Genomic DNA, 288,358 nt, shown 5'->3' with positions numbered 1-288,358 from the left:
CAATCCTTGAATAGACCTCTTTCCTGTTATTATATATTATATTTTATTATTTATTATATATTATATATTATATTTTTAAAGAAATAAATGGACCATCTAAATATTAAATTTTATCTTAATACATCCTACTGAAAACAGTTTGTGATTACAAAGTTTATCTTAAATTCTAAAACTAAAGTTAGTTTAGAGGACTATTCAGGAACCACATTGTTAGATAATTTTTCAGGGAACATCAGTTTATATAATATCTTTAATGAACTTTTATTTTTCCATCAAGAGGAAGATAAATTCTCCCTTACCTTTTGCTCTCATTGACTCTATCATCAGCCAGGCCTGACTCCAGAGAATGAAGACAATTACAGCAGGGTTACCAGCTCACACCACGAAGTGGTGAGCTCAGGCCAGGGTAGTGCCAACTGCAGGATTTGGGGTAAGCCACTTAACCTGGCTAAACTTGTTTCCTCTATAAAACACAAATGATCATAACACCTATCTCCCAGAGCAGTTTTTAAAAATACTTTGAAATTTCTTAATAGTTATATAAAATTTAAACTCAATATCATTAGCCCTAGCAACTTGTAATAATTTGCATATTATCTCTAGCAGACTATGATATTGCACATTTAATATGAACCCTGTCTCTGCTTTAAGACCCATGTACAGGAACTCTGTTTCTGCTCAACTCACTGGAATTGATTTTGCCACTTAGTGTAATTTTAATGCATTTTGGATACTTCAGCATTTATTTGGAATAGTTTACTAATAAATACATATATCACTACTCTAATCTTGATGACAATGTGACATAGCGCAATGAACCTACATCTTCCCACCACAGAATAGATGGATGAATAGACATAAATTGTCATGAAGAAGTTAGGTCCTAGCTATGTGAAATCTCTCATATTTAAAGGTTTTTTTTTAATTTCTCAATTCTCTCAGATAGTTAAATTATACTTTCTGCGAAGAGTCTTTGGGATATTGGACAGAAGTACGTGTATTACAGAAACATTTCATGTTAACCAATCAGTGACCAGATCCCTAAACTATGTTAAACTTTATTCTGCAGATACTTCCCTTTTTAAACAGTTTGAGACACTATGTCAGCACCTGCTAACCAAAAATAGCCCAGTTCTTGCTTCTCCAAATGGAATGGGGTATTAATAAGAGCTTAAATATTTATATTGTGCTTTATTCTTAAGTAATCCTCTTTGGCTTGTGAATAATTTTCTTTTTAAATCTTAAAAGCCCGTATTTTAAAACCCTAATACAAAACAACCACAACCCATGATGCTTTTCTTGCATGATGAAAAGATCTCCCAGATTCTATACATATTGTTTTGAAAGGAGTCCCAGATCTTTCTCTGGGGCGTGCTATGAAGAAGACATAAAATTTAGTGAAAAGGTATGTCATTGGGGTCTGTAGCAAGGGGATTTTCCAAACTATAGACATGAAGAATAGATGGCAGAAAAACTAACTTTCTGCGACGTAATACATGTGAGCCCCCCTCCAGTGAATGTCACTCTGCTCCCTGCTGCCTGTCACTTGTTGAAATCACTATGGTTGTACATGATTGATTAAAAAGTACTAAAACATATTTTGCTTTGCCGTCTTACAGTAGCCACAGTCCCAATAAAGGCAGACCCCTAATTTTCAGCCCCATGTATAGGAACTCTGTCTCTGCTTTATTTTTAACCTCCTGCAGTGGCTGCTTCTAGAGCTCCTAAACAGTCTGCATGCAGGAGACTCTCAGTAACTGCTGTGGGTCACCAAGGGCAGCAATTATAATGTCCGTCCTAAATTACTACTGATGTAACAGGCTGTCATTACTACATTAAGTTCATGTGTGTCAAATTGCTGTCTTCTACACCTTTCAGCCAGGGCAGCCATAATATCCTAGATGGCCAGTTCCCTTTGAGTTGCTACTGGAAAGTTAGGCTGTGTTGGAAATGGTAAGCTTATGACTGCAGTTCTCTGTCTCTCTCTCTCTCTCTCTCTCTCTCTCTCTCTCTCTCGATCTCTGCTGGGCAACAAGAACGAAAATAGAGCAATAAGAGGTACAGTGTTAACTTGCCCCACCCACTGTTTTCCAGAAGTTAGCTGGGCTCTGACTGAACTCTAAGGATACAGGTCTAAACTGCGTAGATTTTAGAGCCTAGTGCTGAGCTGGATCATCCCTGGTGCATGGAAATATCAGAATCCTCTGGCATCCACACTCGAGATGTCTTCTTTAAGCTAAAAGTGAGGGTCTTTGTAATACACCAAGCCCTGTGTTAGCACTGGGGATGCAAAGTTAAACCAGAAAAGCGTTCCTACTTTCAAAAACCTTATAATTTGTAGTCAGAAGACATAGATACAAGTAATGAGATCAGTATAGTACACTGTGGTAAATGTGTTCTGGAACTGAGTGTAGGGATGGGGGTTGGGTAAACATGTTTCCAGAAGTGATACTGAGTTGAGAAAGAGGTGGCTTAAGCAGTCATAGGCACTCCATCTGGAGAACTGCAAAAGGTTCACTATAGGTGAAATGAAGAATAATTGGCAATGAGAAGAGTGAGTAGGTTGGAAAAGTCTAACTGGGTTGGTCCGTTGGGCTCAGAGGTTGGAATTGATTGAGAAGGCAAAAGGGAACCACTTTCATGAGCAAAAAAGTAGCTTGATTGTGTTTACCATTTCTAAACAGGATAACAGGCAATATTTTGAAAATGTATTAATGGGAGGGAGGAAAGCTTAGTGAAGTAAAGGAGGCCAATGTAGGGCAAATTTGAAAATTATTAAGAAGAGACTCTGCAAGTTTTGGAGCTTGATGACTGGATGCTGTGATGACTGAGAAAGAACAGTCAAGGATGCTAACTAAAGTTTCTGGTCCCTGGTAATACTCAATAGGAAATAGAGGGGAAAGATCAAGCTTGAGAAGGGGGAGAATGCACTCAGCTTTGTACAGATGAAATGAAGCCAGCCTTTTGATTGTACAAGACGTGGGATTAAATTCTGTTGGCTTTAGGCATCCAATCCAATATTGAATTTGCATGGGGGTGTAAATAGGTTACCCTAGTAACCCTAGTCAGGTTTCTCAGATCATTGGATTTTATTTTGCACAATGCTTCTCAGTGCTGGAACCACCTCTCCTGCACTGTGTGTTCTTACTGCACCAACTCGGTGCTATTCCTAGAACAGACATCCTGAAAATGGTGGTTCACGAGGGGCAGCAGAGGTAGTGCGGGTGCAGTTGAGTTGGAAGGTGGCCAAATATCAATGCTGGGTGTAGCAACTTTGTTTTCCTTCATTTTTAACATTCCATTAGTGAAAGAGATTTAGGTCTGGTTATTTTCCAATAGTCAACTCTACAAACAGCAGTTTCCTAATACACTGAATTAGCCTATTAAAAAGTTTACCACCTAGTATATTGCATCATATATTATCACTTTAAAAATAATGACTGGGATGGTCAGAAAATACCCACCTAAAAATGCCACCCTCAGAACCTGTGACTGTGTGACCTTCCATGGCATGAGGGACTTTGCAAATATAAATAAATCAAGGATCTTGGGGTAGGGAGATTGCCTGGGATTATCTGAGTGGGCCTAATGTAGCTACGAGTTTCCTTATAACTAAAAGAGGGAGGAGGAGAGGCAAGTGCAAGAAGGACTTAATCAGCTCTAGTCAACGTGGAAGGCAAGAAGGGGCCATGAGCCAAGGAATGGCAGGGCCTCTAGAACCTGGAAAAGTCAAGGAAAGGGACCCTCCCTGGGAGCCTCCACAGCCCCTTGTGACATGTCGATTTTAGCCCAGTGAACTCTTTCAAACTTTAGACCTCTAGAGTCATAAGATAATAAATTTGTGTTGTTATAAGCCATGAAGTTTGTAGTATTTTGTTACAGCAGCAGTAGGAACAACTAATATAACGACTGTTCTTTAAGGTTTCAGTAGCCCCGGATTATTAACTGTCTGGAACAAAATCTAGTAAACATGGTTATGAAATCCTTCTGTGACTAGCCATATAGATCCTTCTTCGCTTCCTGCATCCACTCTTGAGTCATGGTAGCACAGGACACCATGGTATCCTGAAGCTGGGCACCGCAAGTATGGGGGTTAGCATGCTGCTTTTAAAGACTCCAGGTGGCCCCCAGAAGGGACTTCCCATTACCTTCCTCTAAACAGTCCTGTGGGCTGCCTTCCAGATGAAATCCCTGAGATTAGGTCACGGCGTTAGAAAGAACAGCCTCCGGCTGAGGGTGTCTGTGTTAAAAGCACCCTGAAAAGTCAAGAGAGCTAAGTAGACAAACCATTTGATGAAATAATACTGTGTTTGCTAGGACTGGAAGAATGACCCTGGGTGATGTTTGCTACATCTCCTGCAGGGAGAAGATGGCATTTGGGAAAGTCCACACTGACATCTAGTGATATAAAACTGCACTGCCAGAGGCTCAAAACCTGAAGGCATTTACATCAAAGGTTCCTCCTCCATGCACTTGCCTCTTAGGACTGAGGACTGAGCACCTCAACAGACTTCAGCTGTTCTGAGGACTGATGGAGATTGGGCTGCTTTCTGCTCACATGCACTTGTGTGGAGTTCGGCCGTCTGAGAGTTTTTTACCTCTTAATTTTTTTGATTGTTTCTGCACAGTTCAAAGCTGAAGATTTTTTTTTAAAGCCTTTTATACTTCTGGTGGCCAGACATTTGAATAGCAAGTGAGATTTAAAGAGCATATGTTTTTCCTAGGTTCACAGAATTATCTCTGCTGTGATGTCCTGGGTGAGGATTGACCTATATCCGGGATAGAGCAAGTGCAACAGGTGCCTGCCCTGCCCTTCAATGCCCTGAAAGCTTTGTCTGTATTTGCTTTTCATCGACTGTGAAGCCCAAGATACAAGAGGAATGTCAAAAGAACACCCCTTCCATCTTCCCTAGCCACAAGGTGAAAATAAGTCAGAAGGAATAAGATTTCTATTTCCTTCCTTAATGAGTCCCAAATTAGAAGCAAAACTGGATTTTTTTTTTTCAAAACTGAATTTTGAAGGCTGTTGCAGTCAGTAATCTGGGTAAAAAATGGTGAGGGGGGGGTTACACAAGTCTTTGATTGTACTTGAAGCCACTGAGCTACTCACTTAAAATTTCTTAAAATGGTAAATTTTTGCATGATATATGTTTTACCACAATAAGAAACAATAATGAGAGACTTACCTGCATCAGTAACAGTGGAATTTGGAAGAAGGTTCTGCAGGCTTAATTGAATGATTGGCTACAGATACATGCTCATATTGTTCTCTTGGACAAAAGGGGCACATGAATAAATATGAAACTCTAGAACACTAATGCTGAAAACCTTACAGCCTTGTCAGTGAAACAAACAGACCTCAACATTAGGAAATAACTTAATCAGATTTTACAACAAAATGTGTTTTTCTTCATACATTTAGAACATTTTCTTTGATGACATATAAATATCAAGCTTCAAGCAAATACAGATGGGAGAATAAAATATACTGCATTAAAAACACAGATTTAGCAGAGAAAGAAAAAAGAATACACTCCATGAGGCATCTCTGATTTGCTTTTGACTTACAGAAATGTAAGAGTGGCAGAAAAAGGAATCCAAAATTCAGTTGTTTCTGTGAGGGGAGCATAAGAAAAAAAAATGTGAATAGAAAGGAACTTCAGCCTTGACTTGTGCAAACAGCATATTCCTAGGTTTGGAACTTAACAATTTGTTACTTTTTAGAATTGGTGATACATTGAAATTGTGATTCATTGAAATTGCTGAGAGGAGTTAAAAGAGTTCTGGGGTTTCTTCAGTAAAATGTAGCATTTCGATTAAATGTTTACATGTGCCTCTATCTAATTTCATTTATATCTTTTAGCAGATGGCAAGCTAATAATAAATGTTACTGTTTTTTCATCCTCCCCACCCTGCCTCCACCACTAACTATTAAGTAAATAAGTAAAAAATACTGTAGAGACCAATATTAACGAGGACAATGATCCTACAATTAGGATTTCATTTTAATACAGTAGGATTTTTCCCTGAATTTAAGTTATTTGATAATAGCTCTTGACTTTTAGTAGCTAAAGCATTTCTTCTGTAACTCACAGAGAACTTTAAAATAACATGTTCAAATTCGACCATGCAGAAAATTTACTTAGCTGGATACAGACATCAGAGAAACAAGATTTCGAAAAGCCAAACAATCTCCACTAGGATTTTTGTAAACTCAGTCATCATGTAGGAGAAAAGCAAGTGTCTATTATATCCAGTGCACAAGACTAGAATGATAGTGACCTATAGTCAAATTTGAAATGGTGATGACTTGATACAATGAATAATAGAAAGTCTTGTTTTTGTCATTTAGTACAGTCAAGCTAGTGGCTCTTGTATAACTTTCCATGGTGTGAGCAGACCTCTCCTGCCTTGCCCGCTGCTCCCCTCAGCAGTGCCTTAGGTCCATCTACCTGTTCTGCTTCCCGCTCTGTCTCTGGTGAATTCTCTCACCCTTGCGTGCCTCTAACCTGTACCCCAGTTCTTGTATAAATAAATAAATAAATAAATCTTTAAAAAAAAAAAGTGAGTGAAAGAAAGAAGGTACTGGAATCGACAGCTGTATTTGCTTTGAAGAATTGTTCTCGGACCCAAGGTCACATCAGAATACTCCAGGAAGCTTTTTAAAACCCAATGCCTGGACCACAACCAGACAATTAAAACAGAATCACTGACAGTGTAGCCCAGGCATCAGGATTCTTTGAAGCTCACCTAGGGAGTGCGATGTACAGATAAGGTTAGACCAGGATGCGGGGATCTTGCTACAAGGCAGATTCCAATTCCCTAGGTCTCAAGTAGGACTCAAGATTCTAGATGCTCCCAGGTGGTATCAATGCCACTCGTCTGTACATTACATTTGAGGATCCAGGAATGAGTATCTGTCATGGAAGACAGAGAAGGTGGTAGCCAGCACACGTTTTCTGGAGTAAAGTGCTTAGCATAGTTTCTTACTCGCTTTATGACTGTTATTAAAAAAATCCCCATCTAATAATGGAGCTATAACAGTATCTAACTCACAGCATGGTTGTGAGGAATAAGCAGCAAACTTCATAAAGATCCTCACACATAAATGTGTACATAATATATAGTGTATTATGTATACTTTATATTATATAACCCAGGTCTACCACTTCTAGCTTTGTGCCCCTGGTAAGTTGCTTAACCTCTCTGAGCTTTAGTTTCCTCAAATGTAAATTGGGGGATCAGAATATCCACCTTACAGGATTGGCTTTACGTTAAAAAAAATTATGTATAAAATTCTTTGCACAGTATTTCGCCAGTATGCACAATCAATAAATGGTTATTCTTCAAATTAGTTGTATTTGTATTGAGACAAATCATTCCGACCTCCAAAAGGTATGTTCTCCATTTAACCATCTGCCAGATCTCATAATCTTCTCCTGTCCCCATCCTTCTGAGACCCAAGGCTGAGTGGACAGATGACAGGAGATAGGAGGCTCATCTCGCTCTTTATTTCAACATATTATACTTTAACAGCAGGACTTGTTTTTATTACCCTGAGTTCAGATGGGTAGGTTTTGGCAGCAACAATTATTCTCCTTATTACTTCACAGATGAAGAAGAAATAGACTTGGCTCTGACATGTTGAATTTTCTCGAGCAAGTCCCATATGGAAGATAAAAGCTCTTAATTCTAATCAGAGCCAGTAAAAAGTACTCCTGGCTTTGTGCTGCTTCTTTTTTTTTTTTTAAAGATTATTTATTTGTATAAGCACTGGGTACAGTCAGAAGTGCGGGAGGGTAAGAGAATTCACCAGAGCCAGAGCGGGGAGCAGAGCAGGCAGAAGGACAGAAGTACACTGCTGAGGGGAGCAGTGGGCGGCAGGAGAGGTCTGGTCTGCGCGCCATGTGGGACCCTCGGCCGGTGGCCGGGGATTGAACCTGAGCTGCAGAGGCTATGGGCAGCTTCGCAGCCCAGCACTCAACCGCTGAGCCACTGGGGAGGCCCTCTTTGTGCTTCTTTAAAGCCTCTCTTTCAAAAACATTTTGAAGACCTGCATTGTGCCGATGTTGGACCAGATTCAAAGCAGACCCCAGAACAGAGGTTTAAATAATTTGCTTCAGGGTCACAGGTGGGAGTTTAATGAAAGAGGACAGGCAAAATATGATTTTTCACAGAAGATATGCTATTGTAGCTGGACAGTGAAGATTCAGAAGGAGTTGATAAGCTGGAAAAGGGAGGGAAAGTTGTTCTGGAAGAGGGTACAGAAGAGACAATGATGACAAAGTGGGAAACAGCTAGACAAGGTATGTTTAGGGAATGGTAATTGGCCAAAGTAGAAGGTAAAGCTAGAAAGTTATCTTGGGGGCAGATTGTAAGCCAAATAAAAGAATTTGGATTTTATCCTATTAGCCATGGTAGAATGAACACAAAATTCATGAACACATAATCCAAATTGGTCACTCTTGAGGGTACAAGGGCATGTTGACCAGATGGAATAGTCAAACAACCAACATAAAAAACTGCACTGTTCCAGGCTAACAGGGATATGTAGTCACCCTAGCTGTCGGAAACCTCTAGGGGCTCACACTGATCAAATTTCTGTATTACAGAGGGACTTGTGGTAGCAAGAAGGATTGGAGAGAAGAGGGGGGTGCCTATAATCGGGGAGATAGCTAGGAAGGCAGTGGGCATAGAAAGGAAAGACTTCTGGACAAGTTTTGTCATAAATATAGTGGGTTGAATATGGAGATATGAGGGAGGAGGAAGAGAGAGAGAGAAATATGACTCAGCACTTCCAGGCTGGGTGATATGGGAACTAAGGAAGATAAGAAAAAGTGTAGGGTTTTTTGGAAAACAATCTTTACAGTTGAGACATGTTGAGCTGGAGATATTTGCTGAACATCAATGTTGATCTAGGGAGGTGTGGAGCTTATAGAGATTGGAGACAGGTTTGGTCACAAAAGGTGATAATACTAGATTACAGTTACTAAAAATCACCAAGGGAAAGAGGGAGAAAGGGAGAGGGAGAAAGTAAGAAATGGCAAGGGGGTGGCAGTAGATGAACCAGGGAAGGAAGAGGAGGGCTTTTGAATTCATGTGACTGCAGTCCAAATTTCTGGCCTTCATGCTGATGGGCCCAGCATACCCTTTGTTGGATCTTGAGCAGTCCTTGGGCTTTGCCCCTACCCCACCTCAACCTTCTGGAATTCTCCACAGCTAAGGATTCTTCTCTTTGACCCATTTTTAAATATTGAAAAATACCCAGAAAAGAAGTTGTAATGTGGAGGCCTATAGAGTTTACTCTGAACATTAGAGTGAAAATGCTGTCCTTCATTTCTGTTAGTTGAAAAGAAAAATAATAAAGGAAAGATTTGCATTTAGCAAGTGAATGATTGTGTCTCCCTTGAATAAAATGTGAATATTGTACAACCATGTATCAAAGTGTGTTTCTTGGATCTTTTGCCTCCATTCAATCCCCTGGTTGGTTTGCTCAAACACTGATTCCAGAACCCTGCCTTACTGAATGGGAACCTCTAGCCAGGACTCTACATTTTAACCTAAGGTTTGTAAACCTGGGGCTTATGGACCTTTGATCATTCAGTCTAAAGACTTGGTTTTCCCTGTAACTGATTTCTTAACTATGAAGACTTGAAAATTCAAAACATTAGCCTTTCTTTATCATCTGCATAGTAGAGTTTAATCACAGATAAAGCAAGGTGTCCAATGGAGAAATAAACACTGGTGCACAGATTACTGAGTATAAGGGTAATTGCTGGTTTCAGCCCTGAAAGGCAAATGAATTATTTATTTTGATGTCATGAAATCCAGTTAACATTGATTATGCCTATGCATAGAGAGAGAAACAAGGAGAGACGATACCAAAGAAAAGATAGTCCAGAATATATTACACTTAGATCTGGAAGCAGCAGGGTCATGGCTTGACTTGGGAACACTTGGCTCCTAGCCTTGCAGACTTTTCAGACTCCCTCATGAACTTTGTAGGCAGGAGGAGGCTGTGGCATCCTGAATTAACTAGTCCTGGCTAAGACAGGACTATGTCTGTTAACAGTGAGTCCCTGTGCCCTTAAAGTCTTTTCATGTTTTCTTTTTAGGTATCAGGATTAAAACACCAGTCCCCACATTGCCTTCAATTGACATCAAAGATACATCCCAGACTAAAATATGTGTTTTGTGGTTTTACCTTAGAAACAGTGAGGTTAAAATATGGTGGGCCTTGGGCTCAGACAAAAACTGAGTTCAAATTCAAACTTTGCTGATTAATGACTGGGGACCTCAATCAAGTGACCTCTCTGAGCTTCAGATTTCTCCTATTTTAAATGGATTTAAAATTCCAGCTTTACAGAATTATTAAGATTTAATGCAATAATGAATGTGAATGCACCAAATGCAATTCCTGGCACACAGTATATTCTCAGTAAATGTTAGTGCCCATCCACTTAAAGTAAACGGATAAAGGTAACTCAGGTAAATTTCCAGTGCTTAGCATTATCTTTGCTCAAGGAAGTTAATTATTGACTGCCAAAACCAGGTCATGGAAGATCTAGGGAACAATAACAAGATTGTCCTTCAACTCAGGGTTTCCAAGCAGACTTTGAAATCTTATGGTTGAGGGCATTTTGTAGACATTAAAAAAAACAATTTAACACCAAAAAATACGATTATCTCAGAAGAAAGAACCAACAGCATGTACATTTGTATGCTCACACAAAGACACATACTGTGTTTATTCTTCTTTTTCTCATTGGCTGTAGATAAGGCCCAGTTGCTCCTTCAGGGAGTCCTGTTCTAGAAGTAATGCCAACTCTGTCTTCTCAGGCCACAATACTGTGTGAGTGAGCACCTCACTCTAGAACCCTTCTGTAGGACCCAGATCTGAGGTCAGATCTCTCAGCAATGTTCATGGCCAACATTACCAATACCCACAGCTATCTGCCCCACTGCCAGCTTCCTTAGGGCATAAATAAAGATGAGTCCATTTTCCATTTCACATGTGAAAAAACTAAGGCATAAAGGAGGTAAGTGATTTTTCTAATTTATATTGATATTGGGGTGACGACAGGTTCAGAGACCATATTTGAAAACTGGGCCCACTGTTAAAAGATTTGAGGGCAATTCACCAGTTACCCTCCCATTCTACACGTATCACAACTGGAAATCTTTCAGCATCCCTCCAAACAGCAAAAATGGCATTAATGGGGGCCACCCTGGTGGCACAAGGGGTTAAGTCTCAGCACTATCAAGCTATCTATCGGCAGGCAGTCACTGAAGCTTGAGTTTGTTCCCTGGCCAGGGAACTACCCACATGGCAAAGCGGACCTCTCCTGTCTCACCTGTTGCTCCCCTCAGCAGTGTATTTCAGTAGATCCACCTGTTCTGCTCCCACTCTGGCGAATCCTCTCACCCCCTGCACCTCTAGTCTACACCCCAGTTCTTGTATGCATAAACAAATCTTTAAAAAAAAAAATATATATATATATATATATATATAAAGGATGGAATCTTGCCTTTGATATACATGGAAGAAGGTAATTTGTTAAGTGAAACGTCAAGAAAAAGACAAATGCTATATGATTTCACTCACGTAAAGAAACAGAACAAACCTCTTTGTGAGAACATATTGGTGGTTGCCATAGAGAAGTGGACAGGGTGGAGAGATAAGGAAAAGGGGTGATTGCCTGGTGAAGGATGAAAACAGGTCTTTGGGTGGTGATTGCAGCATAATACATACAGATGCTAAAGTCTGACACTATGCAACTGAAGTCCATAATGTTATAAACCAAAGTTCCTCAGTCCCAGTGTCCACTGAGGAGGGAAGTGTGGGGAGAGAGAGAGCACAGGCAATAGAAAGGGAAAACTGGAGACCAGATAGGCCAAGGGAATTGACTAGCAAAAATTGGATTCTGGGGGCCTCACTGGTGGCGCAGGCGGTTGAGCATAGCACTGTGAAGCTGTCCGCAGCCTCTGCAGCACCAGTTCAATCCCCACAGGCCTCGAGCAACCCACATGGCGCAGCAGACCTCTCCTTTCGTGCCCGCTGCTCCCCTCAGCAGTGTATTTCAGTCAGTCTGCCTGTTCTGTTCCCTGCTCTGTCTCTGGTGAATCCTCTCACCCTCTCTCACATCTGGCCTGTACCCCGCTTCTTGTATAAATAAAATAAATCTTAAAAAAAAAATTGAATTCTGGCCCTGGTCAGCCCAGGGTTCACAGTAAGATGGCAAAGGCCTCAACTTGTCCATCTCACTTTAATGTTTCTATGCTGTGATCAACGACATGTTTGGCCAATGCAAAGATATTTTGAATTTATGCAAAGAAACATTTTATAGTGAGTCCAATCAGGTTGATATGTGTTATAGTTCAAGCTGCTGCCAGTGTCTGTCCTTTAAGAGCCAAGTAAGCACAGCAAATCGATGGAAAGCAAGTGTTACCTGTTTGAAAATGTCTTTCTCCCCCTTCATGTGGTGGGGCCTGAGATTGTCATTCATTTGTTCATCTCTCCTCTTACTTGACAGTTACACTTCAACCCCGTGTGGGCCAGGCTAGATGTACACTGGTGTAGCGCCTTTATGAAGCTTATCATACATGTGGGAGATTAAACATTAAATGATCATGAAGTTGTACTGCAGTAATATCTGAGAAAGAGAGCAGAGATCAAAGACTAGAGCAGAAGGCTGAAATGGGGGAAGGAACTTGAAAGCGAGGCAGAGGGCTGCGTGTTGGAGACCCTTGTTAGGGTCGGTTGTGCTAGCAGCACAGGCCATGCGCCGAGACCGAGGGCAGTGGAGAGCTTGGTGAGCTCCAGGAATTGCCCTTGAGGCTGAAGCAGAGCATGTGAAAGGAAAAGTTTTAGGAAATAAATTTGGAGACTTTACCAGGGTTTGATATCTTCAAAAATTCACCTTCCAAAGGAAAAATGGTGCTTGAGTGTAACAGCAGCTGCTGGGTGCTGGCCATGAACAAATGTGGAGGAGTGACAAAGAACACTCAGATGTCATGAAAGCAGGAGAGGGGAAGGCCTGGAAGGGGTGCTTGGGGAGGGGCTCCATCCCAAGCTTGAGCCAGCCCATTGAGTAGAGACAGGTACAACTGGGTGGAGAGACTGATAGGGTGTCAGACCTTACAGCAGGGGTGTTGCCTAAACTGCAAATGTTGCTAGCGCTGCTTAGTCAGCCTCACAACTCCATTGGCCTGGCTCTGAAGGTGAAATACAGGAAAGTCTAGCCCAAATGCACACATTACAGGTTATGATTCTATGGCCCGATTTATTTGCCGTGGAAGCCTGCAGAAGGTAGTGAAATCCTAGGCAGTTTCCTGACTCTTAGGCACCATTCTGTACCCACCAGCCCCATGGCTGATCATGAGCTTCTTCATGTTAACCAGAATCCACTGAGTCATATACACTCAGTGAGCAGGTGCCTGAGAAATAGTTGTTGAAATAAATCGTCTCTGCAACAGATTTTCCTTTAGTTTCTTTTCAAGCTTACATGCATTGAAAACTACACCACACAACTATAGTCCCTTACTTAATTTGTGATTAACATTCTTTGAAACTTTTGCCAGTTAAAGACAATTATTTAGGGTAGGAAATATTTAAGAAAATGTGTCATATAGACACAAAACCCATCAAAGAAACTGATTAGGATTTGAATGTGGCTATTTTAATTAATTAACTAAATCTATTGAGATTTATGTATGTTTATATAAGGTATGGGGGAAAGCTGGTTCTAGGTAAAGGAACAAATAATAGATTATTCATTTCCAGGAGAGATTATGTTGAAGGAAAACCTAAAATCAGAATATTTATTAAAGCAAAATAGATGATAACAGTTAGATGATAGGAATTAGTAGAATTTTGCTCTGAATATATCTTTTTAGAAGTATAAAAAACATCTGAAATAAAAGGCCTTTCCCTAGGAATATATGACTATACTGGTGTGTGCCTGTGAGTGTGCATGTGTGAGAGAGAAACACAGAGAGAGAGAAAAGAGGGGAAGAGTATGGAAAAGAGAAAGGGCGGAGGTTCCTGACACAGGAAACAGTGTCATTTCTATGGCAACGGGGGAAAAAACTGTCTGCCTTGCTATGTAGCAATCTTAGATTCAGACACACTTATAAAGATCCATGTACTGAAAGCTAAAGGGGATATATTTTGAAACCAAGAGAAAAATTACTCCAATATTCTTTGAGATAACCCCTAAGACATCAGACTACCAATTTCTGTCTCCTCCCACACTCCTGGCCATTCTCATGTGCCAGACCTAGCTGCTTGGGTACATTTTCAACACATGGCATTGTTGCCCAAATCCAGACTAGTGACAAGCTCAGTCCCTGTCGACAAATTAAACTACTTTCCTTCTCCTCAAACTCTGTTTCCTTTTATTGGCTGAGGGAAACTGAGGCTGATGTGCAGTATCACCTGCTTCTATCTACCATCTACCACAACCCTTGCGTTTCTCAAACCTAGATGCAGAATAGGGAAAAGATCTTATTATCACTGTTCCTGAAAACAAACTCATAGGCATTGCCTTATTAAATTGTATCACTAATTCCTCTGTGTGTGTGTGTGTGTGTAGTAATAGAGGTTCTGTTACAGAGCAGCCCCGATATAAAACGAGTTGCCTGGCTGTGGGTCCTCACCCGCATGCTAAAAAGGGACTTGTTAATACTCCACTGCAGGCATACACAAAAGGTTAATAAAAGGTTTATTTACAAGGGAAGGGGAAATGAGGAAATGTACAACTCAGGGAGAAAATAGGGGAATAAAATCTTAAATGCATCCTACCTGATGCGCTGACCTGGAAACCCAATGGCACTCTGAGAGCTGGCCGAGCTGGAGCTGGTGGAGAGCCAAAAAAAGCCCCCCTAAGGCCCATATGTCTGGTTTTATACCAAACCTGGCTGCTTAACTCTACCCTCACGTTCCAGCAACCTTCCCTTTGGTGGTGATGGGATTTGTCTTTCCCAATGTCCTGATGGCTTTGGTCTGGAGTGGGGGTGGAGTCCACAAAGCCTGCATGGAATTAGCTTTAGGACATCCTTTTCCCCCTAACAGTTCCTGCACCCAATTCCAAAGTATGTGTATGGAGGATTCCCCATACTAGCAAGCAACTCTTGCACCAACAGGATATGTAGGAAAATTCAACTCAACTCCATTCTGCCTCTATCTACTTCGCCATGAGTTTCCTAGGGTTCAGGGGCACAGGCTCCCCAGATGGCCCTCCACCTCAGATGCAGCCACATGCCCAGGTTGTCACCTGTGCTTCTCACAGACTGATAGTCAGTGGTCACCATGACTCCTCCTCAGAGTCAATTAATTGCTAGAACAACTCACAGAATTTAGTAAACCGGTTTACTCGCTCGATCACTGATTTTTTTACAAAGGACATAACTCAGGGAAATCAGATGGAAAAGATGCAGAGGGGGGTCCTCCCCTGGTGGCGCAGTGGTTGAGCGCTGGGCTGGGAGGCTGCCGGCGAGGGTCCCAAAAAAAAAAAAAAAAAAAAAAAAAAAAGATGCAGAGGGTAGGTAGGGGGGAAACATGCAGTTTCCATGTCCTCTCCAGGTACCCTGTCTCCCCATATCTCTGTATTTAACAACCAAAAAGCTGTCTGAAGCCCTTCCTTTGAACTTAGCCTCTAGGCCATTCCCTTAGGAAATCTGGTATTTGGACGGAAAACCCCACCTTCTGTTTCTGTTGGTTTCTCAGGTAACAAGTCCCCTCCCTCAGGTGTGATGCAAAAGTTATCTTATTAACATAACAAGAGATACCTAAACACTCTTTATGCTTAGGAAATTTCAAGGCTTTGGGGAGCTCTGAAAAGGAACTGAGGGTGAAGAACAAACATATTGATATATAAGAAATACATTTTGGTCATCTGCATCTGCATGACCACATAAATAAATTTCCTATAAATGATGAAACAAAGAATTATCATGGGTTGTTTTTTTTTAAAATGTGAGAATTTGGCTATGTATGTATCCAGGGTTCTTATACCAGTGGCCCAGGATGTGGAATGTGTGATTTCCTTTTGAAATGGTTGAAAAATATGGGAGCTTTAGTTTTGGTCCTCCATTTTTATTCTTGAACAGGAGATTCCCAAACCTTTCTCTTTCTTCTGTTCTTGCCTTTGGGTATAGGCAAATTTCAGTGTAAGAGGAAACGTCCCTTTGCCTTAAATGTGTGAGCTGATTTCTGAGGCCCCACCCAGCAAGGGTGATCACTGGTTTTCACTCAAAGGTGAACAATGTGACTTCTCATAGTGACTTCTTACTGAAGTTTTATTTCTAATAATTTCACAAATAATAATAATGTTTTCTTATTCCATTTTCTTGTCTTTTAGTGACTATGTAACAGGGCAGCCCCGATACAAAAACGGGTTGCCTTTCCCCCTAACAACTAGAGCTTCCAGAAGTAGTGATCCTGGTTAATAAGAATGCCTCGCATATTTAAACATATTTGGAAGACAATACAATTAGCCCTTTTTCTGTATAGTGTCCTCATGGGAATCTTCGGTCATACCATGAACAGCACAGTCCATGCCCTGGAGAGCAGCAGCTATACCACCCCCAGGCTAGCTCCTGATCCTCAGCACTGAATCCAGCAGGAGAGGCCACCTTTAAGATTGATCTTCATTGAGAACATCCCCCTCATTTTAAAACCATTAAACATAAACTAAATGGAAAGCAAGAGTTTCATTCAACTGTGAACATGAGAGACAGTGCACCTCGATGAAGAACAATATCAGGCTGAATCAGAAAACTGCAAACTGGGTATACGAAGGTGAATAGGACAGCAGAGTGCTGGGATGCTGGCTTCCATTGATTGAATACTAAATTATGACCCAGTCCCCCTTAAGTCTTCTTTTGGGGATAGAAACACCATCCAAAGATGATTGTCTTCCTCACTAAATTCACCTCATCTTCCTCTAATGAACTAGGGATGTTAATCAAGCCCCTGGGGCTTGATTCTGTTTCCTAAATTAGTGTCTTAGAGACAAAATCTGTAAGAAAAGAAAAAACGGATCTCTTTTGAATTCTCATAATCACGAGGCATCCATAGGCACAGGGATTGGGAACAGTTAAATAATACATGCATTCTTTTGCTTCCTTTTCTCCTTTTGTTTGCAATTCCCAATGGATTAAAGCAATTAAGGGTTCAGCTTGGGAAACAAAGAAGCAACAGTTCCTTAAATACTGTTACTCATTCTATGGACTGTACTCGGCACAACCATAAGCATAAAGTCACAAATGACCGTGGCTTTACTGGTGAGGCTTGCTCATTTGCATGAATACACTGAATTTAATGAGAGAAGGAGTAAAAACAAGGAATCCATTATGTTTTCTACTTCTACAAATGCTGTGCTTTCAGTTGGGTGGCACTCTTTCTCAGCTTTTAAATCACCACTCATCCTCTGTGCTATCCCTCTTCCCAGAAAAGCCTTTCTTTTCATTAGGTTTTAGTCTGTCAAACTATTTATAGACCTGCAGTGTGGCTCTAAGTTCAAGATACATGCAGATACTGACCTCTCCTCACCACCACAGGCCCAAGCCAGCATGATCTCGTATCTAGATCACCTCAGAGGCCTCCAGACTGGCCTTTCTGCCTCCACCTTGCCCCTTAACATCCATTCATTTTTTTTTTTAAGATTTATTTTTATTAATGCATACAGGAACGGGGGTGTAGGCCAGAGGTGCCGGGGGATGAGAGGGTTCACCAGACTGGGAAGCAGAACAGGCACATCTACTGAAATACACTGCTGAGGGGAGCAGCAGGTGAGATAAGAGAGGTCTGCTGTACCATGAGGGTTAGCTCCCTGGCCAGGGATAGAACTCATGTGGCAGTGGCTGGCAATAGCTTGACAGTGCTAAGATTTTAACTCCTGCGCCACCAGGGAGGCCCTAGGATCCATTTTTAGAGTAGCAGCTAGGAGAGCCCCAAAAGATAGAAGTCAGAACAGGCCTTTTCTCTGAGGCCTTCCAAGGTGCTCAACTCACTCAGAATTGAGTCAGTTTTTACAGTGGCCTTGGGTAGGGTGGGGGACAATGACCCTGCTCCTTTAGCAGGTGACACAACTCTTATTGCTCTCCACAGCACTCACTGTTCTGGCCGTACTGTCTTCTTGCTGTTCCATATGCATCCAGGCACTGCCTGTTCCCTCTGTCTGGAATGGTCTTCCCTATACAGTCTTCTCCCCTTCTCCAAGAGATACACCCAGTGGCTGGAGATACCCCAGTGGCAGAAACTGCACACAGGACCAAACCCTGTTCCTACTATGCTTTATCCAATACATACATACCAATGATAAATTTATAAATCAGGCACAGTAAGAGATTATCAACAATAACAATAAAGCTGAGCAACTGGAACACTATACAGCAATAAGAGCTATGGGAATGTATTCTCTTTCACTCAAAATATCTTATGGTACCTAATATTTTTGGACCTTAGTTGACCACAGGTTGCTGAACCCGAGAAAAGTAAAACAGCAACAAGGGAGGATTGCTGTATAAGGGCTGGGTTAGTCCCATCATTTCCTACAATTTTTGTGATTGAATGTCCTCTCAGTGGCCTTGCCTGACTTCCACACTCACCAGTGAGTGCCCTTACCCTCGGCCCAGAACTCCTAGTCCCCTGACTAGGCCCAAGTTTGTGTGTGTCTGTGTGTGTTTTCATACAGCTTATACTTTCTAATATGTCTCATTATTTCCTTAAATAGCTCTTGCTTAATGTCTGCCTGCCCTGGTAGAACTCAGCTCCAGAGAGCTTTGTTACACATGTACCCCAAGCCCAGAATGACACCTGGCATGGAGTGGGGACTCAGGAATATTCATTCAAAGAATGAGAGCATTCCTAGCATCTAGAAATATCCTTGACACACAGCCACAGTACACTCTCAATGCTTGCCGAATGTCTCTCCCTGAGGCAGGAACGGGAATGAGTGTCAAATCAGGGCTGGCAGCATAGCAGAGGGACTCAGAAGTGCTGTCAGCTGGCTTGCAGCCTCAGCTCTGCCTCCAAGTCTCATGACCTTGGTGATTCACTCCACCTCCCTGAGCCCCTGTTCTCATCTGATTATCATCGAGGATAATAGGACCTCCCTTACAAGGTGCCATTGCCCATGATGGCTTGTCTGTGTGCTTAGTGTACAGCAGAAAATCAAACACTGAAAGCCAAGTGTTTGAAGCAGGACAAAAATTTATGGATGGTACCGATCAGAATGATAGGAGGCTACCATCAAATCCACCTCCACTATTGAGGGATGCAGATATGTTATAGAGAGGTTTACTTGCAGAATAGCAGGGAAGCTCTGGGAGTCATTTGGGGAGGGGGTCAGTTTCTGTTTCAGTTTCAGTTTAGGGCGGTTGGAGGGGGTCAGTGCTCGACCTTTGTTTGGATCTGCAGACACACAGGAGCATCGACCAAGGCCTAAGGGATCTGGGTTTTGTCATGCGTGTCAAGTCTTGCTGTGATGACTTTCTGCTTTCCAAAAGAACAAATTGCCCTTATCTCACATCTGTGCATTCTTTGGTCTGCAAACAGAGAGGTAGGTTAATGTATGTCCAGAGGCTGATAGCAGTCTGAGGCTTAGCTGAGTTGTGTAGATTAATTCAGCACAGGGTTAGTGCTGGGCCCCGTTTCAGTGTTTCTGAGAATTAAATGTCATCATTCAGAAAACAAGTCTGATATATACTCAATACACTTGATTGATTATTATTATGAGGTCATATTCTTTGATCCCTTTCCCAGGGAAATAACTTCTACATCCTTTCTTACTCCTCAGGATTACTGGGAAGCAAAATATACAACACCTTAAGTGCAAAACACTTTGTAAACCATACACCTCTCTAGCGATGCCAGGGGTTATGGTGCTGAATCATCCAAACACCCCAGAAAACTAACCTGAGAGCACACCCTTAACAGTACCTCTCCTGCCAAACACCAAAGAGATGCCCAGGGAGCACCAGGCCCTGTGAAGTCTGTCAGCAACTGGAGAACAGTCCTAGATTCTGAGAAAGAGAATGACTGCTTTAAGCCTTAGCTGAGATCCCTGCTGCAGCAGAGCACTTCCCCACAGCCCCATGGAGGTGTGGGGAGGCCAGGGGCTGTGTACCCAGAGCCCTCCTCCTTCTCTTCCCTGCTCTTCCCCAGGCTGCCAGACTCTCGCTGGCAGTGTATTGCTGGAAGTGGAATTTGCAGTCTGTCCTATCAACTGTTTCTGCACACAGGCTGTCACTGTGCTCAGGGCATTTAACTGTCTGCGAGTGGACTATTGACAGTTTCTGCAATCCCAGAGCCACAGATATGTGTTAACTCCAGATCTCTTTGCACTGATACACGCTCTCTCTCCCACTTCCCACTGAGACTCTTTGCTGGCAGCAACTGGCTCTACCGGGTACTTACCTCACCTGGAACAATTTTCTCCAATCCCTAGAATGAACAGCCCCCTGCGCGTCAGGGGTGAAATGAGATCGCTGTTCAAAGCTAGCAACCTTTCTCTGAGGTGGTGTCATTCTCAGACAGAAAAATTAATGTGCTGGTTCTTCTTTTAAACTGTGCAGGGGGATGGGAAGTCAGCCCTCCAGAGTTTTGACACTTGGAGGATGAAGGTCTGATTTTCTTGGAATATTCCTTGCCAAGAAAATAGCTCCAAAACTGGACAAAAGTGAGAAAGGAGCCAGCCGCTGCTTTCATGATTATTTAAACCAGCATCTACAGTCAAACATGTCTCATGGTTTCATTACAATTGAAATTTGATTGCCACTACATTTTCTACTGGCCTCCCCTCTATGCAAATTAGGGAGAAGAAAGAAATTCTGAGGGCACCCATTTGGTTTCTAAATGCATTGTTTGCATATAGACATTGGTAGTCTGAGAATATCCTAGCCAGGAATGTCAAACTGACGACACTGTCTTTCTATTGTTCTCTCTCAAAGTATCATTTTTAACACAACCATAAAGGCAAGCTGAATTGTGTTTTATCAGTATTTTAGTAAGAGACGAGGGCCTTGTTGGTTCGATTGTGGGCATGGGGACATTAATGAAAACCGTTTCTGGAAGGGTTCAGTTTATAAAAGATTAAAAGAATTCATCAACTTGAAAAAATTTTGTTCTAACCCTCTCTGCCGACAGTGGGTGTTTGTGTAGCGACTGAGTATTATATAATGATTTGTGCGGCACTTCACAGTTTTCAAAACATCCCTGCCTTAGGTATGACATATGATACTGCCACGGACCCCATGAGGGAGGCTACCGCAGCTTTCTCATCCTCATTCTACAGAAGGAGAAAAATGAATCTCAGAAAGATGCAGATTTCTAGGTGGCAACTGAACATGCCCCACTTGCCTTATACTTTCTATTTCGACATGTCTTGTAGGCAAATTTCTTAGCTTTCAAAAGCCTAAATAAAATACCTTTCCAGGGGCCTAAATAAAATACCTTTCCCTGGTGGCAAAAATTGTTAATCTCAGCACTATGAAGCTATCAGCAGCCACTGCAGCACGAGTTCCATCCCCAGCCAGGGAGCTATCCACATGGTGCAGCAGACCTCTCCTGACTCGCCTGCTGCTCCCCTCAGCAGTGTATTTCAGTCAGTCTGCCTGTTCTGTTCCCCACTCTGTCTCTGGCAAATCCTCTCACCCCCTGCAATTCTGACCTACACCCAGTTCTTGTATGCATAAATAAATCTTTAAAAAAAATAAACTAAATAAATAAAATACCTCTCCATTTCTGTAGCTTTCCTGTTCCCCTCTGCTCAGCCTTCCCAAGCTGTTAATTGATTTAACCAATATCAGTAACAACCACTATGTGTGTCACTGGTGGAGATTCCAGCCTGTCAACGTGGCTGTGGGTCCCACAGCAAGGAGCTTGCTGTCTATATAATGTCTAGCCCCTAGGTTCCCCAAAGGAGCCAAGAAATAGCACCCCGCTATCCTGACCAAATGCCAAAGTAACTGAGAAATAAATCAGAGTATCTGGCAGAGGGTGTCCCAAATGTAATATCTTTGATTACTGATAAAGGGAAAGCAGGAGAATGTGGCTACATGGGTGGGCCAAATGGGTCTGTGAACTGAACCCCAAATTAGCCAAGCCCCTGCCCATTACTTCCCCAAGGCCCTGGATGGGCAGGAACCTGCCTGGAAGCTCAGTACAAAGGCCCGCCTTCCTGCCAGGAAAGGCTCCCAGGAGAACAGATAAGGAGGAGCAAAGCAGAGCACCAGGACCCAACCAAATATCCAGCACCCAGCACTCAGTCCCTCATGCACCTCCACAGAAGCTGGCAGAAGCCCCCCTCTGCATGGGAACCACCCTTTGTGATGGCACCTGCTGCATGTTGTCAGTGTCTTCACTTCCCTCCATAATGTGAAACATTTGAGCACCCAGCCCATGTCCTGGGACTGGATGGTGCCCCATTATCACTGTTGGCTTCCATACAGCATGTGGCTTGTCCCAGATGACCAGAGAGAGAACGAGGCCAGAGTCTGCAGCCCTGAGTCCTGGCTCAACATTCTTTGTGCCTTGTATTGTCTTAATGGTAGCTACTCAATCCTCTACAACCCACATTCCTGCCAGTCAAAAAAAGGGGGGGGGTGGGAAGGAACATTTAACAACAGTAAATGCTAAAGAGGGCTGCTATGCAGCCCTGGTGTTCACACACATGCCTTTTACAACCTCCATGGATGAGGAAACTTGTTCAGAGGAGTTTGGTTGCTGGTCCAAGTCCACACAGCCAGTGGTGATGTGGATTCAAGCCCGTTCTCTTAACTCTTGCAAAATATCTTCTGGAATTTAACAAAGACAAAGCCAGTCAAAGGCTACCCATTTGCTAATACAAGTAGTCAGGGTTGTTTTCCTGGTAACTGGTCTTTTTTATAGTCTATGTGCTGTGGTACAGAGGTACTCATAGACGGAGGGAAACTCACCAGCTGTGACAATAAGAACAGAAGAGGCAAACATTACATAGATTATTAATCTTACAGTTCCCTCCCCAAATTATAAATTTCATGCATGTGCTGTGAAAGTAGTACAGTAGTAGTACACTTGTATCAATCCAGAATTGTCTAAAACAGGGCAAAGAAGAGAAAGAGGAAGAGGCGGAGCAAGGGGAGGGTCAAGGGGCAGGAGGCGAGGAGGAGTGAGAGGAAAGGAATGGAACTGAGAACCTGTGTGTCTCCTTGCCCTGCTGCTCTAACCCAGTCACGGGCATTTGTCTCCTTGACTCCTTAATCAGGCTTGTCTCCTTGAGTGGGGTGAGACTCTTGGATGACACGACTTGCATGATGAGTCAGTCACCAGTGGCCTGAGCTGTGGATTGTAAATTTTAAAAACCTGGTAGTTTATCACAGTTTGCAAAGCGTCAACACCGTGGTAGCATTTCAGTAAGTTTGGGATTGGATGATGGGCTTTTGACAACTTCTCTTTGCTAGTGACTGTCTGGGTGACCTCTGACAGCTATAAAGCGAGAGGCCTGGGCCCTCCTATGCAATGGCATATTGAGCATGTTTGCTACAGGATCAAATCATTTTAACCTCTGCCTCCTCCTCCTCTATATAACAAAATTATTTTCAGAAATAACCATGCAGTGATCAGGAATTAGCACTGTCTCCTTGATTTCTTCTTTAATTAAAAAATAATTTAAAAAGAATGATTTCATCTTGAAAGACCAAACAAATGTGGTAAGATACGTCATGTATGAACTAAAAGTTGCAAAAAGATCACACCTTACTATTTACACCATTAGCTGTTTTAACTTTAATTATAAATAAGAATTCCTACAAGTCACACAGAATCGAAGCAATTCAACTTTTTTGTCTTTATCTCACAGGCAAGGAGCCCTCATTACTGACTGTCTACTGTTTCCATTTGCGTGTAGAAGGACAACAGGGGTTGCAGATAACCAGAACTGATTGCCCACAGTCCAAACTGCTAGAACCTGCATCTGTGTGTGTCAGATGCCGACTATATAACTGGGAGCTCTTCACTAGACCATAATATTTATTAAAGGATATGAAATAAAAGTGTGCTAACTTGGGGCATCCCTGGTGGCGCAAGGGTTAAGATGCAACCTATGAAGCTGTCCACAGGCACTGAAGCACGAGTTGGATTCCCGGCCAGCCAGGGAGCAACCCACGTGGCGCAGCAGACCTCTTCTGACTCGCCCGCTGCTCCCCTTAGCAGCGTACTTTGGTCAATCTGCCTGTTCTGTTCCCCATTCTGTCTCTGGTAAATACTCTCACCCCCCCCCCCTCCCGTGCCTCTGACCTGTACCCCTGTTCTTGCACTACCTCTTCTTTTCTTCCAAATGTAGCCCCATGCCATATATTCTGTTCTTACTTCTAGTTTACTGATAAGAGAGCTGAAGCTCAGAGAGGTAGAGAAACTCCTCCAAGGTCACACAGCTTGTAAGTGATAGAGAGGGGTCTAGGGTAAACAGACTGGCTCTTGACCTTTAAGTTCTACAGTCTTCTGTGTGTCCACATACCATACGCCCATCAAACAGAAGATAGTATATACAGTAGAATGGTAGCCACCTGGGAGTGTTTCTTCAGGACCTGAAACCGTAAATATCCTACCACAGCTAATCTTCACAACAGTAAATATCCTACCACAGCTAATCTTCACAACAGCCCTGCGAGGAAGGCATTCAGTATCTTTTTACCCAGCAGGAAAATGACATTCAGCAAGGTTAATTGTTTTTAGATTACTGTCAGTGTGATGCAGTTGATATTCAAGCCTACACTTTTTTTCTGTAGGTTTTTTTTTTGTTGTTGTTGTTACTTCACACTTTCTGCCTAAGACACCCAATGCTACGTGGTATATTGACTCAGAAATATATGGGTGCACACTTGAGAAACTCCCTATGCATAAGAAATACTATGCTGTCAATCTAGTCAGAGAGCTAGGTACTTGATTTCCCAGTCTGCCGGTTACCCAGGATGGCACAGTTTATGCTAATGAGATGTTAAGGGGAACTCTGCTCTTGCAAGTGAGTGGGCTTTTAGAAGACTTTTGCTCTCTTGATAAAAGGAACAACCTCAGCTGTCAAGGAGCTTCTGCCATTCTTCCTTTCTAGAACACTGATGGCAATACTGATCTGTAGCAGCAGTCTTATAACCATGATGTACAAGCCAAAGGCATCTCAGAAATGGCAGCCCTAAAATCACAGAGCTGCTGAACCAAACTAATAACCACCTACCTCTGTCCTTCTGAGAGAAGAATCCATATTTATTTAAGCTACTCTTATTTGGGCATTTAATTACTAGTAGCCAAATATAACCCTAGTTGATACAGTAAGAGGACTCAGTTTGAATAACCTCACTTTCCTTATACTTGAGCTAAGCCTTTGATTTCTATGCCTATTTAATCTATTTTTCCCTTCCTTCTTAAAGATAATAGCCTAAATGGAATTTAAAATACCTTGATGCTGTGGCCATGACACTCCAAGTATCTGCTATGCTCACAGTCCCTTTGGAGAACAAACATGAGCTTTTCACAAATAAGATCTGTGGTTTGTGCCAGGTGATTGTAATTCTATGGTCAAAGCTAAGTTGACTTTGATACCTAGGTCAGCAAGTGGCCTGTAAGGTAGTTTGGCATGAAAATTCTGACTGGTAGTGTAAATGTGTAGATGTTGACCGGTTCACCTATGAGACAGAAGTTGAGTGATTCAGAACGAAGACAGAAGTCATAAGGCGAGACAAAACATAAATAATTATGCTATGAAGCAACAGATGAACTCAGGAATAGGCAGAAACCAAGAGGTGGACAGAAGAAAGAGTTTTATGGTATCAGCAGCAGCATTATACCTATTGCACAGCCTTTTTTTTTCTTTTTTTAAAGATTTATTGGGTACAAGCACTGGGTACAGTCAGAAGCGCGGGAGGGTGAGAGAATTCACCAGAGCCAGAGCGGGGAACAGAGCAGGCAGAAGGACCGAAGTACACTGCTGAGGGGAGCAGCGGGCGGCAGGAGAGGTCTGCGCGCCATGTGGGACCCTCCTCAGGTGGCCGGGGAGCAGCCGGGGATCGAACCGGCGCTGTAGAGGCTGCGGGGGCAGCTTCGCAACCCAGCGCTCAACCGCTGGGCCACCGGGGAGGCCCTATTGCACAGTCTTTAAAGTGGGAAGTCACCAGTGACTGCTCCTGAGGAAATAATAAAAGGCTGGTCTCCTCCCTTGTTGACCCACCAGAGTTCTGTGGAGCCACAGAAGCTGCTATGATTCCTCACTGTCACTGGCTGTGCCCTGTGGCTGGTGGAGCCAGCCTTACCACCCCAGATGCATGTGCCACAAGCCCCATGCTATCACTTTGGTCCTAGGAATCTGAGTTTCACTGACATGTTAGCAACCCAGGGTCATCGTTTCCCTCATGCATACTCACGATGTGTTGTACACACACATGTTTATCCAGGCAGGTCACCTGGGGGCCATTGGGAGCCCAAAGAGTTGTTTATTTAGCCTACATGATGTAAGATGTACATTTCAATGCCTTTCAATGGCGTGTGTTCTCTTCAGTTTGTCATGGTCCCTAGCTCTCTCTTTTCCCAGTCCCTGCCCAACCTTGCACATTTATGTCATCTGCTTGGCTCCAGTATGTGCCTGAGTTGCAGCTTTTGGCAGATAATTGCAGAGGCTGCCCAGGAGCCACAAGGCTGATTCCCTGGAAGCTGCAGATACCTGCCCTCAAGGCAGGATGAGAAACTGTGCTTCCACCAGGTCCTCCTCTGAAAGGACTTAGAGAAAGAGAGAGAGGGTGTGGGGAGAGACTGACTGTTGCCACTCCCAGGCTGCAGAGCTCCCATTTTGTCACTCCATCATCAGCTTGCTTCCCACTGCAGTGCCCTGCTCATAACTCCTGTCACCACCTCTAATCACATCCAGGACCACTTGCCACTGCAGCTTTCTTCCCTCCTTTATCACGAGGGACGTGATAAAGTGGGTGTTCCAGCTCCTGACCTTTGTGCTCATAATTAATTAGTGGGCACTTTTCCTTCCACCCAGCAAACTGCGAATCCCAGTACAATGCAGTATCCGGGACAGTGGCGCTGGTGATTGGTATGTGTGTGCTGGGTTCTAATGGATTATATTTTACCATAATCAGCTGTTTTTGTTTTCCCAAAGACTTGATTCCAGAGGGATTCTATCAACCTGAGGGATCCAGAAAAAGGAGCTTGTGCCAAGGTGTGGCTGGTCCAGTATCAAAAATAACAGCCTGTGGAAAGATTTCACTGGACTGATAGCTGAGATGTTATCAAGTTCTCCAAAAACAGGAAAAGAAAGGGGTACAGAGAACAAAGGAGGTCTTTGTACCTTCTTTGTGCAGAGGAGGCAGCCCACGTAAAATGTGGGTGATGGTGCAGGGTGTGGTACACGCACAGCAGAGTGTACATGCCCATGTGCATGCGTGTGTCCACTTGTGTGCATGAGTGTGTAGCAGAACTAGTCCTGGAGAGCTACAGGAAAGTTAAGTAGGAGGGCCTTGAAAGGGCAATGAACAAATATGAAATCATTGCAGAAACAGTTTAGTTAATGGAAGGGGAGAGAAATTTGGACCCAGCTACCCATCCAGGTGATGATGTTAAAACAAAGTAGAAGTGGAAAGGAAATTGTACTAGGATATTTTGATGGCATCATTCACAAGGCTGGGTAATCGGCCCAGTCTGAAGGGCTAAATGGATGAACAGTCAACGTTGATGACAAAGTTTTGAGCTCGGGCATATTGGCACCAACCACAGAATGGAAACATTGAGGGAGCTGAGAGGAAATAATGAATTCTGCTTTAAAAATGACTTTTCATTCTTCAGAAAGGGGCCTTCCTTCCTCATTTAGTTACTCGGTTGCCTGCATGGTTCCCAGAACAGATTTGCATCTGGACTCCAATGAGGAAGCCAGGGGAACAAAGGGAAGCCTCTCTCTTGCCCATCTCCCTGGGTTTCTTAGCCAACAGAACAACAGAATCAGAAGCTTTGACCAGACATCAAATGGCTGCTGGTCTCTCCATGAGGACTCTGGCCAGAATGAGACAGATGTAAACCTGTTAATCAGAACTCATTATTCAATGTGACTTCAGAGGAATACACACATTCTTTTGCTGACAAGTATATACCAACAAAAGTTGGCCCCATCAGCACACTGGCAGGGAGCCAAGTTGTTGAGTGGAAACTGACCCATCACAGGAAAAAAGTGAAGGGTAAATGGTCACTCCACTCCACATTCCTTGCCATCGACCACATCCCTGCTGCCTGTATTCAGACAACTTTAGATAGCAGCAGCCCCCAAATCACAACAAATTGCAAGGCCTCAACAAAGGCAATTGGTATGAGGCTGTTCAAACTTCTGCTGGGAGTTTGGGAACCTTTTTGGATTCCAAGGATCTAAATGGGGGCTCCCTGGCTGGCAATCCCTGCCATTAAACTAACTTTGATTTTCACAGCACAATCATGCACTTGAGTTTCAAACTGGTTGTGGACTTTGGAGCACCCATCAGCAGCTGACCGCTGGGCCTATGTGATCGTGAGCACAGCACAGAAACCTCACTGTAACAAAACCTCTAAGTTCATTTGAGACATTTGACTTCTTCTGTGTCCAGGCATTCTGGAAACCCTGGGTGGGTCCATATGGCATGTGGTATAGTGAGCAGTTGTTCAGTGGACAGACCTTCCCCGTTGGTTCTTGGTGGAGGCCTTAGTGCCCTTCCACATGGACCTCTTTCTAGGACTGCTAGAATGTCCTCAGCACATAGTGGCTGGCTTGCGCCAGAGCCATCAATCCAAGAAACCAGCCAAAGCTGCCATGCCTTTTATGGCTTAACTTCGGCAGACACACACCACCACTGCCATATAGTCTATGGTTATGTAAGTCAGCCCTGATTCATGCGGGAGGGGACGCTGCAAGGGCATGAATACCAGGAAGGTGAGGGTGTGCAGAGTACCTAATGGAATGGAAGCTGCTAGTAGCATTATTATTATCTGCTTACCACAAACACACACACCCATTCCTTTTCCTTTGCTTTAAGTTGGCCAATCATTGCTTTTCTACTCTCAGAAGCAGTGGCGGCCAGTTCCTGGGTGGCCTGAAAGGACAGCACACCATAGGCTCAGACGACAACTCAGGTGACTCAGACGCCTTAAAGATGTGCTCTGAGACTTGGCCTCTATTTGGCCTCTTTCTTCCCTCATTTGTGTAATGAGACTCTCTCACGGCATCTTGATGTTTCTGATGATTTGAATGCCAGTCAGGCTGGATCTGTAAGACACGAGCAGTCACTGCAGCAGGGAAGCTGCTGACTTGCATTTATGGTCCAGCTCTGCTAGGCAGGGAGTCAGTGACCCAGGTCACCCCTGGGATAATCACAGAGACAGTACTGGAAATGGAAATGCACTGTTAAAGAGCAACTAAAGAAGTGTGCCATCTGTCAGGAGGGGTTTGTCAGCAGCAGCCCCAATCCCCTGGTTAATTGTAAGCCACCATCCCGTGACTTTCTCTAGGTCATTGCACAGATGCCCATTGGCTCTGGCTACACCCAGGCTGGTTAGTGACAGGATGGTTGAGGGCACCTCAGTTGCAGAAACTGCCAGCCAATGCTTGTACTCCTCACCTTCCACAGGAAGAGAACCCCTACTCGTTAGTTGGGAACAAGGCATCAGAATTAAAGCTACATTTACCAGATGCCCTTCACACCATTCTGGCCAGTGGAACATAGTGGAGGTGAGGTCATCTATGCAACGTCCAGATTATGCTTTTCTTCTCAACTCCTTTCTGCTTCCTGTAATGCCAATGAAATGGAGCTTTTAGCTGTGAATTTAATGTAGTATATACACATGCTTATTCTCAGTGATGCATACTTGAGATGTGTGTATATCATGTGAAATAGTAATTACATTTAAAAAAGAAAGGAAATAACCAGGGGCCTCACTGGTGGCACAAAGGGTGAAGCACCACACTACGAAGCAATCTGCAGACTCTGCAGCATGAGATCGATCCCTGGCTAGCCAGGGAGCAACCCAAATGGCGCAGCAGACCTCTCCTGACTTGCCCGCTGCTCCCCTCAGTGTACTTTGGTCAGTCTGCCTGTTCTGTTCCCCACTCTGTCTCTGGTGAATCCTCTTACCACCCCCAACACATCTCTGGCCTGTACCCCAGCTCTTGTATGCATAAATAAATCTTTAAAAAAAAAGAAAGAAATAGCCAGAGCTTCAGAGCCATTTTGGACCATAAGGTAAACTTGGAAATGGACGCCACTTGTGGCAAAGCAAAGAGATTAAAGAAACCTGCCAGGGGCCTCCCCGGTAGCGCGGCGGGTTGAGCGCCGCACCGTGAAGCTGTCCGCAGCCTCTGCAGCACGGGTTCGATTCTGGCCATCCAGGGAGAAACCCACATGGTGCAGCAGACCTCTTCTGGCTTGCCCGCTGCTGCCCTCAGCAGTATATTTCAGTCAGTCTGCCTGTTCTGTTCCCCGCTCTGTCTCTGGTGAATCCTCTCACCCCCCCACACATCTGGCCTGTACCCCAGTTCTCGCATGCATAAATAAATAAATCTTTGAAAAGAAAAAGAAACCTGCCAGGCCTGCACCTTACAGCTCCCTTCTCACCCGGGGCCACCTGCCTCTTGATTTCTTGAACATTAAAAAATAAACTTTTGCAGGCCTCCCCTGGTGGCGCAGCGGTTGAGTGCTGGACTGCAAGGCTGCCCGCAGCCTCTGCAGCACGGGTTCGTTGCCTGGCTGCCGACGAGGGTCCCACCAAAAAAAAAAAAAAAAATTTGCTTTTTAAAAAGCCACTCTTACTTTGTTACAACAAACCTAACCCTAACTAGCCACATTTCCTACTGCAATGACCATTATTTCAGTTCTTGCACTTGGTCTGCCAGCAGCACATGCATTTATCTGCTGCAGGAAAATCTGTAGAAATGGACCCAGTCGGGGGAAGAGAAACTATCATTTCTATTTTCAAATGCGACATTCATTGATTTCTCCCTACTGTGGGCATGATGCTGTGAGGGGTTCAGAGAGGAGTGGTCCTCATCCCCTGGAGCTCATCCCTGGAGCAGTTGTACAGAGGGGGTGGTTCCACTTCCATCTTGGACCCCCTGTCACAACCACTTTGTTTGTTCACACATTCGTTTGTTCATTCAACAAATTTTTTTTAAGAACTTCCACAGGTCAGGCATTGTGCCAGGTGCTGGAATCACAATGATGTCCTGAAACAGATGGGGTTCATGTCCTTGTGAAGTTAGTGTGTTCCTATGCCTTCAAAAAATAAAATTGTGATAACATTTTTTATTTCTTATGTCAAATGTGACATATTTAATAGAGAAAGAGAATAAAATATCACATATATTTCAGGAGAAAATCTGTTCACATTTTGTTATTTTTAACCCGTTTAGTCTTTTGTCTTGGAAAAAGTGCATTTTAATTTTTTACATTAGGATTACTTTACTTGGAGACCTATCTTTTTCACTTAATATCATATTGCGAACATTTCACCATGACAACAAATATATTCCCCCACCAACATTTTTAGGGAATGAAGCTGATTAATTTATGTAATATCCCGCTGTTGGACATGTAAGCATGTCTCAATTCTCACTATTATAAACGACTATAGTGAATATCCACATTATTCACATTGCTAATCATTTTGTGTATTTCTGATTATTTCCTCGGGAAAAAAATTCTTAAAAGTAGAATTGCTAGGCCAAAATGTATGTAAAATTCTAAGAGATTTGATATAAATCAAATGTATCTTTTTTTAGAACAATTGTATTTCTTTTTATTTTATTTTTTATTTTTATTTATTTATACAAGCACTGCGTACAGTCAGAAGCACGGGAAGGTGAGAGAATTCACCAGAGCCAGAGCGGGGAGCAGAACAGGCAGAAGGACCGAAGTACACTGCTGAGGGGAGCAGCGGGCGGCAGGAGAGGTCTGCGCGCCATGTGGGACCCTCCTCTGGTGGCCAGGGAGCAGCTGGGGATCGAACCGGTGCTGCAGAGGCTGCGGGCAGCTTTGCAACCCAGCGCTCAACTGCAGCGCCACTGGGGAGGCCCTAAATCAAATGTATCTTTAAACAGACAGATTTAGTTTCTCTCCAGCAGGCCAAAATTTCTACTGAATTTTTATTTTTTAATATAAAAATATAAAGACATTGTCAGGAATCCCATACTCAGTGAATCATTTACGCCTTTGCACAAGTTATTTTTCAGACAGTCTCTCTCCCAGAGGGGAGTATAGAGTTTCCAGAGTTGGCAGGAGTCTGGCAAAGGACACAGAAAGATGGGCCAGGCCTGGCAGCTGCAGCCCTAGAAAGAGTCCTGCTCTAAGATCATTCCTGCCTGACTCCTGCACAGCCCCTTCTCCAACTTCACTTTTTCTCCCTTTTCCTATGAAGGATAGGCTTCCCCAAGATGTTCAGAACAGGTTTTCCTAAAGCATGTCACTCTGGCATCTGGGTTATTTTGAGCTAGGTCATTGGAGGCCCTGAAGTCTCTAAAGAAAATTTTAATCACTCCCTTAACTACCTGTAGAATCAAAATTGGGGGTATTACCCAGAATTGGAATTTTTGTCAGAGAAACCCATCTATATGGCCAGGCAAGCATCTAATTATAGAACATTTGATCTTGGTTATATGAGTCACCTAGCCCTCATCAATTGAGTCCCTCTTCTCTCTCCTTGAAGCTCCACACACCTATCCCACTGCTTAGTTCAGGATCTATACCCCCATTTTGCCCCATTTGCTTTAGAATTTACATCCATGTAGGGTCTTCATAATATGCACTTATATTTGTTCTTTTCTCCTATTAACCCATCTGATGTTAATTTGACTACTCTACCAGCACAAATAACCTAGAAGGGGAGGGGAAATTTACTCTCTTCAACATCTACTTGTCCTCATTCCTTATTGTCTGATTATTATTCTCCAAAATGAAAAGAGCTATATTAAATTTTTTACAGAAATGTATAAAATAAGCTCTTTGAAGCTACCTTAGAGAAATACAGAAAAAGAGAAAGAAAAAATGTAAAATTGCCCCCAAATTTTGTTACTGTTAACATATAGGTGGACATCCATCTAGATCACTCTCTGTGAAGACAACAACTCTGATTTACTACTGGCTCTATGACAGATTCATGTGGTGGGCAAGAGTATCTTTCTTCTATTTTTTATTGAGGTTTAATTAATATGATATATTCCTTTCAAGTGGTAACAATGATTTGACACTTGTATATATTACAAAGTGATCACCACATTATCCCTCTTTCATAATTATGGAAACTTTAATGTTAGAAATGTGAGGTGGGATTTGAACTTGAGTCTCTTATTCCAAAGTCTCTTATTCCAAATCATGCTTACTGCATGATTTCTAGACTTGTTTGCCTTCCTTTCTTTATATATGTTTGCACAGATTGAGTCCTTTCTACTGGGATTTTATTTCCTGCTTATTTGTTTTATTCAAAAGGCGTGGTAGCATTGTCACAAAGATGTTTAAACAGTGGATTATGAAACTTAAATCTTGACCAACTGCTCACTAAAACTGGGCCTTAACTATGGGTCATTTTCTTCACCTGTAAAATGAAGATTATAATACCTAATCTGAAGAGTTGTATTGAGCATTAAATCAGACAATGCATGTAAGGCAACTGTCACATGGTCAGTACTCAAATATCAACTCTTATTATCTTGCCAAGTAAGAAATATGGCTTTACACCATCATTTGCATGACAGTTCATTATTCTATCATAGGGAAGTAGTACGATCGATTTTATAGACTTTTAATAATGTCTTCATAGATACTACGTTGCTTCCATTCTCCAATTTGTTACTAATATGCATCCTCACTCTTCCTCCTTTGCACACGTGTCCAATTGCTCCTTAGGATAATTTCCTAGAAGTGGAATTTCCAGGCTGCAGGTCACAAATATATCCTCCAGACAGGTTGTACTGATTTATTTCACGTGGAAATTTGTGAATAGTGCAGGAAATGGGAGCAGAAAAGTCTCTGATCCAGCATCTATTTCCACCTTCCCTGTTTGCAATGAGAGGCAAGTCACTTTCTAGGGACTGCTATCACCCAATTAACTCTGTTCAAACTCTTTCTCAAATTAAAAAAAAAAAAACAACATAACTGCTTGGTGTCATAGCCAGGAATCCCACACCTTCTGTTACAAAGGAGTAAAATTAAAGGTGTAAAATCAAAGGTGTCATAATTCAGTGGAAAGTAAAACAAAAATAGCTGAAACCCAGTTCTGCTGTCCTCATACATTAAAGCCACGAGTGTGTGCATTTGAACTACAAGGGATGTTCACACATCAGCACACAGATTCAATTATATAGGGGTGGATATACATCTAAGGGACTTACACACACACACACACACACACACACACTTATAAAACATATGTGACCAAAGTTTAAAGCAGAAAAATATAACCCTATCTTCTTAAGGCTCAGATTGACATTCTGCCTATAGAAGTATTAAAAACACCTGTTTTTTTCATGTTCAAAAATACTCTGAAATACTAAATATTTGACATACCGATTGTTGTGGAACAAGCAGGTGCAGGGTACGCAGGGGTCTGGGGGTCCAGGAAGCTGGCAACCACCAAGCCCCTTAGCCCCCAGTGAATCTTTGAGCTTTCTTTTCTCTGGGCTGTCTCTAGCGTTCTCTCATGGTCTTGCCTCTCCTGTAGTCATGCCTTCTTATAGCCCCATTCTAGGCTCAGGTGTGCACACGTACGCATGCCCACACCACACTCCAGGTGTCCACCATCAGGCATGCATGCTCTGAGCCCATGCTCCCAAGCGCCTCCGGCATTAACACCATCAAGGCTGCAGGTGATAGCCACAGACTAGTGGCGTAAAAGCCTGATTAATTCACTTACACTGATTTTGAAGATATTGCTTATCCATACCTGGCATTTTTGTAACAAGCCTATACCTTAAAATGAGCATGCTGAGAGCTGCAGTCAGGAGCAGTGGGAGCCAGAAGGCCATTTTACAGTCGATCAGAACATGACTCCTGCCAGGTGGTTTCCAGGTCAGGTGTACCCTCCACTCTCTACTCCCCTGGAAAAAAACCACACAGGAATAAAGAAATTCAGCTACTGCTTTTTCCCTTTAATTTCATATCCATATGAAAGATATAAAGAGGTTTCAATTATTTTTTTAAAGATTTAGTTTTATTTTATTTTTTTTTAAGTTTTTTTTTTATAGAGACTTTTTTTTTTTTATTTGTTTGTTTTTGTTTATACATGCACTGGGTACAGTCAGAAGCGCGGGAGGGTGAGAGAATTCACCAGAGCCAGAGCAGGGATGTCTTAAGGAAAGGAGCCCATCATGACTCGACTTGGGATGATGAAGCTGTAATCAGATGTCTGGTCTATCTGCCTCCAGCAAGCCTGGGCACTTCCCAACAATATGTTCCCTGGAGTTTTCCGGTTTGGAATCAAGCCCCTGGGACACTGCCTCACAGTTAAGTAGATCAAGCAATTAGGAAGAGGAAAGTACGCTTGTTCTTGCTCTAGTGCACTCTCTCTCCTCCACCCCCCATTCCTGCAGTTTGTGTCAATTCTACTTAGACAGATTAGAAATCAAGTTACCTGACCTCTAGCCAAATGTTCACAAGGAGATAAGGTGGGAAGCACATATTATTTTCATTTTTCAACACATGAAAAATTTTCAGAAATGCAATGGAAACTGTATTGGAAACCATACCATCCCTAATATTTACCAGACTCAGAGTTTTCAGACATCATTTGAAAAGAGCAGTGTATCAGGCAGCCCGTGCTGTAGTACTAACCAGCTGATGTGATGCTAACCAGCTGTGAGAGCCAGGGCTCTTGATTCTGGGCTCCTCTTCCGATGAAGATAATAACGAACATGCTTTACTTCAAACTCATGGAGTTGTCATTGTAAGAATCTACTGAAGCGGGCCTCCCTGGCAGCGCAGGCAGCTGAGCGCCGCGTTGTGAAGCTCTCTGCAGCCTCTGCAGCGTGGGTTCGATCCCTGTTGCTGGCAGACCTCTCTGGTCTCCCCCGCTGGTCCTCTCAGCAGTGTATTTCATCAGTCTGCCTGTTCTGTTCCCTGCTCTGTCTCTGGTGAATCCTCTCACCCTCCCGTGCATCTGGCCTGTACCGCAGCTCTTGCATAAAAATAAATAAATCTTTAAAAAAAAAAAAAAAAAGAGTCTACTGAAGCAACAAGAAAATATTTTGGAAATAAATAGTGCCAGGTGTTCATTACTGCTGTTCTGGCTTATTTGAGCTGCTTGAGAAGACACAGAAAGGAGGAAAAGACTGGTATTATTCAGTTAGTTGCTCCCATGGTCCTCAGCAGACACACAAGGTAATTCTCTTCCATGCAAACCAATCGACACTTAATTCCTGCCTGGATCTTGCTCCAGCTTCTAAATACCTCAAGGGAAGGAGATTCTATCCCACCCAGGTAATTCATTCCCCAGTTCAGAAATCCTCATTATCCAGGAGTTCATTCAATGTCTATCCATAGCCCCTTGGCCTACTACATAAATTAATTGCCTCTTATTTTGATCTCAGAGGAGATAAAGATTATCTCCTTCACCTTGGCCTGACCTTGAAGGTTGTTTTGATTCTTCCCCTGCTGCAATGTTTTCTTTCTCAAGCCAGAGGAGAAAAAGCAAGAATTTATTTTATATGCCATTAAGAGGAAAGTCAAGAATTTATCTTACATGCAGATCAAAAGATAATCCTGCAAGAAAGGAAGATTCACAATGACACTGGGGCAGGCTTCTAAATAAGGGGGATATTTAAATGCAACAGAGAGCCATGGCAGCGCCTGGAGTCGATCACAGCACACCCATCTAGTGCCTAGGAAAGGATGCCAGGGAAGGCAGAAAAAGGGAAAACAGTGCTTCACAGACCCAGTCATAGAGTCACAGGACTGGAGCTTTATAGGGTACCTTATCACTGGCCCAGCTAGGTTAGGGGTCTGAGCATGCTCAGTTTTCCAGAATCTTCCTTTTCAAGATTTGAGAGTGCTCTGAAGATATTGGCAAACAGGGGGCATATATTGCCACTGCCTACATTGTACAGAAAGGGAAGCTCAAAAGGTACTCCTTTTTTTTTTTTTTTTAAAGATTTATTTATTTATTTATACAAGAACTGGGGTACAGGCCAGATGCGCGGGAGGGTGAGAGGACTCACCAGAGACAGAGCGGGGAACAGAGCAGGCAGACTGATGAAATACACTGCTGAGGGAAGCTGCAGGCACGACAGGAGAGGTCTGCCGCGCCATGTAGGACCCTCTCCGGCCGGCAGGGATTGAACCGGCCTGCAGAGGCTGCCGACAGCTTCACAGCGCAGTGCTCAACCGCCTGTGCCACCAGGGGAGGCCCTCAAAAGATACTCTTAATCTTGCTTTTTGCACATTCATAATGAAAACTTTATCAAAGCCCAGGAGTGTTTCAGTGGTAATAAACTAAAACATTGAAAAAAGTTCCAACACTGATTTCAATAGTGAGGTTTACATTTTTCTGCTTTCTACTACAAAAGGGCGCCTTTCCAGAAGGCGCATCATTTTGAGTTGAGTATAAAGTATCAATTGTGAGGCAGGGGAGAGAAGTTGCCACTCTCAAAGTCTAAGCTGGCTTATATTAGAAATGATTTCTGATGATCAGAATCCTGCCGACCTTCAATCACCACAGTAGCAATGCTGTCCCTGTGGCCATTGTGTGTGAGGTTGTGTCTCCAAGCCCAGGGTGACCTGCACAGTCTTGGAACACAACCCACCTTCAGCTATGCCAGCCCTTCAGCATTTAGGCTTCAGGTCCTGGCACGAGGCCTTCCCCTCACATTAGTGGGGCCTGGAGCATGAGTACAACTTGAAGCCCACAGCACTCAGCCTGCTCCATGTCTCTTCCCACCTGTGACTCCATCTTGCACTGAAAGGAGCTTTGCACTCAGATTTCATCCACACCCCCATAAGAGGCTGCCCTTAGCCACTGCTCAGATCAACTTGGGAGCTGTGTGGGAGTGCAGCCCTCCCATCCATGAAATAGTGGATCCAGGGAGAAGATCCTCGCAGATCTTAAAGATCAGCTTCTAACCATGTGGGCATGGGTGGTCTGAGATTCTGGGCAACTGAGCATGGTCTGGAAGAGGGATAGGAATGTGGGCTCTGGAGGACGTTGTCTTAGCCACGTGGTCTCCTTGTTCTGTGAGGGGGCACATGGGCCAAGGGCATCAGGAGCAGGGCCTGCTAAAACTGGCTACATGTGCTAGCTGTAGGCAAGTTGCTTGAGCTATCTCTGCCTTAGATTCCCCGGCTGCTATGTGGGGGTGACTGTAGCACCTCACTGGCTATGGTGAGCCCTAAATAAGAGAGTTCATGTAAATCACTTGAGCAGTGAGAGCTTTTCAGTGAGCTCAACAAATGATACCACAATGATGTTTATTTCATATTCATTCCTCATAACTATAGAATCTGAATTCCAAGAAGGGAACTTCCCATCTGACAATCACCTTCACCTCCGGTCCTGTCTAAGCACTTAACCACTCTGCAGTTGCCACAGAGCAGAGAATTGTGTTCTAGATCAGTGCTGTCCACCTGAAAGATCATGCGAGTCTGAAAGAAATGTTCAATAACCTATTTGCTACATTTACAAAAGCAACAAGAACCAGATAAAATTAATTTTATAATATATTTTATTTAACCCAATTCTTCTAACATGTTGTCATTTCAATGTGTAATCATTACAAAAGTTATTATTGAGATACTTTACACATTTTATACGAAAGCTTCAGAATCCAGAGTTGATTTTACACTCAGAGCACATCTCGTCTCAGACTAGCAGGCTGTCACAAGCCCAGTAGCCATGCATGGCTCGCAGCCACCATGTTGGTTCCTGCAGCTCCAGATCCTTGCTACCCCGGATGTGGTTTGCTAACCAGCTGCTTCTGTACCATGTTGGGGGTGGAGGAATCATTTGAAATGCAGGAATTTAGGCCCCAGCCAGACCTACTGAATCAGAATCTGCATTTCAGCAAGATCCCCAAGGGATCTGGATCAACATAAAGTTTGCTGGCACTATTGACTGAAAGCAAATTCTCAACTTGTAAAGAAACAGAAAGAAGCTTCTCTCACTTCTCAACTCTCCTTTTTTGTGCCTCTTTTCCCCAGTGACTTTACCCCTGGTTCCCTTTGAAATCCCTCTAGAGAGCTTTAAAAATATGATACTTGGACCCTACTCCTGAGATGCAAGTTTAATTGGTCCAGGAGGGATCTAGCCACCAGGTATGATTTAAAAGCTCCACAGGTGACACTAATATGCAACCTGGGCAGAGAGGCACGGGCCAGCCCCATACCCAACACTGTTCTCATTCAGTCCTATCATGCAACAGGGCAAACACCCTTGACCTTATATTCTTGTGTGCTTTGGAGCAAATCACGTTGAGCAACACAGCCATATGGCAGTCAAATCTCTGTAAATTGTGTGAATAGTCCTAACTGTCTCACAGACTCCCAGAAATTGATGCCAAATGTGCAAATAGTATCTCTTTGAGAAACTAAAGCATTGCCAATCTGGCTGCTGCTGCTGTCCATTCTTAGCTGCAGTTGCTAAGTCAGTTAATTCCCCAGGTGACTGAGATATGGGAGGAATATAGAATTCATACATTTATTAAATGATTAATTATCGTAGTAAGATGCCCACATTCAGCATATTAATATTTTCTAGGAAATAGCTCTTTATTAATAAGTAAACAGATATTTATTTTATTAAGTCTGTACCATGTGCCAGACTATTTGAACTGCAAAGATTTTTGAACATGACACACTAACTTCAAGGCCCTCCATCTATAGGGAACCATTAAGGGTCTGGAATTCTGGAGATTTGATTCCTATCTTTCCTTCAGTTTCTTAATCTGTAAAAAGTGAAATAAAATACAAAATCTTTAGTAGCAGTGCTTCAGGTGTTTGAGGGATTTCAAACACCATCAATTTTTTTCACGATAGCCAGCATTTTTTAACTCTAAAAAAGTAATCTTTTTTTTTTTTTATTAAAAAAAGTAATCTTGGCCTCCCCGGTGGCGCAGCAATTGAGCGCTGGGTTGGAGGCTGCCCGCTGTCTCTGCAGCGCCGGTTCGATCCCCGGCTGCCGGGCGAGGGTCCCACATGGCGCGCAGACCTCTCCTGCCGCGCCCACTGCTCCCCTCAGCAGTGTACTTGGTCGGTCTGCCTGTTCTGTTCCCCGCTCTGGTGAACTCTCTCACCCTCCCGCGCTTCTGACTGTACCCAGTGCTTGTATAAATAAATAAATAAATCTTAAAAAAGAAAACAGAAAACCTTTCTCTAAAAAAAAAAAATAAATAAAAAAAAAATAAAAAAAGTAATCTTAATGTATAAATCTAGCTCCCTGCATTCACCCAGTTTCTTTTTGCAAAGAAACTTTTCTGGGCAAGGTATAAGTGTAATTTTAAATCAGTGAGAGTCCAACTTGAAAACTCTCTCCCCACTATTTTTAAATACTATGTATTTAGAATAATAATGAAATGGAGAGAGATGGGAATCAATTTTTATTGTGCAAATCAAGAACACTGAAAAGAATAACTTTTTGGTATTCCACTTACTTCTAGAACTTGTAGGGGGCAGGGGCCAGCAGGTGTGTATTGTGCCTGTGCTTGCATTTTCTTCTTTATTTTTTTTTATCTTGTATATTTATTTTCTTGCAACGTTGTTCATTTTTGGACAGTATGTGATTTCTCCCCTCAGGTAGTCCCTGTGTTTCTCCCATCACCATAGCCCTTGTGATCCGTCATCACAGTCCCTACTGCTCTACCCTCTCTACTGGGATTTTCTTGCCTGTTAAGGAGCAGGGAAAAAGCAGGGAAAGGCAGGAGAGGAGAGACAAAGTGTACAGCATCCCGACAGCAACACAGCACATCACCCCATGCTCGGACTGTGCTGAGCATGCTAAGTGTTAAATGGTGAGTGCAACAGGCAAAATGTGTTTCTAAAAAAAGTTTTGTCCCAACTTAAAGCAGACTGTCAAAAAGATGATGAGAGAGGCAGAAGATAAGCAAGGAAATGAGAAAAGAGGACCTTGAAAAGCAGCTTTGGGGAAGAGCTCCCGAGATGAAGAAAACAGCTGTGGGAGGCCCCAGCCCCTGCGCTGGTGAGAGCAGCTTTACCTCTGGGAGCCGCTGTCTGTCCTCACTGCCACTGACAGGCTTTCTGCCAAAAGAAAAAAGAAATCCTGTTTTAAGAACTAATCAACTTGACAGCATACTGGCTATTCTATTTATTGGGTTGAGTCTGAGCATGACTGCCATGAGGGGCAATTTAACAGACACCAGCTTGCCTGCTTGTAGCTGGTCTGCCTCCCGGCAGACTGCTGGGCTGGAGCTGGATCCTCATGTGACCCACAGTCCCCCAGACTCCCTCTCTACCCCACCCCTTTGTCACCATGCATAGCCAGTGGCAGAGCTTTGGCAGTGGCCTCTCTGACTCTGGCTGACAAGTCTTCATCCAGGACCTGCGGCCTGCACTTTGTTGTGGGAAATCAGACAACTCTGCCCATAAGTCTATAATGCCAGCCCATGTCTTTCCATGCTCATCATCTTGAGGGACAGAATTGACTTTAGATGGACACTGAGTGCTGCTGGAGAAATAAAATAGATACTTGGAGCCAATGGGGTATGATTAAAAGACTCAACTCCTATCTCTCCCCATTTCCAGGCATTGGCCTGTTGAGCCCATCTCCCTGGAAAATTGCCTTTGTGGTCGTGTGACACCTAGGAAAGAATAATCGCTTGTTTGCTCAAGTAGCTTCTTTGTGCAAAGATATATAAGGAAGGAGATGGAAGGGCAGGAGGGAAACTTTGCAGCTGACATTGGCAGTACTGTTCTCCCATCTTTGGAGGCTGCTGAAGTAAATGAAGTCTTTCTTTATGGTTCTGTTAAATGGTGGGTGATCAGCTGAGGCAGACATCGGGGCGCTGGAAGCCTGGGGTCGATTGGGACATGAAGAGCTTGCCAAACCAGTGTGTTTTATAAGAAGAAAGGGAAGTGAAGAGAGAATGACTAAGAAGGAAGTAATTGTGAAGTAGAGCCTGCCTGGGTTTGGAAGCTCGTGTGACAGCTCCCGGGGTGGGGTGGGGGGTGGGGGGTGAGGGAGTCAGCCACTTATTAGGACTGATCACCACCGAAGAGCTGCAATGCTCCAAGTGGCGCTGACAGGCCTGTGCAAAGCCTGCTTCTCAAGAGTGACCCACACAGGAACAAAGTGCCCTAGACAGCTCAGGATTTACACTGCCAGAGCAGGAGCTCAAGAGGCCTGAAATGTAGGTAACAGAATGAAGGGACCAGAAGATTAATTATAAAGAAATACAGCAACACAGAAAATTGAGACAATTGGGGCCTCCCTGGTGGTGCACCGGTTGACACTGGGCTGTGAAGCTGCCTGCAGCCTCTGCAGCACCAGTTTGATCCCCAGCCACTGGTGAGGGTCCCACATGGTGCATAGACCTCTCCTGCCGCCCGCTGCTCCCCTCAGCAGTGTCCTCCATCTGTCTGCCTGTTCTGCTACCGGCTCTGGCTCTTGTGAATTCTCTCACCCTCCCGAGCTTCTGACTGTACCCAGTGCTTGTATAAATAAATAAATAAATCTTTAAAAAAAAAAGAAGAAAGAAAATTGAGACAATTAAAGGGAAAATTCATGATATTCTGCCTTTGTAGTGAAGACATTTTTACCTTCCATGTGTTACTTTTACAAAATTTTCAGTGCATCTGAGTTGCATACAGCTTTATTCATTTGTCCTTATGTCATAAAAATTTTCCAACATTATTTACCCATACTCTCCTTATCACTGAAGGTTGCTTAAAAAGAGTCCACCTAATGGATTTATAATAATTTACTGAAATATTTCTCTATTCTGTAAATAGATTGCTCTCTTTTTGAAAGTAGCTCTATTAAGGTCTCATTGGTATACAATAAATTGTACAAATCTAAAGTAGACAACTTGATTAATTTTGTGAATACAAGCAATCTTCTCTGGCAAAAATAAATAAAGCCAACAATTGGATAATGTGGCATATGTGTCACCTGTGAAACCATCACTGAAATCAAGATTGCAAATACAACCCGAAAAGTTTCCTTCTGCTTTATACTCTCTCCCTCTTTCTGGCGTGGCAGACTTCTGCATGGAAGACTGCTGTTCTGGCAGTCCCTTAGGCCTCCTTGCTTTTGTGCACTTATGTGGTTTCACCCCCACCCCCACCCTTCGAATCTGGACTCTGCCCTGCGATCTCTTTCAATAGGATGTGGTGAAAGTGACACCAAGCTAGTTTCAGGCTTAAGCCTTAGAAAGAAGTAACAGCTTGTACTTTTGCCCTCTCAAAATGATTCTCCTGGGAACCTAGCCACCATGCCATTAGGATCTCAGGCATCTATACAGAGAGGACCACTGATGACTGATCCTCTAGAACACAGCCACTTGACCTTCCAGGCATGCCAGAGCTCCAGCCCACACCACATAGAGCAGGTCAGTCCAGCCATCCCTCAGAACCCCAAGGATTTTGTACACTATTGTCATTTAAGCCATGAAGTTTTGGAGAAGTTTGGTACACTATCATCAGTAAGTAAAATAAAATGAGAATGTAAACAACTATCATTAGGATAGATTTCCATTCCTTAGAGTCTCATGAAACAGTACGAGAGAAGTGAGACAGAGTTTTTTTTCTTGTCACTCTCCAGTTCTTACCTCTCCAGTTATTACTCTCCAGTTATTGCTGCCTCTTTAACAGCTAAACTTCCACATTTCTCTCTGTCAATCACTCCCTTCTTTAACTTACATTTAGCTACATGCACTAGATAGGAGAGATATTGATTTGGCCCTAGGTAAGAGACCTATGCAAAGATTCGCTTAAAAAAGCATAGGATTTTATTTCACTTTCATGCAAACGTTAGAGTTGGTATATTGGCTCTGTGATAGTCAGAAGCCCAGGTTTTGTTTTTTTTTTTAATCTTTTGCTCTGACATTCCTACAGCTCCACTTGTGTGTACAGTTCAAGATGGCTTTTCATCAGAACTTCATTCCCATTGGAAAGGGGGAAAATAAACGTAGGAGAACATGACACTTCCCTTCAAGAAAATAGCTTGTAGTTGCATACATCACTTTGATTGTGATTCTACTAGCCAGAACATAGCCACGTGGTCATATATAGCTGCTATAGAGCTGGTAAATATAGTCTTTAGCTGTGTGGTACCCAACTAAAAATTCTACCACCAGGGAAGAAAAAAATAGACGGTGCAACTGGCAATCTCTGTCAGTCCTACCTATGTGACTAATCCTTCTTCTCATTCTTTGTAAGCTTCTCTTCCTCTCCCCAAACCTGAAATGTTGATATTCTATCCATCTTGGACCATCTTCTACTTTTCTCAGTATGTATATTCCTTTATATTCAATACCCTCAGGTTGACCTTCCTATGGCTATCCTCACAATGTTTCCCTACCCACTGCTCGCTCCTACCATCCTGTTTCTGAGGGAAAACATTGACATTTGCCATAGCTCATATGTTGAGCTGGGATGTGTATGTGGAAGAAGAAAGAGGTTAGAAAGGGTTTAAAAAGGACTTCCCAATTTTAGTAGAATTAAAACAGAAAAAGAATAAAAATCTTTTTTCTGTTTTGAGACTACTTTTTTTTTTTTTTTATGCAAGTATCAAGGAGTATAAGAAGATTGCATGGAGAAAAGTCATATGGAGTCTGAATTCCCAGGGCATGGACAATAAAAACCAACTTTTCTACTATGTACCAATTTCTAAATCTCCATAATAAGTCTGTAAAGAAGGCAGGCCCACATTTTAATAATAAGCAGGATGGCACTCAGGTGAGTGAGGTCATCAGCCAGGTGGTCTAATGCCAGCAGAGGTGAGGCTGGGATGACCCATGTGCCACATGGGTCTGCATTGTGTTCTCACCTGGACACATCTGGACCTGTGACTGGTATGTGAAGGAACACTTGGGAGTAGAATGTCATCAAGAGTTCTAGTCGCCTGGAGTGAGAGATGCTCGCATAGGGAGAGTGGACAGGGTCAGCTGCAGGGCTATGCAGGAACAAGGAGGGTAGAGAACACTGGGTGGAGATTGTATTGACAACTCAAGTCCTGATCCCGGGAGACCCTCCATATGGCACCTTCAGATATCAATTGTAGTGGATGTGCTCTCCTGCATGGAGATGCCAGCTGGGCAGTGTCAGTATTGCAGCTGAATGCTGAGCTTCCTACCTGAAGCATCTAAGACTTTCCCTTGTTGGGTGCTGTTGGCTGCATCACGTTTAATATCTCCTGGTGGTATCATTTACAACTGGGCTTTGAGAGGAATGTCCTCCGCTGGTTTGGGCTTGTGTAGGTGAAAGCAGTACAGCAGACCCAGAGCGTCTAGAGGCTTCCTGTGGTCCTGGGCACTGTTAGCCTTCCCTCCACTGTGTCTTTGCCAGAGGATGCCAGAGAAAACCGAAGGCAGGGTCTGTGGTGCTGGGTCTGTGAGTCTGGGCCCAGGAGAGACGGAAGAGCCTTCCTTAACAGTTTTTCTCCATATGGCACCTTCAGTGACCTCACGAACATTCCTGAGGGTGGGTTTGGGGTGGCCACCCCCCTTCATGCTCTCCAACCAGCAGTTCCTACAAACATGGGAGGATTCCTTCTTCTTACAGTGGCTGAGGGCTTTTGGAAATCCTTCTGATGTGGAAACTGCTTTGAGTCAAACTGACTCCATCTTGTCTCTAACTGCTGTTCTGATACTTCTGGGTAAGTTGCTGAGGCAGCAACTGGCAACTACAAAGAAAGAAGAGACATTTTTGATGGTGATAACAGAACCACACAATCCAGCCTGATGTCTGCACACTCTTGTCAATTAATCATAGACTGACAAACGACTTAGAGCCAACCCAGAAGTCTCACAACAAATGACCTACCCTCAGATCACTTCCCTGCTTGATCCTTTAAAACTCCCCTTAAGCCCCGACCCTGTGGGAATACACCTGGAGACAACCCCTTGTTCATGGACCGAAATCTTGCATTCTGTTCTTGAACAGATACCTTCCTAATTATACTACAATCTGACATTACTAATACATATCATACATGTTTATTATGTAAAAATCAGCAAGGAAGAAGGAGAAAGAAAAAAAGATTAAATTTTACTCATAATTTCATCATTAGAGATAATGAACGTTAAAATATTAATGTATGCCATACAGACTTCTAAATATTTAGGAATAGAATGATTTTTTAAAAGATGGGATCATCACACCACACATACGTTTTCTTAATCAGGTTTCCTGCCCACTCATTGATGTATTGTAAAAGTCTGTGTCAAAAAATACTTGGGCCTCCCTTGGTGGCGCAGCGGTTGAGCACTGGGCTGCAAGGCTGCCTGCAGCCTCTGCAGTGCCGGTTCGATCCCCGGCTGCTGGCGAGGGTCCCACAAATAAAAAAAAAAACAAACTTAACATAATTTATAATGGTTGAAAGTGGAAAATCATGTGATTATTCTATAATATATTCAACTTTGGTCTTTTTACTGTCTCTTTTGTTGACCACTTAGGATACTTCAATTTGTCCTTTATAAATAATATTATGCATCCTTGTGACTTCTTCCTTAACATAAATTCCCAGATTTGAAAATGAATAACCAAAAATCATGTTTAAAGCTTTTAATACTCTTCTCCAGAAGTGGCATTTCTTTAAAGCTAATGTTCAAATTTTCAGCAAACCTAATTCAAATAAAAGCCCATTGTTGATATTAATTTAATTCTTAGATTTTTGACTCTATTGAGGTATATTTACATACAATGAACTACATACTTTTAAAGTGCAATTTGACAAACTGGAGGGGCTATGCTAAATGAGATAAGTCAAAACAAGAAAGAAAAATACTGAGTTCATTCATTCATATGTGGAATATGAAAAACACAATGAAGAAACAGACAAAACTAAACCAGAATAAATCTTAGAACTATGAATGCAGAATTGAAGCTACCAAAAGGGGCTGTGGCGGTAGGGAGTCAAGGGGTAGGGGTCCCAGTGGACTATGGTGCAGGACTTTGGATGCTTTGGTGGTGGGGGTAACATGCATCTGAAGAATTGTGAACCTATATAGTGTTGTAAAACAACTTTACTTCAATAAAAAAAAAAATAAAGTGTACAATTTGATGACCTGTTACAGGAATACACTCTTGTGAAATCACTACCACAACCAAGATATAGAATACTTTCATCACACCCAAAATTTTCCTCATAGAATTCTCTACAAATGGCATCATACAATGTGTGTTCATTGGTTCTCACTTCTTTGATGTAGCATAATGATTTCTAAGATATTGGTAGTTTGCTCCTTTTTAGAGTTAGCAGTGTTCTGCTTCTTGGATATGCCCTCTTTGTTTATCCGTTCACCTATGAGTGGGCATTTGGGTGGTTTCTGATTCTTTGTTCACATGAATAAAGCAACTCTGAATATTTGTGTGCAAGTTTTAAGTGGGCATAGTTTTCAGTATGTAAATATCTAGAGTGGATGACAAGGTTAAATGGTAAGTGAATATTGAGTTATTTAGAATATTTATTATACAGACTTTATTTTTTTAGAGAAATGTTAGGTACACAGCAAAATTGAGCATCAAATACAGAAAATTCCCACATACCCCCTACTGCCATACACCCCTTACTTCCTCCACTAGTAACATCCTGCGCTCTGTGCTAGACTGGTTATAATCCATGATATACATTGACACATCTTTATCAAGCAAAGCCCCTGACCAAACTCAGTTTATCATTGGTGTGGTACACTTTATATGTTTTTTTTTTAAGATTTATTTATGCATGCAAGAACTGGGGTACAGGCCAGAGGTGCGGGGTGAGAGGCTTCACCAGAGACAGAGTAAGGAACACAATAGGCAGAATAACTGAAATACACTGCTGAGGGGAACATCGGGCGAGTCAGGAGAGGTCTGCTGCGCCATGTGGATAGCTCCCTGGCCGGGGGATCGAACTCGTGCTGCAGAGGCTGTGGACAGCTTCATGGGTTTCGTCTTACCCCTAGCACTACCATGGAGGCCCTATACTTTATGTTTTGACAAATGACTAATCACATGTATCACCATTATAGAGTCACACACAACAATTTCACTGTCCTAAAATCTTCTGTACTTTGCCTATTCATTCCTTCTTCCCCACTAGCTCCTGGCAATCACTGATCTTTTTACGGTCTCCATGGTTTTACTTTTCCAGAATGTCACATAGTTGATTCACATAGGATATAGCCTTTTCAGATTGGCTTCTTCCTCTTAGAACTATGCCCTTAACTTTCTTCTACATCTTTTCATGCCTTGAGAGATCATTTCTTCTAGCAATGAATAATATTCCATTGTCTGGATGCACCAGTTTATTTATCCATTCATTTGCTGAATTGACATCTTATTGCAGTTGCTTCCAAGTTTTGGTTATTATGACTAAAGCTGCTATAAAGATCAACGTGCAGGTTTTTGTATAGAGAAAAGTTTTCAGCTCATTTGAGTAATATCAAGAAGCACAATTGCTGGATCATATGGTAAGAGTATGTTTAGTTTTGTTAAGAAACTGCCAACTGATCTTCCAAAGTGTCTGGCCCATTTTGCATTCTGACCAGCTATGAATGAGAGTTCTGTTGCTCCACATCCCCACCAGCATTTGGTGTTGTAGTGTTCTGTATTTTGGCCATTCTAATATGTGTGTAGTGGTATATCTTGTTTTTATTTTCTTTTCCCTATTGACATAAGATGTGGAGCATCTTTTCATATGCTCATTTGCCATCTGTATGTCTTCGTTGGTGAGGTATCTGTTTAGATTTTCCTACCCAATTTTTAATTGAGTTGTTTTCTTATTTTTAAATGTTAAGAGTTCTTTATATATTTTGAGTTATCATTAATCGTGTCCAATATCAGACTTGTTTGGGGTTTTTTGCATATTAATATGTCCAACTTACCAATGATTTTGTTCACAGATTTTGCCTCTGGCATCACATGTAGATTTTTAAAAGTCATTACATCTACATTTTCTCCTATGTTGTTGCCTTCTAGGAGTTTCAGAGGTTTGCATTTTACATTTAAGACTGATCTACTTTAAGTTACTTTTGGTGAAGGATGTAAAAATCTGTGTCTAGATTTACTTTTTTTTTTTTTTTTGCATGTGATTGTTCAGTTCCAGCTTCTTGAAAAGATTACTTGTATTTACTGTAGTCCGTTGTCAAGTTCAGTTGACTATACTTATATGGCTCTATTTCATACTCTATATTCTGTTCCATTGATTTGTCTATTCGTTTTCTAGTAACACCCTGTCTTTATCACTAAAGCTTCATAGTAAGTCTTAAAGTCAAGTAATGCCAATCCTCTGACTTTATTCTTTAATATTGTGTTGATTATTCTGGGTCTTTTGCCTCTCCATATAAATGTTAGAATCAGTTTGTCACACTCTGTAAAATAACTTGCTAGTAATTTTGTTTAATGCCACTGAACAGCACCTTTAAAAATTGTTAAAATGGGGCCTCCCTATGGCACAGGAGGTTGAGCTCAGCAGTGTGAGGTGTCCGCAGCCTCTGCAGTACAGGTTCGATTCCCAGCCAGCCGGGGAGATACCCACATGGTGCAGCAGACCTTTCCTGTCTCACCTGCTGCTCCCCTCAGCAGTGTATTTTATCAGTCTGCCTGTTCTGTTCCCTGCTCTGTCTCTGGGGAATCCTCTCACCCTCCCGCACATCTGGCCTGTACCCCCATTCTTGTATAAATCTTTTTAAAAATTGTTAAAATGGTAAATTTTATGTCATATGTTTTATATATATATTTTATCACAACAAAATAAATAAGAAATGAAGGAAGAAATAGAGAGTGGGAATAGAGAGAACAGGAAAAAGTTTTCATTGAACTTCCTGTGGCCCCTGTCTGGGTCTGAAAATCAAACTGAGATTAACTGGAGAAAAGCACACAAGTTTATTAATATAATTTTTACACAACACAAGGGCCTTCCTAAGGAAATGATAACACAAGGAAACAGATCTAAGTGTTTAATCCCAGGTCTGATGAAGCATGCAGAGTCACAGAGGAATATGATAGGTTAATATGATGAGGCAGTTTACTGAACTGAAGAAGACTTAACAAGGCTTATGTGTCAGGATTCTTCTGATAAGGGTGCTCCTCTTTTCTGAGTGTGGGGAGACAACCTCTCCTATTGTAACAGGGTGGTCCCCAGGAAAAGGGGAGGTTCCCTGCCCCACCCAAGGGAGGGTGGAGCTGAGCAGGGAGAGGAGAAGCTGCAGAGGAGACTGAGGAAGGAAGCAGGATTGAACCAGAAGGAGCCCTGGAGGAGGCGCATGAAGCCTAGAGACAGGTGAAGAAACTGTGCTTGTCTTTTGGTTGTGGACCCGGTGAAACAGATGTGGATGAGACCCGTGGGGAGGTGACAATGGCAGTTTTTATCTTGATTTTGATTTTGCTCTTTTCCTTCTGGGCTTGTCTGGTTGTTTCTGACCCTTTTCTGTGGGTCCCCACTGGAAGGTGCTTCAGACTTGTGGCAGGCTTTGGGGCCTTGCTCTGGGCCAATCCCATTTGGATGGAGTTTTACCCACGAGGGGACGGTTAACCTTGGGTACTCGATTTAGAAACTAGATTCTTTGCCTTTCCTGTATTGTTTCCTAATTGTATTAAAGTTCCTTCCCATTAAAGTCTCCTATGTTTTGTGTTGATGCGGCGGATGGCAGAACCCATTTAGAACAGGCAGGTTTGCAGGGTTTGGGCTGCCCCTCTCCCTGCCCTATGACACTATGAGGGTTTTCTGACTTGTTTCAGAGGAGAAGGATAGCATAAAGCCAGAGTGGCCTCCTATCAAACAACTTAAAATATTCAATATGACAAAGTGCCATTATTTGGGCACAGCATATGCTGATTCCCATCAAGGGCCAAAGAAAGAGGAAAAAAAAAGAAAAGGAGGCAAGAAAATATCTGAGACTGTTCCTGCTTTTCAACACAGCAGCAAAACTTAGGGTTTTAAAAATCGACTGAAAAAGAAACCAGCCTGTCTTGAGTCCTAGAACTGTGAATTCTCAACAGTTCTCAATAAGGAAGTGTTCCGTTGCATTTGCTTTGCATATTAAAGCAATGCAAATACCAGAACGGTAGGAAGTGCCGGGGTGAGAGGGGAGCACTACCAGCAGTAAACACTTGGTTAAAAAGTTGAACGCTGTGCGTCAGTGTGAAGGGCATGAAGATAACAGCTGAGGAGACAGAAGGTCTGATGAAATACAGTCTATTCCGAAGATCTGAGGACAGACAGAAACGTTTAACAGACCGACTGCAGCCGGCTCTGTGGGCGATACGGGAGGCTGTTTCAAGTTCATTTTCGATGGTTGTCAGTGGAATAGTGGCGATAAGAAAGGCGAGAGATGTTGGCAGGAAAAGCACTGATGCAGTTGGCTACGTGCACGGAGAGCACGGAGAGCAGAGCTGGAGTAAACACAAGTTTTCACGCCACGCCGTTGCACAAGCCTGCTGAAAATCCAAACGCATTCTTAAAATCTCACACTGCATAAAGGCTTTGTTTCTGCAGACAGCTTAGTGAAGATGGGATGTTATTTTGGTTTCCTTTTCACTTAAAGAAAATGTCTTAAATTGGCTCAGCCAGAAGAAACACTTCACTCCTGGATACTTAAGGCATTGTTTAGATGCTGTCCCTTATAATCTCCTTATAATTTTTGACAGAATGTGAATTAATACACCACAGGTCTCCAGGCCTGGACACCCTTCCTTGCTCTCTCCTGGTATCATCTCCCATGCTTGCTGGGCCCTGCTTTCATTGCTTTCATGCAATTGTTCTGGTGGTTGCATCTATCCAGAACTCACTAAAAACTCAGGGTTGAGTGTAGATGAAGGAGGCACGCGAGAGTTGTAGTGCCCCCTGAAAAAGAGGGAAACACAATCAGGCAGCAATCTCAGCTCAGCTGTAGCCCGGAGTGCAGTGTGGGAAAGTACTTAAGGTTTTGCCCTGGTTCTAAGAGTCCATTAGCCTTGTCCCCAGAGGTGAGTGACAGGGGAATGATGGCATTGGAGCTGCCTATTTGTTGTGGGACTGCTATGATTCCCTTTTTCTAGTCTCTTACCTTTCAGTGTGACAATCCATCCAGCTCTTTTTTTTTTTTCTGGAGTCCAGTGCTACACTGCTATGCAAGATGACTGTATTCTTTTCCTAAGGTTGTCCTCACAAATGACTACACACTGGGTGGCTTAAGAAACAGAAATGTATTCTTTCACTCCTGGAGGTAAGAAGTCTGACCTCACAGTGTCAGAGGACTGGTTCCTTCTGCAGGAGAACCAGTTCCATGCCTCTCTCCTAGTTCCTGGTGCTGCCGCCAATGCTTGGCTGCTATTTCTTGGTTGAGTGACTCCAATCTCTGCCTCCATCATCACAAGGCTTCCTGCCCTTGGATTGTCACATCATTTTTTAATAAGATTGTCAGTCACATTGGATTAATAGCCCACTCTACGCCAGTATGACCTCATCTTAATTATTTGCATCTGTAACAACCTTGTTTTCAAGTAAGGTCACATTCTGAGGCATTGGGGGTTAGGTCTTCCATATATCTTTATGGTGGACACAAATCAACCCATACTAGTGAGGAAAGCTGACATTTTTACTGAAGGATTAAGCCACCATAGTGCGAAGGCAGAATTGCTTTGGAATTAGTCTTATTTGTTCTCATAAAAAAAAAAAAAACAAAACAGAATAAAGGGGTGAAATGCTTGATTTTGATCTCAGGGACTGTACACTGGTTTTCAATATCTTTTCTCCTTAAAGAACTTCTCATTTCCCAAATTCATTGTTTCTTATGTTTATGAGAACTGAGGGCAGAGTTTTCTCCAGACTCCTGGGCTCTGAAATTCAGCTCTGCATGGTCAGAAGGCAATTGAAGGTCCCTTTGCACCCCTATCTAAAGCTGGAGTCATGACAGAAGTCCAAGATAGAGAGAGTTCCCAGTACTACTCTTGCCAGAGTAACTTGAGCGAACACAAATGAAACTTAATATTTCTACAAATTCAAACAGACTTGGTCCAGAGTATAAATTCATAAGGGTGAGGTCAGAAATTTATTTTATAAGTCCCTAACAAATCCACAATATTGCTTTTTTGAGCTTCAATTTATTCATCTGCAAAATGATGTTAACCCCTAAAGGAAACATAGAGCTTCTTTTACTCCTTGCCTCAAGTTGCAACTCTGTGGCATAAAGGCAATTGGGGGTGACTGCTGCTAAGTGGTGTTTCACTACTTCTGGGAGTGGTTAAGAAAATAAGGATGGGGCCTCCTGGTGGTGCAAGGGGTTAAGCACCGCACTGTGAAGCAATCTGCAGCCTCTGCAGCACAAGTTCGATCCCTGGCTGGCAAGGGAGCTACCACATGGCATGGTAGACCTCTCCTGTCTCACCCACTGTTCCCCTCAGCAGTGTATTTCAGTCAGTCTGCCTGTTCTGTTCCCCACTCTGTCTCTGGTGAATCCTCTCACCTCCCACATCTCTGGCCTGTACCCCAGCTCTTGTATGCATAAATAAATCTTAAAAAAAAAAAAAAAAGAGGACAAGAATGGTATGTTCTTGATGTCCTTGCTTCTATCTGCAGAGACAGTATTCAGAGTCATCCTTTTCCTTGGGACAAATATGCTACTCTGCTTCCCTTAGAAAGCTTCACCTCCAGCCTGCAAACTGCTCCTTTCTTCCTCCTCCCTCTAGAAATTTAGCTGTCCCGTGTCTATGTTCTCAAACACTTGCTCCATGTTAAACCAGTTAGTCAACATGAAAGGTAACTCGAAGGCAGACAATTGTGGCTAAGAATATCTCCTGCATGACCTTCCTAGGTTATACATCTATTTGTAACAAAGGCTTCACAATGTCCTAAGCTTGTCAAATTTTTGCTTGTTGCTTCATTGAAGACACAGGAATCGATCTCAATCAGGTCAATGGAATGGGCTATATGATAATACACAGACAGTCCTTGGTATGGACTGAATTATGCCCTCCCAAAACTCTTAGGTTGAAATCTTAAGCCCCAGTGTAAGGTCTCTAAGGAAGTAATTAAGGTTAAATGAGTTCATATAGGTAGGGCCCTGATCAGTAAGTGTCCTTAATAAGGAAGATGCTAGAACTGCTACTTGCATTCTCTCTCTCTCTCTCTCTCTCTCTCTCTCTCTCTCGTACACATTGTCATAGCAAGAAGGTGGTCATCTGCAAGCAAGGAAGAGAACTCTAACCAGAATCTGAATCAACTGGCACCTTGAACTTGGATTTCCCAGCCACCAGAACTATAAGAAATAAGTTTCTATTGTTTCAACCACCAAGTCTGTGGTGTTTGTTATGATACTCCTAGCAGACCAAGATAGCCCCTCTACTTGATTCTGGGCACACCAGCCACTGGAGTGAAGACTCCTTCCCCAGCCTTGCATGACCAGAAGGGACCATGGATGGTGGCCCTGTCCTGACTCGTATGCATCAGGATTGGTTGTGATTGCAGCCACCATGGAGTTTGGTGTGTGTTTTGACCTTGAGCAGTTTATTTACTTCCATGAGTAAGTTTGAAACCCTGTGCACTGTTGCCCTTGAGCAGTCTCTCCATCATGCTGGGTCAGCACAAGCCTGTTGGGAAGAAATGTTCTCCATGTGGCTCTGGGTTCTTGCCAGCTCTCAGAGAAGTGCTCAAGGCCTCTCGTCCATTCCCTGTACCAGCCCTTCCAGACCTTCTCCAGCAATTGATGTGAGACTGAGACATACTTCTTTCCCATCCCACACAATTTAAACATCCCATATTTTCACATCAATGATAATCCTCATGACATAAAGTATGTTGGCTGGGTCACCCAGATGGACACCTCAAGCCTGAATACTGCTCTTAATTCCGGCAACTTGGATTTCTCACTTTTGGCTGGTGTTTTGAAGTGCTGTTTTATTGTCACTGACTGGTGAACAGATGCTTTCCAAAAAGTCACATAGGAAGAGGTCATAAGCCTCAACACCACAGGGATGACAGCTTGTATGAATGAACAGAGTTGGTGAAGTGGACTTGCAAGCAAGAAGGCACAGCTCACCTCCCCAGTAGCGCAGTGCATTCAGTACAGTGTTGTGAAGCTGTCCACAGCCTCTGCAGCACTGTTTCGATTCCTGGCCGGCCAGGGAGATTCCCACATGGCGCGGCAGACCTTTCCTGTCGAGCCCACTGCTCCCCACAGCAGTGTACTTCAGTCCTTCTGCCTGTTCTGCTCCTTGCTCTGTCTCTGGTGAATCCTCTCACCCTCCCGCACCTCTAGCCTATACTCCAGCTATTGTATAAATAAAAATAAATAAATAAATCTTTAAAAAAAAAAAAAAGAAGGCCAGCTCAGGTTAGAAACACACTGTCCTTTAGTTCTACTTTCTAAGCCTTTTGGGAATGTGGGTTTTGTGGGGCTGGATCTTCCAGGGTTTTTGTTTTTTTTTTTTTTAATCTTCCAGTTTTTGATGAGAAACTGGAAGGCAGGTTTTATGTGAAATTTATTAATTCTATGCTTGGAAAAAAAATAAGAATTTTGAGTGTCAAATGATACATGTCTATGGACTACATGGAACCTCCACTCCTCCAGTTTACAACATCTAGACTAGAGAAAATTTCTATGAGAAGCAAAGAGAATGATGGACTAGTGATGGCAAGTTCAGAAGAACCACATCCTGGAGGTCACCAGAAACTGAAATTTCCAAAAGCTAAAATAATTTCAGCAAAGCAACATCATCCATCACATTGATTTTAATTCTGTTGGCTTGTCATTTGACTTTTATTTCCTTGTAACCTGGACATTGTTTTATAGTTGTACAAGAGTGACTTTGTCAATATTTAAGAACTGTCCTAGTTAAATAACTCAAATCAGCAGTGGAGCTTCATTAAGATAGTCATTTTCAAATCTGAGAAATGGTGTCCTAGCTCATGTTATTTTCACATTAATCATTAGGAACATGTATTATCATTCCCACTTTATAGATGAGAAAGCTGAGACTCAGAGAGGTGAAGTGATCAGCCCAGACTCACACAGCTAATAAGAGTGACACTGGATTTGAACCAGAATCAGGACTGACTCTAAAGCCCATGATTTCAATACTGACTCTCATATTAGCAGCACGAGCTATGTGAGCAAAGCCATGCCTCTCCCACTTGATTCTTGCTTTTGACCTCTGACTATCATGTGTCTAGCCAAATCTACACACCCTCAGAAGTCAGAGGCCCAAGGCAAGGGTGCATGGCCAAGACTTGGACAATAAGGGTCTGGGTCTCAGAGGGACCTAGAGCTCAGAAAGGCTTTGGAGGAATCTCTGATCTGGATTGTTATCAAGGATCTCTTATTTGGGCCATGGTTTTGTGAGCTGGCCTGGGAACCTAACCATGACTTACAACCTTGTTTTTATGGATAATAATATCATGTTAGTTCCAGCAAATATTTGGAACCAACTCAGTGTTACCTGAACGGCTTGTGTCAGGATCAGGTCTATGGCTGGTGAGGAACTGCTGAGAAAGTGCTGGGCTTGCCTCCATCATGAGCAGATCAGTATTCCCTGTTCCGAGTCACAGGCCACCCGCCTGGTTCCACCTGCTGCCGTGTGAATGATGGCCTGGGGAGTGTGGAAGGTTGAGGACAGGTTAGTCAGCACACAGGGGGCAGTGGGACCGGAAAGAGATTTGTGGCTAAAGGCAGGATCAAACAGCATGTGGGGAAAACTGGGAAGAAATACAGTAAACTGTGAACTGTGATTGTTTTCAGTGGTTGTTGCTTTATGGGGGATTTAAATTTTCTTCTTTATACTGTTCTACAATAATACCAAACAATTTACTGCTTTTGCTGTAAAGAAAAAAATTATTTTTGGATGAAACAAAAAGGAATTTATGAGAAAAAACCGAAATCCTAAAGGTGGGGAAGGAGCACTGTTGCCACACACTGCCATCTGCTATGTCTTCAAAAGTGTCCCACAGTGGAAGAAGACAATAGGAGTCACAGATTGGATTCAGAGTAAAATATGGGCGATCGTGCCAGCTGGGAGTGTTCCAAGGCACATGTTAAAGGTGTAGGCAGCCACACACTTCTTTGTTTCTTCCCCATTGACTCAGATCCAGCTCTGAAAAATTATTCCTCCCTCTGCCCCCAAGCCCAAGCTCCCTCTCCTCCCTATAGTGACTGGCACAAGAACAAGCAGCCTTTAAGACTCCCCAAAATAAAGGTAGGGCCTGCTCCTTAATTCATGGTAGTTGTATTGGGTAAGCCCCCTGGGTCCCCCAATGCTGCCACCAGTGTCGGTTTTGTGCTCCCCTTAGCTGCCATAGTGTGTGCATATGGGGCTCTGGGGACCTGCCCCCTGACCAAAGGCCCCACTTTGAAAAACTTTGCTGCAAACAGTGGTTTCTTCTCCCAGGTATTAATACGTTTCCACCCAGGCCCTGCACCCCCAAAATGCACAACCTTCTGGTCTCCTCCTAGCATTGTGGCTACAAGCTCTCTTAGCTCTTCAAAGCCCATCTCAAATGCATGGCCCCACCACCCTGCTCCAACCCTTCCTCCTCATGGGTTACCCCCAACCCTCCCTAGTTGCATCCAGAAGGATCAGGTAAAGATCTGAGTAGGGGGCCTCCCCGGTGGCGCAGCAGTTGAGCGCTGGGTTGTGAAGCTGCCCGCAGCCTGGGTGGCGCCGGTTCGATCCCCGGCTTCTCCCTGTCCACCAGAGGAGGGTCCCACATGGCGCGCAGACCTCTCTTGCCGCCCGCTGCTCCCCTCAGCAGTGTACTTCGGTCCTTCTGCCTGCTCTGCTCCCTGCTCTGGCTCTGGTGAATTCTCTCACCCTCCCACGCTTCTGACTGTACCCAGTGCTTGTATAAATAAATAAATAAATCTTTAAAAAAAAAAAAATCTGAGTAGGGCTGTGTTTTTAGCAGACTATAAAATACAGAAAATCCAATTATTCTCCATGAGAAGAGGGAGCACAGGTCTAAAGAGCACAAAAACCTGGCTCTCTGTTGTGAAGAAAGAGAAGAAAATTACTCTTTTACTCTTTTATTCTTTTGCTCAGGAGTCAAAGCAGCAAAATCAATCATAAATGGGAGCTTATATGCTTACAAAAAATGTAACTAAATAAACCACTGGAACAACTGAAGTAGATCTGGGAATGGGCAGGGGGAACATTACTTCATCCTAACATATCCTTCCAATCTGCTCCTCATCAACAACTTCAATAAAGGTAGGGCCTAAAATAAAGGTAGGGCCTGCTCTACCTTTGTGTATTAAAATATACACAATGTTACATTTACCATCTGAACCATTTACAAAAGTGCAGTCAGTGGCATTAAATATATCGACAGTGTTGTGCAACCATCACCCTCATTCATCTCCAGCATTTTTTCATCACCTCGATCTGAAACTCTGTATTTATTGGACAACTCCCCATTTTCTGTCCTCATAGAAGAGAACTCAGACAATATGTTATTTTGTGATAACTTGTTTCACTTAACATACTGTTTTCAAGGTTCATCTATGGTGTAGCACATGATAGTTTCCTTCCTTTTTAATATCAGACTAATATTTCACTCTATGTATGTATCATACTTTGTTTATCCATTCATCCATCAATAGACACAGTGGCTCCCACTTTGGCATTTGTGAATCATGCTGCTATGAATGTGGATGTATAAACATCTGAGTCCCTGCTTTCCATTCTGTTGGGTTTTGATGACTTTTTTTGGAGATGCTATCAGTGACATAATGGGTAAGTCTATGGTGATAATCATAGGGTGTGCAGAAGCTGGGTGGAGGCAATTCCTTCTCATGCTCATTTCTCTGCTGATGGTGGGCACGCAATCCATTGGGAGTTCCATCCTATTCTGCCCCCGACAGTGAATTTCTTAGTGACTTACCCACATAAATCATTAAGGATGGGCAACTAAGAACACTGAGAAAAGATAAAGAGAATTGGAGTGGGGGTGGTTTCCAGAGCAGCCTCACTTACCTTCTTGCTGACTGGAGGCAATCAAGATGGATTCCTGTTTGAAGATCAAGTGCTGATGAGGTGACTTTCTGGGGCCCAGGCCATGATTCCAGCTTGTCACCTTCCAGGCAGTAGGATCTCCATTAGAGCAGGAGAAATCTCACTGAGATGTAAGTATAAGGCAAGGATAGCGCCAGCAAGGCACAGCGTAAGTTCTCTATGGATCCAGGCAGACGGGTAAAGGAGTCCTGGAGCCCTCAATGGCTTTCTCAGGCTTTTAATGACCTTTTTACACCATTTGTAGCAAGGCAACCAGGTGCAGGGCAGGCAGGGAGGCCAGCTAGCCTCCCAGCCCCCAGCGAATCTTTACTTTTTGGGCTTTACTCCCTCTGGGCTCTCTGGTGTTCTCTCACGGCCTCTCCTCTGGTCTCTACTGCTCTCTCTGCTGCATGATCCTCTGCAGCCGCCCCTAAATATTCGGCCTCCTGGCTCAGGGGCGCCCACTCTCACACGCCCACACCAAGCTCCTGGTGCCGCCTTCAGGCCTGCGTGTAAGACCACAGTTGTCGGTCATTGATGCTAATGGTAGAAGGACAGAAAAAACCTGATCACTTCCATTTACTCTACAGCAAGGCAAGAGAAAATACATTACCTATCTTTACACATTTACTACTGCACCTCCAAGAGGGACATGGCTTTAATGAAATCTCCAGATTAAAAAAAAAATCAAGTTTATTTTTTTGGTCAAGCCCAGTTATTAAAACATTTCTATTAGCCTCAGGCTAACAAAAAATGGGCTCAAGTTTGGTTTTAGTTTTGTTTTTAAAGGAACCATTTCAGGCTTTGAAATCTGAAGGGTGCTAACTCATTGAAACCTTGCAGAGGGGGCTTCCTGACATGGCTTTGCTTTTCACTCACCAGGAGAGAGGGAGAGGGCAGGGATCTTTGGAGCCAAACTTTAGCATGGCTGTTACTTAGGATGCCAAGTTCCAAGTCAATTTAACATGAGGGCTAAATCTTAAAAAACACTATTTTTATATGAAAACAAACATGGATCTATTGCAAAGAGGAAGATAAATTTTCTATCTAAAGGACTAAGAAGAAAATGAAACTTACAGCAAGCCAGTTGGATCATGAGCCCTATTACCTAGGGGTATGTGCTTACTCATATCTGCACTTCTGGAAACTTCAGTGGCAAACATTTGAGAAACTTTCAGGTAACCCTGGCTTCTTTTGCAACATAACTTTTCAGCTTCATCTCTCTTTTCAGCAACTACTATAACAAGCAAGCTCCAATTCTTAGTGGTTTAAGATTACAAATCTTAATTTTCTCTCATAATCCACAGTTCAGTAAAGATGGGGAAGTGGTGTGGTCTGAGAGACATTCTGCTTCCTGTAGTCACTCAGGAATCCAGGCTCCTTCCCATCTTTTGGCTCTGATATCATCTAGGTTTTAGAACACTTCACTGGATCCTCTACATGCAGCCAGCAGATGAATAAAGAGAGAGCTTGTAGATGATCTCACAGGTCACAGAGTCAGGTCTGGAAGTGGCATCCTTTATGCCTACCCACATTTTATCACGTGGTGCCGCCTAGAAGCAAGTGGACTGGGAAATGTCACTAGCTATGCCCGTGGGAGGAGCAGAGCACATGTACAGTGTTGGGCACCGCAGTCTCTAGCTCAAACTCCCAACAGACTTTTTCAATGTTTCCAGGTCATTCTAGCTGGATAGAGCATGTCATGGCTCATTCATAAATCCACACCAGGTACTTGGTTAACATGTAGTTGTTTATCACAGGCTCCTGTTTTCAAAGCTTCCAGGCTTCATAGGGCCAGACAGAAGCTGAATTTTCTGCCAAAGTAGGTAAAATAGCTCTGCCCTAGTTCTTATATTGTCACATGTTGGGGTGGGGAGAGGACTCAGCAATGTGGTTTGGGCATGTCACTTCACCTCCATCCTACACAGTATCACAGATCATTTTATAAAAACAACTTCTACAGCTTTTGTTGTGAACCTTTCTCTCTTAGGAGGGCTCACAAAGTGTGCATAGAACCAAAGAGAGGCAGACCCACCTACAGCCTGTCTCCTGGCCCAGAACTCTTCAAATCTAGGTGCCATCTCTCCCTGGTCAAATGCATGATTCCAGGTCATTTGAAGGAACCAAATCTTAGCTCAAATGATATGAAGCAGCCTGGCTAAGTATCATGACCACACAACAATGGTTCTAGTTTTGGCTGCTGACAATAAGACAGGCTCTGGGCCTCCCTGGTTGCGCAAAGGGATAAGCACTGCACTATGAAGCAATCCACAGCCTCTGCAGCACAAGTTTGATCCCTGGCTGGCCAGGGAGCAACCCACATGGTGCAGCAGACCTCCCCTGTCTCGCCCGCTGCTCCCCTCAGCAGTGTATTTCAGTCAGTCTGCCTGTTCTGTCCCCCACTCTGTCTCTGGTGAATCCTCTCATTCCCCGCATCTCTGCCCTGTTCCCCAGCTCTTGTATGCATAAATAAATTAAATCTTTAAAAAAAAAAAAAGTAAGACAGGATCTGGCGTGGAACACCAAGGGGAAAGGGCTGATGTGAGAGACACGCCTTAGGAAACAGCAGCCCGCCTGCTGAGAGATGGAATGCGTCGGAGTCCTTGGCCAAGGGAAGGTCTATTGAATCTGAAGTTGTTTGACCCCTTCAAAAACACTGGTGCTAATCCAAGTCTATGATTACCATTGCGTTTTCATTTCCTCTTCTCTCTTGTGTTTGTATTTCTTGTCACCCACGCTAGTTCTGAATGATTTACCTGCCATTTTGCAAACAAGCACCACAAATATTTTTAACCATAAGTGAGGTCACATCCTGACATTATTAATAGGCCTTTTGTTCATTTTGAGTGAGAGGAAAAATTCTCCAATTTTTTACATATATCTTAATTGAGCTTGAATAGAAGAATAATTTTATTTTCTCCTTTCATATTTGTTAAGACTCAAGCCGAGGGCCTCCCCGGTGGCGCAGCGGTTGAGCGCTGGGTTGCGAAGCTGCCCGCGGCCTCTGTGGCCCCGGTTCGATCCCCGGCTGCTCCCCAGCCACAGGAGGAGGGTCCCACATGGCGCGCAGACCTCTCCTGCCACCCCCGCTGCTCCCCTCAGCAGTGTACTTCGGTCCTTCTGCCTGCTTTGCTCCCCGCTCTGGCTCTGGTGAATTCTCTCACCCTCCCGCGCTTCTGACTGTACCCAGTGCTTGTATAAATAAATAAATAAGTCTTTAAAAAAAAAAAATTCGAGCTAACATTTCTCTGGGGGGGGACGCTCACATGATGTTGATGGAGCAGTGGAGAGACAGAACATTCACCCTGAATTATTCCTCATTTTCTCTCTTGCCTTTTTTTTTTTTTTTTTGAAAGATTTATTTATTTATTTATACATGCACTGGGTACAGTCAGAAGCGCAGGAGGGTGAGAGAATTCACCAGAGCCAGAGCGGGGAGCAGAGCAGGCAGAAGGACCGAAGCACACTGCTGAGGGGAGCAGCGGGCGGCAGGAGAGGTCTGCGGGCCATGTGGGACCCTCCTCCGGTGGTCGGGGAGCAGCCGGGGATTGAAATGGCGCTGCAGAGGCTGCGGGCAGCTTCGCAACCCAGTGCTCAACCGCTGCGCCACCGGGGAGGCCCTCTCTTGACTTTTCCTTTCCTTCCACACCTCTTCCCCAGACTGCAGCATCATAAGTCAGTCAAAAGTCACAATGGAAACTTTCTGAAATGGCCACATGGAGTCTGCCCTCTTGCTCCATGGCCAATCTGTCATCCTGCATTGGCTTCTTTCCTCACCTGTATAATGAAGCTTATGATTTATTTTAAACTTGGTCCGAGGCCTAATTTCTGTTCATAAAACCCCATCATCTTTGGATGAACTGTGTTGTTTAAGGGCCAAGAATCTAATGAAACTGACTTGACAGTTCCCCATAGTAGGAATTAGGAAATGTATGAGATGCTGTCTTCAACAGTGAACAAAGACATTCATGTTACCCTGTGTAACTGCTTCTGAGCTGTCGATGGAGGCTGCCTCCTTTCATTCACTCACTAACCTTTTCAAACACAATTCTCATACATTTATTGAACAATGCATCTTGAGATCAGTCCAATGACCTTATTTCAGATCTTTCAAAATATCACCGTTTCCAAGAATTTCACTGAAGTTACGTGAAAGAGGAGTAATGATCTCTCTTCCTCACTGTGCCATTTCAGAACAGTTTCTTACCTCACAGCACCGAAACTGGAACTAGCTATTTACTGCATTCATCTTCACATGGGTCTCTTTATCTATAAATGTGTTATTGCAACATTTTCTAGAACATAAATATCTAACGGCTTCAGACAGAGCTGGCATAGAAGAAATGAAAGGGATCTTGCCTTATTTAGTTTTGTATGTTCTGTGGGTCCAGGACAGAATAGGTGCTAAACAGAAGGTGGGTGAATTAATTTCTTAAGGAATAGGCTACTCGTTTATCACCCAAAATGACTGTGAGGGGCTTCAAATGATCCCCATCATTTCATAGGACTATAGGAGGCCATGCTTGTGTGCCAAAACAGAAAACAAAAGTAAAAGAAACAAGTTGGATCTTGGAGAAATAGTCACAAAGCCAAAAAAACAAATCTTGCTCCTCGGCTCTTAAATGAGCAGTGGCAATAATCCAACCATTGATTTCTTATTACCTGGACATTTACAGGAATGATGAGATATTATGATTTCAAATTGCTGCTTCTTACTCACTTAGCTTCTACAAGATAATATTTCTTCTAACCCCAAACCACAACGATCAAAACCACAGGGAAATAATACTGTAACCAGAGATGTGTGCACTACCCCAGCATTTCTCAGTGTGTTCTTCCCAGTGAAAGTCCCAAGAGATATTTGTGTCAGAAAGTATTCAGTGACCAAGTGAGTTTGGTCAAGATCTCATATTATACCCCCATCTCCACCAAGTGCAACATGCATTTGCATTTGAGACTCTAAGAAACTGACCTGATAAATATGTTTGATCACAGGATCCAATTTTCATATCATACCTATAACTTCGGACAGAAACCAATTTAAGAAACGCTGCTCTGCCCTGAAGCCCCTTGATGGCACTTTCATGCATTGAGCAGGATTTGCAATCTGCAATATGTTTGTGCCAGAATTGGCATGTGGGCCCCTAGCTATGAATACATTTTCCCTTCTTCTCCCGAAAGGTGACCTGGACCATCTGCCATAGGAGTTACATCGAGCCACATACTCTGCAAGTGAGACTTGGCAGGTGGACCAGAAGAACTTTAAAGTGAGACACTTAATGCCTTGACTTGCCAAGGCCGGCAGGCATGAAGTGGAGATGCCAACCCAGCTTGGGTCGAGTGTGCACTCATTCCAAGGGGCTCAGGAACGTTCTATTGGTCAGGGCAAGAACTTGACCAGCCTCAGGGATGGGTGGCATCCTGGAAGCACATCGGACACCTACGTTAGCAGCAGATCAGAGAGCAGCAGTTTCCTGTGAATGTTGGATTTGAGGGGGCATTCGTGGTAGCTGCTGTTACTTTGAAATAGGTCCCCAGATGATCAGACAAGATGGGGAAATGTGCACCATTCTCTCTAAAGAATTCGAATAGTGTCAGGGTTTATTCAGGGCTAAGACAAGCACCAGACACTGGCGCGTGAAACAGCTTTCCCCAGTCCTGATCGCAGGAGCAGTGGTGTTCTATTCAGTCACAGCTTCGTGGTTTCCGGGTGTAGTCTGTGCTAGCTGGGGGTGTTTTCTGAAGTGCTTCTTTCCTTCCTTCCATCCTTCTGCTCTGTGTCCTTTCCCCCTCAGTCAGCCTGACGCCCAGTGTCCTTGCCTAGGGGATGAGGAGAGCTGAAAAAATATATTAATAAGTCAAGCCTCAGGAGCAACAAGAAAAAACAGGCTATGAGAAACAGATTTGGCAGAAAACCTGATGGGGGTCATAGGTTACTGCTATCCCGTTCCCTCACCCAAATTGGAGTTTTCCCAGTTAAGCCCAGGAGACCAGAGAGGAAGGAGTGGGTGGACACTGAGGAATCGCAGAGTTTCCCCATGCCCGCTCTCTGCTCCAGATGGAGACTCAGGACAAAGGATGATGGAAGGTGTGAAGGATCAGAGTGCGGGAGACGTGTGCTAGTGACAAGATGGCAGCCTTTCCCGAGTTCTCTGAGAGCAGCCGGGTGCTGGTGTCTAAGGGCGGCACTAAACTCACACCAAGAGAGCAGGCACAGGAGGGAATAAGGGGGTCACGCAGCAATGAACCAGTAACCCAAACAACAAACTGACAACCATCCAAGAGTCTGGAAGGGTGGAGAGGCCCTGAGTGTGGCTCCTGAGAGGTGTGAGGCCCTGAGAGGTGTATCAGGCAATCTGTATGAAATTGGACCAGACTCTCCTCCAGAACTCTGGCCCTCGAAATTGGTACTGGCTTCCATGTCCCCCAGAGCACTCCACCACTGGTCCTGGTTGATTTCAACATGGACACACACCCATGAAGATTAGACATGACTCTCACATGTTGCTTCTACACAAGTCCTCTGCGGCTTACACAATCTCAAAAGAAGAGGGACCAGCAGACAGCTTTGGGGAGCTTGAATAGGTAAGAGAATGGGGATAAGGCTATAAAACCAACCACTGTGATCAGAAAAAACAGCCCAGGTCCAGGAATGCAAAAGCAGAGGCCAGAACATGTTTCTGTGTCAAAGACCAGCACTGGAGATCAGACATCCCAGCAGAGAACAGGTGGCCCCAGTTAGAAAGCCCGAGAAAACAGAGTATAAGAGAGAGCCTCATGTCCTCTCAGTATGCAGACCTCTCCTGTTTCTCCCATTGCATCTCTTAACAGTGTATTTCAATAAATCTGCCTTTTCTGTTCTCCACTCTGTCTCTGGTGAATTCTTTCACTCCCGAGACTCTGACCTCACCCTGATCCTCTCCCTACAAGTAGCAGTAGCGTTCTATAGAGGAAACATTTACAGGGCATCCAAAGACTTGGTGACATTGTTATAAGGCATCCTGGGTGGGGTTTTCCTAGTGTTTGCCTTGCCTGGCACAGGTGTCCTTCAAATGCAGGCCCACTCTAACTCTTAATCTGGCTTCCTCCTACATTCTCACCTTAAATGTTCCTTCCTCAGAGACACCTTTCCCATGATCTTAATTTGGATAAGTCCCCCTGCTGCAGGTTCCCAAGATCCTTCCCTCTTGTCAAACTCATCTCCTGACTGTAATTACCTGTTTCGCTTCTGTGGTACTGCAAGCTCATCGCTGGGGTGAAGAAAGGCTGGGGTGTTTTTTTTTGACAGCAACTGATTCCCAACAGACACCAGCGGGTATCCCATAGTTCCCTTCAGTTCTGACACTAACCACCCAGAGTCAGTGCAGACCCCACAGGTACCCCACAGGGTTCAGTCCCACGAAACTCCCCTCACTCCAGGTTCCAGTCATAAGTCCCCAGCCACCCATACTTCTGACAACCAGCTATCAACTGGGGGTACTGGGAGCCCCCTTCTTGGGTTAGATAATTTGCTAAAACAGCTCAGAGAACAAAGGATAATGCTTTATTTGTGTCTATTGGTTTATTATAAAGGATATAAATAAATAGCCAGATACATTGGCACATAAGGGGAGCTCCAGGAGGGCCCAAGTACATGAGCTTTCATCTCTGTGGATTGGGGTACACAACCTCTCCTCCCTTCAGTCACTTGGTCTTTCTGGTGACCAGCCCCATCCTGACACTGGAGGCCCCATCCTAAGTCATCTCATGCACATAAACTCAGGTGTGATAGAAAGGTACTCAATTTGAAAATCAAAAGACAGGTCTATCAGGAAATGTGAAAGATTTCAGGAGCACAGTGTCAGGAACCAGAGACAAAGACCAGATGTATTTCTTATCCTATCACAGGAAAATGTTGACTGTGTGGTGTCCCAGCCTAGCACAATGCCTGGGAAACTGCTAGCGGGCAGGAGGTCAATATTAGTCAAATGAGTGGATGCGCTAATGAATTTACAAAACTTCCCCCCGAAGTGTGGGAGCAGCACCTCCCAGCACTAGGATGGCAGAGCTGAGGCCTGGCCCCCAAGTCCACTTGGGTAATTAAAAATGGCCTCTGTCCGTTGTCTAGGAGTGCGTTGGGTGGATCTGGAAGTGCGCGTCTCTCCAGACCACAAGAGAAGCAGACTTTGGGTGCCTCCTGAATGACTGGTCCTAATGACACCTCAGGGGTAGCAGCTGCCTGCAGGACAAAGTGGGTAAAGAGGACAAAGGCCACCTTGTTTCTAGCTGGCAGGCCAGCCAGGCAGCCCCGCCCTCTTCCTCCTGGGAAAGGCAGCCTCAGATGGGGCTTCAGGGAACTCCCAGCTGGCAGCTGCAGGAACCTCTGAGAAACAGCCTCCTCATAAATTACTCACTGGAAAAAGAGTTCCAAGCCTACAGGGAAAGCAGTTACATGGAATTGTGTAGTCTCCAAACTGAAGAGAACTTTTTTCCTGAGAAAGATTCCCAGAAGTATTGGGTTAGAAGGGAATCAACATAATTCCAACTAGAGAATTCTTATCAGGAGGTGGGGAGAGGTAGGGACAAATAACGGAGCAAATAACCATATTTATGATTCTGTTCAGTCACTTTGCCATCTGTTGTCTAAATAAAAAAATTCAAAGATAAGCATATTATTCCTGTTATTGCCAAAACCAAAAAAGCATGACTATCATCATAAATGAGGAAACTGGGATCTGATTTCATGGACATTAATGCTCAAAGAATTAGAAAGCAAGACAAAAAAGTATTTAAAGTATATAAAATTAGCACATGTTTTCATCAAGTAATATAAATTAAAATTAATGTAAAAAGCAAAATTAAAAAAATATTCATGGTTCCAAAGATGTTTTTGTCTTCTAAAATTTTGAAATTTACCTTTTAAATTAAAAGGCAAAATAAGAAATCATAATACATGAATGCCAAAATCAAAATTATTTAAATAAAATCATTTTAGAAAAAATTTATTCACAATTCTAGTGTTCGAAGTTCATCTTGTTGCCAAGGTAAGAAATGTGTCACACTTCACTCATGTTATATGGAGACCCAGATAAAAAAAACTGTTTAAAAGTAATATGAGTAGTTTAACATTGCAAAATCCTGCCCAGTTGCTGCGTGCATCTGTTGTAAATACAGTGCCAATCTGAAAGCACCCCCAGAACGAGAACCAGCAATTGAAACTCAAAAAGACACTAGGATGGGGCCTCCCCCGTGGCGCAGCGGTTGAGCGCTGGGTTGCGAAGCTGCCTGCGGACTTTGCGGCACCGGTTCGATCCCCGGCTGCTCCCCGGCCACTGGAGGAGGGTCCCACATGGCGCGCAGACCTCTCCTGCCACCCGCTGCTCCCCTCAGCAGTGTACTTCGATCCTTCTGCCTGCTCTGCTCCCCGCTCTGGCTCTGGTGAATTCTCTCACCCTCCCGCGCTTCTGACTGTACCCAATGCATGTACAAAACAAACAAATGAATACATAAATAAATAAATAAAAATACATGCCTCTCTTAAAAAAAAAAAAAAAAAAAAGTATTCAAAGCTCACTTTAAAAAAAAAAAAAAAAAAAAAAAAGACACTAGGATGCCTGACTCCACTGGGAACTGATACTTTATTATGCAGGAATCTAAATTTATGCTCAGAGGAAGGACTTGACAAATTTAGTTATCTCAATTCTGTTATCTAAGTACCTAAGCACCCTGGTGCTCCTTGCACTTCAAAGTCAGGCCCACCCCAGTCAGCAATAGTAGAATCACCAAACCTTTCAGCCCACTGTCTAGATCTGGTCCTTGGGTGTGGTGGACACAGTGCTGGGGCCAGAGGCCAGGGGTGCTGGTCACCCTAGTGGCTATTTAGAGGTGTGGGTTATGCTCTCCCAGTGCCAGTTGTCAGATCCCAGGGAACAGATTACCAGGTTTCTTTAGCACATTTATCTTCTTGAGGTTTGCGATATCAGGCACTTGAAAGCAGGAGTGGGCAAACGTTATCTGTAAAAGAGCCAGATAGTGAATATTTTTGGCTTTGGTCTCTATTGCAACTACTCAGTTCTGCCTTTGTAGTGCAAAAGCAGCCAAAGACAACCCATAAATGAATGAGCATGACTGTGTTCTAATAAAACATTATTTACCCAAATAGGCTATATTTGGTCTGGTTTTTAGGCCCTTGTTCTAGTACAATGAGCCTTAAGCAGGGGTCTCCCTTGCCCAAAGCTTACATAGTCCTGACTGATCCCATTCTACAGAACCATAGTTGTAAGCATTTCTAAAACAAGGGACTCAAAATATGAGAATTTTGAGTTCATCAGCTAAACTTTTAATTGTTTTTTTTGTTTATCCTTACAAGAATCTTATGAGATAGTCTCAATTCCTATTTTACATATACAGAAACTGTGGGCACAGAGTATATAAGCAAGTTGTTGAAGAACTCCCAACTGGCAACCAGCAGAAACCAGGTCTCAGGAAACCAGGTCTCATCCTTCTCAATATGGGGTCACTTTTATTTCAACTACATATGATCTCCATATACAATATTAAATGATTGTAAAACCAGTGCTGTTTGAAACATTCTTGTACTCATCTTAGGCCTTTGACCCTTTGGGTTATAATTCTCCTTGAATTAAAATTTACCATAGATTCTAAACATTCTCTGACGTCTTCACACATTTGAGTTATTACTTATAACAAATACCACTTATACTTATATCTTAGGTTGTGCCAATAGCAATGGAAAACATACCATCTTTATTAATCTCTCCCCATATGGGCTTTTTCATTAGGCTGCCAATGAGGGAGGCCAGTGCCAATTCAGCAGTTACATAAGCACTGCTTCCTCAATTGTATTTCTGCCAGAAAATGACTCTCACCTGTACAGGTTCAACATGTCCTTTGAGAAGGACACTCAGGAAACTCCTCTGCTTGATGGGGTTTGGTGATTAGATCTGATGGCGCCTCCTTTGTTCAGCACAGCTGCTTACCAAAGGCACAGACGTGGCGATTGTAAATTCCAAGTCAAAATTCAGTCTTTCACTTCAATGGAATCATAATTTATCAAATAGCTCTTGAAACCCAACTGTCTGACTTCTAAGATTTAGAAATGTTTTGTATTTTGCTCATTTTTACGCGAAAAGGATGTAACGAGAATTATGTCCATGGCTCATTTAAAACCTGGTTCTTTCTGCCACTTTCAGTCCTACGGATTCTATGTGTACTCCTGTTTACATCTATTATTTCACGATGTTTGTCTTTTGTCACCTAGATCTGGCAGTTTTAATCATATAAAGCTGTGCCACCCAACATGGCAGTTCCGATCACATATGGATATTTAGATTTAAATTAATTGCATTTAGAAATTCACTTCCCCTCACCACATTTTAAGTGCTCAGCAGCTCGCTGTGCTGCACTGAATGGGCAGCACAAACACAGCACATTTCCTTTTTCACAGAATGTTCTATCAGATAGTGGATTTTAGAAACTGACAAACTTTATAATCTGGTACAAATTCATTGAGAATTGCTCAGTGCCTCCTCCTCCTCAGCTTTTCACTTTTAATTTTGGAAAATCCTTATTTCATTCCCCAGGTCTCATGTGGCAGTTGCCATGACAGCCTACGTTTCCTCTTGTGAATGACCCATACTGAGACTAAGACCAAGACTGCCAGTAATCACGGGTACCATTTGCTGATTACATGTCATGTGCTCTTGATATACACTAAGCTCTTGATATACTATCTCGCTGAATCTTTATAGTCAGCCCAAGTTATTATCAAGTCCCATTTGAAATCTGAGGCCCAGGATCATATGCTATAATTAGAGGTAGACTTGAGATTTGAATACAGGACTTTCTAGACAACAGCCTATGAAGTTAAATGCTCAGCTATCCCAGCTCCTCATCTCCATCCTCCTCTGTGCCTCACTCTGGGCCTGGCCAGGCAATCTGAGGACAGGCCAGGCCTATAGTCACGTTTTAGGGGTAGCCTGCCAAAAGCAGGACAGAGTTGGGCATGAGTAGGTAGCATGGATTATCTAGGTGCTAATTTGGTGCCAATTTTGTACCCACCTAATTTTGTGCCAAAATAAGAGCAGTGTCTTTCATAACACAACTGCTAAATCTTTGTAGGAAATGGTATTTTTCCTCTGGAAATATCCAAACAGGGGTAATCACTAGTGGGTCTTTTGGGATTAATGAGTAAAACTGGACATTGAACAAAAGAAATGGATGTGTGGGCAGTGCTGCCTCCTCCTCCTTTTGTTTTTTGAAAGCCCTTGTTTCATTCCATAGGTGACACGGGCAGCTCTCCTGAATCTGCGTTTCAAAGTTTTCCTCTGGTCCAACTCTAGGAGGAGACAGGCCACACCACTTGTTCAAAGCAGAAAGTCCAGATATCTCCCATGAACACTGAATTTTTATTTGGGAGTTTATATTTAGTTTTTAAATGCAAATCAATATGTGTATTAAAGAGCAGGAAACTGTGTCTCTAGGAAGCAGCCTAGAGATTCTCTTTAGTTCATTGTGAAAACTAGTGGTTCACATCAATCATGAATGTTTTACTAGTCTTTCTTTTCTAGCGTTCCTTTTTTCTTCTTTTTTCACACAAATCCTCAAAACCTGGCTTTCACTTGTCAAGACTTACCATCTATCATTACTTTTATATGAAGGTCATAACTTTGCCAGAATGAACAAATCCAAATGAATTTTAAGAGAAAGCAAGCTAAGTCTAGGAAGCCGGGAAAATTTCCTTGATATTAAATAGTCCCGGATGATGGTCAGGATCTAATTTGATTTTCTCAAACCTGCTCTAAAAGGAAAGGTATTAGATGGCAGAACAGATGACAGCATGAACTTGCCTCCCAGGGCCATGGTTCTCTTGAACCTGAATATGGTGTTTCAGATCCAGTCATTAGACCATTCATTAAGCGTCCATCTGGCATACAGACACATTGGGTAATTAGCAGTAATGAGTAAGAACATAAGAGTAGACCAATTAAAAAACTTCTGCTTATTTAATCATATTTGCAATTTACTAGCCATCAAATGCTAGCCAAATCCTGTCCATAATCAAGAATATAAACACATCTCTTGAGAAAGCAGACTTTAGAGATCATGATGTCAGAATTGGGTTAAACCGCATGAGTCAGAATGGAAATTCACTAGGTCAATAGACAGAGTGAATAATATAAAAAAATAAGACTTGGGAGAGTCACAACCAATAAGATGGAACACAAAAGAACCATGTGGCCAAAGCAGAATGTCAAGAATTCAAGGCTTGGGCAAAATGGTGACTGGACTTAATAATATTGAGTGCTCCATGGACTCCATAGTCAGTGACTGCATCTATTTTTACTTCCCATCATCTCACCAGCACTATATAGCACATGACATTCAGTAAGATTTCTGTATACTAGGCATTCTGAACCGTAAGTATTTTGTACATTAATGTACAAGGGAATGAAATCTGGTTTCCATCCTTTGTCACAAGTACTGCCTCACTTGGTCCAATGTTTCCAAGGTGCCCTGACATGTCATCTGACAACCCAGGTGGGCAGACCCTGATGAGCAAGGGCCTGTTCTTCAGGCTTTCCTGTTTTGTCTTGTTTATCTGCTCTCCATCAAACCTCAATGATCCTGGAGCCAATTCCCTTAGAACAAGTTCATTTCATTAACATATTTTTACTGGGTCAAAGAATACAAACAATTGTATGAGAAAAAGGATGTCCATCCCTTATAACATGTATTCATCTTAACACCACTGTTAAGAGCGAGGATTTGGGAGTCACGCCTGATTGGAATCTGCCACTTAATAATTTTAAGACATGGAGGAAAACACTTAGACTCTATTAGCCTTAATTTCATCATTGGTAAATGAGAGATATACAGAGTAAATACCTACCCCAAAGCAAGTAGTGAGCACTAAATGAAACTATCCAGGTAGAGTGCCCAGCACAGTCCTATCATGTAGAAGACACATAGGGCTCCAGCAGTCCTAGACTCCAGCATTGACATCAATAGAAATTTGTTAGAATTACAAGTTTTTGGTCCCACCTGAACCCTATTTAATCAGAAGCTTTGGGTGTGTTAAAACAACAACCTGTTTTAACAAGATTTCCTAGTGATTCTTGACGCAAGATAAAGTTTGAGAATCACTGCAGTAAATGTTAGCTGTAATGATAGTAATACATGCTAATAGCATTTATACATAATAATGTATTAATATTATTGTTGCTTTAACAGGGACATGTTGAAAATTTTAGTCCCATTGTTTTCAATCAAGTTCTGGAAAACTTTGGGGTTCTTAGAGATCGTTGGGAGGCAATTGTGAAATGTTGAGGAGCAAATCACAAAGATCTCACCCTGCTCTGACAAGTGGGCTCAATTTATTAGTCTCAAATACTTTGGTGCTAGCCCATGTTAAGTTTGTTTGATGCTGCCTTAAGATAAATCTTGCTAACTACTGCCTTATTCAAAGTACCAGTGGGAATCGGGCCAGACTGTGGGAGAAACAGAGTTATGGAAGATGATCCCAGGCCTGTCACCATGGAGGATATTTTACACTGACCCTGCACTCAGACCCAAATGCCACAAGCATTCTTTGAGAACCGTAGTACATCATACCATTAAATCCTTACAAGATGTTATTTTCCCTCCTTTTCAAAAGAGAAAATGAAAGTACAAAGAGGCTAAGTAACTGTATCCAAGGTCATGCAGCTAATGGAGCTGGAGTACAAACCAGATCACCTGATACTGAGATTTGTTCACGTTCTCCTAGGCTGACTCTGGTCACGCTTGGGCAGATCACCTCACCTGGCAGGACATGCACACACGGGGCCAGTGGATAAACTCTTCAAGGACACTCACATCATGCTCTTGGATAACAGTAGAAGGACCTGGCTTTTGCCCCACTATTTGCTCCTCATCACAGCTTGGCACTAGACAGTTGGTTTTGTCCAAAATGAGTCATAGCCACAAGGAACTTGAAAGTCCCCAGATTTCACTGTTCAGAGGGGGCTTTTCCTAATTTTCTAAATCAGTTCAGAGGGTAACATGATCTCAACACACTAGATATGTAGGAGTAGTGAGCTCAGATTCCAAAGAATCTGAATCCAACCCCTATAACCACAACAGATTTATCATATGACCATCAGCAAGGCAAGCCTGCCCCCTTAGGCCTTAGTCACATGCTACTTAGTCACATGGTCATCTTATTACTTGAAACAGAATTAGATGATATTGAGTAATCTTTGAAAGTGGAAAGTTGCACTAGATAAATATTTTCACCATTAACTTCAGTGTTGTTTATTCATTTATTAACCCATCCCAGTAGTGTTTATTCAGTACTTACCATGGGCCAGGCATTGTGCTGGGAATTGAGGATGTTACTGAACAAGACAGAGAGAAGTGATCCTGTCTGCACAGAGCCTGCACTTTGGTGGGGATGGAAAATCACCACTACTGGTCGATCCCGTGCTGGTCACACAGAAATAGTGTCAAGTATTTATTATGTGCTGGGCACAGTGCTCAGTGCTGCTCACAAATGATTTCATTTCATTCTCACAACAGCCCCACATGGTAGGAATAATGAACTCCACATTACAGAAGAGGAAACTGACTCAGAAGCATAACTTACCACAGTGGAATCACCTTTACTAAACGGCAGGGTCTATCTGACTTGAAGAATCATGTTCTGAGTACAATTTCTTGCTTGTTAAAATCAAGTTACTCACTGTCTTTGGCTAGAAGGTTTTGTTCTTGATGGGAGTCAAGGAAGGTGGGGAAAGTGATGTTGTTAGTACTTTTGCTGTTCAGGTCATAGCAGGCATGACCATGGGAGATCCAGTCTGGTAGAAGGAAGAAATCAGAGGCTGACAGACCTGAGTTAAAGCCCCAGTTAAAGTAGTAATTAAAGTGGCAGACCCATGCTAAGGGGCCCTGCAGACCTCTTCTCCTAAGGCTCATTGTGTAGCTCTGTCCCTTGAGTGGGGGCTGCCCTAGCAACTTCCTTCAAACCAGTGGAATGCCACAGAGGGGGTAGGAGTCATTTCTGAGATTAGGCTGTAAGAGTTTGTAGGCTTATCTTACTAGTGATTCTCTATTACCTTCTTAGCTCAAATACATTGTTGAAGTAAGAAGTCACACTACACAGGCCTGTAGGACAAGGAACCTGGAGTGGCCACCAATCACCAGGAAGGAACTAGGCCTTCAGTCCAACAGCTCAAAAGGACCTGCGTTCTGTCAATGACCACTGCACCCCCAGGCAGTCCACAGTGTCCTGAAGCACAGAAACTGTGAGGTCAGAAATGTGTGTTGCTTTAAATTGCTGTTTGTGGACATTTGTCCTGCAGCAATAGAATACTAAGACACTTCCCATCTGGATGAATTTGAGCAGGTTACATCACCTCATTACACCTCAATTTTCTCATCTGCCAAGATGACAGGAAAAATAATAAAATGATAATAATATGTCTACATCTTGGGAGTTAAACAAGAAACAATGCAAGAAATAAAAGTGTACACAAGTTGAAATCCCCTCATGAGTAAGGAGTCTTCTCTGGCCAGTGAGAACAGTAGGTGGAGTTACTCACGAGTGGGAAGGGCTTCCCTGCATCCACAGAGCTGGCAGCAATGGGGATCTAAAGACAAGCTGTCAAGTGAAAGGAAATTTCTGGAGCCCCAAAAACCATCAAGAGTTCAGCCAGACAGAGCTGGCAATGAAAGAAAAGCCAAGAGCCATACTGAAAATAAGAGGGGAGGGGACCAGTGCCGTCAAGAGGTGGGGTGAATCTGTTAAGATGCCCTGCTTGTTTAGATACTTAGCAAAAACCAATTTAATGCGCTGGAATCCAGGGCTTGGGTGCCGCTATATTTGACTGTGCCATTACCCCATCTTATTAATGGAACTCCTTTCCACATTGCGCATAAACCCCAGGGACCCCCTCTTTCAATGGGACTCCCAGGCTTGTATCAAACCTCTCTATCCAACCGCGATCTCATCATCTGCCCCTGCATATCGAATGGGCATGTGATTTCAAACTCCTCCTCTAGATTCTGTGCCAGCTGTAGTCTTCCTCCTTTCAGTCTTGCCCTGACACATCTAGAAGGATGGTAGGGCATCCCCGGTGGCGCAGTGGTTGAGCGCTGGGTTGCGAAGCTGCCCGCAGCCTCTGCAGCACCGGTTCAATTCCCGGCTGCTCCCCAGGCACAGGAGGAGGGTCCCACATGGCGCGCAGACCTCTCCTGCCGCCTGCTGCTCCCCTCAGCAGTGTACTTCGGTCCTTCTGCCTGCTCTGCTCCCCGCTCTGGCTCTGGTGAATTCGCTCACCCTCCCGCGCTTCTGACTGTACCCAGTGCATGTATAAACAAACAAACAAACAAATAAATAAATAAAAAACATGCCTCTATTAAAAAAAAAAAACTAGAAGACAGGGACAACCTTACATATTGTCAAAGATGCAAAATTATAGATTTCAGTATATAAAGGGAAAAATGCACATCCTCTCCCTACCCCTTGCTGGCCTCAATCCTCTCCCACCACATATATGAGGACTGTTTCTGTATCAGGCTGTAGAGCTAACTCTGTCACCTGCTATTGACAAAGTTCAATTGTTTCCTTTCCTTTAAAAAAACATATCACTAGTAATGCTACAATGAACATCCATGTCCATCTGTACAATTATTTCTTCAGGATAGAGTCCTAGAAATGGGATTGTGAAGTCCAAGGGTTTACACATAAAGAAGTTAGTAGGAACTGACAGTCTCTTCATGTGACTGGACCAGTTTATTTTCCCCCAACAATGTGTGACAGTGGCTCTATGCCAAGACGAGACATTATCAATCTTCTAAAAATTTTCCAAAAATGAAGGTTAATTTGCAGTTCCCTCATGACAAGAGAGCTTGAATATATTTTCACATACTTATTGGCCATTTGTATTTGTCCTTCAGTGAACTGCCTTTCTGTACTCTTAGCTCATTTTTTTTCTATTATTTATCCCAAAATTAAAATGAAAAAATTGAATTAGGGAAATTAACTGGTTTAAAGTCTCACAACTAGAAAAAGTATGAGCTTGACTCAGTTTCTCTAAATGCACACTCTCAATCACCAGGTAGGTTATGCTGTCTTCTCAGGTATGGTCGGGGTTAACTAATAAATGAAAATCTGAAGTATGCATCAGGAAATTCATATCATTCATCTGCAGTGGTGTAGTCCCACCTGCTTTTCCCTGAAACAGTCCAGCTATATGTTGTAGCTCCCTTCAGGGGCTGGGTCTGAAGGGTGGGGTGGGTCTGCAGGAAGGCCATCAGTTTACCTGGCCAGGCTACCTGGCTATCATGACTGCACTAGCCCTGACTGCTCATGCTACCACACTTAGAAATTATGTTGCCCTAAAGACACAGACAATGAAACTAAATAACAACCTATGGCCAATGGCTGTTTCCTCACTTAAGCAAACTGAAGCTAGACGGGTCTTGACTTTGGTGCAATTCATTCTCCAAAACCCAAACTCACGACTGTTCTCCGGATCTGGCAAAGCTCAGCTGTAAAAGTGGAGAGGGAAGGCACAAGCAGCTGTTGTCAATTCAACTTACATCACACCGGGGCCACGCTACCACTGGCCGAGGTCTTTCTTTGGCAGAGGTTTGCAGTCCTGCCCTTCAGTGTCTGTCAGGATTTGAGTGCCCGAATGCCTAAGAAATGCCTATAAATAGAAGTCCTTTGCAGGGCTTCCATCGGCTGGCAGCCTGAACAGCATCCGTGCCATGTCATGCATTCTGCACAAAACCAGCTGCAGGCGAGGTGAGAAAGATAATCTGGCGAGGAGCCGGTGCTGTCTGCAGGCAGCTGTTCAAATCCGATATCCTGGGGCCATACAGCCCAGCACCAGGCACAGGCCCCTTCTGTAGGCAGCTGCGTTAGTTTCACAGGGAGGTCAGGCAGGATAGTGGTTTTGACTGGTAACTAAATGAAACCAATTCTTTTATCACTCCAGACTCACCAATCCTTTTGGATTGATTCCAGTTGTGTCTTTATGAGCAAGAAACCATGACTTGAGGTTCCCTGAGGTTAACCCAGACCCTTCTGGAAGATGCTACAGATGGAACCTGGTCCCAAACAGAACCCAGTTCTGCCACCCAGTGGCCCAGCTTGGAGAAGTTATCAGAATGTTGATAGATTAAAAGCAAAGCCCCCATTCCCAGCTTTAAAAATAGCAGGGAAACACCACTCTATTTTCTGTGGGGTCTGAAGTAAAAGGGTCAAGTCTATGAGTGGAGTAACCATTCCTGGTATCCAAAGCCTGCTTGAATAGTTAGGAGAAGGGCAGGCCTGTAATGGGAAAGCATGTCAACCAAATAATAAGAAGGGAAGCGTAAGCCCAGGAGCAGGAATTGAGCAACAATTGGAATTAGAAACCAGAAAGGGAAGCACATGAAGCAAGAAACAAATTCAGTTATGAGGACACATCTCAAAGGTTAGTTGTGCCAATGATTTTCCCAGAGTTGGTGGCCCCAGCATGGTGGGCTGGACTGCTTGTGACCGTGAAATGGTCGGGGTCTGATGGGGGATGATGAGGATTTATGGATGTTTAAAGAGAGTATTGGAAAAAGAGTCTTTAGAGTTTCAGGGTTCCAGCATCTCTGAACAGATGATGGGGGGCTGGATCTATGTCGTTCTAGACGTGGAAACCTAGGTGGCTCTATGCTATAGACTGAGTACTTGTATCCCCTTAAAATTCATGTTGAAACCTAATCCCAATGTGAGGGGGCTTTCCAGTATTTGGAGGTGCAACCTTTGGGAGGTGATTAGGTCACGAAGGTAGAGTCCCCATGAACGAACACAGTGCCCTTATGAAAGAGATCCTGGGGAGTTTCCTCCTGCCTTCTCTCATGTGAGAATACAAGACCCAAGACTCACCCCTGAAGCTGCTGGCGCCTTGATCTTAGACTTCCAGCCTCAAGGACTGTGTGAAATAAATTTCTATTGTTTAAAAGGCACCCAGTCGATGGTGTGCTTTTATAGCAGCCTGAGCCAAATAAGATACTTTAATAGATCAATGAGACTCCAATTTCTTACCACTGGCAGGGGGGCATGTGGAGTGCTTTCCTCTCAGCATGGGCACCTTCTAAGTCTTCTCCAAGAAGCTATGTAGGCAGGCAGCCTTGGAGAGCAACCCCAGCCCCCCAAAAGTAGGCGTCTTGTATCTGGGGCGGCCTCTATCTTAGGTTGGAAGTTGTGCAGAAAGACAGAAGGGACCCAGCACAGGCTCTTGCTTCCCATCAGGATGAGTCTAACTCTGCTGCATGACTTTGCTCTCTGCTGATGACACCTCCTGGAACGGTGCTCGGGGCTCATGGGGTGGGGACACAGAGACCTGTATTGCCCACCCTCTCCTGTTCCTATTCCCTGCTAGGTCTCTGAAATCTTGGAGACTTACCCACAACACCTCCAACACAACTGGTTTCCCTAAGACATGAAGACAAAGGCAGGTCCCAGGAGCCCATCTTGGGTGTCGTGTATTTCCACTACTCATTACTCACATGAATCTTAGAGCACGACAGCTCCCCACATTTCAGGGAAAGAAAGACATTGTTATCTTCTCTTCATTCATTCATTCTTACTACAAAGGTTTTTTGAGAGCCTACTACATGCCAGGACTACGCTAAGCATAAGAATACTGCAAGGAACAAACAGAATCTTTGCCTTCATGCAGCTTACAATCCAGTGGGGAAAAGGAGTAAGTAAACCAAAAAAATGATAAGAAGAAGACATATTTAGATAATGAAGTTTCCTGCCAACTACCCCCTTCTAGTAAGCGTAATCTTCAATTGGCCAGCCCAAGGGTATGTTTATATCATGGAAAGTGTGGTGAATTTCAGGTGGTCCATGGATTCAATCTTAGGCTTACCGGTGCCTTTGCGATACTCATTTCTTTCCTGTGGGGGTCAACATATGTACTGAAGTAACGGTGGCGTAGTAGTTTCTAGATGTAATAAAAGCACTATTGCTAAGTACAACTTGGCAGCCTCTGCTCATGATTGTTCCCCAAATGCCACAGGAGCAATGTGATGTCCTGCGATGAGACACCAGGCTTTGCAGTCATGTGGAACTGCTTCTACTCCCAGCTCAGCCACCGTGGGCACTGAGCACTGTTTTGTTTTCATTTTTTATTTTATCTTTTTAACTTTGTCTTTGTGAGTATGGTGGGTTTTTTTTTTTTAAGATTCTGTAACAGGGTGGTCCCCAGGAAAGGGGGAGGTTCCCTGCCCCTCCCAAGGGAGGGTGGAGCTGAGCAGGAAGAGGAGAAGCTGAAGAAGAGACTGAGGAAGGAAGCAGGATGGAGCCAGGAGACCTGGAGGAGGCGCATGGAGCCTAGAGACAGGTGAAGAAACTGCGCTTGTCTTTTGGTCGTGGACTGGGTGACACAGATGTGGGTGAGACCCGTGGGGAGGTGACCATGGCGGCTTTTATCTTGATGTTGATTTTGCTCTTTTCCTTCCGGGCTTGTCTGGTTGTTTCTGACTCTTTTCTGTGGGTCCCCACTGGAAGGTGCTTTAGACTCATGGCAGGCTTTGGGGCCTTGCTCTGGGCCAATCCCATTTGGATGGACTTTTACCCACGAGGGGACGGGTAACTTTGGGTGCTTCACTTAGAAACTAGACTCTTTGCCTTTCCTGTATTGTTTCCTAGTTTTATTAAAGTTCCTTCCCATTAAAGTCTCCTATGTTTTGTGTTGATGCGGCGGATGGCAGAACCCTACATAGAATAGGCAGGTCTGCGGGGTTTGGGCTGCCCCTCTCCCTGTCCTATAACAATTCCATATATAAGCGAGTTTATATCACATTTGTCTTTCTCTGTATTTTCTTAAAAATCACTTTTAAAGAAATCACTTTTCAACAGTCAGCTCTAAGCAGCATAGCTTCCACAGGTGAGGGGTCACCTGATGCATGTATTTCCAGAAAGCACTTGAAATTGCCTGGGACCTTAACCTGCCTCAACCTGGCTAACCCACCTCCACCCAGCACCTTGGGGGCTGCCCAAGGAATTACCCACCCGGTATTAGCAGGAGAGCAAGTCCCAGCTTCTGTACTTCTGGGCAAACTGGGCACACAGGAGGTGGACCTACCAAGAGGCTGTTGCAAGAAAGGCAGAGGAGTTCAGCAGAATTCACGGAGATGCAAGAGCTCACAATGTCATTAGAGGATGACATTCAGACAGGCTGGCTAAAAAGGTGATTCTGAGCCTGCCCTTCAGAGCAGAGTTCCACTTTAAGAGTCATGTGCCTTTGGCAAGATGCCAGAATAGAAGATGAATAAACACTGAAAGGTGTTGCTGAGAAGCACCCTCTGAAGTTCTTTAAAATAGCGCTCTGGACCATAACCCCAGGGCCTCACTGCCTCACACTGGCAGCCTCAGCGCCAGCGCTGGCGGCAAAGCAAAGTGGGGAACAACATCTGGGCTCATCTGGTGTACTCACAATCCAGATACCATTTTGAAGTTCTGCGGCAACAGCAAAATTAGCTATTGTTAGGGGGAAAGGATGTCCTGAGCAAAGTCCATACAGGCTTTGTGGACTCCACCCCCACTCCATCCAGACGCTGGGAACTACAAATCCCATGATCACCTAAGGGAAGGTTGCCAGGACCTGAGGGCAGAGTTAAGCAACTTATTCTCTCTTTGAATATTTAACCGGCCATGTGACCAGAGGGTTCCTCTCTTGGCCATGCAGCACACTTGGTTTTTCACCAACTTGGCGGGTCATTGGAATTTCAGGTCAGCAGAATGGGTAGGATGCATTTACAAACTTATCTCCTTCTTTTTCTCCCTGAGTCATTCATTTCCCCATTTCCTCTTCCCTTGTAAATAAACCTTTAATCAACCTTTTGTGTGTGTCTGCAGTTTAGCATTAATAAGTCCCTTTTAAGCGCGAGGGTGAGGACCCACAGTCAGGCAACCTGTTTTATATCAGGATTGCTCTGTAACACTATGAGGTCAAGTTAGAACAGAGAATGCCAGGTGCCACCAACACCAGCTTGTGAAACATAAGACATCCTGAGGATCACCCTAGAATATTTGGGGGGGAATCTGAGGAAGACTGGGGATCCCCAGAGTAAGTGTCAGAGCTGGAGAAATGTTAATTTGTGACTATTTCGGAGTCTCTCCTCAACCTTGGGCTGGTGCAGTTTGGGGAAGATGGATGACATTCTGAACATGAGTAAATGTTCAGAAGCTGGGAAACAGAATTAGTCACCCTGCCCAAGAAGATGAATTCCCTCCTTTCTGCCTCCTTGTGACATCATTGTTCCAAAGCGCTGCACCCTGTGGCGCCTGATGAAAAGCGTTATTTCTAGAGGATTCACAAAGGTTCCTTTGTCTCTCTGCAATGGACAAACAGACCAAGGTCACTGTACTTGCCAGCAGCTGCTCTCAACTCCACATCTGTAACACTCCCTGCAGCAGCAGGCAGGACTGCTAAGCAGGGAGAGACTGCTAACAGCAGCAGCAGACCTGACTCAGCACTTACTTCCTTTTGTCAAAGTTCTATCCAGAGCCACCGACACTACCTTCCAAACGGGATATTTGAGAACTTGTGGCTGATTGTGTTTGTGCTCTTCAGCACTGAGGAGTGCTTTCATGCAGTAAGCAAAGGGTTGGCCAGAGTTCTGAAGAGACTGGATTATCTAGATGAGTTTAATGAGTTCATTAGCAGTGAACTAGCTGTCATTTTTGGCTTGCTTCTGGATAACAGAACTTTTTCAAAAGCTTATGAAGTGTATATGGGGATGGTGCTCCCCCACCATCAGGAAAATGCACTCACTGGCTTGCATTTCCAACATGGAAAGAGCTTTACACCAAATCACTCCCAACACCTCACCTAGTCCTCTGGTAGCCGGTTATAGGAGTCACAGGATGCTGCCCAGGGCCAGAAGCAGTCTTTCAAAGAAGGGGAAGTCAAAAGGGATCAGGACAGCTCAGCTCTACTGTCAAGTTTAACCCCCTCCTCAGCCAAGTCACCAGTTTGAACGACAGCTGTACCAGCCAGCTTCTAAATGTCAGGGGTTAAAAAAATCATCAATTTTCATACAGGGATTTTTCATTTTGTAGTTTGAAAGCTAAGGCCACTTACACATATAAAGGGCATACTTTTGAAGACAGCAGTGTGGTAAAGCAAAGGATTTAATTATATCCCCTTGTTAATTTAGATGAACTTCAAATTATAAAGTGCTGGGCATCAGACAGGATGGGAGAAGAGAGAACGAGGTAAGATGGGGTGTGGTGGGAGACAGACAAGGAGACTGCCAACTCCAGGGTACCCCAATGGGGTGAGCATTCAATTCAAAATCCTACTGCAGTGCAATATTTGGACTGTAGTTCATGTCCAAGCTGATAAATGGAAATCCCATTTTCAGATTTCCATTTCTGATAACAGGAAATACTGGAGTCAGAAATTGTTAAACTCTGATACTTTTCCGCCTCGTTTTAAAGTTGACTCCCCATAAAAATTTGTATTTTTATAGCCCCTTGCAACCTGAGATTCAAAATGATCTATAACATTTCTGAGCAGAAGAAATTTAAGATTTAACAGACCAAAGCCACTTGGAAAGTACAAGTCAGATCTAGAAAATCTAATTTTTTTTTTATTTCCACATGGCACTGTCCCCTCCACTTTCCAACCTGCACAGCTTCATATTCCTTGGTTTGTTTTTGACTCACCTTTTTTGCTTTCCGTCCTCCCATCCATGCATCATCTGGAAAACAGAAAAGTGCTGTCCTGGGGTGAGCATGTCTGTAGGCACTTGGCATCAGCTGTGCTCACGCACCCCAAACACAGGGACCCAAGTAATCACACTCAGACCTCAGAACCAGGACAGGCTCATTCGGGGCACCAACATTTCCCAAGGGATCCCGGTAGGGCAGACTTTCCTGTCCCTGCATGAGAGGGGGAAAAATAGTCAGAGATCATCCAAACAGGCGGATGAGCTACAAAGCAAATTGAATTTGCCTTTGAAATGTGTTTTCCGATTTCCACACACTTCCTCTGTCCTAAGGCAAGCGTGAGACTCACACAGCAGTGGTGGGGTATGAGGGTATGTGCTGTTGCCGCTGCTCAGAGGTGGGAAAGGGAAGGGCTGGAAGGCAGGCTGGAGGCATGTTTGGATGGTTCATACAGAAATTCGAAGACTGAAGCCATCTGTCTACATGTTATGGAGACTCTACTGCGTGTGATCAGCTGCTGAGGATAGCTTTCTTCCTCTCTGGGCTCTGGTCTGAATGCACAGTGAATTTTTGCTCCTAGTAAAGACCCCTTCATTATGAAGAGTCCCAATAGCCTCTTTTGTTATTATAAGACTTAGTAATGACTTTGCAAAGGGCTGTTGTGTGTGTGTGTGTGTGGGGGGGGGAGGGGGAGGGAATTGGGGGCAGGGAGGCCAAGGAAGAAGGGTAGAGATAGTAAAGGATGCTGGTTGTTTCTGCAGCCTGACTCTTGCCTAAGGATCCTTTTTATTTTGCCTGTCACTAAATTATTTCAACAAACTTGTTGCCCCCATTCTTCCAGTCACTTTCATGTGCCTGCAAGCTCATCCTAATCCATTCAGCACAGCCACACTAATCATGGGGAAGGAAGAGAGCTAATCAGTGTTCTCTCCATTCCATCCTGTGCACAGGGAGCCGTCAGCATCCCCTGCATGAAGTTTAAGGGAAGGGTCTTCGGAGACGTGAACAGAAAGAACTGGAGATTTCATTAAAGGTAGGACCAGCCCCCATGACACTACTCAGAGCAGAGCAGTTAAGAGCATTCTGTGGGCATGCTGCCTTGGTTCGATTCCCAGCTCTAGCACTCTCTAACTATGTGGTCTTGTGACAATTACTTAACTTCTCTGTGCCTCAGTTTCCTCATCTGCAAAAGCAAGCTATCAATCATGACATCCACTTTATAAGATTCTTGGAAGGATTCCAGGCATTTAGGAATTAGTATAATGCTTGGCACTTACCAAGGGCTATATAAAATAATTCAAAAAAATGTTTGTATGCAGCAGCATACACAGCTTAGATACATTCATTCAACTTCATGACAAAATGAGTGAAGTCATCAGGTTATCCTCACCTACAAAGAATATAACCAACATAGGGAGTAGGGTAGCTTTGGGTCTCCTCCACACTCACCAGGATCAAAATCCAGAGTTCTGAAATCATAGTATTGAGACTACTATTAAGCAGTTAAGCATTAAGATGTTTTTTTCCAGGGAGTCTGGAATCCCATCCTGCTTGTGACATCCTTGCTGGCCTGTCTACCAATAGCGTGTTTCAGTGAGTGGCTCCCAGGTTCAGCCAAATCACCCAGCAAAGGACGCTTGTCAATACTGTTTCCCGGTGATCTGGGTTAGGTTTGATTCAGGAGACAGGAACAATAAAAACCCTGAAGCAGGGGTGGGCGAGGCCCTCTTGTTCTTTGTTGAGCAGAAAGGAACCCTGGGGCAGCTCTGGGGAGCCAGTGGCAACTCCCAAGGGCTCTGGTTTTGGATTTGGCCCCTGGCAGACTGGGAAGCCTGTGACCATCACTATATGCTGTTACTACATCTGTGGCTTGGCACTCCCAACTGTGGAGCAGTTTTTAGGGGTGCCCAAGGACCTCACTTCTGGTTAGGTCTCCCACAGACACTCAAATCCTTCCCCACGCATCCCTGCACTGTGTAGGCTCAAGGAAACTGATTTGACTTCCAGGAAGAAACTGTGACCCCAGAATACTTACGGCACCTGAGGCCTGGTTGGAAGCTGCAAGGTTTAACAAAGCTTGCTGCCTAATGATCAGAAAGGCCCAGCTGCCTCAGAGCATGGAGTGACCTTTGACCTTGCTCAAAGCAAAATGAGAAGTGCTGTCCTTCTCATCGTTGGCATTTCCCCAGTCCTTCTCAGAGTGAGCTAAATGTCATGCTTCATCCATTGGTCGATAAGTCGTGTTTATTGAGCTGACAGCATGTGCATGCGGGCGTGGGGGAACTGCAGCGAACCGCTGATGAGAAGGAAAAAACAACCTGAGTCAAATGTTAGAGTTTATGCACAAAGAACAAGACTCACCCTCAGCTAGCTTGTCACTGCTCTTGCCAGGCTGGTTGCTTGCCAGGCCTGCTTTCTTAAGGGCTCTACAAGGAAATGGCACCAGGAATACCCAGGACCAGGAAGCCCTTTCTTTACGCGCTGCTGACCTCTAGAGGCCTCCAATTAAAAAGCATCCCAAAGGACCCACCTAATTTTACTGCCAGTTCCTACATCGCACGTTGACTTATTTTCCTAGAAAATAAGACAATATCTTTGCTCTTTAACTGCTACTTAAGAGGAAATGCCTCACTTATTCTTTGACTGCCTGGTTATAGCTTGCCCAGATTTGTATAAAAGGCATTGTTTTCTGCTCTAAAAAGGGAATGAGCTAGGTTGGAGACAGGAAAAGTATTTCAAAAGTTATTTGTCTACTATGGAACCAAGGGGAACAGTACAGTGCCAGTTTGTTCAGGGTGTGTTTCTTGACTTTCCAAAGTACCACAGGGCCAGGTCTTCCAAAGAGAGAAAGCAATTCCACTCAGCCCAACTCAACAGGGCACCAGGCAAAACCACCTGCCAGGCTGTCTGGCATGCACATGGCAAGCCCCTACTCCAGCCCCGGTGCAGGGCCCAAACCCTGATGCTGGGTTTTGCTTTGCTTACTTTGTCTTACTTGAACCCACGTAGTCCACAAGAGCACCAGGGACGATGAGATGTCCAAGCTGGTCTGACTCTGCTGTGGAAACCAGACTGTTTTACACCCCTAAGCAAAACACCCACATCATCCTATCTTGTTGGAGCTTTTTATTCCACATTATTGGTCATAAAATGAAGGAAAGTACAGGAAGGCAACAGAAAGCATTCAGGGACATGAGCATTTAGGTTCATATACAATTACTCTGTCAGCTGGGGTCTTTATTTCTAAAAGGAATCCTAGGGAAGATGAATTCAAAATCGGAAGAGAGTTTTGCCAAGATCAATCACCCTGGCCAGCATTTTCCTTTATAAACAGCCTTCCACCCTCCTGAACTCAACTAGCCAAGACAAGTATAGTCCTACAACACTAGAGCCCGAAGGAAACATAGAATGAGCCCATGTTCTTATTTTTATAAATGAGGAAACAAAGGGTGTGGGGATAGGGAGGAGGTGACATGTGTATGATCACACATCTGGCCAGGGAGGACACCGGGCTAGAAACTTCTCCTCCAGCCAACTGATTTTAGAATAATTCATGCAAGGGAGAACCTGGGCATTTCTAGAGTCTAACACCCATTCTTACACTTAGAGGAGCCAAGCTGCACTTTCAGAAGTATGTCTGTGAGAGCAAATAACTAAGGAATTTTCTGAGAGAAGGGCCATTTGGAGCCATGCCTACCTGGCCACAGTCCAGTACCCAGGATCAAGTGAGGACTGGAATGCTTGACACAGCCCTCCACTCAGTGCCATCTCTGAGAACAGCCTTACTGAAACCCAAGAACCACAAATTCGGTTATGTCATACACACACACACACACACACACACACACACACACACACACACACACACACACCCTGAGCCATGCCGATCACAGCACTCTCAAATCTAATGTAACAATCTAGGGAGAACTATTCACTTGGAGAAAGAAACTTGCTCTTCATGGAGTAATGGAACTTATCACCATTTGCAGATTTAGTCTTTAAATGTCATTGTTTACTGAGTAGCAATAACAGGGAGGGAAATAGCGGGGAATTGCTGTGGTGTTGTCATAGAAAGACTATCGAATTCTAATTGGTGCCACAAGATTCCCAATTAGGAGAGAAAAAATGGAGTCCTCGTCTATCAAGTTAAAGCCCTAGTTTAAAGGAAGAGTGGAAAATTACAAAATCACAGCTACAGCATCCAAACAGTCATAGCCATGTCTCAAAACACATCAAGTATTAAAATTTGAATCTTAAGTCAGTATTTCGTGTCACCTCATCCTCCCTCTCTCCCCATATCCCTCCCCCAGAACCCCAGGCCCAAGACTGCAACCACAAAGTTAGCTGATGGTCTTTATTCCTTGTTCCTCATTATCAATCTTCCAGGACCAGACAGTTCTCGGGTGTAAAAAAGAGGCAAACATCACCAAGTTTGGAAGGCTCTTTAATAGCAAGCGGATGGTAATTACATTGTTGGATGAGATCCTCACTCAGGGGAGGGAGGAAGGAGCAGATGTGGACAGGGTTCAATAAAGGGTTTTTACACTGCTGGAAGCGTCTAAGGAAGGGCAACAAGTTTTGGCAACCCATTTCACAGTTTTGTAATTTACAAGAGATTTCTCTGAAAGGAAATATAAAGGCAAAGAAAGCATCCACACCCTGCATGAAACATTTCTTGCCTAAAAAACAAAACAAAAACTGTTCCTTGCTTTTTCGTCTCATGTAGATGGCCAATACACAGATTAAGACTGGTTCACAGATAGTTTCTGATTTTCCCTAGAATAGACCATTTATTTTTCCCTCTAAAAAGCTAACATCTGTTCAGAGTATTATCTGTGTCTTTATCTGCCTAACTATTAGAAGATACTTAATAAAAAAGGAACCTTAACAAAAATACGAGGAAAAAAAAAACAGGAAAAGGCAGTTTTTACAAAGAACAGACTGCCAGCTTTCTCTGCAGAATTGAATAACCTAAAAACATTGCTCAGCAAATTAAATGTTTATTTTTATGTGGCCTGGCACGCACTTTTAAGTGCCAGTGCCCCTCAGCCTTACAGTGCTTTAACTGGGGTTTCTAACAAAAAAATGGTCATAGGTCCTCTACTTACATAACCCAAATTTGAAGAAAAATAACCAAAGACAACATATTATTGAGCAATTTGCCCAATGGGCATGAGCTATAGATATCTTACCATGGACACCGTGTTGCCATGGACACCAGAGGCTACTGGCATTCTGGCAAGTTTTAGAATTATTTTGTATAAAATGTGAAAGACTTCGGCCTTTCATGTCATTCTTGGCATAACAAAACCAAGGTAACTGATTGGATCTTTATGAAAAAGGATTTACTTTTTAACTCTTAAGAAATTTTGGCTTCACTGGTAATCTGAAGACTAAGCAGTTGGCAATGGCATCTCTTTGGAGTTAATACTCAATAAAGGGAAGAGGGACCTGTGATCCACTTGAGTTTTAATTGTGCTCTTTCTACAATCCTGAGCCAGGTAGAGTAAGGAGGCTCGGCCCTCTGGCCCTCCGGTCATCCCTGACCCACGGTTCCCTCTACAGCCAAAGGCCAGATCAAGTTTGGGCCCTGTTCTGCTGCCAGGTGACTGAAGCCCTTGAGATCTGTCGGCACTTTGGAAAGTGGCTTCTCTGGCTCAGAGTGGTTTATCCAGGGGAAAAAAACACCACTAGCTTTGTAAAACACCCATTGTCTCCATGGCTGGGACTTCTTTTAATGTCACAAAGCCATCTCCAATACGCCTCCCAACACACGTGCAGTACCTTTAAGGAAAGTAGTCTCCTGGCAAGTTTTTCTGTGCTTTACATGCCTGCCTCCTGTTAGAGTAGGGCCCGACCTCTCAGACTCCCTTACTCATCTCCTCCCAGCCCAGGTTAAGTCCTGACCATCCCTACGTGCCTCTCAAATCATAGGAAATCAAATCTGTTCATTCCAGTTCCCCCACTTGTAGATTTTAATACGCATAGCAGATTCCTGAAATATAAATTCTGACGGAGTTCTGATATCACAGCTCCCCGAGGTCCACACACTTTGTGCTCTTAAGAAACAGAAATGATATTCAGAGACATAATTGTGCAGGAAAATGGCTTCTGCTTAGATGTGAAATATAATAATAACTGAGACAAGGAGATGTTCACTTAAGTACACTGGAAACCTAATTCTGGCACCAGGACACAAAGAGAATTCCTAAATTAGAGACTGTTTTATGTTTCAGTCATGGGTAAAAAGCACTATGTGCTGCTATGAGCTTGGGGACACCCCAGTGTAACTAAATCAGATGGTGGCAGGCACTGTGTGGGTCTCCCTGCCTTCTCAACTCTGTGATTCTCTCTCAAGACCCTGAAGCCTGCTCCGTATCAGGCAGAGAAAAGTAACCAGGCAGCCATAAGAAAAATACCTCTGCAGTTCACTCAACCCAGGATCAGGTTTTGCATCGTTATCAGAGGTGTGAAGTCACAGCTGGCCCACAGTGACCAACAAGCAAGCAGTCATTCTGCCAGGTGCACACATGCATGTGTACACACACACACACACACACACACACACACACACTCTTATTCTCTATTGGATGACCTGGCCAAAGAGTAATAGTGATCATCTTTCACTCTCTTCCACTTATTCTTGAAAATGTCCCCCCTTTTGGTTAAATTAAACTTAGTCTGTTTCCAAAGCCCCAGTCTGCCAGCACACAAAGAAAAGCTATGCCTTCCATAGGCACAGCATGGGCACTGGGACAAGAATGTTCTCCTCTTCTAGGGCCTCATTTTACCCTTTCCTAAAGAACAGCATGTCAGCAGCTCCTTGGGTTTGGGCCCAGTAGACTTGGACACTCAGACCACCAGAAACATGTTCTGTGTGCTCCTATGGCCAGGAGCCTCAGGATAGCACCTTGGCAAAATTCAAAACATACCTCCTTGCCATTTTCCTACAAGTTTCCTTGATTGTTGCTCTTCATACACAAAATATCATAAGGCAGTTATGGAAGGATAGTGGTTAAAGCTGGAAGACCAAACACCCTTGTTTCTGGCAAATTAAGTGACTTGCCCATGGTCACGCAGTCATTGGCAGAATCAGACTAGAAGCCAGGTCCCTCTCCTAATTCCTGGCTCAATGTTTCTCCCACTGGGCCACACTGCCTCTTGGTTAGTGTGTCTCTGTGTTTATGAAAGTCAGGAACTTGTCTAGTCATGGATTCATTTCCATAACAAAACCACAGCTGCCAGACTCACTAGTGACCTGGGGAAGCTCTGCACGCACTCGGCTCTAATAAAGAACCCCCAGAGCAGGTGGGGTGAGTGTGCGCACATGTACACTCGTGTAAATGAGCATTGGAGGGAATGTGTACCTGGAAAAAAGGGAGTTTTAGAGAAAACAACCCAATTTGCTAATGCTTTTGCGGATGTTGCTATGAAAATAAGTAACACATAGCTAGGTGATACCCTACACAGGAGCAGAACAAAGACCAGTTTCTCTTCCGCCCACTGAATGGCTCTCTCAGCTCAACTTTCAAAACAGAGAACATTAACATAATAACACCGATATGTATTTGGTCAAAGTCTAAACATTTTTTTGATAAAATATATTTCATATTAATGATGATTCCATTTTTCAAATATATGTAAATTTCAATTTTAAGCCTCCACATATAAAATTCCAGTTTACCTTTGAATGGAACAAGCTAGTCAAGCTTATTTCAGTTGCGGGAGTCATTCTTGCCTATTGTAAAAACAGATGTGACCCAGCCTGGGTGATGTCTACAGACGGTACAGCTCACAGTCACCTGCACTCAGGTATGGAGCCAATCACCACACAGGCAAGGCAGCAAAGCACCGAACTCATTAACCCCACTGGACAAAATACCAAGGTTTGCTTTGTTAACAGGCTACTTAGAAGGAAATTCATTTTACTTGAAAGGAACCTTTAATGTCTTTCCAAAAAAGAAAAAATGTAGGTACTTAAACACAGATGGAAACCACTATACTATTATACCCCATGACTTCAAACCTCAGTACACTGTTTTACCACGAGTAGCCTCCGCCTTCACAGCACCAATCGATTAAAGAGAAAAGGTTGAGATCATCAGATTTACACCGACATGCCTGGAAGATATACAAGACTCCCACAAGCTCTATGGCCTCTGCTGCTGCTGTTTTGTTTTTTAAACCCAAAACTGTGATGACTTTTAATCAGGCATGTGTGTGCATGTTAAAAACAGCCTCCCCCAGACGCTATGTTTAGTCAAGTGTTGTAAAAGAGGTATTCCGCACCCTAAACTATTAGAACCAGAGGCGGGCAGGTCCAAGAAAATGAACGTTTTAAATAATTCCATGTTAGCGTCACAAAGGGTTTCCCCCATTAGTATTTGTTGGCTAAATGATGACAGCACGATTTCCAGTTATTATAGCAGTTGTTTCTGTGAACTGTCTTGAGTATTATGCTCATTAAAACTTCCTCTCTGAAACAAAGTAACCCATAAAAGATTCCCACTTTTGTATCACTTTAAAAATTCACTGTCATTAGGTTCATCAAAGTGTTTGATTACAATTTTTCAGTAAATTATACAGTGGGATCCTTTTTTTTTAAGGAATAAAAAGATTAAGAAAGTAAAGAAGGATTTATCATTAAAAAATTTCATACTGGTTTATTTTTCTATTAAATTTATCTATGGCTTGAAAGTTTAAGTGGCACTTGGACTTAAGATGTTTTCATGATTTAACAAGTTGCCATATGATTATAAAGAGAGAAGGTAAATGCCTCTCATTTCATATGTGGGACAGATTATAAACATTTCAAAGAAATCAATAATTTATGTCTTTCACCCCGTTTATATTTTCTAGACTTTAAAAGTGGCTTTGGAATTAGCATGTTTTCAAACAACCGAACATGCAAGTAATGTTTATACCTAAGTTGAACCAGTTGCTACATGTGTAGGTAACCTGGTAAATAGCAGAACACTTAAAGGCTTCTTGCTCTCCCCATCCCAAACTAAGTGATTGATTATCCTCTCCTGCCCTTGGATTTGCACTTGTGCAGCTTAATGACTAGATATTAAAACTCATGCTTTATAAGCAAAACCGTTCACTTACAGACACTTAAAGGTACATAAAAAGTGCAGACTGCATTTCTTCTCTGCCATGCTTTCCCTCAAAACATACCCTTAATACATTCAGAGTTCTCTACATTCACATAAGCGAATGTTAGTTCCCCAACATAAACTCAAGAGAGAACAGTCAGCCACAAAATGGACTCTAAATTCAAAATGGTAAAGGCTACCGACACAACTCCATAGAAATCCACTGAAACGGGAGTAAAATTCAGTTATTTCTGAGCAAAGGTCATCCCAGATATTTTGTGGTTGTTAAAAAGGTATTTCATTTTAATTTGGATGCTGGGAGTCAGGCGTCCTGTTTCTTCGAAGTGCTAATGCAAAATGCTAACCCAGGAGCACCGACCCCACCTTGCAGACCCAGAGGCTCCCTTTGCTGCTTAGGTGGGAGCCTTCAGAAGTTTACTGCTGACTGACACCCATTTGGGGGTGGTCCGCCTCTGGCTCCTCTTCTTCAACATCTGCACTGTATTCTTCAAAGGCGTCATCATCTGCATCAGGAAGTCCCAGTAGCTACAGCAGAGAGAAGAGAAACTGTGAGATGAGCATCAGGGCTGCGGGCAAGAAGATGGTCCAGGAATCTACCTGATGCTAAAGTCCTAGCAGGACTCCGTGTGGCAGCTATGGATTTCCCATGGGGTTTAACTACCCCCAACCATTATAAAGTTATAACCAGAGGCCTAGGTTTTATTGGGAAGACTGATGGTTCTCTGCTTTTAAGTCTAAACAAAACACCATGTACCTCGCACTGAGGCACAAAGGTATAATCTCTATGCACATGCACGTGTGGAATGCTAGCAGCACCGCAATGGGTAGTTCTGGATCTATTCCCTTTTGCATTTCCCCCTTGCTACTGTTTATCGCATACATATAAAGAGAAATGACTAAAGTCTTCAACAACAAAATAGTTAAATTATGGTATATCTGTAAGACGAAGTCCTATATAGACACTAAAAATAGTAATTTTGAATCATTTAATATTATAAAAAATATGCTCCTAAGAGAAAAAAGAGCATAATAAAAATTGCATTTTCATTAGGATTCAGATTTCCTTAAAATTTATACACATAGGCATAAAAGAAGACTTCAATGAAATACATCCAAATGCTGAGTATTTTTTATACAGTGGGATTATGGGTAAACTTTTCCCTTTTTAATCTTTTTGTGTTTTCTGAATGCTGTATAATTATCACCAAGGAAATTCACAGTAAACATTTTCTCAAAGCACTGACTGGTCTTTGGTTAGAAACTCTTGCAGTGCCATTCACAAGGCCTGATCAATATGAACAAAAAGCTCTCACGCTGGCAGGGAGCCATGACCTTGGGTGCTCCTGGGCCTTGTCCGCCATCTCCCTGCTTCCATCCCATAGTGCCACTGTGAGATGGATAATCTGCCTGTGGCCAGAGGAGTTACCCACGTGGTGCCACAGACATCTCCTGTCTCGCCCGCTGCTCCCTTCAGCGGTGTATTTCAGTAGATCTGCCTGTTCTGCTCCCCACTGTGTCTCTGGTGAATCCTCTCACCCCCTGCACCTCTGGCCTACACCCCAGTTTTGTATGCATAAATTTTAAAAAATACAATGCAATAGTCTTCCCCTGATTCTTATATATTCGAAGACTCCAAGTGGATGGCTGAAACTGCAGACAGTACAGAACTCATATATACTATGTTTTCTCCTGTATATACATACCTATGATGTTTAATTCATAAATTAGGCATAGTTAGAGGTTAACAACAATAATAAACTAAAGCAATTACAACAATATACTAAGAGTTACATGAACACAGTCTCTCCCTCACTTTCAAAATATCTTCTTTCATAGAATATTTTCAGACTGTGGTTGACAGTGGGAAACTGAAACTACAAAAAGCAAAACTTTGGATAAGGAGGGGACCATCATATGCAAGAGGGGACCATCATATGCAATGTTAATGTCTACATTTATGAGTGTGTACAATTTGGAAGTGCAGAGATGAGAAGCGCTAGAGCTAGCTGTATGTAAATCATACAGATTTGCAACAATCTAGCAGTCCCACTTCTGTCTCCACTGCCATCTAAGATGACTAAGTTTAATTTAGCGTCTGGATCCAAATTTTAACAGTCAATAAGACATATCAGCGACAAGAGTAGATAGAGACTGGTAAGAATCCTGGAGTCCTTGCTTTTATGGCACCCACATCTTTAAAGGAAAAGGCGACAAGCAAAAAAAAAAAGCCTGCTTACATTGAAATTATTTCTGATCATTATAATCATTCATTCCTATTTCAGTAAATTTTTTTCAATTGACCGAGAAATAAATCTTAATGCTCAGTCTGCTCAACATTATGGGCATTTCCAGGGTCTTGCTGTCCATAAAGCTCCTTTTGAACAACCTGTGATCACATAAAAAGGCTGGAACTCCCCCATCCAAGCAGGGTTGTACTTGAAAGGGAACGATGCCAAGCCTTGAGAGTTAAAGTTCTTCAGACCCAAGAGTATTGATTATTTGTAAGCTAATTCTTTTAGAAAGTGGTGAAAACTAGTTGAGGCCACATTTCATTGGCATTTACCATCTGCTGTCCCTGGAGGTGGCAGGCACTCAGCACAGCAGGCTGCAGTGTCTTTACAAAAGAGAGGAGGTGTGTGTGCCTTGGAGAGCACGGTCAATCAGCAAGGGTTTTGGTGCTTCCAGCAAGTGCCCTGTGGCCCTGGTCAAGCTCTCCCACAGGATCCTTGGAAGTACCAATTTTTAAATCTTGCTGTATATATCATTCACGCAGGGATCTACCTAAAATATAGATTCTGATTCAGTGGGTGACAGGTGGAACAGAGATTCTGTACTTCTAATAAGCTTGCAGGTAATGGGGATCCTTCTGATCCAGGATCCACACTCTGAGTATAGAGATTCTAAAGCATTGGGAGACTTTGAAGCCATTTCTCTCAGTGACCCAAGATACTGGTGGTATAGAAACTCCTGATCACTCTGTCCTGTTGATACTAGAGAAAAAAGAGGTAGGGGGGTAGGATAGCTTTAAGACCCAGGGGTCTGAGTAGTAGGAGACCTCTTACTTTTAGGGGCTACTGCATTTTCCAAAAAAGACAAGGGTTTGAATGTGTCATAATATGAACGACAAAAAAAAAAAAAAAAATCAACTTAAATTGTGAGCATTCGATGTCTTATTAAAAACCACATGTGGGGTCTCCCTGGTGGTACAGGGGCTGAGTGTTGGGTTGCAAAGCTGCCTGCAGCCTCTGCAGTATCAGTTTGATCCCCGGCCGCCAGGCGAGGGTTCCACATGGCGTGCAGACCTCCTCTGCTGCCCGCTGCTCCCCTCAGCAGTGTACTTCGTCAGTCTGCCTGTTCTGTTCCCTGTTCTGGCTCTGGTGAATTCTCTCAACCTCCCATGCTTCTGACTGTACCCAGTGCTTGTATAAATAAATAAATAAATCTTTAAAAAAACAAAAACAAAACAAAAGCCACATGTGTGTCTAATGTTTTCTGATCAGACTACCCAAATCATGGGGACAGCTTCTCACAGGTGGCTTCCTTCTCTTCCTTCAGGCATTGATCATACTCTTCAGAGTAGACACAAGAACTGGACTTTTTCTGGGTCACCAAAAGCTTTTCCTATGGGATTTAATCCCTGCTACTCAGCTGTTAGTCACAATGGAAAGATATCATTCTTGTTCATGCTCTTCAGCTAGAATGAGGGGAGTTTTCCTGGTAGAAGTGTTTTTGTTTCTTGAGAGAATAAACATGGGGTCACAAAGCGCACCAGGGAAAGATCAGGATCAATCTGAGTGAGAAAATATGGGGACCAATCCAGATAGGGTCATCAAAGCAACATTAACCAAAACAGCACACAAGCTGACAGCAACTGGTGCCCACGACCCTGCTAGGCACAGTGACGGTGAGAGGAAGGAGAGTAACATCTAGGAAAATGAAACTGAGAAGATTATTTCAGGGCGAAGACAAGGTTTGGGTTTGTAGCTACACAGGAAATGTTAGGCTCTCTTCTGAATTTTTTTTTTAACCAGTAATAAGTCTATCAGTCATTACTTAAGCTATTAAAACATTGAAGGGAAAAAATGACCACCATGGTTTGGACCTATAACCACTACTTTATTAGCTAGTTCAATCATGTGAAGACCAGCAACTGTCATGCTGAGGGTCACTTAAACAAGAAAAATGTAAGATTCCAACAATTCTCCATTTCATATTTATCAAAGTCACTGGTGGGCGTCTCTGATGCCATTATTGACCGCACTCCACAGATAAACCCACCTGCCCGCGGAGGGCAAGAACAGCCTGCATCACACCATTTACCTATGACATCCCAGAGGGAAGGGGAAAAAACTAGGTACAAGTGAGGCAGCCACAGGAGTAAAGCAGAATGTGGGTCACTCTGGGAGTGAGGCTGCCTGGCTGCATCCACAGTCACTCATCTACCCGGAAAGCATTTCCTGAGACCAGCCACCATACAGAAAGTGAGATGAACATCAGCAGGGCTTCAACAGTTCTGTGTTCTCAGTCTGATTTTGAAAGTTCCCCACAGATCCACAAGACTGGGAAGCAGGTATGACCCCATTTTAAGTTGGGGACACTGAAGTTGAGCAACCTGCCAGAAGCCACAGGATATAAGAGCCAGGCAGGCCAAGGCAGGCTGAGCCACCTCCCCTGCTAGGGTGAGGGCCTAGGGACTCTGAGCAAGGGGCTTGGATGGGTCTTTCTGGACTTTCTCCTTGACCGGTCCCCATTGAACACATCCAGCTCCTGCCATTTCTTCAAGTTTGGCCTTGTCAGAAGGCTGCAACCTGCTAACATCTGATAGTCCTTCTCATACATTTTACAGAAAATAGTTTTTAAAAAATAGCTTCTGATTATAAGTGCCTTCTGTAAAATCACAGGAAATATGGAAAAGAAAAAACAAAAATCACCTATGATCCTGTCATCCAGAGTCTCTCTGGTCACATACCTCGAAGAGATCTTATAACACTGGCATCTAACATAGGGAGTGAAATGGATTAGTTACTCAATGAATGGTTTTTCTGCCAAATCCAATGTTGATTGAACTTTTGACTTACCCCAACAATATCTTTTAAAAAATCCCTTACTCTAGCCTGATGGTGTGTTAAGCATGTGTTATAGTCACTTGAGTGTTTTTCCCTTTTCACCAAAAATCCAAGGGTCCCACAAAACAGTACACTAAATGCTACTCACTTCTCAAGAGTATTTTCCCCCAGTGTTCTTACTCCACCCATATCAATGTCAACTTTATGCAGCGTTTATCCTTACACTAAGTACCCAACAAGAATTACATCATTTAATCTTCACAGCAACCCTAAAGTAACTATGTTTTCCTAAATTTACAAATGAAGAAACAGAGAGGTTAATTAACTTGGTTAAGGTAACACAGCCAGCAAAGTGTAGAGCTGGGATCTGAATCGAGACAGCCTGCTCACAGAGTTAGGGTTCCCCATACTATAGTATTCTGATTCCACAAATTGGGTTAGGAGACCACAAACAGGTTCCCACAGTACATGCTCACAAATATCCTCTGAGAAAATATTTCCCCAAAGAACCAATGGGGCATAGTTAGCAGAGCAGGGATGGGGGCTCAGCCTCCTTCACTTATTCTGCATCGTATCTAGCCGAGCGCCTAGCCCACAATAACTGCACTGTCTTGCAGCAGGGGGTTTCTCTGTATGTTTTCCTGGCTGTCTATTCTACCAGGAAGTCAGTTCCTTGAGGGCAAGAACTGGGTGCTATGCCCTGCTATCACCCACCAAAACAGAGTTTTGGAAAGTAACAGATGATCCACGCATTCTGTTGAAATGTGCTGAAGAAGTAGAGGGAAAGAAGAGCCTTTAGAGGGTGAAAAAGAAAAAGTAAGTTTTTTTTTTGTCTTTTCAAATCTAATAGCAGATTGGGGGGAGGGACTTTGGTCATGCCATTGTTTCAGTGGGAAGAAGGCAAACAAGAGAAAGCACAGTACAAAGCTGGCACTGCCAAAGATACAGAGCATGAAGGGGCTGCTCAGCCTTGCCAGCAGCATGGCTGAGAAAAGGCCAAAGACAGATGCCACTCTTGGGTCCTTCATGCAGGAGAGCACAGGCCTCAGCTGAGTCAATGGACTCTGCTTAACTGAAGTCCCAAACACAGCAGAAAGCTGTCAACAGATAGGCCCTTATCTTTCTAGAGAGACTGCGGTGGTCAAGGGAAAACAAAGATTCAAAGCCAGGGACCAGATAGTTTCAAGATGAAGGCAAAAATATTCATCTTGCGGTTTTTCCAACTGTAAACAAAAAGCAGCTGCATAAACTGCTCAGCTCACCACAAATTTTCAGGGAAATGATGTGCTGTAGTTTACCTGCTTGATAATGTTGTAGCATTTGGGTGTGTGTTTCTTCAACAAATACTTTCAACAACTGCAGTAAAACTCCTGTGTCTTATTTCTGAAACCAAAGCTCAAACAGATGAACAGCAGCCATGAGAAGAAACACACTCTTCAGAGGAGATGACAAAGGTGTTTGCCTGAGCCTAATACTCATGCTCACAGGGGCTGGGGCATATTCTGATTCAGAAACCCAAAGCCCATAAGCACTTCACCTTCACGAGCCCTGAGAAGTTGCCTCCCAGTTGCCTCTCCCCGCAGGACAAAAAAACAAAACTAAAAACCCCACCAGAGGGCACCCAGCACACAAAAACTTCCCCCATCAGAGGGAGCGCAGGTCGAGGTAAAAGTCTCACCTTGGGAGCAAAATGCCTGCTCAGAACTTAAGGCTGCTTGAGAAATGAACCCTGGCTGCCTAATAACATTAAATCAAATCTGTGTGTCTCTTGAAGAAGCTTGAACAGAAAGGAAATACCCATCTGATCCAACTGCTTCCAGCTATGTATCTGGAGCCTTTGGAGTGCAGATTCTCTTCCTCCCCCTTTTTCATGTGACTGTCTGGTTCCCAAAATACAGCCACAGCCTCAGTAAAGAAAAAGAGCAAAATGAGTTCTGAAGGAAACTCACCTTCTCTAGTTAAGCCAATTCTGCAGGCATTTTGCTTGCCACCATAGCTGATGTCCACATCAAGGGTGCCAGGTGGCAGGCTAATGAAGACAATCCCTGCAAGCAAACCAGCTGCAAACAGACTATCATTTACTAATAGTTTTCTCTGGTTAAGATTTGGGGAAATCAGGGCCTCCCTGATGGCACAAGGGGTTAAGTCTCAGCACTATGAAGCTATTTGCAGCCACTGAGGCATGAGTTCAATTCCTGACCAGGGAGTTGACCCACATGGCACAGCAGACTTCTCCTGTCTCACCCGCTGCTCCCCTCATCAGTGTATTTCAGTAGATCTGCCTGTTGTGCTCCCCACTCTGTCTCTGGTGAATCCTTTCACCCCCTGCAGCTGTGGTCTATACCCCAGTTCTTGTATGCATAAATAAATACATATTTTTTTAAAGATTTGGGGAAATCAAATTTTCAAACATTTCACCTACCTTGGTGTCTCTATTTGGATGTCTAATAGGCACTTCCAACATTGACATGTCCCAAACTGAGCTCCTGACAGTGTCTTCCCCCACTCTTCTTCCTGCAGTTCTTCCCGTTAGTAAATGAGATGCCTTTGCTGCACAGACAGGAACTTTGGAGTCATCTTTGTCTTCTCTCGCTCTCACACCCCACCTCCACCAGCAAGTCTGGTTGAATCTACTTGCACAGCATCTTCAGACTCCACTCCTTTGTTCTACCCCCACTGTGCTCACCCTGATCCAAGCCTCTGGGTCTCATGTGGGCGACAGCAACAGCCTCCAGGCTGTTCTCCCTTCCTCCCTTACAGCCCATTCTCAACTCGGTGTTAGGAGGGAGTCTTCCAAATGTAAAAGCAGATCCCCCTGTGTTCAAACCACCCAAAAGCACCCCAAAGCTTCAAAGAAAAAGCCCAAGTTCTTCTGTGACCTACAAGACCCCTTAAATTCCTTGCACTCATCACCAGCCCCCCACACCAACTCTATTTAGGTCACACTGGCCCCTGCTTATTTCCTTCTCCTTATCACTAAGGCATCATATGCTGTACTGATTTCTTTTCTCTCTCTCTCTCTCTCTCTCTCTCTCTCTCTCTCTCTCTCTCTCTCTCACACACACACACACACACACACACACACACAGAGTAAGTTCTGTGAGGTTAAGATTTTGTCTGTTTGACTCAAGTAATAGGAACAGAGCAGGAAGCACCACCAAGTGCCTAGTGGGTACTTGCTAAATAGATATTAAATGAATGGCAGCGGGAATGACAGTATTTTTAAGCCAAACATCTCTTTTGAATGAACCAAGCTGACTTAGAAAATCAACAAACTGGAAAAATGAATTGTTTGGATGAATGAAACATCAGAAAGAGTGATAAAAGTCACTGAAATTCCATTTTGTATAACAGTAGGTTAAATAATTGCAAACAACTCTTTCCATGATAACTAAAAATACTAGATGAAGTAAGAAAAAAAATGCCTTTTTAAATATACTGAAGACTTAGGACCTACAGTAGTAAATCTAACATCAAAGTTGCTTTTGTCCTGAAGGTATTAGCCAACCTAGAGGAAGCAGCTACAAATTTTACTGCATCCTTGGCCTACTCTAAGAGCTAAGGGAAACAAAGTCAAACTCAGGTCTTCCAAAGAAACAGACTGTGATAAGCCATCCCAACTATAAGCAGAGACCCCAAAAATCTACACCATTGCTATGATCTGAAAATTTGTGTGCCCCCTCAACCAAATTCACATGTTGAAATCCTAACCACTGAGGTGATGCTATTAGGAGTTAGGGCTTTTGAGAGGTGATTAAGTCCTAAGGGTAGCATCTGAATGAATGAGGACCTCAAGATAATCTCTTTCACCTGCCATGTGAGATGACAGTGAAAGATGACTGTCTGTCTAGGACGGGGGCTCTTACCAGACACCAAATCTTCAGGCACCATGACTTTGTATTTCCCAGGCTCCAAAAGTGGGAGAAACAGATGTTTGTTGTTTATAAGGCTTCTAGTCTACAGTATGTTTTTAGAGTATCTGAATGGACAAAGACAGCTCTCCAGACAAGGATGAAGTGGAAGAAATCAGACCTGCGACTCTGGTTTTTCATCACTTGGAGAGTTCCAGTGACCACAAACCTTCAATTGTCAAAAGTGGTCTCAAACTGCTAAGGCCCCCAAGCCCAGGCAGAAGCTAATAAAAACCTTCTTAAGGTCTCCATTCATTCCTGTATTTAAATTTTCAAATATAATAACCGGCACATATAGATAATCCAACGCACAAAGAAACAAGATACCACAGTGAGAATCAGTTGAAACAAAAGACAACAAGGCAGACTTACAAACCTTGACATGCTGAAATATCAGACACGATCTACTATGCAACGAAGTCTACTATGCTCAGAGAAATGACTGACAAGTTTGAAATATTCAGCCAAGAAATAGATTCTATTTTAAGATTAAAAAAAATAAATAGAAATCCTAGAACAAATCCCAATGAATATAGATAATCTTCAAAATAAGGGTAAGTGCTCATTTTACGTGTTTATCAGCAAGAATGAAAACAAACTGTTAGCCACAGACACACAGGTTCCTACATCCTAAGGGATGAGGAGGATGCAAGGATTCTACAAGAGAGTTCATTAAAAAGAGAATAGAACCATGCCCAATCTCATCTCTCTCCATTCCCACAGGCATGGAGGTGCATCCTTTTATAGGCTTTTGGCCAAATATATGCCTCTCTATTATAAGAGACCCTCCATAACACTCCCAAACATTTTGGTTTGGAACCACTCTACTGGGTGAGAACAGGGATACTCAGTTGTCTCATAGTGGCTCTTCCCACCCTATCAGAGATTCTCAACTCAAGTGATGCTAGAAATAACCATCATCCCTGCAACAAACAGCTGTGTCACATCCCGTGGCCCCTCCCTTCCCGCCCTCAGCCTCCCTCCAGTAGCTGCTATCTCTCAGCCACAGGGCAGACAAGAGAAAAACAATTAGTCATCCCAGGTTTTGCCCACTTTCTCCACAATCCCTGTTATTCAAAACACAATCACTATAGAAAAAAAAGATGTCTTTAGAAGCCAAGCAGGCACCTACAGGTCTGAAAGACTTGAAGACTTTTTCCAAGACTTCGTGGAGCGTCTTCTTGCCGCAGGAGGAGATGTAATCCTGTGCTAGCTGCAAGAAAGGCAGGCAGTCCTCGCTCTCACTCCACACGTGCTACGTGCCCACGGGCCAGGAAAAGGAGAAAACAAAGACATACAGTATTACACTCAGTGTAAAACACAGAAAGCCAAGGATTTTTTTTTTCAATTATGTGAATTTGAAGAAGGCCTCCATTCCAGAGTAAAGTTCATATATTCATTCTTGATTTGTTTGCACTGAAGGGGATCAGAAAATGCACACCCTACAGAAACCCCCAAGCTCTTGGTCCATAATCTCACCTGTTCAGTTCCCCACCAGGTCTGCTCACACATAGTACAAGGGGCAGTGGGACCCATGATTTCCATTGTTTCCCTTCTGGTGCAGGGGAAGGAGGTTTTACAATAGGAAGGAGGAGAAATCAAGAGCCTGCCTGAGCCTTAACTTTGCCTCAACTGTGGCTGAAGGATTAATTAAGCATAGTCTGTAACCACTAACTTGGAACAAACCATTCTTTGCCCAGATTAGCCTGTGAGTGGGGTGATGATAAATTTACTTCAAAATGAAATGAACTGAGGCGAGAACACAGAAAAATCATTGGGAAACAAGGCTTTCTGCAAGGTCACTTCCCCTTAAAATGCTTTATGAGGATATCACACCCCAAACATCACCTCAATGTTAACACACCCCCCGAGGAGACTGGTTTTAGGTTTTGTGTTGTTGTTGTTTGCTATGTGAAGATATCTACTTTAGCACATCTTTAAGACTAGGCAAGTCTCTCCCACATATGTTCACAGATCTAGAATAAGCCCATGAAACAGGTTTGAGACTAGATGGAGAAGTCCGCTGCTCTGCATTTGAGCACGGGAGGGGCACTGGGCTAATGGGAGAGGAACCATCAGGGTATTTGTCTAGATTTGCTGTTCAGGAGGCCGATGAGTGACAGTTCAACACCGGTGAAAACTGTTGGAACTTGGAAGAAAGAAAGACACTTGGGAGATTACAGCAAGAAGCAGGGCTAGGCGGCAGGAGGCAGGTCTATGTGGAGGATGGTTCCTGGCCAGCACACAGTCGCGCCCTTCTACTACAAATTAATTATTAATTATTAATTATTCGTATCACACCCGGAAGTGGTATGCCTGTCATTCAATAAGCACAGTATGCTTCTGTCATTCTCATTTTTGCAGAACTTCCAGGAACTAGTCTATAAACTTAAAATACTGCTCATCCAGGAGAGAATAAGTAGGCGCTAATGTGCCATCTTTATGCCTCAATTATCTGTTTCACAAAGGTCCATTTCCCACACATGCCGCCCGTATGCCAACTGACTTCTAGAGCCGTTTCTGCCAGGTCCTAATAAAGATAACTTCTACACTGTTTAACTTTAGAGAACAGCTCAAACACGATTCCCCATTAATTAGTGACCTAAAGTTGTTGAGCTGCTGAAATGCCATTTATGTAATAGCCTCTTAAATTGCACAAATGTGTAATAGAACAAAGTACTTTTATGTCCATTCTCATACTTGATTCTTAATCAGAACAATAAAGTCCCACTTTCATAAAAGTTCTGCTCAGTTCCAGTGTATTGCAAATTATCCAAGTTAAAGACAGTATTAACATCTAAGAACACACAACAGGAAGCTTTAAGCCTGCCCTCAGACTTGTGAAGGTTAAACAAAAAGTAGGAAGTTTAATAAGTGTCTGGCTGGCACACACGGGTGTGCAACAATCCATGAACATAAGTAGCCTCTTTTCCTTTTTTGTATTCGAGGGAGGATGGGGTTTGAGAGGTTGGGCTTTCCACTGGCCCCCAAGGCTAAGGTCACATGCTGAGCAAATCAAACACCCAGTGTGACTTTACTGAGAATACTGTTCCAATGTTAGGTTACACAGTTGGCCCTTGAATAGCATGGGCTGGGGGTGGGGGAGAGAGTTGGGGCTAAAATCTGAGTATAACTTTTGACTCCCCCAAAATGTAGTTGTAGCCATCTCTTGGTATCTGCAGGGGGATTAGTTTTAGCACCCTCTCCTCAATTCACAGGTGTTCTAGTCCCTCAGAGCTGGGCTCCCCATCCAAAGTTGATTAAATGTATGAATGTGGAATCCTGGGATTGAAAAGAATTGAGTATCAGTGAACCCATCTTCTAATCTATTTTGTTCACAGGTCAACTTATAGTTCATGCAGAAGTAGGTAGACCTATGAAAAAGTTGTGTACCTGCCTTTTTTTTAAAGTGCATTTTGGGCCTCCCCGGTGGCGCAGCAGTTGAGCGCTGGGTTGCGAAACTGCCCGCAGCCTCTGCAGCGCCGGTTCGATCCCCGGCTGCTCCCCGGCCACCGGAGGAGGGTCCCACATGGCGCGCAGACCTCTCCTGCCACCTGCTGCTCCCCTCAGCAGTGTACTTTGGTCCTTCTGCCCCGCTCTGGCTCTGGTGAATTTGCTCACCCTCCCGCGCTTCTGACTGTACCCAGTGCTTGTATAAATAAATAAATAAATAAATAAATAAGTAAATCTTTAAAAAAATAAATAAATAAATAAAAATAAAGTGCATTTTGGCTTTAGGGCCTCCCTGGTGGCACAGGGGGTTAAGCACAGCACTATGAAGCAAACCACAGCCTCTGCAGCATGAGTTCGATCCCCAGACAGGGAGCTACACACATGGTGCAGCAGACATCTCCTGCCTCGCCCGCTGCTCCTCTCAGCAGTGTATTTCAGTCAGTTTGCCTGTTCTGTTCCCCACTCTGTCTCTGGGAATCCTCTCACCTCCCACACCTGTGGCCTATACCCCAGCTCTTGTATGAATAAATAAAAACTCTTAAAAAAAAAAAGTGCATTTGGCCTTTAGATGACAAAGTGAACTCAGGAAAGTATGTCACTGAAACAGTAACAGAACTGGCGCGTATCCCCTACTGCTTGGTCATCAGACAGCTTCATCAGCCAAGTGTTTCCAGGGCATCTCTAACCTCATGAGAAGACTGTTCGTTACTCCACTTTCATTGTTGTTGATTTATGAATATATCTTGGAGAAGGAAGACTTTATACCCACTAAGGGCCTTCTGTCCAGTCTGCCTAAATTTCTTTCATTTGGCTGATTGACTCACCCTGTTTTTGTGGGTTCAAAACAACAATTTTAGCTAAATCCCCGCCCACATGATAGCATGAGGGAGCAGGGGGTTTGGAATCAGACAGACCCAGGTGCACAAGGCCACTTAGAGACATCACTTATTAAAAGCTAATTGTTTCACATCCATTGTTTCTCATAACAAGAAGTATTCAGATTTATTTGTTGAATCTACTTCCTTCCAAAATTAATCAAGACAGTAAGCAAAGATCTGTAAAACATGAGATGAACTAAAAAAGAAATCTGTAGTTGGAAAAATAGAACAAAGGGAAAACACAACGGAAGGAAAATAAGATAAAACCAAATGAGATCAGGACAAACAACGCGGAATATGAGGGTCTGGCCACTGGCTGGGGTGGGTCCCAGATGTTCTACGCAAAAAAGCCCACACTCAGTGCCCTAGGCAGCGCCCACACATAAAATAAAGCAACAGCACGGGATGGGCAGGACTGCTATCTCACAGGAAAAATAGTGGGCTTATTCCATTCCCCAAAAAGGGATGGGCCAGAGAAACATCTGGCAGCAGGATGAACGCTCCTGGAAACAGGATCTGGGGTCTTGTACAAAGACAAATGGGGACTGAAGACCCAAAGTCCTGCTCCACAGGGCGTGGCTCTATGACTTCAACTTGGAAAATATTTTAAGCATGTGTAACCAAACACCCACTTGAACCATGAAAAAAGTATAGCAGAGATCAGAGAACCTCTGGCTGTGAACAATGTAACTGCCTGGCAAATAGAAATCTAGGTACAGAATGTAACAACCTCCCAATAGGGTAGAGTTAAACCAGATCACAGCCCTCGCCTGCTATAATAGGAGAAATGCCAAGGATAGGCTTCACAAAGAAGAGGAAGAATGCGGTCCTCAAGTTCCAGAACACATCACATTTACCTGGAGGCTTAAGAAAACACTGTTGCTGGGTCTTATCCTCAGAGTTTCCACTGAGGAGGGGCTAGGAATTTGCATTTCCAACTAGCTCCCTGGAGACTCTCTTAAAGAAGGTTCTGAGGACACACTTAGAAAACCACAGGCTGACCAAAACTTTAACTGACTATGCATTTGGGGTGAGGGAGCACTTTATAAATGTCATGTCATCACTGACTAAAGTCACTGCCAAGTGCCGGACAGCATGGGCTGCAGAATGACCCTGCTGTCCCTGCCCTGAGCAGCCTGCTCCTTTTCATAGATTTCTGTCTGTTAGGAGCTGAAGATCTCAGAGGAAACTTTGATTTTTAGAACATGCCATCTGTTTCCCTTCCTTCTGTTCTATTATTATCAAAGCCGGCCAACCTTAAGATAGTAGTACCACGCCATCTGCAAATAGGACAATGAGTGCCTTTCTGTTTTCTATAGTGGAGAGAACATTGAGCCTAACCAAAATGGTATGAGATCATTAAGGTATTAATCCTGCAAATATTTTTTGAGCACTGTCTGCTCCTATAGTTCTAACACTAGCAGAGATGGTGCTTGGCTGCCTGGTGCTTCGGCAGGACGGAGGTGACAGAGGAGTTAAAAACACACCCATTTCTCCTCCTTGAACTCAGTTGTCTGAGACCAAGGGCCGCGGCCAGGGGTCTCACTCTCACTGCAGTACATGGGTTTCGGTTGTCATCAGTAGCAGGGAAGTCCATTTCCAGCTGGCACAATTTAATCCCAAACTGACAGCTGTCCTCCTGGTAGAGGATGAAAACTACAAGCCATCTCGTGCCATCCCACGTATTTCTGTCCGCAATGGGAAAAGCATGGCTGGCCTGAGATTTCTATCAGACAGTGATCCACTTTACCCCAAGAAGGAAACTGGAGTTCTGAGAGGGGAAGCAATTTGCCTGTGGTCATATGGGGAGCAAGGAGCAAGGCGAGGATGTCACCAGAGACATGCATGTCTTCCATCTGAGCCTCAGCTCAGCATTTATTAGTCAGAGAAAACGGTAATTCTCACAGGTGTTTGTAAAGCGGACAGGAGGTGACTGCACACTGCCCCTTACCTACAGGTGCCTGGTAAATGCTTATACCCATCTACCTGAATTCATACTTTTATGCTCCTCAGGATTACCACTCCATCAATAAAAAGGGCCCTGTTTTTTTTCCTCCGAAATATTCTATTAATAGATGAATAATGCAGCCATTCTGGGAAGCTTTCCAGTCTATCACTATTCCTCATTTAATGCTCACAATAATAATGTAACATTTGTATGATTAACCCCATTTAACAGAAGAGGAAACAGGACAGAGTTTTAATTTGATAAGAAAGTGCTTCTCTCCATGAGGGCGCATATTGAAACGATGCATCTCATTTAAACAAGTTATAGTCTTCTTTCAGCAAACTGGTAAGACTGTTATTTGGTCACATACTCAAGAGACATACCTAGATGGAAAATGGGGGAGAAATAGAGACATAGGCACACACACATAGTCCTTCTGTAAGTAAAATCTTTTTATTTAATGTGATAACTGCTATCTTTTTGTATTGGTGAGGCTTAAATTATAAAAAATTTTAGATCCAAACAGGTTTTTGACAGGCTGGCAGAAAAGGCGGAACAATAAAGAAGTCTCTCTTCTCCCCTCCCTGAGTCACAAGTGCCCAGACACCAGGAAGGAGCAGGGTGGAGACCTTTGTTTAGAGCTTTTTACCCTGTCCCAGGACAAGGAGGGCAAGAGCTGGTGCTGCCATATCCAGCAGAGCAGGTCACACACACATGCATCCCTTGGTCTCTGGCACTTCAGTGGCTGCAATACCCCACTTCTCTGGACCTTCCAAGTGGGCAGAGAGGTAAGTTCCAGTTCCTTCCCTGTCGCACCCCTTGAGTCAGGCCATCCTGACCCTGCACTTGCAGCACAGACAGAATCCCAGCAGCTTCATTTTATCCCAGGACTTGACCTCATGGGCAGCCCATGGAGAGGCCGGAATGAAGGCAGCAGTTTGGGAAAGCACAGTGTGGACAGGATGGTCTGTGAGGTGAGGTAGGGAAGAGTGCATAAGGGACCGAGTTGCTGCCAAAGCAGAAGGAAAATAAAAAGTGCTTGCTCCTAGGCTTCGGGAGCTACTGCCAGGATCCTGCCCCTGGCACATTCTACATGATAGAAATGACAGTACCCTAGGCTTGGGTTCAAGTCCTGGCTCTGGAACTTCTTAGTGGAATAGGCCTAGAGGAGTCCCTTAAACTCACTGGCCTCCATTTGCTTGCCTATAAAAATGGAGATAGCAACACCCACCTCACAGAATTTGTGAGTCCCACAGTCTGAACTCGGACCTTGCTGTCATTCCTGTGAGGCTATGAGTTCAGTTTGGGCTATGGTTTAAATTGCTCTACTTAGTCATTAGCTGTAGCTAAAAGTAAACCTCACTCTGCTTCAGTTTTCTCCCATAATTACAGAGAGTACCTTGCAAGATTACTAAGATTAAATATGCAAAATGCTTAGAACAGTGTCTGAGACATAATAAGTTGTACCTAAATGGTAGCTGTTACAAGTACTATTATTGTTCCTTGAAGTTGTCTTTCTTGAAATTTAACATCGTCTTCTACACTGGACTGTCATTCATTCTCACCGTCATGGATAGAGCACCAATCACATGTCTGACATTGTTTCAAGTGCTGGGACACTTAGAATGAATAAGACAAGATTTCCGCTCTCATGGAGCTTATAGTCTGGTGGAAAAGGTAGAAAATAAACATGAGAACATTAAGAACTAATGAGCACTATAATAACAATAAAAGGGTTTGAAATAAGGTTTCTCCTTGGCCTGACTGGCATAAAGAAGTTAGTGTGTAAACATGTGGGAAAAGAATTTTCTGCAAAAGAACAACAAAGGCAAAAAGACTGTGAGGCAGGGATAAGCTTGGCATATCTGAAGACCAGAAAGGCCCTCATGCTGGAAGACAGTGAGCAAAAGGGAATTATGGCTCAGAATGAGGTCAGAAAGGGGGCAGGAGACAGATCTTGTGGAGGCTTGAAGTCAGAGCTTAGTTTTGTTCTAAAAGGTGGCAGGAAGTCAATTTAGGAAAGATGGGGTGTGATAGGGATATGACCTGTGTATTTTAAACAGATCCAGAGTGATTGCTATATACAGACGGTTTGGGACGGAAATAGGGGTCATAAGCAAGAAGACAAATTAGGAGATAAGATGAAAAATGACGTGGCTTAATTAACCTAGTGTGATAGCATGGGGGTGGAAAAAACAGTTGGTACTGTGTATATTTTAGAGATAGCATTGACAGAATTTTGATGGACTGGATGCAGGAAATAGTAGAGTGGTTTTAAGGAGGTCTCTTAGATTTCTGGCTTAAATTAGATGGATAGCAGGGACACCATGATAATAAGATGGATTAATGTCTACTGGACACCTAGTACAGTCATGCACTGTTCGCAAACAAGCCTGCCTTTAACATCATCAGTCCATTTTTAGGCTCTGTTCTCAAATATGCCTGCTAGGGAGGTATTAATATTATTTACAAATGACAAAATCATGCACAGCAGGATGAACTAATTCCTCCCCAAAACACACAGTTAGACATGGGGAGTTGGGTGCAAACCCAAAGGGCCCATCCCCAAAGTCTGTAGTCCTAATCACCATTTTATACTACCTCTTAGATGAGTGGAATGACCCCAGAAGCACAGACACCCTATTTGTATTGTAGGTAGTGCTGGCCTGCCGCACAGCAAGCCCTTAACAAGTTTGTTGAATGAATTAAGTGAAAACACCTTGTAAATTGAGAAACACTCCATAAATATTAACAAATTCTTCAGATTACAGGAACCCTGTTCATCTCAAATTTTTTCTAACACTTAACAGATCTTCCTAGGAAAAGGAAATGAACAGAGGTAGGACACTTACTTCATGGCTGAATTCCTTGAACTTAGAGGCAAACAGTAGCTTGACAACCTGGCCTGGAATGGCTTCAAAGGGAGGTTTAGGCTAAAGAAACTGGTGGCTGTATCTTGCCCATTATGGTGTCCAGAAACGTTGAGAATGCTCCAGTGTTCCCAAGAAACTACTTTTTCTTCTATCTTCCTTTCTTACCTATTTTATTTAATTGTCAGTGAATGAATACTTCTCAAGCTTTTTACTCATACAGGTGGGAAAACATTTAAAATATGGTGGATTTGAAAAAGTCCAGTATGAATAGTCTTTCTGAATGATGATCTGATCTATATATTCAAGGCCAGAGAATAGCTCTGCAATTTCATGCACCCACTTCTCCCTAGAATAATTTCTTTGGGTATATCTCCAGAAGTCCCAGCAGGAAGGCTGTGTGGAATTTTCCCCATAAAATTCAAAACTGTGGGCTATTCTTACACTGCTTCACATACTGAGGAGGAGGACAGGACAACGACAGACTAAGGAAGTGAGGGCTAGAAGAGACTTGTAATCAGACTTTAAGATCTTACAGTTAGCAGTTAGCAGACACTTTACACTATATCCCTGAGGCCTTCTCACACTTTTACAAAGGAGCAAATCCCTTTTTAATGAACCTCCACTCCTTCTATTAATGAATAACATTAATTTATTTATTTTAACTACAGCTAACAGTGTTCTTACATATATTTATAGCTTACTTGTTCCCCATTAAATACCTCTAAGGGAAACATTCTGATTAACCCTAGGGGAACAAATGGAGTTTTTTTTTTTTTTAATTTTTTAAAAAAGATTTATTTATTTATGCATACAAGAGCTGGGGCACAGGCCAGAGATGCGCAAGGTGAGCGGATTCACCAGAGACAGTGGGGAACAGAACAGGCAGAGTGAATGAAATACATTGCTGAGGGGAGCAGTGGGCAAGACTGGAGAGGTCTGGTGCACCATGTGGGCAGCTGTGGATTGCTTCACAGTGTGGTGCTTAATCCTTTGCACCACCAGGGAGGGCACCCCCCTCCTTTTTTTTTTTTTTAAAGACAAGTTCTAAGCTCTGGGAAACCTTTGACTCAAATCTGTGGAGCCCTTGCTGAGGCGAGGCCTGTTGAGTGCTTTATCTACCCCCATTACCTAAGTGTTGGTATTAGACCCATTTAAGGGATGCGTAAACTGAGTGATGAGGAAGGGATTTGACCAGAGTCTCACAGCCACAACTCAAATCTGGCTGTTACCCAAGGTCATCCCTCTTCTAAAGAGTGAATGGATGGGACCCAGGAAGGTTCTGTGGGATGGGGTGGAGCTGATGGGAGGGGCATGCTTTATAGAGAAGCCATTCACAAACCTTCACCTCTCCGAGGCTAAAAAAGGCGTTCTTGCAGTCCTTAAGTCCTTTCCTAACTTCCTGTGGGTGGCAGGGGTGCACATGGCAGGACTGGACCCAGCTTTGCCTCACCCCCACCTGAGGAGCCAGCGCCAAGCAGCGCCTGGGTGCCGCCCCACCTCAGTCCGCAGGGGTGGCAGCAGCGCCAGCTCCAGGCTCAAGCCAGCGACCACACAGTAACCCGAGCTCACAGTCGCCTCCATCTTACATTTGGGACCATTATATTTTCCCCGTTCTTACAAACAGTTCACAGAGCGCGATCCCCACCACAACGCCCCTGCCCCTGCATCTCCTCCCTAAATCGCCACCGCCAAGATCCAAAGTGGGCGTAGGATGCAAAGTCGAAGATTTGGACCCGGCAGTTCCAGGTCCGGGTCCCTCAGAAAGACGGGCATGGGGTAGGGTGGGGTGGTTTGGATATGTGTTTGGGTAAGGGAGGGGGTTCCCTCTCATCTGGAAGAATCTAAGGGCTTTGGCAGGGCTGCAGCCACCACCTTGGCCGGACAGAACCCTCCGGGCCCCACAGACATCCTTCGCTGCTCACAGAGAGCAATGGAAGCACCGGAGAAAAGGGGGATAGGCGTGCCAGTGTGAGTGTGTGTGTGTGTATACGTGTGTGCGCGCGCGCACGCGCGTGCAATCATTTTTAAAATCCGGGGTGTGATTCCGCAAAGAAGGTCCAGGAGATGGGGCATCGCCAGTGTGGACAGAGGCTTTGTGTCCAAACAGGCAGCACAGGGAACAACGCTGGGGGCGGAGGTTCCTTCGGGCGGGGACGACTCAAGGAGTTGTGTCTGCGCTTTGGCCGGGGAACTGGATTCCTCAACCGGACGGGACGCCCGGGTGCAGGAAGCTCCAGGTTCCCGACTCCGGACCCAGGGAAGGGTCCGTGTACCCCAGCCCGGACCGGTGCGACACGGGAAACACCCCCCGGGGATGCTCCAAGCCGAGCACCGCGCACTGGCTGCAGCCCAGCTCCTAGCATCCTAAGGGGGCCCCTGCCTGCCGCTCACCAGGTCCCACCCAGAGCGCCGACACCGCGACGCCGGGCGGGGGTACTTCCCCGGCGGAGCTCCGAGCAGCGGGTTACGCCCCCCACCCCCAACCTGGCATCCCACAGCCTCCCCAGCATGCGGGAGCGCGGGTGCAGGGAAGCGGCCGCGCATCCACACTCCCGTGCGCTGCAGCGGTCCCTCCCCCAGGCACTCACAAAATTGTCCCCGCAGCCGTTGTCCGGACACAGCACGTAGAAGGAAACGCCGGGGTCGGCGTAGAAATCCATCCTGCGCTCGGTCTCCTCGGTGGCGATGAGCTCGAAGGGCGTGTTGGAGCACCATTTCTCCGCAACGTCAGCCAGCTGCTGGAAATCCATCCTGGTCCGCCGCGCCCGCAGCTCGCTCAGCCTCCTCGCGCGCCGCCCGCCGCCCGCCCCCTCCGCCTCCCGCCCGCCCGCCCGGCCACCCTCCCCTCGCCTCCCGCGCCCCCCTTCCGGCGGGCCGCGCGCGGGCCTGCGGCTCTCGGGCAGGCGGCACGGCCGGGCAGCGCGGGCTCCCGTCGGCCCCGGCTCCTCCCGGCGGGGACTGTTTACATGCTGTGTGGAGCCGGCGGGCGGTGGCCAGGGACCGCGCGGCGCCGCGCCCGGCCCCTCCCCGCCCCGCCTTCCCGCCCGCCCCCTTTCGGGCCGCCGGGGAGGCTGGCGCCGCCGGGCGGGGAAAAGGCTGCGGCGGGGCGGGGCGGGGCGGGGCGCGCGGGAGGGGCCGGCGCTCGGCGGGCGCCTCGGTGGCCTCCCGGCTTTTTCAGAAACCCACGCGGAGCATCCCCCGGTCCTGGCGGGCCCGGAGCCGCCCCGGCCCGTGACGTCACGGCCCCCAGCCAATCACGGGAGCGCGAGCCGGGTGTCGAGGCCTGCGCGCCCGGTGACGTCACGGCGCCGGGCCGAAATCCGAGACGCGGCGGGCTACCCTGAAATCCGCAAACTCCGCCGGAGCGTGGGTTAGCGCGCGCCCGGAGTTGGGGTGGCGGGGAGCGGCTTCCTGAAGGCGCCCTAAACGCGGGGGCGCCCACGGGATTGTAGATAACTTGGACCTTGTCTGAGTTGGCAGTGGGGGAACTGAGAAAATCTAGGAGAAAGGGTTTTTCTTTTTCCGAAACCAAAGTCTTGTCCTCCGATTGATGTAAAGAAATGTTTCCCATAAATACAGTTAGTGGACACCGGTATAAATATCCACTTGGAAGGGAAGATAAAAAGCTTTGAGGGATTTTTTTTTGTGTGTTTACTGTAAGGCTATACTGTAAAGTAGAAACACGCCTTGTAAGACTAGCTTTAATATTATTTAGTTTTAGTTCAAATTGCATAACCTAAAGCGATCAACTGCTAGTTTGGACGAGAACGTGTATTTTAAAACGAGAGGACATGGTCCAGCAGTTGCACCTGTTGAGTGCTCGCTGGCTTCAGGGACTGGACAGGCATTACAGGATTGCAGAAAACGCAGTGGGTCTGAACCAGGCACCATGCCAGCCCTAGAGATATAAATCGGAGTAGTCACATGTAGTTCCACCCCTGGTGGTGCAGTGGTTGAGCGCTGGGCTCGAAGTTACCCGCAGCCTCTGCAGCACCGGTTTGATCCCTGGCCACCGGCGAGGGTCCCACATGGTGCGCAGACCTCTCCTGCTGCCCGCTGCTCCCCTCAGCAGTGTATTTCTTTGTCAGCCTGCCTGTTCTGTTCCCCGCTCTGACTCTGGTGAATTCTCTCACCTTCCCGCGCTTCTGACTGTACCTAGTGCTTGTATAAATAAATAAATAAATCTTTAAAAAAAATAAAATATGGACCAGTCTCATGGGAGTAAAGTGGTATCTCATTGTGGCTTTGATTTGCATTTCCCTGATTATCAGTGACGTTGAACATTTTTTCATGTGCCTGTTGGTCATCTGTATGTCTTCTAAGAAGAAGTGTCTATCTCTTCTGTCCATTTTTTTCTTGAGTTTTTAGTTTTCTTTATGTTGAGTTGAAATGCATATAATTTATCCCATTCAGCAGGGTGTCTTTTTGCTTTTTTTTAAGATTTATTTTTATTTATTTATGCATACAAGAACTGTGCGCAGGCAGAGGTTTGGGGGGTAAGAGGATTTACCAGAGGCAGAGTGGGGAGCAGAACCGGAGTGTACTGAAATGCACACTGAGGGGAGCAGCCAGCAAGACAGGAGAAATGTCTGCTGCACCATGTGGGTCAGCTCCCTGGCAGGGGATCAAACTTAGGCCTCAGCTATGATAGCCTGAGACTCAACCCCTAGGCCATCGGGGAGGCCCAGGGTGTCTTTTTGTCCTAATGATAGTTTCTTTCACTGTACTGAAGCATTTTTGTTTGATGTAGTTCCATTTGTTTATTTTTGCTTTTGTTTTCCTTACCATTGGAGTTGATTCCAAAGACGTCATTGACACCAATGTTATGGAGTGTTTTGCCTGTTTTCATCCTTGTATTTTATTGGTTTCCAGTCTTACATCCAAGTTTTTAACCCATTTGGGGTTAATTTTTGTGTTTATACACCTGTTTTAGTTTCATTTTTCAACAATATAAGAGACTTTTCTTTCTCCATTGTATACTCTTGGATCCTTTTCATAGATTAATTCCCCAAATATAATGCAGATTTATTTCTATTAGTTTGTCTATTTTAATTTCAATACCATACTATTTTATTACTATAGTATTATAGTATAGTTTGACGTCTGGGAGCATGATCTCTCCATTCCTCTTCTTTTTGTCAGGATTACTTTGGCTATTCTGGGCCTTCTGTGGTTTCATGTAAGTCTCATTAATATTTACTCTATTTCATTGATAAATTTCATTACAACTTTGATAGGGATTGCATTGAGTCTTGCAGAGGCAGGATGGGCCACTGAGCAGGTTTTCTGATCTGGAAGATGGGGTAAAGGAGGAGTCCTGGAGCCCTAGGTGGCTTTCTCAGGCTTTTATTGAGCTCTTACATGTAATGCAGCAACCAGGTACATGGCAGGCAGGAGTGCAGGGGTGGCCAGGAGGCCGGCAGGCCTCCAAGCCCTGGCAAGTTTTCACTCTGGGCTTTTCTGGCATTCTTTTCTGTTCCTTCTCCCTTCTCTCCCTGGCCTCTCTCCTGTTTCTGCTTCCCTTGGCCAATATCTCAATACTCCTCCCATGGCCCACAGAAGTAAACCAGGCAGCTTACAACAATATAACAACTGCAGGTGCCCCATCAGGCAGGACAATCCTAATGGTGGGAGGGCAGAAAAGCCTGAAAGCCATTTACCCTTACAAGTCTACATATGGTTTGGGGTAAGAGGCACATATTAATCACGTTACTTCTTCCAATCCATGAGCAAAGAATATCTAATTTCCTTATATCTTCTTTCTTTTAGCAATGTCTTTTAGGTTTTATTGGATAGGTCCTTCACCTCCTTTGTTAAGTTTACTTCTAGATATTTAATACTTTTTGATGCTACTGTCCACCTTTCCAGACCACAGCTCTGAGTTTCCTCTCTCCATCTGCCTCCTAATTGATGTAGATGAATCTCCTCAGTGTCAACCCTGCTAATGTCTGCACTGTTCTCCACTGTCCAAGGAATAATCAACCCCAGTCCTACCTGGACTATCATGACAAACAATACCCCTCCAGTTGGCTGCTCCAAGAGTTACAGCCAATGAGGACTAGGCCCTGCTGGCGTGTCTGCTAGGACCTATCGCATCTGTGCTCCATGTCAGGGCCTGTACTACTGCTTGCCAGGGCCTATGGGCCTAGCCTGCTTCCAGGTCCTATCCTGGGACTCGATGAGGTCTGCAGGGGCTTACCTTGGTGGGGCTGCTTCCTGGTCCCGTCTCAGGATTTGCTGTGGTCTTCTAGGCCTACCACCTCAGGGTTGCTTGCCAGTTCCGCTCTGCTGCTTATGGGTCCACCAAACAGCCAGTGCTCACCTTGGCAGCCCAGGCTACCTGCAGGGCCTGTTCCACTCGGGGCTAGCACTCCTCTCCTACACATGCTGCTCCTAGTGGCTCCCGAATCATCTGTTTTCTATTCAGAAATGCTTGGATTTGTTCTGCTGCGGTCTGTGCACACATACAGGAAGGCAACCCAGCACCTCCACTTTGCTACCATTCTGCTCCTCTCCCCCAGAACTCAAAGGAAGAAAATAAGGCTATGGCCAGACCAGGTAACATGTTAAATTGTAACTGAAATTGTGACTAAGAACACTATACTGTTTTCATTTAATATCATCAGGCAAAGTATTGCCAGGACTCTACTAAATATAGGAAAATACAGCACAACTATTTCATAGGAGTTTTGATCAGTATTTTCCTTGAGGGTAAAATCAGATCATGGATAGATATGTTGACAAATCTCCAGGGACTTCTAGAAAGCATACCATTTCTGAAACATTTATATTAACCATATTTTATATACAAATTTAATTTTGGGAAAGCTGAATGTCTCTTCCAATTTGACAACTGATATCTTGCAACTCTTACAATAGTAAAACATGAAACTAAGCATCTCTCTTTATAAGGTGAAAGGACAATTCTTTGTGATTTCCAGGGGCTCTCTGGAGAATCTGAAGATAATTTTAGGTAGAAAAGGTATCTTGTTTTAGCATACACTTAAAAATAATTACAATAGTAAATTTAATGTTATTATAGTTTACTACACTAAAAAGATTTAAAATTATAATAAAGAATGCCTCTCACTCCCCAATTCTGATCTTATTTAATTTTTTCTAAATTTAACTCCAATTTGGGGAGGATTAAACAATTAATTAGAAATTTAATACTTCATTAAAATGGGGTCGTGAGTGGGAAACAAAAATTGATTACCATTTAATTTAGTCATGACACAGCATTTAAAAAAATAGATGGAAATACAGTGAAAAAGAATCTGTTCTTTCATTAGTGAAAAAACATTCTTTTTTCCCTTCTATATAATTAAGGAAAAATAAAGTTAACATAAAGCAGAGGGAATTATGCTGGTAAGACCTAGAACCTTTGCTATCCAGGCAGATTCCATAGGAAGTAATGATAACTTTTCATATTGTAGGTGAAGGCATTACTCACTAAACCAAATGCGACAAGTCCACCAAAATTGGGCAAACTTTGCTAAGATTTTTAACACATTGTAGAACTACTTTTCAGACACAAATATTATAAACTAAGGAAAATAGTCACTTTCCAAGTCATATCCTAAATTATGAATTTTTTATATTCAAACACAAACCAACAATTTACTTTAGAAAAAATATCAGGGGATTCCAAAGTCAAAACTAATTTTATACTAATACTAAGATTTACATTTGGGGCCTCCCCCGTGGCGCAGCGGTTGAGCACTGGGTTGCGAAGCTGCCTGCAGCCTCTGCAGTGCCGGTTCGATACCCAGCTGCTCTCAGGCCACCAGAGGAGGGTCCCACATGGCGCTCAGACCTCTCCTGCTGCCTGCTGCTCCCCTCAGCAGTGTACTTTGTCAGTCTGCCTGTTCTGTTCCCTGTTCTGGCTCTGGTGAATTCTCTCACCCTTCCGTGCTTCTGACTATACCCAGTGCTTGTATAAATAAATAAATAAATAAATAAATAAATCTTTAAAAAAGAAAAAGATTTACATTAACTTGGAATGTATTCACCATCACTGCCATCAAATAAATCAATAAATATTCCAAAAACTCTCAGTGTGTATTTTTATTTTTTAAATTCTTTTTTAAAGATTTATTTATCTATGCATACAAGAACTGGGGTACAGGCCAGAGGCGTGGGGGGTGGGAGGATCCACCAGAGCCAGAGACAGAGTGAGGAACAGAACAGGCAGATTGACTGAAATACACTGCTGAGGGGAGCAGCGGGTGAGTCAGGAGAAGTCTGCTGTTCTATGTGGGTTGCTCCCTGTCCAGGGATCGAACTCGTGCTGCAGTGGCTGCGAATTGCTTCATAGGTTGTGTCTTACACCCTTGCACCACCAGGGAGGCCCTTAGTTTATATTTTTAATTCAGTAAATAGTGATAGTTATAACTTACATAAACAAAAATTTCTTGGGATCCTGAGTGTAAATGGAGCCCAAACAAACAAAAAATGTCTAAGAACTACTGCCTGAGGACAAAATTATTCTTATTCCTTGGAAAATAAAATCACGTACATGGTTGTATTTCTTTGTTACTATTGCTTATATTGTAGCCTCAATAACTCATATTAAATTAAACTTTAACCACAATAATTAACTTCTATCTATAATGATCCAAAGATATATTCTTTTTGTAGCATATGAAATTAAGAAGCAAAAGTATGTAAAATCAAATTACATTCAGTAATCAACATTTTGGTATTCTACTGAATTTGGTTGCATACACTAGAAAGTTAACTCAAACTAGTTTAAGCAAAATTGGAAATGCATGGAGTAGATGATGGAGAAGTTGAAAAACTTCCACATGGGTGACTCTAATAAAGTGCTCAAATAAAGTTTCTGGGTTTGTCTCTCTCCATTTCTTGCTTCTGTCTTCCTCTGAGCTGGCCCTGTTCTTTAGCAGACATTCTTGTCATGCTGAAAAGACAATCCCTAAGCTCACATGATCCTTACTGTCTCAGAACTCAGAAAAACAAGAAATTTGCAATATCTCTTTTTCTCTAAATAAGTGATTTTTTCCTTAAAATGTCCTTAAGTAACTCTACTTTAAGCAGAGTCCATCCCTGGACCAATCATTGAGCGCAGAGCTCTTGGATCCTTTAAGCACACAGCCGGATCACCTGCCCACTCCTGTGTTTTGTCCACCCCTCTGCTTGGGAGGAGACACTCCCTGATGGCCACATGTACTGCATCATTCAAAATCAGACATAGGCATTCTCTGCACAAGTGCGGTGCTGTTTACATGAAAAGGCAACCTTACTGAGTGGGACGGACCTCAGATTAGCATTCAAAAGACTTCGATTTTAGTTTTGGCTCGGCTACCTCGCCCCTAACTCTGTGGCTGGGCAAATCATTTCACTTCTTCTGGCATCCTTGCTTCGTCTATAAAATGAGTGGATTGAATTAGATGATTCCAGGTCAGAATGACTGTAACTGTGCTTCATTAATCCAGAAAGAATCAAGGATTATTGGTCTGCTTGGGGTTCCAAGTGAGCTAGAGAAGTAAGTTCTTAGTAAATGATCTTCTGATTGTCAGTAACAGAAACTCATTCAAGTGAGTTTAAGCAAAAGAGAAGAAAAACCTGGGGACCTGGCTAACACTTCAGAGCATCTCAGAGACCCCCAAAGGCAGCAGTGGACCTCATGAGAGCCGACGACCAGGACTTGGGGAACAGCCAGGAATAGCTTTGTTCTGCCCTACCTTTCCCTCCCGGCCCTTGCCCTCCCTCCTTCCTTTCTTCTTTCTCTCATTCTCAGCCCCACATCTTTTTCATCTAACTTTACTTTGCACATCAGTTCCCTTCTCTTTAAAGGTCTACGTTCTCTGCTTCTCCAGACTCATGGATGAGAAGGGTTTTCCACAGTGGCAGCTTCCACTCATCAGTCCCACAATCCTCATTCCTACTAAAGTCAGTCATATGGGAACCCCAACTCCATCTGATCCCCACACCTTGGGTCAGGTGTCTACTCACTGCCACAGAACAAGGTCATTCATCACAAACATGGGGTGATGCTCCCATCAGTGCCTATTTCAACATTTAGGACCATTTTTCTATACAAGAGCAAAGAACTACTGTTAAGAAAGAACTTTAGAACTATATGACTTTAGAGAGACAATTGGAAAAAACTTCTTGGCAGAGGAGAATTCATAGAATATATAAAGTTGAACATGAGTCACAATAACACTATTTTTAAAAAACAGTGGGGTTTTTGTGAAATTCTAATTTTGACTGTAATGCCTAGCTTTGGATTTTCAGTCAGATTCCATCTTATCTCAAACTGCCACTTTGAGGCTTCTAGGTGAAAATTAAACAGCCTGACTCAGCAATTCTGAGACTGAGAAAACAAGAAATCATCTTGTTTTGCCAATGGTGACAACAGACCTCCCCCCTCAGCCTTTGGTCTGGCATCTTGCCCACCATTCATGGACAGACAGATGAATGTAAGAACCAATCCAAAAAGTTCACAGTGACCTACCCTCAGACCACTTCCCTGTGTAACCCTTTAAAACTCCATGTATTCTGAAGCCTGATAGCATGCACCTTGGGATGAATCATGATTCTGATTCTCAAAAAAATTCTTTCTTCTTGGAAATGGAGGCATCACACTCCCAGACTTCAAACTATACTACAAAGCCATAATCATCAAAACTGCATGGTATTGGCACAAGAACAGACATACAGACCAATGGAATCGAATAGAAAATCCAGAAATAAACCCACAGATTTATGGTCAACTAATCTTTGACAAAGGAGCAAAGACTATGCACTGGAGCAAAGAAAGTTTGTTCAATAAATGGTGCTGGGAAAACTGGGTCGCTACATGCAAAAGAATGAAGCTTGACCACTACCTCACACCATACACAAAAATCAACTCAAAATGGATTAAAGAACTAGACATAAGACCTGAAACCATAAAATACATAGAAGGAAATATAGGCGAAACACTACGGGATTTGCACATCAAAGACATCTTTACAGACACATCACCCAAAGCAGTGATAGTGAAGGCAAAGATAAACAGCTGGGACTACATCAAATTAAAGAGCTTCTGCACAGCAAAAGAGACAATAACAAAAACAAAGAGAAACCCCACCAACTGGGAGAGCATTTTTGCACCCAACACTAATGATAAAGGACTGATCACAAAAATCTGCAAAGAGCTGATGAGACTCAGCAACAACAAAGAAAATAACCCAGTCAAAAAATGGGCAGAAGAGCTAAAAAGAAACTTCTCTGAAGAGGAAATGCAAATGGCCAACAGGCATATGAAAAAATGTTCAACATCACTTGTCATCAGGGAAATGCAAATCAAAACTACCATGAGATACCATCTCACACCAGTGAGAATGGCACATATTAAAAAAACTAGCAACAACAAATGTTGGCGAGGGTGTGGAGAAAAAGGAACTCTTCTGCACTGTTGGTGGGAGTGCAAACTGATCCAACCACTATGGAGAGCTGTGTGGAGATTTCTGGACCTACTAAACATAGAGCTTCCATATGATCCAGCAATTCCACTCCTAGGTATTTACCCAAAGGACACAGAAACATCAATTCCAAAGAGCACCTGCACCCCTATGTTTATAGCAGCACTGTTTACAATAGCTAAGCTTTGGAAACAACCCAAATGCCCAAAAATAGATGACTGGATCAAGAAGATGTGGTACATATATACCATGAAATATTACTCAGCATTCAAAAAAGATAAACACATGCAATTTGCAGCAACATGGATGGCGCTGGAAGGGATCATGCTCAGCGAAATAAGCCAAAAAGAAAAAGAAAAATACCGGATGGTCTCACTCATAGCAGGAATCTAGAAAACTTAAATAAGGGACCAGGAAAATGAATATAAGAAAGTGAAAATCAAAATCAACAAAAAACTATGAACCAGAGACACTTTTTGGGGGGTGGGGGGCGGGAGGGGAAGGATTGGGGTCAGAATGGGGCGTTTGCAATTGTATGGGGGAATATAAAAATAAAATTTATTATTTAAAAAAAAAAATTCTTTCTTCTTTAAAAAAATAAAGAATGCAGTAGGTGGTAGGAACAAAGTGGGAGTATAACCAAAAGGATAATACATCAACAATTTTGGGCCTTATATGATTTATATATCTATATTAGGCAGTGAGGAAACTGATACATCAGTATATGCATCTGGTGGTGGTTATTTTCTGAACTCAACTAGAATAACTAGACAGGACCAATTTCCAACAGTGGCTCCCACACTAATATGTTCTGATTCTGACTCTTAAAAGGAAGCCCAACTGATGGGCGCTCAGGCACAGTCACCAGGCCTTTCCCACTGAGGTTCTTGTCACTGGTCAGGGCTCCTCCAGTTCTTCCTATATTAACATAAATATAACATTACATATATAGCAATAAATCTGGAAACTTCCTAGAAATGAAATCATACATTAGATGGCCCTTTGTGGCTGGTATCTTTCACTTAGCACAGAGCTTTCAAGGATTATCACATTGCAGCATTTAGCAGCCTTCTATTCCTTTCTCTGTTGGAATGCTATAGATACACCACATTTTGTTTCCCCATTCATCAGTTGATGGACCTTCCGGTTGTCTCCACCTTTTGGTCTTAAGAATAGTGTTGTGGGGGTCTCTCTGATGGCGCAAGGGGTTAAGACACTGTACTATGAAGCTATCCCCAGCCACTGCAGCATGAGTTCGATCCCGGGCCAGGGAGCTGATCCACATGGTGCAGCAGACCTCTCCTGTCTCGCCCGTTGCTCCCCTCAGCAGCGTATTTCAGTAGATCTGCCTGTTCTGTTCCCCACTCTGTCTCCGGTGAATCCTCTCACCACCTATATCTCAGTTCTTGTGTGCATAAATAAATAAATCTTAAAAAAAAAAAAAAGGAAGAAGAAGAGTGCTGTGATGAATGCTTGTGTGTAAGCTCCTGCTTGAACAGGAGCTAAAATATAGCTCCTGGGCGATATACACCAAAGCTTTTTAGTTAAAAAAAAGCTTTTTAGTTCTTTGGTGTATATCGCCCAGAGAGGAATTGCTGGGCCATATAGATATTCAACGTTTAACTTAGTTAGGGACTAAGTTTTCCAGTGACATTCTCGCCAACAGTGTAGGAGGGTTCCAATTTCTCCCTACCCTTGCCAATACTTAATTTCCATTTGTGCAATGACAGCTATCCTAGAGTGTATTAAGAGGTTTCTCATTGTGTTTTGATTTGCATTTCCCTAATGACTAAGTTCTTAGGTTTTTGATTGCACAGGAAAGGTTGTTTGCTCTCAGAGGTATATGTTGTATGCTAGAACTTTAATATTCTCAAGGCTGAGAATCCAGTAGGTGATTAATCATTACCTGTTGACAAACCTCTCATTTGGCAAACATTTACAAGGAAATTCTGAGCATTGTGCATCCACTCAGCGCCAATCAAAAAGGGTTATATTTAGCTTCAGGAGGGCAGAAGATCAGAGCACAAAGATACAGTCTAAGACTCTGACAAGGAGCTTGAAGCTGGCAAATTCACACCTCAACATGAAGCAGGGATGAAAGTTTTAGACACTCTTAATCCATTGCATCAAACGGTGACTGAAGGTCAATTACAGTTAAAACAGGTACTGGCTGCTGTTTTCATCTCTTCTTATTTTTAATAAAACATGTTTGGCAGAAACATCTTAAAGCAGGTGGGACACACTTTCCAGAGGTGTTTGGTGGATTAATGTGAGCAAGATACTCTACGATGATAAGATTTCTGCTGTAATTGAAGGGTGAGGTGCTCTTATTAATGAAGTTTAAATCTGAGCATTTATTACATGTAAGATACTGTCCCAGGCAATTTATTAACAGCTGAGAATGCAATGCACACCTTTCAGACATGATCTCAATCTAAATAGCCTTTTCCCTGCTGCTGTACTGGTTCTGTCTGGATTCGGATCTGAGTTCTGCCACTCATTAGCTGTGGGATTTAACCTCTGTGAACATCAATTTTTTTATGGATAAAGATGGAAATTAAGTGCTCACACCTTAGGTTGTTTTCAGGAAAAACAAACACAACCTGTAACTTCCTATAACATCTGGCATGTGGAGAGAAATCAGTATATGTTAGGTCCCTTTGCCTTCACCTGAAAGTAGGGTTATTACAGATATTATTCCTACTTTCAGATAGGAAAAGTGAGGCACGAGCATCCCTGTGAATGATAAGGCGCCATGTTTTAGGAAATCTTCCCAGCCTACACCCACTTCCAACTCCCCAGGGAACTGCACCCTGAACCAGGGAGATGGTCCCACAGTAGTCAAGTTTGTACCACAGGCTACTGTTTCTTGATCACTGTTGACAGACTTGAGGGAGACAGACAAGGGACCAAAATGGGTCCCCAATCAAATTATTACTCAAGAATTTGGAATTGAGGCAAAGAGACAGAAAGCCATATTGCTTATGGCTCGAACAAAGTCATCACTTGACTTACGATGCAGATGCCACTATATTCTGGCATATGGATGGGAAAGAGGAGAAAGCTGGTCCTCAGGGAGAGGAGAGGGAAGTAGATACATAGAGAGAAGCAGCCAGAGAGCTGGAAAAAACAACTAAACACTCCACTGGCTTTCCAGTGCCTGGTGCTAGTCCATTCTGAGCCCAGTTCACACCTTTACCTGTTGATCCCATGAAACACCCAGCTTGCATGCTCAGAATAGATTCCCTCAGGCTGCTTCTCACAATTTGATGAGCAAGATTTTCACAGGCCATAAACTCAAACAAGCAGGTGATTGAATTTTATTGTCCTGTAATATAATTGTTGAGCCTTAGTTCCATCTGATGGGGGGGGAGGGGGAAGCAGTAAAGTAAGCCCCAGGTAAATTTTCAGGCATTCCAGCATTTTCCAGGCATTTTAGGTTTCTCTCAATCCAGGTTATTCTCATACATTTCTTTTTCTACATATTGACATCTATAGACTTGGGCATCCTGGCATTAGGTAGGCATTTAGTCTACACTCATCCCCTAGAGAAAGGGGTAACAGAGATATGATGTGGCACATCTGGTTCTGGTTTGTCATGTCCTCAGGGCCACCTTCCAGCCCCCTTATTCTAAATGACAGACCTCCACAGACCTTTGGTCATTTTCAGACATTTCTATGCCCCATTTTAGAAACAGCATCTGAATGCTTTTATATCTTTTTTTTTTTTTTAAATAAGAAGGTTTTTAACTAGAAACTAAGCAATCTTTAATCTGCAGGAAGTAGAGTTGTCCATTCTCCTAACCCCTTTTATCTAGTTTGTAACATAAACCTTATGCTTTGATCTTTTTTTCTTCTTTTTTTAAAAAAGATTTATTTGTTTATGCACACAAGAAGTGGGGTACAGGCCAGAGGTGTGGTGGGTGAGAGGATTCACCAGAGACAGTGGGGAGCAGAACAGGCAGACTGACTGAAATACACTGCTGAGGGGAGCAGCTGTTGAGACAGGAGAGGTCTGCTGTGCCATGCGGGTCAGCTCCCTGGCTGGGACTTGAACTCATGCAGCAGTGGCTGGCCAGTGGCTGGCGATATCTTGATAGCACTGCGTCTTTAACCCCTGCGCCACCAGGGAGGCCCTGCTTTGATCTTCTTAAGGGACAGCCTTTGAAACTTAACATTTCTTTTTCTCTCATAAACTCTGGCTATTGTAAGTTAAATGTGTTAGATTTTAAGACTGTTCCTGCTATAATTTCAAGAACCTAACTTGGAACTAATATGACATTCAAGAACCAATTTGGAACTCAAATGCATTTGGTTGAGACATTGCATGGCACTGACTAAACTGGGGAAGGGTATCTTAGAGGAAATTCACACACAACAATTTTATCATGCGGTACGAGTGTGAGTTGATTTCTTGGGAAGTCTTCCAAGAAGGCATCCTATCTTTCAACTCTGCCTGCCTCTCAGAAATTCTAGGATTATCTTCTTGCTAATGTTCATTCTGCCTTCCACTATCCTCATGTCAATCAGGGTAATGGATGCTGGAGGCCAGATGGAAAGACTGTGCCAAAGTTAGACCTACATTTGCAAGACCAAGTGAAACACAACGCCCATCCTCCTGAAGCCAAGCTGCTCTCAGAAGAAGGGAAAGAGAATGCCATTCCATCAGGCATACTTATCATTCCCCATCTTCAGTTTCAGATCATTTTTATACCTTGGCCGATGGAGAGACTTGCTATTAAATTCTGTTCTCTCTAGTCCTTATTTAGCAACTGTGTTAGAGGACCACCTCACACATTCCAAGCTTCACTAAGAGAACAATTTCCAACAAGAAATAGAATTGGTGAGCCTCCCTGGTGGCACAAGGGGTTAAGCACAGCACTGTGAAGCTATCCGCAGCTTCTGCAGCATGAGTTTGATCCCCGGCCAGGAAGCTACCCACATGGAGTAGCAGACCTCTCCTGTCTCACCCGGTGCTCCCCTCAGCAGTGTATTTCAGTAGATCCACCTGATCTACTCCCCACTCTGTCTCTGGTGAATCCTCTCATCCTCCGCAACTCTGGCCTCTCCCCCAGTTCTTGTATGCATAAATAAATAAATCTTAAAAAAAAAAAAGAAATAGAATTGAAAAGAAGCAAATTGGAGACCAGCCGCCATATTGAGACTATAGCAGAGAATAGGCAGTGAAAACCAGTTCTATTGGAGAAATACAATAACTTGCTTTACATGGAAGGCTTCTATTGGGGGAATGAAGTTAGTTAGGCCACAGGAGATATTCACAGAAAAACGGGCTTCTCTAAAGATGAGTTGGCAAACAAAACTGATGAAATTCAGGAAGACAAACTCCTCCGTAAGAGTCAGCAGACAAATAAATAGTACCAAAGAGTCCCTGAAATTTCACATAATAGAATAACTATTTGAAAAAGCTGTGTTTTAATTTATTAAAGGACTCAAAGATGGAGTTAAACCACCAAGAAAGGATCATGTCCTATAAAAGGCACTGTTGCATGATAGTCATGAACACAGAAAGCAGAGCTGACCTCCTGGGTTGAAATCCTAGAACTCCTACCTCTGACCTGGATGGTACCACCGACTAGCTTGATTTCATGACTCCTGTGAGCTGGAACTCTAATCTCTTAAGAATGTTTTTCATTCTTCCACCCTCCAAGAATTTGCAGCATCATCACCAACAATCCTATGTCAACTGGGGTGAGTCACCCAGTATTTCTGTGTCTCACTTTTTTTCCTCAACTATTAAATGGGAAAATTAATGGTACTTGCATCAATGGGATGGTTTTTGCAAGTGAAAGTATTCAAAAATAAAAATAAAAAAACAACCACAACCAATCTTTAGTGCACTGGTGGGGGGGGGGGCAAAGATGAGACATGGGGGAGGGGGTATGCACAAGTCTGCAATTAGAAATGACAAATGGGATATAAACTGTAAAATAGTAATATAGAGAATAGTTATATACCGTGTTGTGCAAAATAGTTTCCTTCATTGTCACCGCCTGTCAGGGTTGTGAGCTGAGGATGAATTTCACAATGTGCCTCAATTTGAGGCAAGGAACTGACTCTGTTGGGGGGAACTTACAACACAAGCTCAGCAGACAAGGTTCGTGTCCACTCTTCTCCTGTCATGGCAGGACCTGGAGGCGCATCGACCCATCTGAATATAAGCGCTTGCTGTTTATGGTAGTTGCTGAGAAAGTCAGTTGTGCAGCACCTGAAACACGGGGTGGGGTGCGGTGGACCATCTGGTCAAAGGAAGAGACCTAGTGGTCCTGTGGGAAGCTGAGTGTGGCTGCCTCCTCCATTTAGAAAAAGACAGAGTGGGACCTCCCTGGTGGCACAGGGGTTAAAGTCTCAGTGCTATTAAGCTGTGGCTAGGCACTGCAGCACGAGTTCCATCCCTAGGTTGATCCGGAGTTCGATCCCCCGCCAGGGAGCTGACCCACATGGCGCAGCAGATCTCTCCTGTCCGTGTATTTCAGTAGATCCACCTCTTCTGCTCCACATTCTGTCTCTGGTGAATGCTCTCACCCTCCCCCCACCCCTGGCCCATACCCCAGTTCTTCTATGCAAAAATAAATAAAAATAAATCTTTAAAAAAAAAAAAAAAGAAAAAGGAAGGGTGACCCTTGGTGGCTTCTTATGCACTCTACTTAGAGTGGGCTCTCAGAGTCATTTGTGCATAATTCTACTTGACACACATAACTGGTAAGTGGAAAACAAACAAAATGCAAAATTTCTTAGAAAAAATTAACATAACTATTCAAGAAGAAATAAAATTTTGGTTAGAATTATAATACAGATCAGAGTTTGAAAATCTGCTCTCCCCTCCCCCACCAAAAAAAAGATTAAATAAAACAACGCACTAAATCCAGAAGGTTTTAGCAGTCAGACCAAACTTCAAGGAACAGCAAATCAGTATCTTAAAATGAACTGTTCCAGTGAGTACAAAAGAAGGGAACACTGCCCACCTCATTCCAGGAGGTAAAATAATTCTGATGGCAAAATCAGTTACAGGCAACATAAGAATGTAATAATTAAAGGCTAATCTCACTTCAAAATATAGATGCAAAAATCCTAAATAAAATATTAGCCAATGGAATCCAGAAATGCCTATTAAAAATAAATCATTACCAAGTTGGATTCCCCCTAAGTATGTTAAAATTACAGTGAAATGTAGTTAAAATTATAAAGAATATTAATTAGAGTTACCATATTAACTGGTTAAAGGAGAAAACCATATGATCATCTCAATGGAGGCAGAAAACCTCTGGTAATGCAGAATTGTTTCATAATTAGCATCCATAGCAAACTCAAAGTACTTTAGCTTAGTAAATGGTAGCTACCAAAAATATAGCAATTTTCAAAATTATGTATAACTGTGAAAATGTGAAAGCATTCATATAAGCAATGACGATTTGTCCTATCACTACTATTTGATATGGTACTAGAGCTTTCCACTGGTGTGTAAGACAGGAAAAAGCAAACATTTTTTTTTTGATGAAGTCCAATTTATCTGTTTTATTCTGTTGATCAAGGTTGATGTCATATTTACATGCTGCTATTTTATCTAGGGTTGCATTTAATTATTAGATTGATTTTGGAAGAAATGACACCATTAGGATCTCCCTGGTGGCGCAAAGGGTTAAGACGCAACCTATGAAGCTGTCCGCAGCCACTGCAGCACTTCGATCGCAGGTCAGGCTGCTACCCACATGGCACAGCAGACCTCTCCTGACTCACCTGCTGCTCCCCTCAGCAGTGTACTTCAGTCAGTCTGCCTGTTCTGTTCCCCACTCTGTCTCTGGTGAATCCTCTCACTCCCCACACCTCTGGCCTGTACCGCAGCTCTTGTATGCATGAATAAATCAATCTTAAAAAAAAAAAAGAAATTACACCATTAGCAAATCTTCTAACCCATGAGCATGGTATACTTTCAAACATTTTAGGTTTTCTCTCTTTTGTGTCAGAAACACTTCATAGTTATTAATGTAGAGGTTTTGCACATATCTTACTATATTTGTTTCTTGTTATTGTATTGTGTGTGTGTGTCTGTGTATTTCTTTTTGAGGGCTGACTGACTCATTACCATTCTGCCTGTTTTACCCTGGGGAACAGTAAACTTCCCTTAACAATTTAGAGGCAAATGAACTTTCTCCCTGCTTGAATTTCAAGTGCCTTAACAATCTGGGAAAAATTTTGGTCCCCAAGTTCTCTGGCCTTCCCCTGCAGGTAGATTGCAGCATCATCATTGTCCCCCAATATCTACCTTCATTTCTCCCTTTCCCCTGCCTCACATCCCCCATCTTTATGAACCCTTTCCTGACATCTCTAAGTCCTGTTCTCTGAACTCCCTCAAAAACTTATCTCTATACTGCATTTTAATATTTAGACACTATTATTTATTCAGAAATATATACTAACATCCCTCACTACTCCCATACTCCTTTGACTCTTTCTCCCTCTCTATCTTAATGTCAGAAGATTTGCTTCATATATTAGTGTCTACTAGTATTTATAAGTATTTGCTTTGTTGAATTGCGCAATATTTGTCTTTGACATTCTGATTTGCTTTACTAGAAAAATTCCCTAGAACTCCTTCCATTTTACGTAAATGGTAATATTTCCTCTTTTCTTATGCATGAATGCTGTTACATTGTGTGGCTATACCACATCTTCTTTATCCAATCCCCTTAAGTCGTTTCCTTGTCTTAGCTGTTATAAATAATGCTGCAAACTTTGTAAGCAAATTTTTTTTTGAGTTGATAGTTTCAAGTTCTTCATCTAAATGTCCAAGAGTAGGATTGCTGGGTCATATGGAATTTTCATCTTTTTTTTTTGGCCAAGTCAAATCATTTTTCAAAATGACTGCCCCAGTTTACATTCCCACCATCAGTGTAATATGGTTCCTTTCTCTACCTCCTCTCCAGGACTAATTTGTTTTTTTTCTATGTTGATCTTGTATTCTGCAAATTCAGCTATCAGCACTAGTAGTCTTTGTAGAATTCTTAGCGTTTTCTAAATACATCATATGCAAATTAAAGGTCTAGTTCTTCCTTTTCAATCTGTATACATTTTTTTTCCCCTTTTTTTGCCTTATTGTGCTGGCTAAGAGTTGAACTTTACCAAGGGATATTATTAAAGAAAGAGCATACAGTTTTACCTTGTTCCCATTCTTGGGAGACAACATTCACGGTCATATATTAACATCCAGAGTTGTGGATGAAATTGTGCCTATGCAAAGATATACTTAATTCCTAATACCTGGTCCCTGTAAATATGACCTTATCTGGAAACAGGGTCTTTGCAGGTATTATCAAGTTAAGATGAGGTCATATTGAATTACAGTTGGCCCTAAATCCAATGATGGCCATTTTTATAACAACAGAGATTTGGAGACAGCAGCCATGTAAAGACAGAGGCAGAGATTGGAGTTATGGTGTCAGAAGCCAAGGAACACCGAGGATTGCTGGCAACACTTTTGTCAGTTGCAAGAAGCTAAGAAGAGGTAAATGATTTTTCCCTAGAGCCTTCAGAGGGAGTATGGCCCTGCCAACAGATAGATTTTTGGACTAGTCTCTAGAGCTATAAAAGAGCACATTTCTATAGTTCATGGTAATCTGTTATTGCCCTAGAAAACAAATATATCTAGTTTTGCAGTAAAAACTGTTCATGAATTTTTGGTCTTTCCACTTTTATGTGGGAATTCACAGTCAAAATTATGTAGCTGCTGTTTCCGCATTGCCAGAATCTATCCTCAGACCAATGATCTTAAACAATTTTTAATGGTCCAGCTCATGGTTTAACTTGTTGAGTGCTCCATGTGTACTTGAAAAGGTACGTATGCTACAAATGCACCTTTATGTAATGCTGTATGCATACCCACGAGATCAAGTGGGTGATCTCTGGATCAAGTGGGTTGATCTCTGGACAGTGCTGCCCAGGTCTTTGGTCACCTGCAACCATACGTGCTAACATCACTCCTTACTCCTGAGCCTCCTTGCTTTTGTACTATGCCTTCCACTGAAAGGACACATTCCCTACTCTGGCTTCCCAAAGCATTTTGTTTGTACTCCTTGTAGAGCTTGCATTACATTCTGTATAGCACATATTTTAGAGCATGCTTATTTAAGAACATGTTTTATCTCCATTCTTGGACTGTAAATTCTTGCAGAGCAGGGAGTATGTCTGATTCATATTTTTGTCTGCAAGTCCCCTACTACAGTGCCTTACATACCAAAGGCATTCATTTGTTTGCAGTGTTTTGTTTCTTACCTGCTTGTGGAGATGCTTCTATTAATAATGTTCAGTTTAACAATGTAGGGAAATGGCGAGACACTTCTGTTTGTGTGATTCAACATTTTATTTTCTGAAATTTGAGATATTTTAAGTCATTTTCTTTTAATTTGCTCTCCCTCCATCCTGAATATTTAGCAAATTAAATCAAATAACTGAAAGGAGCTTAAAAAAGCCTTAAGTGATGACATTTATGAACAGTCTACAGATGTCCCTCCAGATAATGTAATTTTCTTTGTGTTCAGGTGTAGCTGGAGTGTGCTAGAAGGGAGTAACTATTTTATTCCCTTAGAGGGACTTAAGCAAGACATTTCTCCCAGTTGTGGAGGCTAGAAGTCTAAGATCAGGGTGCCAGCAAGTTCGGGTTCCTGGTGATGTCCTCACATAGCCTTTCTTAACTAGTACACACAGAAAAATCTCTTGTCTCCTCTTCTTTCTAATATAAGGGCGCTGATCTCATCATGACCTAATCTAACCCTAATTTCCACCAGAAGAGTCCATGACCCAATACCATCTCATAGGGAGCTAAGATTTCAACATCTATATTTTGGAGGTATTCAAATAGCTCATTAATGAGGATATTGTCTCAGTGTTCAAATGTAGAGTCCCAGAGAAATCCTAGGACAGACCTTATTCTGAATCACATGTCCTTTGTTGTGGCCCACAGGCTGGGCTCAGTCAGACTCAGGGTAGGCAAAGAGCAGTTTACTCAAAGGAAGGAGTATGTTCTTAAACAAGAAAGGGATTAATTGCTCCTTGGAATGAGAGGAAGGGGCCCTGTTGAAAGTGTCAGTTCCACCCTAATGTCCAGTTAGTCATTCTTCTGGAATCTTTCAACTGGACTATGACTGTGAAGCATCTTCAGCTTTAGGGCTGAGACAAAGAAGGGGCATGCTACAGGCAAAGTGATTGGAAGGTCTCATTCTTGAAGGTGACATGACATTCAGTGTGGGAGGCACCTGTTCAAGGGGCACCAGTGAAACCTTTGTGGCAGCAGAGACAAGTGGCCCAAATAAGAAAAGACTTACTTGGCCAGAAAAATGCCACGTGTGATGGCCTTGAAAGTTTTACTTCCTTTTAAAACAATAACCTTTTAGGGAGCTTTTCCCTTGCTAGATACTGCTCTACACGTTCCGTTCAATTCCTGATTTGATCTGTGAGACAATGTTTGTGACAGCCATTATGGCTTCTGTGACAGATAAGACACCTTCAAGGTGGCATTCATCTTTTTAGACTAATCAAGTCAAGAATTTGGGGGTGTTCTAAAAGTCTTTGTGTCACACACACACACACACACACACACACACACACGGAGGGCGTCTGGATTGCCCTCTCGCATGCTATAACAGAATCTAGGGCTGCCACGGGTTTCCACAAACATAATGCTGAATGGTCCTTACAACAAACACTCACTGAGTAAAGTCTGCCGCTGCATTCTCTCATCTGCCATCACTGGCAGCTGGGTTTGATCGGCATAAGCTCATACTGAACCACAGCTCTGTTGCCCAGCAATTTTACTTGGGCAGGGAAAGGGTTGACATTTCATTTCCAAACTCACAGAAACACAAAGAAAGAAACCTTTCAGCTCCTCCAATGGACTGTGGCCAATTCATGTGCAAAATTCCCGTGTTGCTGAGTCTTTCTGGCATCCTCTTGCAAGATGACTGTCAGCTACTCCAAATGGCTTCTTTTTCTATTTGTTTCAGCTGTATACCGAGCAAGTCACTAGGTATGACTTGGTGTTCAGTTTTTCCTGTTAGTCCCCAAAGAATGCAACATTTTTGAGTTGTTTGAAATGGGATGTTAAGATAAGTTAAGATGATGTGGGCTAAAGGAATAGCAGCTCATGAATGTAAAATAACCAGAATAAGAAAAGCAAGTATGGTGAAATTAAAAATTAAATTTAGGAGTTACAAAGCAAAATGTGACAACAGAAAACAGCATATACCAAAAGCCCATCCACACTACCAATTCTTTTAACGTTGCTTTTAGAAAACCTCTTCCCACCAACTTATTTTTTTTTTTTTTTTTTTTTTTTTTTTAATAGAGGCATGTTTTATTTATTTATTTATTTGTTTGTTCATTTGTTTTTGTTTATACATGCACTGGGTACAGTCAGAAGCGCGGGAGGGTGAGAGAATTCACCAGAGCCAGAGCGGGGAGCAGAACAGGCAGAAGGACCGAAGTACACTGCTGAGGGGAGCAGCGGGTGGCAGGAGAGGTCTGCGCACCATGTGGGACCCTCCTCCGGTGGCCGGGGAGCAGCCGGGAATCGAACCGGCGCCGCAGAGGCTGCGGGCAGCTTCGCAACCCAGCGCTCTACCGCTGCGCCACCGGGGAGGCCCTTCCCACCAACTTTAAAATAAAAAGACAGCATGGTTCTCAAACAAAAGTCAGTAATATAGTCAAGTACAAAGAAAAGAGTAAAACAAAAAAATACCCACCTAAGGGGTCTCCCTGGTGGCACAGGGGTTAAACACAGCACTGTGATACCATCAGCAGCCTCTGCAGCACAAGTTCGATCCCAGGCCGATCAGGGAGCTACCCACATGGTGCAGCAGACCTCTCCTGACTCGCCTGCTGCTCCCCTCAGCGGTGTATTTCAGTCAGTCTGCCTGTTCTCTTCCCCACTCTGTCTCTGGTGGATCCTCTTACCCCCCATACCTGTGGCCTGTACTCCAGTTCTTGTATGCACAAATAAATAAATCTTTAAAAAAAAGAAATACACACCTAAAATGACCATCATTAATGCGAGGTGAATCTCATTCCTGACTTTTTTCTACACAGATACAGATAAAAGGATAGAGGTTATTTTTATAAACATTTTATTTTTTATCATATTTTTATTTATCATATTTCTAATCACATTAAAACATATTCGGCTAGCTTGCTTATATTTAAGATAAGAAACTCAACTGAAACAATTACTAAGCTTTAAGAATTGTATCTCAATGGGTATTTCTTTCAACATTTATCCAATTTAATTTTTTTTGTTAAAAAAAATTACTCCCCAAATTAAGTTTATTGTATGTGTGTTTAGACAATATCAACTCTGCTATGAAAATAAGTGGAGATGGATACTGTATTACCTGCCTTTTCTGACTTTTTATTTATTAGTTAGTAAAGTCTACAACCTTTCTAATTACCCTTGCTTCATTGCTTTTTTTTTTCTTTTTAACTGATTTTTACTTTTTATTTATTTTGGTAGTTCATTTTATTAGGCTTTAGGGGATGGAGGTTTTGTGATCTGGTTTTATTTATCCCAAAAGACCCCAAATTACACTTTTAAAGGACTAAACCAACAGCTCTGGGGTTCTCAACCTGGGCTGCACTTTAAAATCACAGGGGAGATTTAAGCAATACAAATGACAGGTTGCATTCCAGTCACTGTTCGAAATGATTTGAGAAGGATTCAGACATCAGTGTTTCTATTTGTTTTTAAAGTCCTTCTAATAAGTTTAATGTACAAAGAGGGCTGAGAGTCATGAGCCAGACTTTGCCTAAATTGCTTGTAATTTGGTACATTAAACCACTTTTATACCCGTATTAATAAATGCAAAATATAAAAAAACATGAATCATTTACACCCTAAGGGATCGGTCATACAGAGTACTTCTTGAGTAGCCAAGGAAGCGGGAAGGAATAGAGATGTATGACTTTGCTTTTAAAATATTTTTATCTACTTGGATAATAGAACAAACACCTCCAAAAGAGCCAGCGAGTACTATTTGAGATAATGCCCAGCTCCTAAGATAGCCTGGAATCTTCCCACAGATAAGGAAGGCACTGTAAGCTACTGTTTGCACCGACCTGAATAAGGTGAAGTTCATGACTTAGTGAGAGGAGGTCACACCAGTAATTAAAGCATACACCCACAAATTAGTCCTGTCTCCGTGTAGTCACACCTGCCATCATGAGTTCTAATTTATACAACATTATTTAGCAATGTAGGAGGTGCTAAGAGGTAAAATTGATGACTGCAATTATTGTGTTTGGGCAGGTTTTGAGGAGAGGCATATATATGTACCACAGGTACTTAACATCCACCGACAAGCACATGTTTAAGGAAAGCTGACATATTCGTCTATTTTGTCATAAAGTGGTTTAGGCAAAAAAGTGTCTGCTACTGAATGTAAACTTAATAAACCACATAGCCACTGAAACATGCAAATTTATCTATCTCTCTGCATTTGTGGTTTCTCTAAGGATAGAATTAAAACAGGCCAAAGAACATAGCCACTTATGAAAGGTGCTAGTCTTACAGAGTGCTTAGGATACCCAGGGCAGCGCCATTACAGAGGTCATTTGATGCTTCAAAACTAATTTTTTTCTTTAGGTTTTAAAAAGTCTTATAAAGCTGTTGAAGCTTTATATATCCTGGCTGCATGTGACGCCTGGCACTACTCCTCACTAGCTGTGGGAACTGAGGCGGGGCTTCCCCACCCTGTGCCTCACTTTTCTCACGTGTAACTTGAGGACAACAGAGCTAGTCCCATAGGTTCATTAGGAGGATTAAATGTGTTAATTGTAAATGACCTGCAAATAACATGATTTCATAAGTGATACTTCTTATTGGCACAGTCAGCAGAAACCCATACAACAATCTTTAGGAGAAGCACTTAATAATTTAAAAAATAAGTTTATTGTAACTAAGGAATATAAAATCTAACAGATGTTTTCAAACATTTTTGCAAAAAAAAGTAAAACCCTCCCTTGTTCCCCATTCCCACAAGAGATAGAGTAAGAAGTTGGACAGAGTTTTACATGAAACCTAAACACGAAATTCTCATTCATCAGTTGGGCCTATATGTCTCCAACACATCATATTTTATGTAAAGGTCCAGTAAAATTAAGAAATCAACAAACCACTTGACATTTGCTTTCTATTATCATTATTATGATGTTCATTAAAACGCTGAAGGACAAGAACAGGTAACATAAGAGTGTGTATGACAGGCATTCAAAGTGCATCTATGAAACCAGATATTCAAGAGAAGAATACTAGAAGTGGAATTAAATATTGACTTAAAAAAATTAATCCAAGAAATCTATGTACATTATAGCCTTTGGCGTCTCGTCTAATGGGTTTCTTCTTTATAGAGACATCATTTTGTCCGATCTATTCAACAGATTAAATCAACCTTAACACATGTCTCATCTGACACAGAGTGTCCACAGCCAATGTCACATGAGGTAGTTGGGCTGCTTATTGACATTCTAGTGAAATTGTCCTGACACAGGAGACTCAAACATCAAACATGCAAGAGACTGGCTCATTAGCCTTCTGGGCAGCAAGAGAGTTACTTGCCATCACTGATTCCACATACACCTATAAATAGACACATATACACAGGAGTCTGTGTAGATGAAATCAGCTTTGCAAGGGGTACTAACCAATCCAGGTGGCTGCTGCTTACAAAGTACAGGGAGGAAATACTGACCACACTTTAAAATACATGAAATATATGTACTAGAAAGGATGGTGCTTAAACTAAGCATGATTTCTTTCCTGTATTCTCATTTCGCTTAGCTGAAAATAGTTGTTCACTCCGAAAGAGAAGTGATTAAACAGGGTAACTAAAGAATTATGAAAACTTTTGCATTGCGGAGTCATGGTATGTTTTTTCCTTTTAATGGAAGGCTATATAAAAAGAGTCGAGGAGAAAGATCAATGCATGCATCAACTGCGCTGTCAAGGATCGCTTAATCATGCCCTAGAGTGCCTTAATGCAGCAGCGCAAGGAGAAATCATGCAGCTGGCCTCTCTGTACACAGGACTGCTGACTGCAACTGATGGGAAGTAGGAATGCTTACAAAGAAGGTCTATTGAAGAGCATGTTCATGGAACTGTTGAAAGAACCCTGGGCAATCCTGTCGGATTAAGAAATCTTAAAATACCGTCAGACAGCTAGTGATTACTTTTTATGTCACTATTATGAAACCCCTGAGTAAGCAACTGTGGATTACAAAGGGACATCCAGGAGCAGAGCATAGTTCTAAATCAAGCACTCCATATACACTTCACAGGAACAGACGATTACTAGACACACTGAAGTTTGTGTACAGACTGTACCAGATCACAAAGAGGAGCCTCTGAGAGCAAACACAATAGCTCAGATAACGGAATAAGGATAAAATAAATTTTACTTAAAAATTCTAGATCTAAAATGGTAATTTACCTAAAAAAAAAAAAAGAAACACAAGGGTAGGGAACCTGAAGAGTTATAAAATCTACAATTAAAACCAGAAGCAACTGATTGTAATTGAAGATGTAGAAATGTACCATTATGTCATCAACTTTTTGTAGGACATGGTATTTAGTTGGGAAAAAAAAACATAAAAATAGTTTTCTTCCAGAAAGTCTCCAAAATACCTAACATCATCTTATATAGCTAATAATCCTATGACTCTACTGCCTTAGATGGTATTTCTCTCTATATGGCTTTCACAGATTGTTTCCATAATAAGATACTTCTCACTTCATCCAACTCTTTTATTCAAATTTAATAAAGTGAAGCATACTTTACTGGCCTCCGCCAGTAAATAAACATGCTGGATAGAGACACACGTCCCTAATAACCAAAGAGAAGACTGCACACTTTCCCAGCAGCTCTCATCTAATAAAAGACCCCTTTCCCAGATGCCACATATCAAGGCAGTCACCTGCTTTACCGCTACAAATGGAGACATGGGTTAAGAAGCTCCTGCAGTCTGGGAGGAACAGAATCCCCACTGATAGGACACTGAACCCTGGGCTAGGGGTGTGACAGATGCTCCACAAATGTGCTGAAGAGGCTGCTAAGGAATGGGGCAGAACAGCTAAAAGAGGGTACATTTGATGCTCTGCCAGGGAAACTCGCAATCTTTAGTGGCAGAGAAAAGAAAAGAGACGCAGCAAGGCTCAACTGTGGTGTCCAGACAACACTTATTGTAGAATATGACTCTTGGAAAGCTGTACATTTGAGATGACATGTAAGTACTGATGTTAAGGTGCCTCAACCCGTGACTTACATATCTTAGTGAACATCTCTCAATTTCAGTCAATTTGAGAAAAAGTCAGACATTTTAGAGTCTCACTTCTAAAATTACCTGCAGAGCTGGATCAAGAGCTGATGAGAAAATCATCTCCACCTTAGAGTTACAGGTTGGTTTTATGCCCCAAAGGTATCCCTTCCTCCAACTTAACATTTTTCACTTGTGAAAAATGAATGTCATTTGTACAATCCAAATGTCACTTGTCAACTTCTACTAATACTTAGAAAATACATTACTTTTTCTTTTAGGTTCTCTTAGAAATCCCCCAAACTGGAAGGGTATACTTGAGTCTGGTGCCTTAGGCCACCTGACCATCCTGACAAGAGATCTAGGCTCTCTCTGAAGGTTACTCTAGAATCTTAAAAATGCTTTGAGTGATGAGAACAAGGTGATTATTCTATCAATAAACACGCTGGTGTTTTCTCATCTCCTTCCACTGTCAGAATGAAGGCAAGCAGATGTCCCAAAAATCTTGGAGGATAATGGAAAGCCGTAATGATCTTTTCTCATTGGTCCTTCCTTTGAAAGAAATTTCTTATCAGCACAAATGAAAACCTTAACTAAAACAGAGAAGCAACTACTACAGATCCAGGAGGGAGCTCTGTCTATGCCAAACTTCAGGTCAAGGTGAATTTACTGTTTAGCATTAGGTAACTTTGGCATTAGATAATTTCTAGTTATTTTTATGTAAGGACCTTCAGAGTTTTACACATCTTAGGCAAACTTACCATGCTTCGGTGAGGAAAATACCTATCCAAAACATCACCCTTTTTTATAAAGTTGGAAAAAGGGTAAGAAGTAACTTATTCAAGTTATTTAAGCTATTCTAATAGCTTTCTCTAGAAAACTGGGTCATATAAGCTGAGACAGCACTAATATAATGTGAACTGCCCGTAATTTCATTTTGTATATATTCAAGGCCTTGGTGGCAAATTTGAGTGCTTACCCCCTTCCAAGAGACAACACATGTTCACCGGAGGTGACAGGGAGCACCTGCTTTGAAAAGTCATGTTTCACAACAGTCTCTTAGTAACAAATGGCACAGTGCCTACTCACTTCATTCAAGGTACAGGCAAAACTGGCTCTTTCCTCTTCCCTTTCAGGTGGATATGCCAAGGGCAGGAAGTCTAAATTATGCCCTAATCCTGCCACCACATTCACACTAGCCAGAGAAGGAGCTCTACCCTAACTATTCACAGGAGTGGGGGAAACAACTACACACTCCTTGGCAACCGTCACCAGCAAGTGCTAACTATGAAAGAATCAATATTATTTTAGCATCCTTTTCCATCCTAGTCTTAAAAACATCTGATTTTTTGCTTTTCTAAATGTAAGCATTTCCCAGAAGTCCTAATGTGAGCTGAGTACCTGCTTCATTAATAAGAGCTCAATAAATGCCATTTGTTTAAAGATAGCCAAAAGACAAAATCAATACCCTTCCTGTATTAACCTCTCCCAGGGCTCAGCAGCAGGGAGTCTCAGCTGGTGCTGCTAGGGAGGCATTCACCTGCACCTCTCAAAGGAACTCAATCTACCCTGGGGGACCATCTGATGCTGCAGCTTCTCTCTGTACACTAGGAAGAAGCAACCCCTAGGGGGAAGGCACTGCGGCTTCTCTCCCATGCACACTCTTGGCAGCTTGGTCGACTGAACCACAGTCACAGTCCTGGTGTACTACTTTTCAAAAGAACGTGTACCCACGGTTATTTTATGGAAGATTCAAATGTGATCTTTAAACTTTCACATGGTCCCAAAGCTTTTGAGATTGATAAGTAGCTGCATTTAGCTTGCTCTGTACTATTGGTAATTAAACCAAAATTGATCAGAGAGCATGTTCAGAACTGTGGTCCCTGGTGCAAAGCCAAGGTCTACTGGCTGGGCGCTGATGCTGGTTCAATTAAGAAAGCTGCTGAGTAAACCTGCTCCACTTTTTATTTTTCCCTTAAATATTTTATTTAAATGATACTTTTTGAAAAAAGAACATGTTACTTAGCTCACAAAGGAGACTGGGAATTCTGTAAGCTAGAATCTTCTCTAGTGGTTCATTAACTCTATTTCTAAAAGTCATTTGCGAAGTTTATACAAATGCAGACTCAGGAGCCCCACTCCCATTTTCTGGTTCTTCAGGTCAGTCGGGATGAGGCCTGGGAATTTGCATTTTGAACAGCCATTCCATGTGATTTTGATGCTGAGATGGCTGAGATCACACCTACAAATCACTTGGTTGCTCTGTTTAGAGGCTGTGTGACTGTGAGCAAAACTGTGACAAAAAACTCCTTGAAGCTAGGAGGTGGAACTGTCCTGCAGGAGCCATCCTTCAACTTCTAAATCGTCCTTTTGAAATTCGGGAATAATCTGAATGTCACAACTTTCTGTCATGTCCAAATGAGATAATACATGGGAATGTAAGTTGGCAAAGGGTGGGCACTAGCTAGGGGTCATCTCAGACAACTGTCCCACCGGCCCCAGACTGTCCCCCAGCTTGGCATCAGGGCACATCACTCATCTCTTCAGAGTCACAGTCATGGTAAAAAGGGACGGTGCTTCTTATTTATATTTCCTCCGCCTTCCACATTAATGAGGTCACAGCAATGCCCTGACCCCGAGCACACAGGTTCTTCTCACCTAGAGTCGGAGCAGGGGATTCTTGGAAGAACTGGGATTGCAAACTATACATCTCAATAACTTTAATAAAGGGGCTTAGCTTCCTTCCAAATTTTTAGTCTAGGTTCATTGAAACACTGGCTATGAATGATAGTCCTTGACACAGAATTTGCTCATTTTCAGCTTAGGCTTGGGCAGCCGTTAAACTAAGAGCTAGAAACAAAACAAAACATAAAGCCAACATAATCACTTGTCAAATCTGCTCTTATAACTTGCTGTTCAAGTCTATATAACAAAGCTATGATTTGGTTTCCAGGAGGCCCTTTAAACTGAAATATATAGCACCTTGATTTTTAAACACACAAAACATATCTGCATTAAAAAATTAAATATAAAAGCACTAGGTTTTGCCCCTTCCTCTCCATCCCTAGTAAGGTGCTGAAGAGGGTTGAAGCTGCTGCTGGAAATTAAGTAGGGAAACAGAACACTTCAGCAAACTTTATTCCCTGAAGTTAGGAGGCGGCTGTCCTGCAGATGTCATACCACCTCATCAGACTCCAGTCCGTGGACCTCATATAAAGTGTCCAGTATTGCCAGCTGCTTTTCCATGGCAGGGAGGTAAAGGCTGAGGTCCCTCTGCATCCCAGCACTGAAAGCTGCTTTCTGGTGGTCACCTTCCTTTATGGTTAATGCAGCCACAAAGTCTTCATAGGATGGAGCGGCCCTCAGAGCTAACTGAAAAAAGAATTTCCTGTGAGAATCTGCATCATGTCTCTCTCTCTCTCTCTCTCTCTCACTTTACTCTAACGCACATGTACATGGATGCACACACACTCACATACATGCACATAACTGAGGAGAGCAAAAGTAAAAAATGTGGAATATACCCTCCTAACTTGTAGACTGTAAAAGTCACATTTCAAGCACCAAACCAAATAATTTTAAGATTAGACAAGAAAAACACTCGATGAGAATTAATAATGCCATCAAGTCTGGTAATAAATACTGAGAGAAAAAGTGTTTGAGAAAAGCTCCCTTCTCATTCACAGTGATCCAGAATCAACCTATGCACACACTCCCATGTAGCCAGCCTTCCAGAGCACCTCACTTTCTCATTTGTGTCTGATCTTCATATATATTTCTTTGCATATCTCTTACCTCCACACCCCCTGACAATATTTCTATTTGCAATCTTGAATATTTTCTAAAAAGGGAGCTAACATTTGTTGTTTGCTTATGCACTGATGCTTTAATGTATTTTATCTCAGTTAAGCTTTATAAGAACCCTGTATAGTTTACATCCCTATTTTATAGATGAATATCACATAGCTAACAAGTGCTAAGGCTGGGGTCTGAACCTCGGATCATCTCTAAGCTTTTTTTAATGACGCCACCACACCATATTGCTTTCCTGATGGAAGATTTCCGAGGCTTCTTATATCTCCCCTCCATTCACAAGCCAACTGTTCCCTAAACTTGCTAAAATCTGCTGTCTGGTATTCACTGGGTTGGTTCTGCTGAGATATTGGTGCCTTTCTGGCATCTTGAATTATCATTTTATAGATGCTTTCTTGAGCTTCTGCAAACTATGAGAGTCTTTGTAAATTAATAATTCCCCCCCTTTTTTAAAAAAAGATTTATTTATTTTATACAAGAACTGGGGTACAGGTCAGAAGTGTGGGAGGGTAGAGAATTCACCAGAGCCATAGCAGGGAGCAGAACAGGCAGACAGAGCGAAGACACTGCTGAGGGGAGCAGCGGGTGAGGCAGAAGAGGAATCGAACCCATGCTGCAGAGGCTGCGGACAGCTTCGCAGCGCGGCGCTCAACTGCTGCGCCACCAGGGAGGCCCAATTTTCCCCCTTTCTGCTTAGGCTTGGGTAGGAGAATTAACTGGCACTACCATAGGGCAGTTAAAACAGAGGTATGGCTGAAGAAGACTGAATCCAGATCTGTCATGTAACAAGTTGAGGAATTTAAGCAAGGTGCCTAACCTAGAACCTCACTCAGTTTTCTCATCTGTAGAGGACTAATACCGCTTTCTTTACTTGAAAGACTATGGGGTATGTATAAAGTGTTAAGCCCACTGCCTGACACATAATGAGTATTCAGATAATGATAGAAGTATAAGGGAGAGAGAAGAGAGAATAAAGGGAAAGCAATTATCCAAAAATTTAGGGAGAAAATTTCCCAGAATGGAGGAGTATGAGTCTCTGGATTAAAAGACCTTCCCAAGTGTTCAGTATAATGAATGATAAAGACCAAAAAAGGGAATCTTGAAACTTTAGAACATGGAGATAAAGATTGCAAAAGCACCCAGAACAGGGAGAGGAAGAGTTTATATACGATGGAACATAAATTGGAGTGACATTACAACTTACAATAGAAACAGTGGAAACAAGAGGATAATAGAATATCTTCAAAATTCTGAGGGCAACTATTGACTTAGAATTTTATACCTAGTCAAAGTACTATTGTATTTTAAAAAAAAAGTAGAATAAAAGTAATTTCAGGCATGCGGGAATTAAAAAATTTAGTTCTCTTCTAAGGAAGCTATTGGAGGATGGAAACCACCAAAACAAGGGATTAAATCAAGAAGTAGGAAGTAAAAAGTCTTGGGAAATGAAATAAGGATGAAGCAGGGATCCAACACAGAACAAGTTGTAAAGAATATTTCTAGGGGAATAGCATCATGACAGGCTTGAGAAAATTGATTTAGACTGGAAGAAGAGTTTAGAAAATTTTAGACAGGGCCTCCCCGGTGGCGCAGCGGTAGAGCGCTGGGTTGCAAAGCTGCCCGCGGCCTCTGCGGCGCCGGTTCAATCCCCGGCTGCTCCCCGGCCACTGGAGGAGGGTCCCACATGGCGCGCAGACCTCTCCTGACGCCCACTGCTCCCCTCAGCAGTGTACTTGGGTCCTTCTGCCTGCTCTGCTCCCCGCTCTGGCTCTGGTGAATTCTCTCACCCTCCCGCGCTTCTGACTGTACCCAGTGCATGTATAAACAAAACAAACAAACAAACAAATAAATAAATAAAACATGCCTCTATTTAAAAAAAAAAAAAAAAGAAAGAAAATTTTAGACAAAAGTCTCCAAGGGAAAAAAGGCAGATAACCTCATATATCAATGAATTCAGAATGATGCTAACTTGAGAAATTTGATGGTACAGGTAAGTAAGACCATCCACTCCTAGCCCCTGCCAAAAACTTGTATGGACCTCCCTGGTGGCTCAGGGGTTAAAGTCTCAGTGCTATCAAGCTATTGCCAACTACAGTGGCATGAGTTTGATCCCCCGCCAGGGACCTAACCCACATGACACAGCAGACCTCTCCTGTCTCACCCTCTGCTCCCCTCAACAGTGTATTTCAGTGGGTCTGCCTGTTTTGCTCCCTTCTCTGCCTCTGGTGAATCCTCTCATCTCCCACACCTATGGCCTAGACTCCGGTTCTTGTATGCATAAATAAATAAAAATTAAAAAAAAATTTGTATAAGATAGAAGGAAAGAAAATCACAGAATTTTGGCTCATCATAATAAGGTTAATTTGTGATATTATATTGGGAAGGTAGAGATAGCAGAGGCGAGACAGTGCTAAGAAGGTCTAAGAGCTAAATTACAATCTGTAACAGAAAGTCAACATTAATGACTAAAATTAATAAAATCACATAGAAGAGTAAGCATTTTTAGAATTATGGAGGTATTGGAAGAAACAGTCATAAGAAGTTGAAAGTGGCAGTCTCTTTGGAATGAGGGAATGAGTTTGGGAAATAGAAGACAGGGACTACTATTTTTTTGTTATAGCCTTTTTGGACTTTTTTTTTTAAAGATTTATTTTTATTTATTTATACAAGCACTGGGTACAGTCAGAAGCGCGGGAGGGTGAGAGAATTCACCAGAGCCAGAGCGGGTAGCGGAACAGGCAGAAGGACCAAAGTACACTGCTGAGGGGAGCAGCGGGCGGGCAGGAGAGGTCTGCGCTCCATGTGGGACCCTCGCCAGTGGCCAGGGATCGAACCGGTGCTGCAGAGGCTGCAGGGCAGCTTCGCAACCCAGCGCTCAACCACTGCGCCACTGGGTAGGCCCGCCTTTTTGGACTTTTTAATAAAAACCAAAACCAATCCCTATAAACATATGTTGTAGAAAATTCAAATTTTAAGAAGTTTCTCTGGAGAAGAGCCCAGGACTACGTATTTCTGAGAGGTTCCTAGAGGATTGTGATACAGCCAAGTCCATAATGGGAACCACTGGTAGAGGACTGAACTGAAGAGGAAACCAAAAGGTCAAATGACAGATGGGTGGTGACCAAGCTGGGGGCAGAGCCTGGCCGAGGCATCAGTTCAGCAGTTTGCAACTGTGTGAAAACAAAAGTTTATTATTGGCTGGTAAATGAGTCAAATTCCTTGGGTGTAAAAGATGTTTCCCTGAGCAACTGAGATGAGTTAAATGAGTTTATCTCTGCTAATTAGCATATTAGGAAACTTAATATGCTTGGAGAATAATACTAGAGAGGTTGAAAAGGGCCACTCTCGTTCCTCTATTGATAAGGTTACTGCCAAAAGTTCAACATAAATCTATATTCTTAAAACCAGAATTTAAAAAAATTATTGGCAGTAATGTTCAAGAAACTTTGAAATGTTCCCAAAATTTATGTTTCCTGTAAAGGGCAACAATATTTATTATACTTTGTTGTCTCATCAAAGGAAGTCAGGTGTCAGGTACCTGCAAGCAATCACATCATTTACTCAGTGAGACAGAAGAAAGTAGTAGCATCAACTGTACTAGCAGCTTCTTACACTGTTTTTGCTGTAGAGAGCTGGGAAGTGGGTAATGAGCACTAGCCTTGGAGACAGGAGATCTATGTTTAAACGTGGGCTTAAGCATGGGCTCTGCCATAGCCTCATTTTGGAACTCCGGAAATGGAATGAACAGTTCTAAATTTGTACAAGAGTGAGAGTTAATCCTGAGGATTAATAAGGTAATGAACATGGAAGTACCTGGCACAGTTTCTGGTGCAAAAGAGGGGTCTACATGGTAGCTATTATTGTGATTATTAACATGCATTTAAAGGTAAGCGTGGGCAGTTTTAACTGGTCTGTCTCCGATTCCAGTGAACAGCAGAATTTGGGGCTAGCCATATTGATGCTTTCAAAAATGATTTCATTTTCATTAACACTTTATTTCTTCTACTGCAAATTCTTCCCCCTTTATCTGTGTAATAAATCACTACCTAGGAAATTCCTTCCTTAGGCAAATGATGCCCACTATCCTTTAAATTAGTAAAAGACATCTGTAGGCTATTTTTATCTGCTGACCTTTCAAAGAATACTGATAAAAGTTGACCTCTCCCCTGATGAGAAAACCAGAGTACTACCACTAGAAATACAGGGTTATTTTGCAAAGCAAGCTAAGTGATTTTTCCAGGAGATATGATTTCTAGGTATGTGTTCTTCCTAGGTCAGTATAATGGGAAGAAAGAAATAGTAGATAACAGGAACCCAAACACATATATACAAACACCTCCACAATGAAAAGAACTGAACAAGAAGAGATTTCTAGTCTAGGCTGCCGGCATAATGAATTCAGTTACTATTCAGTGATAAAATTCAACTAAGAAAAAATAAATCACAATCTGGGAATTAACAGGATTGAATGCTATGACCAGCAGAGGTAGCTATGAGTTTGAAGGCCTCACTGCACTGCAGTCAGCAGTGAGTGTGGGAAGCTGGATTCCACCTACCTTTGCATCCATAATGCTATCTCATTAGAAAGGCAACCACTTCAGAGGCAAAGCTCCACAAGGTCATTGGAACTGGCTAGGATAAAGCACATTCTCTATTCTAGACACTTTTTACTGTTAAATAACAAGAAAGACCTACAGACTTAAAGGAAATAAGCAGACTTAAAGGAAATAAACTTTGAGAATAAGTTCTTACTTTTAAAAACAAGGTAAATGGAAACAATACCCACACAAAACACACACACCCTTGCTGTGACCATCAAAACAAGAGGCAGAAGAATTACTTACCGCAAAAACCCCTCGAACTACCCAGCCATGGTGCTGCCGTAATGTTTTACCATAAGCGTTATCTTGAAAAGAAGAAAAACTCCATTAGAAACAGTCTGATCGCAATTTGATGTGCTCTTTGTATTATGCTGCTTCTAATGTATGCAGCAGCATGGTCCTATTGGTTTTGGAAACTGATTAAACGTTAACTCTAATTATAAGATTCCATTCTCCAAAAGTCTTGAGAAGGAAAAAAGCCTACACAGATTTTTAAAAAAGAAAAATAAATAGCTACTCTTACCCTGTGTCAATAAACCTGAACTTCAGCTTATTATCATTGTGGGAAAAGCTCAATACAAAGAAGGAAATAAAGAGAGAAGAAAGGATATTGGAAAATTCAGACTAAATACAACTAGAAATAAACTGTAAGAACATAAAAATGCAGTTATTTGAAATGCTGTGTGACTCTGAGTCAGTCCCTTCACTGCCTTCTCTAAATATGTTTCCCCTTTTGTAAAGTGACCTCCAAATTTCAATTTTAACATCTATTCCAGATGTCAAATGCTTATCCTAAATATCCCTACGCTTCTGGATCTACAGTATTAGTGCAAAGAACCTTCAAAAATATTATGGAAAGAATGGCTTGAAGTTATTCAGCTAGTTATAAATTCAGGCCTACTAATCATTCATATTCTAAACTTTAAAGATAACAGGCTATTATTTTTGTCCCAGTGAGTTTCATGTGTAAAGAGACTATAAAACTGATATATATTTATTAACTTATTGAAAAAAAAATTTCAAGAACAAGATCTATGGCGGCATTTTATGTAAGGGAAGTGTTCCTGAAGGCTTTGAATAATTCAATATTTGCAAAATTCAAAACTGGTTATCCATAGGTGTTAGTGCACTTTCAGGAGGCAAAGATCTACATCACCACAGTGCATTTTTATTTCAATGCTCCATTTTACTTTCTAATCATCATCTCCAGTAGTTTATAGAACGCCTATTCCTAATTTAACAGTGTATGTTAGGAATTATTTTCCCTCCTTCATCATGTTTTATCACATCTAAATTCTATTCCAAACACATGTGCCAGTTTCAGTAGTAGCACAAACAGAATATTACCACCATTTAGCAAATCTTAATCATTATAATGATATAAAAATATTTTAAATTATAACAGCTGAAGTTAAATAACAGAAAGACAGACACCAAAACCATAGGTTTCTATGTAGTAAAAAATGTGGGTCACAGAATACTGGCAAAGGACATCAGGTATACCTGACCAAAATGGAGCTGGCATGTGGCTGTAGCTTAAGAAAATTGTAAGTCTTCTCTTGCTTTGAAATTATGTGAACCTTGTCAACATTTATTTAAAAAATTGGGGTGTGGCTTGGTTAATACTTCTAGCATATCCTACTATTTTAAATTTACATAATTAAAGTTTGCATAAAATTCAATTATATTTGAAATATAACAACTGATTTTCCTGGCTATCTCTCTAAAGTTTTAGAAGAACCAGTTGAAATGCCAGTATCTAGCATGGTAAACCTTAAGCAGAAATAATAAGGAATTAATAAATTCAAGTATGAAGACAGTCTAAAGGAGAACCCAAAATTAAGGTTAGTTTTTTCCTCAGGAAACAGTCTGAATAGACTAGGGCATGGTCAAAGATATGAGTCTTCAACTTAAAACTTATCTTGGTAAAGGGATCTTCAGGAGTGTAAAGGGCTAATGGGCTATCTGTGTATAGCGAAGATGGGCAAAAGAAACTAGGTACAGCCTCTGAAGTGAATCAGCAAGATAACTAGGTACCCAACCATCTAAGAAGCCACCTGGGCAGCAAAGTAGTATCTAGTCCATGGCTACAGAGGGAAGATAGTGGGAATACATTTTTTTCCTTGTGATTCTGATTCAGGTAAAGTGTGAAATGTCATTATAAATAAATAAATTAAACACTGCTGGTGGACATCTACAATGAAACAGCTATTAATTCATTCAATGAGAATTTAGTGACATTCTATCAAACTTCCCATTCTGTGCTAGGCAGCAGAGATGCATGGGTGATTTATACTTAGTCCCCTGCCCTCCAGAAGTTCAAGGTTTATAAAAGAGCCAGCCATTTAACATTTTATTTTATATATATATATTATTATGCAAGTCAAACTGCTATATTGAAGACTGTATATAATGCTATAAAGACAGAAAGAAGAGATGACTTCAGCCTGGGGCTTGTGAATTGGGAATGCTCAGAGTCTCAAAGGATAGGAAGGGCAGAGAGAAGGGTGGTGGCAGACAGAGTATGTACATGTACCATGGAGCTGTGAAAGATCTTGGCATGTTGGACAATGGGGAGGCTTCACTGGAGCTGGGTCCAAATTGTGAGGACCTTTACATACCACATCAAAGAATCTGAACTTCCACTTGAAGCATAGAGGGAAAAAAAAAATAATATTCACTATTTCCCCCCTGATTTCATAAGTAATTAAAGCTCATTATCAAAAATATGGAAAATACAAAAAGGAAGACTCATGTCTACTAGTGATAGCCACAGTGTATTATCCTATACAAAAATCATTGTTTTCTTCTAATAACAAAGTTAGGATCATTCTGATATGGGAATATGGTAGAGAAGTAACAAGGTGAGAGGGCCTCCCCTGGTGGCGCAGCAGTTGAGCACTAGGCTGCGAAGCTGCCCGCAGCCTCTGCAGCACCAGTTCGATCCCCAGCCTCCGGCAAGGGTCCCACATGGCGCGCAGACCACTCCTGCCGCCTGCTGCTCCCCTCAGCAGCGTATTTCGTCCGTCTGCCTGCTCTGCTCTTTGCTCTGACTCTGGTGAATTCTCTCACCCTCCCGTGCTTCTGACTGTACCCAGTGCTTGTATAAATAAATTAAAAAAAAAAAAAAAAAAAAAAGAAGTAACAAGGTGAGAGTCACAGTAAGCATTAACTATAGACTATCCCGGTCTCTGAGCCTTCAGGTCCAAAGTCCACTTAGCCTGACAAACTGTAACAAGAGCTCTGGATTCAAGGGACACCAACTAGGAACTTGATACCTTTCTTAAGCTTTTCCATTTAAGTCAAACATTCAAAGTCTAGAAACTCTTCTCTATGTCCCCTTTTATAGGATAGCAAGAAGACAAGAGTACTCTGAGTCCATATAACATAGGTAGCTACGTCTAAGGAGAAGGGAACATCTGTGCAGGAACTCCATCTATGCTCTATCCCCCCCCACAGTCTTTCTATGGAGGGTAACTGATCCTTGCTATGCCTGTACTCTGCCAGAGGAAAGTTCCTTAGGGCACAATGTGGGGCCAGTGTTCTAATGAAAGAGGAGGGAGTAAGAGAATTTGGAGTGGTCTTGACTCAGGCCTGGGAAGACCACCACTGCAACTTAAAATCAATTAGCTAAATGAAACTTGTTAAAAACAAAAACAAATAAACAAACAAACAAAAAAACTTGCCAAAAGTCTTTAGCTGGATTCTAGGGCTGCAAATATCCCTGTCACATGAGGCTGCATTAAAATAAGATGAAGTCTAAGCCTGACCTATTTTGGTTACCTAGAGAAGATTAGATAATGAAATACATTAATCTTCACTGCAATATTCATTCATTATCATAGTGTATATTCTATAATCTGGGAGTATTTTTGGCCTTTGAAAGACATAAATGATGCTTTTTTTCCCATTCTTAGAGATAGGTCACTTCCTCTGAGTCAAAAAAAATTTTTTTAAGATTTATTTTTACTTATTTATACATACAAGAACTGGCGTGTAGGCCAGAGGTATGGGGAGGGGGTGAGAGGATTCACCAGGGTGCGGAACAGAACAGGCAGATTTACTAAAATACACTGCTGAGGGTAGCAGCAGGTGAGCCCGGAGAGGTCTGCTGCGCCATGTGGATTAGCTTCCTGGCTGGGGATCGACCTCATGCTACATGGCTGGCAACAGCTTGATAGCACTGAGACTTAACTCCTGCACCATGAGGGAGTCAAACTGTCAAAGCAGAAAGTTGTCAATTCACCTTTTTTCATGTAAGACTTTTCTTCTTTTCACAATGAAACAGAAGACCCAGTGAGAGTGACTTGCCCAAATCACAAAACGAAAAGTAACAAGAACTTGAGGCATTTTTGTCACATTAGACCATTCTGCCTTATTTACTTTTTGTGAAACAAAATAAAGATTTTGCTTTTTCCAACTATTTCCTGAAAAACTTAGATTCTTATTCTGTTTCTGGAAAGAGCACAGATCTGGTTTCTTTAATGGTAACTCAGAAACCTGGTATGAGGTATTCAGAGACCTGTTACAGTAGCTGGTGAGAACATCATTCTCATTATTATTATTATTATTATTTTTAAATTGGCATTTTATTTTTATTTTTTATTTTTTTAAAAAAGATTTATTTATTTATACAAGAACTGGGGTACAGACCAGAGGTGCAGGAAGATAAGAGGACTCACCAGAGACAGAGTGGGGAGCAGAATGGGCAGATGGACCAAAGACACTGCTGAGGGGGTCAGCAGGTGAGGCAGGAGAGGTCTGCCACACCATTTGGGTTTCTCCCTGGCAGGCCGGGAACTGAATCTGCATTGCAGAGGCTGAGGACAGCTTCACAGTGTGGCGTTCAACCCACTGTGCCACCAGGGAGGCCCATTCCCATTATTATTGATAGACTGATCATATGAGAATTTTTCTCTACTGTAAATCTGTAACTGGTTAAGAATTTGCAAAGTCACTCTGGATTATAAGGGGGGAAAACGAGATAATCTAAGTTTTAAGAGGGAGCTTAGAAAGTGGGTAAGTAAAGCTGGCCAAGGTGGAACTGTGATTTTTCACTGATCTTAAGAAATGAGTTAAACTAAGCACTCCACAGGCAAGTTTCAGGAATCAGGAGAGATCTGAAAGTAGGAGTTAAGTTTGGCAAGAGGCTACACAATGGTGGAGTGCACCTGCCCTAGGTCCTATGACAGAGAGTTAAGTCCAGTGACTCACTTAAAATATTAAGAAACTTATCCTGCAAGAACTGTATCTTATGATAAAGCACAGGAACAGACAAACTGAACAATGGGTCAGAATATGGAGTCTAGAAAAGATCCATACATATGCCAGTGGTGGTATTACAAGAGGGGAAGGATAGACAATCCAATAAATGCTGCTATGACAGCTAGTTTTTATGACAGCTAGTTTTTACACATATTCAAAAATAAATTCAAGAATGAATGAAGCCATGAATATTAAAGCAAATCTACAGAATTTTGAGAAGAAAATATCAGAGAACATTGTTGTAATTTCAAGGTAGAAAAGCATTTCTCATACAACCCAGAAAGGAAAAGAATGTCATAGCTGATTACATAAAATCTGAAACTTCTGAATACCAAAAGACATCACAGAGAGAAAAGCTATGCCACAGACTGACAGAAAATATTTATAACTTGGGCCTCCGTGGTGGCGCAGTGGTTGAGCACTTGATTGCGAAGCTGTCCGCAGCCTCTGTAGCACCGGTTCAATCCCTAGACACCGGGTAAGGGTCCCACATGGTGCGTAGACCTCTCCTGCCGCCCGCTGCTCCCCTCAGCAGTGTACTTTGTCACTCTGCCTGCTCTGCTCCCCACTCTGGCTCTGGTGAATCCTCTCACCTTCCCGTGCTTCTGACTCTACCCAGTGCTTGTATAAATAAATAAAAATTTATTTTTATAAAAATAAATTTTTTTAAAAAAAAAATTTATAATTTGCAGCTGAAAATGACTAATATCCAGAAAACATAAACAACTCCAGAAATTGAAAAGGAAAAGAAAACAAGAGGAAAATGGTAGAAGTAAAATAGGCAATTCACTAACGAGGAAACCCAGATTGCCAATGTTGATAGATAGTAAAGCTGCTGAACCTTACTAGTAATCTAAGAATAAAATACTTGGCATTATTCTATCATATTTTATAGCCATAAGGCATAAATTAAAATACCTGGCGATGACAATGTTAGCAAGGTTGTGGAACGTTGGAACTCTCACTACTTTGTAGGTAGTTACAGACTCTGGAGAGCAATTAGGCTGTATACAATAAAGGAAAACAATTTGGTCATTCTGATTCCATTATATACTCTACAGCATCATTTTCCACATGTGGTAGTCCCTAGAACTATAGCTTCAGCATCACCTGAGGAACTGGAAATGCAAATTCCTGGGCCCCACCCAGACCTACAGAGTAATCTGTGTTTTAACAAGCCCTTCAGGTGATGCTTTTATGTGAGAGTTTGAGAATCACTGCTTTGCAGTCCCTCAACTAGAATGTACAAATGAATTATAGGTCTGAGGACAGAACCCCAGAGCCAGTCCACCTAATAGCTACATGCAGCCTTCTGCTTTTCACTGCATGCTGTTTGAAATAACAATTTTTTATATGACCAGGAATATGTGCAAAAGAAGCATGCACACCAGCACTATTTTATCAGTGAAAATCTGGACTAAAAGTGTCCATCAACAGTATATTTAGTTTGCAAAACTGTGATCTTGTCATACAATGGAATGCTTGACATCAGGGAAAATGAATGAGCTAGGACTGAACTTGGAAAATGATAATCATCTCAGTGTGCAAATTAGATAAATTGGGAATTCCCTAGGCAAGAATCAGGAGCTAGCAGAGGTTTGAAAGTGAATAAACAAGGAATAAATCTGAAAATAATACTGAGTGAAAATGAACAATGTGATACCATGTCTGTGAGTATAAAACAAGCAATACCAGATACTACTTATGGACACATGAATATATAGTAAATGTACAAAAGCATGCATTATATAATAATAAACTCATTATGAAGATCTCTGGAGAATGAGAGGATCATTGGGGTCATGGGGTGGCATATGGGTACTATACTGAATTACTTTATATATTTGGTTAAGTGGTAGATTATTTGTTAAATATCTGAAATATTTATCATAATAATAAAAAAAAAATCAAAAACCTGAACTATTTGGAAAGTACCTTCTGAATTCTTTATAGTGACTAAGCTTCAGGCAAAATTAATTTGGAGAAACGCCAAACCAATAACCAGTGGACACAGGAGAAACATGTACCCAGATATATCCTTTCTTAACTTCAGGCACTATTAAGATGAAGACTTATATATTGTAGGCAACTCTGCCTTTATAGGTACAAACTATTAGTAGTTTTGGAAAGGGTATGATTTGATTAATGTTCCAATGTATTTTCTAAAAAATGAGCCGAGTTCTAGTCCTGATTTGATGCTAAATATGTGATTATGAGTTCTGACGTTCTCATACATAGTTTTCTTTTGTCTATGAAAATCTTTCATATTAAATGTATAACTGAGCATTCCTAAAAGATTTTTGTTTTTGTTTTTTTTTCCCAAAAGATTTTTCTAGTCTGTGCAGATATCTTGGTTGAATTCATGTTTATCTGACATTTATGGAATCATTTTGAGGTATGCTATCCCACTGAATGAACAGTGCAGAGCTTGTAACATTTAGTACAATGGTGCATGAAATGCCAGAGCAACTTTCGTCCATTTACAAGATTGCTCTCCAATAGCTCTTTTTATTTTGAGATGGCATCTGTGAATGGAGGGATTCTGCTCTAGAACAGACCATTAAATATATCTGTCTTATAGAGCCAACTCTTTCCTTAGAATAACCTTTGGAGAATGCCACAGGACACTAAAGGTACAGAGCAGCTTTTGGCAAAGGTAACAAAATATTCCACTCTGGTCATCATTATGGGGAATCCAAGTGATGATTCACATACAAAAAGAGGCCTATAAAGCCTAAGGCCACTTTCCAGATACTGGGAACTTCAGGTCAGAAATGTAGCAATACAGGAATATACACGAATCTTCTGAGTTATTAGAGGTTAAGGCTTCCACTTTGTCATTTAGGACTCTACATATCATCTCCCACCTTCCAAGGCCACTATTATGCAAGTTTCATAAATATTTAATCTCAAAACGCTGTCTTAAATTTGGGAGTATCACCAAGATTTACTCTTAATTTATTCCTACTAATTGCCTTGCTGTTCCTAGGTTAGGAAATATTTTTAGTCACTGGAGAACTACTTACTATGAAAAGGAGGCAAAATTAACTAATGCTATGCTGATTTTGGGACTTTTATTATTGCTTAATCACTCAGATGCAATCAAAATTCCCAAATAATCAAAATGTAGTATAGCGACAGTAAGCTTCTGTGTCCTAGTTCTAGATGAGTGGGTCTCAAACTCTGGCATAGATTAGAGTCATCTGAATGTCTTGTTAATATAGATTATTGGGGCCTTCCTCTGGAGTTTCTGAATCAGTAGATCTTATTTTATTTTTTAAAAAGAGTTATTTATTTTTAAAAAATTTTAAAGCTATTTATTTATTTATGCATACAAGAACTAGGGTGTAAGCCAGAGGTATGGGGTGGGGGGTAAAAGGATTCACCACAGAGAGTGGGGGAGCAGAACAGGCAGATGTACTGAAATACACTGCTGAGGGGAGCAGCGGGTGAGACAGGAGAGGTCTGCTGCACCATGTGGGTCAGCTCCCTGACCAGGGATTGAACTCATGTTGCAGTGGCTGTGATAGTGCTGTGTCTTTAACCCTTATATCACCATGGAGGCCCCCTGAATTGGTAGATTTTAGGTGGGGTTTGGTAGTTTGCATAGGTGATAAAAATGCTGCTTAAGACTAAAGACATTCAGAAAGTTCTCCCAGGATGCTCAAATAGGCCTCTCCAGGGCGTCCAGAACATCTCTTCCAAGATGTGCCACTTTGGCTTGTAGTTTATTTTGAGCTAAGGTGAATGAAGGCCCTATGGACTCACAAGAAGCTTCTACCATTACCTTAACCACATAGAGGAGTGAAGATTGGGGGCATTATCCAGATTTAGGTTTATCTTCAGAAAAATACTTTTTATTGGCATAAACTAACTATATACAGGGCAATTATCTAGTTATAGTGCATCTGGATTTTGTCATGAGTCCGCCTCCTCTCTACTTGAAGCCTTAGGCCTCTATCCCATTCCTTAACTCAGGACAAAAACCCTTGGCTTGTTCTATTTACTCTAGAATTTAGAGGTATGTAGATTCGCCATACTTAGGTAATTAAATTTGTTCTCTTTCTCCTACTAACCTATCTGATGTTAATTTGATTGCTCAACCAACCTAAGAACCTATGTGGGGTGAAAGTTTCTCTCTGCCACTGTATTGCTGTCCTTGTACCATTATGAGGACCACTGATAATAGACTGGAGACCCTAGAGAGGCCAGGGCAAGTGGATAGCTTCTAGAAGCAGAATAGATTAGGAAAAGCCTCAGAGGAATAACGAAGGCTCCAGAGATATGGCAACAAATTCCAAAAGGGACTAATCAAACTCACTACCCCACCCCAACTAGGGGCAGAAGGACATTTCTTGACAAGGACTATATAGAAAAAGGACTCTCAGATAAGGACTGAGATGCAAGACGTAATTCTGGGCACAGAGACATTAAGGCAGAGTGAGTGAGACCACAGAGAACTAACCAATCACAGAGACTGACAGGGCTTTAGAATAATTAAGGAAAGAAGGTGTATATTTATATTTCCTGAGGCACGACCCCACTTCAGCTTCCTTGCCTCTCCCTGGCCTGGTTCCACCAGCCAGGGAGTCCCACTTTATTTCTGTTCCTTTTGTCCCTAATAAACTTTTCCTTTTATCTATTTTTCTAAATGAAATTTGCCTCTTTTTGCTTGCTTGCCTGAGCATCAGCAAAGTTTCTGCTGTGGTTTTATGAGACACCAAGCCGTAGTGGTCTAGTGGCTGAGACTCAGCACAGCTGTTGCAGCCTGGGATCAATTCCTGGTTAGGAGACAGACTTAAAAACCTCAAGATAGTATTACTAGGGAAGGTATAACAGGGTAGTCCCCAAGAAAAGGAGAAGTTCCAGGTTCCCTGCCCCACCCAAAGCTGAGCAGGGAGAATAAGAAGCTGCAGGGGAGACTGAGAAGGAAGGAAGCAGGATAGAGAGCCAGAAGGAGACCGGGAGGAGGCACATGGGGCAGAGAAACATGTGAAGAAACTGTGCTTGCCTTTTGGTCGTGGACTGGGTGACAAAGATGTGGGTGAGAGACCCGTGGGGAGGTGACAATGGCAGCTTTCATCTTGATTTTGATTTTGCTCTTTTCCTTCCTCGTTGTTTCTGATCCTTTTCTGTGGGTCCCCACTGAAAGGTGCTTTAGACCTGTGGCAGGCTTTGGGGCCTTGCTCTGGGCCAATCCTCTTTGGGTGGACTTTTACCCACAAAGGGATGGGCAACTTTGGGTGCTTGATTTAGAAATTATATTCTTTGTCTTTTCTGTGTTGTTGACTAATTGTATTAAAGTTCCTTTCCATTAAAGTCTTATATATTTTGTGTTGATGCAGCGGATGGCAGAACCTATTTAGAGCGGGCAGGTTTGGCGGTTGTAATGTACCCCTTTCCCTGCCCTGCAACATAGGTTCTTAGCTTCTTTAAACCTCTGAAATGGGGGCTGTGTCTAGGGGGAGACTCTACAACACCTCAGTTTGATATAAAAGGGGAGCACAGGGAAAATTAAATGAAGTGTTGCCTGAGAACCTAGTGTGTTATCTATACATGGTGCTGTAAATAAATGGTAGTTGTTATCACAATAACTCAAATTCAGTTTTAAAATTTAAAGCATGCAAGTTAATTTGCCTATATATGGCATATAAATTGTACAGGCATTTTCTTTTACATTACATACCCAAATTCCCTCATTTCAGGCAAGATATCAGTTCCACTTATAATGGCTGTAGTTTCAAATGAGAGAAGCCATTAATCCAGAAAAAACATGCATCAAAGAGCCAATGGTTCTGAATAGTTAATATGTAAGTATTTTTCATTGTATGTCTGCACAGAGCTTTTTGTGTTTGTATGGCGGAGAGAGGAATGCGTTGGTTGGGGGGGGGGTATCTTTATCTCTACACATTTAACAGCAGCAGAAAACTAAGGATCTCTCCAAGCAAAGATTGATTTAAAATCATAAAAACTTTTAAAAACTAATCCTGAATATCAGGATGAAAACCTCAAATTTACAGCCCAATTTTCCTTTCTATCAAACAGTGCTTGAGGAAAAAGGGCAGGAAAAGCTGAGATTTGCTGTGTTTATTTCAGTTTTGAAGCAGCATTTGCACTTCATGTTTCTTCTCTCTTCACAAAGTTAAGGACTCTGAGTACAGTCTCTGAAAAGTACCAAACAGGGGAGGGTCAGTGGCAGAATTTGGGTGGGGGCAAGATAGCAAGGGTATGTCTTTAACTTCCTCTTACCTCCAGGGGTCAAAGCTTTTCTTTTCACTTGCTAGTGTCCTGTAAACAGTTGGGTTCCATTCATTCCCACTTCAGCAGAGTGGTAATGAGATTAGCTTCTTTTCCCCCAGTCACACAGACAGCCTTAACAAAGCAACAGCACCCAGTGCCATGTGGAATCTTTCAGGCACAGCTCCGTATCCATCCCCCATCTTCTACTTTCCTTAATGCAGATGAGTCTTCCTCTCAGTGTGAAATTTCCACATTAAGAAGTTAGTTTGGTGAGAAATTTCTGGCTTGGCACCTGAGTTTTGGAAATTTTCCATTTTCATTTCTGATTTGGCACAAATAAGTCCCATTTTCTTGCAGGTTATCAACTTAATAATATGATGATAAAAATATAAACAACTTGTATTGAGTGCTTATTAGGTGCCAAATATTTTTCTAACCATTTTATTTCTAACATGCAATAATCTATTTAATATTTACAACAACTTTAAAAGGGAAATTGTACCATTGTCCCCACTTTAAAGAAATTGAGTCACAAGAAAATTAATTGCCTAAGGGCACAGTGCTCTGAGATGGTAAAATCCAGATTCCTGATCTTAATCATTACACATAAAGTATGATAGACTTTGGTTGGGGGTATGAATCATTATGGTGAATATACTTTTGCTACTTGAAATTGATGTCGTTTTTGGAGTTGATGGTTTTGGAGAACAGGGTTCTCCTTTAAGTTTTCTATTCTTTTCCTCCATCAAAATTAGGACACATGGGAAGAACATGATTGAGTCTGTCCTGGAAGCTCAGGTATATATGAGAAATCCAAACATGCAGGAGTCCAGAGGTGGTGGAAAAGACCTTTTGTGAGAGAAATGAGGACTCGAGGCAGGGGCCCCAAAGTCAGCCTGCCGCAAACCCTTTGTAAATAACACTTACTCAGGGCTGTCTGGATATCCTTTTCTCCATTTTTCACTTCTGTCAAAAATCCCTTCAAAAATTTGAGCCCTCTGAAACAAAAAGGGAGAGAAATGTTATTTTCAAAGTTCACTATGTTAAATGGGTATAAAGAAATGACAAGCACCAGCTTCTTTTTCAGTATCTGGGCATAGCAGTAAACAGGCAAATCCTTCAGCAGCGCTTTCTATCTCTCTTCTGTCATTTCCCTTTAGCTTGCCCTGGACCCTTCTCATCTAATATACCTCAGCAGTTGTTTTCAAATATGGTTCCAGCATCACCTGGGAACTTGCGAGAAATGCACATTCTGGGTCCCACTCCAGACTTACTGAATTAGAAACTCTGGGTATAAGGTAATCTGTGTTTTTAACAACTCCTCCAGGTGATAATGATGTCATTAAAGTTTAAGATCCACCGACTTAAACAGAAACCAATTCAACTTCATCATCCTTTAAGCTTCCTATATGACACATACTACTACTGATATTTGGCACACTACTGATACATGGCGGTATTTATCATCAAGAGGGTGGCAAAAAAGAAAAGTTTTTCTATTCATCAGCTCTTCTAGAAAAGGTTATGTGATTAGGTTAGATCTTTCACTCAGAAGTAGTCCTTGTATAAATTTTGCTTTTCTGGTAACATTTAAACTTAGCTAAATTTTAACTGCCACCCATCCAAGCTGCCTTACCTCTTCAGCCACAAGAGGGCTTCGGTGGCTGAGTTCCTAACCTGGGCCACATCAGCCTCCACTTCATGCAGCACTATCTTCTGTAGGGTGGTGAACTCTTCCTTATTGGTTATATACTTCTGATTTACCTTCTATAGGAAAAGCAGAGAAATAATCTAAATTTAAAGTATTAAGGCTATCAAGCAACTCATTATAATACTGAAATTTGTAAGTGTCAATAGACCTCTAAGAAATTAAAATGAATTGCATTTCTATTATATTTTCCTATATTTTTAAGGTATTGTGATTTTTTTGCTTGAGAATTCTATGATGCTTAAACTAAAATTAAACAGCTGCCTTGGGGTTTTAAAACATTTTTCCCTACCTCAGAAGCTAGCTGTTACTTTTTATTCTGAGTATAAAACTCAAAATCATCTGTATCTGAATGAGATTTCATGCAACCATTTCCTCCAAATACAGTCACCATAGAGACAAGCCAGTGTATTCACCTTAATATTTCCAACAAGATCCATTTTAACAGGAGCAAACACTGTAGGGCCAAGTTTGTCTAGAAGAAAAGATTGAAAATGTCTTTGAAGAAACAATTTATTCAAGTGGAAAATATTTTTATAATAATAAATTAAGCAGATCTTCCCCCAAACTTTATGTTTTGTTTTTAAATATAAGTTTTACCTATTTATATTATACTGCACATAGTTGAATAGATATAAAAAGGTCCTAAGTGACAGATTAGATGAGGACAATCTTTCAAGTTTAAAATGCATATTGTAGGGCCTCCCCGGTGGCGCAGCGGTTGAGCGCTGGGTTGCGAAGCTGCCCGTGGCCTCTGCGGCGCCAGTTCCATCCCCGGCTGCTCCCTGGCCACCAGAGGAGGGTCCCACATGGCACGCAGACCTCTCCTGCCGCCCGCTGCTCCCCTCAGCAGTGTACTTCGGTCCTTCTGCCTGCTCTGCTCCCTGCTCTGGCTCTGGTGAATTCTCTAACCCTCCCGCGCTTCTGACTGTACCCAGTGCATGTATAAACAAACAAGCAAACAAACAAACAAATAAATAAATAAAACATGCCTCTATTAAAAAAAAAATCTTTAAAAAAAAATAAAATGCATATTGTAATCTTTAGGGGTGCATTGTCCAACATGGTAGCTATTAAGTATGTGGCTATTTAGCAATTGCAATGACACAATGATAAAAGACTCTTTTTCTGTCCCACCGGATAAGCATTCCTGTCACCTTTATTTATCTGGTTTCTTTTTTACATTCCCGGGGAAAAGAGCATCATTAGGAAGATAACATTCTCAATTGCTGAACACCAGGTGATGATGAAAAGCTAGCATCACCTGGTAGCAAGGATAAACATGATAGCCCTTGCCTGTTCCCCCTTCTACTCCCCTGTAACTAGGTAAATACCCCTGCCCTCTACCAAAGAGCAGGACAGTGGTCTTTCAGACAGGATTCTGCTGCCCTCCTCAGTTTGTCGACGAATTAAACTACTTTCCTTCTCAAACTGTTTCCTTTTATTGGCTGAGGGAAAGTGAGTGGTGATTGGTAACAGCAATATAGCTATTCCAAACTCAAATATGCTATTAAAGTGTAAAATAGAGTACCAGAAACAGTATGCAAAATATCTCATCAGTGATTCTTTTATATTGATTACATGTTAAAATGATATTTTGGATATATTGGTTAAATAAAGTCCATTGTTAAAATTAGTGTTTGTTTTGTCTTAATATTTTAATATGCTATTAGAAAATCTGAAAGTACGCAGTGGTTTAAATATTTGTTGGACAAGAGCATGACTAAAAAAATTAAGCAAGGAATACTGCTAAACAGTCAAAAGAGAAAATATGTTTGTATACTAAAAAATACTTGATTGATCCAAAAGAAAAGCAGGAATAAAGATAGCTAGAAAGCCAAAAGAAGAGGGCCTCACTGGTGGCACAAGGGGTTAAGAAAACAACCTATGAAGCTGTCTGCAGCCACTGTAGCACGAGTTTGTTCCCAAGCCAGGGAGCTACCCTTGTGGCGCCGCAGACCTATACTGACTTGCCCGCTGCTCCCCTCACCAGTGTATTTCAGTCAATCCTCCTATTCTGTTCCCCACTCTGTCTCTGGTGAATCCTCTCACCTCCCACACCTCTGGCCTGTACCCCAGTTCTTGTATGCATAAATAAATAAATATTTTTAAAAAAGCCAAAAGAAAAAATAAAACAGAATACTAAAAAAAATCAATTAATTGGCTAGAAGTCATGAATAGAGTAAAAAAGGAACAAAGAATAAGTAGGCTAAATTGAAAATAGCAAGACGGTAGATACAAATAGCAACAGATATGTTCACCCAAATATATTCACGACATAACAAAGTACAGGAAAAAGCCAATTTCAATAAACATAGAAGATGTACTTTATGAAATTAGTTCATTTATGAATATTAATAAAACCGACTCAACATACAAAAGTGAATTGTATCTATATGATGTCCATGAATAATCAGAAAATGAAATATTTCAAATAATTCTAAAATTTATTCCTGACAAATGATGTGTAAGACCACCACACTAAAAACTATATAAAGCACTTTTGAGAAAATATTTACTTGAGTAAATGGACAAAAATAGGCTCACCAATTAGGAGACTCAATATTATTTAAGAAGTTAATTTCCTACTAAATTGGTTTACAAATTCAACGTAATCTTAATCAAAGCCCCAACAGACTTTTTAATAGAAATTTAAAAGCTAAAATTTAAACATGCAAAGGACCTATAATTGCCAAAATCATCTTGGAAAAAAAAAAATGGAAGACTTATATTGTCTGAGTTCAAGTCTTAATATAAAAATACATTAACTGGGCCCTCCCTGGCAGCACAAGGGGTTAAGTCTCAGCACTATGAAGCTATCAGCAGCCACTGCTGCAAGAGTTGGCATAAGTTTGATCTTCCAACCAGGGAATTAACCCACATGGTGCAGCAGACCTCTCCTGTCTCACCTGCTGCTCCCCTCAGCAATATATTTCAGTAGATCTACCTGTTCTGATCCCCATTCTGTCTCTGGTGAATCTCTTAAACCCCAGCACCTCTGGCCTACACCCCACACCACACCCTTACCTCACATCACATATAAAAACTAATTCCAAAATGTATTATAAATGGAAACATAAATCAAACTCAAGAATATAGAGGACAACACAGAAGATAATCTTCATGATGTTGGGGGTAGGCAAAGGGTGCTAAGGGCACAAAAAGCACTAAATATAAAAGAGAGAAGATAAATTGGACTTCATGAAAATAAAAAACTTCTGATCTTCATAAAACATCATTAAGGAAAGAAATGGGCAAGCCGTAGCCTGAAGGAAAATATTCACAATGCATATGTTTACAATGAAATGTTATTCCAAATATATAGGGAATACTTAAGTCAATAATTAAAAAGGAAATTAACAAATTAAAAAAAAGGATTTAGGGCCTCCCTGGTGGCTCAAGGGGTTAAGACGCAATCTATGGATTTGTCTGCAGCCACTGCAGCACGAGTTTGATCCCCAGGCAGGGAGGTAACCCACATGATGCAGCAGACTTCTCCTGTCTTGCCCGCTGCTCCCCTCAACAGTGTTTTTCACTTAGTCTGCCTGTTCTGTTCTCCGCTCTGTCTCTTTTGAATCCTCTCATCCCCCATACCTCTGGCCTGTACCCCAGTTCTTTTATGAATAAATAAATCTTTAAAAAATGGATTTAATATTTGAACAGATTTCATAACTGAAGAGGTAGCAATGGTCAGTAACTATAGGAGAAAGTGTACATCATCACTAGAAATAAGGAAAATACAAAATAAAGCCACAATGAGATATGTCTAAACACTCATAAGAGTCTCTCACTGTGGCTTTATTTTTGTCACAACCAAAAGTACTGACACAGTGCTAGTAAAGAATGTGAAACAAACAGAATACTCAATCACTACTGCTGGAAGTGTAATCATTCTTTATAAAGTTAAACATATGAACCCTATGAATCAACAATTCCACTCCCAGGTATTTACACAAAAGAAATAAAAACATCTCGAGACAGGGAGGGTCCCATCCTGACCTCACCAAAACTGTGTAGAACTGAGAAAGGGCTGTCTACACAGCTAGAGGTGAGCTGAAACCCTGCAAGGAGCCTAGAGAGGGATCCAGCCACCGCCGGAGCAGACAGCACGCGCAGGGGAGCATCCCCCAGACGTGCCATCTTTAAGACAATACTAATGATAAAGGACTGATCACAAAAATTTACAAAGAGCTGACGAGACTCAACAAAAACAAAGTAAACAACCCAGTCAAAAAATGGGCAGAAGAGCTAAAAAGAAACATCTCCAAAGAGGAAATGCAAATAGCCAATAGGCATATGAAAAAATGTTCAACATCACTTGTAATCATGGAAATGCAAATCAAAACTACAAGACCATCTTATACCAGTGAGAATGGCACATATTAAAAAAACTAGCAATAACAAATGATGGCGAGGATATGGAGAAAAAGGAACTCTCCTTCATTGCTGGTGGGAGTGCAAACTGGTCCAACCACTATGGAGAGCTGTAAGGAGATTCCTCAATCTGCTAAAGATGGAGCTTCCATATGATCCAGCAATTCCACTCCGTTATTTACCCAAAGGACACAGAAACATTAATTCAAAAGGGCACCTGCACCCCTATGTTTATAGCAGCACTATTTACAATAGCTAAGCTATGGAAACAAACCAATTGCCCTCAATTAGATGACTGGATCGAGAAGATGTGGTACATATACACAAAGGAATATTACTCAGCTATCAAAAAAGATAAACTCATGCAATTTGCGGCAACATGGATGGAGTTGGAAGGGATCAAGCTCAACGAAGTAAGCCAGAAAGATAAAGAAAAATACCAGATGGTCTCACTCATAGCAGGAATTTAGAAAACCTAAATAAGGAATCAGAAAAAATACTGATTATAATAAAGTAAAAATCAAAATCAACAAGCAACTATAAACCAGAGACACACTACAGGGTGGGGAGAAGGGAGTAGGATCAAAACAAGGGGGATGGGAATTGTATGGGGACTATAACCAAGATGAAAATGCAGACATTGTGCAAAAATGAAAAATGATATAAAAAATATATAAAATTAAATTTAAAAAAGGAAATAAAAACATATGCGCTTAGATACAAAAGTGTTCAGAGCAATTTCATTTATTACAGCCCAAATCAGAAATGACCCAAATGACCATCAATGGGAGAACGAATAAAAAATTGTGATAAGGCCTCCCTGGTGGTGCAGGGGTTAAAGTCTTAGCGCTATCAAGCTATAGCCAGCCACTGGGGCATAAGATGGATCCCCAGCCAGGGAGCTAACCCACGTGGTGCAGCAGACCTCTCCTATCTCGCCCTCTCCTCCCCTCAGCAGTGTATCTCAGTAGATTTTCCTGTTCTGCTCCCCACTCTGACTCTGGTGAATCCTCTTACCCCCTTACCACCCATACACTCCTCTGGCCTACACCCCAGCTCTTGTATGCATAAATAAAATAAATCTTTAAAAAAAGATTCACACAATGGAACACTAAGCAGCAATTAAAAGGTATGAACTACTGATTCATGTTATAAGGATGAAAACATCCTACCAAGAGAAAAATTCAGATGCAAAAGAATACATAACTCACTGAATCAAGACACGGTTATAAAGCAAATTTTAACAAATTAGCAATCTCAGGTACCACTGAGTCTGAAAAGTAATTGTAATTGACACTGAAATAAATTTCTACACATAATCTTTGAAAAAAGTTTTAGCTGGTACAATTTATTTTTCATAGTACCAAATGATTTGAAAGTCTATTTCCCAGCTACTTTATCACTTTTGCTTTACATGTATGATTTTTAAAAAGCAGAAATCCCTTTTTCATTATACTATCCCGAGGTCAATATTTTATTAAATGGAAATATGCATTAATGCTGAAGATCGTACAGATTTAGCTGTGTCTGCTGATACGAAGTAGATAAGAAGGGTTATCACATACTCACAATTGAGGATATTTCTCTTGCAAAATAACTAGAGACAGATTCTAGAGATTAATGAATTTAGGGGAATTAGCAATCTTACCTAATACTGGAACTACAGCATAACATGATGCCAAGAATGCTTCTGTGGGTATGCCACTGTCTTCCAGAAGCTCAATGTCACTAAAGCTTATATTTAGTGATTAAAAGGAGGAAAGATTGAAAATACAACATTAACACTCTTTGCAGTTTCGAGGTAGTCACGAAAATACCTGCCTCTCTATAGGGCAATTCATTTGGTGTGATTTCACAGATATGCCCCAGTGATTATATTTCTATTATAATATGGTTCAATAAAATCATTTTCCAAAGATAATCCACCAAAACAAGGTAAATTTGTTCACAGAATATACACTCACAATCCAATTCCTTCTCATTCATTAATTCAGACAAGTAAAGAGTAAGCAGATAATTGGTGTAACATATCCTCTATTCTATTAGAATAAGCCATCACCTGAAAGAAACATCAGGATTGAGTTTCCAGAAGGGAAGCTGATATACAATTGTCAGTGCTATTATAGAGTATAGGTTACCTGGTATTCATGGTGCTAAAGAAAGTTGGGATAGCTTCTTGGCCTTCTTCCCAGTGAGATTCTGGAGAACAACTTGAGGAGTCTGATCCAGGCTGTGCCAATTTGTTGTCATGATTTCCCAGGTTTTCCTTTCCATCATCCTTTATTATTTTACCTTGGGCTATAAAGTATAAGATGCTTATTACTAATCTTACCTTTTATTATAAAATTATTATATATTCATTGTTGAACATTTTTAAAACACAGAAAAGTATACAGAATAAAATAAGTAAAATACTATGCAATCACAATATATATCACACACAAAATTGGCTTTAGATGTAAATTGATTTGTAGCCCACTTGTTTTCAGTGTATCATGAATATTGTCATTAGCATTTAATATTCTTCAACATGTAATTTTAATAACTGTAATAATCTATCACGCTAATGTGGAAGGTATTTAGAAGGTTTCTAAAATGTTAGTATTATAAATACAGTTGATTCTCTTAACTGTATTCCGTATTTGTGAATTTGCCTACTTGCTAACATTTACTTATTTTAAAAATCAATGCTTATGAAGTCTTTAGTCATCTGTGGATACATACAGAGTGGTGAAAATCTGAGTAGCCGGACATACTCTATACTCTTAGCTGAGATTGCACAGGTGACACTGCCTTCTGGATTCAGCTCTCATACCATAGACAAGTATCTTTATTTAGTCCCACATTTTGGGCACTTTTGTTGTTGATTTTGCTGTTTAAAAGGGTGCCACAAATATAGTACTATCCAGTATTCCTATGTGCAAGAAGGCTGTGATGTGTCTTACAGAGAGAGTACTTATGTAGATGAGCTGTATTCAGGCATGAGGTATGGTGATACTAGTTGTGAATTCAATGTCAATGAATCAACAAGAGATATTAAAGGTTTCCTTAAGTAGAAACACATAAAGCAAGGCAATGTACTTACCAATTGACAAAAATGTCATGACCAGAGGCTTATAGGTACCTATCCCTACATTTCCCATAAGAGCAGTGATCATATTTGCTAATTTAGCAGTGACTTCAAAAGTACACTTTATATATAGGTAGAACACAACTAACATGAAAAAATGAGAATTGACTATAATATCACAAAGAATATCCCCATTCATAGATATTTGTCCTTAAACATGACTATTCCCTGAGAACAAATTCTAAAAGTGAAATTATGGGGTTAAATTAATTACTGTTTCAATAGCATTTCTCTTGTTTTTACTATTTGCTCAAGAGATAAGACTTCAGTCATGAGTGAAATGCTCGCCTAAGATTAACAGCTAAGAAAATGTATCTTCTTTTCTCCCAACTCATGTGGAAAAACAAGGTCTCTTATTTCAGGGGAGATGAGAATTTTTTAAAATTTTATTTTCAAAACAATTTTATTATGTACTTCAAACAATTTAAAAGCTCTAATATGGTTATTGTGGGCTTGTCTGAAAAGGGTTTTAGAGGTTAGCACTGAATGAATTAGCAAATTCAAAGGGCAGCCTCTTCCAGTACAGGCTATTAAATGAAGTGTGGGACTTGAGCGTGCTGAACACAGAGGATGCAGGTGAAACCCTGGAGGTGACTGCTGAGTTCTGACATCCTGATCTCATCAGCAAGCAGGAAGATGAAAAACTGAACGGCCGTAACTTTATGTCCTCTTAAGTCTGACATCACAGTCTAAGTTCAAAGGACTTTGGGACACAGAGTGGAAGACCAGTGCAATACTCTAAAAAGTCATCACAGACAGCGACTGCTCTTTGTAGTCCATGAACATCACAGCACAGGGAACAGCAACGTCTTCTGCCTTTTCGACACTGGATTAGAATGCAGTGGGGAGAAATATCGGGGTGAAGAAGGAATGACAATGTGTTACGGGGCCAACATCTCCTCATGAGATACTTGGCCGATGGTCTAGAAGTCCAACCCTATCAAGAAAATGATCAGATAATGAATCAAACTCCCAAGATTCTATATAGTTTACCAGTTTGCTTCAGACTTTACTTTTGTTTCTACCTGGTACATTATCATCTGCATTTTCTTCACTTGATATGCTGCAATCTGTCTCTGGAGGTTTCAAATACAAGGAGTTCTTGTTTTTCATCAGGATTTCTTCATCATCAGTTATTTCCATATTTAAAGATCCATTTTCACAATTGTTTAATTCCATTTGCCTGAAACATTTTTCAAAAGAAAACAGTAAAAAACTCCAATTATTTGGTCAGGTAAGATCTTATTCTGAGGGGTAGGGAAAGAGTTCACAAGCACTAACTCCTTTTAAATCACTTAAAAAATAGAATTGTTAAATCAAGCCAGATCCCTCATCCTCTTGCCTCCAAGGCAGATAGCTGCCTGTAACAGCAGTAGATTAATATCTGGCAGAAGTTCAGATGTTAAAGAGGCATTCATTGCCCTTCATGTAACCTTAGCTGACTCAGTCTTCCAGTTCCCTGCCAGTAACAGGAAATAGTCATTGACAACAATTTGGTTTTCAATCAGTTTTTTACCGGCACATTTAACACTTTTCTCACTTTCTCTAGCTTCTCCATAGGAGACACTTTCTCCTTAGCTACACATGCCAAGGTGACATGTATTGGAAAAGCTTTTCTGAACATTTTTGGAGAGACCTATTTTTCTTTCTTTCCTTTTTTTTTTTTTTTTAAAAAGATTAATTATTTATTTATACAAGCACTGGGTATAGTCAGAAGTGTGGGAGGGTGAGAGAATTCACGAGAGCCAGAGCGGGGAACAGAACAGGCAGACTGACAAAATACACTGCTGAGGGGAGTAGTGGGCGGCAGGAGAGGTCTATGCGCCATGTGGGACCCTTACCCGGTGGCCAGGGATCGAACTGGTGCTGCAGAAGCTGTGGGCAGCTTCGCAATCCAGCACTCAACTGCTGTGCCACTGGGGAGGCCCGAGACCTATTTTTCAACTTTATCCCTCAACTTTATCCCTTTTCAAAATCACTAGCTACTTCAATATATTTGTGTGGTAGTTCACTTGTCAAGAAACCTCATGCTGTGGTCAGGGGAAAATATTCCCTTCAAAGTATGTCTGACAGTAAAAATTTGGAAGGACTAGATATATCCTGAGTACCTGTTGCTCTTTAGGGTAACAGAAAAGGCTAATATGAAAGAGGGACAGTTGATTCAGTCAAAGGTAAAATTTATAACATCTTATTATAAGTGACTATACCCAGCCCAATGAGAAAAAATACATAAATGAATATAAATAAAAGGAAAAAGTCTAGAAAAACATGCTGATTCTGAGAAAAGCACTTACTTTCTATAGAACTACCATACATATTTCAACATATCAAGTTTAACACAGAGTATACTGAGAAAACACCTTCATAAAACCTACAAAGATGTTCCAAGTAAAAATGCTTAGAACAATGTGTGAAGATATATATCATAACCACAAAGGAGAAGGATAAAGATATAAAAGTGGGTAACCAGTCTTTGAAGCGCCCCAGCACATTCTTTAGAAATACAGTAGTGATTAAACCCCAGCATTTGCCTTCCTCTGTGTACCAGTTGCACCTATCCTTAGGTCAAGATAATAAGAATGCATTGTTTTGATGTCAATGAGTTTAGTATATAAATTTGTGATTGCTGGAACAGTTCCCATATAGTAAAATCTATTAGACTGTTTTTTGAGTTTGAATCCTCACTTTGATTATCTAATAAACTTTCTTGATTATTGAGACTTTTATTCCAATCAACAGGAAAAAATTGTTATTAACTGTTAAAAGAAACAGGCCCCAAATGGAGTCATTTGTGCTGAGCCCATGTTACCAAACTGACACTCAATACTAAACCTAATTGCTGTTTCAGTTTCTCCCAGAAATGTAATCTTAACTAGTTGGTCTGAAATTTTTCAGTCAAGTAAACTGCCTGATAGACCCTATGGGGGCACAAGGGGAAATCGTCCCTCTTCTTTTCTCAGAGCAAACTAATTAACATCAGACAGAGAAGAAGGAGAAAAGACCAAATTTAATTATAAACATAGAAAAGTTACACAGCTATAAGTTCTAGAGTAAATGACACAGACAGAGGATAAATATTTTGAGATAAAGAATAGGATAAGGACCTAGGGAATCAAGCAGATGGGAAGGGGTCTCACTTGACAAGGAGAGAATGACTTCACATAACAAAACTAGATGCTCCAGAGATTTGTCCTGCCTCAAAATAGGTCTTTGCAATAAAAAGGTTATTTTTGGAGGTGACTAACTCTGGGTAATCTTCATTCTTTAAGATAATGGCAACAACTTCCCTAGAGACCTGCAGGGTCTTGACTGACCTTAGCTACACATGCCAAGGTGACATATATTGGAAAAGCTTATCTGAACATTTTTGGAGAGACCTATTTTTCTTCAACTTTATCCCTCAAAGGAAGGTGACCTTGCCTGCAACTACACTCTCTTTGCTAACAATTTCCCTTTTCTGCCTATAAAAACAATTCATTCAGCATAGCTCTTCAGAACTCCTTTTTATCAGCTAGATATGATGCTACCTGAGTCATGATTCCTTGAATAAAGCCAGTAATATCTTTAAAATTTAGTCTATTGAATTTTGTTTTCTTAACAAAAGCTAATTGGGAATAATACTTTTTCTAAAGATGCAAATAGTAGTATATAAAGAGCTGAAATATTAGATAGTAACTTGAAAAGACAACTACATGAACATGTCAAAATATGGAATGCTTATATGAAATTAAAAAATGGAATAAAGACTCTAAATATTTGGAAAAACAATTATGAATGAACACTTTTTTATTAAATCAAAGGAGTATTTAGAGGAAAAGATAGTTTATACTTTGATGCTAAATTCTTTTTTCAACCTGTAAAACTACATAATATTTTTATTTTTTAACCAAAAAAATAGCACTGTCTTTTCTTGACAAAAACACACTTAAATCATTGCTTAGTTTCTCCAAAAGAGCAAGGTTCCAATACTCAAGAAACTAGAGACATTAAAAGTTATTAGACGTGATGGATGAGGTCCAGATTCTAAGGAAAAATGAAACCAGCTTCTGTAGTACTTGATGCTAAATGAAAGGTATATATTGTTTCAGTATTACCCCAAATAGGAAAGCCATATCGTTTCCTTCTGATTATTACTCAAATCATGAAGGAAGTCACCATACAATCAAAACATTCTTATTTTTTTTAAACAAGGAAAAACAATATCCTTATTTTTTTTATTTAGAAAGATAAAAAGTTACTGTACCTTTCCAGTGAATTATGAATCGGTACAATAGGATGTTTCATCTTTAAAAGAAGCAAAGAAATAAAAATTTACATGTTAAACTTCCAACAGAGCATAATCAGAATTTTATTACACATGAAAATGGTAAACATGACCAAAACATACTCTGTCCCACTCGATTGAAACAATGTGAGATCCTTCCAAAAGCAGGGAGTCATTGATTCCAACTTTCTTATTTATTCAAATAAAGATAGACAAATTTCTAAGGCAAAGGAAGACAGTCTCTTGAATGACATAATTATCATAGCCAAACCCTTGGTAGTTAGCCTTTTCTTATAATTTTAGCTATACTGGTAAAATAGTAGTAAGTACCAAACTATGACAAAGCATGATATTGAACACTGGAAGAACAGAATGGTGTTCATGACCTTGAAGTAAATTGAATTTTAGGGTAATGTTAAAGTATGCATGAGGGTATACTTTGCCCAGCCTAGGAAGTCAGGGTAGAGGAGATTAAATCTTTAGGTTGAATGACAGCTAACAGGGAAAGATGGTTGAGAAGGCATTCTTGGCACTGGGAAACAGCACAAAGATGTAGGGAGAGCTCTAAGCAGTTAATACATCAAGCCAGGTAATGACAGAGAAAGAGGCTGGGGATCTGAGATGGGGTTAAGACATTTTGACTTTAACCTATAGGCAAAGAGGGAACTGGAAGGTTTAGGAAAAGCAATCCAATTTGTACTGTGTGAATAGAAATACCGTTAGCTGCCTGAAGGGTTAGGTTGAAGGCTACTAGCTAGAAGGCTACCTCAAAACTCAGGAAGACTCTCTGGTCATGGAGGCTAGAGGGGAGGTTAGCCACATTAGAGACATGTTTAGGTGGTAAAATTGCCAAAAATAACTAACTTGATATTCGGACTGAGGGCAGATACAAAGGTGAACATAAAGGAAAATCGACTAAAAAATGTCTTTCTCAGTCGCCAAAGGGTGATGGAAAACATAACTCAGTATCACCTTCTTTACTTTCAACTTTTCTGTATGCTTTGCTACAGCCAAGCTGAGCTGGGCTGTTACCTTATTGGACTTGAGCATGGCCAGCTGAGGCGATCCTGGGGGAGTTCGATAGAGTAACTCGGAGGTGAAAGCTGCATTTGCAATCTGCATGCATTCTTCCAAAGTCTTCAGAAAAGTATTGCAGGTTGATTTTAGCAAAGTTCCCACATCAATTCCCTCCTACAAAAACAACCAGAGTGGAAGACTCGTTTACCTTGCCAAAAAAAGATAAAGTCCAAGTATAGAATGTTCTTATCCTCAATATAATAATGTATTTGTCAGACAAATATGTATTTGCCAGACAAATATGTACTCAGAAAAAGACTAAGTTCTTGAAGCATACATAAGCTTTACCCTCAATCTGACTGTTCACACTGACCCACTCACCCACTGAGCTGAAGCAACAAGTTTGTTCAACTAGATATTGTGCCGGGGCTGGGCACAGTGCCCTCGTGAGGTTTCCAGTCTATAAGGGGTGACAGACCTGAAACAAGAAGTCATACAGATTGAAGACTGGAATCAATAAAAAAATGATTCCCACTACTGAGTGAAAATGAGGTTCTAGAACAGAAGCACTGGAAATTACAAGTCACACATTTTCTGCTTGAATGGATTTTTTTTGGTTTTCAGTATAGATGAGTCTAAGAGGTTTTAGCAACTGGAATTCTTTTAAATATCCAACAATTCCTTCCTCCCCTAAGTTATTTTACTTGCTCAAAGTGTTTTCCTTCTGGATATTAATATTAATAAGCTATTTAGGAAACTGACACTACACCCTGACTAGAAAGTGTGGCAACCACAATTTAGTGGTATCAAGGAACTAGATTGGGCCCATGATGGAGGTGCTCATGCTAAGTCTTATGTCAGCAAACCAAACACTAAGTTTCTGTGCTCAGATCTCTCAGAGCAGGATTGCCTCTTCAGCACAAGTTACCAGACCTTTGTTATATGTAAGGAAAATAACATTGCTTGAGCCAATCAGCAAATGCTCAGTATAATTCCCTTGTTCCTGGTCGCTTTGGTCTATAAAAATCACTACTTTTGTACAGTTCTCCAGAGCTCCATTCTATCTGCTAGACTGGAAGCTGCCCAGTTCATGAATTACCGAATAAAGCCAGTAAGACCTTAGAAATTTATTTGAATTTCGTTCTTAATAGCGATCTCAAATTGCCTCAATTTTGTAATTCTAGCAAGCTAGAGGATAATTTTACTGGCTGTGGACCACTATGATTCTGACACCAAATGTTTTCCTACACCACCACTGTCCAATACTATCTGGGTCATACAATTCCACTAAATTCAAACACCAGCTATCTAGTGATAGTATTAGATTCCACAGGTCAAAAGCTCAGTCCCACAAGACTGTCCCACCCCAAAGGCAAATCCAGGTTGTCACCTGAGTGGCTGATTGGAGATTTCAATGGAGAGGTCAAATTAATTAGGTCTAATTTTGAGAGAGCAGGTCACAGAAATCAAAGAAACATCTTTTCTAGAGTACCAGATAATTATAAAACTTGATATAACTCAAGGTCAGATGGATGAGATGCATAGGGCAAAGCAAACAGAAGGGGTGCAGAGAGCCATGCTCTCTGAGTATGTTATATTCCCTAATCGCCTCAAGTTCACCAACTTAGGGCCTCTTTGAACTCAATTTTAAGAAAGCTTCATTAATAGGAACAATTGATTAACTCAATGATCTGGTGATTGAATTCATGCTCCACACCTCCTCTTCATTCCCAGGATATAGGGACTGAGGGGTGTGACTAAAAGGGTCAATGCTATAATCACTTGGTGGGCTCCACAATCTATCAGCCACAGTACCCTTTTCTTAGGCTCTTTCCAAAAGCTGCCTCCCACTCTGTGACAGAAGTTGGACAAAGCCCAAATGCTTCTTTCTTTTTTTATTGAAGGACCATTGTTTTACATCCCTGTTAGTGTTTTGGCAGTTTAGGATTCCCCCCTCAGGTATGGTCACTGTAGCATTCCCACCACCAAAGCACCATAGTCCTCCACTGCAGTCCTTTGTGTACTCCCTCATCCCCTTGTTTCACCCCACTTTCTCTCCCTCCCCATCTCAATATCTCAGATCTATAGTGAGCTTTCAAGGGTTGGTTTTAATGTTTGTCTTTTTCAGACCCTTTGTTTGGTTTCTCTATTATTGCACATATTAAGTGACACCCTCTGGAATTTATCTTTCTCCTTCTGGTTTATTTCTCTTAGCATAATTCCTTCCAGTTCCACCTATGTTGCTGCAAATGACATGAGTTTATCTTTTTTGATTCTGAGCACTATGCCACTGTGTATACATAACATACCTTCCTGATACGCTCACCTGATTTTGGGCACTTATATTGTTTCCATATCTTGGCTATTTTAAATAGTGCTGCAATAAATGTAGGAGTGTAGGTTCACTTTGGAATTAGTGTTTTTGTATTCTTTGGGTAGATACTTAGGAGTGGAATGATATGGCAGATTCATTTTCAGTCTTTTGAAAATCTCCACAGTTTTCTACAGAGGCTGGGCCAGTTTACATTCCCACATCCTTGCCAGCACTTGTTTCCAGCCTTTTAGATATGGGCTAGTCTCACTAAGGTGGTATCTCACTGTGGTTTTGATTTTCATTTCCCTGGTGATAAATGAGGATGACCATTTTTTCATGTGCCTTTGGCGATTTGTATGTCTTCTTTGTAGAAGTGTGTGTTTAAGTCTTCTGCCCATTTTTTAATAAGATTTATTTATTTATGCATGCAAGAACTGGGGTGCAGGCCAAAGGTGTGGAGAGTAAGAGGATTCACCAGAGACAGAGTGGGGAACGGAACAGCCAGACTGACTGAAATACACTGCTGAGGGGAGCAGCCGGCGAGTCAGAAGAGGTCTGCTGCACCATGTGTGTAGCTCCCTGGCCAAAGATGGAACTCTTACTGCAGTGGCTGCAGATAGCTTCTAGGTTGTGTCTTAACTAACCCCTTGCACCACCAGGAAGGCCCTCTTCTGCCCATTTTTAGCCCCCTTACTTAGGCTCTTTCCAAAAGCCAAATTTGTGTTACCAAACACTTATTTCTACAATATCACAACCACAGTTTCATCACCAAGTCCCCATGGCACTTCTTTAAATTAAAATTCATGTTCACATTTCCCCTTCCCTCTAGACCAGTGCTTCAGCACCACAAACATTTGGGGCTGATTAATTTTTGGAGTGAGGAAAATAGAGGGAATGGCTCTTCTATTTATTGCAGTATTTTAAGCAGCATCACTGGCCTCTACTCACTAGATACCAAAAGCAGTCCCTTAGTGACCACAACCAAAAATGTCTCCAGACAATGTCAGATGTTTTCTGGGGTACAAAACTGCTCTAGATTGAGAATCACTCTCTGTTTTAGACTATAAACATCCCAACAGCAGGACTGAATTCTTTTTTATATACTCTTTCCCTACCCAGCACAATGTCTTCTACATAATAGACAGTTGCTGAATGAATGAGACAACCCAAAAGGAAATGAAAGTGAATTAAATCACCTGTGTTAGAAAAACCCAACGCACATATGCTACTAGGAACACAGTATTCTTTTCCTTTCTAAGAAAAGTAATTTAAAACAATTATGTCGGGGCCTCCCTGGTGGCGCAGCGGTTGAGCGCTGGGTTGCGGAGCTGCCCGCAGCCTCTGCAGTGCTGGTTCGATCCCTGGCTGCTCCCCGGCCACTGGAGGAGGGTCCCCTATGGCGCACAGACCTCTCTTGCCGCCTGCTGCTCCCCTCAGCAGTGTACTTCGGTCCTTCTGCCTGCTCTGCTCCCTGCTCTGGCTCTGGTGAATTCTCCCACCCTCCCGCGCTTCTGACTGTACCCAGTGCTTGTATAAATAAATAAATAAATAAATAAATAAATAAACAAATCTTTAAAAAAATAAAAATTAAAAAATTAAAAAATTACGTCTGCAGATTCCTCATTTTATAGGCATTGTTTTTCAGATTAAAATGTCTTTGAGAGCACAGAAGAGAGATCTCCCTCGTTAATGTGAGCCACTGAATGAACAGTTTAACACTACATAGATCTTTTAAAAGATGCTAGTATGAGCGAATGACAACCTTATAAGTAATGCTAAAATTTGAATCCTTGTTGATGATGGAGAGAAAAAAGACTGTATCTCCATCTTAGGAGACACTAGTCTACACGAAAACATAACTACTGTGGTGAAATAAAATTCTGTTAGTCTTATCAAAGATGCGAGACACTATGTTGGCATTTTTTTTTTTAAAGATTTATTTATTTATTTATACAAGCACTGGGTACAGTCAGAAGCGCGGGAGGGTGAGAGAATTCACCAGGGCCAGATGGGAGAGTAGAACAGGCAGACTGACAAAGTACACTGCTGAGGGGAGCAGCGAGCGGCAGGAGAGGTCTGCGTGCCATGTGGGACCCTCGCCGGTGGCCGGTGATCGAACTGGTGCTGCAGAGGCTGCGGGCAGCCTTGCAGCCCAGAGCCCCAGCACTCAACTGCTGCACCACCAGGGACGCCCATATGTTGACATCTTAATAGAAATGGCTCTGTTACACAGGTAAGTTTGTATTAAAAAACTGTGAGAAACATACATTAGTACCATAGTTAAAGGTTCCATATGTTATTAATTAATAAAATCCTAAACTTGTTCCAGAAAGGGAAACCATAAGCTTCCATATGCTGAAATGCAAACATTTCTCTTTGTTGGATTTTATTACTTTTTCTGAGAGAAGTAGGAAATTTCAAGATAATCAGGGATTATGAGAAAATAAGTGTAACTGGTAAGCAACAGCTTATGCTACTTTTTGTGTGGTTAAAGACAACATTTTACCTCAGAATTGGACACACCAGTTGTAGTCACTTCTTTTGTTTTATCTACTTGCTGAACAAGGAGGTCACAGTAGAGTCTTAGTTCTGACATTTTGGTTTTCAAGTTCTCAGTATTTTCAGCAAACTCTAAATGACAAAATGATAACGCAATTATAAAAATGAATAATTGATTTACCGGTTAGCATATAATACAGAGAATATAATACAGAATATAATACAGAGAATATAATATAGAATATAATACAGAGAATAAATATACAACTTATGCCCCCAATAAGATGTTTACAGAATGGGTTACAGAATATGATTTAGATGAAGATATGGGAGCAAATCAATAGAAAAAAGGAGACTTCTAGTCTTTAGAAGTACACAGCATTATTTCTTGAGTCAACATATTGCATGATTACCAGTAAAGGTGTCTGAACTAGGAGCAAAGTCAAGGGCTCAGTTTGGCCTCAGTTCTGCCACACAGTCCTGCTAACATGGTGCTCAAATATAGGAAACAGTGTCCTATTACATGAAATTACCACTTAATAAGACTTGTTAATTCAGGACTTGTCCAGCATGCTATCTATCAAAGCTAATGGCATCCTTTACATATCTGCAGCTCTCTCATTAGCCAGACATTCCAGATACAATCATCGCTGCCTCCGGTTTTCTTCTCCATGAAAATGCTGTGCATTACTACCTGATCTGAGTTAAAGTTGACAGGATCTAGAATGTGCTCCTGATGTTGTTTTTAGCATTAAAAAACAACCCATGATGTGGTCATCTTACTGTGTCTACTTGAAAAGTTAAGCACATCTCCCATACATGTCATCAGAAAGGTCATGAAACACTTTTTCACAGAGGCCCCTCGCTCTCACTAATTTCCTCAGGTGTACCCATGAGCTAGGAGAGTTCAGGCAGTAAGATTTGACCAAATCTAAACAGAAGCTTGAGTCATGGTTCTCAGGAGACCTAATGGTGGCAAGTTAATGAGCACGAAGGGGCAGCAACCTAACATTTAAGTATCCATCCATCCCACCTCAAGGAAAGGGAGACGTGGGGTGTTACTGTAGAAGGCACCTTGATGCAAGGCCCCTCTGGCTCAGCAATTCTTCATCAAGGTCAACTCTGCACCAGACTGGGTACTAGACAGTTTCATATCACTAGGTTACTACCTCTTTTTAATATGAGGCAACTGAGAACTAGAACTGAAAGATTAAGTGACTCGTGCCAAGGTCACAAAATCAGTAACTTGCAAAGCCAAGATATGAAGCTAGTTGTATCTGGCTCAAAAGTCTTTACTTTTTCTACTATGATATCCTAATAAAGAAGAATTAGATACAAATCCTGGTTTAAATCCCACTGAGGTATATATTATTTCTATGATATACATACCAAGTTAGGTGGTTAGGGGCAAGGTAATAAAAAGGGAATCCAGAGATGTCAACTTGGGATGATTCCCAAGGTCCCTACACCAGACAACAATACTTGCCTTTCTCCTTTTGTGTCCTACTGTCTGTAAGGCAAGCCTTGGCTGATCCCAGGGCTACTAGCCACCGCTGTCTCTCAGCCACACTTCTGGCCTTCAGGTAGAAGTATTGTTCTCCAGGAATTATCAGGTCCATGCGTGTATTATCCACCGAATGAACTGGGAGCAAAGTAGAGGGAGATTAGAGACCTAGAAGAACCCTATCTGGGTAGCCTCCAACCCACTCAAATCCTTGTGCAAAATAGGAGCTGGTCACTGAAGGCTTCTCCCAAGAAAGGATGCCAGCTGTCACTCCCTCTTCTAGTTTATTTACCTCTTTCTAGATGCCTCTGGGGTTGAAGAGGGAAAAACTTGTCTCCAAGGTATGGCCGAGACTTTGGTCCAAAAAAGTATCCCCTACTGGAATTAGGATCTTTTATCAGACTAGAAAAGGACTCTTTTGGCTTGTGTATGTGTGAAGTATGATGTTTTAAGGCCAACAAGTAGGGATAAACTCTTTATCTCCTTGGCTTTATTGGAAAGCAATCAAGAGCACAATATTTTTTCTTTCCTACTTTCCTTGATAAGCCTAAGCAAAAGTTTGAGAATGCCCTCAGAGCCCTTCAGAAGAAACATGCAAACCATACTTTCCTTCACCCACCCTGCCATCACCTCCAAAATTCCCTTTTGATCTGTGTCTGAGGCACTTCTCAAGCATATATGAAGATTCCCCAAACCAAGAAATAAAGGCTAATTAAAGGTGCTAGTTGTTTTTACTATGTGGTGCAGCGAGAAGGTCTGTGTGTCCTGATTTAAACAGAAGTGTTTGATGTTGCAATAAAAATACTTAAATAAGCTTTACACTAGCCTCAGGTGGGCAGGTGACTAAGGAATGAGCAATAGATGTATGGTTAATACACTGCTCTCATTTATTTTGATTATCTCTTAATCAGCCTCCTTGTAAAAACTGGCTGCAGTTTTAGGTCTTATTAATAGGCTTTCTTTTGGGGCATAACACTATATATCTTTGTCTGTTCTATGAGAGCAACACAGAAAGGTACACAAAAGTTAGTATTTTTATATTTTGGGGGAAACAGAAAAATAAACTCTGCAAGTCTCTACATTTCTCACCTTGAATTTCACAGACTGCCATTTGGATGCTTCCTTTGCAACCTTTCCAGGCATCTTCAGGAGAATCATAATAGGATAATATCCCCCCACAGAGAAGGAACCATCGAGGCTGCCAACCTGAAAACAGACACAAAAGCATGGTCTCAATTACCACCTGCATGTGAAGTGCCTCCCAAGAAACAATAACAAGATGCTGGGTTCCAGCTCCAAGGGTACATTCCTGTATGTTTGATTTCATTTTTAGGGGCAAGATAAAATTAAAAACAATCTGCCAGAAACATTTATTTTTAGTCACGTAATGTACTGAAGTATAGAAGTAACAGCAACAACTACCTGTAGGTAATTGGATTACTGATGAGTTTTATCCCCTACTTACCCTAATACACAGTACTAGCTTCTAAATGATCATTGTGTCTTGAATGTTACTGCTATCACATATTTGCTTTCCTCCCCTCTGGTTAAGAATTATCCCAAACCTAGAAATGGGGCAAAAGATTATACTGCCCTACCAATATCACACATGGTGCTGTCTAGTAAGGCTGCCTAAGGTGACTTTGATTTACTATTTAGTACTGATCACTGAAATGAACTAAACTGAAACATTCAAGACCTCAACAACTTTTCAGAGAATTTTCAGGAACAAACTATAGAGTAGAAATACACATCTTATCTAGTCCTTTTATACAACCTATATATTTTAGTCAAACCAGATTTGTTATATTCCTGCTTTTGAACCAGCTGTATTTTCTTCCTAAAATGCCATTCCTCTCTGCATTATCCTTGTCAGTCTCCTCAGACATGCTTTGTTTTTCTTTTTGAAATGGAATACCCCTTTCCATTTCTCTCATGGGACTCTTCTGAAGTTGGGCCAGCCAGAAAAGGTTAGTGGGGGCTTTAGGCATAAGACATCATTTGAGATTAAAATAGTGTCACTATTAAATTATTATAGGAAATTAGTGTACTTCTGGAAACACCCTCAAGCTTAAGATCAGGGAGCAGGGAAATGACGTAGCACATCAGGAAGCTAAATGATTAACACCAAATCTAAACCTAAGTGCAGGGGTTTGGTGGCAGGAGAGATGGATGCTTCATTCATTTTTTACATTTGCAGGGCCCAAGGGTAAGAGCATTCATATTCACAAAGTAATATATCTATTATTTCCTTAAAAAAATAACAAAACTGGTTAAAGACTGATTCTCAACATCCACACTCTAATAATTCAGTACCTGAATTATTCTGAAATATCCTGCCACACAAGTCTTTCTGACCAAACATAAGCAATCTTTTCTAAAACTCTGGCTTACTTATATTCTTCTTGTTTCCTTTACTGGATGTCAGCAACCCCTACGTCCTTACCTTAACATCAACACAAGTTACTGGCTAGAAAAACTCCCCGGACTTGCAAATTTTTATTCCATAAAGTGAGGCTTCCTGATCTTGGCATCAAACTCCACAGAAATTCAAACTTGAAGGCCACTGTTCTTAGCAGAAACATTACAAACCAGGAAATCACACTGATCATCGGACTATGCCTTAAGCAAGGAAGAACTCCCAGAATTAGATATTATGGTGATATTTTAGCACTTTTACAAGAGTCTGTTTATTTATAACTGAGGCTATCTTCCCTCACTGAAGCAGAATCAATTTGTGAGAAATGAAAGAGATCTTTGGTATCACCTAGTGCAGCTAGCTTGTTTTATAGGTAAAGAAACCAATGCTGAGTGGCCTAAGTAAGGGTACATGGGAGTACTTAGCAGAACAGGAAAGAGAACCAGGTCTTTGTATACTGCTCCTTCTGGCATAAGAACCCCCAAGCCCTGGCCCTTCATTTCTAGAAAGCTATCCTGATACATCTTTTTCCTTAGCGCTTAACTCTGATGACTATGATGTGAACACTTCCCAAACCCACCATGACTTTTTGGCAGAAGAAATTCAGGATATCCTCAATTGCTGTATTTTGTCAAATTTAGGACCATACCTACAACAGACAGAATTCTCCAGAGAAACAAAACCAGCAGTATGTATGTGCATACATGTATAGTACAAGAATGTGTTATCTATTTATATACTATATATCTATATTTATTACAAGCAATTGACTTATAGAGAATGAGAAGTTTTAAGATCTGCATTGGGCGAGCTAGAGACCCAAGAGAACTGACATTTAGCCCCAGTCCCAGTCTCAAAGTCAGCAGACCACAAACCCAAGAAGAGCTGATATTTCAGTCTTAGTCCAAAAGCAGAAAAGGACCAATGTTTCATTCCTTCTATTCAGGTCTCTGGTTGGCTGAGACCCATTCACATACGAGAAAGCAATCTACTTTACTCAGTCTACCAAGTCAAATGTTATTTCATCCCCATACATTCTCACAGACACACCCATCATAATTTGGCAAAACATATGGTCCAGGCAAGTTGACACACAAAATTAACTATTACACACCATCAATTTCAAGACATATCATTATTTAACGTAATTAATATAAGAAAGAAAAAAATAGCCTGCCCATTAAACAATCACATGGCACTGATGGAAGCTTAGAGTAGAAAATTTGTGATAGAGGCATCATAAATCCAGACACTGAAAGTAAGGGTAAAAATGATTAACATAGTTGTTAAACCAGCTAGAGAAATTAACCCCTTAGGAGCTCTGTAGAAAGAATCTAGAGGAGCAGACCAGAGGTGGGGATAGAGAGGTTGAGGGCCCTAAGACAATCACCTGTCTTTACAAATTAACCTAATCACATCCTAAAAGTGATTAACAATAGGTAACAATTTCACAAAGGAATGAACCCCTCCCCAAAAGAAGAACACTCTGTCAGAACAATTTCTCGGTAAAAGGGAGCTCTCTTCCCAAGACTGCCCATCTGTGTGTAGATAAGTGTCTCTCTTTTTTCTTTCTCCATTTTCCAATAAACCTGTCCTTTTAAAATGCAAACTTCACCTGCCTGTGACTGTGCAAATGTCTTCATTTCCTGGGCAAACTCAGCATAAATTCCCCGTGTACTGCTGAAAAGAGAACTTGGCTGAAACTTTTCTCAGAGGACCCAAAGATGGTGCTCATTGAACCCTACACCTCATCAAAATGAGATCACTAGTTCTAAGATACTTCCCGATTTCAGTTATTGAAATGTGAAAAATGCCTGAAACTTCAAAAAAATGTGGTACTAAACTAGATTTATCTTACAGAACTCTGAAAAAGGTTAAACAGAACCCCTTTTCCTCCTAAAACACACACGTACACGAAACACAGCTGCAGTTCTTTTTGAAAGTAGCAGATGGACTAGAACAGTAACTGAAATAATACCTTTCCTGTAGCAGGTTGTTATTTATCTAGAAGTTATCATTATATAGGGGCAGTTCAATATATTGCTATTTTATTCTCTAACTACAAAAACTATGACCAAGAAAAACTTTTCTTTAAAGCATAAAGTTCCTGGAGTTTGAAGGCACATTAAGAGAATGCAGAAGTCTCATTCTATCACATGAGATTTAAAAGCAGAGCAAAGGGGCATCTAGAGCAGAATTGTGACACACTGCTCTTTCATCATGCCCTGTGCTGGAAGTTCAAACACAACTTAGGAATGATGAATATGAGAAAAGAAAAAAGGCTATTAAACTACTTCCTATTTTAATTAATCTGCAATTACCTAGAGCTACTGTGAAGGTTAATTTTATTTTTCATCTTGACTGGACTAAGGGATATCCAAATACCTAGTAAAGATTATTGCTGGGTGTTTCTATGAGGGTGTCACCAACAAGAATAGCACTTTAATTAGTAGACAGAATAAAGAGTGTCCTCACCAGAGCAGGTTAGCATCATCCCATCTGTTGAAGACCTAAATAGAAAAGGCTGAGGAAGGTGAGAATTTGCACTTTCTGCAGTGGCTGAGACCTTTATTTTCTCCTGTCCTGGGACAATGGCACCCCTGGTTCTCAGACTCTTGGACTCAGTCCAGGATTTACCCCACCAGCATCCCAATACTCAGGGCTCTGAACTCGGCCTACATTACATAAGCAGTATTCCTGATTCACCAGCTTATAGACAGCAGATCATGGGAATTCTCAGCCTTCAGAAACAGAGGAACCACTTCTTTTTTTTTAATTACTAAGTTTAATTATGTGGCTACATTATGGCTCCTCCATATGTGCATGTTCCACTCACCTTCCACCAAACCACCCGTGCCAATCCCCATCTGCCTCTTTTCCTACCAAGTCCCTCTGCTAACCACGAAATTATCTGACCAAGTCCAAGATTTATTCCTGCGGTATTTTACCTGGGTAGCTTTCTGGTTATTTATATTATACAATGAGTGAAAACATCAATTATCTTTCACTTTGGCTTATTTCACTTAACAAAATCACCTTGAGGTTCATCCATTTTGTCCAAAAAGACACTATTTTAGGGCATCCCTGGTGGCATAAGGGGTTAAGCACAGCACTATGAAGCTATCTGCAGCTTCTGCAGCATGACTTCCATCCCTGGCCAGGCCAGGGAGATACTCACATGGCACAGAAGATCTCTCCTGTCTCACCTGCTGCTCCCCTCAGCAGTGTATTTCAGTCAGTTTGCCCGTTCTGTTCCCTGTTCCCTGTCTCTGGTGCATCCTCTCACCCCACCCCCCCGTACCTCTGGCCTGTACCCCAGTTCTTGTATGCATAATCTTTTTTTAAAAAAAAAACAATACTATTTTATCATCTTTTAATAGCTGTGCAGTATTCAATTGGGAATATATTGCACAATTCCTTTGTCCATTCATCTGCTGATGGGCACTTATGTTGGTTCCACAATTTGGCAATTTTGGACAGTGCTGCCAGGCATACATAAGTCTTTTCTTATTAGAATTTCTTATTTATTGGATAAATACGTAGCAATGTTACTGCTAGATCACACGGTATTTCCATTTTTATTTTCTAAAGAAATCTTTATATCAATTTCCATAGAGGTTGCACTAACTTGCATTATCACCAACAGAGGGTAAGAATTCCTTTTTCAGGAACTCTCCTACATTGGTGGTGGGAGTGCAAACTGGTCCAACCACTATGGAAAGCCATCTGGAGGTTCTTCAGTCTACTAAAAATAGAGCTACCATATGACTCGGCAATTCCACTACTAGGGATCTACCCAAAGGACACAAAAACATTGATTTAAAAGAACACCTGTACACCTATGTATACTGCAGGACTATTTACAATAGCTAAAACCTGGAAACAACCCAAATGCCCAAAGATAGATGACTGAATCAAGAAGATGTGGCATATATACACAATAGAATATTACTTGGCAATCAAAAAAGATAAAGTCATGCCATTCTCAGTAACATGGATGGAACTAGATGGAATTATGCTCAATGAAACAAGCCAGACGGAAAAAGAAAAATATTAGATGGTTTCACTTATAGCAGAAACATAGGGGAACCAAGTAAGACATCAGTATAAAAAAATAGTAACAGTACAAAACACAACAAAGCAAAAACAGACAATTATAAATCAGAAACATCCTGCAGGGGAGGAGGAGGGAAAGAGATCAGAGGGAGGGAGGGAGGAGCACAGGGGACTGAGGTGATGGTGCACGGGTGCATTGGTGAAGGAAACCCTAAGGGGGTGGGGGGAAGCAAATATTGTTTAAAAATGAACAATGATGTAAAAAAATAAAAAAAAATTAATAAGAAACATGTTAAAAAATAAAATTTTATAGAATGTCAAAAAAAGAATTCCTTTTTCTCCATATCCTTGGCAACATTTGTTGTTTCCATCTCATTGACACAGGCCATTTTCACAGAAGTGTGGTGTTATCTTATTTAGCATTTTTAATATAGGTTTTTTTAAGTCTTTGTCTAATAGGTCCTGTATTTCTGTACCCTTTATATTTGTCCCAGACGTCTGTCCTGATTTTGTTTTTCCATCTTGTATTAGGACATTCCTTGCTTCCTAGGCATATATATTGCCTTATTTGCTTTTTTTGTGGAAGGGGAGCTGTGAGTTTACCTTTGTTTCTCTGCTTAGTTTACTCTGGTGTGAGGTGGGGACAGGAGGGAGTATGTAGCTTAAATACTCAATCTCAGTTTTGTTGTGAGTGAAGTTGCTCTCCTCAACCTCCTTCCCTTTCTCTCCATAGGAAGGTCTGTTCAGTGCTTCAATTGCCCTAACTTCCTAGCCCAACTCTATGCTGCTCCTTTCTGCCATAGCGTGCTCTATGAATCTTGAAATCTCTTGGTGAGGGAGTCTAGCCCTGGTCCGCAAAGCTCATGCCCTGGGATTTAGCTGGGCCTGATTGGCAGGAGGTGCTGGAGTGGGGTGTATACACTAATGTTTGGCAATGGCCACAAAGCCACCTCTGTCTTCTCCTGCACCACTGCTGCACCACTTCTGAGGGACCAGGGCTGCGAGTTCCTTGTGCCCACTTGATACTTTCCAAGAGATCAGTGAATTCTCTCACCAGTTATTCTCTGTTATTGGGCTGGCCATGGAGCCCAGCCTTGCACTGCCTGGTGACTCTTCAATCTGTTACTTCTGGGAGGGCACTGTGGGAAAAGCTTTCCTTACCTGTGCCAGTCATGGAGTTTCCAGCGTCCCAGGTCCAGCCTGTGCCCACATGTGACTTCACTCCCTTTCTGCAAAGTCCCTTCAGGGAAATTGGCAGTACACCAGAATACTGTCATAGCTTGGACAGCTGGCTCCAGTTCTTGGCTGGAGTATAACTTGCCCAGCCGTGCTGCCCTTTGCCTCTATCTTCTCCTTCCCCTTGGAAACCACCAACATTAGTTCTAGTTCTCCATGGGAAAGTCCTGGGACTCAATTGGGCAACTTCAGTCTTGCTTTGAGCAAATATTATTTTCTTTTATAGCTGTTTTTAGGGATGAAGGTGATCCCAACCTCTATTCTGCCATGTTGCGGGGAGTCATACATGAGCCAATTCTATTTTCTCTTCTTACTGTAGGAAACTCAGTGCCTGGTGTGGTGAGGTGACATGTACCTGAGGAGGTGTGATCCTGTGCCTCTGAATCATAGTATTGTAATCCAGTGTTAACTCAATTAATAAAAAAAAAACAACATAAAAAATTTTCTCCATCCAGCTCCCTCCTCCCCTCCCTGCCTCCATTCATCTACCTATCTTTAATTAGCTGTTTCTTTGGAGAACCCTGACTAACATAGTTGGAAATGATAAAACAGTTAAACCAACAAATAAAAAGAAGAAAATAGTGGGTCTGTAACAATTTCTGCTTCCTTAATTACTCATCTTCCTGCCAGTGCCTATTTCCCTCTTTTTGCCATCCTCCACTAGGGATGGAGTTGGTATCAGCCATACTCCCTATGTGGAAGGAGTGGCTGAAACTTCAATCAGCAAGGAAACAGTTTAAGCTAATACAAGCTACTTCTGTTAGAGAGGGATGGGTAAGGGAAAGAAGAATATTTAAATGCCAACTTGTAATACATTGTATTATCTTGGATAATTTCATTATAGAAAGAATAGTATTTATTTTTGGCAACAGCATTCACTCCCCATATTTCTGTTACTAAAAATCCTCTTCTCCACAGCTTATCCATGCAGTTTGGGTGTAGCTGACCACTTCTAGAGTGGGCACGTAATACAGGTGTCAGTGAAGTTTCACATCGCTGGTCCTCAATGACATATTCCAAGATGGGCAAGTGACCCAATCAGGGATATCTCTGGGACTTCTTTTGGGACTGGGGAAAGGCAGAAAGAAATGGAGACTGTAGCTTTCTTCTTTGGCTTGAAGATGTTTGCTAGTAGGTGCCGAGTTATTTTGTCATTACATAGGACCTAAACATGATTCACAAATAAAGGGAAAAGGGGTGTGGGAGGACTTGAGGGAGGTAGGGAGACGAAACAAATCTGGATGACAGTTCTTGAAACTTCAATCAGACCACATCATATCTGAAAATACCCTTTGGGCTTTTAGTTAAATGATTCCCTTTTTACTCCAGGCCTAAACTGGGTTTTCCTATACACAAAAGATCATCTCAAGTTCATCACACTAAATGGAGAACAAGTACTTGACAAAATCTAGCAACCTTTCATAATAAAAATACTCAACACACTAGGAATGGAAAGGAATTTCTTCAATCTGATAAATGCATCTACAAAAAATCCCACAGCTAACATCTTACTTAATGGCAAAAGACAGGATGCTTTTCTCTTGAGATCAGGAACAGGACAAGAATGCCTGCTCTGGGGCCTCCCTTGGTGGTGCGGCGGTTGAGCGCTGGGCTGCAAAGCTGCCCGCAGCCTCTGCAGAGCCGGTTCGATCCCTGGCCACCAGCGAGGGTCCCAAAGGTGCGACAGACCTCTCCTGCCGTGCCCGCTGCTCCCCTCAGCAGTGTATTTCATCGTCTGCCTGTTCTGTTCCCTGCTCTAGCTCTGGTGAATTCTCTCACCCTCTCGTGCTTCTGACTGTACCCAGTGCTTGTATAAATAAATAAATAAATCTTTAAAAAAAAAAATGCACCTAAAAAAAAAAAAAATGCCTGCTCTGGCCACTCCAACACTGTATGGAAGGTTCTGGCCAGGGCAATTAGAGAACAAAATGAAATAAAAAGCACTCAGTTGGGGAAGGAAGAAGTTAATCTACCTCTCTTTGCAGAGCTATTTTTGTATAAAGAAACAAAAAACAACACACACAACAACCCTTAAGGAACTCACTAAAATTCTATTAGGACAAATGAGTTTATCACAAACCAATGTGAAATATCAGTTGTATTTCTACACAGTTACAATGAACAACCTGAAAATTAAGAAAACAATTTAATTTATAATACCATCAAAAAGAATAAAATATTTAGGAATGAGATTAAGAATTGTAAAATTTACATCCTAAAAACTATAAAACATTATTCAAAGAAATTAAAGAACATTTGAAGATCAATACTTTAAAACTGTTAGGCAGCTTGTTCATTTAATATAAATGTCTTTCTATACTTAATAGCAGTTATTTGCAAAAGTCACTTGTCTTTTTAATGAGCATAGTTTTCTTCAAAAATGCACTTATATTTGGATCTAAAATGGCATAGGTCAAGTTCATTTTGCAATATATTTTCTTCCCTTTTTATTTCAAAACAGCCACCATTTAAAAAATCAAAATTTCCAAATAGAGATGTTCTTATTCCTTTAAAGCTCTAAACCAAAAAAAAAAGTGATTGTGAGTCATAGCAATGTCTGACTAAAAAAACTGTAGCTTCCCTTCTTTTTTCACTGAGCAGCCTTGTGACTGCTCATCCAAATATATCACTATAAATATAAAAACAACTGTACTCCATTAAAGACACTTAAGTTTAGTAAAAATATTGGTTAAAAATTTACAGTGTATTTTCTTCTTTGGTTAACAGCTCTGACTTTTGATAAATGCATAGTCCTCTATCACCACAGTAATCAAGATAGAAAAATACTTCATTACCCTCCCTTCAAATTTCCCTTGTGCTACCCTTTTGTAGTTAAGCTCTCCCCCAAATTTTACCTCAGGCAACCACTTTTATTTTCATTTTAGTTAAAATACTTTCTAGTTTTCTTGAAGACACCATCTTTGTGTCTTTGTGTCAAAGATAAGTTTATTGTATTTACGTGCATCTATTTCTGGGATGGCTATTATTTTTCATGGATCTATTTTTCTATTTCTTTACCAATACCACATAATATTTATTACTGAAGCTTTCTATTAAGTATTGTAGTCAGGTAGCATCAGTCTTTTAATGCTGGGCTTTTTGCCTCTCCAAATAAACTTCAGAACTAATTTGTCAATATTCATAAAATAACTCACTGGTATTTGGACTGAGATTGCACTGAATCTATTGGGCAACATGGGAAGAAATGATATCTTGACAATAATGAGTATTCCTATTCACACACATGGCATATCTTTCTATTTATTTAATATTCTTTAGTTTTACTCATCAGATTTTATTAGTTTTCCTAATAAAGATCCTGTACATATTTTTCTAGATTTATATCTAAGTATTTGATTTATGTAAACTAATATAAATGGTGTATGTTTTAAATTGCAGATTTCCCTTGTTTATTGTTGCTTTATAAGAGAACAATTGACTTTTACATATTAACCTTGCACCCTGCAGTACTGCTAAAATCACTTATTAGTTCCAGGTTTTGTCAGTTCTTTCACATTTTGTATGGAGATGATCATGTCATCTGTGAACAAAGACAGCTTTATGTCTTCCTTCCCAATCTGTTGGTCTTATTTCCTTTTCTTGCTTTATTGCATTAACAAGGGCTTCCAAGAATGACTTGAAGTGGAGTGGTAAGAAGGGACATCCTTACTTTGTACTTGATTTTAGTGAGGAAGATTCTAGTTTCTCATCATTAAGTGTGACATTAGCTAGAAATTTTTTATAGATACTTTTATCAAGTTGAAAAGCACTTACTAAGTCCAGTCTCTTGGTTCTTTTGTCTTTACTTTTCTTCTACAGAATTACAGCATGATTTTAGATAGTTCTTAGTGATCTCTTCCAGCTTTCCACACCTATGAACCTCTATCATAAGACAAAATAACAGGAAACTCAATTTTTTTTGTAGAATTTATTTCAAAATAAAGTAACATTAAGAAAATAAAGTGAGTTGGCCTCCCCTGGTGGCGCAGTGGTTGAGTGTTGGGTTGCGAGGCTGCCTGCAGCTGCTGCAGCACCGGTTTGTTCCCTGGCCGCCAGAGAGGGTCCCACAAAAAAAAATAAAATTAAATAAATAAAAAAATAAAAGAAAAAAAAAAAAAAAAAAAAGAAAAGAAAGTGAGGAGGCCTCCCCTGGTGGCGCAGCGGTTGAGCGCTGGGCTGCGAAGCTGCCGCAGCCTCTGCAGTGCCGGTTCGATCCCTGGCCACTGGTGAACGTCCCACATGGTGCACAGACCTCTCCTGCCTCCCGCTGCTCCCCTCAGCAGTGTACTTCGTTCCTTCTGCCTGTTCTGCTCCCCGCTCTGGCTCTGGTGAATCCTCTCACCCTCCCGCACTTCTGACTATACCCAGTGCTTATATGCATAAATAAATAAATCTTAGAAAAGAAAAGAAAAGAAAAGAAAAGAAAAGAAAAGAAAAGAAAAGAAAAGAAAAGAAAAGAAAAGAAAAGAAAAGAAAAGAAAAGAAAGTGAGGGCCTCCCTGGTAGTGCAAGGAGTTAAGATGCAACCTATAAAGCTATCCGCAGCTACTGCAGCACGAGTTCGATCCCCAGCCAGGGAGCTACCCACATGGCGCAGCAGACCTCTCCTGACTCACCCGCTGCTCCCCTCAGCAGTGTATTTCAGTCTTTCTGCCTGTTTTGTTCCCCACTCTGCCTCTGGTGAATGTTTTCAATCCCCACACCTTTGGCCTGTACCCCAGTTCTTGTATGCATAAATAAATAAATCTTAAAAAAAAAAAAAGAAAGTGAGTTTAAATTTCAGAAAGATTGACATTCTTTTGGAGTGGTGAGCCAAGATTTGATTTATTCACCATAAGTTATGGTTGCTGTGCTCATAAGCCCAGATACATCATAGCTATAAAATATGGTATTATGCATGTTTTATGGATATATCAATAGTGAAAAGCCCTATCATTTTTAAATTGAAACAAAGCACAGTTTTATTGATTCCCGGCTACTGAGGCCTTGGTATTTTCCATCGTGTCCAACCCTAGATGCTTAGCCAAACTCCACCTCATCGGGACACTGTCTGGAACTTCCTTAGGGAAGCTCCAGAAAGAAAAGCAGATGACAAACACTTGGGTTCTGCTGAGGTCAGTCAGTAAGTGTTTTGCTGTGGTGAGGGAAGAGACATTTCTAATATTAACAGATAACCAAGTATTGTCTAAGACTTCTTAATTTACCATTAGTTAATTCACAAAGCATTTTTAAAATTTTTTAAAAACAATTTTTTTCTGTTATGAGATGTTGCCTTTTTTTTTTTCCCTTTTATTTATTTATTTATTTGTTTTTTTAATAGAGGCATGTTTTTATTTATTTATTTATTTGTTTGTTTTGTCTATACATGCACTGGGTACAGTCAGAAGCGCGGGAGGGTGAGAGAATTCACCAGAGCCAGAGCGGGGAGCAGAGCAGGCAGAAGGACCGAAGTGCACTGCTGAGGGGAGCAGCGGGCGGCAGGAGAGGTCTGCGCGCCATGTGGGACCCTCCTCCGGTGGCCGGGGAGCAGCCGGGGATTAAACCAGTGCTGCAGAGGCCGCGGGCAGCTTGCAACCCAGTGCTCAACCACTGCGCCACCGGGGAGGCCCTGCCTTTTTTTTTTTAAAGATTTATTTATTTATTTATACAAGCACTGGGTACAGTCAGAAGTGCGGGAGGGTGAGAGAATTCACCACAGCCAGAGCGGGGAGCAGAACAGGCACAAGGACTGAAATACACTGCTGAGGGGAGCAGCGGGCAGGAGAGGTCTGCACACCATGTGCGATCCTCTCTGGTGGCCGGGGATTGAACCATCACTGCAGAGGCTGCGGCAGCTTTGCAGCCCAGCGCTCAACCGCTGCGCCACCAGGGGAGGCCCAATTCACAAAGCATTTTATTGAGCAGTTATAATATGCCAGACTTGTATATTTAGAGAAAAAAGATCCCAGCTCTTTAGGAGTGAGAGGCTAGTGGGGAGTTAGGCATGCATATGGTGGGTAAACTAACTACAATTGCAATTATTACATCAAATTCTCTTTAGAACCTTCACTTAGAGCCTACTATTAGTTACCTCTGCTGTGTGATTTGGGCTACTCAATTGGGTATTTTGTTTTGAACAATGCCTCTTACGTGTCCCACCATCACCTCACTCAAAAGAACAGTCAGAAAACTCTGGTTCAAGTTCAGACTCATAACATCCAGATGTGTCATCTAGAACACATCACTTAATTCTTCTGGACATTATTTTTCAATTTATAAACTGAAAGAGATGGACAAAACTGAGTATGTCAAGTGTAAGGTGTCCTCTTCTTTCTGACTATAATGCCTCCCTTAACAGACCCAGTGTCCTCTCTCCATACTAGCTCCAAATGTAAGGACCACTCACCCTCCAGGTAAGTCACTAAGTTCTTCCTAATTTCCCTCATTTCTATTTTTGGCTTCAAGGTACCACACCAACCTTACTGGGGCACAGAGTGTGAAGTTGTAGAAAGGACAGGGAGACCTAGTTCAAGACTTACGTGCTGCAGGTTAATTATTTGAGTCTTCGTTTGTTCATTTGTGAAGTGGAGGATAATGCCTTCCTCCTCCCTTCCTTCACTCTCTCATCCTGTATTTCAGCTTTCCTTCCTCCCTTACCATGTTTAAGCCAACTGAATCTTTCTTAAATACTATTTTTACCCATTCATTCCTTCTAGTAAAGAACCCCAAATGACTCCCTTACCAATTCTAAATTCTTAGCCTTGTTTGGCTTGATTTGGCTTAATAACATAACCCCCTTCCAGCTATGCACTCATATTTCCTCCTGCTCCCAGAAAAACTCTCATGCTTGTTTTTCCACTAAATCACTTCTGCTCCCTCACCATCCCCCATGTGTCCAGCCCTATTCCACCTACTTCTTGGTCCCACTTCCTCCATGAAATTTTCCTTGTCCCCTCCTGAAAAAGAAATCTCAATATTTTTCTTGACAAAGGTATGCCTTTTTCTTTGGCCACCTTTACACCTTCATTTCATTCTTTTACTCCTTCTTGCCTAATTTCTGGCTGCTTACACTGGACTCAAAAGTTGAAAGGCTAGTCTCCATAATGGTTATACACATTAGCCAGCAAAGGCAAAAAAGCAACTGGACATGTATGATGTCACCTCCATGACCAAAGACTTTAATATTCTATCCTGTCAGTGGTGTCCCAAATTTGCCTTTAAAATTTCAGTAAAGATAGCAGAGGGTGATAAATTAATAGCTTATTTCCTCTAGAAACCAGCTTTGTGCAATATAATCCCTCTAAGTCTTGTTAAGCTACAGTCTCAGAACCACCACATAAAAGTTGTCAAAATCACAAATTTAGCTATAAAGACATCTTCAGAGTTGGAGAAGTAGTTCTACTAGACTATAATCTCACTGAGAACAAAGATTCCCAATACCTATACAGGTCTGGTAAGAAGCTGATGTTCAGTGTTTCTAGAATAAATGAAAGAATGATTGAATAGGGATTATTAGACTATGTTAAGGTAGGCTGTTAAAATCATTTCCTTAGTACTTAAATTTTAAGACAGAGCCATCCTTGCCTTGGAATACATAAGAAAAATTCTAAAAGAAGGACATGGAGTAGATTCTTAAGTAAATGATTTCTTTTTAAGCCTTTATTTATTTATGCATACAAGAGCTGGGGTGTAGGCCAGAGGTGTAGGGAGGGGTGAGAGGATTCACCAGAAACAAAGTGGGGAGCAGATCAAGTAGACTGACTGAAATACTGCTGAGGGGAGCAGTGGGGGACACAGGAGAGATCTGCTGTGCCATGTGGGCTAGGCCCCTGGCTGGGGATTGAACTAGTGCTGCAGTAGCTGATGATAGCTTCATAGTGCTGACACGTAACCCCTTGCGCCACCACGGAGGCCCAAGTAAATGGTATTTTGCTTCCCTTAATGAGAAACATCAGCCCCCTCTCTGGCTAACTCTACAAGAATCAGTATTTCTTCACTCTCCTGGAATCCAAGTATCACAGTTTTAGGGGGACTTACCCTCCCCTGTTATCTTGGTCTTGAGACTTACCTCCTTTGTTGTCTCATTCTTCTGTCTTACATCCAACATAGCTCAATAGCCTGTTTTCTTGTCTATCTCATCTCAAATCCATTTCTAAAAGGAATTTAACTGGCTTTAGTTAAATCTAAACAAGACGAAAGGAATGGTAACAAAATGTGGTAAATATTAAATACTCAGAATATAGTCCGAGAACAATGGTCCCCAGGCTTCTTCCGTCCACAGACCAACAGCATAAAACTCTGCAGATCACTACAAAGACCTCCAACCACATTAAACGTCAGGATCAACGGGAAGACTGGTGCTGCTTTTGATGAGGTGCCAATGAGACAATGGACTAACAGCTCTTAAGTTTTTGAACAAATTATAAATTAATTTTTGCTGGAAGCAAAACTGCAGAGTACACAGAATTACATGATCTGTAATTATCCATCATTCCTCTAAAAGGAAGACTGTCTTAGGACTACAGAGTCATTTCGAAAAATTCTAATCATTTAAATTGTTTTCCTTTTTAAGATATACCTCTCCAACTTCCAAAAGGAGGACTGAATGAATACAAGATACATATAACCTCAGAAGCCACAATTTTCACAGAAAGTTGGAATACAAACAGGATGAATTTTTCTGGCACCAGTAATCATAACACAAACCAATTAACCTACTTTTAAGTGAACTATGTACCAGGAAGGTTCACAAAGGCAGTCCATTTCATCTTGTTTACAGACTTATATATGGCTATTACTCATGCAATCCTGTTAAAACTGAGGATCAGGGAAATCGAGTAACTTGCCCAATGTGTCAGCACTAGTAAGAAGCAGGACAGAGGTTAGTACTCAGGACTTTCTGACACCAGCATTTTGTATGTAAGCAATCAAATATATGGGTCCATGGCCCTGTCACTGAACCCATGAATTTCATGAATAAAGAGCTGACCACTGGAGGTCCATATACAAAAGAATGAAGTACCCTGACCTCCCAGCACACACAAAACTAAATTTAAAATGGTTCAAAGATCTAAACGTAAAACTGTAAGAAATTTTATAATAACTAAAAAAAAATTACAATTTTCATGACCATAGGTTAAGAAATGGTTTCTTAAGACATGACACTAAAAGCAAAAACAAATAAGAGAAAAAAATTGGGTAAATCAGACATCAAATTAAAAACTTCTGTGGGCAAATGATCAAGAAATTGAAGGCAATGTATAATAGAGGAAAAACATTTGCAAATTATATCTGTAATAAGGAATGCACATCCAGATAGAGAATTCTTAGAAGCGCCATGATAAAAAAAATAAATGAATTAACAAATGGGCAGAATGATCTGAATGGACATTTCTCCAAAGATAGATAAGCACATGAAAAAATGACCAAGATCATTCATCATTTTGAGAAATATAAATTAAAACCACAATGAGATAGCACAACACACTCAGGAGGATGGCTACAATAAAGGGCAGAAAATAACAAGTGTTTGTAATGGTGCAGAGAAATAGGAACCTTTTTTCCTTACTAATAAAAATGTAAAATGGGGCCTTCCCGGTGGCGCAGCGGTTGAGTGCTGGGTTGCGAAGCTGCCTGCAGCCTCTGCAGCGCTGGTTCAATCCCCAGCCACCAGGTGAGGGTCCCACATGGTGCGCAGACCTCTCCTGCCACCCGCTGCTCCCCTCAGCAGTGTACTTCGTCCGTCTGCCTGTTCTGTTCCCCGCTATGGCTCTGGTGAATTCTCCCACCCTCCCGCGCTTCTGACTGTACCCAGTACTTGTATAAATAAATAAATAAATCTAAAAAAAAAAAAAAAAGAATGTAAAATGGTGCAACTACTTTGGAAAACAGTCTGACAGAGCCTCAAATTGCTAAACAAAGAGTTACCATATGCCAACAATTTCATTCCAAGGTAAATATCCAAGCAAAATGAAAACATATCACACAAAATCTTGATAAAAATGTTCACAGTACTATTATTTATAATAACCAAAAAGATGGTGTAACCCAAATGTCCATCAACTAATGAATGGATAAATAAAATACAGTATATCAATACAATGGAATATTATTTGGTTATAAAATGGAACGAACTATACTAGGTAAAAGCCAGGCACAAAAGGCGACATAATGTATGACACCATTTATATGAAAATTTTCAAACTAGGTAAATCTATGCGGACATGATTAGTAGTTACCAAGAGGATGAGGGGGAGTGATAGATAATGGGTACCGTGTTTCTTTTTTGGATGATGCAAATATTCTAAAATTCACTGTGGTGATGCCTGTACTCTAAATATACTAAAGCCACTGACTAGTACACTTAAAATAAGTGCATTTTTGGATGGGTGAACTAGTACTTCAATAAAGATGTTAAAAAACAAAAAGGTTCACCAGTAGTTGTGAAACAATAACTTGCTCCAGATTACACATATTCTTGGCAATGTTTATATAACACAAACATATATGGGCAAGAATCATCTTCCTCCACCTTCCGGGGGCGAGGGAAACAAAATTATAGCAACTCCTCGGTGATAACCATGTGGTCAGCATAATAAAAGCTTCTGTTATTTTTGGAATGCAGTACAGCAAAGTGTGTATACCCTAACCTGCCTGAGGGCCCAAGAAGCCTGCAGTTGGCTGGAGCTCAGGACAGAAGTCATTCTGTCTACTGAGCAGGCAGGAAAGGGACCTAAAACTGAGGAAGAAAACTCACAGCACAGGGCCTCCTTCATGGCACAAGGGGTTAAGTCTCAGTACTATGAAGCAATCCACAGCCACGGCAGCCCCAGTTTGATCCCCAGCCAGACAGTAAACCCACAAGGTGTAGCAGACCTCTCTTGTCTCACCCCCTGCTCCGCTCAAGCAGTGTATTTCAGTAGAGCTTCCTGTTCTGCTCCCAACTCTGTCTCTTGTGAATCCTCTCACCACCACCACCACCCTCCACCTCTGGTCTATACCCCAGCTCTTGTATGCATAAATAAATCTTTAAAAAAAAAAAAAAAAAGAAAACTCACAGCACAGCTCAGGAAATTTCCTTGTGACAAAATGCATGTACATTTGGGCAAAGTCTTCCTCACCTCCAAACTCCCCCACTACCTCCCACTTCCAAATAGAATCTGCTATTCTAAGTCAACACTTTTTAAATATAGGTATATTATGAATCACCTAGAATTATATAATGATCAAGCAAGAAGTATTATGTAATGGAGTATTTCCTCTGGTGCCATTCACTGTTTGGCTTTGGGCCAGTTACCCTACTTTGTGTCTCAATGTCTTTATCTATAAAATGGGAATAAAATTCTTAAAATTGCTACAAAGAATCAAGGAGTGAATAGTGCATGGTACATTGTAAGCATTAATAATTTTGTTTTACTATTGTTATAATTATTGCTGGTAATTCTCATTTTCATGGAGGAAGACACTAAAATTCTATATATGTATTACCATACATGTAGCATATCCCTTGATTAACTCTGACGGCTTGAAAGATACAAACAACAAACATGCAGTGTCTAGCACCACGTCTCCCACAACACAGGTGCTTGTGAAATCCATTCCCTTTTCTTATATCCAGTGTTCTGCTGTTCAAAAGGCAAGATGGCTCAGGACTACTGAAAAAAATACAAATAAACATTTGTTTTTTTCCTTTTCCTCTGAAGGAGCACAGGGTACCTGGGTATGCCTAGTATAGGAGAGAAAAAAGACTTTTCTTCCTTTCTCTTTTTTATTTTAGTGGTATACTCATGCAAGCAATTAAGATGCTATTCTCAGGGTTTGAGGCTGTTTCTAACTTCTAGTAATTGGTACCTATCATTTTAATTCAAGAGGAAAGAGAAGCTCACAAAACAAATAGAGTAATGGACAAAATACAATAAATGCATCAAAGTAAGTCTTTAAACAATCTCATCATTTTTCTCTCACACACAATCACTCCACAGTGTTTAAATCAACCCATGCAGCCCTCGACAACATCAAGCCTCCCACTCCTATAGCCTAATTGGAGCCTCACTTCTCAGCTCTCCTATCAGAAGTCTTCTTTCCTTTCTTCAAACCCACCAGTTCTCCACCCTGCTTTAGAGCCTTCACAGAGATATCCCTGTACTTAAAAAGTTCTTCCTTTTTAGAGCCTCCAACTGCACCTCTGCCTTGGCCTCCCACCTATCTACCTTCCACCTTCAGATTCTTCTTAAATTTTTTCCTAAAAGAAGCCTTCTCCAGGGCCTCCCTGGTGGCCGAGGGGCTAAGTCTCAGCTCTACCACTGCTATGGCCTGAGTTCGTTCCCCAGACATGGGAGCTGACCCACATATGGCACAGCAGACCTCTCCTGTCTTGCCCACTGCTCCCCTTAGCAGTGTATTTCAGTAGATCTGCCTATTGTGCTCCAGACTGTCTCTGGTGAATCCTCTCATCCCTTGCACCTCTGGCCTACACCCCAGTTCTTCTACACAAAAATAAATGAGTAAAATCTTAAAAAAAAAAAAAAAGCATCCCTCTCCAATGACTAAGATTAACCTCTCCTGTTCTGCCTGAAACCCCCAAATACACACACTTGGAGCTTGCTTATAACCACTTATTCGATGAATGTCTTTCTTCCCCACTAAACCATAACCTCAAGGAAGGCGGGGGTATGTCTGTCATGTTCAGTGTTGATTGTCCTATGCCTAGCACAGTGCCCATATAAGTAAGTGATACATGACATTAAAACATCCTTTCCAAGGATCAACTGATAAACTGATTTCCTTACTTCCTTACTTCACTCAAATTTGAGACAAGTTATCTCATATCAAGATGTGGGCATGACAGAAATACAACCTACACAAACAGGTTATCTACTTCTTTTGGAGAATAACCCAGAATTAACAAAAACTTGAACTGGGATTATATGTACTTTAAAATTATTATGTGTGAAAGAAACCACATGAAAAAAATGTTAATTTTAAAAATAAGCAAGAAGAAAATGTAGTGATAGCCCCATCAAAGCTTGTCATTAATACTCACACTATGCTCTTTTTGGGAGACTAACTCTATAGGAAGGTGAATGGAACAAGAATGCATTTGGTCCTCCTAGGTTATTACTGTTCCTTTCCAAAGTAAATTCATCTCTTAATGAAAGAGAATGTGCTGAACCATAATTCTAAGTATACCCAGGAAGAGCACCCAGTGGTGTGATGGGCTTCTATGAACTGTGTGCCAACAAAGACGTGGCATGAGGGCCAAGGGAACAAGCTGTACAGTATAAGGACAGCTGCCTCTGGCGATGACTCCAGCATCCCTCTCCCTTAGGGTTTTTACTCTGGCCCTCTGCACAAAATGAACTTCATTACTTAGGGAAGAATAAAGCAGATTCTTTTCCAATGAAACAGAATGTGCAGATGTCACATGATAAAGATTCAAAAAATTATTCAAATAGAAATTTTGCTTTATTTAAGAATAAAAGAGTCAGAAAAAGAAGAAAAACACTTCACAACCAGGAAGTAATACTAGACACTAAACTCTATAGATAGGAGGAAGAGGAAGAAAGTATGAGGCAAAACAAAGGTGGGTGGGGGAGGTATTAAAAATAAAAGCACTGAGACTGAAAGAAAAAAAAAAGTCAAAAAGTGTGATAGAGGTAAAAAACTAGCAACACAAAGCATCTCCTCCCTTTAGGTTAGAGGTGTTTAATCAGCCTTCGACATTCAGAGAAGTGCCGCCTTGAGTTATCCACATCTAATGAAATGGACTGACATCAGCGAAGGTCCTTGAAGCAAAGGCCAACTTTTCTAACACACCTTTCCTCACTCGCTCTCTACTGATTACAGGGAAAATAAACAGAACTCACTTCTAATCACACTATGTATAGGGAAGAGATTCTGGGAACGACCTCCTGCCCCCCCCCCCACTTTTGACTGTGCTATTAAACTTCATCTGGTCACTATGACAACTGATCCTCCCACACACCCTTTTATTAAAACATGCCAGAGCATCACCATGCTACAATCATTCAAAAAATTGTCCTACTAAAAGAAGAATGGAAAATATACCTCCTCATTCTACGAACTATGAGGGCATTTCTAGTTTCTAAGGCATTGCAATTAAAATTAAAAGTGTCAAAATCATTTTCCGTAATAAAAAGTTGAATTCCCAAAGTGCACAGTTTCTAGCATATAGAAGGCTTTTTAAAACAAATACTGGTTATACAAAAGGAAAAAAAATGCCCTTTCCGATCCCCAGCCAGCCAGGGAGCTCACCCACATGGCGCAGCAGACCTCTCCTGACTCGCCCGCTGCTCCCCTCAGCAGTGTATTTCAGTCAGTCTGCCTGTTCTGTTCCCCACTCTGTCTCTGGTGAATCCTCTCACCCCCCACACCTCTGGCCTGTACCCCAGTTCTTGTACGCATAAATAAATCTTTTTAAAAATGCCCCTGAATTATCTTAACAGCTGAAGGAAAATGATGTACTTCTTAAGATAAGAAAAAAGTACTTCCACAACTAGAAAAGGGGGTGGGGGGGTCCTTTTCAGGGGAAAAAAAAAACAGTTGTGAATTATTTCTAAGTCTATGAAACAGAAAGAAAAAAAAATCAAAATCCTTGTGCATACTTGGGGCTTTGAAACTCTTTAGATGGAAATCTGATGCACTTGATGACTCTGGAAGTAACAAAGGGAAAGTATTTTCACTGAAGACTGTTTGAAAAAGGACCTTTCACCTTTGGATCACAGGTACTGCTGGCAACTCACCTGGAACCTTTCAACCTATCTGCTAACTCGTGGGACCCGCTCTTCGGTCAGAATTGGAGACGCCCGCAGGACCCTACAGGCGGCCGCCAGCGCCTCTCCCACCGACCCCTGGGCATCCACCTTCCAAACCACTCCAAATCTTAGTATTCCGTCTCTTTCTCGGGGAAAGATCGGCTGCTGCCGTCACCCCGCCCCAAGGGGCCGTGTGCGCACAGCAGGGGTGACACGGTCCCTAAGAAACTGCTCCGGGGGGCACATTCCTGGTGCGCCCAGGAATCCGCGGTCTGGTTCCCAGCGGCCCCGACCCCCGGGAGGCGCGTCCCGACGCCGCCCTCCGGCGGCTCAAACAAAGGACCGGGGCCCTGGGGCGCCCCCAACTCACCGCTCAGATAGTTGGTCCACTTGTACAACACCCCTTCCATGGCGCCCGCGGGTCCCTCGCCCCCGGCGCGCGGGGCCGCTCCCTCCAGCCCGCGGGTCCCCTCAGAGCCCCAGGCCCCAGGAGGCGCGGCGCACCGGCTGCAGGGCCATCGCCCGGCGCTGCCGAGCCGCCCACTCCCGGCGCCCGGGCCCGGTGCGGGGCCGCCCAGCCAGGCTCACATCCTCGGCGGGGGCGGGGTCACTGCGGCGGCGCAGCACGCGAGGACCGGGCCGGCGCTCGTTCCGCCCGGAGGCCAAAGTCCAGGGCGGCCGAGGGGCCCCTGAGCCTCCAAAGCGCGGCCAGGGAGGCAGCCGACCGCAGGCTCCCCACGGCGCGCTACCTGCGCCTGCCGCCCGCCGGGCCCGGGCTCCGCTCGCGCACGCGCAGTGTGCCGCCGGCGCGCCCGGTCCCGAAATCCACTCCGGGGTTTCGCCGCGTCCGCGAGGGCGGCCGCGCGAAAGCGGCTCGCAGGGAAACCGGTGCCAGGGGGGAGGGCTGGGGGCTGGAGGTGCCTGTGACGCGGCGAGTCCTCTGAGACGAGAGTGGGACTCAGTCGTGACTTTTAGTGGTGCGTGTGGATGGATCGTGTACCACCTTTGGATGTTTGGGCGTCCATGTAGCCACTTGGGGTACAGCCTGGGTTCTAGCCCCCAGGGTCCAATTCTTCAACAGTAACTGATCACACACACCCCGAGGTGTGCAACCCTAGGGCCTACGGTAATGGTGGGGGTTTCACTGTCCAAGCAGTGTAAACACATGCTGTCTGAATTCTAGAGGAGGCCCAGTTGCGGGAAGTGCGATACCTGGGCAGCAGCATTGGACTCATCCAAGAGTTGTCCTAGGGCAGGTTTTGCCCAAATCCAGATCTCCTGAATCAAAATATGGATTTTAACAAGATCCCGCCAGGGATTCCTATGCACACTAAAGTGTGGGAAAGTAGTCTGCTAAAGGATAGTTGACCTGGGAAAATGCTAGCTATTGATTAAATGGAAAAATCAGGATATGAAACAAAGTGAACAATATGATCTAAATTGTTTCAGGCATATGTAGCAAAAGCATGCACCAAAATGTTAGGATGATTTTTATGGCTCATGACCTTAGAGCCGGTCTTTCTTTTTTTTAGTGCAAAGTTACAACGCATTATCTGAAATTCAAATTTAGTTCTGCTCCTGTATTTTAGTTGGAAACCCTACTTAGTGCTTTCCAATTTCATCCAAATCGACTACAAATGAACGTATGCTGCTTTTGAAATTAGGCAAAAAATGTAGAACTAAAAAATTTAAACTAAGATGAGTCTGAATAACTCGTAACAGTGATTGCTATTTCTTCTTTGAAACATAAGGCTTCACATTCTTTTATCCTCAATACAGGCTATTGTTGACCCTCTTGCGATAAGGTCACCTAGGTGATAAATTATTATGCAGAAGACCTGGTTTGAAGATGGAACTCAAATCTTTTGGAGCTGAACAACCTTCCACAGGACACTTAACCTCTCCTAGTGTAAATATGCTTTTCCTTTAAATGGGATAAAGCAATCGCTTTACTTGCAGTGCAGTGAGGATTACTCACAGGGACACGCTCTGTGAACGCTAAAGCGCTAAGCCTTTATCGTAAATTAAATAAACCATAACAGGTGCCTTGTATTGTGGAATTTTGGGGAGCCTCTCACAGAGGATGAGAATAAACGAATATTCACTGAATCCGCTGTTAGTACACCAGGCTCCAGAGCTCCCCCAAGCTCCGCCCTGCTCTTTACAGATGTAAATCCGCTAAGGAGTTTCCGGTTAGCTCTGTCTCCACCCCTTCACCAAAGTCTGAGGTTGTGCAATTCTTTAATCCGTTGCACTCTAGGACCACTCGGATTGATTGGCCCCGGGGTAACTGTCCAGCTTTACGGGGCTGTAAACTACAGGGTCCCAGCATCATTAGCTGGAGAGGCTCGTGAGGGACAAAACCATCGACCAATGGGAGCCCGCTCTTCCCGGCGGCTGTGCTCTAAGAGCCAATCAGGCCGGGCTGTGGGTTTAACTCTTTTATGGTGACTTGGGACTGGGACAGTTGTGGGTAGTAATTGTGCCACGTCTGCTGGGTAGGGGGAGTCTTGAACTTGCAAGAGGCCAGTTGTCTTTAGTTTTCAACTACTTTCTTAACTCTATGAGGTCGGGGGCCCTTTCTCTGTTTTTGTAGGAACTTTTCTCTGCTCCAGCAGCATGAGGTTTTTCCTGTGGAACGCAGTCCTTACGCTGTTAGTCACTCCTTTGAGTGGGGCTCTGATCCCTGAACCAGAAGTGAAGATTGAAGTTCTCCAGAAGCCGTTCATCTGCCATCGCAAGACCAAAGGAGGGGATTTGATGTTGGTTCACTATGAAGGATACTTAGAAAAGGATGGCTCCTTATTTCACTCCACGTAAGTCATTATGCCTCACAGTAAAATAATAAAAGAATCCACCCACCTCTGCCAGCTCTTAAGCTGGAAAGGGAGCGTGTACTTGACTTTATTCTCTTTTTTTGAAACCGAAATTTCTTATTTCTTTCCTCGGAAAAGCAAATCGTTTGAATCCAACCTGATAGGAGGGCCTTGAAAGTCATATTTGAAACTTATTGGCATAAAACACTTAATTTTTTCACTATAAACATTAGGACTAGAATCGTGGAAATACTACAGAAATAACTAGGTGTATAGTTAGGCAATAAGCAGAAAATGCTTAGAGGAATTCTTATATGTCAAGCTCCATTCCTGAGGGGAATCGTCTCAAGTTCATTTCTAGCTAAGTATATGTGAAAATTACTTAAAACTTTTCGCAGAAAACTTAAAACTTTTCACAGCAGAAAGCACATGCACTTATCTGTTGAAGGGTATGGTAATGCTAGTCCATTGACCTATTTAACTTTTGTTCTGACAGATGACATTTTGGTCTAGGCACAGGACCATGATTTGTTTCTTTCTAGAAATTCAGAGACTTTATTAACCGGTGTGGTTACTGGAGATTAATCCAATACCTACAGCATTTTCAGATGCTTACATTATCATTATTTCTGTTCTGTAAACAAAGACATTGCAACATGGAAAATTTTTTGAGTGTAATGATTTCCAATTAGGCATGAGTCTCTTCACTCCATTCCAAAGGTATTTACTAAGTATTTCTTTTATGTGCTTGATACTAGAGATATTCAAAAAGTTTGGCTTCTCTCCATTCTCATTCATTGATTCATCAATGCACCAGATCAAACCCTGATTGAGTTTGCTCCCCCAAGGCAGGTCCTGGGGACGCTAAGATGACTGAAAATGGGTTCTAGTTCTCTATCAGTGCACTGTCTGCAGAGGTAGTAAGACAAGTAAATAACTCACAATATAGAGTAGAGGATGTTCAAAGTGCTCACAAAGCATAATGCAATCTGGAATTAATTATGCTCTGAGAAGTAAGGAAAAGTAAGACTTCCCAGAGTTCATAATTGAGAGGAACAAGGGATGGAGATTTCCTTGTGGAGAAGGGGCAGGAAAGACAAGTAGAGAGGATGGCATGAACTAAAGAATCACAGCCCACCCTAGACCTCTTTTTCTGATAAACTGCCATTAATGGCATTCAGACCTGATCTGTTGTGAGCTTTTCAAGTGAAAGACTCTTCTCTGAATTCAATTTGTCCTAGCAAAAAGTTCCAAAATGGTGATAGAATTATAGAACTCTCAACAGTCCTATCCTCTTATCAATAAGGCTATTGACACAGTGAATGTTAAACAATATGACTTGCATTTATATGTTTCAACTACATTCTTATTTTTAGTCTGATCTCTTTTAGACTCAACCTGATTTCTTTCCAGTCTCGGAACTGGGGACTTTAGTGGCAACCGTGGAACATTATTTAGCAGTTTGCTACTAAAATTCTGATGAGGGGCCTCCCCAAGTGACGCAGCGGTTGAGCACTGGGCTGCAAGGCTGCCCGCAGACTCTGCAGCGCCGGTTCAGTTCTCTGGCTGCTGGCGAGGGTCCCACAAAAAAAATAAGTAAATAAAGTTCTGATGAGGGGACTAGTATCATGTTAGAGCTGCTAACTCTGAGTATTATGAAGGAATACTATCATCAGTTTATTAAAAATAGTTCACATTTCTGGAAACATAGCCTATGTATTAAGTAGCTTAAGTCCTTTAGATATGACAAAACATGTGCCAAAACTGTAGTCAGTGCTGGGTGGTGCGTTGTTTCTCTCTTCCTTATTCTCTAGCTTTCCCCATTTTCCTATAGTTGCCATTTTATTGCTTTGATCATGGTGGAAATTAAGGAAAAGAGGAAGTAATGACCTGTACCTAGATTTAGTAATCAGGTTACCCACAAAGCCCAGTAGTGACTTTTAGTTCTTACCTATAAGGTGTCCTTGAATAAAACACTTTACTTACTGTAACAAAAGAAAGCTAATGAACTCAGATGCTGCTCAGTCCTCAATAGGACTGAGGATGCTGCAGTAACTCAATAGGTTGTTTTCTTCCGGTGGCCTCTCTTCAGTGCATGAGCACTACCTTAACCATGCATGCACTACCTTACCCATTCCTTTCTTTCTTTCTTTTTTTTTTTTTTTTAAAGATCTATCCACTTATTCATACAAGAGCTGGGCCACAGGCCAGAGATGTGAGGGGGACTCATCAGAGACAGAGTGGGAAACAGAACAGGCAGACCGACTGAAATACACTGCCGAGGGGAGCAGCGGGTGAGACAGGAGAGGTCTGACTCCCTCACCGGCCGGGGATTGAACTCGTACCTCAGAGGCTGCGGACCGCCTCAAAGTGTGGTGCCCAACCCCCTGCGCCACCAGAGAGGCCCTTACCCCATCCCTTCTTCCTCCATCTTCTGAGGGGCTGCTCCTCCAGGCTTCCCTGCAGAGCCTCTCAGTAAACCCTTAGGGAGAGGAAACTGGCCAGTGTCTGAGTGGGAATTCAGGGTTGAGGAGAAGCATTTCTCCCCTATCAGTCATCAGCAGACTCTACATCAGTCTGCACTGGAGGCAATACATGTGATGCTGTGCACCTGCCTCTCCAGTGTTCTGTGCCATCTTTCCAAACTCATCCATTGTCTATTATTTTCTAACTTCTCTGCACTCTACTAGCCTTCCTGGTTCAGCATCATTTGTTGGTTATGATCTTGAACTTTGGAGCTAGGTCAAACACTTAACCTCAGTGCCCTCATGAATACAAAGGGAAATAATGGTACTTATATGATCATTATTGGAGTTAGAAGAGACAAAGTGTTTAGAAGAATACCTTCACACAGTAAATGCTTCAGCAATTGTTAATGGTTATTATGATTTTTCCCTCTGCCCTTTTCTACCTCAGTCAACTGTGAAATTTGCATCTAGAAAGATGGCCAATAAGTTGCTAAAAAATTGGGGGTATATGTTTGGGTATAAAGAATAACTTTTCATTAATTTCTCGTTAATAAAGTTAACCATGGATGGGTGGAAAAAATATAGCACCAGCAATAAGGAAAAAATAAAGTAACTGAAGAGTTCTAATGTGTTTTTTTTCTATTGTAGTCACAAACATAACAATGGTCAGCCCATTTGGTTTACCCTGGGCATCCTAGAGGCTCTCAAAGGCTGGGACCAGGGCTTGATGGGAATGTGTGTAGGAGAGAAGAGAAAGCTCATCATTCCTCCTGCCCTAGGCTATGGAAAAGAAGGAAAAGGTAATAACATTGTACATTTTTACTGTAGCACTAAGTTCTCTGGGTTAGGGACAGAAATTAGTGTAACTACTGTGTTTTTCCCCCCTAGAAAATAAAGAACTAATATTTCTTTGGGAAATATAATTATGTTTTGATTATCATTTAAAGTAGCCAGCTAAGGCCATATTGTCTAAATGGTCAACCGAGTTAATGAGAAAAAGGTTCTGTAGCTGTACTTTATTAATATTGTTCATCAATATAGTGGGTTATTTTAAATTTTGGTGTAATGTGTATATATATATATATATATAAACATGTTAACATTTCTTTTTTTAAAAGATTTTAATTTATTTTTATTTATTTATACAAGAACCAGGGTACAGGCCAGATGCGTGGGAGGGTGAGAGGATTCACCAGAGACAGAGCAGAGAGCAGAACAGGCAGACTGATGAAATACACTGCTGAGGGGAGCAGCAGGCGAGACAGGGGAGGTCTGCTGCGCCATGTGGGTATCTCCCTGGCCAGCTGGGATCGAACCCATGCTGCAGAGGCTGCAGACAGCTTCACAGTGCGGTGCTCAACTGCCTGCACCACCAGGGAGGCCCCAAGATTTTTATTTATTTATGCATACAACAACTGGGGTACAGGCCAGAGGTGTGGGGGTGAGAGGATTCATCAGAGACAGAATGGGGAACAGAACAGGCAGACAGAATGAAATACACTACTGAGGGGAGCAGTAGGCAAGAGAGGAGAGGTCTGCTGCGCCATGTGGGTATCTCCCTGGCTGGCCAGGGATCGAACTGGTGCTGTAGAGGCTGCAGATAGCTTCACAGTGCTGTGCTTAACCCCTTGCGCCACCAGGGAGGCCCCACATGTTTAACATTTCAAGCATTTTTAAGCATACAGTTGAGTGGCATCAAGTAATTTCACACTATTGGACAAGGCATCACCATTTTCCATCTCCACATCTTTTGTCTCCATGCCAAATGAGACTCACAATATGTCTTAACAATGCAAAAAGAAAAATTACTTAACATAATTGTCTTGCTGAGTCAAACAGTTGAAATACAGATTTTAAGGTATTAAAGGCAATTTTGGATGTGAGTTGTGTGTGACTCACAATCAAAGTCTCCCACAACAGAGGCCTTATTGAAGATTCTATCATATTTGTTTTTAAAGTTATTTTATAATACTTTTGATAATTTAATTAAAAAATAATGGAGTAGCATGAAATGAGTTGGGGAAACTTTGGGCTACTTTGTTCACTAGCAGGCACATACTCCTGTTCAACCAGGAACCTCTGCAGTTTGCCAAAGGGCTAGTTACAAGAGGCCTGGAGATATTTATATGCATCTATGTTACAATTCCTTTACTGGAATATAACCTAATGGAATACAGGTATCAAGTGAAAGATTTGTGTTCCTTACTGCAGGAATACCTATCACTATATTGTTTAGAATCTCAGAAAAACTGGAACCAATCTTAGATTATAAAGGGAAGGGATTAGATGAAGAAGACATGGTTTAGTTATGTAAAAATAGTGCTTCAAAGATTTTTAGTACTACTATATCCAAAATGTGTATTATATGTTATACATAAAATAAAGTAGAAAATAAAGCTATAGTATATAATAGTAAGTATTGGGAAAAAATACATGCAAAGTGAATCACCAGAAATACATGGAATATTAACAATGGGCTTTGGGGCCGAAAGTTCTATTTACTTCTGGTTCTCTTTCAAATTTTCTACAATTGGCATGTATCTCACATAATGAAGAGAAAAAATTTAGTGTTATCAAAACTCTTTGATGTAGTTATGTATAGTTCACAGCATCCTTTGGTCTGAATTTAACCATTTGTACAGTGGGAATTGGGATTTCTAGCCCCAGTTTCTTAAGAATAGATGTCATGTGAAGCATTATGTGACCTAAAAGGAAACTTGCTATATGAATCTTTTGCAGAAACCAGGATTTACTAACCAAATTCAGTTCTTTGTTTAATGACAATTCTTGTTAGAGAAGAAAATCAAGTATCTAGAAAATGTTTCTCTGATGTTTCAATATATTCTATCACTTTCCTGTATTTTATTGTTTCATCTTTAAACTTTATAGATAATTAATCCTTTATTCTTTCTCCAAACTGTAGTATTTAACTCAGTTTTACTTGATAGCAAGTAGAGATCTAAATGTGAGTCATTTCCTTCTAAGTTACATGAAACTAATTCTGCTAATATGTATTTAACACTAATTTTGTAGTCTTTTAGTACCATGTTTGCATGCCTTCTTTGGAAAATACCAGTTTTGTTGATGACCTCTAGTGCATGTACCTTCTTTGTCTAGATCTGGATTGGTAAACTTCGGCATACAGTGTAAGTTTTGTTTTCATTGCACTTACAAATGCTCTTTCATGAAAATATGTGGGCTGGGAGGAACTAAGAAATATTTGAAATATTCATATATATTTATTTCACATACTCAGACCTGGGTATTAAATATAGTTATAACTAAACAACTTGATAAAAAGTATCCATACATCTGAGAAAGTTTTTTGTTTTTTGATTCCTTGGGGATGTTAACAAAGCTGTTCATGTTTAAAGATTTTTATCTCATTTCCTAGGAATTTGCTTTAATGTTTTCCCCGCCTATGACATTTCTTTCTTTTTTTAAAAAAAAAAGATTTATCTACTTATGCATACAAGAACTGGGGTACAGGCCAGAAGTATGGGGGTGAGGATTCACCAGAGACAGAGTGGGGAGCAGAACAGGTGGATTGACCAAAATACACTGCTGAGGGGAGCAGTGGGCGAGACAGAAGAGGTCTGCTGTGCTATGTGGGTAACTCCTTGGCCCTCTGGGGATAGGAGATCTAACGCTGTGCTGTGCTGTGCTGTAGTGGCTGCAGATAGCTTCATAGTGCTGCGACTTAACCCCTTGCGCCACCAGGGAGGCCCCCGTGACAATTCTTAAACATAGGTATAATGTTCTATATTAGAAGAGGTATTTCCTAAATTTCTAAAATTGCTGGAGTGTCATAAGTCTATCTGAGTTTAATCTTGGTAACGTATTAAGTTTGCTATTCAGGAAGAAGAGACATAATCCATATTTAGGTATTTTGCATGGATTATTTCCCTTCATCTTCCCAACAAGCTCTTGAAGTGGCAATATTTGTCATCTGCATTTTATCAAAGAGGAAACTAAGGTTTAAGACAGGCCAAGTAACTTCAGTCCCACTTTCTGAACTGATGACAGTATGATGCCATAGCTCACTTAGTTACATACTGCCTCCCAGTGGCAGAAAATGGCAGTGCTACTGGACTTTCTTAACCTGGTTGTTAGTAAGTTGCATGTAATATAATTAACTTCAAATTATCTAAGGCCCTTTAAGTCATTCTTGATATGTAACATCTTAATTATATTTTAAAATTAATACCTGGGACACTAGACATATGTTTGTGTATAAAACAATTTTTTTTTAATTTCAAAGCTGAAAACATTGCTTTTAGTCTATGAGTTTAGATTATTCCTTTATTCTATTTGTTTGGATAAAATGTAATTATTAGAATTTCCATCATATGTGATTGTCTTAGAAAGATTCTTCATTTAATTCAATTAAAAGAAATATATGTTTATTACATAAACTTTCATTCACCAAAAGTTTGGGAACTATTTTTAAAAAAAGATTTACTTTTAGTTTTTTATGTATACAAGAACTGGGGTGCAGGTCAGAGGTGTGGCAGTGGGAGGAGGGGTGAGAGGATTCACCAGAGACAGAGTGGGGAACAGAACAGGGAGATATACCGAAATATATTGCTAAGGGGAGCAGTGAACAAGACAGGAGAGGTCTGCTGTGCCATACGTGGGTTAGCTGCCTGGCCGGGAATCAAACTCAGGCCTCAGCAGTGACAGCAGCATAGCACCGAGACTTAACCCCACACCACCAAGAAGGCCAAGCTTTTTAATAAAAATTAAACCCCTCTCTCCCCATGGCAGGTAAAATTCCACCTGAGAGTACATTAATATTCAACATTGATCTCCTGGAGATTCGAAATGGACCAAGATCCCATGAATCATTCCAAGAAATGGATCTTAATGATGACTGGAAACTCTCTAAAGATGAGGTGACTTTTTCTTTCTCTTATTCCTCTTTTTTATTTTTTTTTGGGGGGTGCTGACTTTTTTAGAAATATATTTTTAAAGAAAATAATGTTGGGGTAAAATGCTATATATTATTTTTCTTAAAATACCACGGCTTTTCATAGATTCATTGTTTCATTCATTCAATATATTGACACTTAAAAAAATAATCATTCATTCTTTTGTTTTTTTTCCTCCCCAATGTTTAGTGTTCACTATATAGCTTTCTCTTGCCCCCAGTTTTCGAAAGATTTGTTTTGCCTGGACAAATCCCATTTTTGAACACACACACACACAGATTTATTTCCTAGCAGAGAGTTATTTCCAAGCAATTAATAGCAAGAAACTCACATGTTCAGTTTTGCTCAGCACCTGGAGAAGGGGGACTGCAGATTGAACTTTTCCACAGCAGGAAGCCTTTCCCAGGCCCCTCCCCACCCCAAAGCCCCAGTTTTTGGGTGAGGAGAAAGGAGGAAGTCTTCTCCCTATAACTTGGGCTTTCACAGGCATTGCTGTACTCGCCTGTCTTAGTCGGGCTGATATGTGGATAGAGTGAAAGTCAAAATTAATCCCTATGCTCTCCATTCTGGCTTGACACATCAGAAATTAAGTTCCTTCTTATGTTTTGATCATTTTCACTCTGGTGGTCAAGAAATGACTGCCTTGAGGGCCTGCCTGGTGGCACAAGTGGTTAAGACACAACCTAGGAAGCTGTCCACAGCCACTGCAGTGTGAGTTCGATCCCTGGCCAGGGAGCTTACCCAAACAGGAGAGGCAGACCTCTCCTGCCTTGCCCGCTGCTCCCCTCAGCAGTGTATTTCTGTCAGTCTGCCTGTTCTGTTCCCCACTCTGTCTCTGGTGAATCCTCTCACCCCCACACCTCTGGCTTGTACCCCAGTTCTTGTAATGCATAAATAAATCTTAAAAAAAAAAAAGACTGCCTTGAGTAAGCAAAGTTGTAGTGCATCATGGCCTTATAATCCAGAGGCACTAAATTTATGAACCCTTTCGGTGTTTGCTAGCTCCATGACTTTTTTCTATCCAAGATAAATCTTAACTCCCTTTCATTAAAAATATTCTTGAACACACAACACATTCACTTGATCAAAAAAAAAAAATCAAACAATTTTAAGATATTAAGAAGTCATTCTCTTACCCTCATCGTCTTCTGGTGTGTGAGCCTCCTTCTTCCATATCCACTTGTATTATTTTAGTTCCTAATATATCCTTCCATAGTTTCTTTATGTAAGTACAAGCAAATATGAATACATATTCTTATTTCCCCCTTTGTTATTAAAAAGATAGCACACTATACATTCTATTTGGTGTCTTGGTTTATTCACACAATATATCCTACAGATATTCTACATTAATCGAAGAGTTTCACAACACTTTTTTAATTTTTACAACAGAATTAAATTATTTTAATCTTACAAATAAATATGCTCCAGGTGTATGCATATTGGCAATAGAGAGAGGAAAGAAGATATGAAATTGCTGATATAAAAGGAGTGCTAGAGATATGATTAAAAATGAAAATATAAGTTGAATTCCATAATGGTGAATCTATTGGTTAAATGGAAGCAGTATTTTGTTTATATTTTTAAACATCTGAAGGATAATGGAAAGATTTAGATTAAACACTCATCGGACTGGACTTTGCTTTACTTTTTGAAATTAAAAGGTTGTGTGGTATAGTCATAGTGAGGTCCACAGCATGTACTATGCCCAGACACTTCTATAAAAAAAAAAGTCATTTAAGTGAAATGTCTGGAGTTGTGATCCTTGTTAGAAAACATGATCTGGGTAATTCAGTAGATGAAAGGACAGCAGATTTTCAAAAACTTGGTATTATTACAACTCAGATTAAGAACAAATGTTTTCAGATGAGATAAGCCTTATTTCTGTCTCTGAGCAATATGCTATCTACTGTAGCACTGTAGCAACGGTGTTTAAGGGAAGACATGCCCTATAATTCTTTCACTATCATTACAAGTCTATCATAAAATGGTTATTTAGTCATCACTATAAAGAGTTTAATAATGACCAGTCAAACCTATGATATTGTTTGGCTTAATGTGGATCTCTTAACTAATTAGAATTATTATTTTGTAGGTTAAAGTGTACTTAAAGAAGGAATTTGAAAAACATGGTGCGGTGGTGAATGAAAGTCATCATGATGTTTTGGTGGAGGATATTTTTGATAAAGAAGATGAAGACAAAGATGGATTTATATCTGCTAGAGAGTTTACATATAAACATGATGAATTATAGAGCTCTGTCTGCCCCTTTTATATAGTATCTATCCATAAAGAGGGGACAGTCATCTTACAAGAAAGTCTTACTTTGTAATTATGGTCTTGATTTATTTTTATTTTTGTATTTTTTTCCTGAATATTATTTGAAGAATTCCATAGGTTTTCTAAGTACCCATTTCTTTCTGATAAGTTATTGGGAAGAAAACAATTTGTCTTTGAATAGAAGACTTCTGGACCATTTTCTCTTTTTATATATGAAAGTTTGTATTACTTGCTTACTTGTAACTTAAAAATATTACAGCTGGCATTAGTTACATCCCCTGCCAGGGAGTTGACCCACATGGTGCAGCAGACTTCTTCTGTCTCACCCTCTGCTCCTCTTACCAGTGTATTTCAGTTGATCCACCTGTTCTGCTCCCTACTCTGTCTCTGGTTACTCCTCTCACCCCACCCCACCCCACACCTCTGGCCTACATCCAGTTCTTGTATGCATAAAAATAAATCTTCATAAAAAGAATAAAAAAATATTACAGCTGAGAACATGCCACAACATAAGGCCAGACTATAGCACAAAATTGGTCTCCCTTGTTACTGCTTCCCTGTCTTCTCCAAGTTAGATATTAATATTTGAAAAATCTTTTGCAATAGCCCAAAGCTTACTGTTTTCCTGTTACAGATTTCCCCTGCTATCCAAAAGTAGAGTGTTACAATGAAACATTCCATAAGCCAAAATGGCATCAAGAGAAGAAACAATTACCATTATTGTATATGGAAAAAACTCATAGTGTTCCTAGACCAGAACAATCCACCAAATCATACCAAGTACCACATAAAACTAAAATAATACGAACATATAGTAAAAGTAGGAATGACATGGCAAATACACAGCCTGTCTAAAGCAGTTCCTGGGAAGGAGCTTGGCAGCTCCATCCACTCCAGCTCGGGGTGTGTGTTCTCTGGAATGGCTACTGAAAAACAAATGTGTATGCTGTTTTCATTTTTGTCATTAAAGCAAAAATCATCTTTGGATTTCTTTTAATTATTGAAAATAGGCACTAAACGTCGGTCTTTTGTAAAAGTGGAATGGCCTAGCACAAAGTTTTCAAAAGCAGGGGATGCCTCTGCAATGAACCAATGAATCTGTAACTGCCTTTGAGTTTTGCTTAAGGAAAAGAGGAAAATGGTTGTTGGGATCTACTTGTTAACATTTACTGCTTTACTGAGGAGACTGCCATGCTGAAGTGAGTAATAAAGGTAATAACTTATAAATAAAAGTGTATATGTTGAAACATGCATTTTGCCTAGAACTATGTTACATAATATTCTGTTCCTATTGACTAACAATCTATCATAAATAGAATTACTTCTGTGTTTGTTTCTTCATAATGAAATATGTCAAAATATTGTATTAGAGGTAGAGAGTTGCAGTCAATGTTTACATTTTAATACTAGCAAATTACCCTTCTCAGTTCTTAATGAATAAACTCTAAAACTAGACTAACTAAAACTAAAACTATACTAAAATCATGTTGTATCATAAGAGAAATTAAGTCAACTCAAATTTTCCCATTTTTGCCTCGTGGAAAATTGAGCCAACTCATAGCAGCTACTATTGAATAGAGAAATATTCTGGGTCAAAAGATTGATGGTTTATAATTTTACCTTAAGTTGGCCTTTTTCCTTAATGCTTTTAAAATCTCCATTTACTAAGAATAGTAAACTTCATAGTTTACATAGTGATATGAAGTGCATCATTGTCTTTAAATATCATAGCTCTGAAGCCTATAAAAAAAGCAAACGGATCTTAATGCACTTATTTTATAGTTGTTGTGTCCAAAGTCAAAAGCTAACTGTACAAACAAATTTCAGTCTGCTAGTTCAGTATCTTTTTACTGCCCTCTACTATTGAATAGGTGAAAATTTTCTTTAAATTTGTTGAGTCTAATTTTCTCTTCAATTTACTTTTAGCAGTCAGCTCTATTTTTTGTCTTTGAGTCCTCATCTTTTGAAGATGGTTTACTGGCTATTTTCCAGTGCTTTAGAATTCTCCCTGTGAACTGAAAATGTTTGTGGTTTCATTGAATCATCTGGGGGTAAAGCACTGAATTGTCTCCAAGACCCTGTGCAGTGAGAAGTTCAAGGTCTGTATCCAGGTTCTTATATACCTCTAAATTTTTATTTTTTAAAAGAATTATGAACAGGGGCCTCCCTGGTGGTACAAGGGGCTAAGTGTCAGCACTATAAAGTAATCCACAGAGTTCCATCCTGGCCAGGGAGGTGACCCACATGACGCAGCAGACCTCTCCTGACTCGCCCACTGCTCCCCTCAGCAGTGTACTTCAGTCAATCTGCCTGTTCTGTTCCCCACTCTGTCTCTGGTAAATCCTCTCACCCTCTGCCCCTCTGGCCTACACCCCAGCTCTGGTATGCATAAATAAATAAATCTTAAAAAAAAGAATAAGGAACAATTATTATATCATATATAGAGTACTGTAGTGCCAGAAAGGCACACAGCAGGTTCTCTATGGACCCGGGCAGATGGGTAGAGGAGTCCTGGTGCCCTCTATGGCTTTTTCAGGCTTTTAATGATTTTGCTACACCATTTATAGTGAGGCAACCAGGTGCAGGGGAGACAGGGGAACACAGGGCGCCAGGAGGCTGACAGGCCTCCTAGCCCCCAGCGAATTTTTACTCTTACTGGGCTTTCTGGCGTTCTCTCCTGATCTCCTCTGGTCTCTGCTGCTCTCTGCCACCACCTCCTCTGCTGCCACGTCCTCTGCTCCTGCATCTCTGTGACACCGTCCTTATATGCTCAGCCTCTAGGCTCAGGTGCGCCCACTCATGCACGCTCACACCACGGTCTAGGTGACTCACATCAGGCCTGCGTGTAAGACCACAGGTGTTGATCATTGATGCTAATATCAGGAGGGCAGAAAAAACTGATACCCTCCATTTACCTTATAATTGCTTTCACTGATTATATATTGATATTTTCCTCACTAAATGATAAGGTTCTTGGGAACAATATGTATAAATGAAATCAGCCATATCTAGAAAACTTTTAGTTGTCACTACGGCTTTCCTCACCCAGAAGAAGTTAGAAGCCACAGTACTGAAAGCTCTCCACTGTATTAATTGGGAGAAGAAAGTAGCTTGTCATATGGGTGCTGCTGCTTTGTATAGACATTAGTGATATTACCTATGTAGAGCAAGAACAATAAAAAGAATTTTGATTACTCAGGCAGGATAATTCTTTATCTCGTATGAATCTGTGTCAGTTCCCATCTAAGTATTTAGATGCAAGTGTGAAATGAAAAGATAACTAGTTGTTTTTGGTTTTTTTTTTTAGTTATCTGCCATTTAGTTTAGTGACTTCACTTGTAGATAATTTGACTCCCTGATACAGCCAGATTTGTCATATTTAAATTTATGTGATGGTTATGATATTCTTTTCAAAATAAAGTTTCTTTGGGAAATAATTGGGTTTACGAAAAATTCTTAAAGCCCCAGTTTCTTTAGCTTTCTAGATTTTTTTAAACTATTCTAGGTTTTATGTCAAAACTAAATGAGGAAGATGAACAGATAGTGGGATGAGAGGGGTAGGAGTGACACTTTCAATGTGCTTTAATTACCTGCTCTGTTTAAATATATTTATAGTGAAAGCTGTGGGTTAGTTTAAATTATCTTGAAATAAGCATTAAACCTTGAGAAATAATTAAGGTAAGTTTTAGTAATAGAAACAGTATGTGGTTTTTGTATTTTGGGGAGGAATGGGAGTTAGCACTATTGTTTTTTATTGTATTATTTTTTATTGAGATAATGTTGGTTTACAACACTATAGATGATTCACAGGTACAGGTTCACACCTTTTCAGATATATATTATCACACCACACCTACCACCAAATTAGTACTATTGTTTTGTTTCGGGATTGTATTATGTGGCACAGGTGGACATTGTGATGATTATGCCCACCAAGTAAACTATTGCTGTGATATGCCTTATGTGATTTAATGAAATGCTGGGTTGTCATAAAAACAATAAGAAACAGTGATTTCTGATTCAGTTGGGCAATTAATCAGAAAATGCCTTTTGAAAATCAATTTTTACTTCTCTTTTTTATGGTTCAGGATATTGCTGACATCTGTAATGCTATTTAGATATCAGCATGATATCTCTTCCCATTGAATTGAGTCTATGGATGATTTCTCAGTGTTTGGCAACTGCAAGAGGAAAAACTTGGAGAAATGTTATGGGACAAATACTTCTCTCACCCGTCTATTAAAAAAGCAAATTATCATTGGAATAATAACCTGGAAAAAGACAGCAAGGAATGTATTTTTCAGGATGTAGAGCACTTGGACATAAGGGTTTCTTGTTTAGTTTTGCTTCTTACCCACTTTAGCTTGAGTTAAAATCTAAATTGTCCATCGTGATTATAAAGTCACATGCTCACTTGAAAATATTAAAATTATAGTACTTCTATCTCTTAAAAGCTGTAGTATTCTCTGTGGAAGGATTTGCAAATTTTCTTTAGTATACTGAAGTTCACACATGCTTACATATGGGTTTAGAATCTTATTTGAAGATAAGTTCCTTCCTCTCATTTCTTTTTTTAAAGATTTATGTATTTTTATACAAGAACTGGGGTATAGGTCAGAGGCGTGGGAGGGTGAAAGGCTTCACCAGAGACAGAGCGGGGAGCAGAACAGGCAGACAGACCGAAAGACATTACTAAGGGGAGCTGCGGGTGAGACAGGAGAGGTCTGCCGCGCCATGTGGGTATCTCCCTGGCAGGCCGGGAATTGAATACGCACTGCAGAGGCTGCGGACAGCTTCACAGCACTGTGCTCGACCTGCTGTGCCACCGGGGAGGCCCAAGTTCCTTCCTCTCTTTAAAATATTGCTTTGGGCCTTCCCTAGTGGTACAGGGGGTTAAATCTCAGCACTGTGAAGCCACAGCCACTGAAGCACTATTTCTATCCCCTGGCCAGGGAGCTGACCCACATGGTGCAGCAGACCTCTGCTGTCTCACCCTCTGCACCCCTCAGCAGTGTACTTCTTTCAATCTCTCTGTTCTGCTCCCCACTCTGTCTCTGGTGAATACTCTCACTCCCTCCGCTGCTCCCAACATCTGGCCTACACCCCAGCTCTTGTATGCATAAATAAATCTTTTAAAAAGTATGTTGCTTTGCCTCTGCTTTTGGCTTTGCTTCTGCTACCTCTGGTTTCTTGATCCAAGCAATAACCTTAGCAGACATTTGGTTTCATAGCTTAACCATCAGATACAATGAGAGGTACGTTATGGTTACTAACGGTTGCAAAATTATAGCAGCAATTTGCATTTCAGTGGTAGAAGAATTACATGGAATGTGTTAAAGGTACAGATTCCCAAATCCTTTCTGCAGAGATTTGGATTAATTCTTGGGTTGGGCCCATGAATTTGCATTTTAACCCACTTGCTAGATGATCTGATGCAGGTGGTCCAAGAACATTAATTTGAATGATAATCAATTTCACTAATTTTCTGCCCTTAAATATAGTCTCCTATATTTTTCTCATCTACGAATACTCTTTCTTATAGTCTAGATAAGTTGTATGGCAATGCCATTTTCCCCTGGTTAGAGACTTTTAATGACTCTGAATTCTAACTGCAAAAAGTTACATGGTACATAAATATGTTTTTGTTAATCTTTTTCCTACCAGAAGAGAGAAAAGTACTCCACACTTTTCCAGAATATCGTCTATATTATTTTTTCAGAATTATCTGCAACCTACCCCTCTATAAGTGGAGGGTTAGGAAAAAAATAAAACTATCCTCTTGGAAAATACAGATGTATATAAGCATTTATATATAAACACTTAAATATATAAAATATGTGTATATTAATGTATAAACTATATTCTGCTTATGTTTGTAGATATCTTATCTATCTAGTGTTTTGTACTGAAGAAGTCATTGAAATATTCTCCCTAGTACATGATTTCACTTCTCTGAAAAGTTGTCTTTATCATGCAGTCAAATTTCTTTTTTGTCAATTTGGAGTCTGTCATTCTATACTTTGCCCACATCTTTGTGTTTAACTTATAACTTAAGTAAAATCTTCTAGTAATTCTCCATGTAAAACCAACAGTAATCGTTTTACTCCCTCAGTTTGTGGTTTACTGGAGGGATTCGTGGCTCATCTGGTATTAAAGATTCTTGTTAAGGAGAAGCTGGAAGATGCAGGGAGATCTGCAAGCGTATAGAACACTCTGGATTCTTTTGTTTACCAGCTCTTTGTGTTCCTGTACTAATAAAACCTCTGGCATAAAGTAGATAACTTTAGTGGGTATGAGTCAGCCAATAATACACAAAGCCAATCTAAGTGCCTGTGAGCTAGATGAACATCAATTTTGTTTTATGATCTAAAAACAAACGACATCTTTTGATTTAGCTGTAAGCCTCCTGAGTTCACAAACTGTAAATTCACATTACTGATTATTGATCTAGAAGATATTGGTTATGACAGGTACCAATTTAAATCAATAAACATCTCTTTAATAACAACAACAACAAAAACCAAATGACATGAATGTTGAGGTTTTTCTCTAAAATTCAGAGTTAAGTGAAGAGTATCCCCTTGGTCTCTAGTTAACAGCTAAATTATATCCCACTTGGGGATATCTGGGAATTCACAAGTCATTTCATTAATTTGAAATTCCATACTGCAATAGAATAAGGACAATTTCCTCTCCAGTAAACAGTTGCAGTGAAAACAGGTCATGCACAGTATAAATTGAAGTATTGAGGAACAGTTTTCATTATTATAAAGAATGAAGTAGGATAGGAAGAACACTTGGGGCTTAATTCCAATTTCTTATAACATTTTCTCATTCATTTGTTAGACTTACTTTGCCACAATGCATTTTACATCAATATAACTCTGAATCTTATTTTTATATCTGGTTAGGCGACTAAGACTTCATAGTGTTCAACCACATATTAGAGGCTCTTTCTCACTTTGTTAATGTCTCCTGAAATTGTTGTGAAGTTATTTTGTGCAGACTACGTCCTGTTTAAGACATTCTAGATTTTTTAATTAATTCTGAAGTTAGTAGCTAAATTTTGTTAAATGGGTAATTATACTTCTGCAGAGTAATCAAGAGGAAGAGGAATACCGATCCAGATTTGCCTTAAAATAAGAGGCAACATTTTCTTTTAGGAAAAGTGGGAAGAACTTAAAAAGGATTTGTAACAAAAATCAGGAAGCCTACTAAAATTAATTGATCCTTACTTTAAGACTGAATAATAAATCAACTCTGCTGCTTGGATTTTTTCCTAATATTTTGGTACCATTGCAATAATTAGCTTCAGCACTATAAATTTGTTGTCACTTACCTATCTCTGAGCCAAGCAATGGTTTTTTGAGGTCAAGATTGTATTTTTGTATGTAATGAACATATAGTACAATGATTACTTTTAAAGTTCAATAAACTGTGCAAACATCACTGTAGTCAATTTTAGAATGTCTTTATCAGTTCAAAAAGAAAACCCCAGAACCATTAACAGTCCATTAGTTTCCACTTTCCCACACTTCCTAAGCAACCACCAATTTACTTTCTCTCTTTTCTTGCCTAATGTAGACATTTTCTAATAATTCTTTCTTTCTTTCTTTTTATTTTTTTTTTTTATAGAGTCATGTTTTGTTTGTTTGTTTGTTTGTTTGTTTTGTTTATACAAGCACTGGGTACAGTCAGAAGCACGGGAGGGTGAGAGAACTCACCAGAGCCAGAGCGGGGAGCAGAGCAGGCAGAAGGACCAAAGTACACTGCTGAGGGGAGCAGCGGGCGGCAGGAGAGGTCTGCACGCCATGTGGGACCCTCACCGGTGGCTGGGGATCGAATAGGCGCTGCGGAAGCTGCTGGCAGCTTCGCAACCCAGCGCTCTACCGCTGCGCCACCAAGGGAGGGCCCTAATAATTCTTAAAGTTCAATTCTTTCTACATATTCAAAGTGAAGATAAATCTGAGACATTCATTTGATAGTAAAATGGTTTCTACTTATATTTAAAAAAAAGAAGATGATGCTTTTTGAAATTCAAAGTGAACCAGACATAGATTTTAGTTATAAGGGATAAATCACTCTACAAAAAGTCAAATCTTTTGCACATGGAAGAGAGAATAAGTGGCATAAGGGCTTAGCTTATGAGTAAGGAGAGAAAGTCAATGGAAAGGAGAATAAAGAATAATCAAGAAAATAAAAACTAAAATATTTCCATATATCTAAATTATTCTTAGTTTCCTGAAAGTCTAGTTATTGTCCCAACATAAAAACAAAATAATACCAGTTTTCTGGTCTTCCATGGAAAATAGAAGAGCACCTAAAACAAAATACTCTTTCTTTAGAGTCAGAAATTTTGTACATTCTCCTGATAGGTGGAATCAGGGTGGACCCCAAATTCACCTTATCTCACTTGAGCTGTGGTGTTAAAATTGCGAATATAAGAGGCTCAACTTTTACAGTTCTGGATAAGCTTTTATTTACTAAAAGGTGGCTTCAGATGTCACTAGAATATTAAAAACAGGCCCAATTTAAAAACTATATCTACAATGAGGTGGACCTTTTCCACATAAATCAACTGAGGAAAAAAAATATCAGGCAGAAAGGATCAGGTTGAAACGCCCTAGTCTGGTCAGAGAATCCTTTAATCTGCTCTTTGATGACCATAAGACCAAGTCTCAGCAATTCCCCTTTAAAGCAAACAGTTGGCAAAACCCAGAAATGACTCCTCAAGGAAGCATACATAATTGTTTTTAAAACCAGGTTAGAAAATTCATGTACTCTTGTCTTTTATAAAATAAAATATGTCACTGAAATGACATATTTGAATAATTAAACTTAGGAACTCGTCACCTACTTATAATGAATAGGGATTTTACTTTTTGCCAAAATACAGCTATGGTTGTCTAAATTACATATCCAAAAGGCTTTATGAATCTTTTAAATAGTAAAAATAATTTTAAACTATTTCTAATGCTTACAAGCTCTTTGTGTAGGTTATACTCAATAAAAGTAATAATTCTGTAAATTGACTTAACGACAGTCACAAGGTTTGTTTCTATGGTAACCAAATTCAAAAAACTAACCTCTTAAACATGGTTGTCATAGATTAAAGGAGGTGGCTGCCCATATTTGACGATTGCTTTTCTTTTTCATCTTTCCATGGCTTTTCTGTCAGCTTCTTTGGTTCTCATAAAATTACATACAAGACAGTTATGCAGGCTTTTTAACTCATATGCGAACATCTAATTCACATACTATTGTATGACACTCATCCCCATGAGACATGCCCAGTGACAGATCTTTTCTTCCTGCTACACTAAGCTAAAAGAAACACTAAGTAGAAAGGAACAGTATACAATGTGTTCAATGCATTTTTCAATTACACATGTACTTAACTGCCTCAAAATCATTGAATAGGATACTTTAGATAATAACATTGGTTAGAAAGTCAAAATTATGGTCAATAATTTTTAAAATAGTCCAGGTTTGAGTAATCCTCACATTTGGATTATCACTCAAAAAATGATCATATTTTAACTTGTATACATTCTCAAAGTGCTAGATCAATAAAAAAGACTCAATAGCAGGTGGTGTTGGAGTTATAGAGAACCTGGAATTCTCACATATTGCTGGGAAAATATAACACCATTCTGGAATATAGTTTGGCAGCATCATGTAATTTTAAATATATACTTGTCATTTGATTCACCAATTCCACTCTTAAATATTTATCCAAGAGAAATGAATACTTACATTCACACAGAGAAGTATAGATGAATATTGGTAAGAAATTTATTCATAATTGCCTGAGCTTAAAAGACTGATATTAGTCACTGTGGTAGACGCTGAGTGAAACTTCCCAAAGTGGTTTGCAGACAGCTGCTAGCTCTCAAGAGATGCAGCTTCTTCATGAGATGCAGAGGGTCAGCTTTGCTGAGGGCATGCCTTTCCGAAAGCAATGCACTTCTCTTGACTAAGCAAGGTGGCCATTTTGACTCCATGCGGGACATTCTGATGGGTAGCATTTGCTCTTAAGCTCTCTACTAGAGCTGACAGTTTGTTGGGTCTGCACTGCAATTCAACTTCTTCATCTTCCCAATCCTGTTTCTACTCCCTTCCACATGTATTGATCCCTAAGAACCTCTTACATTCAAATAATATCTCACTGTGTGCTTCCAGGGAATCTGGCCTGTGATGGATATCCAACTCAAACCTTCTCTCCACTGAATGACCACTTTCCACTGGTGCTAGGTCATCTTTCATTCTTACAGGCCAGGCTAAGTGATTACCCACGTTCTGAATAAAACACAAGTAACTAGAATTATATGTGAGTATGTACTAATAACCCAAAAGTGGGGGGTATATGAAAAAATACAGTTCTGACTTTTTTAGACCGGTCAGGATCAAATATTTTAGTTTTCTCATTACATTTGTTTTCACATTATTGCTTGTAAAGAAAGTCAGAAATGTTTCCATAGTGCAGAGGATTAGAGGAGATTTTATGAATATCTCTACATGATAATACACAATACCTGAAATCCACTTTCTCTCCCACCCCATCCTTTTTTAAAATGTTATTTATTTTTTTAAAGATTTATTTATTTATACAAGAACTGGGGTACAGGTCGGAGGTGCGGGAAGGTGAGAGAATTCACCAGAGATAGAGTGGGGAGCAGAACAGGCAGATGGAGCAAAGACACTGCTGAGGGGAGCAGTAAGTGTGACAGGAGAGGTCTGCCTCACCATGTGGGTTTCTCCCCGGTAGGTCAGGAATCGAGCCTGCACTGCAGAGGCTGTGGACAGCCTCACAATGCAGTGCTCAACCCACTGCACCACTGGGATGCCCCCCTTTTTTTAATATTGAAAAAAGAGTAACTTGCCTACCTCTGTGTAAAATAAAAAGAAATTCAGTGTGTTTGCTTATTAACTCTTAAATATCTTAACAAGGCTAGATGGAGTATAGTTGTTACTTTAAAACTTTTTTCCCCATTGAAGCTAGTTTATACAAACCTTGTAATTTTACCTTCACCTAAACCTCACATGATGATAGAGGCCAATGATTCAAACTCTTATTGATATTTCTTGATGTTCTCTAAATTTCTTGTGCTATTCTGTTCCCATCCCTCTATTTGTGGTGCTTGGACAGTGGTACGTCTGTCTTTAAAATATAAAGCTAAGACAAACTGTACTTTACATTTGCTACTACTTAATAAACATTAATAATATAGCAACTTCTTCATGCGGACATCAGGGAAAACAGGCCCCTCTATCTTCATCTGTTCCTAAGTTGCTGGTCCCAAAGCCCTGTGATTAGATAGGGGACATGACAACAGGCTTCAGAGATTTCAGCCAACCAGATAGGGTGGGCAGGTTCCCATCTCTGAGTTCCCTGAAGTCATCAAGAGTGTGAGCATCATCTTTTTCCTGAAAAAATGACACACCATGGCTTCATGAAGACATAGAATTGGATTTGCTTGTCTAGGAGTGGTGACTTGCTGGGAGCCTTTAATCTGAGCATTTAAAACGGTGTTTCTCAGACTTTAATGTGCGAAAGAATCAGCCAGAAAGCATGACAAAATCCCTGGCCCCAGCCCCAGAGACTCTGAATTCAGTAGATCTGGGCCAGGGCCCAGGAACAAGCCTTCTAGGAATTTCTAATAAAGATAATTTAAACTCATTGGGCTACAGTTTCCCTGTTGAGACTAAATGCATTATAAGGCCCTTTTGTGCCCCTGAATCTATACAACACAGTATCTGCACTGATTCCCTTAGCCTTCTCCCACTATCCACTCACATGGCAAATCACAAGCACAAGCATAACATTCAAAAGACATGAAAAAAAAATCTTCCCTCCCTGCTTGTAGTCACTCAGTTCTCCTCCATGGTGGCAACTATGATCGGTTTTTCATGTAACCTTTTAAAGATATTATATGAATTTGAACATGAATACAGGCATATGTATTTTTCTTCCCACAAATGATAGCACAGTTTTTTGCACATGGTTTCCCTCTTCACCTCCCCCCTCAGCTTAATATAGGTAGGAAATCTTTCATATCAGTACACAGATACAGATCTTCACTTTTTTAAATAGCTGGATAGCATTCCGTTGTATTGATGGTCTATAATTTATTTGAATGGTTCTATTAAAGAACAGTTGTTTCCACTCTTTGCCAGCACATACAATATAGCATTGGATGACCTTGTCTCATATCATTTCACACTCAGTATATGTGTAAGAGAAATCCCAGGAGTGGGATTCTTAGTTATTTTCAGAAATATTGCAAATTTTCCTCAGTGGAAGTCATAAAACATTTTTGCGAATCTGACAGGTGGAAAAGGCTATCTTGCATATTTAATTTTAAAGCTAGGTGAGCTTGACTATCTTTTCATGTACCTGAGCAGTATTGCATTTATTTTCCTGTGAACTCTCTCTTCATATCTTTTGAGATGATTTTAATAATTTATAAAAGGTATAGTCTGTTAACAGACAGATGGTCATATCCTGACCAATGTGACCTTGATGCTCTCTCTCTAACACACACACACACACACACACACACACACACACACGATACACACCTGTCACCTGTCTGTAGATTTATTAATCCAGTTATGGAATCTTAGCGTTGTTACTTGCTGTGCGACCTTGGGCCTGTTACTTAACCTCTTTGGGCCTCGATGTCAAGGCATAAGGTTTTTTCAACATGTTACAGAACGACACCTTTAAAACCAGGGAGTTAAAAAATAAATAAATAAATAAAACCAGGGAGTCAACAAAGTACAAGACTCGCTTCTCCCTCCGGGAAATCTTGCAGCAGGTGGGGAGGCCCGCGCCTAGCAACCAAACGGTGGAATCCGAGAGAGGCGCGGGGAGAGCGGGACCAGCCTCCTTAAAGCTCGGGTTCTCCCTTTGGAGAGAGCCATGTTCAAGAAATAAAAATCGAGCAAATAAGGAGCCACTTTCTGTGGCGCGACCCGCGCTTTCAGTCGAGTCTGGGGTTCCCCGGCGCCCTTCCCTACCAGACCGAGGGCGGCGCTGTGGCCCTGGCGGCCCAGACGCCGCGGGTGCGGGTTGCCCTGGGGGCCCGGGTGGGGGGGTGGCGGGGTGGGCCCCGCAGTCACGTGATCAGGGCCAGCTGTTAGGTGGGGGCGGCGAGACTGAGCGCCCGGAGTCTGGGGAGGGGGCAGTGCCCGACGGCCGCCTCCACCACTGCAGCAGCAGCCCCCGATGTCTCTGCAGTAACCGCGCGCAGAGCAGCACCCGCGCGCGCGGCGGCCGCGGCATCAGCACTGCAGAGCCCAGCCCGGAGCCCGCCAGCCGGCAGGTGAGTCGCGGCGGGCACCGACTGGAGCGCGGGGTGTCTGCAGCCTCTACCCCCGACCCCCCGCTCCCACCCCGAGGGTTTCAACCCATCCGCCATCTCGGTCTCCAGTGCCTCGTGGCATCCCGCTGTCCCTCCGCAACCGTGGGCAGCGCTACGGCAGGCGGAAACAAGCGGTGCCAACTCGGGCAGGCGGAGGTCTGTGGGGTTCAGGAAAAAAGTGCCCTCGGTCGGGGTCGGGGGTGACACAAGCTTGTGGGTTGCAGGGGCGCGGGAGATGGACTACCCTCCCGGGGGCACAGGCACTGCAGCCTGGTTGGAACCTGCTCCCAGTCTGCACACCCAGCCCTAGCCTTCAACTCATCTTTTGAACTCGCGTAATCTCTCCGGCTGCTTTCCCTGTGTTTCCTTCTAGCGGCCAAGTTGCTGCCTCCTAGGGTGTGTGCGTGTGCTCCCCCATCTCCGCCACCCCTCGGGCTGCTCCCGGGGTTCAGGGTTTTTTCCTGTGCAGCGTGGGTGGCCAAGCGGGCCTGTCACCTTCTGGGGAGGTAGTGCACCTGCGGGCTCTCGGCGATCATGGCTGCCTGGTGGGCCCGCCGCCCTTGACCCGGCTCTGCCCCGGCGTCCATCCGGTCGGCGATGGCAAATGGTGACCCAGGGATTGCCCTCTTCTTAAGGGCTAAAGCGCGGTCTGTCGCTGTAGTGTACACGGGCCGCAGGACTTGACACAACTTCCCCACAAATCGCCCCTGGGGCGGTTCTCAGAGCTAGAAGGATGATCAGGTCAGGTTAACCCGAAGACACCGGGTACGGGTTGGTGAAATGCGCTCCTGTATTTCTGAGACGGTAATTTCCTTCAATTTACCTTTGCGTGCAAGGCTCGCTTGTCTGCTTGGGCGCGGATTATTTGACTTTATTGCTGGTGGGGTCTGAGAAGAATGTGATCTGGTAAGCTGAAGGGAAGCCTGAACTTTAGAGAATTGAGGAGAACTAGAATTTAGGGATAGAAATGACACATTTAAGGAAAGTGTCATTTGCTGTGACTCAAAAATGATAGGATTCTATTAAATAATGCAATCATTCAGGATTTGCTGTTTAATTCTGGCTTGTCAGTGTCTTGAATTTCTTGTGTGTCCAGCTTCCAATGTTGTGTGTGTGCATGTGTGTGTGTGTGTGCGCGCCTGCCTACTGTGTTCCAATCCTGATCTGAAGATGCACGAGTTGCAGAGGAAGCTTATGTTAATTCAAGATGGCAGCATGATAAATCAGGCCAGCAGAAGCAGCACAAACCACAACTAGCATTAGCTGCCCCCTGACATAAGCCTGTGTGAGAGAATCTGGGAGAGGCAATGCTTTCCTGGGTGTCTGCAGCCAGCCCCAAGAGATAGGAAGTGATTCTTGCAGCAGAATAGATTTTAGGGTGTTGCAAGGTCCTGGGGAGGTTAAGTGGGCAGTTTGGAGAGCTATTATTATTTTCTCTAACTTATCAAAAACTGGTGCAAAGACGTAGCTAAAACTCTGGGATATTGTTCTGATTTTCTCCATGCTTCAGTAGAGTTGATGTATGTGACTGCTGAGGTCTATTTGATGCATAATTTCAGTGTTGTTTTGTGCATACAAATGGCTGCTAAAGGGATGAGTATCTAGTGTAAACGTCATCCCAGAACAGTACACATAACAAGCATCAGGTTATTATAGCAAGTTTTATTGGAAGAACAGATTTAATACCTTGGTTCCAGAAAATGATCAGTTCTTGAAAGGTGACTCATTTAAGGATTTTTTTAAAAAAATAAAACAACCTTTCTTTCCTGTTTCACGGCTGTGCTGCCAGCCATCTTCTCTTTGAGGAAAGAGGAGTTGCATGAGGAGGCAAGTGCTTCAGGGATAATGGAACAGAGGAAGATTAGTGCAAAGGTCAGGATTGGCAGAGCTGGAAGCAGCCTGAGAAAGCACTCTGCTGTCAACCCCCCCTTTTCAGCCTGGGAGCTGAATGCAGCAGAGTGAATGGACAGCCCAAAGCCATATAGCTGGTTGGCAACTGGCAGAGAGAACTGCAATCCAGGACTTGAAACTCCACAGTTCTGAGGAGCAGATGCCACCTTTTAAAGCTGGAGGGGGGAGGGCAGACCCTTCATTATTAGGATGGCAACAGTTAGAGCAACTTGACACCAAACTGTAATATGAACTAGGAGATTTATAACTACATAAAGTAAATCATATATTTCAGTTTTCTTATTCAAGCCCATTTGTCTTCTTAATCTCACCTCCACATTTTCCAGTGACTAGATTACTTCTATATTTAAGCATCAAAACCATCATATTAGGCAAAATCTTTGAGGTGAGAAGTGCATTATTTTGTTAAAAAATTAGTTGTACCTGTTTGTGGAGCACCATTAGGTTAATTTCTTTTCAAAAGAAACCAAAGTAGGACATATAATCACTTTTGATTGTATCTAATTTTAGTTGAGAGTAAATAACAATCCTATTTAAAAATAACTTCCAGGCAGCACTGATGACAGTGGCTTTTTCTAGAATTTGAATTTGAATTCGCCAAATCATCCCCAGATCTATTAAAGCAGAACTAGAAGTTGTGCACCTGATAGTGTTCTGCAGATTTGGTAAGGACATGGAAAGTATTTCTTCTGGGCATTCTGTACCTTTAATTCTGTCATCTGCAGAGGAAGGTGGACTGGTTGCTGAGAGTGGGGAGAATAATTTGAGATGGTGAAGCAGATAGCCGCTAGGTTTGGACAGGTATGTTGAAATGAAGACAGATGCAGATGCAGATATCACATGTGCTATTTAAAAAAATCTCTCATTAGAGCGTGAACTTCAGATTCATTCACTTAAATTTCCCTGATGTACCAAAGATATTTAAAATTACAAGTTTTTTAAAATCCAGAAGCACATACAATTTGTGTTTGTTGAAGAATAATTAAAATTATAAAGAAGCCTAAGTTATATTTTTAAAATCACCCATGATTCTTTTGTCCAGTAAAATCAGTCACTTTGAATGTCTGGGACCATTAACATTGGAGTAAGAACCTAGGTCTGTGCTGTCCAATTAGTAGCTACCAGCCACAAGCCATATGTGGCTAGTGAGCATCCGAAATGTGGCTAGTCAAAATTGAGAGGCTTTGTGAGCATTAAATACACACCAGATTCCAAACATTTATATAAAAAATAGAATTTAAAAGATTGCAATAAATTTATGCTGATTGTATATTAAAATAATACTTTGGATATATTGGGGTCAAATAAAATATGTTATTAAAAATAATTTCAGCAACTCTCTTCCCAAGACTGCCCGCCTGTGTCTATCCAGGCATCTTTTAATGAACCTGTCCCTTTCAAATATAGATCTCTGTCTGCCTATGTCTATGCAGGCCCCATCTCCTCTCTTTTTTTAAATTTAATTAACATGCCCTTCTGAATATAAAAAATAAAAGTAATTACACCAGTTTCTCTTTACTTTTTAAGATGTGGCTACTAGAAAACATAAAGTTACACATCTTCCATTATATTTCTGTTGGACTGTATTGATCCAGGACATTAACAGATAGTGGAGGTTGGTTGAAGCATGTGATGGTTTTCATGGAACTGGCCACATAGGGAGTGAAAACTTCAGCAGAATCTTGGTGGGGGGAGATAGGATGAATGGAGAAGGATTGCAAGGAAAAGGTATTTAGGGATATTTTGCAGATGGAAAGGGCAACTCTAGAGTGGGTTGGGACTGCTGGGTTATCAGAGTTATGAATCAAATAGAGTATGTGTTAAACCAGGGTTGGAAGTCAATGGAATTGGGGTTGGCAGCTGTTGTGGTGGTGGGACAGTCACCAACAGGGTCAAAGGGCAGATGGACTGGACTACACAGAGCACTGGAGAGCAACTCCAACCATTCTGATAGGTGGGTTCCACTAACACATCACTCATACACAGAGAGGTCTCCAGGCTGACGGTCAGGCAATCTGGGTCTGAGCTCTGGTTCTGCATCTAATTAGGCTGTAACTGAGCACGTCCCTCAGCAAGGAACTCATCAGTCTCCTTTTAAAAATGGGATGGGATGAACGAGAGTTGTTTACCAACTCTAATGTGGTTTCAGTGGGGTGAAATATGGCATATTAAAAAACACAATGGATTATAAGAATTTTACATTAATTTCTCACAATAATATACACCGAGATATCTCTTATTTCTACAATTATGCATACGAGGACAACAGAGAGAGCAACCTTCTTCTGGTTCTAACAACATAATTGCTCTAACATTTAATTTTTTTGAGTGATAATAATTTTTTGGACTAGGAGTGAGGTAGATATCTGGAAAGATATTTGGACTAGGAGTGAGGTAGATATCTTTCCTCCTCTTGCATCACAAATAGTCAATTACTCTAATATCATTTCTTGTGTAATATACCTTCTCACCTTGGTTTCATATTTAGCCTTCATTATATACTTATTTGGTATTTTGGTATATTTTTGGAGTCTCTACTCTGTTAATCTATTATTGCATTGGCCTCCCTGGTGGTGAGAGGGGTTAAGATGCAACCTATGAAGCTATCTGCAGCCACTGCAGCATGAGTTTTATCCCTGCCCAGGGAGCTACCCACATGGCACAGCAGACCTCTCCTGACTTGCCCACTGCTCCCCTCAGCAGTGTATTTCAGTCAATCTGCCTGTTCTGTTCCCCACTCTGTCTCTGGTGAATCCTCTCACCCCCCACACCTCTGGCCTGTACTCCAATTCTTGTATGCATAAATAAGTAAATTTTTAAAAAAATAATCTATTATTGCACCAATATTGAACTGTTTTTAATTCTTGAATTAAATAATAGAATTAATATTTAAATAAGCAATATTTAAAAATAAGTAATTAATGAAATGTTTAATAATGATATTTATTAATCAATGACTCCATGGATTAATTTAGGGAAGACTGACACATCTGAATAGGATTAGGTCTTGCTAGCAAAGAACAGGAATTCTCCTTGCTCTTCATATCTTTTCTTATGTCCATATAGAGGCCTACAGTTTCCTTCTTAAGGATTTGCAAATCTCTTTCCAGTAAACTTGTCAGAAAATAAGCAGAATCCCTATAAGAGAACTATAGAAATCTATTGATAGACTTAGAAAAAAGCTCCAAGAGATGCTTCCTGTCCTTGGTTGGGAAGGATGGGTTAAGGGCAGCCTGGTAATTGAACATTTTGGAGTCTGGATTTTTACTCTGGTACTTTCTTATTTTTTTTAAGATTTATTTATTTTTATACAAGAGCTGGGATACAGGCCAGAGGCACGGGAAGGTGAGAGGATTCACCAGAGACAGAGTGGGGAGCAGAACAGGCAGACGGACCGAAAGCACTGCATAGGGGAGCAGTGGGAGAGACAGGAGAGGTCTGCACGCCATGTGGGATTCCTGCCGGCTGGCCTGGAGTGAACCCACGCTGCAGAGGCTGCGGACAGCTTCAAAGTGTGGCGCTCTACCCACTGTGCCACCCAGGAGGCCCTATTCTGGTACTTTCTTATTAGATGACCCTGCATAAGACATAATACTCAGTTTTATCATCTTTTCAATACTAACGTGATGTGGTTATTGTGAGGATTAAATTTTTATATATAGCTGAGTTATTATATATATCTGTATATATAGCCTAGTATGCTTTTAAATTAATGCTTAATATTCTAACATGTTAGCTTTTATGATTTTGGTCATTGTAATTAACCCATCAGTCGAATCTATAAAGCCAGTATAATTCTAAAGCCAGTGGGACTCTGAAAATATTTTGTCAATTTTTTTAAAAGTTCAGTTCAACTTGGGAAGCAAACGGATGGAAGAGTCAATAAACATAGAAAGGAATTATTGTGGTGAAGTAGAACATACATTTGTTTTATCTCTGTTGAAGATCAGCCAAAACCCTCTAGTACTGTGTACCTGCCCCGCATTAGGTGGCATATCTGTTTCCATCATTCTGTTTGTCTCTTCTACCCTCATGCTCATACCTACCCACAGTCTAGGCATATAGCGAACATCTCAGTAACTCCTAGGGGTGGTTAGTTAGAAAGCTCTTGTCAGTGGAAGGGATGACCATGGATTCCTGTTCCCTTTGTGACAGGTGAGTTATCTGATATAAGAAAGCAAGAAATGATATACATTCACCTGTATTTCTCCTTCAGAAGTGCTCAGCATCATCAGCACCCCCACCAGTCTGGCATGGTGATATGCTGAACAGGATGGAATGTAGGTTTGCCAGTCAGGGTGACTGAAAGGGGAGGAAGCTAAGGGCTCCCTGTTTCTGTCCCTGAACAGAGAGGAAGAGGAGCTTGAGATGATGGTGGTTCTCTTCTGTTCTCAATAGGTATATACTTAACCTAAATCTCCCAGTGCTTAATCTACTTCCCAAAGATGAACTAGACATCTCTGAAAACTCCGTTAAATATTTCTGATCATCCTTCCAGTAGGGTTACTGATGTCGCTTCTTGAATTGTACATGAGCCTCTCTTCTTCTAGATGACAAAATCCTTGAAAATATCTTTTAACTCCATTCTCCCTTGGGTTAAACATAGTGCGTGTAGATGGCTAGGGGCTCAAAATGCATGTTGGTATTTCATCTGATTTCTTAAAAATCCTAGTTAAAATAATGTAGTGATCAAAGGCTTTTTAGAATATCTCTTCTCCTCTCAAAGTAAAACCTCACTTTGTATTTTAAATTGCACTTAGCAGTGCCCTAGTGACCTGAAAGAATTAATGAAATGCCTTTAATGTCCTTCTTAAGCACTAAAGCAATCAGATTTTTAATAATTAAAAATCCAATAAAGTAATATGAACTTGCTATAAAGAAAATTTAAACTCATAACTAGAAAGTGAAATTTTTCTGTCTGTATATCCAACCCTTACTCTATTCCCAACTTTCAGTTAAATTCCTTCCTTCCTTCCTTCCATCTATCACATGCACATTTTTACATAAATGAATATGTATACACATATACATTTGTATGTACATATATAAGCATGTACATATGTATGTGTTCCTTTTTAATAATAAAAATCGGATGATTTTCATATTGGTAAAAATACAACAAATGACTCTAGCATTTGTGAATATTAACAAAGTAGATTTTAATTCTACTTTACTAAATATAAAGTAACTCTATGTTTTCACACTTGCTAGATTTATATCTTAACACTTCCTTCTGTAGGAAACGAATGTTTATCTTTTTTTAAAAAAACAAACTAGAGATAGAGAGTTAAATGGCCAACTACCATTTTGAGAATGGGAAGATTTTAAAAATACCAGTTTATAAAGTTAACAGGTACACATGAAATCAATGGGAAAAGACTAGAACAGACAATGCATGTTTAGATGGAAGAGGAAAACAGATGGTGGGAAAAGGAAGGTCATAATTCAAAGCAACCTTGTGAAATTAGTGGACACAATGGCAGCAATGTCAGAAGTGAGAACAGAAGGAAATGAAAGACCCCGGATGGAGCTTGCCCAGAAGATCTTTCCCACAGAGGGTGCTTTTGGCAGCTAACCACATTCCTACCTATTTCAAACACATTCTCCTTCCTTTATCTCTGTTATCACTATGTTCCCAGAATCCTGTTCTTTGAGAACAAGTTCAGGGAACAAACCTTTCGTGAATGTGTTTCTATTTCAGAGTCTCTGCCCATATTATCTCATTTTATCCCTGTAACACTCCATGGTAGAAGCGGCCACATTTTGAAATGAAGCACTTAGTGAGCAACTGCACCCAGAATCTAGGTTTAACAGACTGTTTCATTAAAAACCATAATGAGTAACTGCTTAGATTATCATCACTGCCCAGACCTAACATTTATTATCGATGTCATGCAAGTCATTTTCTTTTTTTCATTACCTTCCAATGAAACTGCTAACCTCCCATGTATTAGAAAACATCCTTTCACAATTAACATGATCTGACTATATTTTTCTAACTGGGTTAGTTAAAGTGAAAAATGAATTCTGCTTAGGCTGTTAATTTACTCTTTCCTTGCATTGAAAAATTTATTGTACCCATCGAGATATGGATACCATTCAGCTCATCTCTTCATCCTTACTCGAAAAAAGCTCTTGCAAAGAGATGTGCATGCAGTCTGAATTGTTGTTTACAGTGGAACCATATCTTATTAATTTTCTTGTTTAAGTTTTTCATCGTGGTATCATTGGTTTGCATGGTTGTGGTATTTTGGAAATACAGGATCCCCCCCCAGCCTTGGGTGTAGTTACTGTATTGTACCCACTGCCAAAGCACCCATAGTCTACCACCATGGTCCACTGTGCACCCTTCCTCACTTTCTTCTCACTCCTCCCCATTCTTCTCCTCCTTCCCCTCTAGATGTCTCAGTTCTGTGGTCAGCTTTCAAGAGATAGTTTTTAAATTTGGCTTTATCTGACCCTTTCTTTGATTTCTCCACCTCCACATGTAAGTGATGTTCTCTGGTATTTGACTTTCTCCTTCTGACTTCTTATGCTTAGCATCATCCCGTCCAGCTCCATCCATGTTACTATAAATGGTATGAGTTTATCTTTTTTGATCACTGAGTAGTATTCCATTGTGTATATATTCCACATCTTCCTGATCCACTCATCTGTTTTGGGGTACTTAGGTGTTTTCATAGTAAGCCTATAGAATATAGTTTTGCAGTAAACATTGGAGTGCAAGTTTCCTTTTGAATTAGTGTTTTTGGGTTTTTTTTTTTTTTTTGTAGAAACCGAGGAGTGGAATTCCTGAGTTTTATGGCAGACCCATTTTTAGTCTTTTGAGAAACCTCCATACTACTTTCCAGTCTACATTCCCACCAACAGTTTAAGAGGGTTCCTTCTTCACATCCTTGCCAACACTTGTTGTTTCAGATCCTTTTGATGTGATACCTCACTGTGGTTTTGATTTGCATTTCCCTGACAATAAATGACAATGAACGTTTTTTATTCGCCCGTTGGCCATCTGTATATCTTCTTTGGAGAAGTGTCTTTTTAACTCTTCTGCCCATTTTTTTTTAAAATTTGGTTGTTTTCTTTTTCTTGAGTTATGTATGCTCTTTGTAGAACTTGGAGATCAGTTTTTGTCAGATGTATGTGGTGCAAGTATTTTCTCTCTTTCGTTGGGGTGTCTTTGTTTTAGTAATGGTTCTTTGGAACCACATTTTATTTATTTATTATTTATTTATTTATTTTATTTATTTATTTTAAAGATTTATTTATTCAAGAACTGGGGTACAGTCAGAGGCATGGGAGGGTGAGAGAATTTACCAGAGACAGAGCGGGGAGCAGAACAGGTAGACTGACTGAAGACACTGCTGAGTGGAGCAGCAGGCGTGGCAGAAGGGGTCTGCTGCACCATGTGGGATTCTCGCCAGCTGGCCATGATCAAACCCATGATGCAGAGGTTGTGGACAGCTTCATAGCACCGCACTCAACCCGCTGCTCCACCAGGGAGGCGTGGAACCATGAGTGATAGACAGAGGCTCTCTGGGTGCTATGGGGTTTGGGCAGGTGGTCCATGACTTCATTGTGTCCCAACATTGACTGGACAGAGACTAATGAGCCATACGCATTTGAACTATTGTTTTTCAAATGTGCAATTATTAAGAAAAGAATATCCAAAGGATACTTTTCAGTTGGACCTATTGATTTAGAAATATTTGGCTTCCAGAAATCAATTTATACTCTTTGACTCAAATATCTCACTATCTAAGACAAAAGAGTTATGAGAGTCACCAAAGGATTTACCGTGCATGTATGTTAAATGAAGAATACTTTTTTAATGGAATTTTCAAAGAGCTGGATAAAAATTTTTCTTTAAAACAGTGAACAATGCAAAAACACTTAAATAACAATTAACAATCCAAACCTGGCTTTCTTGTCTGATTTCCCAGTTTTAAAGCCAAAGAGACAAACAAAAGAGAAAGAAAATCCTCTTTCTCTACATAGTCAGCGATGAGTTTCACCCACTTTCATCTTTTTTTTTTTAAATTTTCAGATTTATTTTTATTTATACAGGAGCCGGGGTACAGGCCAGATACGCGGGAGGGTGAGAGGATTCACCAGAGACAGAGTGGGGAACAGAACAGGAGGAATGACTGAAATACACTGCTGAGGGGAGCAGCGGGCGAGACAGGAGAGGTCTGCCGCGCCATGTGGGAATCTCCCTGGCTGGCCGGGGATCGAACTGGCGCTAGAGGCTGCAGACAGCTTCACAGCGCAGTGCTCAACCCGCTGCACCACCAGGGAAGCCCCCGCTTTCATCTTAAAAGTAGAGAATATTGCTGTCAGTACTCTTGTTGAATTCAGCAACATTCAATTAAAATTAAATAACTTCCTTAAAAACAAAATAGAGAAGCCAGCAGACAGAAAGGTGATAATCCTTGAGGCTGGTTGATGCCTTAAGAGGGTTTATTGCACTTTTCGTGTGTGTGTGTGTGTGTGTGTCTGTCTGTCTCCACAACCAAAAAACAAACCTGGCAGGAAAAATGGATAATACTTCTGAGAAGCAAAGGGATTGATATTACATGCCAGTTTTAATTGGCTGCATCCAAATCAGCTGGGCTTTATTTAAAAATATCCTTCCTATGATTTCAGCTCAGACTCCTACGGTCAGAATTTTCAAGGAGGGGGTGTCTTGGAATCAACCATTTTGACATGAACCCCAGACTATTTTGATGTTTGGTCAAATTTGAATACTATGGATTGACCCATAACATAGGAGTACATTGTCAAGATTTTCCTATTCTTTTTCACTTGCTGAAGATGAAGTATAAATTGCCTCCTTTCCCATTATATGCTCAATGTAGACTTAGTGTTGACAGGTCTTTCTGGATTTCTGAAAATCTTTCCCATTTTAAAAATGTTAGCTGCTAACCGGATTTTTAAAAACACTATCTAGGCCATCACTCTGGGTAAAACCAAACATATGTGCACCCTGCCACCCCTGGCACACCCCATGCTGCTCAGAAGTATGTCAGCTGAAGACTGGCACTGAAGACAGCGGGAGCTAGCTGTCAGAGATAGGTGTTACCCTTGCGCTTAGAAAAAAGGGGGAATATTAAAGAGCTCTTAAAAGATATCAAGTGACAATGAAGCAGATCTTTGAAGTGATGAAAAGCCATTTAGACACTGAGGCAAGAGTCAAATTTCTGAATTCTGAACAGATTACACCCTGACAGAGTAACAGCTTCATCATGTACCTTCTCTCATCCAAATGATGACTGAGTCCTGAGCATTTCCTAAGTAAATGCAAGTTCCAGTTCATTTACAACTCCTCACATGCCTGTCATTATCCCTGCCCTAGAAAGGTGACAGAAGACCATTGAATCCAGGTTGACTCCAAAGCACATTTTCTTACTATCTTGTGGTCTTTCTCCCCTTGGATAGTTCCTCACTCAAGACATTGGATGTTAGAAACTGGATTCACTGGTTGTATCCTAGAGCTTTGCCTTCTGCCATTTTGGGCGTTCCATGAAATGTGCTTGATAAATCTGCTAACACTTACAACTAAAATTTTGTTAGATAATTTTCTTCTTCAGCACCTTATTTGTTCTTTACTATTCAGTAGCAGATATATGCTAAAAAAATTGATTTATCGGTATCATTTTTCCTGTTTTCAGTTCAGCAGGAATATCAGTAATTTAAGAAATGAACTTATCAGAGAAAATAATATAATAGCGTAACTTCTTTGATTTTCTGGAAGGTGGTAATTCACAGATATTGGATTTAAACTTACACAATCTGTGTGGTAAAACTGGGAGATTGGGGAGTAAGGAAGTCTAAGTGTATATCTGGATTTCTGTGTGTGTGTGTGTAAGGAAAGGCACGTTGTCACAGTTACTAGCAAGATAGCTATTAAGCCTATAACTGACATAGCTGTCATTTTTGTCATCTCAGGCAACTCAAGCCTTTCTTCTTATTAAATAAGGTGCCTGAGGAAGGACAATCTGTAGCTCCATTGAGATAAAAGGGCAGGGCAGTTTGGCAGTCAAGCGAAGAAAACCCTACTTGGGCTCAGAGCATTCATGCCTTCAATAACTACTCACTAAACTTGAGGACAAAGACCTTTTCTCCCATGCAATTTCCTCTCTCCCTGTACAGACATTCTGTAAGTGGTCTCCTAGTTACAGGGGTACAGCATTCCAGCCCCCAGCAGCGTGCACCCAGCTCTTGTCACAGTCAGAGGGTGTATACTGATGTTGATGCAGCTCCTATGCTGGGAACTTCAGGGAAGCCCTGATATCTTATTCCCAAGAGGAAGTCGTGAATCCTGAAAGGAGTTTGATAAGGATGTTTAGGAATTGAACTTAGGGCTACCTCCCCCCAGCTGATAGCACAATATCCAAAACTGCATATGGGCCAGCACTGCAGCCTCTGGCCTCATGGGGTCATTTCTTTAAAAAAAAATTTAATTGCAGTAAAGTACATATAACATAAAGTCCATCAGTATGTTCATCTTGTTGAGCAACTAGTCTCTGGGCCTTTTTGGTCTTGCGAAATTGAAGCTGTGTACCCATTAAACAATCCCCCATTTCCCTACCTTCCCCTTTCCCACCCTCAGCTTCTGGTAACAGCTGTTCTATTTTCTGTGTGAATTGGACTATTTTGGGACCCTCATAAGTGAAATTACACAATATTTGCCTCTTTGTGACTGGCTATATAATTTTAAGTTAATTAAAAATTGAATTCCTCACTCTCATTAGTCACATTTCAAGTACTTAATAGTCCCACCTGCCTAGTGGTTACTATATTGGATAGAGGGGATACAGAGCATTTCTATCATTGTGGAAAGTTCCACTGGACAAGGCTCGGGTAAAGGAAAACCGGTGACCCATCCTGAGAACTGACTGGGGATGGGGGATGGTAGAAGGAAAGTACCAAATATTTTTCATACCATCCCAGCTAGAGAATGATCTGACTCCTTTCTCCACCACAGAAATGATACCAGCTCTATGTTGCTTTAATACTTATAACTTGCATCTTTATCCCAGCCTGGTCTTTTAATCCTCCCTCCCCTCAAATAGCATGCAATTTTAAAAATAATTTCCTTAAAACATATACAGTATAGGCTGCAGATAAATGTACTTTAAAACATTCTTAACAAAAGTTCTTTGGTAATGCCTGTTAGTTTAATCATCTATGGGAGTTAAATTGGAGTGTTTCATTAATTGGAACTGTTGGTTGATTGCTAACCTGGCAAGAATCCTAATTGGCATTTACCACAAAGAAGCCTTATTCAGTAGACCTACCCCTTGTGGCTGTGACTTTTAAAGATTTTTGCTAGAGATCCAAAGTAAGAGAGAAGTGTTGTATAGACACACATTTATGTGTCTATATACATGCCTGAACTTAAAGTGGAAATGATTTAACCTCACGATATGAGATGTATATATTTTTCAATAAATAAAAATTGCTTTTCAAAAAAATTGCTGATCCTCTACACTAAATTGATTTCATAACCCATGAAATGACCATAACATGCAGTTTGGAAACTGCTATAGACACACCTGTCTTCAGTTTCAGGCTTTTACTGTAACACCAAATTCCACCCCCACCTTCTGTTCCCGTGGCTCAGAAAATGACTTAGAATTGCACCTCAAAATCAGCAAGTTCGAAAAAAAAGGCCATCAATCATGGCTTTATTTCTGGGTAAGCTCTGTTTACTGATTTTGAAGTTGGTTTAAGTAGAATATAGTTATGATAGAAAATCTATTAGCATAGCACTGCATTCTGTTGTCCAAAGTTGAATGTAAATGCTAAAAAAAGTGATGTAATAAATTTCTGCATTAGCATGTCTGATGGGATTTAGTTTATTTTTCTTTGTGGAGGAGAATCCGACATCTCATAATGCTGCATAAGATTGTAAAAGAACAAGAAAAATATTAATGTTTCCTGTGTGATGCCTGGATAATTGAATTCTCGAAACTCCTATAGACAAAGATTTTGAAATGCTTATATTTTACAGTAAATAGATTATTAAATTGTTGGCGTTTTTTTTCTTTTTTGGTGTGAATATCTTGGTATGTCAATTATGTCAAATAATAGGAACAAAATTGTGTTTCCTTGTATCAGTTCAGAAGGATTTCCTCTCAGGGTCAACAGAGAATTGACTTCCTGGTGAGTCAGTTTTTCTTTTCCGTTAACGGGGCACCTGTAGGAGGCTGGCTCACTATTTGTCTGAAAAATGATAATGAAAATTTGTGTATTCCTTCAGAACTCTGAATTGGACATGCCATAAAAGTAAAATAAAGCATCAGAGAATTACTACAATAACAGTGAACAAAATATTTCCTCCTAATCATAACTCAAATACGAATTTGCTAGTTTTGAAAATTTAGATGTCTCAGACATAGAAGATGAGCCCAATTTTTTTCTTTAAAATAAAAAATTTCAAATTTTGGGAATATGTGGGTAATATCCCTTGGGTTTATTTTAAAATTATTTTTGTGATCACTTAAGTTCATATAAATATAAATACTTATAGGAAAATTGGAAATTAAAGGAAAATATGGGGGATAAAAGAATGTAATGGCCAGGCAACCATTCTTAAAATATTGGGTACATTTCCTTGTCATCTTTTTTTATTATTTTCTTTTTTCTCTAATTTTTATTAATTTGTTGTTTACATAGCTATATAATTTGGGGGTACATTCTTTTTTTTTTTTTTTTAAATCTTTTTATTTTTTTTTTTTTATAGAGGCATGTTTTATTTATTTATTTTGTTTGTTTGTTTGTTTTGTTTATACATGCACTGGGTACAGTCAGAAGCGCGGGAGGGTGAGAGAATTCACCAGAGCCAGAGCAGGGAGCAGAACAGGCAGAAGGACCAAAGTACACTGCTGAGGGGAGCAGCGGGCGGCAGGAGAGGTCTGCGCGACATGTGGGATCCTCCGCCGGCGGCCGGGAAGCAGCCGGGGATCGAACCGGCGCCGCAGAGGCCGCGGGCAGCTTCGCAACCCAGCGCTCAACCGCTGCGCCACCGGGGAGGCCCTGGGGGTACATTCTTATATGTTCACATGTCCACATGCCTCACTCATCCTCTGCCAAACAATGTCCTACCCTCTTCTTTCCCCTATACCCTCCCCAATCCCTCTGGCAACTGATATATTTTTCACAGAGTCTAAGAATTTCTTTTGCTGTGCTTTGCCAGTTTGTTTGTTTGTTTTTGTTTATTTATATTCCAGAAATAAGTGAAACCATCTGATACCTGTCTTTCACTTTGACTTTTTTTTTTCGCTTAGCACAAACACCGCAGTCTATCCATTTTTCCCATAGGTACTTTTTCATCTTTGTAAATAGCCAAATAGTATTGCATTGAGCCTCTCTTCTGCCATTTCCACCTTACATAATCCATGTCATTAGACACTTAGGTTGGTTCCATAACTTGGCTGTTGTAAATAAAGCTGGTATGGACATAAGAGTGTAAATCTTCTTGTATTAGTGTTTTTATATTCTTTGGGCAAATACCTAGCAGTTGGTATTGCTGGATCATATGGTATGTCCATTTATTTATTTATTTTTCAAGATTATCGCCCATTTTCCAGGGGCTGCACCAAATGATATTCCTAGCAATGGTACAGGAGGCTCCTTTTCCTTTCCATCCATGCCAACGCTAATTGTTTCTGTTCTTTTCCATAGAGGCTATTCTCACAGGGGTGAGGTGATATTTCATTGTGCTTTTGGTTTACATTTCTCTTACAGGTGATGTTGATCTCTTTTTTTTCCCTGTATGCCTGTAGGCCATCTGAATGTCTCCCTTTTGGAGGGAAATCTATATAGGTCTTTTGTCCACTTCTTTGATTGGATTGTTTGGGTTTTTTTTTGGTTGAGCTATATGAGTTCTTTATATATTTTGTAAATTAACCCTTTGTTAGACATGTGATTTGTATATGCTTATCTTTACACAGTTAATATAATTTATTTTGGATCCCCACCCCAAATCTTTCCCCATGCAGTTAAAAACTCTTCACAAACATATCTTTAATGGTTTTCTAGTATTTTACCACATAGATGTAGCATAACTTTTTAGCCATTTCTCTGATGTTGGACATGTTTCAGTCAACTTTCCACCAGTATAAATACTGCTGTAATGAACACTTTTGTGCATAAATCATACCCATATCTTGATCACTTCCTTCGGGTAGCGCATGGAAGTGAAATTACCTTGAATGGCTCCTTTCAACGCCACCTAATGTGCTGTCTCCTTCCTGTCACAGCCAGCTTCATTGAAAAGTTGTCTATATGCACTGGCTCTACTTCTAACGTAAAACCTGGCTTAAAGACTTTCAGTGACTTTTGTGATTATATGGAATAGACACTAACGTGCTTGCCATGCCCTCTGATGCTCAAAGTCTACTGGTCTATCTGTTTCTCCGGCCTCCTTCCCTCTCTCTGGCTTCCACCTCATGGGCTCTTTGATTTATTGGCTCCTTCCCCATTCTTCAGCCACAAGGCATTCACGCCTGCATGTCCCACTGCCCACAAACCCTCTGTCCTTTGTGGAGGAGGAGGTAGAGATCTGCTTAGAGGAGCTGATTGGAGCTTTGAAGAAAAGTGAAGATATCAAAAGTTCTTTCAAGAGATAAAGAGAGGAATTGACCTGAGAAGTACACAAAGGATTTCCAGCTAACAATGAGGCCACTTTCAAGGTGGATTCCATTAGGAATATGAGACTTACATGAAAGGGACATCCAGGGCTATGATCACCTTTATCTTCTGGAGAAGAGACCTTGTTTAAACTCATTCTGCCTGGTGAGCTCAGTAGCTGCTTCTTAATTTTGTTTTCTTCAGTCTTATGAAAGTGTCCTGTCTCTACTTTGCTTTTCAATTTATATGAATGATACCCACATTTTGTCATTAGAAACAGTAGAGAACTTCACAAATAAGAACTTCTGGTGTTACAGGGCAGGGAGAGGGGCAGCCCAAACCCCGCAAACCTGCCTATTCTAAATGGGTTTTGCCATCCGCCACATCAACACAAATCATATGAGACTTTAATGGGAAGGAACTTTAATACAACTAGGAAACAATACAGGAAAGGCAAAGAATCTAGTTTCTAAATCAAGCATCCAAAGTTACCTGTCCCCTCGTGGGTAAAAGTCCACCCAAGCAGGATTGGCCCAGAGCAAGGCCTCAAATCCTGCCACAGGTCTGAAGCATCTTCCAGCGGGGACCCACAGAAAAGGGTCAGAAACAACCAGACAAGCCCAGAAGGAAAAGAGCAAAATCAAAATAAAGATAAAAACCACCATTGTCACCTCCCACGGGTCTCTCACCCACATCTGTGTCACCCAGTCCACGACCAAAAGGCAAGCACAGTTTTTTCATGTGTCTGTAGGCCCCATGTGCCTCCTCCAGGTCTCCTTCTGGATTTCCATCCTCCTTTCTTCCTTCCTCAGTCTCCTCTGCAGCTTCTTCTCTCCCTGCTCAGCTCCACCCTCCATTTGGGTGGGGCAGGGAACCTGGAATCTCCCCCTTTCCTGGGGACCACCCTGTTACACTGGTATTGTAAGAAGTCTTAATGTGAAAATCTTCATTCTGGATTGATTCGAAGGCTGCCCTGTCTGATGGGATTCCTACTAGCCACATGTAGCCATTGCATTTAAGCTGAGTAGAGTTTTGCATAAAATAAAAAATTTCCTTACACACGCTAACTACACCCCAAACCACATGAGGCTAGTTGCCATCATATTAGACAGTAGAGAGAGAACATTTCCACTGTTCTAGAAAGTTTTTTTGGACAGCACTGATCTAGAAAGTCAAAAAGATCTAAGTAAATCATCTCAGAATCTAGACAGTGTTTAGAATGGTGATCCAGGAAAAATAAATGACAATTAATCTTGGCTAGTTTGCTACTAGCTATGATGCACAGTTTGCTGATTTGTCTAACGTTAAAAAAAAAAAAAACACTGAAATTTTGTTCCCTCCTAGTATTTCCAGTTGTTAACAAAATTCAGCAGAAAGCCAGCCTCCCTGGCCCCACATACCCTTGAACTTCTGTTGCCTACATCCTCGTCATGGTCAAGTGACCCAAATCACTTGCTGACAAAGCAGATGTCCTGGCTAAAGAATAGGTGCTTGTCAAAAACCATGTGGGTTTTATTTATTTTCTACAGACGCAGCTCATAAATGCAAGACTAGTGGATTCCTACCATTTTAAAAGATCAGATAAAGTAAGGTTCTGCTTGTACCAGATGCTAGCACTTTCCAAATGTTCTCCTTGTACCAGACACTAGGACTTTTGAAATGGCCCAGCAATAGGTGAGTAGGTGAGGCAGGGTAGTCATATCATATAGAAGAAGCATCCAAAGATAAGTACATGCACCCCTTCTCCTTCTGATCTCCTGGGTCTTTTTTTTTTTTTTTTTACAAAAAAGACTTATTTATGCGTACAAGAGCTGGGGTACAGGCCAGAGGTGTGGCGCGGGGAGGGGGTGAGAGGATTCACCAGTGACAGAGTGGGGAACAGAACAGGCAGACTGACTGGAATACACTGTTGAGGGGAGCAGCGGGTGAGACAGGAAAGGTCTGCTGTGCCATGTGGGTAGCTCCCTGGCCGGCCAGGGATTGAACTTGTGCTACAGAGGCTGCTAATAACTTCACAGGGCTGTGCTAACCTCTTGTGACACCAGGGAGGCCCTGATCTCCTGAGTCTTTGACTCAGTCAACAATTCCTCCCACCCCAAATTCTAGCAACCCTCTATAAAGGCATTTTATCTCATAATTATTCTAGGTCTTTCTAATACATAGAGAGCCTTTGTTTATCTCTCTTTATCCCAGTCGGAAAATAAGTTTTTGTGAAATTAGGAAAGGTTAAAGGAAGAAAGAACTGGAGTCTCTTTATCTTTCTGCCTTTTCTTGCTCACAAAGGGGAGAAGGGATTGTTCTTGAGGTAGGAGGGAGTTAGTTTCAGGAATCTGGGCTCCCCCATTTCTCTGCAAGGGACTGCATTAAGAAGTAAGGGAAAGAGCTCTGACTGCCCAGGGTATGCCTTTGCAGATTCTCTTAAAGCCTGGATCCTGGAACAGCAAGTGGTCATCACAAAGACATTTCTAAACATAGAATGTTGCTGACTTGGCGACTGATCAGTGCTGCAGTTATTAGAAAGGTGGGTTGGTTTTAATGGGCTTACTCAATCGAAATTTGACACACTGTTCTACTGGAACAGCCAAAACCCAAAAAAAAATCTTATGCTCATGCAGCCTCCACAGTTGCAAAATATGTTCTCAAGCATCATTTCACTTGATGGCCATGATAAATCTGTGGGCTAGGGCAAAACATTTGCAGAAGAGAGAAACCCTAGGGGTAAAGCGACCTACTTAAGGTCACATAGTTGGTAGGTGGTGGCTGAGTTTTGAATTCCACTTGCTTTTCTGAGAACATTGCTTTAGTTCTCACTTAGGTCTTGGACTCATAAAATAATACACATTTAAGGTGGAGACTCGATAGTGTAAATATGATAGCTTTTTTTTTTAATGTGTAGAAGAGTAAAGGTAGAAGAGGTCCCCTAAGTATGAGTGAAGTAACAATGATTGTTCTATTTTAGTTTTTAATTAAGCCTCCCATTTGTACTAAAGATAGCTTTTTTTTTAAAGGTTTATTTATTTATACAAGAACTGGGGTACAGGTTAGAGGCATGGGAGGGTGAGAGAATTCACCAGAGAGAGTGGGGAGCAGAACAGGCAGACAGACCGAAGACACTGCTGAGGGCAGCAGCAGGAGAGGCAGGAGAGGTCTGCCATGCCTTGTGGGTTTCTCCCTGGCCAGCCAGGAATCAAATCCACACTGCAGAGGCTCCAGGCAGCTTCACAGCGCAGCACTCAACCCGCTATGCCACCGGGGAGGCGCTATGATAGGTTTTTACAATAAATAATATTTGCTGAGTGTCAGTAATACAAGGGATAAACTAATAAAAAATTGGGGTTTTTTATTTGAAATAGCTAAAGTGATGCATTTATAAGCAATGGATGCACATTTTCCTGGGGAAAACTGGATGCATTGGTCCTTATTCAAGGCAAGAAAATGACAGAGTCCTCTATGGAAATTTTCCTGAAAGGAAAGGATTTTGAAGCCAATCCTGAAAGATATGCCCAAAGACTCAGAGAAGGACATTGTAGCCAGGTGCAGAGGAATGGTGGTGAGAATGAGATGCAAAGTGCTAGCTTCAGTTTGGTGGAATACTTAAAAAAAGGACAGAACACTGGTTTATTATTAATTGAAAATCTACCCGACCCTACTCGTGTAGAGCTGAGTTTACAGAAGTGTGCAAAAGGATGTGGTCCCTGCATTTATATTGCTTCAACTTTTAGGGGGAGAGACTAAGAATTGATTGTTGATATTAAAATAATTACACAGGTGGGCCTCCCTGGTGGTGCAAGGGGTTAAGACGTAACCTATGAAGCTGTCCACAGCCACTGCAGCATGAGTTCGATCCAGCCAGGGAGCTACCACATGGCACAGCAGACCTCTCCTGACTCGCCCGCTGCTCCCCTCAGCAGTGTACTTTGGTCAATCTGCCTGTACTGTTCCCCACTCTATCTCTGGTGAATCCTCTCACCCTCCGCACCTCTGGCCTCTGTACCTCAACTCTTGTATGCATAAATAATAAATCTTTAAAAAAAAAAGAAAGAAAAAAAATAATTACACAGGTACTTCAGATTGTGATTGCTACATAAAGGAAGAGAACAGGATTCCCCGGAGTGTGTAGCACAGCAACATAAATTAGAGTGCTATTTGAGCTGACATGTGAAGGAGCAGCCATTAACTAGGTCAGTGGTTTGGGTGCAGAGGAAAGAGTGCTCAGGAAAGGGGCCTGTGCAAAGGCCCTGGGAAGATCAGGGTAACTAGGAAATGGGTCGTGTGCTGGAGTTAAGAGAGTGGAGGGGCGAATAGTGTGAGATGTGACTAGATGGGGGCACTTACTTGACCAGCAGATCACCCTGGCTGCAGTGTGGGAAATGTTTGGAGGGAGAGTAATAGAAGTTATGGAGAGACCCCTTAGGAGGTTGCTGAGTGATCCAAGCTGGAGATAACGGTACCCCAGTGCAGGGCGATGTAGTAGAGGTGGAGAGAAGAGGAGTTTCCATAGATTTAAGAGATGAAATAGACAGGACTTGGTGATATGTTAATGCCATGAAGCAGCCGATAAGGCTCATTCCTGAGTTCTGGATGCTTCAGTGGGATGGATGAAGCACCTGGCCACTGAGATGGGGAACCTTGGAAAGGGACCCAGTTTGGGGAAGAGAGTGATGAAATCAGTTTGGAGCTCAGGTAGGCAGTTGGGTCTATATGACAGGAGCTCAAGTAGAGAACTGAGCAGGAATTAAATGTGGAGGTCATAGCACACGTGAGCAATGCATATGTTTTCCCAGGGAGAAAGGAGATCAAATGAGGGAAGAAAGATCAAGCACTGAGGATGCTCAATGACTCAATATAAGAGAAAAGGTCAGCTCACCAGTATTTAGAGGTGGGAGAAAAACCAAGAGGTGTTTGAATGTCTTGTCATTGAGGTAGATGAAAATGTACTGAAAGGTGGAGTATCTTTCAATTAATCTCTGGACCCATCTCCCCGTTATCACCCCCCAAAATCTATTATGTTCATGGCAGCCTTGAACATGCATCTCCAGATCCAAGTCACTTCTGTGGTGCACTGTTAAAAAGTATATTTTTCTATTACTGCAACAGATTGCAGTGTGTGTGTGTGCGCGCGCGTGTTAGTTTTCTATCTAGAATAACCTCCTTTCCTTTTCCTACGTCATTGCACTTTTGGCTGCCACTGCAGTTTGTTGCAAATCTGAGCTTGTTTAATCCCACAGAGTACTAAACACTATTATCTAGTCTCCAGGCCTCTGCAATTCTACTCCAGGCGCCCCACCTTCATTTGCCAGCTGGGATCTCTTAATGAGCTAGCTGACTGCACACAGTTCAATACAAAAACTATTTTAGTCGGGGAAATGTGTTTGAGGAACCCACTGATGGAATGTACTTCCACTCTCTCTGGAACTCTTTTTTCAGGATGGCTGTAGCTCCTCCGAGTTACTGTTTCGTGGCCTTCCCACCACAGGCTAAGGAAGGTCTGGTGGTATTTGGAAAAAATTCAGCTCGGCCCAGGGATGAAGTGCAGGAGGTTGTGTATTTCTCGGCTGCTGATCATGAACCTGAGAGCAAGGTTGAGGTAAGTCACATGCTGCAGTCTCTCCATTAGCATTTATTCTTTCTCTGGCTTTGCCCGTTAGACCTTTACTTCTTTCACGGAAGCTTGCTCCCTGGTCTGATCTGTCCCTTTGGTTCTGCTCATTCCCCTTTCTATGCAGGTTTGGCTACCGCCTTAAAAATAGGGTCAGTGGTGAAATTTATGTTTGTTGCTCTGGTCTTTGTTCTATAATTAAGTAAAATATATATTTGGTTTCCAACTCCAATATACACAATGTAAACAATGAATATTTATAGAAGTCCAGCTTCTACCCCTGCCGCCTTTACTCCATTTCCTTTTTCTTCTCTAAGTAACCAGGTTTGGGCAGTTTTTTGGTTTGCCCTTCCATTTAAAGTCATAAGCTACACACACACACACACACACACACACACGTATATGCAACCAGTCCCTTCCCCCTTCCTTAGGTGAATGGTAGCATGCTGGATGCACCTTTCTCCACTTTGCTTTTTCCAACCAAAACCATGTCTTGGAGATCATTCCACAGTGCTTCATTCGATGGATATACTCTAGTTTACCCAGTCCCGTATTGCTGGATATTTGGATTGTTTTCCAGTCTGTTGCTATTACAGATGGCACTCAAGTGAATAATAGTCTTGTGCATCTGTCACAGTGGGTTTGGCATATATATATATTTATATATATATTTTATCATGGTAAAATAGTACACATCGATTTTTTATTTTAAATGCCTTTAAAATGCTGTTTTTGTCGGGCCTCCCCTGGTGGCGCAGTGGTTGAACGCTGGGCTGAGAGGCTGCCCGCAGCCTCTGCAGCACCGATTCATTCCCTGGCCACCGGTGAGGGTTCCACAAAAAAAGAAAAAAATGTTGTTTTTGTCACTCTTGGCCAAGAGATGCCTAAAAATAGCATTGCTATGTTGCATGGTAAATAGGTAATTTTGTTAGCTATTGCTATATTTCCTTTAGTAGGTAGAATATAATTTTGCCTTCCCTCCTGAGTATATGACTGTTTCTCCACATTCCTGAGCATGTTGTCAAACTTTCTTGATGGCTGTTTTGCATTAATTTTACACTCTGCTATTTCACTAAATTCTTTTATTGCTTGGATCAGCTTTTCTCAATGATTTTCTTGGATTTTCCAGTCATCTTGTTATATCACCTGCCAATAGAGATAGTTTGTGTATTCTTAACATCTCTATCTTCTTCTCTGATTACATTGGCTTATAGTTTGAATTCCTTGTCAAATAGTAGTGGAAATTAGAAGGTATCTTTGCCTTTATTTCTGATGTGAGTTGGGCAGTAACTAGTGCTTCCTTTAGGTAAGATCCTGGCTTTGGGATTGAGGTTTATATATTTTATCATATTAAAAATTATCTATCAGTTCCTATTTTGAGTACTTTTTAAAAAAAACTCAGAAATAGGTATTAAATTTTGCTAAAGGTCTTATCAGTGATTATGGAGATAATTATTTGATTTTTTTTCTTTCTATTTATAAGGTACATTTTATTTATATGGTAAATTGAACCATTTTTACACTAATGGAGTAGCCTTCTTGGTTATGGAATATTTAAGTGTGTGTGTGTGTGTGTGTGTAGGTTTAAATAAGAGTTGTTAAGGAAAAAAAACAAATTGGGAACTGGTAAATTAGCTAGTTCTTTTCACTCTTATAACCTCTGCTCTTTGGTGTTCTATACTTTACAAAATAAACAGATTTTTCTGGTGATTGTGCTAGGTTTTAAATGGGTATTCATCAGTATGTATATTATCTTATCTGAATCTTTTATCTGTTTCAGTCGTTTAGAAGTACTTATCACCACCAAAGAGCTTAGGTTAGATGAATTTAGCAGAGGAACTGAAATGGACAGAGTTGAGACTTGTCATTGCTGTCTGTGGATGGGGCCATGGCTGACCCCTCTCCCAGGACCTGCACCAGAACCACCAGCCTCTCCCACGGCACTAACAGTCCTCATTCTTAAACTTGAGTGCCACTTTTCCTTCATACAGGTAGTGGAGAGTGCTAGCTTCTCTGGTGATCATGCTAGGTTTTAAATAGGCCTTCATTAATGTTTGAATATCCATGTCATTTGAATTTGAATGGCTCTTTATTTCCCTAGAAGTGAGTGGAATTGATATGGATGATGTTTGCTGGTTGGAATTTTTACTGACCTTCCCCCTCTGGCTACTTTAGATTTGTCCATCTTTTCCCCAGAGTACCATTAAAAACTAAAGCAATGTTTTGATTTTTTATCTGGGTAGATTTAGTTCCCCAAAGATGCATCAAATCATCAAATGCTCAAATTCCACATGCTCTTCTTATCGAGTGATGGACACTTTTCCATGGCATGGATTTTAGTGAGGTTTGTGGTGGCTCCGACCATTGGAGTGTGGTGGGATTGATGCCCTGCAACCTCCTGGGCTGGGGCACAGAAGGATTCATCTGTGCTTGTCCCTCTCTCAGGATCTAACCCTAAGAACCCAGGCACCATGCTGGAAGGATCCCAAGCTCAACCCGCACAGAGAGACCACAGGGAGGGGAACTGAAGTCCGCTAGCTGACAGCAGCACCCGCTGCCCACACATGAGATGATGCCAGGCCCAGACACATGGAGACACACAGTGCCTGCTGTGCCCCATGCAATTCCAGACCTATCCAACTAGCAAGCACAATAAATGGTGCTTTTACACTACTGAATTTTGGGGTTATTTGTTAATAACGTTAGTCACTACAATATCACACAAGACCATTTACAACTATATCTGAAATAAATATTTTAGAAAAGTTCATTTTTACTTTGTGGAAATAGGGATATTTTACTTTCACAGTGAGAATCGTTTTGGTAATAGACTAGGTTCCTTTCGTTAGCTAACCCAGGCCATATTATATTGTGTGGTCAGAAAAGTCATGACATGTTTTTTTCTGTTTTTTCCAATGCTTTATGACTTTTCCCACAACCCAATAACTCAAATACACTGGTAGTAAAATTGCATCCCCTTGTATGAATAGACGCAGTCAGAGACATACCAGCATTAGTCTCTAAGGCAGCCCTGGCTTTTCAGACTTGCATGCATGAGTCTGGAGCTGCTCCTGTGCGTTTGTACATTCATCTTCTGTGGGTAAAATAACCTCACAGATCAAAAACCAGATACTTTTCCCTCTATCTCATTTGTTCCTTTTCCTCTATCAGCACCATTGAGTACACAAGATAATTCCAGATGGGAACAGTCATGTCTCTGAAATGAACAGTATGCATATGCTTTGTTGTTGTATATTATTCTTTTTTTTAAAGATGTATTTATTTATGCATGCAAGAACTGGGGTACAGGCCAGAGGTGTGGGGGGGTGAGAGAATTCAGAGACAGAATGGGGAGCAGAACAGGCGGATCTACTGAAATACACTGCTGAGAGGAGCAGTGAGTGAGACAGAAGAGGTCTGCTGCGCCATGTGGGTTAGCTCCCTGGTCAGGGATCGAACTCATGCCACAGTGGCTGGTGATAGCTTGATAGTGCTGAGACTTTAGCCCCTGTGCCACCAGGGAGGCCCCTCATAGGAGCACTTATTAACCTACAGATAAAAACTAAAACTCATGAAGAGTAAGACTCTCCCATTAAAAACCATCTATTTCTCAAATGTTTCATGACATTTTAAACAAACATATTCTGTAGTTTTCTTAGAAAGCTCATCCTTGGCTGTTGAGATCCTATGAATTCATTTTCTGAGAATAACCATGTGCAAAAAAGTCATCCAGCTCACTCACACACACCCTCCCCTCTCCCAGCTGGGCCATGTTCCCAAGTGGTCTTCCCTCCCACTTTTCCACGTACCCACCCTTCCTCCTCCTCAGTCTGTCTACCTTGTCCATCAACTATCTACTAAACCTACATGTGCAACTTGCTTGAGACTGGAAGAATCAGAACTAGGGTCCTGAAGCATTGAGATCTTTCAATTCTAAAATTATACTGCACAGTTTTGTTCAACTACACAGTTGGCAGATTGGAGCATTTTATTTTATGTTCTTTAATCTTTTTCCTGTGGATGGTGGGTTTTTAACAACTTCTCTCTTGGTTGCAGAGTAGGATGTGTATATATATTTCCATTTATGAAAGTCCCTTTGTCCTCCAAGGACACAGTACACTATGCATCTCAGAAATGATCTCAGCTTTACCTCAGTCCTGCTCCTCCCCAGGGCTACTGTGTGGGTAGAGTCTATTCTTATGTACTGGAACTTTCTATTTAGAAAAAAAATACTGTTCCAGAAAAACAGTAGATTTCAACTACAGTCGACGTTATTTGTATGTGGTGTCCAAGAGGCTGGCTACACCACAATTTATGGAGACAAACTTAGTAGACAAGGCAGATTTGACACATACTATTTTTTGAAAGTCTCTTTTTAAATTGTAATAAATCTCAACTCCATTGTTTCCTTCCTTTGAAATTTAAAGTCTCCATTTTTCATTTTTAAAAATTTATTTCTACTTTCCGCTACATGAAGTTCTGTATGGACTCAGGGTAGTGTCCCTGGCCAGGCCATGCAAATTTCACGATTTGGGGCAGGCTTTTGGTAGATCATTTTCCTTTCCCTCCCCAATGAAAATATTTGCAAGAATAGAAAATCACCTATGAATGATAGCTGGTTGTGTAACAGGGTGGTTCCCAGGAAAGGGGGAGGTTTCAGGTTTTTTGCCCCACCCAAGGGAGGGTGGAGCTGAGCAGGGAGAGAAGAGGCTGCAGAGGAGACTGAGGAAGGAAGGAAGCAGGATGGAGATCCAGAAGACCTGGAGGAGGCACATGGGGCCAAGAGACATGTGAAGAAACTGAGCTTGCCTTTTGGTCGTGGACTGGGTGACACAGATGTGGGTGAGACCCGTGGGGAGGTGACCATGGCAGCTTTTATCTTGATTTTGATTTTGTTCTTTTCCTTCTGGGCTTGTCTGGTTGTTTCTGACCCTTTTCTGTGGGTCCCCACTGGAAGACGCTTTAGACTTGTGGCAGGCTTTGGGGCCTTGCTCTGGGCCAGTCCCATTTGGATGGAGTTTTACCCACAAGGGCACGGGTAACTCTCGGTGCTTGATTTAGAAACTAGATTCTTTGCTTTTCCTGTATTATTTCCAAATTGTATTAAAGTTCCTTCCCATTAAAGTCTGTTTTGTGTTAATGCGGCAATAGGCAGGTTTGCGGGGTTTGGGCTGCCCCTCTCCCTGTCCTGTAACAATAGCTCTGCTAGTAAAATTGTCTAGATGGAGGATATGTTAGTGATGTGTGCATGTGAGTGTGTGAGGGGCAGCAGTGTCTGAATCTTAATTCTGAAGATTACCTTGTATAGTAGTAAATTTAGGAACCCCAAAACACCTACTTGTCTCGGTGAGGGAAGAATTAAATGTGGAGACCAGAGATAGACAGAAAAGTAAGAAGTTTATTTTTAGATAAGGAGGACAGGAAAAACTCTCTGAACAGAGAGATCCGGAGTGGGTAGTTGCTGAGGGGCAGGAAATGGGGGCTTACAAGCTTTATTTAAAAATGAGGGGTCTGGTGGTGGTGGCTGGGTGACTGCCTTGTGTCTTTTTTTTTTTTTTAAGATTTATTTTTTATTTATACAAGAGCTGGGGTACAGGCCAGAGGCATGGGAGGGTGACCTCTTCACCAGAGACAGAGCGGGGAACAGAATAGGCAGACTGACCAAAATACACTGCTGAGGGGAGCAGCAGGCGAGACAGGAGAGGTCTGCTGCGCCATGTGGGATTCTCCCTGCTGGGATTGAACAAGTGCTGCAGAGGCTGCGGACAGCTTCACAGGGCTGGTGCTCTGTGCCACCAGGGAGGCCCTGCCTTGTGTCTTTTTGATGGGCAGGGCTCACAGTGGGTTTCTTGGTGGTTGCCTTTGGCCATGCATTGTCAGTGGGGCCAGGGTCTCCTTGGGGATGACATCTGGTTTTGGGGAAGCAAATGGTGCTAATCTTGGTCAACACAGGTGTTTGCCCTTAGGCGTGGGTGTGGGAAACCTGTGGAATTCATTGTTTTCCAGGGTGTAAGCAAGGCTGAGTTCCCCCCCCCCCCACCCTGTGGCCCAACTGCCTACATTTCCAACTTGCTCCTTCAGTAGGAAAGCACAGTCATTCTGGTATCAAAAAGCTGAGCAAAGTTCTGTGGCCGCTGAGCAAAAGGTGTGCTCCCTTCCCTTCGGCCCCAGCTTGGTATGGAGGCTGAGCGTCTCCTGAGCGTCTCCCTCAACGTTGGGCTTCCTTGCCTTGAGGCTCCTTTCCTAAGCCAGTTTCTGACCCCAGGCCGTTGTGTTGCCCACCCTTAAAGATCTTACAGCTTCAGGGGCATAAAAAGCTGTTCTTCTGAAGTGTGGTTCAGAGTGTTCCCCTCTCATCTCAACATCTTCTTTGTTCTTTATTTAGATTCTTATGAATCTCCAGGGCCCATTTTCAAAAACCAATCAAGTAGCAGGCAAGACACTGAGATAAAAAATCAGGAATAAAAACAACGAAACAAAAACTTAGTGATAATTAGCCAGGCTCCTTTAGAGTTGCAAATTTTCTGAAACTAAAAATATTTTTCTAAAGCACCCTATTTTCCCTGCTTTTCTTTCACACTCTAAGAAGTCTGGCTGACTCATCAACTCATTTCACAGTGGTTTTTGCTGGTGGTGCCAGGGTTGTGTTCCCCATCCGAGTACAGTAGGGAAGGCACAATGGTTGCATTTCATTAATTGAAATGTCTATTGTGCGAGTGTCTCCATTTCCCTTTCACTGGGAGAGATCCAGAAAAAGTGTGTGCTGGAATGTGCAAGCACTGCGCCACCGCGTGAAGCGATTTTGCATTTTCATTTCTGACACAAACACAAAATAATCAGGGCCTTGTCATTTCCACAATGACAGAATTTCCTTTTTTCTTTGTCTCTGGGTCCTTGTCAGGGCTCATCTTTCCATTTCCCAGCTTGGCATGAGTCCCCAGGTGCCACTTGAGAGCCAGTTCTCCCAGTGCCTTTAAAACTTCGAGGATGAGCATCAGGGCCTTTAGCAGATGCCTCACTGCCGTTCCCCAGCCTGGGCGTTGTTCTTCATTGTTCTGTGGCCTGAGCACCCAGAGGCTATGCGGAAGGAAGATTGGTTTTATTAAAAGCTGGTGGGAGAGGCCACAGGCAGCAAGACAATCTATCCAGCCCTGGTAACAGCTTCTCCAAGGCTGAGGCCAAAACCGTATCTGTAAATACTGACCCTTTAAGTGGTCAACATTTGTCTTTTTTGTTTTTATTTTCTGATAGGAATTCAGCTAGGTCTTTTTACTTGGGGATGTAAGTTGTTTTTGCTGCACTGAAAGAAGATTCCAGGTGGTTTTTGGATCTCCACAACCCCTGCTGTAAAACCTCCCTGCTACCTTAAATCCCCCTTTTCTCTGCCTCTTTAATAACATGGCAGTTGTAAAGGTTGGTAAATTTTATTTAAAAACAATGACCACCTGAGTGCAAACTGGACCAACCACTATGGAAAGCTGTGTGGAGATTCCTCAGCCTACTAAAGATAGAGCTCACAAATGATCCAGCAATTCTGGTAGGGGGAAAAGGATGTCCTAAAGCTAATTCCATACAGGCTTTGTGGACTCCATCCGCACCCCAGGCCAAAGCCAAAGACACTGGGAACTCCAAATCCCATCACCACCAAAGGAAAGGTGGCTGGGACCTGAGGGTGGGGTTAAGCAGCCAGGTTGGTATAAAGCCAGACACGTGGGCTTTTTAGGGGTCCCCCCATTTTGGCTCTCCACCAGCTCGCAGCCAGCTCTGAGAGTGCTTTTTGGGTTTCCAGGTCGTTGGATTGGGTAGGACGCATTAAAGACTTCATTTCCCTATTTTCTCCCTAAGTTGTACATTTTCCTTATTTCCTTTTCCCTTATAAATAAACCTTTTATTAACCTTTTGTGTGTGCCTGTAGTGGAGTATTCATAAGTCCCTTTTAAGCGCGTGGGTGAGGACCTACAGCCAGGCAACCCGTTCAATATCGGGGCTGCCCTGTAACAATTCCACTCCTAGATATTTACCCAAAGGACACAGAAACATCAGTTCCAAAGAGCACCTGCACCCCTATGTTTATAGCAGCACTATTTACAATAGCTAAGCTTTAGAAACAACCCAAATGCCCAAAAATAGATGACTGGATCAAGAAGATGTGGTACATATACACCATGGAGTATTACTCAGCATTCAAAAAAGATAAACACATGCAATTTGCCCCAACATGGATGGAGCTAGAAGGGATCATGCGAAATAAGCCAGAAAGAAAAAGAAAAATACCGGATGGTCTCAGTGATAGCAGGAATCTAGAAAACCTATAAGGGACCAGGAAAAAAGCTAATTATAATAAAGTAAAAATCAAAATCAACAAACAACTATGAACCAGAGACACACTATGGGGGGTAGGGGGATGGGGAAAGGAGGGATTGGGTTCAAAATAAGGGGGTTGCAATTGTATGGGGAATATAAAAATAAAATTAAAAAAACAACCCAAAAAACAATGACCACCTGTGGAGTTCATGTTCTAGATGAGCTGATTTTACAAAAAGAGGTTGCTGACATCTGTACATGGTCCTTATTTGTGAAGTTTGCTTCCCAGCTGGGATTTTAAAGAACCAATCTATAGGAAATAAGTGTGGACATCCTCCTTACTCCCTCCTGGACCTGGTGTCCGTAGTCAGATATCAGGTACAATGGTGCATGTATGAGTTACAACCTGAAGAACCCTTGTTAGGCCAGGTCTTCAGCAATCCACTACAACGATGCCCTAAGGGGCCCGAGTTACAGGCTCTTCAAGGCTCTGACACATTTACCCCTTCTCTCCCTCCCCCTGTTCTGTAGCCTGTGAGGGAGAGCTGGTTCTCTGGCTTTTAGCCCAATGCTGAGGAGGGACTGAGCTGGCCCATCTGGCTATTTGGGGATCTCTTTCCTTCCACTTCATTCTGAGTTTGGCCTGAAAAGTCTCAAGTTGGCTGCATACATTTTGAACTCCCACAAAAACCATATGGTCTTTTTGATTCAATTATCAATGTTTTTATCAGTAAGTACTTATTGAGCTCTTGCAGTTCTGTGACTCAGTGCCATCACAGCGCTCCACTAAGCAGCTTAGCGAAAAACTCACTGGACCATGAACACACTTTGGGTAGACCCTTCTTTTTCTCTTCTCAGGCTCTTTCCTCTGTCTGGAATCGGCTGACCGAGTTTTCATATTCAACTCAAATATCACCCACTTGGTAGTGTTTGGCCTGGTGGATGTGTGCCTCTTTCCTTTGAACCTCTATTATGCTCCCTTTGACCTTTGTCATTCATTCATTCACTCATTCATTCACTCATCATTCATTCATTCATCATTCATTCATTCATAGAAAGCTTTATTGATGCCCAATATGTTCCAGATTTGGGTTATCAGGGAACTAAACAACAAAGATGTTTCCATGCTCTCATGGAGCTTACATTCTAACTGGGGAAGAGAGCATATATAAAGATCTGATGTGATAAATAGGTCAATTATATAGTATTTTTGAAGGAAATAAATGAAAGGAGAGAAAGAGAAAAAGTAGAGCTTATTTGGATTCATCAAGAGTACAAGGTTGGGACAGGCAAGATGCAATCTGGCCTATTTAGTAGACAAGCCTCAGTGACACTAAAGTTGGCCACATGGTTACAGTAACGTGTGTGTGTGCCTCTCCTAACTTCCCAGCAGAAAGGATGGGCGGGGACTGGGCATCCTCTATGATTTATCTACACTTACACAAAATTCCTTGTGTATGGTTGGTACTCTAGGGATATTTGGTGAAATGAAAGCGAAAGCTTTATAATAAATCTATACTTCAGAATCTGAGATTCTTTCCCTCATTACTGATTTGAGATAGAATTTGTTGCTGGAGGGCCTCCCCGGTGGTGCAGCGGTTGAGTGCTGGGTTGCGAAGCTGCCCGCAGCCTCTGCAGCACCAGTTTGATCCCTGGCCATCAGGCGAGGGTCCCACATGAAGCGCAGACCTCTCCTGCCGCCTGCTGCTCCCTGCAGCAGTGTATTTCGTCAGTCTGCCTGCTCTGTTCCCTGCTCTGGCTCTGGTGAATTTTCTCACCCTCCCACGCTTCTGACTGTACCCAGTGCTTGTATAAATAAATAAATAAATCTTTAAAAAAAAAAAAAAAAAAGAATTTGTCACTGGAACTCAGTGGGCCCAGAAGTTTGGGAAGTGACATGCACTCAGAGGTGATATAGTCAAGAAGCAACCATGTGTAATAGAGAGAATTGGTCTGACTCCTTGCACAGAGCCCATACACAGTTATTTGCTTAAGGAAATAATTCTTGGTCAATGCCTGCTCCACATTTTACATGAAAGACTGCAATTTGAAGATATAAATTTCAATTATATTTACAAGCGCATGGAGGGCCCTACCATAATTGTTTACAGCTTTGGCCAGCTTGTTGCTCTGGAAGAATCATTTTTTAAGTAAGTATCTTTGGGGAATTGAATAGAAGAAAACATTTCAAGAGTATTTTATTGTCAAATTGCCATGGAAAAACTCAAGGGTCTTTTGATAACCTCTGGATTTAATTAGCTTTCAGTTTACAAATATTTATCAAGTGAAATCCCATTTCCCCAATGCAAAGCAATACCTAATGTGGATGTTGAAGATATGGTTGTCACCTTGTAACAGGGTGGTCCCCAGGAAAGGGGGAGGTTCCCTGCCCCACCCAAGGGAGGGTGGAACTGAGTAGAAAGAGAAGAGAAAAGTTGTAGAAGAGACTGAGGAAGGAAACAGGATGGAGCCAGGAGACCTGGAGGAGGCGCGTGGAGCCTAGAGACACGTGAAGAAACTACGCTTGTCTTTTGGTCGTGAACTGGGTGACACAGATGTGGGTGAGACCCGTGGGGAGGTGACCATGGCAGCTTTTATCTTGATGTTGATTTTGCTCTTTTCCTTCCGGGCTTGTCTGGTTGTTTGTGACCCTTTTCTGTGGGTCCCCACTGGAAGATGCTTTAGACTTGTAGCAGGCTTTGGGGCCTTGTTCTGGGCCGATCCCATTTAAATGAAGTTTTACCCACGAGGGAATGGGTAACTTTGGATGTTTCATTTAGAAACTAGATTATTTGCTTTTCCTGTATTGTTTCCTAGTTTTATTAAAGTTCCTTCCCATTAAAGTCTCATATGTTTTGTGTTGATACAGCAGATGGCAAAACCCATTTAAAATAGGCAGGTTTGTGGGGTTTGGGCTGCCCCTCTCCCTGTCCTATAACAACCTGATCAATGAGTGTGCGTGATGCGTGCATTTTAGCTTTTACCCGAGGTTTAGAGATTATGGAAAATCAATGCAGAATAACTTTGTGGCTGCATTCAGTCAATATAACTGGGTCTTCAATCAAAAAAAGATTTGAAGCTGTGGTTGATCTAAGCTTTCAGCTGCCCAATTTAAAATGTAAATGGCTACTGCAGCTGATAAAATTCTCCCTTGAGAGCTGTAGAGCCTTGTAATTTAGAGCCCCAAATTCCATATTGCTTCTACCACTCAAAGAGTATGGCATAGACTGATAGAATGTCAGAGCAGGAGGCCCTGCGTGGGGAATCTAGGTTAGCTGTTTTGGAGCTGCTCTGTGGAGTCCTCCCAGGGGCCCAAAGTGGGCAGGGAATAACCAGCAGGCAGGGCTCTGAGCTACCCAACCCCTGTCCCATGCCAATTGTTTCTTTTGCCTCAACACACTCTGACCAGTTTTACTGTCTTAATGCTTTTTTGTGAGAATTTTTTAAAAAGATTTATTTATTTATACATACAAGAACTGGGTGTAAGCCAGAAGTGCAGTGGGTGAGAGGATTCACCAGAGACAAGGTGGGGAGCAGAACAGGCAGATCTACTGAAATACGCTGCTGAGGGAAGCAGTGGGTGAAGCAGGAGAGGTCTGCTGCGCCATGTGGGTTACTCCCTGGCCAGCTGGGTATAGAACTCATGCTGCAGTGGGTGGCAATAGCTTGATAGCTCTGTCTTTAACCCCTGCACCACCAGGGAGGCCCCCTTTGTGAGAGTTTCTATGAAGGAAACATTCTGAGGCTAAAAACATTTTGAAAGAGATAGTTTGATCTAGATTAGCTCACTCATTTTCCAGGTGGATTCACGCCACCTGGAGAAGGTCAGACACACAGCGGGGTGTGCTGAGTCCTGAAGGCAGTAAGAAGCATGCCTTTCTGAGACTGTTTCCTTAGGTGTCCTCCTGATGGGTTAGTGTGAGAATCAAATGGAACAGACAGGAAAACACAATGTGGAGGAGGGTATATAAATCATTGAATATATTAGTTAAATATAAAGTATTATTATCATTTTCCCTTTTCTAACACTAGGACAATCAGGTAGATTGCCAAACTGTGTTCAGGGAGCCCTGTGGATGATTGCTGGAGGCTTAGGGACCTTCTTCAAACAAAGTGACTTCCTTTTTATCTGCTTCTTATGTTAGGCTCCTAGAGTTTCTTTCATAGATGGGACTCTATAATGTTGTAAAAGTCTAACAACCACTGATGTAGAATGGTTTTTGCAAACAAGAATAAATAGCTATGTTTACAATGCCAGTGGCCAACTGTTCTATGAAGATGACTGGACACAGAACATTCAGGGTAGAGATTGAGTATCTGGTTCAGGAGATGACCACCATATCCATAAGCACTATGGACAGATTGGCTTGAACCAAAGAGACTGAACACTGAATTCTACCAAACGGAAACACACCATGAGACCTTTGAGCTGCAATGAGACTTGGGGGAGGAGGGTCTTTTATGCCTGGGTTATTTCCAAGGTCTTTCATAATTTAGCCTTGTTTATCACTGAACTGATGATTCAACTTAATTACCAGAGTGAAAACTAAGTGGTTCCTGACAGCTCACAGCCCTTTCTTTACTGTCTTTCATTTTTTAGTGCACTTACATTTCCATCGACCAAGTTCCTAGGACTCATGCCATTGTGATAAGCAGACCTGCCTGGCTTTGGGGGGCAGAAATGGGAGCCAATGAACATGGAGTGTGCATAGCCAATGAAGCCATCAATGCCAAAGAACCAGCCACTGAGACAGAAGCCTTACTGGGGATGGATCTGGTCAGGTACTGCAAGGGGACTCCTTGAAACAACTGCCTAGAACAGGAGGGGAGTGGGGACAGGATTTACTCCCCCAAACTCCATATTGTGTAATAAAATCATCCTGAAGAAGATCTGTAGCTTTTGACATAAACCTTGAGGTGACTGGGGGAAAAAAAACAGATTGCAATGGAATATTCAACAATAAAACAATAATGAAATACTGAGACTTGCTACAACATGATGAATCTTAAAACATTATAAGCCACACAGAATATTATAAGCCTACATGTTAGAATTCCACCTATAGGAAATATCTAGAATAGGTAAATTCATAGTGGCAGAAAGTAGATTAGTAGTTGCCTGGCGGTTGGGGTAGAAGGATGGGAATGAGGACTGATTCCTAATAGATACAGGATTTCTTTATGGGGTGTTGAAACATTCTAAACTTAAGATTGTGGTGCAATCACTAGTTGGGCAAACTGTGTATGTGCCAAAAACTACTGAAATACGTAGTTGGTGAATTTTATGGTTGTTAAAATATATTTAATAATATATGAAAGAAAAAGTATATAAAATATTAAGGAAAAGAACAGAGGTCTCTTCCTTCTTTCCCTTCAATATCTCAGTTGTACTTTGTTCTTTCTCCTTCTCTTCCTGCCACGATGCAACAGAAGGAAGCAGATATGTACGGTGAATGGGAGCAAGATCTTGGCTTGTTTCATTTGCTTGTGTCACAGGCACCAAGAACAATGTGCCTGGCACATAATAGGTGATCAATGAGTCCAGAATGAATGACTAGAGGGGGACGGCTATAGCTTTTCTTTTTGTGAAATAGTGAAATATAATAGACTGATGACATAGGTGAAAGAAGGTTGGGCTGGGAGTTGGGGTTTTTGTTTCATTGTGGATACACCATGTTGTATCACCCCTCTGGGCCCTAGTGTTCTCATTTGTTCAGTTTGAGACCTAGATTGGATGGCTTCATTCCAAAGAACCTTCCAAAGTTGACATCTTATAAAAAGAAATAGAAGTTAAAACATCTTGTAGGTTTTGTAGGGAGAAATTACTTACATTCCCTGGAGGCCCATGGAGCCCATATCTTGCAACTGATGATTTGATCTACTAGAAGTACATTTTGGTAGCATGTTGCCTTTGTACCTTCCTCATCTTTCTCATACTTCCTCCACCAAGAACCTGCCTGATTCTCATAGCTTAGAAGGAACAATTCCCTGAACTGGAGAAGAGAGGAAAAGACCTAATATTTATAATCAGTATTCTGTTGATTATCAGAATGAAATAATACAAATTTCAAGCTTATGTTTTGACAGCTGTCCTGATATTTTTACCTCTATATTTAATAGACATCCTGAAAATGAAGAATTGACAATGAAAAATGTGCCCCTTTAATGCCTCATTTATAGCCTTGCATTTTGAATTATCATTATATTTGTGGCATGGAATTTATAGAGCTGCCAAAGATCACCATTTAACAGCTGTTTCAATGGAATGACTGAAGAGAATTTTTCCTCTGTCTTCAAAGCCTCTGATGTTTCTTTTCAAGAGTATCAGCCTATAAAGCAACAGGGGTTTACTGAATATCTACTTTGTGCCAGACTCTGTGGGCACACGAAGAAGCTCAAAAGCTTCAAAGAGAATTTAGTTTCATTATAGAGATGACAGAAAATTGAGCAATGCAAGATTTAAAAGCCCATTTAAGATGAGAGTAAAAGAGCAGTGTCTCAAGGCAGGGAAATTTGTAGCCACATGAATGGCACACTCTTGCTGATAATTATTTGATTATGAAAATATGGCCTGTTACAAGAATAAGTCCATAGCAGGTAGTTGCATTATCTGATCTTCTCCCTGGCAACACAGTGAAAAGTCCCTTCAGAAAGAATCCAGTTGGGTGCAATTTAATAAACGTTGCTTCTCAAGTTAAAAATTCGCCAAGTACCAGCCTATGCTACTACTTCAGTAGACTCCACTGACCCTGTCCTAAGACTTGGGTTCCTGCCATGAGGATTACAATTTGAACACACAGATGAATAAATGGGCATTTACTGAGTACATGTTATATGCTGTACTCTTTCAAACCAGCCTGAAAGGGGAATAGTACTGTTTTCACTTTGCTGAGGAGAAAATCAAGGTTTGGCTTAGTTACTTTCCTTATGATCATACACTGGTGGGTAGCAGAAGCAAAACTAGAAGCTGTGTTTCCTTATCTCTGAGTCATGGGATTTTTGCTCATAGCTGCCACCTCTCAGAATCTGCCCATCACTTACATGGTCCTGGGGACTAGCACCGTGCATTTTAATATTCATTATCTCATAAAATCCTTTCTCATATTGAGACAATGTAGTTACTTATTTTATAGGTGACATAAAAGTGAAGTTCAAGTATACTCAGTAATTTGTCCAAAGTCATGCAGACGGCAGTATCTGTGCCCTCTTTATGGGCTTTACTAATTGGAAGGACAGGGAGGATTTTGCTGTTTCATGTCAGAAAAAGTATATGCTTTTTGATAACTGAAACTGTAAGCCATACCAGTAGAGAAAAGCTAGTAGGTAGGAGGAGGAGGAATATGTAAAAAAAAAGGTTTGATCATGTCCTAACCAACGACCCATTCCTAATGAGATCTCTGAGTAAATTATATGTATCGAGGACAGTGACTGGCCATGGAGCTGTTTCATTACTAACCAAAACACCTGGGGTAGAAAATAATAGAGGCCCAGGCTGGACTGGGCAGAGATTTTCTTTAGCCTGGGCTTCAGATAAGAACCATAGGAAGGGGATCTTGCAGAGGGTGATTGCTAAGCGGACCTGTTCCGTGGAGGCAGAGTTGGAAAGGAAAGAGGTGGCTGAGCTTTCTTTCAAGAGGGAGAAGCCATTGATTCTTGAAAAAGCCTTTGAAAAGACCCCCAGGGTTTTAAATGAAATGTATGTGAGGTGTATTTTGAGGTAGAGTACTGTTAATCTGCATATTGGCCTTTGTATTTAGCATATTTGCCTGTGTTGGCATGCTTCAGCAGTCTTGTCCTAGTCTTTGATTACTATAATAGTAATCATGTGGTGTGACGTGACAGAGGCATATGTCTGGTTTACCCACTTCAGGCTTGGTTTAGAAAGAGGGACGACAGCTAAAGAAGCCTTAGATGTCATTGTCGCCTTGTTGGAAGAACATGGACAAGGTGGGAATTACTATGAAGACGCAAACTCCTGCCACAGCTTCCAAAGTGCATATCTGATTGTGGATCGGGAGGAAGCCTGGGTACTTGAGACCATAGGGAAGTACTGGGCCGCTGAGCAAATCACAGGTGAGTGGTGTGAATGGAGAAGCTTCCCGGACTGAAAAGGCTGAGAAGCATGTCAAGTTCTCTAGCCCTGACCTCGAGGAATCATTCTGCTTTTCAGCCCCTCCATGCTGGATCTTCAACACGTTGCCTGCCTCCCCTTTTTGGGCTTCTGCTTCTTAAGAACCAGGAGTTTCCTGAATGAGAGTGTAGGGATGTCAAGTATTGCGAAAACACACTTCTAACAGTTTATTTTCTGTTTGCTTTCTGGACAGGACCCAGTTCTGAACACCAGCAGTTCCATGACCTTAATACTGACTATATTCATTGGCCAAGGGAATGGTTATTTCCCCATTCCAGTCATTATAGGTCAACCAATCACATAACAGGGAACTGCTCCTGGTCACCCCTGGCTCAGTGGCTCTTTGTGTTTGGAATCTTCTGTAGAAGAGGAATTTGGATGTGTGAAGACTGTTCAATACCCCTCCTAGCCAACAATTCCAAGTACCTCTGAGGCAGTGTTCCTAGAGAGAAGAGGAATAGAGAACACACCCAGAAGGATTTAATGCTTAGAAAACTGCTGCTCTGTGCTCCCTGCAGCATCTTGTTCTAAGCCTTTGAGGGACAGTTCTGGAAAAGGAAATGTTAGGAGTGGGAGTGCCTGTCTTGAATATCATCTCACCACCCTCATATTCTGAATAGGATGGGATCCCAAAATAGATCAAAGGCTTTCTAATAGAATCAAGGCATTCTAAGAGACAATTGGCCTTTCTTAGGACTGGATGACAAATACAGGGTATGTGCTCTGCAGTCTCAACATCTTGTGCCTGTGACAGACATGGCTAGTAGATCACAGCACTCTTCTCTTGGTGAGCCTGTACTTGGCCTATATATATTTTTTTCTCAACTGAATTTACCAGGAAGTCTTCCAAGGCTTAGAAATGATGTCAGGTATGAAACTTGTTTGCCATCTCCACTGTAAGGATATTTGGCACCATATCCCCAGAGTTAGTCGTAGAATATTTAGTAGTTGGGAATCGCCTGCTGTCTTCTGTGGCCTGAATCATACTGGTGATCAGGGTTGCTGTGGACATGTTGTGTCCAAATGCCAGGGTGCCCCACGGAGGCTGTGAAATCTAGCCTGCCATTTTCCCAGAGGGGAAAGAGTAAGCCATTCTTCAAATTCACCAAGGTGCAGAATGGATTGGCTGTGCCCACTAAAATCTCAGTTTCTCTTCCTCGTGCACCCAGCTGGTCTGCCCTTCTCCCATGGCAGTTACAGAACTAAGGCTGTCAGTGTGGCCTCCTAGATATCCATGCCCCCTGCGATGCAGGACTTAAAACTCCTTTATAAAAATCTCTTAAGATGAAGTCTATTGAACAGCCATCAAGAGGGCTAGTGGTCCATGCTGGAAAGCAGTCTTAATGTTTTTAAGTAGAGCTTGTAACTTTTTGCTCTATAATTGAATTTCAAAGGCTTAACTTTTCTTTAAGATACCACCTAAAAAATCCATCTCCTGGGCCTCCCTGGTGGTGCAAGGGGTTAAGACACAACCTATGAAGTTATTCACAGCCTCTGCAGCATGAGTTCAAGTTAGATCCCCAGCCGGCTAGGGAGCAACCCACATGGCGCAACAGACCTCTCCTGTCTCACCCGCTGCTCCCCTCAGCAGTGTATTTCAGTCTGCCTGTTCTGTTCCCCACTCTTTCTCTGGTGAATCCTCTCCCCTGCCCCCCACGCCTCTGGCCTGTACCCCAGCTCTTGTACACATAAATAAATCTTTAAAAAAAAAATCCATCTCCCGAAAATGAATGTTGTCTTTCATTAAATATTTAAATAAAACCCCTAGTCACTCCTTGGACTCGTTGATTTCATTCCTCTAATCCTAGCAGTAATGTGACTGCGGTAGGATTTAATGAACTCAGGTCCCCAGATGCGAAAACTCTTGAAAGAAAATGTCTACTATAAATCAACCCTCTAGGAAAATAACATCTGTGGAATTGTTCACAAAATTAAAAAAAGAAAATGGCTTAGCATGAATAATGTCAAACAAAATCAGTTGTTTAGATTGAAGTTACTTTTTATTTTAAAAATAGTTTTACTCTTATTGGTTCCTTTGAAAAAGAGGAATAAGCAAAGAACAAATGCCTATCATCCAGGAATGCTTACTTTGTCTAAGTGAAAATCAGAGAAGCAGAACGTTCTAGGAGAATTCGATCCAGCACTGATCCAGTCTCTAGGGGCTGGTTTTCAGGCAGTCATGACTTTCTTGCTGCTTGTGATTTGGGCTCTCTCTCTACTTCATTCTCCCAGAATTTTGAAGAGCAACATGCCTCCTGGGGACAATTGTAAATGGCCCTTATGAGCTTCACCTGTTAACTTCTTAGTGTTACGGGCAGCATCTTGAAGCTCGAAGGCCAGGTCATTCTCAATATTTGCAACTTAGACTTTGGAGAAGACACAGCAAGTGGCCAGCAGATAGGAGAATTTGTGACCTCATCCTCATTCATGAAGGTGGAGTGTACTTAGAATGGAGACTTTTTGGATTCTAGACTTAGCTAAGCTTATATTTTTGTGAGAAAAAAGTTCCTGTAGATTTTATACAAAAGCACACATATGTATGTGTCTAACACATACACACTCAGACCCATAATTCACAGGTACATTCCAGTATTTTAAAGCAATTCATTACCAGCGCCACTATTTTTCTAAATATTGGGACCTAGAAAAGATTAAATAAGGTGTCATATGTATTTTGAAGCCATATAAATAATATAATTACATATATATAGTTCATACATAGTTTATATGTCACATAGATAGCATATGTTATATTACATATATTTGAGCAGAGGGTAGTCTAAAGTGGAGGAATCTCTGCTGCTGAGACATATTAGTAGGCTCTTTTTGTGAAGGCTACCACCTTTTGCTTTTCTTGTAGGTAATATGTGTCAGTGCTTGGGATTTATTTAGCCAGAATGAATAGCTCATGTATTTCCTTTTGTTTGTGAATTTAAAGCCAAGTGACCATTGCTCATTTAAAATGTGATAATGCTGGTCAGTTCCTGTCTAGTCTTCTGGGAGTTTCCCTCAAAAAAAAAACCAAAAAACTATTCTTTAAAATTTGAATAAAAAATTTAACTTCCTATAGTTAAAGTTAAGTTGCAGGGGGAGGGAGCCCCATAAATTTGTTACTTTTTTTAAGATTTATTTCTTCTTAAAAGAACTAGGGTGTAGGCTAGAGGTGTGGGGGTTGAGAGGATTCACCAGAGACAGGGTGGGGAGCAGAACAGGCAGATCCACTGAATTACACTGCTGAGGGAGCAGCAAACGAGACAGGAGAGGTCTGCTGTGCCATATGTGGGTTAGTTCCCTGGCCGGGGATCGAACTCAGGCCATCAAAGTGGTACCCCAGAGACGTAAAACCCCTAGGCCACCAGGTAGGCCCAAATTTCTGTTTCTTGATTAAGTCTTTATATTTCCAACTAACTGGGCTTTGTGCTTTCTACAGAGGGAGTGAGGTGCATCTGCAATCAGCTTTCACTCACCACTAAGATCAATGCTGAGCATCCTGAACTCAGAAGTTATGCTCAGAGTCAAGGTTGGTGGACTGGGGAGGACGAGTTCAATTTTTCTGAAGTTTTTTCTCCAGCTGATGACCATGGAGACTGCTGTGCAGGCAAAGAGAGCTTAGAAAAGCAAGAAGGTGAGCGAGTACATCTCTTGTGATTGCCCCTCTTCAATCAGGGCCACAGCTAGCCACAGGGGAAGCTGGGAGATACGGTTTCTAGTTGAGCAGTCATGTTCCCACCTATAATTTCAGGAGCTGTACAAAACTCCACAAAGGGAAAGGAATGAATGGACTTTGGTGAACAGTCTGCCATAGTTGGTGAACAGTCTGCCACATCTTCTGTCTCTACCTTTTCTTATAGAAAGCATCACTGTACAGACTATGATCAACATCTTACGGGACAAAGCCAGTGGAATCTGTGTAGATTCTGAGTCATTCCTCACCACAGCCAGTGGAGTGTCTGTCCTGCCTCAAAATAGAAGCTTGCCGTGCATTCACTATTTCACAGGAACACCAGATCCTTCCAGGTTGGTCTGAGACCCGTTATGTAGGCAGAGAACATGTGCTTCCACTGAGAGCTCATCCAACAAGTGTGCTTTAGTTCTGCTTCTCTCTTGCAGAGCCATGTCACACCTCAATGTGATCAAGGCAACACAAAGACCTTCAAGTCCTGGACCAGTTCTTTAAGACTGTGTGTTAAGGGGTTACTTTGTGCCCTTACAATTCAGTAAAGAAGTAGTATTGAACAGGTTAAGAACAGGTTAAGGCTCCAGAATAAATTGCCAAGATTTTTAATTCTGATCTGTCACTTACTGGCTGGGAAGGTAACCTCTCTGCTTCCATGTGTGTACTGTGTGATGGAGTAGTACAAAATCCTAACTTTAGTACCTTTAGGTACTTGTTGGGAACATTAAGTGAGATGACACAATAAATACCTAGTAGGTTTAACTATTATTTCTCAAGACTATCTCTATCTAGTCTACCAGTTAAACAGCAAGCCATTACCCCCAATAATTTCAGTCACATGCCCCACAAATCATATCATGCTGGCTTAAAGACACAACCCTCAGAGGTTTTCAGATCTGTTCATTATCAGAACCACTCGGGACATTTTGAAAACACAGCTCACCTACTAGATCAGAATCTTTGAGGTGGACCTAGGAATCTGACAAGTAAGTGACCCTCAGTCTGAAAAGCTCTAGAAAACTGCCTATTCTGTATTTTTTGGGTGTTCCACTGGCTGAAAATCATCATTATTGTTTAAATATTGTATGTCAAACCTTTGATCTCGCTAGAGGGAATCTGTAGCTGTTCAATTTCATATCCTTTGTAACTGCAAAGATTTATTCTCTTCTTATTGTCTCAGGAACATAAGACAATGTCCAGCTAGTGACTATTTCTTAGATGACTCAGGGAAAAACCTCTACCTCTCCTGATCCTTTGGCCTCATTTTTAAAACTATTGCTGATATCAGTAGCTCCTTCCATCTAGCACATTATATTTGGTATAAGCTCCTTCTTTTTTCATTCACACATTTACTCTTTCAATAAGCACTTATTAAGCATCTGCTGTGTACCAGATATTGTGCTTTTTGGGTACTTGGCCGTTAGTATAAGCATGTATGAGGTGAGAGGTGGCCAGTTTGACAATGGAGAAGTCAAATTGGAAAACTTCACAGAAGAAGGACTTGAGCACTGGGCATTGTGGGCAGAGTAGGAGTTGACATAAAAAGCAGGAATGACATTCTGCAGAGGGAACAGCATGTGCAAGGCATACAGGCATGGAATGGCATGGCACATGGTTGCAGTTGTGCTTCCTCCTACAGATTTGGTTATCTCTATCACCCCCCCCCCCCCAATCTCCTCCAGTAAACAAGCCTCGTCACCCTCATCTGGTACCTCTGTTGGCCTCATACAGCGAGCCTCAACCACTCAGCAGTGTTCCAGGCAGCCTTTGGGGTCTGGCCTCCTGTTACATTCCAGCCACTTTCTCTTGGTGTGATATCCATTCAGAATGCTTGGTTCCAACTCCCACCCTCTTTTGTTCCACCAAAGCAGGGGCTCCTCCTTCCTCTCCCTATTGTTTATAGACTTCCCCATGGACTCTGAGCTGGCTTATCCTCAGCACTGCCAGCTCAGCTGGCTCTCATGAGCACTCACTGACGACCCACAGGGGAACACGTAGGGCTTCAGAGTCCTACTGTGAAGGTCTTAAGTCATCTCGATATTTGCACATTGTTCTTTAGGGAACAGGAGTTTTGAAGGAGTACGTTGAAGAAGGACCACACCAATCTGCATTGTCCTCCATGTCACAGAAACTTGTTCTGACCGTGCTTAGAAGACAGGGCTTTGCCATGGCAGAACACTAATAAAGGAATTCTTTTTCCTCTGTTGAAGTACTTGACCTAATACAATTAAAGAAATGGTTTGGGAAATAGCCTTCTAATAGTTTAAATGGAAATGTTCAAGTAATCTTAAAAGACAATTATTCATGGTTAAATTAATTGAGAAGACCTTATGGAAGATTAGGGACCCTCGGGAAGACCTTCATTTTTATTTTCTAAGACTAAATGAGTTGCATTTCCTACTGTGACTATGGAACGGTCATAGACTTCCCCTCCCCATTCACCATTTCAATGTTTCTCTGTAATTGGGCATGTTCAACATTCTGTGGCTTGTCAGCGGGAAGCATAATTACCTACTCTTGGGTTTTTAGGTAGTAAAATTAGGGAAAATTTAACTGGCTTTAGCTAGCGCTAAAAACATGACAGACATTTTCAGGAAATAGTTTCAGAGCAGTGGGCTTGCCAAAGGTCATGACCGAGGAGCAGGACTATATTATTTGTCCCTCCAGTGAATGTTAGAAACTGGGGGACACCATCTGCCTGTCTGCCTTGACACTGCTTTGTTCAGTGCTCACTGTACTAATTATAGATTTTTTTTTCCTCCAAATAACATATTCTCATTCTCTTCTTCACTTTCTCCCTCCTTACCTTTTTTCCTTCCTCTTTTCTAGAATGAACCAGGCACTGTGTGAGTTTGAGAGTTGGAAGGAGATGCAAAAGTCAGAGTTTGAGAGATTGAGGGAGACACAACAGATCTTTAGTTTTACTGAGAAGGAAATGTCATCACATTGCTGTATTCTATTGAGTCATCTGGTCCCTCGGTCATCTACATAGTGATGCCGATAGGCTTTAGTGCCTTGGTTCTGCCCTTGGAAAGCCACTTCCAAGTGGAAGCCAGGACCTGCTAAGGCTTCACTGCTGTGAGGAGTGGGAGGCGGATGGAGCAGGGTCCTGTTGTGTGCTGGAACCGGTGAGAACTGATTACGCAGATCTCTTCCCAGCGCTGCTTGGTGACTTCACCTTGGTAATTTGAAATGAGTCATCGCAGGTACATTTACCCCACAGGAAATAGCAGACACCATGAATCAGGGCATTATTTTCCCCCAGAGATCCAGTTGTCAAGCCAGCACACCGAGAGTCCCTCCCCCTCTTCTAGGAAAATACACAAATACTCAAGATACAGGATGGGTCATTCAGAAGGAGTGAATTTAAAAGTATTCATTTTAAATATTAGAAGGCTATTTCCCATCCCATTTCTCTAATTGTATTAGGCAGTGTACATCGACCTAGGAAACAGAAAACAGGCAAGACGTTCTAAATTTGACCTACTTTAGTGAAAAGGAGCTGGGTGGATACAAGGAACAGGGAGTGTGTGTGCACATGTGTGTGTGCATGCGTGCATGTGTGTGTGTATGTCTGTTTGCCTTCTCTTCTCTATACCATGTTTAAAGGCTTAATTGGATCAGCTAAAAATATCTCATATTGTTAACTTAGTTGACAAGTTAATGACAAGTGGCGCCTCCTCGTTATTAGGGGTTACATCCTGGGCTTCAGACCATGTCCCCTATGTTAGTGGAGCCCTGGTTCCCTGCAGGACATAGCCTACGCGGACATACACAGAACTGAGGGTCCTATGCAAAACAGCTACCCCTAAGCCCCCCATCTCATTCTTTTTCCAACACCATCTTATCTCTCCTGTTCTAATTTTTCAAAACCTCTTTAATCATCTAGTTCCAGCCTAAGGTTGTCCCACACTCCCTAAATACTAGTTCTCTTTCCCTCTAAATGGAAACATCCTTCAGTGATATTCTGCTCTCAGCTAAATATGGCTTTGACGATGTGATTGAAGTGACTCACCGCAAAGTGGGCTGACTCACAGATGAACCATTCAGAGGGACACCTGCAATGTAGGGAAACTGGCTTCCAGGTTCTTTTCCAGTTGGCTCCAAGTTAAGCAGATTCATCCTTTGTGCTGCTCCTTTCTGTGCCAGGCTCTGCCTCAGCGGCTTTGTTGGGGACTTCAGGGCTCAGGATAAGCCTGGCTTAATGGCTCAGGGAGTTTCTGCATCTTTGGCAAGAACAGAGACTGTTTGAGGTCAGAGTGTTAGCTGACCACTAATGGTAAAATCCCAAATCTCAAAGCACAAAAAATATTTCTTTTTCTTCAGTAGCAGTGTAAAAACACCCTGTAGCGGCAGGAAGGGCACAGAGCAGGATGTCTATGACCCGAGCAGACGGGCAGCCAGGTGAAGGAGAGTCCTAGGAGCCCTTGGTGGCTTTTTCAGGCTTTTATTGAGTTCACCAGGTACATGGCAGGCAGGGGTGCTGGGGGGGCCAGGAGGTGGCAGGCCTCCCAGCCCCTGCAAATCTTCACTCTGTCTGGGCTCTCCAGCATTCTCTCCTGGCCTCTGTTTCTCTGCTGGTTGTCTTCCTGGTCTCTTTCGCTCTCTGCTGGCATCCCCATGACACCGCCCTTATAAGCCCAGTCTCTCAGCCCAGGTGTACCCACCTACGCATGCTCACACCCTATTCCAGGTGCCTGCCATCAGGCATGCATTCAGGACCATGGGTTCCATCATCAATCCTAATGGCAGGAGGGCAGAAAAGCCTGATACTTTACTTACCCTACACACCCAAAACCAAAACAACAACAGAAAATAGTGAGAGGTAGCAGAGGACAAGGATTTTAGATTTGAATGTCTGAATTTAGTTCTACATCTGGCCTTATTAGGAAAGTATGTGCCTTTGGATAAAGTCCTTAGCTTCTGTCTGTAAAATGGGGCAAAGCTTTCCACTCTGCCTTGTTCACTGCTGTATCCCTAGTCCCTGGAATAGCGTCTTACACTCAGTCAGCTCATAACATTTTTACTGCTTCTGCACAGCATATTTACTGCATGTTGACAGCCTGTTTTACTGAATGAATGAACAGGGGTACTATGAGAAGTTGAATGCAAACACTTTGAAAATGATGATACACCATAAAATGTTGAGATTTCCATGATAACTTTCTCATTCCAAGTGAGAAAACAAATGAGAGGAAAACAGTTTTTGTATACTGACTTCAGGCATCCATCACAGGGGTTTGGAAGGCATAAAAAGGCAGATAAGGCAAAGATGTCTCCAAGGATGCCTGTAGCTCAAAGTGTGACCCAAAACTCAAATTCTGCAGACTCTGAGACAGACCATGGAAAGCCATACTGCGCTTCATGTCATAGTCTCATGCTTGGATCTTAGATTTGCCAAAGTTATAGCTGATGTTTGCAGTGACTTGGTTTCTTTGTGGCCTCCTTTGATAGTTTTCCTGTTCTTACCAAAGTTCCCCATAGAGTTACTCACCAGCTCTACACTTCCTCATTAGGCAGCCACTGGGCTGCCCTTTGCTATTGGCAGCCCTGCCCCTTATTTATTTATTTATTTATTTTAAAAAAGATTTATTTATTTATTCAGGCACTGGGTACAGTGAGAAGTGCAGGAGGGTGAGAGAATTCACCAGAGCCAGAGTGGGAAGCAGAACAGACAGAAGGACCGAAGTACACTGCTGAGGGGAGCAGCGGGCGGCAGGAGAGGTCTGCGCGCCATGTGGGACCCTCTGCCATGTGGGACCCTTCTCCGGTGGCCTGGGAGCAGCCAGGGATCTAACCGGCGATCGAACCGGGGATCGAATCGGGGATCGAACCGGGGATCGAACCGGGGATCGAACCAGCACTGCAGAGGCTGCAGGCAGCTTCGCAACCCAGCGCTCAAACGCTGCGCCACCGGGGAGGCCCAGCCCTGCCCCTTTTAGATTTACACACAAACCACATGAAGGCTGAGGGACCAGGCAAATGCTGGGGCAGGTCACTTCTCTGAAGTTTAGCCATGAGGATAGAGCAGAAGCAGCTTTCTGGAGCACTCTCTGCTGTGTCACACCTCAGTACCATCTATGGAGCTCTCTGGGGGTGTTCCATATGCAGGGAGAAGTGGGGCTGCCCTGGCTGGGTGGGCTGGTCACCACACAGGTGTTACTTTCAGCTTTGCCACTAGGGCTATGTTACCGTGGGTAAGTCATTTGATCTCCCTGGTCTATTCATTAGCATACATTCATTCAAGTGGCATTAAAAATGCTACCATCTGATGATTAGGTCAAGAAGATGTGATATATATACACAATGGAATACTACTCTACCATCAAAAAAAGATAAACTTGTGCCATTTGCAGCAACATGGATGAAGCTAGAAGGGATTATGCTCAGTGAAATAAGTCAAAAGGAAAAAGAAAAATATCAGATGATTTCACTTATAGGAGGAATATAGGGAAACCATACAAGGGATCAAAAAAAAAAAAAAGGCAAAACTAGCAGTCAAACTATAAATTGGAGACATTCATCAGGGGAGGGGAGGGAAAGGAATCAAAATGTGAGGGAAGAGCACAAGAGTCTATGGTGATAGTTCAAGGGCGTCTTGGTGGTGGTAATTTTATGGGGACAACACCTGAGAAGAGAAATCAACATAGTACAAAAATGAACAACGATGTAAAAATAAATAAATTTTAAAAAGAGAGAGATGAAATTCAGTTCACAAAGAAATAAAAAAATGCTATCATCTGAGGTTCATTGTGGGATAATATGGCTTTTTAAGGTGATATTCCATAAAGAATGGTCAGAAATCAGAATATTTGGGAACTGCTGAATTACCCACATTCCCCCCTTTCTGAATACATAGACACAAATGATCAAATCTGCATTAGAGATATTTTCTGGTTTAAATAAATTAGTGTATGATTGTCATTTATTATTAGCAATAATTTTCATTTATTCAATTTCCAAAAAATTCCCCCTTTAATCAACTGGCATATCTATGCTTCACATTTTTTATCATTTGAAGATGCTGACTTCCTTATAGACTTTGGGAAAAAGTTCTTGGAGAGATTTAGTTGCTTTAGAATACTATGGTCACCTCATCATATTTATTACTATTTGAAAAATAGAACTAGCAGGTGGGAGGGATAAGCATATATTACTTCTTGTCTTAGAAGAGACCCCCTCATTGATGTTACACTGACCTCTACATTCCAGTGAATGTGGAATGGATTAGAAGTTACATCAAATAGAATGACTTTTCCTGTGCTACATGGATTCAGAAGACCATGACTGTGCTTGGCATGAACTAACTGAAATCCAAGTCACAAGTGCACAGGTGGCATGATAAAGACATAGAAGTAACACAAAAGGTGTAGGAGCTGGAAGGGACAGTGGAAATAATTTTAGTGGAGATGAAAGGAGGAGGGAGAAAATGATAGACAGAGGCAGAGAAGAGTGCCCAGTTGTACAAAAGTACACACACACACACGGCATTTTCTCTCAGATCCATCCTTCATGCCCAAAGAACTGAATCAAAGAGTTCTTGCATCAACCACCCACTCTGCCCAGAACTGGCCCGTGAGACAACCAGACCGCTGTTTCTCTGTGTTGTGTCCGCCTTTTTATTTTTGTCATTTGTCTTAATCTTTCTGCTCCCTGAGTCTGTCAGAAAGATTCCAGAGATTTTCAAATAAGGCAGAACCAGAGAAAAATTCTCAAATGAGCTTCTTTCCCAGGAGGTCACTTTCAAGCAAACGATGGCAGAGAGAGAGGCAAAGAGTTGGCTCATTGCCCTCTCTCCTCAAAACACCACATGTCTTTTTCCTGGTCCCTTATTTAAGTAAAAATCAAAATCAACAAGCAACTATAAACCAGAGACACACTATGGGGTGGGGGAGAGGGGAGTAGGATCAAAACAAGGATGGTGGGAATTGTATGGGGACTATAACCAAGATGAAAATGCATACATTGTGCAAAAATTAAAAATGATGTAAAAAATATAAAATAAAAATAAATTTTAAAAAATTGCAAGAAAGGTGAAAAAAACCCACATGTCTACTTGCCTTACTTTACCTAACTGAAAAGAACCTCTCAAATGGTCTTCCCAGAACAAAACAAGTCTGTTTCGATGTCTCCTTGCTGTAAATAGATGAATTTGCTTGTAAATGACAGCTGCTTCACTAAAGCATGCATTTGGGTCTTGGGTGCACCCTGCCACCACCCACCATGAGTTGGCTCAGGATATGTTCAATGACCTAAGGACAGTCTCTGGTGTCCCCAAGCCCTGACTCGATATGGCTGAACCACCTCTCCTTTCTCCCCAGGTCCATATTCAAGCCTTTCATCTTTGTTGATGATGTCAAACTTGTCCCCAAAGTACAGTCTCCCTGTTTTGGGGATGATGACCCTGCCAAAAAGGAGCCCCGGTTCCAGGAGAAGCCAGACCGCCGGCATGAGCTGTACAAAGCCCATGAGTGGGCCCGCGCTGTTCTGGAGGGTGAACAGGTGAGTGGCTGGCCCATGGGGGTGTGGTCAGGAGGGCAGTGGCTGAGCAGCTCATCATCATGCTTCTCTCCAGAGCGACTCCTCCCAGAAATGCAGAAAATCCAAGGCCCTTTCCAGAGTGACGCTGTTCATTTGCCCCACACGCTCCTGAAACCAAAGCCTCTACTTTTGCTGTTATTCTAGAATTCAGTGGGCTAGGAATCTCTCACTTACCTAGGACTCATAGAAATGTGTGGTCTAGTAGGGCTACTGCTTTTCTGCTGTCTACAATTCTTTGTATGATTGTAAACAGTTGTAGGTGATAGCAAGGCTTTATTTAAAGATGCAATCTTATTTTCAAAAAAGTGATTCATCAGAAAACCCCTCAGATGGTTGGTGCCCACACAACAGTGTGAGTGTGCATAATGACACTGCACTGTTCACTTAAAAGTGGCTTAGGTGGTACATTCTATGTCATGTATATTTTGCCACAGTAATTTTTTTTAAGATTCTCAAGTTCTAGCAAAAAAAATTATAAATGTAACTTCCCTTTCCTTCCAAAGTTTTGGTTAGTAAGGTTACATCAATTCAGACCTGAGAAATACCCATTCTGTGTTCCCTAGCACCCCAATATGTGCCCACAGCCCCCATTAGTGGTGCTGGTCATATAAAATCAAGCTTCTGTTTTGCTAAAGGAAGAAGGAAAGTTGTTGGATGCTCAGCTCCAACACAAGCATTTTATCAACAGCATGCCATAGGTTCTGTTTATCATAGAGAAACGACCCCTTTTAGGTAAATTGGCGCATTCATTGTGTGTAGACTGGGTCAGTTAATTTCTTTATATTTGGCATGGTGTGCTATAGAAAAGGTATATAAAGAAGGCAACAGCAGCAACTCCTGGTGAATTCAGATCATGTCTCCGAGAAGGGAGTTTCACTTTTTGTAGACTTGCTCTTTCATGCCACAGAGATGACCATTTTGACACAAAAAGCTGCACAGTGAGCTCCCATCTGTCTGCCCTGCTAGACCCTTCCCTGGAATCGTGATTGCCGCAGCTGCACTACACTGAATTTTCTCTAGGGCTGCTCAAATGAGCCTGTGCCAGTTCTGATTTTCTAGGTGGATAAGTAAGAGTAAAAATATCACTCCTTGGTACTTGGTTTTATGGCTATTTGGCAAGTAGGAAGCAGAGGGTGATCTAGGACCATATGTTCCCAGCTGTAGTACTTACATTACAAAGACTTGAGACCGGTGAGTTCCCATAAACTTTGAAATTGAGATGTGATCATTGGTTTGAGTCAAAGCTGTGTTAGAAAGTGGTGAGTGGTGGCGAGAGCAGCTTTTTCATTCTGAGATAAATTGGGCAAATGAGAAATTCTCATTGTCATCCATTATAAATGAATGGTTTCTACTTGGAAGAGGTGATCTCACCACAGGAAAAAAATAAAGCAGGGATAGACATGGCATGTGATTATTCCTTGATCTGTTTAGTCATTCAACAAACATTTATGAGCAGTGCCTACTATGTGCCAGGCATAGGAGGACAGAGATAAACCTTGGTCCCACTCCCCAAGAACCAGTGTCTAATGGGCACAGAGGCAAGTGGACCAACCCTTACTAGATTGGGAGAGAATGACCATGACATTGTACTGCTGCAGCCCAGAGGAAAACTTCCAGAGACCTCATTATGGGTGCGAGCTGAACAAGCATTGACAGAGGGATGAGCCATGTAGACAGCAGGGTTGCCTTGCAGGGGCGAGGACTAACATGGGTTGGGGAATGCAATAATTGAGCTTGGAGAGAAGGGAGATGTGGGGGCATGACAAGAGGTGAGGCCAGCAAGAGCCTTGTATGTTACAAAGCGTCTTTCCTGAATGCCACTCAGGAATCAGAAGACAATGAGTTGCTGCCCGAGTATTTTAAAAGCAGAGCAGCGACATAGCCATGTTGATATTCTAGGATTCCGTGGCAGTCCTGCGGGAACAGATTGAATTCAATGGGTAGGACCCCAGGGCCTATTGCCATGACCCCCACATTTTTTGTCCTTCCCCAGGAGCAAGGTCACAAGCTGAGGAAGACCATGCTGGAACTAGAGAAGCAAGGCTTGGAAGCCATGGAAGAAATCCTCACCAGCTCTGACCCCCTGGACCCCACTGAAGTGGGGGATCTTTTCTATGACTGTGTTGACACGGAGATTAAGTTCTTTAAGTGAAGTAAGCATTCCTTTCCCCCTTCTTATTTAACTTTCCCACCTTACTAGGTTACCAGCAAGACAAACCACTCTCCTGTTTGAGTAAAATGAGAAAGTTCAGATGTGGTCTCTTTTTCTGAAGCCAAATTGAACTGTTCACTTGTGTTCTGCCTTGAATCTCAAAATGCCCCCTTCTGCACTGTAGAGCCCCTTCCTTTGCAATGTAACATGTATCCCATTTGCCTGTTGTTTGAACGTCTGACTAATTGTGGATTTTAAGCTGCTATTATTGTGTTTCAGTGACAATGGGCACATTAGCCTTTCCACAGGATGAGAGTTCACCAAGCTTTGAAAGACATACTCCACAGCACTCAGTTTTGGGGCAAAGCAGTCTTTTGAAATCTTACTGTTTTTCTCAGTAACAGTTTCTTTCAGGTTAACAGACACCATTTCTTTGTCTGCCCAGGCCTCTTGGGTGTGTACTCAAGGGAGAAGCTTTAGGGTGTTTAGTCCAGGGAGAAGCTCCCTGGCCTCCCTTGCCTTGTGAGCATGCCTGCGGTGAACAATGTTTCTGGGCAAGTCTTCTGAGGGGCAAAACCAGTGAGAAAGGATAAAGGCGACGCCCCTTGGGTTCCAGCTCCACCCCCATCTTCTGATCCTGAAGATCTCTCGTGCACTGTGCCTGTGTGAGGTGGCGAGGTGCGCCCACAGACTGCTTACTGGGGCAGGAGAGCTGGTCTCCATGTGAACAGGGACCTGCCCACTCTGGAGGTGCAGAGGCAGCCATACCAGGGACTTCCTGAATCTCCCTAAGGACACGGCTGCTTACCCTGCACAGCAGCACACCCATCCCCTGGAGGAGGCCCCATGGAGAAAAGATCCTAGGCCTGGTTACTGCCATCTAGTTTAGGATTAATTAAAAGGCTCTATGGCATAGTTCCACGCCATAAAGCTGCGGCTCTCTCAGCTAATGAGGGAAAGAAAAGGAAAAGCTCTTGACTATTTAGATTCCAGTTAAAGTAGCTGGAGTCCGGGCAGCCACTGCGTTATCTCAGCAGAGAGGCTTCCATTACACTGATTTGTTTCTAGTGTTGTGTACACATGAAGGATTTGACTTACCAGCAGAGCATAGAAAAGCATCAAAGACCAGATGGGCTCAGCACCGGGAAGATAGAGGCCAAGGAGGTGACAGATGGCTGTAGAGGCATTTCGCTCCAGGGTAATAATCCAGCCCCCAGCTTTCCTGCCCAGCCCGTTACTTCCCACAAAGCTATGCAGGAAGCATCTGACTTCCCTGGTCTGTCCCCTTATTCCTCACGTCCCAGGTTTTCCAGTGGCTACCTTCAAACTGGCTGGAGTGAGCGAGTAGAGGGTGGCTTACCTCCAGCTACTGAATCCCTCAAACACTCTTGAAATGGACCGGAGGCAGAGCTGATAATAAAAGAGTATGTTAGTATGGCAGCTAGTGAGAGAGCAGCCACTGAATCACTCCAGCCTCCCTGGTGCCATTGGGGCCTAAGCATGCTTCATCATTGATAGGAATTTTCAAATGGAAATACTGTGCATGTCAGTAGTCTTGGAAGGGATTTAGCAGTACTGTGTCACAGCCCCTGAGAGCTGGAAGGGACTGGGCCCCATTCCCAGATGTGGACACTGAAGCTCTTTCTTTTTTCCCTCTGCCAACTTTCCTTTGAAAGTATAGCTAATGAGAACACCATGAGTGTTTTGCCTGGCAGTCTTGTAATTTTGTATGTAATACCACTAGCTACAAATGGTGAGAGATGAGATTATCAGAGCTGATAAAGTAACAGCAGCCAGGTATGGTGGCTTGTAGTTGCTGAGTTTTCTTCAGGTTTGGCCTGGGCTTTCCTTGTTGATGAACTTAGGATCTCCTCATAGGTGGGACAGTCCTGAGAGTTTCTGTCTATAGCTGCTAATTGGGGAACTTGGAGGATGATGTAGTAACCTCATCCCCTCTTATAAATAACCTACTGGTGGTTATTTAAAATAAGATGGTGCAGAAAGTCACTCTAAACTTTTGCCATATGGCTTCATCTTTTTCTATTATGGAAACATTTCATCAGATCTTACATGCCTGAGATACCCCACGTGATTATGGGTTTGGTCAAAAGTGTTTAGTGAGAATAAATTACACAGAAACCTGCTTTCATTATTATGGGCCAAACAAAGGTCATACAGACCCAGCCAGTTTTATGCCATTGCCCAGCCATTGTGCACTGGGAAACACAATGGCTACTTCTGTTAGGGGTCATTGACCTTGGTCCAGCACCCGAGAGAAGAGCCAACCCTCTCTGAGTTGACTTGACAATTGTGATGCCCCATCTCACCACTAGAGGGCATAGCAGCCCTCCCTGGCAGAAGCTGACTGGCGCTGGAAGCTTCCACTAGGTGTGGAGGTGGTCTAGGAGCAGTGAACCTAGGTGGCCGCAGTTGCTGGATTCTTGGTGTAATGGGACATGTGGGGAAAGACGACAACTAGAGCGAGCAAGTAATCTGCTAGTGTGGCTGCACTCATTTATAGTGACTTTAATCTACTTAACAGCTTGACATTCGTTGTTGGATTTCGAAGAGGTTGTTTGGGGATGTTTGTTTTTAAACACTCTAGCAGATTTTGCTTTGAAAAATGCTTATTATGACATGGATAATTTCTTGACCGGGGTTGCTTTTCTAGAGGCAATAGGAGGGAAATGAATATTCAAGATGAACTAGGAAAATAATGTTTAAAGGTCACAGTGTGTAAGTAGCTTCTTAAAATACCATTTGTGTATCCATTAGGACTTGGGGGTGGGGGGCGTGTGCATGCTTTGTGCAGAAAGAAGACATAGCCATAAAAGACAGACTCTCTTTCCCGTTCCCGTGACCCATAACTAAGCATACCCTAGTTAGTCTTGTCTTGTAGATTGAAGTTACCATAGATCAAGACAGCCCCAAACTCCAAGGAGTGGGGGAGACGGGAGGAGGGCAGAGATTGAAGGAAAAGTAAATTAGTAAAGCAGAAGGTAGTACTTGTTCATTCTTGGAGATGGTTTGGAACTTTAGGTAGAATAAGGATAGATTTGATCCTAGGGCAATTCTTTAGTGACCAATAACATAAGGCACGTGTATTAGCGTCTTACAAGCTAACAGAGCAGGTGTGTGCGTACTAGGTATTAGCAGGGGATTCCTTCCCTACTGGAGGAACCTTAGGTATAAAAGATAATAAACAACCAGGCAAACTACTTTGCTCCCTAACTGATGTGATCCCACATCCAGTGTGTGTGATGCAGCCCTTCCCTTGGGGAAGCCAGGTGGGACCAGCACCACCTGCACTGTTGTGTGAAGGGCCCACTGCCATTTCTGGGGAAGCTCGTTAGCTGAGCTCTCAGCTTTAGGAGGGAAGCACATGAGGAAGGCGAGAGAGAGCTCACTGGCTGACCATTCTTGTGGAGGGGACAGGGGCACGTCTCTCTCTCACACACACACCACAAGCACACACGCACACACACTTGCTCGCCCTGCACCACCTGTGCTTCCCTGTGGCCGGGGTGTTTTGTTCCACACCATCTGAAATTCCCTCCCATGGTTTGTGTCAAAATGTGTTTGATCTGACTGATTTCAAACACCCCTGAATGTCACGTGCAGATTTCTTATGGGAACAAATAAGTACAAGTTTGCAGTCACATTGTGACAAGTTAAATGTGTGAGCTGGAAGATGCTCTTAGCAGGGAATAAAGAGTCTTTCTGTTTCCTGCCATGGAAACTGACCATGTAGTCTTAACAGTCTTTTGTACAAAATCTACCAACGAGATAACTTCCCCATCTAGTGCTTGCCCTTGAAATTGTCTCTACACACTGAGTATACAATAAAAAATGCTAAAATTCATGTCTGCGTGGCTTCTTCTATCTTCTTTTTCATGAATAAATGTGAACATCAGGCATAAATGTATGAAAGGGGGTGTTTTTTAGACTGGAATTTTCAGAAAACCGAATCAGCACCATCTGTGAATAAATATGCTCTTTAAGGATAAGCAAAAAAACCACAATGAGATACCCCTTCACACCCATCAGCATGGCTACTATCAAAAAACCAGGCAGGATCAAGTGTGGCTGAGGATGTGCACTGATAGTAGGGGTGGAAAATGGTACAGCCTCTGTGAAAAACAGTATGACCATTCCTCCAAAAATTAAAAATGGAATTAGCATTTAATCTTGCAATTTGGAGTATATACTTAAAATAATTGAGGGTGTACATGTAGGGCCTCCCCGGTGGTGCAACGGGTTGAGTACAGCTCTGTCAAGCCGTCTGCAGCCTCCGCAGCGCCGGTTTGATTCCTGGCTGGCCAGGGAGATTCCCAAATGGTGCGGCAGACCTCTCCTGTCTCGCCCGCTGCTCCCCTCATCAATGCTTCCGTTCCGTCTGCCTGTTCTGCTCCCCGCTCTGTCTCTGGTGAATCCTCTCACCCCCCCACCCCAACACACACACCTCTGGCCTGTACCCTAGCTCTTGTATAAAATAAAAAGAATAAATCTTTAAAAAAAAACCACAACAAATTGGTATATGTACCTACAATGGAATATTACTCAGCCTTAAGCAGGAAGGAAATTCTAACACATACAACATCATAGATGAAACTTGAGGACATTGTGCTAAGGGATTGAGTCTCCAAAAGTCAAATAGTATGTGATTCCACTTATATGTGGTACCAAAAATAGTCAGACTCCTATGGACAGGAAGTAGAAGGGTGGCCAGGGGCTGGGGTGGGAGGGGAATGGGGAGCCCTTTTTAATGGGTGTAGAGTTTAAGTTTTCCAAGATGATAGGCATTCTGCAGAGTGTTTACACAACAATGTGAATATGCCTATCACTGCCAAACTGTACACTTAAAAGTGGTGAAGGTGGTAAATTTTCTGTTACATGTATTTTACCATAATTAAAAAAAATAAAAACCAAAAATCATATTAGAAACAGTAATCTAGAGCACAGAATGACGGATGCCATTGATGCCAAGCATGTGTAAAGCCATGCAGCCCCAGGAGAGGGCACGGGGACAGGATACCCCTTGAGTAACCAGCTACCTCTCTTCATTCTTGCAGCCTGGACGTCCCAGGATGCTTCTGTGATTCTGACTCCTCCATGTCGGGCAAAATGCAGCTGAATGTCTTATTCATGAAAACAGGACATAGTCACTGGTAGACAAGGTCAAAGTAGGCAACTGCCCCACTTATATGACAAGGAACTAACTCTTTAAACTTTAGTCCCACCTCTTTTCCCCCCATAAACATAATAGCTTCCTGCAAAGCTCCAAGAGTGACAGAGCGTGTATCAGTTTCCTAGGCCTGCTATAGCAACGTACCAAATTTCTGTGGTGTATGTAAACAACAGAAATGTATTGCCCCACAGTTCTGGAAGCTAGGAGTCCAAGATCAAGGCTTTTGGCAGTTGATTTTCTGTTACATGTATTTTACCGAAGGCTGTGAGGAAGAATCCATGTGCCTCGTCTGGCTTCTTGGGGGTTGCTGGCAGTCCAGTATTTCTTAGCCTATAGAAGCATCACTTCAATCTCTGTCTTCATCTTCATGTATTGTTCTCTGGTGTCAGTATCTGTGTCCAAATATCCCCTTTTATCAAGTCATATTGGGGGGAGCTGTGGTTCACTATTTTCAGTATGACCTCATCTAAACTAACCTCCACACACCCTATTTATGTATTATGCCTCCAAATACTTCATTTTTAATTTATTTTTACACCATTGTTCATTTTTGTATCATGTTTGATTTCTCCCCTCAGGTGTAACCCCCATAAAATTCCCACCCCCAAAATCACCTGTGAACTTTTACCATAGTCCCTTGTGTTCCTCTCTCCAAAATCCCTATTTAATATGTGACATTATGAAGTACTGGGGGTTAGGACTTCAGCATATGAATTTCTGGAAGATGTAGTTTAACCCATACAGAACAGATTCATGCAGGATGCCAACATCCCCTGGGGCAAGGAACTTGCTTTTGGCGCTCAACCTTTCCCGTTCAGTTACTACCTTACCCCTCTAGGTACCACCTCTCTCACCCTTATCTCCTTAAGGGGTGCCTAAGATTATAGCCACTTCACCACCCTCCACAGTCCAGGATTTGAGGTTCATTATCTGCTTTAATTATTTGGGGCCTTGGGTTTCCTTCTTTACTCAATCTGACCCTTTTGGTCATTGAAAATCTTATCTGGGGCCTCCCCTGGTGGCGCAGTGGTTGATGGCTGGGCTGCGAAGCTGCCTACAGCCTGTGCAGTGCCAGTTCGGTCCTAGGCGAGGGTCCCACATGGCGCGCAGACCTCTCCTGCTGCACCCACTGCTCCCCTCAGCAGTTTGTTTCATCAGTCTGCCTGTTCTGTTCTGGCTCTGGTGAATTCTCTCACCGTCCCGTGCTTCTGACTGTACCCAGTGCTTGTATAAATAAATAAATAAATCTTAAAAAAAAAAAAAAAAAGGAAATCTTATCTGTACTTTTACTATTAAGAGAGAAGATAAAACAAGTCTTTAATTCAGATGCAAAGTGTGTAGCAACTAACTTTAAAATTATTTTCTAGATGTGATTTATTTTGGGAACATC

The 288,358-nt window shown here is 41.9% G+C and overlaps 4 protein-coding genes across 13 annotated transcripts; 2 read left to right on the top strand and 2 right to left on the bottom strand.

The window, feature by feature from the left end:
• Positions 1–88,120: 88,120 nt before the first annotated feature.
• On the bottom strand, positions 88,121–114,255 carry MTURN (maturin, neural progenitor differentiation regulator homolog). Of its 2 annotated transcripts, XM_054692450.1 has the most exons (4): positions 114,223–114,255; positions 113,625–113,771; positions 103,017–103,139; positions 88,121–93,432 (listed from the first exon to the last, which is right to left on the bottom strand). In XM_054692450.1, exons 1-4 carry the CDS (start codon positions 114,229–114,231, stop codon positions 93,322–93,324), a joined length of 390 nt encoding a protein of 129 aa, XP_054548425.1. In that variant the 5' UTR covers positions 114,232–114,255; the 3' UTR covers positions 88,121–93,321. The 2 variants fall into 2 exon arrangements, with proteins under 2 accessions (XP_054548425.1, XP_037365695.1); XM_037509798.2 differs by lacking the exon at positions 114,223–114,255 and having other exon boundaries at positions 113,625–113,829.
• Positions 114,256–142,899: 28,644 nt separating this feature from the next.
• On the bottom strand, positions 142,900–203,437 carry PLEKHA8 (pleckstrin homology domain containing A8). 5 transcript variants are annotated; one of them, XM_037509791.1, is made up of 16 exons: positions 203,341–203,381; positions 196,265–196,348; positions 191,993–192,100; positions 181,597–181,713; positions 180,490–180,645; positions 179,011–179,135; positions 174,206–174,364; positions 173,153–173,193; positions 169,935–170,092; positions 167,918–168,077; positions 167,428–167,513; positions 161,822–161,880; positions 161,334–161,464; positions 160,625–160,695; positions 148,436–148,497; positions 142,900–143,150 (listed from the first exon to the last, which is right to left on the bottom strand). In XM_037509791.1, exons 4-16 carry the CDS (start codon positions 181,616–181,618, stop codon positions 142,953–142,955), a joined length of 1,428 nt encoding a protein of 475 aa, XP_037365688.1. In that variant the 5' UTR covers positions 181,619–181,713; positions 191,993–192,100; positions 196,265–196,348; positions 203,341–203,381; the 3' UTR covers positions 142,900–142,952. The 5 variants fall into 5 exon arrangements, with proteins under 5 accessions (XP_037365688.1, XP_037365691.1, XP_037365685.1 ...); XM_037509794.2 differs by lacking the exon at positions 196,265–196,348 and having other exon boundaries at positions 203,341–203,368; XM_037509788.1 differs by lacking the exons at positions 191,993–192,100; positions 196,265–196,348 and having other exon boundaries at positions 203,341–203,437.
• A 1,974-nt stretch (positions 203,438–205,411) lies between these two features.
• FKBP14 (FKBP prolyl isomerase 14) lies at positions 205,412–215,720 on the top strand. Its single transcript, XM_037517143.1, has 4 exons — positions 205,412–205,786; positions 208,903–209,054; positions 213,022–213,149; positions 215,281–215,720. Exons 1-4 carry the CDS (start codon positions 205,590–205,592, stop codon positions 215,437–215,439), a joined length of 636 nt encoding a protein of 211 aa, XP_037373040.1. The 5' UTR covers positions 205,412–205,589; the 3' UTR covers positions 215,440–215,720.
• Positions 215,721–228,656: 12,936 nt separating this feature from the next.
• On the top strand, positions 228,657–285,641 carry SCRN1 (secernin 1). 5 transcript variants are annotated; one of them, XM_037509775.2, is made up of 8 exons: positions 228,657–228,793; positions 250,805–250,964; positions 263,881–264,062; positions 267,151–267,353; positions 270,842–270,931; positions 271,263–271,428; positions 279,409–279,589; positions 281,622–285,641. In XM_037509775.2, the coding sequence occupies exons 2-8, from the start codon at positions 250,806–250,808 to the stop codon at positions 281,778–281,780; spliced, it is 1,140 nt and encodes a 379-aa protein (XP_037365672.1). In that variant the 5' UTR covers positions 228,657–228,793; position 250,805; the 3' UTR covers positions 281,781–285,641. The 5 variants fall into 5 exon arrangements, with proteins under 5 accessions (XP_037365672.1, XP_037365663.1, XP_037365668.1 ...); XM_037509766.2 differs by having other exon boundaries at positions 270,842–271,036; XM_037509771.2 differs by lacking the exon at positions 228,657–228,793 and adding an exon at positions 229,570–229,636 and having other exon boundaries at positions 270,842–271,036.
• The last annotated feature ends 2,717 nt before the right edge of the window (positions 285,642–288,358 follow it).

Source organism: Talpa occidentalis, unplaced genomic scaffold, assembly GCF_014898055.3.
Source record: "Talpa occidentalis isolate TD23 unplaced genomic scaffold, MPIMG_talOcc4v2.1, whole genome shotgun sequence".
Classification (NCBI taxonomy): Eukaryota; Metazoa; Chordata; class Mammalia; order Eulipotyphla; family Talpidae; genus Talpa; species Talpa occidentalis.
The sequence above is the reverse complement of the archived record's forward strand: the minus strand, read 5'-3'. Positions and strand labels throughout refer to the sequence as shown.

Coding starts and splice junctions, on each gene's coding strand:
- MTURN (XM_037509798.2), bottom strand. CDS start 113,786: ATGGATTTCCAGCAGCTGGCTGACGTTGCGGAGAAATGGTGCTCCAAC. Junction 103,140..113,624: donor ACGGCTGCGGGGACAATTTT/GTGAGTGCCTGG, acceptor GTGGGCACGTAG/CACGTGTGGAGTGAGAGCGA. Junction 93,433..103,016: donor TCTTCAAGTCTTTCAGACCT/GTAGGTGCCTGC, acceptor TCTCTGCTGTAG/CTACTGGGACTTCCTGATGC.
- PLEKHA8 (XM_037509788.1), bottom strand. CDS start 203,380: ATGGAAGGGGTGTTGTACAAGTGGACCAACTATCTGAGCG. Junction 179,136..180,489: donor TAGGACACAAAAGGAGAAAG/GCAAGTATTGTT, acceptor TTTGTCATTTAG/AGTTTGCTGAAAATACTGAG. Junction 170,093..173,152: donor ATTCATAATTCACTGGAAAG/GTACAGTAACTT, acceptor AAAATGTTTCAG/GCAAATGGAATTAAACAATT.
- FKBP14 (XM_037517143.1), top strand. CDS start 205,590: ATGAGGTTTTTCCTGTGGAACGCAGTCCTTACGCTGTTAGTCACTCCT. Junction 205,787..208,902: donor GGCTCCTTATTTCACTCCAC/GTAAGTCATTAT, acceptor TTTCTATTGTAG/TCACAAACATAACAATGGTC. Junction 209,055..213,021: donor CTATGGAAAAGAAGGAAAAG/GTAATAACATTG, acceptor TCCCCATGGCAG/GTAAAATTCCACCTGAGAGT.
- SCRN1 (XM_037509766.2), top strand. CDS start 250,806: ATGGCTGTAGCTCCTCCGAGTTACTGTTTCGTGGCCTTCCCACCACAG. Junction 250,965..263,880: donor AACCTGAGAGCAAGGTTGAG/GTAAGTCACATG, acceptor TTCATTTTTTAG/TGCACTTACATTTCCATCGA. Junction 279,590..281,621: donor CTGTTCTGGAGGGTGAACAG/GTGAGTGGCTGG, acceptor GTCCTTCCCCAG/GAGCAAGGTCACAAGCTGAG.